General features: G+C 39.4%; 3 protein-coding genes and 2 long non-coding RNA genes across 14 annotated transcripts in view; 2 read left to right on the top strand and 3 right to left on the bottom strand.

Annotated features, from left to right (window-relative positions):
* ost4 (oligosaccharyltransferase complex subunit 4 (non-catalytic)) overlaps nt 1–2425 on the top strand; it is a 7188-nt gene extending 4763 nt beyond the window's left edge. The window contains exons 3-4 of one of the 2 annotated variants that reach the window (XR_007437952.1): nt 1–1752; nt 2031–2425. The exon at nt 1–1752 is cut by the window's left edge and continues 365 nt beyond it. The gene's annotated coding sequence lies outside the window, so the exon portion shown is untranslated. The remainder of the gene's footprint in view (nt 1753–2030) is intronic. The other variant, XR_007437953.1, reaches the window with a different exon arrangement.
* LOC125799115 (uncharacterized) lies at nt 2425–5979 on the bottom strand. The gene is made up of 4 exons (XR_007437955.1): nt 4696–5979; nt 4282–4377; nt 4108–4176; nt 2425–2530 (listed from the first exon to the last, which is right to left on the bottom strand). It is a non-coding gene; the product is annotated as an uncharacterized LOC125799115 (long non-coding RNA).
* A 21553-nt stretch (nt 5980–27532) lies between these two features.
* agbl5 (AGBL carboxypeptidase 5) lies at nt 27533–185745 on the bottom strand. Of its 7 annotated transcripts, none has more exons than XM_022671506.2 (12): nt 185515–185745; nt 167950–168189; nt 163623–163794; nt 109761–109930; nt 107733–107910; nt 106211–106389; nt 102840–103341; nt 51890–52059; nt 47765–47900; nt 46552–46742; nt 29723–29919; nt 27533–29607 (listed from the first exon to the last, which is right to left on the bottom strand). In XM_022671506.2, the coding sequence occupies exons 2-12, from the start codon at nt 168135–168137 to the stop codon at nt 29237–29239; spliced, it is 2454 nt and encodes an 817-aa protein (XP_022527227.1). In that variant the 5' UTR covers nt 168138–168189; nt 185515–185745; the 3' UTR covers nt 27533–29236. The 7 variants fall into 7 exon arrangements, with proteins under 7 accessions (XP_022527227.1, XP_022527225.1, XP_022527229.1 ...); XM_022671504.2 differs by having other exon boundaries at nt 185560–185745; XM_022671508.2 differs by having other exon boundaries at nt 109761–109807; nt 185560–185745.
* A 2225-nt stretch (nt 185746–187970) lies between these two features.
* tmem214 (transmembrane protein 214) lies at nt 187971–243520 on the bottom strand. Of its 3 annotated transcripts, none has more exons than XM_049475088.1 (16): nt 243197–243520; nt 215159–215349; nt 212735–212885; nt 212043–212177; nt 210222–210304; nt 209825–209930; nt 209479–209560; nt 209267–209368; nt 206774–206915; nt 206528–206619; nt 193843–193891; nt 193637–193744; nt 190502–190716; nt 190199–190367; nt 189768–189919; nt 187971–188560 (listed from the first exon to the last, which is right to left on the bottom strand). In XM_049475088.1, the coding sequence occupies exons 1-16, from the start codon at nt 243336–243338 to the stop codon at nt 188434–188436; spliced, it is 2046 nt and encodes a 681-aa protein (XP_049331045.1). In that variant the 5' UTR covers nt 243339–243520; the 3' UTR covers nt 187971–188433. The 3 variants fall into 3 exon arrangements, with proteins under 3 accessions (XP_049331045.1, XP_049331044.1, XP_049331046.1); XM_049475087.1 differs by having other exon boundaries at nt 215159–215352; nt 243197–243519; XM_049475089.1 differs by lacking the exon at nt 193637–193744 and having other exon boundaries at nt 215159–215352; nt 243197–243519.
* Nucleotides 243521–249647: 6127 nt separating this feature from the next.
* On the top strand, nt 249648–253487 carry LOC125799114 (uncharacterized). Its single transcript, XR_007437954.1, has 2 exons — nt 249648–250332; nt 253067–253487. It is a non-coding gene; the product is annotated as an uncharacterized LOC125799114 (long non-coding RNA).
* The last annotated feature ends 14471 nt before the right edge of the window (nt 253488–267958 follow it).

Here is a 267958-nt window from a genome sequence, read left to right as displayed (position 1 = left end):
CATTGGCTATCAGTTAGCCTAGATTAGCAGTTAGCATTGGCTAGCGGTTAGCATTGCCTAGCGACTAGCATTTACTAGCGGTTAGAATTGCCTAGCAATTAGCATTGCCCAACGTTTAGCATTTACTAGCGGTTAGCATCACCTAGCGAACAGCATTGGCTAGTGATTAGCATGTGCTATCACTTTAGTGCATTCCTACAAGTGTTAAAACATTTTCATAACTGACAACTCAAACAACTCAAAACTGGTTATTTATTTCCCTCATTTCTCTTCCAAAACATCTAAACCTAAACACAGCAGGGGGAACTCCCCCCTAATAGAGATTAAGCTAAGCTAGCAGAACACAGGAGCTTCTGCTCTGACTCACCGGAGCTCGCTTTAAACACTTCAAATACTCACTGAAAACTGCTTCTCTTCAGGGTTTACAGCTGTATTACTGATATAAGAACAGCTTATTAGTCTTAATGTATAATAGCGGTGTGACGAGATCTCGTGTCATAAGATCTCGCGAGATTAAAACGTCTCGTCAAGCTTAAACCTGTCTCGCGAAAAAAAAAAAAAACAGTAGGTGACTGTTTCATAGGCAGGTGTACTAATCCCTTAGCTCTGTACTGTATTTAAAAAAAAAAAACGTTTCTGTTTGCACTTCAAGCATAGCCCTAATATGACTGGTTATAGTTATGCATAGTTAAATTACAAGAGATTTAGGAGAAAAACACCAACCATAGTCTTAATATGACTGGTTATAGTTATGCATAGTTAAATTACAATTTAGGAGAAAAGAACACAAACCATATGCTTAAAATGACTGGTTGTGGTTTGCACTTATTGTTTGCACTATATAAGACCTAGAAAAGTTTTATTTTTTTTTTATTCTTATTTCTATTTCTTACAGAATCAATGTGTGAGAGAAACCAGTCTTTTAAGTTTGCATTATATGATTTTTTCAAATAAAACTCTAGTTTTCAAGCCATTTTTCTTTTTTTTTTCTTTTTTTTAATCTCGTCTCATCTCATTCTCGTGAAACCAGTATCGTGTCTCGTCTCGTCTTGTGATATTCGTGTCTCGTCACACCCCTAATGTATAGCAATAGGCCCTTTTTCACACTTACACATTCTTTCATCCGGAAGCAGCTGTGAACGGGTAACACTAGTTCTGGTAAACAGTGATGGCAAAATCCAATAAAAAGAGCTTTTGCAGTGTACCTAGGTGTTCAAACTCGAAACAAAAACAACGTATCTTCGTTTCCATGGTTTTCCGGCTGACGTTGAGCAGAGGAAAAAATGGGTGCGTGCGATTAGGAGAGATGAAGCGTCAGCGAAGTATCTTTGTGTGTAGCATGCATTTCACTGCTGCAGACTACATAGAAAGAAGCCCGGGACTGAAAGCTGGTGTTGTCCCCCTCAAAGGACGTCAGCATTTGAGAGAGCAAGCTCTCGGCGTGGAGTACCGTGTCCACCGGAGTCGGAGGCTGTGGAAAACCCTAGAATTTGCGCTAATGACCATGACTACGCAGCTCGCCCTCCTGCCGGTATGTATATGTGATTACATACGTTACCTACCTAATTGCTATTCAGAATAAGCTGGTTAGACTAGTAAGACCATTTTTTTTGATGGTTCAACCACCAGTTTGATGGTTCAAGTGGGTTACAAGCATGATAATTCTGACCAAGATACACTTACAGTATAACCAACCCTGACTATGATGTGTGACTGCTTGTCAAGAGCTGGCTAACAAGCTATCCTATACTGGTAAGTATAGGGTATGATCTACCCTGCTTTTCAACTACTTTGACCATAAAAGAGCAGCTTAGACCATTAGAAACTAGCTACCATCAGAAACTGGTCTTAAACTGACTATTTCAGCAGGGAGCAGGTTTTTTTTTAAAGCTTACGTGATAGCAAGCATGATAGCAAAACATTTGCTCCAGCCATTTTAATTTTTATTAATCCCACATAGGTGCACTTAATTATGCCATGTAAAGTACTGTAATGTAAAACAATAATAATAATATTCATATATTTTGTAGGTGCGTTGGAAGATGACCTGCAATACATTGAAAAGCTGGAGAACAGGTTGCAGAAAACGTCAAAGGGGTCATCAAGCATCCTGGCCAGATTTTGTGTTTCTGATGAGACCATCAGGTACTACACCAGATTTCCTTCTCAGCATGTGTTTGAGCTTTTTTGGGAGTCCATTGCTCCATCTGCCACACATCTAATCTACTGGACAAAGGCACAAAGAATGGGAGAAGCAGCAATCCCAACACCAAGCCCTGCACGGAAGATCCACCTCCTAGATGAATTGTTTATCTATTGCCTTTGTGCAGCTTCTGGACTGAAGGAGCAGGTGATTGCTGACATCTGTGGAGTAAGCATAGCTACAGTCAGCAAAATAATTATTACATGGGCAAATTACCTGTTTTTTGTGCTAGGTTCAGTACCCATTTGGATGTCCAGGCAACAAGTAATTGACTCCATGGCAGAAACATTTTGACATTTCTTTCCAGCCTCTTCACAGGTTTGATTTCTGACAAAGAGATCACAAGACAGTCAGGAATCCTGGAACAGCTGGAACCAGTGAATGAGATCATGGCAGACATCATCGAGGACATGCTGGCAACTAAAGGTGCAAGACTAATCATCCCACCATTCATACATGGAAAACAGCTCAGCAAAAAGGACTGTGAACAAACACAGGCAATTGCCCGCCTCAGGATCCTTGTGGAAAGAGGGTTAAGGAAAACCATATTTGGGATTCTACTGTGCCACTTAGCCTGGCTGGAAGCATCAATCAGATCTGGCATAATTGCTGTTTTATGGTGAATTACCAGCGACTGATGTTCCTTGATTCATAAGTGAATGATTTGAAGAATGAGCATACATACTTGTTCATATCCATTTAATATTTTTTAATCAGTTTCATGATGTAACATGTTTGTCTATGAAGCTCAAAAAGGTCCTACATGCAATTACAATTTTTTTTGCCCAAAACAATGCCATACTGAGACAAATTTTTTATTCAATAAACAATAAAGATAAAAAAAACATTTGCTACTCACTTTCCTTTTTTCATGTGATTTATGTTCGACATTTTATCCTTATAAAAAACATTTTACAGGTTATTTACAATCTTGGTCCTGCATTAGAGAAGTTTTTTTAAAAATTCCCCTCAATTGTACGTTTAATAACCAAATGATCTGCAAGTAGGTGCATGGAAAATAATAACTATACACATTTTCTATATACATAAAGTATTTACAGATCTGTCACACTTCAGTGTCTTAAAATGCAAATGCTATTCAGACCATGGAAAGATACATGTATATGTTGTGATAAAAAGCATCCAACTTGTCTCTCATTAATCATCTTTCCAAATTCGAGGTCAGGAATGTGTCTGTGACAATCACACCACTGCAAACCAGTCACTGTAAGCTGGCCTTGAAATCTACCAGTAGTATTTATGCGGTTGTTTAAGTTTGGCCTGATCTTTGTGCATTTTGATAAATGAAACTCCAGCTATAGTATCAGCTATGGTGCTTTTTACTTCTACCAGCCCAAATGGCAGGGTTTCTAAAAGATCATACACTCTTCCATCTGGACTGGGTCCTAGATGTGGTGCTTCTAGGTGCACAACCAAACCACATGGCATTACAGTGACATTTGCCATTTGAGAATAGGTTCTCAAAATTTCTGGTTCAAGGTACAACCCACGTGTCTCATAGCACATTGCAGCTTTGTCCCCCTTGTCCCCCTTGATTTGAGCTGCTAGTGACTGCCCAGCTAAATCTCTTACCACATGGCATACCTCTCTAAACCTGCTTGCAGTTGACGAATTTGTGCTCATGCAGTGCATTTTTACTAAAGTCTGGTGTTTTCTTCAATTTCTGCAGCCATACTAAAAGACACCGTTAAAGACTCTAAATGAAGGGCTTGATTGTGACTAGAAACAAAGTTAAAATTGGATCCCAATGAATGTCCAGCAACAGGCAGTATAGGAAAGTTCACAGTGTCAGGACTGGTTGTCACTGTACTCACAAGAGGACACTGGTAAGTGTACTGCCATGAGGCAAGGGCCCAAACAAATTCTACATCTGAGAGGCTCACCGTCACTAGGAGAGGGCGAGGGCTGACTTGACTCTGCTGATGCCAAAACATGTTAATCAGGAAGGGGGCCTATAGGTAAGGATTAAAATAATAATTAGTGTCAATGTAACAAAACTGTTTGCATTTATACTTCTGAATATTTAATTTAGGTGAAAATAAAGGTAATTGTCTCACCTGGATAAGCTTTGTAAAGAGTAGACTTTACTCCAGTCTTCTGCAGTGTTTTAGCTTCCTCACAATAAGCTGACCCAATTGTTCTGGATGGACTCCCTTGACATGAATACAATGACAAAACTGACATTTAGCCTCATTTCATGTTTTTCAATTCTGTGTGCCAAAACCAACTGCTCTGTACTTGTTAATGCTTTATGTTTAGTGCTGCGCTTTTCATGCTTTAACCCCAGAAAGGACAGTTTATTTGGTCAGATGTGTTAGGAGAGTAGGGCAGTATAAATGCAGAATCAGGGTTGAGAAATACTACAGTAATACAGTAAAAGGAAACCCACTAACTGGTTAATAGGAACAGTAGCCTTATTTACATTTGCCATTATTAAAATAAATTACTAAATGTGAAGTAATGACACATACCTAAGTCCTTGGCCTATGCCATCTTTGTAGCTCACGTGTGCAGGCGCAGTGGCACAGCATTCAAATTAAGCTGCACATAGTGGGCTGTTTGGAAAAGCAGTGCAACTACATGATTGCACAACCCTTTACCAGCTGCACAACTGCATACAGTGGCAGTCAGGGTACAGTTGTGTGCTTCCAAGGTCACCTAAATAAAGAAAAATAAGTTTAGATAATGAACTACCAATTTATACAGAGCATTTCAGGCATATTAAATGGAAAGTAAGCATCTGCAACCGCAACCCTAACTAATATCAACTAAAGTAAAAAAAATAAGCTTGGCTAATGAACTGTCAAGTATACACAGCATTATAGGACAGCTGCATATTGCAAGGAAAGAACATGTCTGCAACCGCAGGCCTATTAAATGAAGTGATAAGAAGAACTGAAAGAAAGCTGCAAACTGCAGTGGAATAAAAGGTACAGGATGAACTTTCAAGCCAACCGGGGTGTTCTGTCGAGTTATGCTACCAATCGATTCGTGCTTCTAAATGCACTGCGCATGTGCTGACCTACACTTTATATATATATAAATATATATGATTTGCAGCCACCATGATAGTTAGCTAACTATTGAATTAATCCAGCATGAGCTCCGTTTATGACTAAGCAACGTTTAGCCCCTTCAACACAGTGCTGAGAAGGGGTTACACAGCCATGGCCCGCCCCCGGAGTGAAAATCATGAATCTGATTGGTTAGACTGTCCTTCGACTTTGCTAATAGATTTATTACTACACCCTTCTCAAAAAAGAAGCCATTTTAAGCTTTAATTGGTTAAAACCGCTGTCAGTCAGATAAGACTCCTGTAGCAACTAAAAACACAGACTAATGCTTTGAATTAGTTGCTGTTTTTTTATTTTAGTTACACTTAGTATAGCTAATAGCTATGATATATATTTCCTGATTAAAAATTATGTAAATATTTACATGCATTTATTGTCACCCCTTCTGGGTTAGAAGGACCTCACTGCACACCACTGATATATATATATATATATATATTGTGGCGCCTGGGGGCGCTAGACCCTTAAAAAGAATGGAGGAGAGACCACAGTTTCACGAAACCCACCCGCAGGGGTACTTTATTTTTAACAGAGTGGGGTTTAACAGAGGTACTCGGCCATCGGCCGGAATCAATCTAAACAATAGTGGCAGGGTAAGGAGATACTCTACGTACCTTGCAATGTAGGGATATAAACTCAAAAGAGAGGCTGGAGAGGTGAGAAACAAACTAATAAATAAAAAACAACTCCTTCAGGCTGTTCGGCGGAGCGGCAGCCGGGTCGTCCGCGTCACAATATATATATATATATATATATATATATATATATATATATATATATATATATATATGTGTGTGTGTGTGTTTGTGTGTTTTTTGTGCATATATACACTGCTCAAAAAATAAAGGGAACACTCAAATAACACAATATAACTCCAAGTAAATCAAACTTCTGTGAAATTAAACTGTCCACTTAGGAAGCAACACTGATTGACAATCAATTTCACCTGCTGTTGTGCAAATGGAATAGACAACAGGTGGAAATTATTGGCAATTAGCAAGACACACTCAATAAAGGAGTGGTTCTGCAGGTGGGGACCACAGACCACGTCTCAGAACCTATGCTGTCTGGCTGATGTTTTGGTCAGTTTTGAATGTTGGTGGTGCTTTCACACTCGTGGTAGCATGAGACGGACTCTACAACCCACACAAGTGGCTCAGGTAGTGCAGCTCATCCAGGATGGCACATCAATGCGAGCTGTGGCAAGAAGGTTTGCTGTGTCTGTCAGCGTAGTGTCCAGAGGCTGGAGGCGCTACCAGGGGACAGGCCAGTACACCAGGAGACATGGAGGAGGCCGTAGGAGGGCAACAACCCAGCAGCAGGACCGCTACCTCCGCCTTTGTGCAGAAAGGAACAGGAGCCAGAGCCCTGCAAAATGACCTCCAGCAGGCCACAAATGTGCATGTGTCTGCACAAACGGTTAGAAACCGACTCCATGAGGATGGTATGAGGGCCCGACGTCCACAGATGGGGGTTGTGCTCACAGCCCAACACCGTGCAGGACGCTTGGCATTTGCCAGAGAACACCAGGATTGGCAAATTCGCCACTGGTGCCTTGTGCTCTTCACAGATGAAAGCAGGTTCACACTGAGCACATGACAGACGTGACAGAGTCTGGAGACGCCGTGGAGAGCGGTCTGCTGCCTGCAACATCCTTCAGCATGACCGGTTTGGCAGTGGGTCAGTAATGGTGTGGGGTGGCATTTCTTTGGAGGGCCGCACAGCCCTCCATGTGCTCACCAGAGGTAGCCTGACTGCCATTAGGTACCGAGATGAGATCCTCAGACCCCTTGTGAGACCATATGCTGGTGCGGTTGGCCCTGGGTTCCTCCTAATGCAGGACAATGCTAGACCTCATGTGGCTGGAGTGTGTCAGCAGTTCCTGCAAGATGAAGGCATTGAAGCTATGGACTGACCCGCCCGTTCCCCAGACCTGAATCCGATTGAGCACATCTGGGACATCATGTCTCGCTCCATCCACCAACGTCACGTTGCACCACAGACTGTCCAGGAGTTAGCGGATGCTTTAGTCCAGGTCTGGGAGGAGATCCCTCAGGAGACCATCCGCCACCTCATCAGGAGCATGCCCAGGCGTTGTAGGGAGGTCATACAAGCACGTGTACGCCACACACAATACTGAGCCTCATTTTGACTTGTTTTAAGGACATTACATTAAAGTTGGATCAGCCTGTAAGTGTGTTTTTTCACTTTAATTTTGTGTGTGGCTCCAAATCCAGGCCTCCATTGGTTAATACATTTGATTTCCATTGATGATTTTTGTGTGATTTTGTTGTCAGCACATTCAACTTTGTACAGAACAAAGTATTCAATGAGAATATTTCATTCATTCAGATCTAGGATGTGTTATTTGAGTGTTCCCTTTATTTTTTTGAGCAGTGTCGGGAAGGCCTACTTCCCCATCAACAAAACAAAGCCGAGCCACGACAGCAGTCCAACCTGTTAACCCATGTGCTGAAGTCAAACAAAACAAACAGCACATGGAGGCGGAGGGCGGAGACTGGAACTAGACACGGCTGGCGTGCGATAACGAGACCAGCTGCAATGCAGGACGGGAAGAATAAAAAGGGCCAGAGGAGCCGCATTGGGAGGCGAGTTCCCGAGGAGACCACACATACTGACGGCTTTCTCTCTTGTCCTCTTTCCACACAGGTTCGGCAACGGACTCGGACCCATAAGGAACGTCCCTCTGGCTGGAGCTGCTCCCTCTGTGCTTCTCCATTCACCCGTCCTTCCCTCTGCTCGCCACTGCCTCCAAAACTAAGAGGATCGGCCCTGCCTGCCTTGAATGGAGAGCCAATTAAAAGCCGTGCCCTCTAAATAGGAGCAGATTGGGACTTTTGGGATAAGCTTTATGTTGATTTCTTCCCGCCTCAAAGGAGGTGTAGTTTTCGTAAGCCCATTTTTTTTTTTGCACCCGTTTTCAGGCTACGGCCTAATCTGAACAGTTTTGTTTGTAATTTGGAAAATAAAAGTACTGTGGTTTGCCCAATTTGGTTTCCTGGCCTCTGTGTGTTCTGCCCTCTGACGGTTCCGGTCACATTTGGTGGAGAATGCAGGCATTGCACACCCAGGCTGGGTATGATTAAATTGTAAAACCAGTTAGTTGAAAACGGGTCAAAAAAAAAAAAAATGGAGAACGTGTTCCAGGCTATCCTCCAGCAACAGGCAGTCACCCAAGAACTAGTCAGATCTGTGAAACTGGTAGCTGAAGATTTAGTTACAATACGGCAGGCCGGCAGCCAGCAACCTTTGCCTGACCCCCGCCGGACAGCCCAACTACTCCTAACCAAACTCACTCCAGATGATGATGTGGAGGCTTATCTTCACACCTTTGAGAACATAGCCGAAAGAGAGGTGTGGGACAAAAGAGAGTGGGCGCAAATCCTGGCTCCTTTCTTCACAGGAGAAGCCCAATTGGCCTATTATTCACTGCCCACAGAAGAAGCAGAAAACTATGACCTTTTGAAGGCAGAAGTCTTGGCAAGAGTAGGCCTTTCAGCTGCAGCAGCTGCTGGAGAGTATCACAGCTGGACGTACCGCCACAACCAACCGCCTCGAACTCAAATGGCCCAACTTCTCCGGATAACCAAGCGCTGGCTGCAGCCACACCAGAGCTCCGCAGATCAGGTGGCAGAGAAAGTTGCTATGGACCGGTTCCTGAGAACACTTCCCACTGAGCTAAGGAAGGCAGTGGGCTTCAAAGGTCCAGACTCTGCTCGAGCAATGGTCGAAGCCACCGAAGCTGCCGAACTCACATTGGCCATGCCCAGGGCTGAGAGAAGGGATCATGGAGCAACCTTTCCACGACGTGACAACACGCCCAAACCAGAACTCCGCTTCCTCCCACCTGTGAGGAAGACACAATCCCATAATGACTTCCCTAGTCCCAGGGATGAACCAATGCCAACAGAGCCAGAGCCAGTGGCCCCAACAAAAACCTGGTTGGCTGGCTGCACAGTTCACCAGACGAGGTTACCAGCGACCCACACTCTGAAAGTAAATGGGAAGAGAGTCCCTGCATTCTTTGACACAGGGAGCACCATTACCCTCCTTCGACCAACACTACTGGAAGCTCCCATAGAGTGAGGGCGCCCACTACCAATCTCCTGTGTGCACGGGGATGTGCGGCAGGTACCCTCTGCCAAGGTGAAATTGGCCAGAGGATCCCAAGAATGGCCCATCACTGTGGGGCTGGTAGAAGACCTCCCAGTGCCCCTTCTCGTGGGAAGAGACTTTCCGGGCTTTTCAGTCACCGCTGAACCCAGACCACGAGGGAAAAAGAAACGGACCCCTACCCAGAGGAGTTTCAGGGGACAACAGAGGGCCCTGCTGGCTGAGGACGCCACAGCGAGTGCATCCACCACTCCTGAAGGTGAGCCACAAAATGGTCCTAACCCTCTGTCTGATCTCACTCTCCAGGTACGCCGAGAGGGCACCTTTGCCAGAGATCAGAAATCGGATGAGCGGCTCAGAAATGCATGGAGGCAAGTTGCAGAGGTCGAAGGGGAGAACGTATTGGGGCACAGACTACCCACTGAGTTTTTCCTGGTGAGAGATGGACTTCTGTACTATAGGGCCATCAGGAGGGGTGAGTCTACAGACTTGTTGGTACTTCCCAGGTCCAAGATAGATGCTGCCATGTACCTTGCACATGCCCACCCCCTAGGCGGGCACCTGGGGTATGAAAATACATTGAAAAAGTTAAAGGACAGGTTTCACTGGCCTTCCATGGAGGCTGAGGTCAGAAATTTTTGCCAAAGATGTGCTGTCTGTCAGTCTACTTCCCCCAGGAAACCAGCCCCAGCTCCTCTCATCCTCTTGCCCATCATAGGGGTTCCCTTCGAAAGGTTGGGTATGGACCTAGTGGGACCACTGCCAAAGTCTGCCCGGGGACACGAATATCTGCTTGTCCTTGTTGACTATGCTACCCGCTATCCGGAAGCGGTGGCATTGAGGAAAGCTAATACTCGGAGCATTGCCAAAGAACTAGTCCTACTCTTTAGTCGTGTGGGCCTCCCCAAAGAAATACTGAGCGACCAAGGCACCCCTTTTGTGTCCAACCTGATGAAAGAGGTATGTCGTCTTTTGAAAATTAAACACTTGCATACCTCTATTTATCACCCACAGACAGACGGCCTGGTGGAGCGCTATAATCAGACGCTGAAGAGGATGCTTCGACGATTAATAGACGAAGATGGCCGAAACTGGGACCTCCTACTGCCCTACATCCTCTTTGCTGTAAGGGAGACACCACAGGCCTCCACAGGTTTCACTCCTTTCGAGTTGCTGTATGGGAGGAGACCTCGGGGACTGCTGGACGTTGCCAAAGAGGCCTGGGAAAGCCAGCCCTCACCGTTCAAGACAGTGGTGGAGTATGTACAAGACATGCAGGCCCGGATTGAGAAAGTCGCCCCACTGGTCCGCCAGAATATGGAACAGGCCCAAATGGCACAAAAACAGATCTACAACCGTGCAGCTCAGCCCAGGGAGTTCCAGCCGGGGGATAGAGTTCTCATTCTGGTACCTACAGCTAACTGCAAATTCCTGGCCAGATGGCAGGGGCCCTACACAATCACAGAGAAAGTAGGCCCTGTGAACTACAAAGTACACCAGCCAGGTAGGCGCACATGTAATCAATTATACCACATAAACCTCATCAAAAAATGGATTGAACCAGTTCCTTTGGTCTCAGCTGTTGCACAGGTCCAGGACCCACCGCCACGGGAAGCCCTCCCGCTGGGCCAGGATCTGACACCCCGCCAAAAACAAGAGCTGAGGGAGCTAGTGGACCACTATACCAAAGTGTTCTCCTCCCTACCAGGCCAAACACATCTGGTTCAACATGACATCAAAACTCCCCCTGGATTCGTGGTAAGACAAAGACCCTATCGACTACCCCAAGCCAGGAGGGAGGCAGTGGAAACGGAAGTGCAGAAAATGCTGGAGATGGGAATCATTGAGCCCTCAGACAGTCCATGGTCCAGCCCCATAGTGCTAGTGCCCAAACCAGATGGGAGTTGGAGATTCTGCAATGACTTCCGCCGCCTCAATAAGGTATCAGCCTTTGATTCTTATCCTATACCCAGGATAGATGACCTCATAGATCGACTAGGTACTGCTAGATTCATCAGTACATTTGATCTCACCAAAGGTTATTGGCAAGTGCCCCTCTCCCCCCAGGCGAAACCAAAGACTGCCTTCTCCACCCCTTCTGGACACTGGCACTACCGGTTCCTGCCATTTGGCCTCCATGGGGCTCCTGCCACCTTTCAAAGGCTCATGGATGTAGTGCTGAGGCCCTGTAGGGCCTTTGCAGCAGCATACCTGGATGACGTGGTAGTACATTCAACATCCTGGGCTGAACACTTGGTACACCTCTCAAAGGTACTGGATGCCTTGCTTGAGGCTGGACTCACGGCCAACCCCGCTAAGTGCCACCTGGGCCTGTCCGAAGCCCAGTATCTCGGCTATTCCATTGGCCGGGGTATCTTGAGGCCCCAAGAAAGCAAAACAGCCGCCATCAAAGACTGCCCACGGCCTACAACCAAGACCCAGGTACGTGCTTTCTTAGGATTGGCTGGGTACTACCGTCGATTTGTCCCTAATTTTTCAAGCATAGCTGTTCCCCTGACAGACATGACCAAAAAGAGGCAGCCGGAGGAAGTCCAGTGGTCCACAGACGCCGAGAAGGCTTTCACACAGCTCAAAGAGGCCCTCACCTCAGCACCAGTCCTGCGGAATCCCGACTTCTCCCAGCCCTTTATCGTCCACACCGATGCTTCCGAAATTGGACTTGGTGCTGTCCTCTCACAAGAGGTTGATGGGATGGAGCACCCGATTCTCTTCCTAAGTAAGAAGCTAAACCCCACCGAGAGAAGGTATGCTGCAATTGAACGGGAGGCCCTGGCAATCAAATGGGCTTTGAATGAGCTAAGATTTTATCTTCTGGGTCGACCTTTTACCTTGGTCACGGACCATGCTCCCCTTCAGTGGCTGGCCAATGCAAAAGATACCAATGCCAAAATCACACGGTGGTTTCTCTCGCTCCAAGACTTTAACTTCTCTCTGTTGCACAGGCCGGGATCCCTTCATGGAAACACTGATGCCTTATCCCGCCTTCCAGTCCTTTGGGCTGCCCCACGTTGGACCTCTGGCTTGGCTCTGGGGAGGGCGTGTTGTCACCGGGAAGGCCTACTTCCCCATCAACAAAACAAAGCCGAGCCACGACAGCAGTCCAACCTGTTAACCCATGTGCTGAAGTCAAACAAAACAAACAGCACATGGAGGCGGAGGGCGGAGACTGGAACTAGACACGGCTGGCGTGCGATAACGAGACCAGCTGCAATGCAGGACGGGAAGAATAAAAAGGGCCAGAGGAGCCGCATTGGGAGGCGAGTTCCCGAGGAGACCACACATACTGACGGCTTTCTCTCTTGTCCTCTTTCCACACAGGTTCGGCAACGGACTCGGACCCATAAGGAACGTCCCTCTGGCTGGAGCTGCTCCCTCTGTGCTTCTCCATTCACCCGTCCTTCCCTCTGCTCACCACTGCCTCCAAAACTAAGAGGATCGGCCCTGCCTGCCTTGAATGGAGAGCCAATTAAAAGCCGTGCCCTCTAAATAGGAGCAGATTGGGACTTTTGGGATAAGCTTTATGTTGATTTCTTCCCGCCTCAAAGGAGGTGTAGTTTTCGTAAGCCCATTTTTTTTTGCACCCGTTTTCAGGCTACGGCCTAATCTGAACAGTTTTGTTTGTAATTTGGAAAATAAAAGTACTGTGGTTTGCCCAATTTGGTTTCCTGGCCTCTGTGTGTTCTGCCCTCTGACGGTTCCGGTCACAATATATATATATATATATGTGTGTGTGTTTGTGTGTTTTTTGTGCATTAAACAACCTGGACTTACTGCCATTGCACGAAAGTGTAAATGGAAATAAAACAAAATAATAAATACCATAATTATTATACAAAATATACAAAAAGCAGTTGGCAATGAGCTCTTATTGCCATAACTTTACCATTATAGAATGATTTATGCTTTCCAAATATACTAACTACATCTACTGGGACTTCTCATGGGAACGGGCTCTAATATGGTGCTTCTTTTGTATTTTTACAGGTTAAACAACAATATATACAATAGGGTAGCACGGTTTGACAAGGTAGTACAACTCAAAAGAAAACCAGCAGACAAGTATAACCTCAAGTTTGTGTGGCTCCTCGTTCTTATTCATCGAACAGTAGCATCTAGCTCTCACAATCACCTTGCTGTTGACTATATTGGACACTAAACAAGCAATAAAACTTAGCTTTGCATTCCCACTGTGATGATTTCCTTGATGTGCTAGCTAGCACACATGTAAACAAAGATACCTTAGCTCGCCTTACTTTTTTTTAGATAATGTTAACCAAAGCTGTCAGTATACTTCATATTATTTACTAACTGCTTAATCTAGACATAATTACTCTAGACATACTACTAATTACTACCCTGTAGAATGACAAATTGAATGCTATAACCTATGTAACCCCTCCTACATCCCAGGCCAAAGGGACAGGGCCCCAAGTTCATTAATTAGACCTCTCCTGTAAATTTTTGCTACCAGCTGTAAATATGTCTTGAAGTGGTAAAACACCCAGTTACAGGTAATTAAAGATATGTGGCTGCAATGAGTACTCCCAGTGAAGTTTATTGATTTACAAAACAAAATGTATAAATGGGGATAAATAAAAACTATACACACTAATGTGTACTTAGATCTAAAAATAAAAATGTATGGAACGAAACTGATGTTTTTCTTTTACACCTTCTATACCCTAAACAACTTCAGCTTATGTAGACAATGCATAGAACTCAATTAACATATTTAGTAATACTTGTTTAACAAAAAGAGATAATAAAAAAAGTACATTCATAAATAAATACAAAAAGCCGGCAGTAAATAAGAAATGAAATTTAAAAAAAAACCCACGTTGCAGGCCTGATACTTTTTCTGAATGGAGATGTTTACTCACAGTCACTCTTGAGGAATTGAATAAGATTCTTGACTCAGATTCTTGACTCGACTCCTCTACCTGAACAGGACTGAACGGAAAAATTCCCACGTTGCCGGAGGAACCACAGGTGCTTCCTGGCTGACCTGTGGGGCTATCCGGGGTAAAGATGCTCCCACGAGGCACCCAGAGGAACCACGAGCGTTATCCTGGTAGCTCGTGGCGCTATCTGAGCGGCGAAAACACGTAGCTTTGCGTGGCTCTTCACTAAAGTTAAGTCTCGTTACGGTTAGCCGGCTAGGCTAACTACGAGCTATAAACAGAGCTGAAACTTCTGTGTTCAACAGCGAACTCTCTCAGTCAAAAACACGTCAGAAATACATACTCACTTAACTCACAGGTCACTCTCGACCCAAACTTTAACAAAACCCTTTCAAAAACTCCACAAAACATCCGGAGCGCCTGTACTTTTTCCCTCATCTAAGAACACTTCTCAAAATACTGTATAAATCAACGTAGAAAAGAAAAAAAATATATATATTGTGGCGTGGAAGAGGAAGGAGGATTCGTGAGACTCATTGCAAGTACTCAACAGCTCTTTATTAAACCAGCTTGCCACTCACTTACAGCCTTTAAGAAGGCTAGGAGAGCGAAACCCAACTACATACACAGTAAACACACAGCCAGGTCCCCAGACCTTCTCCCTCCCTACTCTATGGTGAATGCCCTAGCCGGCACCCATCTGCATAGCCCCTCCCCATAACCTAGGAAACGGGGGAGGGGCCAACTACGTAGGCTAGGGCACACAGCACACATACACACACACAGACACACAGAGGCGGGCACACAGAGACAGGCACACACAGGCATACAGCAGCCACACACACACACACACAGACGCCACATAGCCCCCCCCTCAAGGGTCAGCCGTCCCGGCGACCCCACAAACCCAACAACAACCCCGTGAACAACAAAACTTTTTTTTTTTTTTTTTCACAATTAGTCACACACAAAGTCATTCAGGCGGGCGGGCGGCCTCCTCACCCGCGGCAGCCTGGAGGGGCCGGGCAAAGCGCCACCCGCCAGCGGTTCCACAGAGTCAGAGTTCTGGACAGGCTCAGGTGCAGGGCCGGCAGGTTCTGCACCGCCGTCCCCAGTGTCCAGCAGCCTCGGCCTATATGGGGCCAGCCTGTCCCGGTGCACAATCATTCTGCGCCTGCCCCACCGGATCCTGTACACCACCTCCCCAAGCCTGGACAGCACCAAGCACGGACCCACCCATGCCGACTGAAGCTTCAGGCACAGTCCCTTTTTACGTTGAGGGTTGTACAGCCAAACCCTTGCCCCCACAGATAAAGGCTCCCCAAAGCAGCGCGTATCATACTCACGTTTCTGCTTCCGTCCGGCAGCAGACTGGTTCGAGCGCGCGAGCCCGTGCGCTAAATCCAGTGAGGACAGAAGACGCGAAACGAAAGTGGGCACGTCCGTAGCGTGCTCGCCCCCATCAGGAGGCGCCCCGAAAGTCAGAGCCACCGGCGTCCTCAGCAGAGCCGGCGTGAATCCAGTCGTCTCCTGCACGGCCGAGCGGCAGGCCAGCAGCACGACCGGTAGATGTGTGTCCCAGTCACGCTGGCCTTTGCTCGACACCATGGCCAACTGCGCTGCCAGCGTGCGATTGAAACGCTCCACCAGCCCGTCACTCTGCGGATGAAGGGGCGTCGTCCTTGTTTTATGTATGCCCAAGATGCGGCAGACCTCCGCCATGACCTCCGACTCGAAGTTCCTCCCCTGGTCGCTATGCAGCTCCTCCGGAACCCCGAATAGGCATAAGAACTCCCGCACCAGGACATCTGCAGTAGTGACCGCCCCTTGGTCCGGCACCGCGTAGGCCTTCGGCCACTTTGTAAAATAATCCATCGCCACTAAGACATAGCGGTTCCCAGAGTCCGTCACCGGGAAGGGGCCCAACACATCCACGGCCACCCGCTCCATCGGGCCGCCGCACTGATAGGGTGAAGTGGGGTGTGGGGCGCCCTCGCGGGGCCTTTCTTGGCGGCGCACACGTCACAGCAGTGCACAAAGAGCTCCACATCAGCCCTGCACCCAGGCCAATAGAAACGTTGTCTCAGGCGCTTCAGGGTTTTGGTAACGCCAAAGTGCCCAGCCCCAGGCGACCCATGGACTCCCCGTAGGACCGAATCCCTAAGCGCCCGCGGTATCACCACCTGAAACACGCGCCGCCCATTCGCCGGATCCTCCCAGGTATGACACAGCACGCCATCGGATAAGCTAAAGCTAGCCCAGTTGGAGCGCAGCGCTTTAGCGACCGGACCCAACGGCACCACCTCCTCCCACGACGGCGTGACATTCACCTCGAGCGCGTGTACGGCCCACATTAAGTCGCGATCCGCCCGTTGCGCATCTCGGATCTGTTCCACGGACACCTGGGCCACCACTACACCGCCGGTCACATCCGCTGAGACTGCAGCGCAATGAGCAGTCTCAGCGGATTTCTCCTCCGCACGAGCGCAATGCTTACAGTCCATGGCCACACACGGCCGGCGCGACAAAGCGTCCGCGTTACCATGGCTACGGCCTGGTCCGTGCACAACCTCGAAGCTAAACTCCTGGAGTCTAGATATCCAGCACGCGAGCTGGCCCTCGGGCTCGCGGAAACGCATGAGCCACTGAAGCGAGGCGTGGTCGGTGCGCAGCAGAAACGGGACCCCATACACATACGGTCGGAAATGCTTAAGGCCCTCGACCACCGCGAGTAGCTCCCGGCGCGTCACGCAATAGTTACGCTCCGCCTTGTCTAGGCGGCGACTATACTATGCTATTACGCGCTCAGAGCCAGCACTCCAGTTGTGCCTCGGGCCGGCTCCGCCTCCATCTCGGTGGATCATGGGCTCCGGGCGACGCCCCCCACGGTTCCGAATGGCAGGACAGGATGAGTTCGGTCCGCTGAGCCACCTCCACCGCGGCCTCCAGGGTCTGTGGGTCAGCCAGTCTCACATGTTTGCGCAGCTCGCCTGGCTCTAGGGCGCGCAGGAAATTATCCAGCGCGAGACTTCTCTGAGCCGCTCGCGGAAATGCCGGATACGCTTGGCGGGTTAGCAGAACCATCTCAGACGCCAGCACGCCCAAAGTCTCTCCCCGCTGCCGGCGCCGGTCCGCCACCAGCATTTTGGCGGCCGCCTCGGAAGGTTGACGGCTGAAACGGGTTCTCAGCGCCCGCGTCAAGTCAGACAGCACCCGATCAGCACCCTCAGTGCGTCTCCCTGCAGCGCCAGACAGAGGTTGGCCACTGTCTCAGCATCCGTCCAGCCCGCACGGCCCGCCACGATCTCCAGCTGGGCTTCGAAAGCCGTCCAGTCAGCGCTGCCGTCATAGAATGACAGGCGGAGATGAGCCGTCAAGCTCGCCGTCCACTCTGGGAGCCGGCGCCACCCACTCCACGCCTGCTGGCGCCGTCAGGTCTGGGTCCACTGGGCCGGTGAGTCTTGCCCCTCGTCCGCTGGTCCGCCGTTATCCTATCCAGCCGTTCAATTTCCCCTGCCAGCAGCTCCATATCATCCCGCAGGGCCACTTCTGACACCAAATTTGGCGTGGAAGAGGAAGGAGGACTCGTCAGACTCATTGCAAGTACTCAACAGCTCTTTATTAAACCAGCTTGTCACTCACTTACAGCCTTTAACAAGGCTAGGAGAGCGAAACCCAACTACATACACAGTAAACACACAGCCAGGTCCCCAGACCTTCTCCCTCCCTACTCTATGGTGAATGCCCTAGCCGGCACCCATCTGCATAGCCCCTCCCCATAACCTAGGAAACGGGGGAGGGGCCAACTACGTAGGCTAGGGCACACAGCACACATACACACACACAGACACACAGAGGCGGGCACACAGAGACAGGCACACACAGGCATACAGCAGCCACACACACACACACAGACGCCACAATATATAAACATACAATTCTTATTACATTACATCTTACATCTTATACAAACTGCTACAATATTTCAGTACCATTCAACAGCACTAATAAAACATTTTCTCTCAGTAGTTAGATACATAGAAGCATGGAACTAAATATAGAACTGAATTATATTTGGGCTACACCTACATTAAAGGTTAGCTAGCTAGCTAGCTAGCACATATGTAAACAAAGCTAAGGTTCTTTGGCATTCGCTTACCCTGATAGCTGTGGATGAACTCTTCCACAAAGAACTTGTAACCTTTATTCAACTTAGAATCCTTCGTTGTTACTAGGGGTGACCTGCAATAGTCGCTAATTCGACTATTTGATTCGGAGGACCTCTATTCGACTATTAACCTCATAGTCGAATGTACTATTCTGACTGCATGGGGGTGCCCAAGGCTGCTGCTAAGCGTTAGTTGTTATATGAAATGTCTTTGTTTTTGTTATATATTGCCTTTTGTCAAATAAAATCATCCTAATTTCTGTTAATATTTTTTTTATTACGTGTGCGCATTAACAATAGGCTTCTTACACATTAATATATCACGATGAGGATGAGTAGCACCAGGCGGAGGATGAAAACAGTGAGATGAAGGCTTATACAAAAGACTTTGATCAATAAAATACTAAAAATATTTAAAATGATTAAAAAAAATAATTAATATAAAATAAAAACTCATTTAAAACACAATCAAAGGCTATCTAATAGTGCGCAGAATAATATCACTTTCAGTTAGTTTCAGTTTCAAATAATTGAAACAGCTCCCCAAAACCTCAACCTATCCTTTATATTTGACAATATTTGATTAACTTTACAGGTCCTCACTCATCTTCATTTATTTTACTGAACTGAATTTTTATATTATTAAAGCCTCGCGCTGAATTCAGCTCCGCGCTGCGAGAGAGAGAGAGCGCAGCTCGGAGCGGCGTGGCGCATTTTGCCGGATTTTTCTTGATTAAATATCAATAAATATGTTAATTTAATACCTTTTAATACCATATATTTTAATTCACTTGATAGGACCTTATTTATTAAACCGTTTTTTTTTTTTTAGTCGCAATGCCGCGCGCGCTTTCCTTATGACTGACGCTAAACTGTTTGATCCAACTGTTATATTATATTATGTTATATTAATTTTAACGTTTTTCGTTTCTATGTTTTGAAATTCGTTAGATTGTATATTTGTCAACATTTTGGGTTTATTTTCGTTTGTTATTTTTTCTAATAATAATAGAATTTACATTATTTATTTTCTTTGGTACATTTTTAGAAAAAAAAAAACTGATTGGACTATAAGTTGGCTAAAGGGAAAATCTGACGAATCAGATTCGACTATAAAAATCCTTAGATTAAGACACCTCTAGTTGTTACATATCAAATTTTTCATTTGATGTACCATTATTATATGGGTCATATTTGATAATCGTCAAGGTTGAGCTTGATAGCTTGTATGGTTCAAGAGAAACAGTCATCTAATACTGGCTCCGCCCCTGTGGTGTTTACATAAACTGACAGGGTATCTGAGAATCATGTTATGATCAAAGGACTGAAGTGGCATTAATGTCAGATTAAGCATTCAAAAGTTGTACGTGTTAGAAGACATTTTGCTGGTAGGTCTAGTTTTTATATGGCAGTCATATTGTTCACAATTTTCAAAAAAAATAAATTATTGAAGCTTATGCTCTGCTAAGCTGTTTGACACCAAACATGCCAAAAGAGTTTTCAAAAGTAGGTTTTGCATATATTAATAACCTGTGGTTGTTTCACCAAATGACCACCAGAGTGCAGCAAGAAATTTATTAATATATTTTTTAATATATTTTTTATTAATATAGCCTGCTGAAAGCCTAGTGGAGTGAGAAATGAAAGGTCTCTTTTTAATTTTTAACCATTGTAAGAAAAGGTAAGAAAATTAAAATTGAAAATTGGTAACCAAGATCACATTGTCTGTCTATATATGCATATAAGTTTGTATTGATAACTTGTGTGTTGATAAGCTTACCAGTCGTAAATTTGTTTGTTCATAGGGTCAAAGGTCCTTTCTTGTGTCTTGTGTTAGGCTTGAAAATAGCGATTAAAGATTTAAAGGCTGAGTGCTTGAAATGTCATTATTAATGAGTGTCTTCAATATTTTTGACATACCTAATAATGGCCAAATAACTCGGAAAAGGCGTTCACGTACCTGTTTGATTAAATTGTTGGGGCCACAAATAGTGAAAATCTCAAGATTTTTAAATAATTGTTTATCTACCCAGTCTCAAGATTGCATCAAGCCCAAAGCTGATGATTGGTGGAATAGTTCGAAAAGTGCACTACTGGCCACTGATGAAAAACCATTTCATTTTTGGTGAGGATATTTAATTAGAAAGATGTAAAGTAGAGCAAAGCATACAAATCAAAAATACATACTGTGGCATGCACTCACCTAATATAGGCCCACGTAATCCTACAATAACATGATATTTACAGTTGGTTAATTAAAAATGTATTTCATTAAAAATCAACAACAACAAACTCCAATAACACATGATAATTTTATTTAAAATGCCTTTATTCAAAAGGCGTAAGTTAACATTAACATAGCACAATGAAAGAAATAATGTCTAATCTAAACATCCCTCACCTAACAACAAAAGTTATAACAATAACTCTCAACTCCAAAGAACACATGATACTCAGTTCCCCTCAGTAATGATATAAAATATTGTCTGTTCTGTAGGCTATTGGAAAAAAATTAATTAACAAACAAACTAATTAACAATCAGCTACTGGAAAAAAATATATTAATAAATACTTTAAGTCCTCTGCGATTTTCGGCCAGCAGTCCCTTAACTTTGAGGGACATGAACACTGTGCACAAGGCTTCCCATTTGTCTTGACCCGGTCTGAAAGCGTGGAAACTCTTTTGTAAATCATCGGTAAACATACACTTGCGCTTCGGCATGTTGCTTGCGTACTGACAGTCACGCTGTCTACATTCTGATTAAGAACAGGGCTGCCCTCACTGACGCGACTCAGGGATTATGTCACACGCAGTGCCGTGTGTAGTCCCCTAGTTACTGTAAATTTAATGGTCCAATGAAGGTAATTAAAAAAAATTCCTTACTTAAAAAAAAAACAGGGACAGGACATGAAATACGGACATGTCCCAGGAAATACGGACGTTTGGTCACCCTATTAGCATTGTAGAGGCTACTGAAGGTCTCTCTTACTCAAACTTGGCAGTTTCCCTCAAAATGCCCTTTTAAATGAGCGTTTTAATGAGCTTTTAAACCTTTACAGGATGACAGTAGGCTGTGATATATATATAATAAACTTATATGCTATATGTATAAGTTTCATCCTGATTGGTGAATGATTACCCTGTCAATAGATTGCTTGAATTGATTGGCTAATAGCAACCACATAAATGTGCATATTAATCTTTCCTTTGGTACTCTATTAGTATACTGATGATACTGATGATATCTGCCAATTTGGAGTTTGATAGCTTGTACGGTTGTTTAGCTTTAGCCCCGCCCCCTGGGGGCGGATGGCTACAAAAATTTTAATAGTACCCCAGAATCAAGATGTCAAGTGGCATTTAGAGAAATGTAAGCATTCAAAAGATATGGCTGTTAGAGTGAATTTAGCTTTGCTTCACGATGATTTATTTGCATATGGCATATTGTTTAGAATTTTTTATTTTTTTTGGGATAATTATTGAGGTTCACAGTTTGACATCAAACGTGTCAGGATTGGTCAAATATCCAGAGACTAGTAGGCAAAAGTAGGTTTTGCATATTATGCAAATTTGCAAAAAAATCTAAGTGTACCCAAGGAATAAGCCTAAAATGAATTTTGTCAATAGACCCCAGTTGTTCATGAGTTATTAATCAAAATGTTAATTGTTTGCTATAGCGCCACCATCAATGAAGATATGCTTTGGTGGTTTAATCTTCTCTCACCTACTGTACCTTGTGTCCAAAAGTTTAAGCAGCCCTAATAATTTACATGATTTTCTTTTGTAAATCATTGGTTGGTTAGATCAGCAATTTCAGTTAAATATATCATGTAGCAGACGAACACAGTGATATTTAAGAAGTGAATATTTAAAAAAAAGTTTATAGGATTTACAGAAAGTGTGTAAATTTTTTAAACAAAATGTATTTTGTTCTTAAAAAAAAAAACAGAAAACGTGCATCAATATTTAGTTGATCCTCCTTTTGCAGAAATAACAGCCACATATTTTTTAAATAATATTTATGAATGCTTTAGTAGATTTTGAGCAGTGTTTAGGGTCGTTGTCTTGTTGAAGTATCCAGCCCCGACACAACTTCAACTTTTTCACTGATTCTTAAACATTGTTCTCAAAAATCTGCTGATATTGACTGAAATCAAGATTCCCAGTACCTGCAGCCCCACAGTATGATGAACCGCCACCAAATTATACTGTGGATTGCAAGTGTTTGTGTTATTTTTCTGCCATGCATACCTCCCTCCAAATAACTCAATTTTAGCTGCATCAGTCCACAGCACCTTATTCTGACATGAAGCTTTGTTTTTATATTTAGTGCTAAAGGTATTCAAATCAATAAAACAAGGGTGTCCAAATTTATTCACCTGCCTAACTTTATTTAAAGAATTATTGCACACTTTCTGTAAATCCTATAAACTTCATTTACTTCTTAAATATCACTGTGTTCATCTGCTATATGATATATTTAACTGACATTGCTGAGCCGAACAACCAATGATTTATAAAGTTATGAAAAATTTTAGGGGTGCCCAAACTTTTACATACCACTGTAATTCTACACATACAGGATCAGCAACAACATTAGCACCTCTAATAAGGTAAAAATAGTCCTTTTTTTCTTCTACAGAGAGGTCTGTTAAGTGTAGAGGCATATTAGGCAGTATTTAAAGGTCATCAAGCGTAAGAGGATGTGAGTGACAAATTATGATTACTAGGACACCTGGAGGTTGTGAGTGACAAATTATGATTACTAGGACACCTGGAGGTTGTGAGTGACAAATTATGATTACTAGGACACCTCCTAAACACCTGGGCACCTAAGGCTCACTGATGCAATGCTTAAAGACAGCACCTCACAACTTACAAGACAAATTAAATTAAAAAATATTAAATATCTGTTACTATCTGCCATGCCTCGAATGCTCAAATCTGTAGTTGCAGCACAAGGAGTGGTTTATTGTAATGGCTGATCAGTGTATGTGGTGTCCATCTGCCTTATACGGAGGATAAAGGTGAAGCACTTTTAATGGTACAGTGCTGAGAGTGGCAAAGCATGAGATGATTATTTGACCTCATTCTAAAGTAGAACATCAGAAACTACATTAAGGCTAAAGCCATTTTAGATATCCTTCCATAAGTAAACTGCCCACAATGGAATTACAGTCTAACCCATAGAAAATAAAGAATGGGTTAAATAATAAGGCAAGTTTTCAATGAGTCAGCAATTGAAGTCAGCCACCACCCCCTGTCATACTGCTGCTGTATGTAGCACACTCGGAGGAAAGTACAGTGCATCTGGAAAGTCTTTGCAGCGCTTTTGTTACGTTACAGCCTTATTCCAAATTGTATTAAATTAATCTCTTTCTACACAAAATACCCTATTATGACCATGTGAAAAAAGTTTTCTTGAGAGTTTTGAAAATTTATTAAAATTAAAAAACAAAGAAATCACACAGACACCTTGTGCTGATTGACTTTACCCTAGGAGTGATAAGGGAAAAGAGCACCCTCTACCCACCCATTTGGCCCACTCTGGCAGCAAATGGCAAGCTGTATAAACAATTGTGGCAGCCATTTAGACCGCTGAACCACTTGACGCCTCCAGGTTTCAAAATTTATAAACTGATTATCCATTTTCCACATCATTTCTTGGAAGAAATTTACATTGACAGTTAAAAAGAAAAAGTAATAGGTACAATGTATCACAAAAGTATGTACACCCCTCACATTTCTGCAGATATTTAAGTATATCTTTTCATGGGACAACACTGACAAAATGACACTTTGACACAATGAAAAGTAGTCTGTGTGCAGCTTATATAACAGTGTAAATTTATTCTACATCCATCAACCCAAAAAAATCTATTCCATGTAAAAACAGGGTTTCTGCTCTGTCATCTCCATTATGATTTTACTGGTTACCTGCTAATGATGCGGAACTACTTAGAACATTAAAATATCAGAACAACAAACTTAGCTTTTTCCTGTTTATTCAAGAGTCTATCAAAGTCCTTGCTAAAGTCTCCAGATCCATTCTAAAAGTAGACCACAATATAATGCATGTTTTAAAAGTACTCTACCTCATAATCTGTCACTTTAAACTGTATTCTACTCAAGCTTCATAATTTGTTTTGGAGGAACTTGTGTTCACATGTCAGTCTTCTGAAGTCAAATTAGAGTACAGAAGTGTTCAAATGTAATAATAACAATAATGATGTTGATAAATTAATTTAAATACTTATTTTTTTTTATGTAGAAAGTGGTGAGCACCGCTTACTAAGTCATGAGCACCACTTACTAAGTCGTGAGCACCACATACTAAGTCGTGAGCACCACATACTAAGTCGTGAGCACCACATACTAAGTCGTGAGCACGACTTACTAAGTCGTGAGCACCACATACTAAGTCGTGAGCACCAGATAATGGTAGCTAGCAAGCTATAGTTTAAACTGGCATATGTTCCACAGTGTAATGTAATTAAATAGCTAGGTTAGCTAATATTATCTATATTTCATTGTGAAATGTTTTAGCTAACGTTAGCTAGGTTAGCTAATGGTAACCACTTTATTTCAGTGGGGAATGTATTAGCTAACGTTAGCTAGTTTAGCTAATGGTAACTACTTTATTTCAGTGGGGAATGTATTAGCTAACGTTAGCTAGTTTAGCTAATGATAATTTCTTTATTTCAGTGGGGAATGTATTAGCTAATAGTAGCTAGGTTAGCTAATGGTAACTACTTTATTTCAGTGGGAAATGTTAGCCAGCTTACTCTTATTAGATGTGCACAAAAAAAGCTTTTGGGCACACACACACACACACACACACACACACACACACACACACACCAAACACAGCGGCTACTTTAACCCAAGCCTACCATATATTGTACAGAGAGTATTGAAAGCTTTAAAGCTAAGCTAACTTAGCTAGCATTAGGTTAGCAAGCTAGATCTTTGTAAAAGCAGCCTACATTTGATCACACATGGCAGCTAAATAAATATGATTTTGATAACTGGATGGTGTGTGTGTGTGTGTGTGTGTGTGTGTGTGTGTGTGTGTGTGTGCCCAAAAGCTTTTTCTGTGCACATCTAATAAGAGTTAGCTGGCTATCGTTAGCTAAAACATTCCCCACTGAAATAAAGTAGTTACCATTAGCTAACCTAGCTAACGTTAGCTAAAACATTTCACAATGAAATATAGATAACATTAGCTAACCTAGCTAGTTATTCACATTACACTGTGGAACATATGCCAGTTTAAACTATAGCTTGCTAGCTACCGTTATCTGGTGCTCACGACTTAGTATGTGGTGCTCACGACTTAGTAAGTCGTGCTCACGACTTAGTAAGTCGTGCTCACGACTTAGTAAGTCGTGCTCACGACTTAGTAAGTCGTGCTCACGACTTAGTAAGTCGTGCTCACGACTTAGTATGTGGTGCTCACGACTTAGTAAGCGGTGCTCACCACTTTCTACGTAAAAAAAAAAAATACACCACGTCCCTTTAGGGGTACGGAGCCCCTAAAGGGACGTGGTGTATTTTTTTTTTTTTACGTAGAAAGTGGTGAGCACCGCTTACTAAGTCGTGAGCACCGCTTACTAAGTCGTGAGCACCACATACTAAGTCGTGAGCACCAGATAACGGTAGCTAGCAAGCTATAAACTGGCATATGTTCCACAGTGTAATGTGATTAACTAGCTAGGTTAGCTAATGTTATCTATATTTCATTGTGAAATGTTTTAGCTAACGATAGCCAGCTAACTCTTATGAGATGTGCACAGAAAGAGCTTTTGGGCGCGGGCACGCAGACACACACACACACACACACACGCACACAATCCAGTTATCAAAATCATATTTATTTAGCTGCCATGTGTGATCAAATGTGGGATGCTTTTACAAAGATCTAGCTTGCTAACCTAATGCTAGCTAAGTTAGCTTAGCTTTCAGGCTTTCATTGCTCTCTGTACAATATATGGTAGGCTTGGGTTAAAGTAGCCGCAGTGTTTGGTGTGTGTGTGTGTGTGTGTGTGTGTGTGTGTGTGTGTGTGTGTGCCCAAAAGCTTTTCTGTGCACATCTAATAAGAGTAAGCTGGCTAACATTAGTTAACATTTTCCACTGAAAAAAAAAGTAGTTACCAATAGCTAAAATAGCTAACGTTAGCTAATACATTCCCCACTGAAATAAAGTAGTTACCATTAGCTAACATAGCTAACGTTAGCTAAAGCATTCCCCACTGAAATAAAGTAGTTACCATTAGCTAACCTAGCTAGCGTTAGCTAAAGCATTCCCCACTGAAATAAAGTAGTTAACATTAGCTAACCTAGCTAACGTTAGCTAAAACATTTCACAATGAAATATAGATAATATTAGCTAACCTAGCTAGTTAATCACATTACACTGTGTAACATATGCCAGTTTAAACTATAGCTTGCTAGCTACCATTATCTGGTGCTCACGACTTAGTATGTGGTGCTCACAACTTAGTAAGTCGTGCTCACGACTTAGTAAGTCGTGCTCACGACTTAGTATGTGGTGCTCACGACTTAGTAAGCGGTGCTCACGATTTAGTAAGCGGTGCTCACCACTTTCTATGTAAAAAAAAATAAAAAATACACCACGTCCCTTTAGGGGCTCCGTATAGGGGCTCCGTATTCTCCAAAATAGTAATATTTGTATTTTTTTGCTATGCACCAAAAGAAAAAACAAAAATTTCTGACATTATCAGGCAGCTGATTCAAGAAGAACATGAAGCAGCAGAGAAAGATGCTTAATCTCCTAAAGTACAGGTGCAGGTCTTTGGAACCACTGGTAAACCAGAGCTAGCTGGTTCAGTTCAAAATAATTCAGAAGTTAAGCATTCACATGCTACATTACAGGATCCTGAGACAATGTGGGTATTAAAAATCACACAATAGCACAAAAAGGTGCTGCACCTTTGCAGCAAATAACGTGCGTGAGGATTTTGTTTGGGAAGTCAGTACAATAAAACAATTTAAACAGGCCACTGGCAAATACGTTTTACCAAAAAATTACCAAAATTACCAAAAAATCATCCAAAATGGCTTGGTGAAGTTGGACATAAGTTTTTGTCAGGCACATTATGTCAGATTTGTTAAAACAGATGTATTCATTGACAGTTAGTGGCATGTTATGGGCTGTTTTAGTTACCAAAGTACAATATTATGTGCTCTGTTAGGCTCTAATGAGTGGTCTAACCAGATTCCTTGTCTATTTATATTCCATGTGTAGTGGTTCACAGTCCTGTAGCAGGGGAAGTCTTGTTAACTTTTAGCCAAAGTTGAAACTTTGACTCAATAAACACCTTAAAATACACAGACATTCAGAGGAGACATGAACATTTGTTTTAAAATCCTGGTGATTGAGAAAACCAATTTAGGTCACCACAATTGGCATGACAACAAATACAGAATTACAATTTCCATGGTCTGTTGGGTTCAATCAGATTTATGCAAAAAAAAAAAAAACATTTCAAGCAACAAGCAGCAGCTCCAAAAGAATGCCAAATTTTTAGCAGAACAAGCACTCCAAACATACAGTTTTACAAAACAAGACAAAAATCCATCTAAACAAAATATATATATATATACAGTACCATGAAAAAGTAATCATAACCCTTGAACTTTTCCACATTTTGCCATGTTACACCCACAAACTTAAATGTATTTTATTGGGATTTTATGTGATTGAGCAACAGAAAATACCAAATAATTGTGAAATAAAAATATGCTGATTCCAGATTTGGGGAAATGGGGCCGCTGGTCTATTTTCTTTAATAAACTGATGAGCCAATGACAGTGCTTGCAAAAAAACATTGCATTTCTAAAATTGGAAGCCTTGTGTGTTATTCATTTGTTATTTTATTCATCACTTTATTATTTGCCCATAAGCGATTTATTTTATGTTCTACAATCATGAAAGTTTTTTTGTTTCATATTTTATTATTTCTACACAGTGTTTTACAAAATGTAATAAATACATTAAGTAATAAATTATTAATTACACAGATGTGCTTGTATGCTCAGTGGGTCTGGCCACAGTGATGTCACTACAAAATGTGGCTTCATTTGTCTTCTCCAGTATTCAGACAGGTGACAAGAGGGTGTCAAAAAAAAGTTTACAGAGGATATACAGAGCAAGTTTACAGAGGATTTTACTCATGTATTTCTATATGAATAGGTCTATCAATGTTATTTTTTGTTCAGTACAGAGCTAAGACAGAAGTACAACAAAAAAAAAGACAAAAGTGCAAAAAGGCAGAAAAAAGTATCTGAACAAAAATGGCACACAGAAATAGATGCACACACACAACAACTCTTTCTTGTTCCCAGTAAATTCAGTCATAGGTGTTAAGTGTAAATTCCATTCTATAATAACATGGTCAAAGTGCAATAAGGCTAAATAATCAAAACCACTACTGTAGTGAGTGAAAATAAAATGGTGTTCATTTGGCATTTAATGCCAGTGACTCTTTCTGCCCTTTCAGTCAGATACATTTAAATTAAATTAAAAACAATAAAAAAATATTAACAGTCATACAAATTAAAATAAAACACCCACCTGCAACCCCAACACCAAATTACTACTTGTTTGCCATGTCAGCCTCCCTTGTTCTCTCTGATTCTCTCTAATGCGCACATGTACATAACACAATCACATAAATAGAGAATGCACAGTCATTCTTGCTGTGGCTGTGTGGCTTGTGGTGGGCCTTTCTGTGTGGCATGGTGTCTGGAATATTCATGCAGTGGCTCAGTGGGCAGGCCATTATGGGGCATGGCCTGCGGGGAGGGAAGCAGTTGGGCCAGGCTGGGAGGCTGTAGCGAGTACAGACCTGCTGTACTGACAGAACTGCCTGGAGCATTGGTGTCTGCAACACACCTCAACGAGCTGGATGTGGGGGACAAGGAGAATGAGGAGGAAGAAGATGAGGAGGAGGAGGAAGGATAGAGAGCGGTGTGAGATGGAGTGACCTGGCTGTTTCCTGGTGACAGTCTCTTCTCCAGTGCTTTGCACTCTACAGAAAGACATCTAGAAAAGGTATCGCCTGAGAAAAGCATACAAAACACACAGAACAACAGTCCTTCATTCCAATGCTGTTCCCAAACAAACCATTGACAATAAGCTTAAAAAACACAGTAAACAAAGTTAAGTGCTCTTGCCTCGGACAGGTCCCAGTGTTTTGTAGGTAGGCCTGTGAGTGAGTGGGGTGTTTACAGAGTTGCTCCATCCGAATGTGAAGCTGGGTGAACTTTTCAGTTGTGGTGATTTCTGCAGGCTCCCAGCAACAGTGCAGTTACCACTGCTATTGCTGCGGCTCCGACCCAGACAATTCCCCGGAACAGAATTGCTCATACCACTGAAAAATAGTGTTTCCAAGGTCAACAACTGGTACAACTGATTGTACTCATTGTACAACTCATTGTACTCATTCATTTGGAATTTTTAAATTTTTTTATATTTTTGTCAGTCTCATTTCACCATGTTTTTTTATTTTATACGTTGCTCAAAAAAATTTAAGGAACACATTGAACACTTTGCCTGACAATGTCTGGGCATGCTTCTAAACAGAGGACGGATGATGTTTTGGGGGACTTTCTCCCAGATCTGGACCTGGGCATGACTGAGCTCATGGACAGTCTAAAGTGTATCCTAGTGGGGTAACACTTTATTTTAAGGAACACAAATTAGGCATTTATTAATGTCTTATTATTTGCTTAATAAAACCAAAATTAGACATTTATAAATTATTTATTCACTACTTATTTGGCTTTATTCTGTGTAAGTGTTATTGGTGCTTAATTAGTGGTCTGTTATGTGGAAATTATTAATAATGGCTGTATTAGTTCTTATAGTTCAGATTAAACGGCTTGTATTCTTGGGAATAATTTAGAATATTTGGGAGTAATTTGATATATTTGGAACAATTTAGTATATTTAGGAATTATTTGGTATATTTGTTTACTTTCTGGTGCTATGTAACTAATATCCCTTACGAAACAATAATGAATGGCAATATATTGGAAAATATAGTGCAATATATTAAATAATAAGTTTTCATATATGGAAAAAATGACATCTATTGTTTAATATATGACAATTTATGCATGGACCATCTATGTCTATATATTGGTAAATATAAAAACATACCACAATAAAGACAAAATCTCTAAACTGCAATATTTTTTTTTTTGACCAAATGCTTTTTTTTTGTATTTATTAGTGTCTTTTTTAGTTAAGCATTTCACAAAAGAGGCAAAAGTGTACCATGGTTTAAAATACATCCTGAATGTGCCAATAAAGGTCCACAGTTACAGATCCAATAAACAAAATACATTTACATAATCTACAATTACTTAATTAAAGCGGTCATATTCATGTTTGCATATTAAAAATTTTAATGTAACTGTCACGGATGACCCAGGCAGGGAGACGAGGAGGCGGACACAGGTGCAGGTAAGGGCGATATAAATAAATAATTTATTAAATAAATAACAAAGAAACAAGGAAACGAGGAACAAGTAAACATGTAACAAAGAAACACAAATAACCAATAACAAACGAGTGATGATAATAATGATAAACAAACAGGGAATATATACAGGGAGCAAAACTAGAAAATAAACACAAAGCAGGGTATATACAAGAGAATAACAAGGGAAACTAGAAATAAACAGGACTAGGCAGACTAAACTGAGCAGGGCAATAAACAGGGAAAATAACAAGGAACAGAGGCTATGAAAAACCGGAGAAACTACGAAACACGGAGAGACAAAACAACAGGGGTTAGTGCATAGACCGACAGAGACAAAGTGGCACAGGGGATCTATATAAGGAAACAAGAAACACTCTAGAATTGGAAACACCTGGGGAAGGGGCGGAGCTACAAATGAGACACAGGTGGAAATCTACTAAGACGGGAGACACAGGGGAGCACAGGTCACGTGGGGAAGACACACAGAGACACGAGACAGGGCTAAGACCTGACAGAAGCCTCCCCCTAAACGCGCAGCTCCCGAGGCGCGTAAAAACGAACCCCGGGGGCTGGCGGCGGGGAGAGGCCGGGGAAAACAAGAGACGAAACCGGGGACTGAAACGGAGACAGGACAGAGGACAGAGACTGGACGGGGAACTGGACAGGAGACGGAGACTGTATGGGGAACGGAGACTGGACAGGGAACTGGACGGTGGACGGAGACTGGACGGGGAACTGGACAGGGAACTGGACGGTGGACGGAGACTGGACAGGACACTGGACAGGGGACGGAGATTGAACAGGAGACTGGACGGGACTGGACATGGGAACAGGGACGAGGACATTAACAGGGACAGAAACGAACACTGTAACTGGAACGGGAACAGAGACAGAGACAGACACGGGTACAGGGACGTAAACAGAGACAGGGACCAAAACAGGGAGAGACATGGGGACCAGAAACACGGGTGGGTGCCCAGGACTGGCAAATGTCTGAGGGGAAGTCCAAGGAGCCAGCCTGGGCACAGTACTGGGGACAAAGTCAGGGGACCTCGGTGCCTGTCTGGGTACATGGGACCTTGGACGAAACACAGTTCCGGGAGCTGGTGCTGGCGGCGCGGCGACTCTGGCAGCGGGAGCTGGTGCTGGCGGCGCGGCGACTCTGGCAGCGGGAGCTGGTGCTGGAGGCGCGGCGACTCTGGCAGCGGGAGCTGGTGCTGGTGGCGCGGCGACTCTGGCAGCTGGAGCTGGTGCTGGCGGCGCGGCGACTCTGGCAGCGGGAGCTGGTGCTGGCGGCGCGGCGACTCTGCCAGCGGGAGCTGGTGCTGGCGGCGCGGCGACTCTGCCAGCGGGAGCTGGTGCTGGCGGCGCGGCGACTCTGGCAGCGGGAGCTGGTGCTGGCGGCGCGGCGACTCTGGCAGCGGGAGCTGGTGCAGCGGGAGCTGGTGCTGGCGGCGCGGCGACTCTGGCAGCGGGAGCTGGTGCTGGCGGCACGGCGACTCTGGCAGCGGGAGCTGGCACGGAGGCTTGAACAGCTGGAGCTGGCACGGAGGCTTGAACAGCTGGAGCTGGCACGGAGGCTTGAACAGCTGGAGCAGACACGGAGGCTTGAACAGCTGGAGCAGACACGGAGGCTTGAACAGCTGGAGCAGACACGGAGGCTTGAACAGCTTCAGCAGAGACGGAGACTTGAACAGCTTCTGCAGAGACGGAGACTTGAACAGCTTCTGCAGAGACGGAGGCTGGAGCAGCTTCTGCAGACATGGAGGCTTGAACAGCTTCAGCAGAGACGGAGGCTTCAGCAGCTTCAGCAGACACGGCGGCTTGAGCAGCTTCTGCAGACACGGAGGCTGGAGCAGCTTCTGCAGACACGGCAGGAGTCCGGGGGCGTGGCTCAGCAGCCGAAGACACCTCGGAGATGGGCGTGGCCGCCGAGAGAATTTCGGAGCTGGGTGTGTGCAGATCCAGCGGAGCAGCAGCAGGGCTTGAGACTGCGGGTGGAACAAACACCCGGACCGGAGCTGCAGCTTCGCCGGCAGAGACTGTAGAGGCAGAAAGCGCGGGGCCGCCGGTAAAGTCCGGCGCGGAGAGAGTTCCAGAGCGCGGCTGAGTGGCCGCGGAGATAGTCCCAAAGAGAGGCTGGATTGCAGCGGCGGAATTCAGATCTGCAGCCGCCATGAAAGCCAGCTCCTCAACCTGAGGAGCTAGCGCTGCAGCTGCAGGGCTTGAGAGTGCGGTTGCCGCAAAATCCCGGACCGGATTTCCACTCTCCCCGGCTGAGTCAAGCGCGGGGAAAGTCTCTGCTCGCGGCTGGCTCGCCAGGTTGGAGGTCCTGTAGCGCGGCTCGGCAGCAACCGCGGGGAACACGGAGCGCGGTTCGACTGCCATCGCGGAAGTCTCGGAGCGTGGCTTAGCCGCTGAAGACGCTAGCTTGAGAGGCGCCAGGGATGCTAGCGCCACTGGAGAAGCTAGCTCTGGAAGCGCCAGTGAGGACAGAGTCTTGGCCGCCGGAGGAGCTAGCTTTGGAGGCGCCGGGACGGAGCGCGCCTTGGGAGGCGGACGGACGGGAGGCGGCGTCTGGAGAACCGGTGCTGCTGTAGTTCTCCCCGGGGTGGATGCCGCTTCCTCCAGGAACCAGGGTGGACACATGTGTGCTGGAGGCAGAACAGCCCCTGGAGGCAGCGGCAGACGAGCTGGTGTAGGGAGAAAGTCCTCCTCCTCCTCAGAGCTGCTGGGAGCGCACCCGAGAAAGTCCCACGGGTCCCGCTCCTTGAGCCTCGGGTACTCAGAGGCACCGAGGCTCATAACACCAACCCTCATCGCCCCCCCAAGAAAATCCTCCCCGGAAAAGGGGTCTTTTTCCGGCTGGTGGGACCCCTTAGAGCGCCTACCCCGAGGCCTGCGGCGTCCATGAGGCCTCGAGGTTTCCTGCGCCGGGATCCCGCCTGGAGTACGGCGAATCGCCATTCTGGTGCCAGTCCAGGCAGAACCTGCTGTGTCCATGTTACGGTCGGTCTATCTGTCACGGATGACCCAGGCAGGGAGACGAGGAGGCGGACACAGGTGCAGGTAAGGGCGATATAAATAAATAATTTATTAAATAAATAACAAAGAAACAAGGAAACGAGGAACAAGTAAACATGTAACAAAGAAACACAAATAACCAATAACAAACGAGTGATGATAATAATGATAAACAAACAGGGAATATATACAGGGAGCAAAACTAGAAAATAAACACAAAGCAGGGTATATACAAGAGAATAACAAGGGAAACTAGAAATAAACAGGACTAGGAAGACTAAACTGAGCAGGGCAATAAACAGGGAAAATAACAAGGAACAGAGGCTATGAAAAAACGGAGAAACTACGTAAACACGGAGAGACAAAACAACAGGGGTTAGTGCATAGACCGACAGAGACAAAGTGGCACAGGGGATCTATATAAGGAAACAAGAAACACTCTAGAATTGGAAACACCTGGGGAAGGGGCGGAGCTACAAATGAGACACAGGTGGAAATCTACTAAGATGGGAGACACAGGGGAGCACAGGTCACGTGGGGAAGACACACAGAGACACGAGACAGGGCTAAGACCTGACAGAAGCCTCCCCCTAAACGCGCAGCTCCCGAGGCGCGTAAAAACGAACCCCGGGGGCTGGCGGCGGGGAGAGGCCGGGGAAAACAAGAGACGAAACCGGGGACTGAAACGGAGACAGGACAGAGGACAGAGACTGGACGGGGAACTGGACAGGAGACGGAGACTGTATGGGGAACGGAGACTGGACAGGGAACTGGACGGTGGACGGAGACTGGACGGGGAACTGGACAGGGAACTGGACGGTGGACGGAGACTGGACAGGACACTGGACAGGGGACGGAGATTGAACAGGAGACTGGACGGGACTGGACATGGGAACAGGGACGAGGACATTAACAGGGACAGAAACGAACACTGTAACTGGAACGGGAACAGAGACAGAGACAGACACGGGTACAGGGACGTAAACAGAGACAGGGACCAAAACAGGGAGAGACATGGGGACCAGAAACACGGGTGGGTGCCCAGGACTGGCAAATGTCTGAGGGGAAGTCCAAGGAGCCAGCCTGGGCACAGTACTGGGGACAAAGTCAGGGGACCTCGGTGCCTGTCTGGGTACATGGGACCTTGGACGAAACACAGTTCCGGGAGCTGGTGCTGGCGGCGCGGCAACTCTGGCAGCGGGAGCTGGTGCTGGCGGCGCGGCGACTCTGGCAGCGGGAGCTGGTGCTGGAGGCGCGGCGACTCTGGCAGCGGGAGCTGGTGCTGGCGGCGCGGCGACTCTGGCAGCTGGAGCTGGTGCTGGCGGCGCGGCGACTCTGGCAGCGGGAGCTGGTGCTGGCGGCGCGGCGACTCTGCCAGCGGGAGCTGGTGCTGGCGGCGCGGCGACTCTGCCAGCGGGAGCTGGTGCTGGCGGCGCGGCGACTCTGGCGGCGCGGCGACTCTGGCAGCGGGAGCTGGTGCAGCGGGAGCTGGTGCTGGCGGCGCGGCGACTCTGGCAGCGGGAGCTGGTGCAGCGGGAGCTGGTGCTGGCGGCGCGGCGACTCTGGCAGCGGGAGCTGGTGCTGGCGGCACGGCGACTCTGGCAGCGGGAGCTGGCACGGAGGCTTGAACAGCTGGAGCTGGCACGGAGGCTTGAACAGCTGGAGCAGACACGGAGGCTTGAACAGCTGGAGCAGACACGGAGGCTTGAACAGCTTCAGCAGAGACGGAGACTTGAACAGCTTCTGCAGAGACGGAGACTTGAACAGCTTCTGCAGAGACGGAGACTTGAACAGCTTCTGCAGAGACGGAGGCTGGAGCAGCTTCTGCAGACATGGAGGCTTGAACAGCTTCAGCAGAGACGGAGGCTTCAGCAGCTTCAGCAGACACGGCGGCTTGAGCAGCTTCTGCAGACACGGAGGCTGGAGCAGCTTCTGCAGACACGGCAGGAGTCCGGGGGCGTGGCTCAGCAGCCGAAGACACCTCGGAGATGGGCGTGGCCGCCGAGAGAATTTCGGAGCTGGGTGTGTGCAGATCCAGCGGAGCAGCAGCAGGGCTTGAGACTGCGGGTGGAACAAACACCCGGACCGGAGCTGCAGCTTCGCCGGCAGAGACTGTAGAGGCAGAAAGCGCGGGGCCGCCGGTAAAGTCCGGCGCGGAGAGAGTTCCAGAGCGCGGCTGAGTGGCCGCGGAGATAGTCCCAAAGAGAGGCTGGATTGCAGCGGCGGAATTCAGATCTGCAGCCGCCATGAAAGCCAGCTCCTCAACCTGAGGAGCTAGCGCTGCAGCTGCAGGGCTTGAGAGTGCGGTTGCCGCAAAATCCCGGACCGGATTCCACTCTCCCCGGCTGAGTCAAGCGCGGGGAAAGTCTCTGCTCGCGGCTGGCTCGCCAGGTTGCAGGTCCTGTAGCGCGGCTCGGCAGCAACCGCGGGGAACACGGAGCGCGGTTCGACTGCCATCGCGGAAGTCTCGGAGCGTGGCTTAGCCGCTGAAGACGCTAGCTTGAGAGGCGCCGGGGATGCTAGCGCCACTGGAGAAGCTAGCTCTGGAAGCGCCAGTGAGGACAGAGTCTTGGCCGCCGGAGGAGCTAGCTTTGGAGGCGCCGGGACGGAGCGCGCCTTGGGAGGCGGACGGACGGGAGGCGGCGTCTGGAGAACCGGTGCTGCTGTAGTTCTCCCCGGGGTGGATGCCGCTTCCTCCAGGAACCAGGGTGGACACATGTGTGCTGGAGGCAGAACAGCCCCTGGAGGCAGCGGCAGACGAGCTGGTGTAGGGAGAAAGTCCTCCTCCTCCTCAGAGCTGCTGGGAGCGCACCCGAGAAAGTCCCACGGGTCCCGCTCCTTGAGCCTCGGGTACTCGGAGGCACCGAGGCTCATAACACCAACCCTCATCGCCCCCCCAAGAAAATCCTCCCCGGAAAAGGGGTCTTTTTCCGGCTGGTGGGACCCCTTAGAGCGCCTACCCCGAGGCCTGCGGCGTCCATGAGGCCTCGAGGTTTCCTGCGCCGGGATCCCGCCTGGAGTACGGCGAATCGCCATTCTGGTGCCAGTCCAGGCAGAACCTGCTGTGTCCATGTTACGGTCGGTCTATCTGTCACGGATGACCCAGGCAGGGAGACGAGGAGGCGGACACAGGTGCAGGTAAGGGCGATATAAATAAATAATTTATTAAATAAATAACAAAGAAACAAGGAAACGAGGAACAAGTAAACATGTAACAAAGAAACACAAATAACCAATAACAAACGAGTGATGATAATAATGATAAACAAACAGGGAATATATACAGGGAGCAAAACTAGAAAATAAACACAAAGCAGGGTATATACAAGAGAATAACAAGGGAAACTAGAAATAAACAGGACTAGGAAGACTAAACTGAGCAGGGCAATAAACAGGGAAAATAACAAGGAACAGAGGCTATGAAAAAACGGAGAAACTACGAAACACGGAGAGACAAAACAACAGGGGTTAGTGCATAGACCGACAGAGACAAAGTGGCACAGGGGATCTATATAAGGAAACAAGAAACACTCTAGAATTGGAAACACCTGGGGAAGGGGCGGAGCTACAAATGAGACACAGGTGGAAATCTACTAAGACGGGAGACACAGGGGAGCACAGGTCACGTGGGGAAGACACACAGAGACACGAGACAGGGCTAAGACCTGACAGTAACAAAGATTGACAAGTTATTACATTTTTTTTTTTGCCCAAATGCTACATACATTACACAGACCTAGCCCAAAATCTTATATTTAGGTGTATTACACTTACACAGTCTATTAATTTTACTTTGTGTTTTGTGTATAAGGGCATACGAATATTATTATATTATATTATATTGCTAATAATGTATTACATTTTTAAAATCATTTTAAATAATTGCAAGAAAAAAAGCATTAGCTATGGTCAGTGTGAGTGAATCACCACATACAACAGTTCCTGTAAATGTGCTGTGTCTCAGTTGTAACCTGCTGAAAATACCCTCCCTCTCCTCAAATCATAATTGTTACATTTTCAGTTTGAAAATTGAGCAAAAATGTACCCGTGGTTTTCAGACAAGCCAAATTTGGCAGGATAACCGCGAACCTGGCAACTCTGGGGAAAAGCGTTCTGTGATTGGACTGCAAGAGCAGAAGATTTAGACAAACAAGTATCAGCAGTTACAGCGCGATAGGGCGGGACTATGCTTTAGATGATGTTCGGAGAAAAGACGCTAAAATTGGCTCTCAGTTTGAATGAACTGAATGAAATATACAGGTTATGGTTTGCCCTCGTTTCTTGGACGGAGGGACCAATGCAGTGAGCACTGTGTCAACCAGCTGAATACCTGACTCTGACCCAACAGAAACCTCCCCGCAGTCCTTCTACAGTTATCAGGCAAGGTGAGTGCTTAATTCAAACAGCAGCTAATCATAACACAGTTTAAAGAATCCACATGCTGATAATAAGGCTAAGTGTTTTTTTTTTAGCAGATTAAAAATTATAGTGAGGTGTACATTTTAAGTTATGAGTTATAATTTAAGTCAATTTAAGTTATGAGTTATAACTAGCTACATTAGCTATACTTTAACTAGCTAACCTAGCTTTAAGTTAACTAGCTACCTTTGCTTTAATTTAACTAGCCAGCTTAGCTTTATTTTAACTAGCCAGCCTAACTTTAATTTAACTAGCTATCTTAGCTTTATTTTAACTAGCCAGCCTAGCTTTAATTTAACTAGCTAACCCAACTTTAATTCAACGAGCTAACCTAGCTTTAATTTAACTAGCTAACCCAACTTTAATTCAACGAGCTAACCTAGCTTTAATTTAACTAGCTAACCTAACTTTAATTTAACTAGCTAACCTAACTTTAATTTAACTAGCTAACCTAACTTTAATTTAACTAGCTAGCTTAGCTTTAAGGTAACTAGCTACCTTTGCTTTAATTCAGGGGTCCTCAAACTACGGCCCGCGGGCCGCATACGGCCCCCTGCGCTCATTTGACCGGCCCCTTTAGCTACAACAGCAGTACCTGCTCCCTGGCCCCTCGCGCAAGCAGCTTTAGCTATACGGGGGAAAAAACAGTAAAAAAAAAAAAAAGACAATTGGCCATCGAGAGTCTCCGTAGACAGATGAAAAAAACAGAAGGCTATTTCCCATGGTAATCAGACAACATTCTACCACTCGCTCTGTGCTGTTCGCATGAGCTCTGAGACTCACATCTGACGGAATGTCGAGGAAAAGAAAAATCGACTGTGAGTGCAGAGTATTTAATCAACAGTGGACCTCTGACTACCTTTTTGTGCAATGTAAAGAAAAGGCTGTTTGTCTCATATGCCAGGAGTCAGTCGCCGTGTTTAAGGAATACAACCTGCGCCGCCATTATGAATCGCGCCATAAAGACAAGTTTGGCTGTCTGACGGGGCAGGTGAGGACAGACAAAATAGCAAAACTGAAACATGTGTTGGAGACTCAGCAAAATTCTTTTATAAAGCAAAAACACCTAAATATATCATCAGTTCGAGCTAGCTTTCAAGTGGCCAAGCTAATAGCTAGCAGTGGAAAGCCGTTCACCGACGGAGAGTTTGTAAAACAGTGCCTGACGGCGGTTGTCAAGGAGATGTGCCCAGAAAAGGCGGACCTGTTCAGCGCGGTGAGTCTATCCGCACCCACAGTTACACGGAGAGTAGAAGAAATGGGCGACAATTTGCACCTTCAACTGCAAACTCAGACAAAAAGACTTTGCTCCTTTTCACTGGCTCTTGACGAAAGCAACGATGTGCGTGACACGGCGCAACTGTTGATTTTCATCCACGGAACTAATGATAAGTTCGAAGTCACAGAGGAGCTTGCTGGACTACAAAGCATCAAGGGAACGACAACAGGAGAGGACATCTACAGGAAAGTTCACCAAACGGTGGCGGATTTAGATCTGGACTGGGCAGTGAGTGTGACCACGGATGGTGCGCCAAGCATGGTGGGTTCTATGAAAGGAGTGATAGCGCGTATCAACAGAGAAATGAGTGAACGCGGCCATCCTCGTCCGATCGCCATACACTGCTTGATCCATCAACAAGCACTCTGTTGCAAAGCAGTTAAGTGGGATTCTGTCATGAAAATTGTGGTGTCCTGTGTTAATTTCATCAGAGCTCATGCTCTTAACCACAGGCAGTTTCAGGATTTTTTGTCTGAGCTACATGCTGATTACGAAGATGTGCTGTACCACACTGAGGTCCGCTGGTTGAGTCGAGGGCGAGTTTTGAAACGTTTCAACGACCTGCTCCCCGAGATCAACGCGTTTATGCTGTCCAAAAACAAAGCTGTGCCAGAACTCACCGATGAAGAATGGAAATGGCACCTTGCTTTCTTAACAGATGTAACCGACCTACTCAACAGTCTTAATGTGCAGCTCCAAGGCAAGGGAAGACTCATCAGTGACATGCATTCGTATGTAAAGGCATTTGAAGTAAAACTGGGTCTCCTCCTTAAACATGTGAAGGAGAAAAATTTCTGCCATTTTCCCACTACACAGAAACGGGCAGCTGAGGAGCCTTCACTTGGATTCCCGACTGAAAAATGTGCGGAGGCCTTGGAAATTTTGCAACGCGAATTTCAGGTGAGATTTCAAGAGCTTCATGCCCACGCCAAAGACATTCGTCTTTTCCAGAATCCCTTTGCTGCAGACATTGACTGCATCGATCCAATTTACCAGCTGGAACTGGCTGAACTACAAAATTTTGACAACCTTAAAGACGCATTCAAGTCCAGCACTTTGGTTGATTTCTATGCCTCTCTTCCCGGTGAGACGTACCCAAATCTAAAAAAACACGCACTCAAAATGACAACAATTTTTGGGAGCACCTACATCTGTGAGCAGACTTTTTCCAGGATGAAACAGCTCCAATGTCCAACGAGATCCAGACTCTCTGATGAACATTTGCATCACTTGTTACGACTGACAGTAACAAACATGGAACCTGACATTGACAGTCTTGTCAGCCAGAAGCAGGCTCACAGTTCACATTAACTTATGGAAAAGCACTGTATGAGGTAGGATAATGGAAATTATTACTTAATAAATCATTAAAATGTCTGCATTGTGAATTACACATATAGCATATATTATGCAACCAGTATCACATGATAAATAGTTTTTAATGTTTATTTTTAGTCCGGCCCCCCAGAAGACTGAAAAACAGTGAGCTGGCCCTTTAGTTTAAAAGTTTGAGGACCCCTGCTTTAATTGAACTAGCTAACCTAGCTTTAATTTAACTAGGTAACCTAACTTTAATTTAACTAACTAACCAAGCTTTAATTTAACTAACTAACCTAACTTTAATTTAACTAACTAACCAAGCTTTAATTTAACTAACTAACCTAACTTTAATTTAACTAGCTAACCTAGCTTTAATTTAACTAGGTAACCTAACTTTAATTTAACTAACTAACCAAGCTTTAATTTAACTAACTTACCTAACTTTAATTTAACTAACGTTAGCTAACCTAACTTTAATTTAACTAACTAACCAAGCTTTAATTTAACTAACGTTAGCTAACCTAACTTTAATTTAATTAACTAACCAAGCTTTAATTTAACTAACTAACCTAACTTTAATTTAACTAACGTTAGCTAACCTAACTTTAATTTAACTAACTAACCTAACTTTAATTTAACTAACGTTAGCTAACCTAACTTTAATTTAACTAGCTAACCTAGCTTTAATTTAACTAGGTAACCTAACTTTAATTTAACTAACTAACCAAGCTTTAATTTAACTAACTTACCTAACTTTAATTTAACTAACGTTAGCTAACCTAACTTTAATTTAACTAACTAACCAAGCTTTAATTTAACTAACGTTAGCTAACCTAACTTTAATTTAATTAACTAACCAAGCTTTAATTTAACTAACTAACCTAACTTTAATTTAACTAACGTTAGCTAACCTAACTTTAATTTAACTAACTAACCTAACTTTAATTTAACTAACGTTAGCTAACCTAACTTTAATTTAACTAGCTAACCTAACTTTAATTTAACTAGCTAGCTTAGCTTTAAAATAACTAGCTACCTTTGCTTTAATTGAACTAGCTTTAAGTTATAATTTATAGCTAGCTAACCTAGCATTCATTTATAAGTTATAATTAGCTAACCTATCTTTAATTTGTTATAACTAGTTAACCTATCTTTAATTTTGGATTTATTACTAGCTAACCTAGCTTTAATTTATAAGTTATAACTAACGTTAGCTAACTTAGCTTTAAGTTAACTAGTTAGCTAGCTAAATTAGCTTTGAGATATGTTTTAATTAGCTAATCTAGCTATCTCACTTTATCCCATGAAATAGCTATGCTAATTTATTTTGTATTAAGGATTTAGCTGTACATTATTAAACTATCACAGTTTACCTTTAAATTAAGCATGTTACGAGTGGGTTCCGAATACTGAAACTTGTTTTTTAAGAGTATTCGGACCCACTTGTAACTAAGTAGCATAGTGTTGCTGGTGGTCATTGTTTGTTTATTTCTCATTTTCTTCCTTTGTTATAAGGTGAAACTGGGGAAGGAAGGCACCATCACTGTCTCAGCCCATTGATGGAAGACTACAAAAGCACAAGCTACAGCCAGTGGGACGGCACGAGTGCTACTGATGGAACTCTTTAATGTTGATGTTTTTCTGAACGTTAAGCATACCTTTATCTGTGTTTGTATTATACATATAGTAGTATATGGCAGTATATATTCTTGAATTTATAGTGAAGTGTATTGTTAAATATATAATAAAATAAATTGTGATGTGTGGTAATAGATGGTATGTGTATTATTGATAGTAATATATTAAAATAAATTCTTGAATACATAGTGAAGTGTATTGTTCAAAATATAAAGTACAATATATAGTACATTGCAAAATATGTGGTAATAAATGGTACATAATAATTGATAAGTCATGTTCATATGTTGCCATTGCTGCTACAGTTGCCATTTTAGCTATATTGGTATCTGCACATTCGACCAGTCAGTCAGTCAATCTACATTTTAAATGTAACAGTTGAGAGTCTTAAACCAATTGAAAATAAAACTGCTTGAATTCAATAGAGAATAAATGTGCTAAAATGTGTTTTCTGTTGTTTCATTAGGACAACTGCATTTTTGACATTCAACTTATGTAAATAGGAAGTCAAACACACAGTTCTTTTTAGTGTCTAATTAGTGATAAACAGAACCTCAGAATATGGTACACTTCTTGGTGTATAAGTGACTTAAAAACCCCTTATTAGCTAAATTGTGATGGAGATTGACTTATTAAATGTTTATTTTGCGCTTTTTAGTGTGTAATTAGTGATGAACAAAACCTTACTTTAGAATATGGTACACTTCTTGGTCTATTAGTGACTTATTAAACCCGTATTAAGTACATCGTGAGGGGGATTGATTGATAAAATATTTATTCAGTTCTTTTTAGTGTCTAATTAGTGATGAACAGAACCTTACTTTAGAATATGGTACACTTCTTGGTCTATTAGTGACTTATTAACCCCTTATTAAATACTTTGTGAGGGGAATAGGTTGATAAAATATTTAGTCATTTCTTTTTAGAGTCTAATTAGTGATGAACAGAACCTCACTTTAGAATATGGTACACTTCTTGGTCTATTATTGACTTATTAAACCCTTATTAAATACATCGTGAGGGGGATAGGTTGATAAAATATTTAGTCAGTTCTTTTTAGAGTCTAATTAGTGATGAACAGAACCTCACTTTAGAATATGGTACACTTCTTGGTCTATTAGTGACTTATTAAACCCTGATTAACTCAGTAAACTCCAGCACAGCCATAACCATACCAAACTCACATAGATCAAATTGCGACCAAGTATACACTAATAACATGTATGATTTGGCTAATAGTTATTGCTTAATAACCTGCTTAACTGGGTGCTAACATAACTATTTATAGTGCACTATAAGAACTAATACAGCCATTATTCATTTCCACATAACAGACCACTAATTAAGCACCAATAACACTTATACAGAATAAAGACTAATAAGTGGTGAATAAATCATTTATAAATGTCTAATTAAGGCTTTATTAAGCAAATAATAAGACATTAATAAGTGCCTAATTTGTGTTCTTTAAAATAAAGTGTTACCCCTAGTGGTAACAAATGGACTGAAACATCCTAAATCCTAAGGTGGATTTAAGTTATGTCTAGAGGGGAACATTCAATATCAATTCCTTATTAATTCCGATTTGGTCAATATCAATTCCATCATCCTCCAAGGACTGCCTGCATTCTCTAGTCACCTGAGGCCAGGCATCGTCATGCATAAAAAGAAACCCAGGCACCACTGCACCTGGCAATGGGTCCAAAGATTTAATCCCAATACCTAATAGCCAGTCTAACCTGTTGAGGTCTGTGCATTCTTATATGGATATGCATTCCCTGACCATCACTGACCCAGCACCAAACCAGTCATGCTGAATGATGTTGCAGAAGGCATAATATACTCTTAGACCAGTCACATCTGTCACATGTGCTCAGTGTAAACCTGCTCTTATCTGTGAAAGGCACAGGACAATAAGGCGGATCTGCTAATTCCAGTGGTACATGGCAAATGCCAATCCATCTCTGTGGTGCTGGGCTGTGAGCACAAGGGTGAGCACAGATTGTTGGGCCCTCAGGCCACCCTCGTGAACCATTGGCCTGCTCCAGCTCATTTTGTAGGGCCCTGGAAGTGCTAACTTCCACAGCCTTGTACAAAGTACAAATGCTTGTAACTGCTTGTCTCTTGGAATCAACACTATTCCCTTAAGAGACACAGCAAACCTTCTGGCAATGGACCAACTGTGCAAACTCCGAGTCCAGGTACTGCAGGTAATCACACTGATTTACTGATTACTGCCAGACCTGTAGAATCAAATAATCCCTTAAATAGAACCTGTCTGACAACATGAATCAGCTAAAATATCTCAATAAGCAACAAAACAGTTGAGTAAACAAAGTACATACTATCAGTCTGAAAAAAGGTTACACAGTCACAGCTGACCACAGTGAAAGCTATTATTTACAAATGGAGAACACACGGACCACTGGTGAACCTTCCCAGGCCGACCAGAATTATTCCAAAAATATTTTTTGGAAATCCAGGAGGTCACAAAAGCCTCAGAACAACATTTAAAGAACTGCAGGTCTCACTTGCCTCAATTAAGGTAGTGTTAATGGTTTAATAATTAAGAAAGGGAAAATGGACTCCATGGAAGAGTTTCAAGACAAAAAACGCTGCTGAACACAACAGCCTGTCTCACATTTGCAAAGACTTTGGATAAATATTCCTTGGACTGAAGTGACAAAAAGGGACCCTTTTGGAAGCTGTGTGTCTCGTTACAGCTGTCGTAAAAAAATTTAGAAATAGAACATCATACTGAATGTAAAACATGGTGGTGGTAGTGGGCTGCTTTGCTGCTTCAGGGCCTGGACAACTTGCTATAATAGATGGAACCTGGAATTCTGCTGTTTACCAGACAATCCTGAAGGAGAATATCCAGCATCTGTTCATAACCTCAAGCTAAGGCATAATTGGGTTCTGCAGCAGGGCAATGATCCAAAGCACACCAACATGTCCACCTCTGAATGGCTTAAAAGCATCTTAAACAGTTGGTTTATGCTTGAAAACCCTCCAGTGTGACTGAATTAAAACAATTCTGTAAAGAGGAGTGGAGCCAAAATTCCTCCATAGAGATGTGAAAGACTCTGTTCCAGTTATCAGTAAAGCATGACTGCAGTTGTTGCCACCAAGGGTGCCACAACCAAGTTATTTGATTTAAGGGGCAAACACTTTTTCACACAGTGCTAGATTAGTTTGGACATTTTTTTTTCCTTCAATAAATAAACTTAAAAAGTGTTTTTTATATTTACTCAGGTTACCTTTGTCTGATATTAAAGTTTGTTTGATAATCAAAAAAAAGCAAAAACAAAAGTAACAAATCTCACAACTCTGAAACTAGGCCTAAAGAAAATATAATATTAAGTCAAGCTACTGCCGAAGGCTATAATCATATACATTATCAGAGATAATGTAGAGGCAGTTTTGCGTAGTAGGAGATTTTATCATTCATGTCAATTCTAGACTATAGTTGGTATTATTCAAAATATAACACCTAGACATTACTGTAATCATGAAATGTTTAATAACACCATTTACAGCGCGACAATTTATTGGTAACCTTCCCGATTTATCATATTATAAGAAGAAACGTTTTTTTTTTAACTAAAGCTACATGCGGAAAATCTTTGTGGTCAATTATTACATTATGTGATCATATGTATCCAATTATTACCCTCTTATTTTTAGAAAGCGGTTAAATTTCTTGGGGGGAAATTATTTGCAAATTGTTTTGAACCCAAAAATCTCAGTACAAATATATTTTTATTAGTCCCTTTGACACACAGTGTTACAATAAAATAAATATTTTTTGGACTGAAGGTTAAGAGAGCTCTTACGATGGTTTAGGGGTGCTGGAGGACTTGTTGATATTTTTACGAATCCTTGTGCTGAAGCCCTTGCTGTTACGCACATGTTTAAGCATGCGGGCACGCAGATTCATCAAGTTCTTGTGCTCAGAGAGGACCAGCCGTGGCCAAGGGTTGCACTCGGCCATGTCTAGTGCTGCTATAGCAACTGCACGCCCCACCTAAAACGGACACAAAACATCAGTTAAAGGGCTTTACTCAACGTGCACAATAGCATATAATGTTGTGTATGTAGTTTATAATTGTAGCAAAATTTATAGTGTTTTGAGGCTCTCCAGGGGAGAAAAACTTGCAGTTGGCCACCTTAACCCTTTCTCATAATTGGATTCAACTGTGTATGTAGGTCAAGGGTCACTGAGCTTACCAAACAAATGTTGTGTTTCAATAATTAGTACTAAGGGTATTTATTTTCATAGTTTGGCTACTGTAAATACCTAGTTCAACATCTGGAAAAACCTAAACAGTCACCCTCAGCTGAGAAGGAATTGGTTTAGATTAGGGGTGGGTAGGCAATATAATGTCACAAAAGTGTAGGGTATTTTTGCAATAACAATATTCTTGGAAATATTAAATTAAATTATTTTATTAAATAAAAAATATACTACTACAACAAAATAAAAGTTTCATAACATTCAACAGATACAAAAATAAACTATAAACCTTCGTCTATTTTGTAAACAACAGTAACTAACGAAGACTAGAGACATTCTAATTAATACAAAATATTCAATGCAACATACAAATAATGTAATCTAGTATGAAAGTCTACAAAAACACACCTTCACAGTAAATAATAGACTGCTTTCAAGACAGAATACTTATAACAATATATTTTCAGAATATTACTGTGTTACTATACACTGTGTACGATATGATATGGCACACCTCAAGTTCAGATGATCGTAAACAACCCCGGAACCATTTAGCTAGTTGAATATCTATCTCATTGTCTATCACAGAGGCTGCTGTCCAAGAAAGAAACCTTCAAGCTCTGCTGTTGGAAAGGCATTCCAAAATTCCTGGTCTGAAACTTATCAAAAATATGTGGACTGCGCATAAAAGGATCTGTGACAGGAAGTCAATAAATTTAATTGAACACTGGCAATGGCTATTAACTGGTATGGGGTATGTATGTATATTATTAAACAGAGAGGGAAGATTTTAAGGACACAATATACATTACCTGTTCATATACCTCTGGTGTGTATTTTGGAGGGAAGGCAGGAGGAGGAGGTGGAGTAGCTCGGCCGTTGTCGTGGCAGGCAGGAGGGATGGTGTTGACTGAGTGGCCAGTATTATAGTTACATTCCAATGTGTAACTTTACAAAGGATAAAGCAGATTAGTCATCGACATCATACGTACGTCACACTGCACTGGAATTCATTCATGGTCTTATATCTCATTATTTTTTTATATCCTTTCACTAACTAAGAGATAAGCTGAGACCGTAGTATGCTGTATTTAACTTACAATTGAAACTGTATTTGTATGGAAATATTTTCTGATTTGGCTTAAGCTGTATTTGACTAAAAAAGATTAAAAGAAAATGTCATATATGGCAGAGGGGAAACTTCCAGTCAATTTATGTATCGTATCACAATTAATTTTAACCACAAGACCATTAGTGAGGTCAGGTAGTGATTTTCAGTGATTAGTTTTAGATCACAAACATTACTCCAGCTCATTGCAAAGGTACTTGATAAATCTCCATCATTGTTGCAATTCCACTTTTAAAAAAATTATACCCCTCTGGTCAGTGTTTAACACTGGACATAATGACCTTAAGTGTATGTGCAGATTTTCTTTGGTAACTATGCATGCAGTAAATAAAGTGTTAAGGGTGAATATTAAAATAACTGTGTACAGTTACAGTTGGGAAAAGGATTATTTGATCCCCTCTTTATTTTGTAAGAATAACCCTTACAAAGACAAGAACAGTCTATAATTTTAGGGTAGTTTTATTTGACCAGAAAGAGACGTATGAAAGTGGTATGAAAAACGTTTGTGCACCCCTAATAATTTTCATGATTTTTCTTTATAAATGATGGGTTGTTCAGAAAAGCATTTTCTAATAAATACACCATATAGCAGACGAACACAGTGATTTTGGACAAGTGAAATTAAGTTTATAGGAAAGTGTGCAATAATTCTTTAAACTAAATAAATTGTAGCAGGTGCATAAATGTGGGCTGCTTACTTATCCTTGACCTACATTCACACAGGTAAATCCAATTATGAAAAAGTGGTAGGCCAAGAAAAATCTCAGATAAGCAGAGGAGAAGGATGGTGGGAACACTCATAGTCATCCTAAGACCTCCAATATCATCTCTGCTCATGGTGTCACTGTGCATCGCTCAACTATGGGAAAGTATGGGAAAGTAAGTATGCTAAAGCACACTTGGAAATTCCAACTTCATTTTAGGAATAAAGTGGTTTATCATGATGTGGGACTGTGTGATCAGTGCACATACTGGGAATCTTGTTGAGGGTTCATGGTTTTCAGTCAATATCAGCAGATTCTTGAAAACAATGTTCGAGAATAAGTGAGAAAGTTGAAGTTGCACCGGGGCTGGATATTTTAACAAGACAATGACCCTAAACACTGCTCAACATCTACTAAGGGTGCTTTCACACCTAAAAGTCTGGACCGTGGTCCGAACCAAGGTTCATGTATTTGCTACATTGTATATATTTGGTCCGCTTATTTTTGTTTTCACACTGCAGTTTAGGGAGCGCACCAAAGACCTCCTACATCCTTTCATCATCACTTACGTATTGATGCGTTTTCCTTAACTTGACGCTGATTGGTTTTAGAAGGACATGCGTCTGACGTTGGCGTGTTGACAATTCAGCGGGTGGTTCATTCGGCAGGAAGCCTTTCCAGGATAAGCATGAAATGAATGAACAGATTAATTTCGTCTCCATGGTAGCGCTGCTATTGTGTTTTTAATACCAGCAGCAGCAAATTCAGGCACAGTACTCTGGGTTAGTTCAAATTTGCCAAATGAACGTGCTTGTCCTTAAGCAGCTGTATCCACGGCTCATTTTTCCTGCTTTTCCGGTTATTTTGAGAGGGTACTGACGGCAGCCTGCAGGAAGGCGGAGTTGGACGTCCAGTGCGTCCAGCTCCGCCCACTTTGTTAGCGTCATGCCATCCAGTCCCGTCCGCTTTGTCAGCATCATGTCTTAGCTCCGCCTCTGAATGGAAGTAAACAATGTACAGGGCAGTTAGTGGACTTTAAATATAATGTGCCTGGTCCTTTGGTCCGGACCGTGGTTTGCGGCCCCTTTCACACCTGCTACTTTGGTTCGGACCAAACTGAAAAGTCAGAAAGTCCGGACCAAACGAGGCAGGTGTGAAAGCACCCTAAACCATTCATGCAGAGGAACAAGTACAACATTCTTTAATGATTATCTCAGTCCCCAGACCTGAATATTATTGAAAATCTGTGGTGTGATTTAAATCGGGCTGTTTATGTTCAGAAACCACCAAACCTGACTGAACTGGAGTAAAGAAGAATGATCCAAAATACCTTCAATCAGAAGCCAGACTCTGAAAGAAGAATCTACTAAATATTGATATCATTTTTCTGTTGGGGTGCCCAAATTTATGCACCTGCCTAATTTGGTTTAAAGAATTACTGCACACTTTCTGTAAATTCTATAAACTTCATTTTACTTCTCAAACATCATTGTGTTTTTTATCTGCTATATGATATATTGAAATTGCTGATCCGAACAACCAATGATTTATAGAGGAAAATCATGAAAATCATCAGTGGTGCACAAACCTTTTCATACCACTGTATAAACTAAAAGAAGTAAAGGTTATAAATTATTTTTTATTTTATTAAGTGAAATGTATTGGATTCCCCACCAACAGCAAGAAATCTGACCCTGCCAGACCAATTCCTTTAACTTAAAGAAAGTACTCTTAGTCTCACCTCACTATGTGTAAAAAAGTCACCATAAGCAGGACCAAAGAGCTGTCAAAAAAGTCAGGACAAGACTGGAGACTTGTACAAGGCTGGCTACAAGTCCATCAGCAAGAATCTTGGTGAAAAAGAGGCCACTGTAACAATGATAATTAAAAAATAGAAGAGATACAAGATAACAGTTAAACGCCCTCACTCCATGCAAGATCTCAACTCGTGGGGTAAAGATGATCGTGAGGAAGGACAGATTAACTTGTTAATGATCTCAGGGGAGCTGGAATCATATTTACAAAAAAAAAATCATTAGTAAAACACTTTGCCATAATGGGTTCTGCAGTGCTCCTGCTTATGTTCAGGCCATTCTGAAGTTTGTCAATGAACATGTGAACGATTGAGGGAAGGCTTGGTGTGATGTGGTCAGATTAGACCAAAATTGAGATCTATATCATTAACACAACTTGCTTGTTTGGAAGCATAAAAAAAAATATGATCACCCTCTCCACTGTCCAACAGAGGTGTAAACATTCTGCTTTGGGGCCTATTCTCTGTTAAGGGTGCAGGAAGACTATACTGCATTAAGGGGCTGATGAACAGGGTCATGTAGCGTAGAATCTTGAATGAGAATCTCTTGGCTTCAGACAGAACACTGAAGATGGGTCATGGACTTCCAGCATATCTTTGGGCCTGAATCCCATAAAAAAAAGTAGAGGGAGCTCCAAAATTAAGTTGACAAGTTGACATCCTCAAAATATGTAGGAATTTTATGTAGGAGTTTCTAGGATACTTCATTTGAGATGTAAACATTAAGGGAATTTATATATTAGCTTAAATGTAACCAACCATATTTTGTTAAGAAATATAGTTAATTCTTTTGTAATAATTATACTGACAGGGGATGTATAAGTGCTTACTAACATTTGACATTAAGTCCTTTTTATTATTTATATTACTTGTTTATTTATTAGTACTTATTTCTTTTAGTTGCAATGTTTTTTCTTTGTATTGCAATTGTATCAGTGTGGTGTCAGGACCCCTTGACACTGTAACCCTTGGCCAGTCACATTTACCGACTACTCTACTTGCTCTCTATGCAGCAGCAACTGGTAGGACAGTCACTCTCACACTGCTTTTCTCAATTGCTGCAGAAATAGCAACAGCAAATATGGGATTTAAACACTGAGAATGATATAAATGTATAATGAGCTGTGTATTATCTGCGGTGTTTGTAAGTATTATCTGGGGTGTTTGTATCTCATATGAAAAACATCTGAAGAGAGTAAACCAAGTTATTTCCCTCACTGTATAACTTGGGAATATCTCTAATTTCTTGGTGGTGTAAGGAGTCAAAAAGTGCTTGCTGAATATAGTTTACCTGTGAATCAGGCCGATGGCTTTGTGAATGGCTACACGTCCACTGCCCTCTTTAGACTGACCATCACGCCTGTCCCGTGCATACATGTTCTTCTCTGAAAAATTACAGCCAAGGAAGTCGAAATGGGCACAGTTTAAAGAGATCAGTTTTGGGTACATCATGTTTTCCACCTATGGTGAAAACAAAGAAAAATCATGGAGGAGGGGAAGAATGGTGAAAAGATACAGAAAAAAACATACGTGTTTGTTAATTCCTGCTAAAACCGTAGGTCTTTTTTTCTTGCTGCTTTACAATGAGAGACACAATAAACAATACATTAGCCTATAAGGCTATTTGACTAACAAAAACAACAGCAGCACCTACTGCAAACCTTCCCAATGGTGAAAAAGAAATAATTTATCTGAAGGGAACATATTTTTGTAGTTTTATATTCAGATATAACTGAATATACAGGGGCTGGACAATGAAACTGATACACCTGTCATTTTAGTGTGGGAGGTTTCATGGCTAAATTGGAGCAGCCTGGTGGCCAATCTTCATTAATTGCACATTGCACCAGTAAGAGCAGAGTGTGAAGGTTTAATTAGACGGGTAAGAGCACAGTTCTGCTCGAAATATTACAATGCACACAACATTATGGGTGACATACCAGAGTTCAAAAGAGGGCAAATTGTTGGTGCACATCTTGCTGGCGCATCAGTGACCAAGACAACAAGTCTTTGGGATGTATCAAGAGCCACGGTATCCAGGGTAATGTCGGCATACCACCAAGAAGGATGAACCACATCCAACAGGATTAACTGTGGATGCAAGAGGAAGCTGTCTGAAAGGGATGTTCAGGTGCTAACATGGATTGTATCCTAAAAACATAAAACCACGGTTGCCCAAATCACGGCAGAATTCAATGTGCACCTCAACTCTCCGTCAGGACAATACATTATTGTGGTCTAAAACCAGGTGTTTCAGTGTTATTGTCCAACACCTGTCAGCACATAAGGAATAGCATAGAAGGGGTTCTCACATCCTTACTACATCAATGGGTAATTATTGCAACAGTTATATCTTACAACATACCTATTAATCCAGTACCTTGAATAAATGGTACCTGGTGCTTCACACAGGATTTCAGAAGGATTAAGGACATAATAGTTGATCCTATAGTTCCAGATTTAGCTTTAGTTATGCAAAGCATCCCAGCTAAACACACACACTGTGCTCAGCCTTTTTTTCTCAGTAGCAGTCTCAGAAGAGTCACAGCCTCTGTTTGCTTTAACTTAAGAGGGGTCCAAGTACACCTATAGGCTGATGACCTTGATACAGTTTATATAACACACAAAAGTCATTCTGCAGCAGTAGAAGGTTTATTTTCTTTTATCCATGACTGGACTTTACCATATTTATGTTCTTTGGTCAAAAAAATAAACTAAAGGCAGGAATACCCCGTGAAGCAGCACCTGCTCTCCAGACAGGAGGTGGCTTGAGCCGACGGCTAGGCTACCGTTAGCGACGGCACCATGGCAAAAACTGAAAACTGTAAATAAAAAGCAGCACGTAAGAAATGCAGATAACTAATAGTAACTGATAGTAATCACAGCAGCCCTGTAACAGATCATCCGCTCCTAAACTGCAGCCCAAGCAGTAAGAACTAAATTTCCCATTGTACTTCTTGACCAAAGTACCTGCGCAAACAAACCCACCCTCCACACATGGACTCTTCCAAACATTCACAAAATTACAGCTGCGTAAAGGAACGTGATTAATACGTAGCTCTAAAACAAACTCGCCAAGCAATAGTATGGTACCTTATAATAAGTACCCTATTATCTATAATTTCCAAAAGTGGCGTGTTACCAGGGGAATTTCTGTCGTCTTAAGACGGTGGAACATCTAAAAACATACAAAAGTTACATCTTAACACAGCACATTTTGCCGTCTTAAGACATTCAAACTTGTTGTGTTAACACAGATTTCAATGTAGGCGTAAAGACCAAAAGGGCCATCTATAGGTTATCTCTGCCTGGTTCACTCGAGAAAACGCCTGTTAGTATCTCTGCCAAAACTGCACCACTACTATTGACTTATCCCACTCAGGTCAATCCTCCTGATCGAGGAGTGATTCCACTTGCAGGCTTCTGGTCAAGGAGCTCCGTCCTCCGTCCGGGGCTATAGCCCTCCCAGTCGACTAAATACTGAGTATTGCCCCTAACACAATGGCAGTCCAAGATGCGACGGACAGTGTATGCCGGAGCTCCGTGTATAAGGCGCGGGGCAGGCGGCCAGGCACTTGGGTCTGGAGCACCACAAAGGAATGGCCGGAGCCTTGATACATGAACTTTCATGTTAGAGGGCAACTGCAGGCGGTAAGTGACAGGATTTATGTGCCGTGCCACCTTGAAGGAACCGATGAACCGGGGTGCCAGCTTACGGGACTGTCCGCGGAGTGGAAGGTCCCGGGTCGAGAGCCAGACCTGCTGTCCAATGCGGAATGCAGGGTTACCAGGGCGCTTTCTGTCAGCAGTCCGCTTTCAGGCTTCCGTCACTGCCTTAAGAGATGCCCCTGTCTTTCTGCCAAGCTCAACGAACATACTGGTCAGCAGCGGGGGCCCCTACTTCCCTCTCCTGTTCCGTAAACAATGGTGGAGGATAGCCGAACTGACACTCGAAGGGTGACATGCCCAGTGAGGAGTGCCACAGGGAATTGTGGGCGTATTCTGCCCACAGAAGCTGGTCGGACCAGGTAGAGGAGGTCCTGTCAGTCAGGCAGCGCAACATCTGACCCAAGTCCTGATTCACCCGTTCTGTCTGACCGTTGGATTCTGAGTGAAATCCGAACGCAAAGCTCGGTGTGGTCCCCATTCTCTGACAAAAGGCCCCCCAGAATCTGCTTGTAAATTGGGGTCCTCGGTCCGACATTAGGTCACTGGGCATCCCATGGACCCTGACAACGTGCTGTAATAGCAATTCAGCTGTCTCCTTGGCAGAGGGAAGTTTCCGCGAGTTACCAGGATAGCTGTATGCCCCCTGGAGGGGGGCAGACCCGTCACAAAGTCCAGCGAAATATGGGACCAAGGACGAGCTGGAATTGGTAGGGGATGGAGCAGACCTGGTGGTCGAGACCTGGGTGTCTTTTTCTTTGCACAGACCTGGCAGGCCGCAACAAAGACACAGACATCCCTCTCCATTCCAGGCCACCAAAATCTCCAACTCCCAGAATCCCTGGTGGTGATTAGTGTCAACCAGCTGCACATGTGCACTACCCTATTTAAACCTCAGTCAAACCAGACCTCACTATTGCACCTTCACTGAGGGGTGACCGGTACTAGAGGGTGAAAGAAAAGAAAAGAAAAAAAAATAACAATAAAATAAAAGGTGCAACCATCAATGGATCCAGCAGAAGCAGGCACACTGAAGGAAATCTTTCAGCTTCAGGGAGCAGCCATAGGCCGCCATGAGGACATGTTGCAGCAAATGATGCAGCAGCTGTCCCTACTAGTAAACAGCCGCACTGAGGCAGCTCCACAGCCCCCTCCTCCTGAAACACCTGCACCAGGGGTAGCACCTCCAGCTCAGGGGGACAAACTGATTGCTACTCCTGAGCGCTATGGGGGGGACCAGAGAGGTGTAGAGGCTTCCTGCTCCAATGTTTGTTGTTTTTTGAGCAACAGCCCTCACGGTTCCCTTCAAAGCGCTCAAAGGTGGGCTTCTTACCGTGAAGGCTCTGGCCTGGGCTACAGCATTGTGGGAGCAATTATCTTTAGACTGCACAAGCACTCAAGCCTTCACTACAGCCCTGTGCCAAACCTTCTACCAACCTCCTGGTGGTAGGGAGTGTTAAGAAATAGTAAATATTACTATTAAATGTATTTTTTCAGCTGACCCAATTGTCTGAAACTAGAGTTGTTTCTGGATATTTGAACTGAACTGTGTATGTGGGTGAGAGTGCAAAGGACAGCTGACACCTCAAAACTGAATGTCCAGTATGTAGTATTTAATGCAGAAGTCGGCACCTAAGCAGCAGAGATGAGGCCAGAGTACAGGTAGACAACAGTAGTAATCAATACATGTTTGAACTCAATCAGTTAGAAACCGTTGCTGAGGAACCGCTTAACTGACCTTTGCACAGTATGTATGGGTGGGGTTTTGGGGATATAAGGTCTTGCAACTGTAAGGATTTGTTGAACTTCTTCTACCGAAACTCTGTGTGAGTGGAAGGGGTTCCCAGAGCATTGTTGTAATAAATGGCTAATTTGCTGAAGATCTAATATCCTGTCTCTCTATCAACTTTACTTCGGGCTTCCATCAAAAGAATCAAAGGGAACGCACTGGAGCACTTGAGGGTAGTGCTGATTTCCCAACAGGAGGCTGGCCCCCGCCTTCTGGAGCTTTTCCAAGGTGCACGCTCTGTAGCAGACTAGGTTATAGAATTTCGTACTCTAGCTGCTGAGAGAGGTTGGGATGAAGGGGCCTTAAAGTCTATATTTCAGCGTGGTCTTAACGGGAGGATTAGGGATGAGACCAGCCCTCTGACCTGGCCGGGTTGTATGAAATGTGTATTCGCCTCGACACCCGGTGCTCAGGCTCAGAGGCATAATCTGCCGGACCTTGCTTCCCCTGTTCCCTCAACACCTACACGGCAGATGCCTGAGCCCATGCAGCTTGGGGGCACTCATCCCTGTGATGGGCAGTGTTGCACCTTTCTGTTACGGTTGGGGTAGGTGTGGGATCCAAGTGCCGAGCAGATATGAATTTATAATGGATATATATTTATATACTTATAAGGATATAATTCTATTTTGTTTTATTTAGTTCTAGTTATGAATTGGGATTCCATTCTACCATTTTCTCCCCTATGTCTACCAGTCCCCCTGCTGGCAGCCCGCGGTGCAGCACTGCCCATCACAGTTAAACGCTTCTGTACAAAATCTCTATGATGAAGTGCCATTTAATTCAGAACTAGATTTAAAACTTTGTAATTACATGTCATGTCAGAACATTCACTCCTTGGTGTTACTATAAACCTGTTTGGTCAAAAACCTCAGCTTATTTAAAAATGTCAATCTGAACACAACTTTGTAAACATTCTGGTTGAAGTCTCCTGATCAAAAATCACAACATGTAGACGCCTTTTGATTATTTGTAACTTACTTAACCTTTGCTTGGCTGCATTGTAAATGAGGGCCACCCTCAATGTACTCCGAGCTTAATTAATAGGTGAAAGACTTTTGATAATCTCTAAATGTGACAGGGTGCCTCCAATTATAACTTGCGGCTATATTTATTATTATTATTAATGGGGAGATATTAAAATTGACTTGCATTTAAATATGAGGCAAGTCACTTTGGGAACTGATTCCTGTGTTTATCAAGCATTAAAAAACACATTAAAATGTGTATCTATCTATTATATACTTTGCATAATACTTTTTTTCACAGATCAGCCACAACATTAAAACCAGCTCTGTTCAGCCATAACATCATAATCACCTACACTACCGTTCAAAAGTTTGGGGTCACATTGAAACGTCCTTATATTTGAAGGAAAAGCACTGTACTTTTCAATGAAGATAGCTTTAAACTAGTCCTAACTTTAAACAAATACACTCTGTACATTGCTAATGTGGTAAATGACTATTCTAGCTGCAAATGTCTGGTTTTGGTGCAATATCTACATAGGTGTATTGAGGCCCATTTCCAGCAACTATCACTCCAGTGTTCTAATGGTACAATGTGTTTGCTCATTGGCTCAGAAGGCTAATTGATGATTAGAAAACCCTTGTGCAATCATGTTCACACACCTGAAAACAGTCTAGCTCATTACAGAAGCTACAAAACTGACCTTCCTTTGAGCAGATTGAGTTTCTGGAGCATCACATTTGTGGGGTCAATTAACGCTCAAAATGGCCAGAAAAAGAGAACTTTCATCTGAAACTCGACAGTCTATTCTTGTTCTTAGAAATGAAGGCTATTCCATGCAAGAAATTGCTAAGAAATTGAAGATTTCCTACAACGGTGTGTACTACTCCCTTCAGAGGACAGCACAAACAGGCTCTAACCAGAGTAGAAAAAGAAGTGGGAGGCCGCGTTGCACAACTAAGCAAGAAGATAAGTACATTAGAGTCTCTAGTTTGAGAAACAGATGCCTCACAGGTCCCCAACTGGCATCTTCATTAAATAGTACCCGCAAAACACCAGTGTCAACATCTACAGTGAAGAGGCGGCTGCGGGATTTTGGGCTTCAGGGCAGAGTGGCAAAGAAAAAGCCATATCTGAGACTGGCTAATAAAAGAAAAAGATTAAGATGGGCAAAAGAACACAGACATTGGACAGAGGAAGACTGGAAAAAAGTGTTGTAGTCGGATGAATACAAGTTTGAGGTGTTTGGATCACAAAGAAGAACGTTTGTGAGACGCAGAACAAATGAAAAGATGCTGGAAGAATGCCTGACGCCATCTGTTAAGCATGGTGGAGGTAATGTGATGGTCTGGGGTTGCTTTGGTGCTGGTAAGGTGGGAGATTTGTACAGGGTAAAAGGGATTCTGAATAAGGAAGGCTATCACTCAATTTTGCAACGCCATGCCATACCCAGTGGACAGCGCCTGATCGGAGCCAATTTCGTCCTACAACAGGACAATGAGGACAATAAGCTGTTTTATAAGCACATTGCAGACCTCCAAACCATAATCCAATCATAAGGTGACTAGATATTCCCATCCCTACTGTTTACTAAATCACTGCTTAAAGTCAAATAGGGGCTGTAGATGCTCAGTCGATAAAGCACTTCTTGACTGATGACAGGGGACGTGTTTACGACAGTGGTATTTTTCCTGGTTGTTCAGATCAGCAATTTCAGTTAAATATATCATATAGACAAACAGATTTTTAAGAAGTTAACTGAAGTTTATATGATTTACAGAAAGTGTGCAATAATTCTTTAAACTAAATTAGGCAGGTGCATAAATTTGGGCACCTTTGTCATTTGAATACTTTTAGTACTAATTACTGAAACACAACATTTGTTTGGTAAGCTCTTTATTCCTCGACCTACATACACAGGTGAATCCAATTATGAGAAAGGGTTAATGTGGCCAATTCCAAGTTTTTCTTCTCTTTGCATTTTCTCTGTGGCGACATGGGAGCCTCAAAACAACTTTCAAATGACCTGAAAAAAAGATTGTTCAACTATCTCAGAGATTTCAGCTGTCAGTTTCCACTGTGAGGAACATAGTGAGGAAATGGAACAACACAGACACAGTTCTAGTTAAGGCCTGAAGTGGCAGACCAAGAAAAATCTCAGATAAGCAGTGGAGAAGGATGGTGGGAACAGTTATAGTCAACCCACAGACCAGCTCCAAAAACCTACATCATTGTCTTGCTGCAGATGGAGTCACTGTGCATCGTTCAACTAATCAGCGCACTTTACACAAGGAGAGGCTATATGGTAGAGTAATGCAGAAGAAGATTTTTCTGAGCACACGCCACAAACAGACTCGCTTCAGGCATGCTAAAGCAGGGGTTCTCAACCTTTTCTATATTACGGCCCACTTGTTTACAACTTGAAAGTGTCAAGGCCCCCTAAGAAAAATATATAAAATAAAATAAAATAATAATAACAATAACAATCATAAAATATAGCCGCAAGCGGCGATTTACGGGGTTCGAGCGTTACAGGCAAAGACGCCCCTGGAGGCCAGTTAGGCTTAAAACATGTTGCTGGTTGACCGGCATCACCAAACTGGATGACCAGCATGGCAAAGGTGGTTGGCCAGTATGACCAAGCTGGAAGACCACCATTACTATGAGGACAAAGCTGAATGACCAGCAGGACCATAATGACCAATGTGAATGGCCAGCATGACCAAGCTGGATGGCCAGCATAACCAAGCTGGGTGACCAGCGTGACCATAAACACCATAATGGCAATGCTAGATGAGTGGTGTGAGTAAACTAGTTGAAAAGCATTGATAAATTGAGCTGTAGTGTTCATCAGGTTTTATGTGGTGTCTTACTGCACTCTATTGCGCATTTGGTGAAACAAATTCAGTTCTTAAATTGAAAAAACACAAGGCATAAAAAGGGCATATAAATAACCCGTATATAGTATATAAGTTTTGACCTGATTAACATTCCGCCTGTTAAAAGCTTGCTGGAATGTGATTGGCTAATAGTGACCACAAAAGTGTCCATATCAAATTTTCATTTGGTGTACCATTAGTGCATGGGCCATAGATGATAATTGGCTAGGATGACCTTGATAGCTTGTATGGTTCTAGAGAAACAGCTATCGAGCATTGGCTCCGCCCCCTGGGGGTGTATGTCTACTTAAACTGACAGGGTATCTGAGAATCATGTAATGATCAAAGGACTGAAGTAGTATTAGTGTCAGGTTAAGCATTCAAAAGTTCTAAGTGTTAAAGACATTTTACTGCACCATGGTAAAACTAATTTGCATATGGTGGCCATATAGTTTATAAATGTAAAGATTTTTTTTATAATTGTTGAGGAGTAAGCTCTGCTGAACTGTTTGACACCAAACATGTCATGATTGGTCAAGGAGGCAAAGACAAGATCTCAAAAGTAGGTTTTGCATATTATGCAAATTAAAAAAAAAATTATTGGGTGGAGCATAAACAAGAATGACCCAGGTGGCTGAGCAGCATGACCAAGAAGGATAAAGATGTTCAATTAAGCCAGACAAGCAAGATTAAATAAGTTCAGCAGAGCTTTAATTTAGAATAATTCACCTGTAGCTGTTTCACCAAATGACCACCAGAGCGCAGCAAGAGACCACATATAACCTGCTGGAAATCTATCATTCTATCAGAAAGACAGAACATTCCCTATCAGTGTGTTTCTATTTATTAAAAAGAGAAGAAAAGTCCGATTGGGCTCCAAATTGGTACTCATGATCAAGTGGTCTGTATATTTATGTGTGTAAATTTGTGTGTTGATAGGGTCAAAGGTTCCTGACTTCTGTCCATTCAGGCTTGAAAAAAGCGATAATACAGGCTTATGGCCTACAAAATGGCTGTTGCTCTTTGGCCATATTAGAGGCAAAAAATATCTGATTTGGCTCAAAATTTGCAATCAAGATCACAATAGCAGTCTATATATGTATGTCAATTTCTGTGTCAATAGGGTCAAAGGTTCCTGACTTCTGTCCATTTAGATTTGAAAAAAGCGATAATACAGGCTTGAGGCCTACAAAATCGCTGTAGTTTTCCAGCCGTTGTAGAGGCAAAACATGTCCGATTTGGCTGAAAATTTGCAATCAAGATCAAATTATCAGTCTATATATGTGTATAAATTTGTGTGTTGATAGGGTGAAAGGTTCCTGTCTTCTGTCCATTTAGGTTGGAAAATAGCGATAAATAGAATAAATTGAAAATAGTTATTTTATCACTGTAGAGCCTACTGAAGACTTATTTGGCTCATACTTGGCACATGTACTTCAAATGTCATTGTTAATTAGTAGCTTCAACAGTTTTGGCATGTTTTAAACTTTGACAGAGTTTTGGCCAAATAACTCTGAAAAGGCTTTCACGTACATGCTTGATCAAGGTTTATGGGCCTCAAATAGTTAAAATGTCAAGATTTTTTTGATAATTATTTACCCACAGCGTCTCAAGATTGCATCAAGACCAAATTTGTTTTGATTGATTAAGGACTTAAAGACAAGTTCGAAAAGAGCAATTTTTACTCTTTTGGCCACTGATGAAAATCTTTGCATTTTTGGTAAACACATGTAATTACAAAGTTGTAAAGGCTACAGCAAAGTATACAAGTAAAAAAGAATAACAAGCCTAGGCCACTTGTACCTTTAGATATAACTGATTTTCTGCTATAGCGCCCCCTTGAGGCCAATCAACGCCATATTTTAATGGATGATAGAAGGCCCTGAGATACATGTAGGGTATAAGTATCATCCTGATTGGTCATTGTTTAGCCTGTCAAAAGCTTGCTGGAATCTGATTGGCTAATAACGATCGCAAAAATTTGCATATCAAATTTTCCTTCTGTAAAACATTAGGACATAGGCCATAGATGATACATGCCGAAGGAGAGCTTCATAGCTTGTACGGTTCCTGAGAAACAGATTTTTAGCTTTGGCTCCGCCCCCTGGGGGCGTATGTCTACACAGATTGACGGGCTACCTCAGAATCATGTTGGCATCAAAGTTGTAAAGTGGCATTAGTGTAGGTTTAAGCATTCAAAAGTTACAGCTGTTAGAGTAAATTTGGGTGTGCCACGGTAAGATTAATTTGCATATGGCGGCCATATTGTTTATAAATTTCACAATTTTTTCGATAATTATTGAGGTTGGGACTCTGCTGAGTTGTTTGACACCAAATATGACAGGATTGGTCAATGACCCTAGGACAAGTTCTCAAAAGTAGGTTTTGCATATTATGCTAAATAGCAAAAAATCTAAGTGGGCGGAGCTTAGTGGTTCTATTGACCTTTTTGATTTGCTATTAACCAAGGAATCATATAATGCAAGAATTTTTGGTCTAGCTATCAGGGCGTAGGAGTTACGGGGACAAACGCGTTGACCTTCGCCATAGCGCCCCCTAGAGGCCGATCGGGCTCATCTTTTGAATCTGAGTAGCGGTGAGAAGTACTACCATATGACCAAGTCTCAGCCCTGTAGGCCTTACGGTTTCTTCTGCCCAATCACTTCTATGGCAGAAAAAGAATAAGAACTATAATAATAATAATAATAATAATAATAATAATCAGAACAATTACAATAGGGTTTCTAGCACTACGTGCTCGAACCCCTAATAAATATAGCCGCAAGCGGCGATTTACGGGGTTCGAGCGTTACAGGCAAAGAGACCCCTGGAGGCCAGTTAGGCTTAAAACATGTTGCCGGTTGACCGGCATCGCCAAACTGGATAAGGATGACCAGCATGACTGTGAAGACCAAGCTAGATTACCAGCATGACTAATCTGGATGACAAACTTGTTGACCATATTGACCAAGCTGGAAGACCGTAATGACCAAACTGGATGACCAGCATGGCAAAGGTGGTTGGCCAGTATGACCAAGCTGGAAGACCACCATTACTATGAGGACAAAGCTGAATGACCAGCAGGACCATAATGACCAATGTGAATGGCCAGCATGACCAAGCTGGATGGCCAGCATAACCAAGCTGGGAGACCAGCGTGACCATAAAGACCATAATGGCAATGCTAGATGAGTGGTGTGAGTAAACTAGTTGAAAAGCATTGATAAATTGAGCTGTAGTGTTCATCAGGTTTTATGTGGTGTCTTACTGCACTCTAGTGGGCATTTGGTGAAACAAATTCAGTTCTTAAATTGAAAAAACACAAGGCATAAAAAGGGCATATAAATAACCCGTATATAGTATATAAGTTTTGACCTGATTAACATTCCGCCTGTTAAAAGCTTGCTGGAATGTGATTGGCTAATAGTGACCACAAAAGTGTCCATATCAAATTTTCATTTGGTGTACCATTAGTGCATGGGCCATAGATGATAATTGGCAAGGATGACCTTGATAGCTTGTATGGTTCTAGAGAAACAGCTATCGAGCATTGGCTCCGCCCCCTGGGGGTGTATGTCTACTTAAACTGACAGGGTATCTGAGAGTCATGTAATGATCAAAGGACTGAAGTGGTATTAGTTTCAGGTTAAGCATTCAAAAGTTATAAGTGTTAAAGACATTTTACTGCACCATGGAAAAACTAATTTGCATATGGCGGCCATATTGTTTATAAATGTAAAGATTTTGTTTAATAATTATTGAGGAGTAAGCTCTGCTGAACTGTTTGACACCAAACATGTCATGATTGGACAAGGAGGCAAAGACAAGTTCTCAAAAGTAGGTTTTGCATATTATGCAAATTTAAAAAAAAAAATTGGGTGGAGCATAAACAAGAATGACCCAGGTGGCTGACCAGCATGACCAAGAAGGATAGAGATGTTCAATTAAGCAACACAAGCAAGATTAAATAAGTTCAGCAGAGCTTTAATTTAGAATAATTCACCTGTAGCTGTTTCACCAAATGACCACCAGAGCGCAGCAAGAGACCACATATAACCTGCTGGAAATCTATCACTCTATAAGTAAGACAGAACATTCCCTATCAGTGTGTTTCTATTTATTAAAAAGAGAAGAAAAGTCCGATTGGGCTCCAAATTGGTACTCATGATCAAGTGGTCTGTATATATATGTGTGTAAATTTGTGTGTTGATAGGGTCAAAGGTTCCTGACTTCTGTCCATTTAGGCTTGAAAAAAGCGATAATACAGGCTTATGGCCTACAAAATGGCTGTTGCTCTTTGGCCATATTAGAGGCAAAAAATATCTGATTTGGCTCAAAATTTGCAATCAAGATCAGATTATCAGTCTATATATGTGTATAAATTTGTGTGTTGATAGGGTGAAAGGTTCATGTCTTCTGTCCATTTAGGTTGGAAAATAGCGATAAATAGAATAAATTGAAAATAGTTATTTTTTCACTGTAGAGCCTACTGAAGACTTATTTGGCTCATACTTGGCACATGTACTTCAAATGTCATTGTTAATTAGTAGCTTCAACAGTTTTGGCATGTTTTAAACTTTGACAGAGTTTTGGCCAAATAACTCTGAAAAGGCTTTCACGTACATGTTTGATCAAGGTTTATGGGCCTCAAATAGTTAAAATGTCAAGATTTTTTTGATAATTATTTACCTACAGGGTCTCAAGATTGCATCAAGACCAAATTTGTTTTGATTGATTAAGGACTTAAAGACAAGTTCGAAAAGAGCAATTTTTACTCTTTTGGCCACTGATGAAAATCTTTGCATTTTTGGTAAACATATGTAATTACAAAGTTGTAAAGGCTACAGCAAAGTATACAATTAAGAAAGAATAACAAGCCTAGGCCACTTGTACCTTTAGATATAACTGATTTTCTGCTATAGCGCCCCCTTGAGGCCAATCAACGCCATATTTTAATGGATGATAGAAGGCCCTGAGATACATGTAGGGTATAAGTATCGTCCTGATTGGTCATTGTTTAGCCTGTCAAAAGCTTGCTGGAATCTGATTGGCTAATAACGATTGCAAAAATTTGCATATCAAATTTTCCTTCTGTAAAACATTAGGACATAGGCCATAGATGATACATGCCAAAGGAGAGCTTCATAGCTTGTACGGTTCCTGAGAAACAGATCTTTAGCTTTGGCTCCGCCCCCTGGGGGCGTATGTCTACACAGATTGACGGGCTACCTCAGAATCATGTTGGCATCAAAGTTTTAAAGTGGCATTAGTGTAGGTTTAAGCATTCAAAAGTTACAGCTGTTAGAGTAAATTTGGGTGTGCCACGGTAAGATTAATTTGCATATGGCGGCCATATTGTTTACAAATTTCACAATTTTTTCGATAATTATTGAGGGTGGGACTCTGCTGAGTTGTTTGACACCAAATATGACAGGATTGGTCAATGACCCTAGGACAAGTTCTCAAAAGTAGGTTTTGCATATTATGCTAAATAGCAAAAAATCTAAGTGGGCGGAGCTTAGTGGTTCTATTGACCTTTTTGATTTGCCATTAACCAAGGAATCATATAATGCAAGAATTTTTGCTCTAGCTATCAGGGCGTAGGAGTTACGAGGCCAAACGCGTTGACCTTCGCCATAGCGCCCCCTTGAGGCCGATCGGGCTCATCTTTTGAATCTGAGTAGCGGTGAGAAGTACTACCATATGACCAAGTCTCAGCCCTGTAGGCCTTACGGTTTCTTCTGCCCAATCACTTCTATGGCAGAAAAAGAATAAGAACTATAATAATAATATAGCCGCAAGCGGCGATTTACGGGGTTCGAGCGTTACAGGCAAAGAGACCCCTGGAGGCCAGTTAGGCTTAAAACATGTTGCCGGTTGACCGGCATCGCCAAACTGGATGAGGATGACCAGCATGACCGTGAAGACCAAGCTAGATTACCAGCATGACTAATCTGGATGACAAACTTGTTGACCATATTGACCAAGCTGGAAGACCATAATGACCAAACTGGATGACCAGCATGGCAAAGGTGGTTGGCCAGTATGACCAAGCTGGAAGACCACCATTACTATGAGGACAAAGCTGAATGACCAGCAGGACCATAATGACCAATGTGAATAGCCAGGATGACCAAGCTGGATGGCCAGCATAACCAAGCTGGGTGACCAGCGTGACCATAAAGACCATAATGGCAATGCTAGATGAGTGGTGTGAGTAAACTAGTTGAAAAGCATTGATAAATTGAGCTGTAGTGTTCATCAGGTTTTATGTGGTGTCTTACTGCACTCTAGTGGGCATTTGGTGAAACAAATTCAGTTCTTAAATTGAAAAAACACAAGGCATAAAAAGGGCATATAAATAACCCGTATATAGTATATAAGTTTTGACCTGATTAACATTCCGCCTGTTAAAAGCTTCCTGGAATGTGATTGGCTAATAGTGACCACAAAAGTGTCCATATCAAATTTTCATTTGGTGTACCATTAGTGCATGGGCCATAGATGATAATTGGCTAGGATGACCTTGATAGCTTGTATGGTTCTAGAGAAACAGCTATCGAGCATTGGCCCCGCCCCCTGGGGTTGTATGTCTACTTAAACTGACAGGGTATCTGAGAATCATGTAATGATCAAAGGACTGAAGTGGTATTAGTGTCAGATTAAGCATTCAAAAGTTATAAGTGTTAAAGAGATTTTACTGCACCATGGTAGAACTCATTTGCATATGGCGGCCATATTGTTTATAAATGTAAAGATTTTTTAAATAATTATTGAGGAGTAAGCTCTGCTGAACTGTTTGACTCCAAACATGTCATGATTGGTCAAGGAGCCAAGGACAAGATCTCAAAAGTAAGTTTTGCATATTATGCAAATTAAAAAAAAATTAAGTGGGTGGAGCATAAACAAGAATGACCCAGGTGGCTGACTAGCATGACCAAGAAGGATAAAGATCTTCAATTAAGCAAGACAAGCAAGATTGAATAAGTTCAGCAGAGCTTTAATTTAGAATAATTCACCTGTAGCTGTTTCACCAAATGACCACCAGAGCGCAGCAAGAGACCACATATAACCTGCTGGAAATCTATCACTCTATCAGAAAGACAGAACATTCCCTATCAGTGTGTTTCTATTTATTAAAAAGAGAAGAAAAGTCCGATTGGGCTCCAAATTGGTACTCATGATCAAGTGGTCTGTATATATATGTGTGTAAATTTGTGTGTTGATAGGGTCAAAGGTTCCTGACTTCTGTCCATTTAGGCTTGAAAAAAGCGATAATACAGGCTTATGGCCTACAAAATGGCTGTTGCTCTTTGGCCATATTAGAGGCAAAAAATATCTGATTTGGCTCAAAATTTGCAATCAAGATCACAATATCAGTCTATATATGTATGTCAATTTCTGTGTCGATAGGATCAAAGGTTCCTGACTTCTGTCCATTTAGATTTGAAAAAAGCGATAATACAGGCTTGAGGCCTACAAAATCGCTTTAGTTTTCCAGCCGTTGTAGAGGCAAAACATGTCCGATTTGGCTGAAAATTTGCAATCAAGATCAGATTATCAGTCTATATATGTGCATAAATTTGTGTGTTGATAGGGTGAAAGGTTCCTGCCTTCTGTCCATTTAGGTTGGAAAATAGCGATAAATAGAATAAATTGAAAATAGTTATTTTTTCACTGTAGAGCCTACTGAAGACTTATTTGGCTCATACTTGGCACATGTGCTTCAAATGTCATTGTTAATTAGTAGCTTCAACAGTTTTGGCATGTTTTAAACTTTGACAGAGTTTTTGGCAAATAACTCTGAAAAGGCTTTCACGTACATGTTTGATCAAGGTTTATGGGCCTCAAATAGTTAAAATGTCAAGATTTTTTTGATAATTATTTACCTACAGGGTCTCAAGATTGCATCAAGACCAAATTTGTTTTGATTGATTGAGGATTTAAAGACAAGTTCGAAAAGAGACATTTTTACGCTTTTGGCCATTGTTGAAAATCTTTGCATTTTTGGTAAACATATGTAATTACAAAGTTGTAAAGGCTACAGCAAAGTATACAACTAAAAAAGAATAACAAGCCTAGGCCACTTGTACCTTTAGATATAACTGATTTTCTGCTATAGCGCCCCCTTGAGGCCAATCAACGCCATATTTTAATAGATGATAGAAGGCCCTGAGATACATGTAGGGTATAAGTATCGTCCTGATTGGTCATTGTTTAGTATGTCAAAAGCTTGCTGGAATCTGATTGGCTAATAACGATCGCAAAAATTTGCATATCAAATTTTCCTTCTGTAAAACATTAGGACATAGGCCATAGATGATACATGCCAAAGGAGAGCGTCATAGCTTGTACGGTTCCTGAGAAACAGATTTTTAGCTTTGGCTCCGCCCCCTGGAGGCGTATGTTTTCACAGATTGACGGGCTACCTCAGAATCATGTTGGCATCAAAGGTCTAAAGTATCATTAGTGTAGGTTTAAGCATTCAAAAGTTACAGCTGTTAGAGTAAATTTGGGTGTGCCACGGTAAGATTAATTTGCATATGGCGGCCATATTGTTTACAAATTTCACAATTTTTTCGATAATTATTGAGCGTGGGACTCTGCTGAGTTGTTTGACACCAAATATGACAGGATTGGTCAATGACCCTAGGACAAGTTCTCAAAAGTAGGTTTTGCATATTATGCTAAATAGCAAAAAATCTAAGTGGGCGGAGCTTAGTGGTTCTATTGACCTTTTTGATTTGCCATTAACCAAGGAATCATATAATGCAAGAATTTTTGCTCTAGCTATCAGGGCATAGGAGTTACGGGGCCAAACGCGTTGACCTTCGCCATAGCGCCCCCTTGAGGCCGATCGGGCTCATCTTTTGAATCTGAGTAGCGGTGAGAAGTACTACCATATGACCAAGTCTCAGCCCTGTAGGCCTTACGGTTTCTTCTGCCCAATCACTTCTATGGCAGAAAAAGAATAAGAATAATAATAATAATAATAATAATAAATATAGCCGCAAGCGGCGATTTACGGGGTTCGAGCGTTACAGGCAAAGAGGCCCCTGGAGGCCAGTTAGGCTTAAAACCTGTTGCTGGTTGACCGTCATCACCAAACTGGATAACCAAGGTGGGTGACCATTATGACCATAAAGACCCAGGTGTTAGACCAGCATGACCATAAAGACCCAGCTGGTAGACCAGCATGACCATAAAGACCCAGCTGATTGACCAGCATGAACATAAAGACCCAGGTGGTTGACCAGCATGACCAAAATACCCAGCTAGTTGACCAGAATGAAAATAAGGACCAAGCTGGTTGACTAGCATGACCATAATAACCATGCTAGATGAGTGATGTGAGTAAACTAGTTGTAAAAAGCATTGATAAATTGAGCTGTAGTGTTCAGCAGGTTTTATGTGGTGTCTTTCTGCACTCTAGTGGGCATTTGGTGAAACAACATCAGTTCTTAAATTGAAAAATACAAACCACATTAATCCTGATGGGAGCCTAGTGGTGAGGCATAAAAAGGCCACATATAAATAACTCACATATGGTGTATACGTTTTTACCTGATTAACATTCAGCCTGTCAAAAGCTTGCTGGAAAGTGATTGGCTAATAGTGACCACAAAAATGTATCAACATTTCCTTTGGTGTACCATTAGTGCATGGGCCATAGATGATAATTGGCAAGGATGACCTTGATAGCTTGTATGGTTCTAGAGAAACAGCTATCGAGCATTGGCTCCGCACCCTGGGGGTGTATGTCTACTTACACTGACAGGGTATCTGAGAGTCATGTAATGATCAAAGGACTGAAGTGGTATTAGTGTCAGGTTAAGCATTCAAAAGTTATAAGTGTTAAAGACATTTTACTGCACCATGGAAAAACTAATTTGCATATGGTGGCCATATTGTTTATAAATGTAAAGATTTTGTTTAATAATTATTGAGGAGTAAGCTCTGCTGAACTGTTTGACACCAAACATGTCATGATTGGACAAGGAGGCAAAGACAAGTTCTCAAAAGTAGGTTTTGCATATTATGCAAATTAAAAAAAAAAATTGGGTGGAGCATTAACAAGAATGACCCAGGTGGCTGACTAGCATGACCAAGAAGGATACAGATGTTCAATTAAGCAAGACAAGCAAGATTAAATAAGTTCAGCAGAGCTTTTATTTAGAATAATTCAACTGTAACTGTTTCACCAAATGACCACCAGAGCGCAGCAAGAGACCACATATAACCTGCTGGAAATCTATCACTCTATAAGTAAGACAGAACATTCCCTATCAGTGTGTTTCTATTTATTAAAAAGAGAAGAAAAGTCCGATTGGGCTCCAAATTGGTACTCATGATCAAGTGGTCTGTATATATATGTTTGTAAATTTGTGTGTTGATAGGGTCAAAGGTTCCTGACTTCTGTCCATTTAGGCTTGAAAAAAGCGATAATACAGGCTTATGGCCTACAAAATGGCTGTTGCTCTTTGGCCATATTAGAGGCAAAAAATATCTGATTTGGCTCAAAATTTGCAATCAGGATCACAATATCAGTCTATATATGTATGTCAATTTCTGTGTCAATAGGGTCAAAGGTTCCTGACTTCTGTCCATTTAGATTTGAAAAAAGCGATAATACAGGCTTGAGGCCTACAAAATCGCTGTAGTTTTCCAGCCGTTGTAGAGGCAAAACATGTCCGATTTGGCTGAAAATCGCAATCAAGATCAGATTATCAGTCTATATATGTGTATAAATTTGTGTGTTGATAGGGTGAAAGGTTCCTGTCTTCTGTCCATTTAGGTTGGAAAATAGCGATAAATAGAATAAATTGAAAATAGTTATTTTTTCACTGTAGAGCCTACTGAAGACTTATTTGGCTCATACTTGGAACATGTACTTCAAATGTCATTGTTAATTAGTAGCTTCAACAGTTTTGGCACGTTTTAAACTTTGACAGAGTTTTGGCCAAATAACTCTGAAAAGGCTTTCACGTACATGTTTGATCAAGGTTTATGGGCCTCAAATAGTTAAAATGTCAAGATTTTTTTGATAATTATTTACCTACAGGGTCTCAAGATTGCATCAAGACCAAAGTTATTTTGATTGATTAAGGACTTAAAGACAAGTTCGAAAAGAGCAATTTTTACTCTTTTGGCCACTGATGAAAATCTTTCCATTTTTGGTAAATACATGTAATTACAAAGTTGTAAAGGCTACAGCAAAGTATACAACTAAAAAAGAATAACAAGCCTAGGCCACTTGTACCTTTAGATATAACTGATTTTCTGCTATAGCGCCCCCTTGAGGCCAATCAACGCCATATTTTAATGGATGATAGAAGGCCCTGGGATACATGTAGGGTATAAGTATCATCCTGATTGGTCATTGTTTAGCATGTCAAAAGCTTGCTGGAAACTGATTGGCTAATAACGATCGCAAAAATTTGCATATCAAATTTTCCTTCTGTAAAACATTAGGACATAGGCCATAGATGATACATGCCAAAGGAGAGCTTCATAGCTTGTACGGTTCCTGAGAAACAGATTTTTAGCTTTGGCTCCGCCCCCTGGGGGCGTATGTCTACACAGATTGACGGGCTACCTCAGAATCATGTTGCCATCAACGGTCTAAAGTGGCATTAGTGTAGGTTTAAGCATTCAAAAGTTACAGCTGTTAGAGTAAATTTGGGTGTGCCACGGTAAGATTAATTTGCATATGGCGGCCATATTGTTTACAAATTTCACAATTTTTTTGATAATTATTGAGGATGGGACTCTGCTGAGTTGTTTGACACCAAATATGACCGGATTGGTCAATGACCCTAGGACAAGTTCTCAAAAGTAGGTTTTGCATATTATGCTAAATAGCAAAAAATCTAAGTGGGCGGAGCTTAGTGGTTCTATTGACCTTTTTGATTTGCCATTAACGAAGGAATCATATAGTGCAAGAATTTTTGCTCTAGCTATCAGGGCGTGAGAGTTACGAGACCTAAAGCGTTGACCTTCGCCATAGCGCCCCCTTGAGGCCGATCAGGACTCATGTCATGCGGCAGAGTAGGGGTCTAAAGTACTACCATATGACCAAGTCTCAGCTCTCTAGGCCTTACGGTTTGTTCTGTGCAATCACTTCTAGGTCAGAAAAAGCAGGGGAAGCGATTATAAATACCAATATAGCCGCAAGCGGCGATTTACGGGGTTCGAGCGTTACAGGCAAAGAGACCCCTGGAGGCCAGTTAGGCTTAAAACATGTTTCCGGTTGACCGGCATCGCCAAACTGGATGAGGATGACCAGCATGACCGTGAAGACCAAGCTAGATTACCAGCATGACTAATCTGGATGACAAACTTGTTGACCATATTGACCAAGTTGGAAGACCATAATGACCAAACTGGATGACCAGCATGGCAAAGGTGGTTGGCCAGTATGAACAAGCTGGAAGACCACCATTACTATGAGGACAAAGCTGAATGACCAGCAGGACCATAATGACCAATGTGAATGGCCAGCGTGACCAAGCTGGATGGCCAGCATAACCAAGCTGGGTGACCAGCGTGACCATAAAGACCATAATGGCAATGCTAGATGAGTGGTGTGAGTAAACTAGTTGAAAAGCATTGATAAATTGAGCTGTAGTGTTCATCAGGTTTTATGTGGTGTCTTACTGCACTCTAGTGGGCATTTGGTGAAACAAATTCAGTTCTTAAATTGAAAAAACACAAGGCATAAAAAGGGCATATAAATAACCCATATATAGTATATAAGTTTTGACCTGATTAACATTCCGCCTGTTAAAAGCTTGCTGGAATGTGATTGGCTAATAGTGACCACAAAAGTGTCCATATCAAATTTTCATTTGGTGTACCATTAGTGCATGGGCCATAGATGATAATTGGCTAGGATGACCTTGATAGCTTGTATGGTTCTAGAGAAACAGCTATCGAGCATTGGCTCCGCCCCCTGGGAGTGTATGTCTACTTAAACTGACAGGGTATCTGAGAATCATGTAATGATCAAAGGACTGAAGTGGTATTAGTGTCAGGTTAAGCATTCAAAAGTTATAAGTGTTAAAGACATTTTACTGCACCATGGTAGAACTCATTTGCATATGGCGGCCATATTGTTTATAAATGTAAAGGTTTTTTTAATAATTATTGAGGAGTAAGCTCTGCTGAACTGTTTGACACCAAACATGTCATGATTGGTCAAGGATCCAAGGACAAGATCTCAAAAGTAGGTTTTGCATATTATGCAAATTTTAAAAAAAATTAAGTGTGTGGAGCATAAACAAGAATGACCCAGGTGGCTGACCAGCATGACCAAGAAGGATACAGATGTTCAATTAAGCAAGACAAGCAAGATTAAATAAGTTCAGCAGAGCTTTTATTTAGAATAATTCAACTGTAACTGTTTCACCAAATGACCACCAGAGCGCAGCAAGAGACCACATATAACCTGCTGGAAATCTATCACTCTATAAGTAAGACAGAACATTCCCTATCAGTGTGTTTCTATTTATTAAAAAGAGAAGATTGGGCTCCAAATTGGTACTCATGATCAAGTGGTCTGTATATATATGTTTGTAAATTTGTGTGTTGATAGGGTCAAAGGTTCCTGACTTCTGTCCATTTAGGCTTGAAAAAAGCGATAATACAGGCTTATGGCCTACAAAATGGCTGTTGCTCTTTGGCCATATTAGAGGCAAAAAATATCTGATTTGGCTCAAAATTTGCAATCAGGATCACAATATCAGTCTATATATGTATGTCAATTTCTGTGTCAATAGGGTCAAAGGTTCCTGACTTCTGTCCATTTAGATTTGAAAAAAGCGATAATACAGGCTTGAGGCCTACAAAATCGCTGTAGTTTTCCAGCCGTTGTAGAGGCAAAACATGTCCGATTTGGCTCAAAATTTGCAATCAAGATCAGATTATCAGTCTATATATGTGTATAAATTTGTGTGTTGATAGGGTGAAAGGTTCCTGTCTTCTGTCCATTTAGGTTGGAAAATAGCGATAAATAGAATAAATTGAAAATAGTTATTTTTTCACTGTAGAGCCTACTGAAGACTTATTTGGCTCATACTTGGCACATGTACTTCAAATGTCATTGTTAATTAGTAGCTTCAACAGTTTTGGCATGTTTTAAACTTTGACAGAGTTTTGGCCAAATAACTCTGAAAAGGCTTTCACGTACATGTTTGATCAAGGTTTATGGGCCTCAAATAGTTAAAATGTCATGATTTTTTTTGATAATTATTTACCTACAGGGTCTCAAGATTGCATCAAGACCAAATTTGTTTTGATTGATTAATGACTTAAAGACAAGTTCGAAAAGAGCAATTTTTACTCTTTTGGCCACTGATGAAAATCTTTGCATTTTTGGTAAACACATGTAATTACAAAGTTGTAAAGGCTACAGCAAAGTATACAACTAAAAAAGAATAACAAGCCTAGGCCACTTGTACCTTTAGATATAACTGATTTTCTGCTATAGCGCCCCCTTGAGGCCAATCAACGCCATATTTTAATGGATGATAGAAGGCCCTGAGATACATGTAGGGTATAAGTATCGTCCTGATTGGTCATTGTTTAGCCTGTCAAAAGCTTGCTGGAATCTGATTGGCTAATTACGATCGCAAAAATTTGCATATCAAATTTTCCTTCTGTAAAACATTAGGACATAGGCCATAGATGATACATGCCAAAGGAGAGCTTCATAGCTTGTACGGTTCCTGAGAAACAGATTTTTAGCTTTGGCTCCGCCCCCTGGGGGCGTATGTCTACACAGATTGACAGGCTACCTCAGAATCATGTTGGCATCAAAGGTCTAAAGTGGCATTAGTGTAGGTTTAAGCATTCAAAAGTTACAGCTGTTAGAGTAAATTTGGGTGTGCCACGGTAAGATTAATTTGCATATGGCGGCCATATTGTTTACAAATTTCACAATTTTTTTGATAATTATTGAGGATGGGACTCTGCTGAGTTGTTTGACACCAAATATGACAGGATTGGTCAATGACCCTAGGACAAGTTCTCAAAAGTAGGTTTTGCATATTATGCTAAATAGCAAAAAATCTAAGTGGGCGGAGCTTAGTGGTTCTATTGACCTTTTTGATTTGCTATTAACCAAGGAATCATATAATGCAAGAATTTTTGCTCTAGCTATCAGGGCGTGGCAGTTACGAGGCCTAACGCGTTGACCTTCGCCATAGCGCCCCCTTGAGGCCGATTTGGCTCATCTTTTGAATCTGAGTAGCGGTGAGAAGTACTACCATATGACCAAGTCTCAGCCCTGTAGGCCTTACGGTTTCTTCTGCCCGATCACTTCTATGGCAGAAAAAGAATAAGAATAATAATAATAATAATAATAATAATAATAATAATCAGAACAATTACAATAGGGTTTCTAGCACTACGTGCTCGAACCCCTAATAATAATAATCAGAACAATTACAATAGGGTTTCTAGCACTACGTGCTCGAACCCCTAATTAATAAATATAGCCGCAAGCGGCGATTTACGGGGTTCGAGCGTTACAGGCAAAGAGACCCCTGGAGGCCAGTTAGGCTTAAAACATGTTGCCGGTTGACCGGCATCGCCAAACTGGATGAGGATGACCAGCATGACCGTGAAGACCAAGCTAGATTACCAGCATGACTAATCTGGATGACAAACTTGTTGACCATATTGACCAAGCTGGAAGACCATAATGACCAAACTGGATGACCAGCATGGCAAAGGTGGTTGGCCAGTATGACCAAGCTGGAAGACCACCATTACTATGAGGACAAAGCTGAATGACCAGCAGGACCATAATGACCAATGTGAATGGCCAGCATGACCAAGCTGGATGGCCAGCATAACCAAGCTGGGTGACCAGCGTGACCATAAAGACCATAATGGCAATGCTAGATGAGTGGTGTGAGTAAACTAGTTGAAAAGCATTGATAAATTGAGCTGTAGTGTTCATCAGGTTTTATGTGGTGTCTTACTGCACTCTAGTGGGCATTTGGTGAAACAAATTCAGTTCTTAAATTGAAAAAACACAAGGCATAAAAAGGGCATATAAATAACCCGTATATAGTATATAAGTTTTGACCTGATTAACATTCCGCCTGTTAAAAGCTTGCTGGAATGTGATTGGCTAATAGTGACCACAAAAGTGTCCATATCAAATTTTCATTTGGTGTACCATTAGTGCATGGGCCATAGATGATAATTGGCTAGGATGACCTTGATAGCTTGTATGGTTCTAGAGAAACAGCTATCGAGCATTGGCTCCGCCCCCTGGGGGGGGTGTATGTCTACTTAAACTGACAGGGTATCTGAGAATCATGTAGTGATCAAAGGACTGAAGTGGTATTAGTGTCAGGTTAAGCATTCAAAAGTTATAAGTGTTAAAGACATGTTACTGCACCATGGTAGAACTCATTTGCACATGGCGGCCATATTGTTTATAAATGTAAAGATTTTTTTAATAATTATTGAGGAGTAAGCTCTGCTGAACTGTTTGACACCAAACACATCATGATTGGTCAAGGATCCAAGGACAAGATCTCAAAAGTAGGTTTTGCATATTATGCAAATTAAAAAAAAAATTAAGTGGGTGGAGCATAAACAAGAATGACCCAGGCGGCTGACCAGCATGAACAAGAAGGATAAATATGTTCAATTAAGCAAGACAAGCAAGATTGAATAAGTTCAGCAGAGCTTTAATTTAGAATAATTCACCTGTAGCTGTTTCACCAAATGACCACCAGAGCGCAGCAAGAGACCACATATAACCTGCTGGAAATCTATCACTCTATCAGAAAGACAGAACATTCCCTATCAGTGTGTTTCTATTTATTAAAAAGAGAAGAAAAGTCCGATTGGGCTCCAAATTGGTACTCATGATCAAGTGGTCTGTATATACATGTATGTAAATTTGTGTGTTGATAGGGTCAAAGGTTCCTGACTTCTGACCATTTAGGTTTGAAAAAAGTGATAATACAGGCTTATGGCCTACAAAATGGCTGTTGCTCTTTGGCCATATTAGAGGCAAAAAATATCTGATTTGGCTCAAAATTTGCAATCAGGATCACAATATCAGTCTATATATGTATGTCAATTTCTGTGTCAATAGGGTCAAAGGTTCCTGACTTCTGTCCATTTAGATTGGAAAAAAGCGATAATACAGGCTTGAGGCCTACAAAATCGCTGTAGTTTTCCAGCCGTTGTAGAGGCAAAACATGTCCGATTTGGCTGAAAATTTGCAATCAAGATCAGATTATCAGTCTATATATGTGTATAAATTTGTGTGTTGATAGGGTGAAAGGTTCCTGTCTTCTGTCCATTTAGGTTGGAAAATAGCGATAAATAGAATAAATTGAAAATAGTTATTTTTTCACTGTAGAGCCTACTGAAGACTTATTTGGCTCATACTTGGCACATGTACTTCAAATGTCATTGTTAATTAGTAGCTTCAACAGTTTTGGCATGTTTTAAACTTTGACAGAGTTTTGGCCAAATAACTCTGAAAAGGCTTTCACGTACATGTTTGATCAAGGTTTATGGGCCTCAAATAGTTAAAATGTCAAGATTTTTTTGATAATTATTTACCTACAGGGTCTCAAGATTGCATCAAGACCAAATTTGTTTTGATTGATTAAGGACTTAAAGACAAGTTCGAAAAGAGCAATTTTTACTCTTTTGGCCACTGATGAAAATCTTTGCATTTTTGGTAAACATATGTAATTACAAAGTTGTAAAGGCTACAGCAAAGTATACAACTAAAAAAGAATAACAAGCCTAGGCCACTTGTACCTTTAGATATAACTGATTTTCTGCTATAGCGCCCCCTTGAGGCCAATCAACGCCATATTTTAATGGATGATAGAAGGCCCTGAGATACATGTAGGGTATAAGTATCGTCCTGATTGGTCATTGTTTAGCCTGTCAAAAGCTTGCTGGAATCTGATTGGCTAATAACGATCGCAAAAATTTGCATATCAAATTTTCCTTCTGTAAAACATTAGGACATAGGCCATAGATGATACATGCCAAAGGAGAGCTTCATAGCTTGTACGGTTCCTGAGAAACAGATTTTTAGCTTTGGCTCCGCCCCCTGGGGGCGTATGTCTACACAGATTGACGGGCTACCTCAGAATCATGTTGGCATCAAAGTTCTAAAGTGGCATTAGTGTAGGTTTAAGCATTCAAAAGTTACAGCTGTTAGAGTAAATTTGGGTGTGCCACGGTAAGATTAATTTGCATATGGCGGCCATATTGTTTAAAAAGTTCTCAATTTTTTCGATAATTATTGAGGACGGGACTCTGCTGAGTTGTTTGACACCAAATATGACAGGATTGGTCAATGACCCTAGGACAAGTTCTCAAAAGTAGGTTTTGCATATTATGCTAAATAGCAAAAAATCTAAGTGGGCGGAGCTTAGTGGTTCTATTGACCTTTTTGATTTGCCATTAACCAAGGAATCATATAATGCAAGAATTTTTGCTCTAGCTATCAGGGCGTAGGAGTTACGAGGCCAAACGCGTTGACCTTCGCCATAGCGCCCCCTTGAGGCCGATCGGGCTCATCTTTTGAATCTGAGTAGCGGTGAGAAGTACTACCATATGACCAAGTCTCAGCCCTGTAGGCCTTACGGTTTCTTCTGCCCAATCACTTCTATGGCAGAAAAAGAATAAGAACTATAATAATAATAAATATAGCCGCAAGCGGCGATTTACGGGGTTCGAGCGTTACAGGCAAAGAGACCCCTGGAGGCCAGTTAGGCTTAAAACATGTTGCCGGTTGACCGGCATCGCCAAACTGGATGAGGATGACCAGCATGACCGTGAAGACCAAGCTAGATTACCAGCATGACTAATCTGGATGACAAACTTGTTGACCATATTGACCAAGCTGGAGGACCATAATGACCAAACTGGATGACCAGCATGGCAAAGGTGGTTGGCCAGTATGACCAAGCTGGAAGACCACCATTACTATGAGGACAAAGCTGAATGACCAGCAGGACCATAATGACCAATGTGAATGGCCAGCATGACCAAGCTGGATGGCCAGCATAACCAAGCTGGGTGACCAGCGTGACCATAAAGACCATAATGGCAATGCTAGATGAGTGGTGTGAGTAAACTAGTTGAAAAGCATTGATAAATTGAGCTGTAGTGTTCATCAGGTTTTATGTGGTGTCTTACTGCACTCTAGTGGGCATTTGGTGAAACAAATTCAGTTCTTAAATTGAAAAAACACAAGGCATAAAAAGGGCATATAAATAACCCGTATATAGTATATAAGTTTTGACCTGATTAACATTCCGCCTGTTAAAAGCTTGCTGGAATGTGATTGGCTAATAGTGACCACAAAAGTGTCCATATCAAATTTTCATTTGGTGTACCATTAGTGCATGGGCCATAGATGATAATTGTCTAGGATGACCTTGATAGCTTGTATGGTTCTAGAGAAACAGCTATCGAGCATTGGCCCCGCCCCCTGGGGGTGTATGTCTACTTAAACTGACAGGGTATCTGAGAATCATGTAATGATCAAAGGACTGAAGTAGTATTAGTGTCAGGTTAAGCATTCAAAAGTTATAAGTGTTAAAGACATTTTACTGCACCATGGTAAAACTCATTTGCATATGGCGGCCATATTGTTTATAAATGTAAAGATTTTTTAAATAATTATTGAGGAGTAAGCTCTGCTGAACTGTTTGACACCAAACATGTCATGATTGGTCAAGGATCCAAGGACAAGATCTCAAAAGTAGGTTTTGCATATTATGCAAATTTAAAAAAAAATTAATTGGGTGGAGCATAAACAAGAATGACCCAGGCGGCTGACTAGCATGACCAAGAAGGATAAAGATCTTCAATTAAGCAAGACAAGCAAGATTGAATAAGTTCAGCAGAGCTTTAATTTAGAATAATTCACCTGTAGCTGTTTCACCAAATGACCACCAGAGCGCAGCAAGAGACCACATATAACCTGCTGGAAATCTATCACTCTATCAGAAAGACAGAACGTTCCCTATCAGTGTGTTTCTATTTATTAAAAAGAGAAGAAAAGTCCGATTGGGCTCCAAATTGGTACTCATGATCAAGTGGTGTGTATATACATGTATGTAAATTTGTGTGTTGATAGGGTCAAAGGTTCCTGACTTCTGATCATTTAGGTTTGAAAAAAGTGATAATACAGGCTTATGGCCTACAAAATGGCTGTTGCTCTTTGGCCATATTACATGCAAAAAATATCTGATTTGGCTCAAAATTTGCAATCAGGATCACAATATCAGTCTATATATGTATGTCAATTTCTGTGTCAATAGGGTCAAAGGTTCCTGACTTCTGTCCATTTAGATTTGAAAAAAGCGATAATACAGGCTTGAGGCCTACAAAATCGCTGTAGTTTTCCAGCCGTTGTAGAGGCAAAACATGTCCGATGTGACTGAAAATTTGCAATCAAGATCAGATTATCAGTCTATATATGTGTATAAATTTGTGTGTTGATAGGGTGAAAGGTTCATGTCTTCTGTCCATTTAGGTTGGAAAATAGCGATAAATGGAATAAATTGAAAACAGTTATTTTTTCACTGTAGAGCCTACTGAAGACTTATTTGGCTCATACTTGGCACTTGTGCTTGAAATGACATTGTTAATTAGTAGCTTCAACAGTTTTGGCCTGTTTAAAACTTTGACAGAGTTTTGGCCAAATAACTCTGAAAAGGCTTTCACGTACATGTTTGATCAAGGTTTACGGTCCTGAAATAGTTAAAATGTCAAGATTTTTTCGATAATTATTTACCTACAGGGTCTCAAGATTGCATCAAGACCAAATTTGTTTTGATTGATTAAGGACTTAAAGACAAGTTCGAAAAGAGCCATTTTTACTCTTTTGGCCACTGATGAAAATCTTTGCATTTTTGGTAAACACATGTAATTACAAAGTTGTAAAGGCTACAGCAAAGTATACAACTAAAAAAGAATAACAAGCCTAGGCCACTTGTACCTTTAGATATAACTGATTTTCTGCTATAGCGCCCCCTTGAGGCCAATCAACGCCATATTTTAATGGATGATAGAAGGCCCTGAGATACATGTAGGGTATAAGTATCGTCCTGATTGGTCATTGTTTAGCCTGTCAAAAGCTTGCTGGAATCTGATTGGCTAATAACGATTGCAAAAATTTGCATATCAAATTTTCCTTCTGTAAAACATTAGGACATAGGCCATAGATGATACATGCCAAAGGAGAGCTTCATAGCTTGTACGGTTCCTGAGAAACAGATTTTTAGCTTTGGCTCCGCCCCCTGGGGGCGTATGTCTACACAGATTGACGGGCTACCTCAGAATCATGTTGGCATCAAAGTTGTAAAGTGGCATTAGTGTAGGTTTAAGCATTCAAAAGTTACAGCTGTTAGAGTAAATTTGGGTGTGCCACGGTAAGATTAATTTGCATATGGCGGCCATATTGTTTACAAATTTCACAATTTTTTTGATAATTATTGAGGTTGGGACTCTGCTGAGTTGTTTGACACCAAATATGACAGGATTGGTCAATGACCCTAGGACAAGTTCTCAAAAGTAGGTTTTGCATATTATGCTAAATAGCAAAAAATCTAAGTGGGCGGAGCTTAGTGGTTCTATTGACCTTTTTGATTTGCCATTAACCAAGGAATCATATAATGCAAGAATTTTTGCTCTAGCTATCAGGGCGTGGCAGTTACGAGGCCTAACGCGTTGACCTTCGCCATAGCGCCCCCTTGAGGCCGATCGGGCTCATCTTTTGAATCTGAGTAGCGGTGAGAAGTACTACCATATGACCAAGTCTCAGCCCTGTAGGCCTTACGGTTTCTTCTGCCCGATCACTTCTATGGCAGAAAAAGAATAAGAATAATAATAATAATAAATATAGCCGCAAGCGGCGATTTACGGGGTTCGAGCGTTACAGACAAAGAGGCCCCTGGAGGCCAGTTAGGCTTAAAACATGTTGCTGGTTGACTGGCATCACCAAACTGGATGACCAGCATGGCAAAGGTGTTTGGCCAGTATGACCAAGCTGGATGACCAGCATTGCTATGATGACAAAGCTGAATGACCAGCAGGACCATAATGACCAATGTGAATGACCAGAATGACCTAGCTGGATGGGCAGCATAACCAAGCTAGGTGACCAGCGTGACCATAAAGACCATAATGACAATGCTAGATGAGTGGTGTGAGTAAACTAGTTGAAATGCATTGATAAATTGAGCTGTAGTGTTCAGCAGGTTTTATGTGGTCTCTTGCTGCACTCTAGTGGGCATTCGGAGAGCCTAGCAGTGAGGCATGACAAGGGCACATATTAATAACCAATAATATCAATAATAGTACATAAGTTTTTACCTGATTGACATTCAGCCTGTCAAAATCTTGCTGGAATGTGATTGGCTAATAGTGACCACAAAAGTGTCCATATCAAATTTTCATTTGGTGTACCATTAGTGCATGGGCCATAGATGATAATTGGCTAGGACGACCTTGATAGCTTGTATAGTTCTAGAGAAACAGCTATCGAGCATTGGCTCCGCCCCCTGGGGGGGTGTATGTCTACTTAAACTGACAGGGTATCTGAGAATCATGTAATGATCAAAGGACTGAAGTGGTATTAGTGTCAGGTTAAGCATTCAAAAGTTATAAGTGTTAAAGACATTTTACTGCACCATGGTAGAACTCATTTGCATATGGCGGCCATATTGTTTATAAATGTAAAGATTTTTTAAATAATTATTGAGGAGTAAGCTCTGCTGAACTGTTTGATACCAAACATGTCATGATTGGTCAAGGAGCCAAGGACAAGATCTCAAAAGTAAGTTTTGCATATTATGCAAATAAAAAAAAAATTAAGTGGGTGGAACATAAACAAGAATGACCCAGGTGGCTGACTAGCATGACCAAGAAGGATAAAGATCTTCAATTAAGCAAGACAAGCAAGAATAAATAAGTTCAGCAGAGCTTTAATTTAGAATAATTCACCTGTAGCTGTTTCATCAAATGACCACCAGAGCGCAGCAAGAGACCACATATAACCTGCTGGAAATCTATCACTCTATAAGTAAGACAGAACATTCCCTATCAGTGTGTTTCTATTTATTACAAAGAGAGGAAAAGTCCGATTGGGGTCCAAATTGGTACTCATGATCAAGTGGTCTGTATATACATGTACGTAAATTTGTGTGTTGATAGGGTCAAAGGTTCCTGACTTCTGTCCATTTAGGTTTGAAAAAAGCGATAATACAGGCTTGAGGCCTACAAAATCGCTGTAGTTTTCCAGCCGTTGTAGAGGCAAAACATGTCCGATTTGGCTGAAAATTTGCAATCAAGATCAGATTATCAGTCTATATATGTGTATAAATTTGTGTGTTGATAGGGTGAAAGGTTCCTGTCTTCTGTCCATTTAGGTTGGAAAATAGCGATAAATAGAATAAATTGAAAATAGTTATTTTTTCACTGTAGAGCCTACTGAAGACTTATTTGGCTCATACTTGGCAAATGTGCTTCAAATGTCATTGTTAATTAGTAGCTTCAACAGTTTTGGCATGTTTTAAACTTTGACAGAGTTTTGGCCAAATAACTCTGAAAAGGCTTTCACGAACATGTTTGATCAAGGTTTATGGGCCTCAAATAGTTAAAATGTCAAGATTTTTTTGATAATTATTTACCTACAGGGTCTCAAGATTGCATCAAGACCAAAGTTATTTTGATTGATTAAGGACTTAAAGACAAGTTCGAAAAGAGCAATTTTTACTCTTTTGGCCACTGATGAAAATCTTTCCATTTTTGGTAAATACATGTAATTACAAAGTTGTAAAGGCTACAGCAAAGTATACAACTAAAAAAGAATAACAAGCCTAGGCCACTTGTACCTTTAGATATAACTGATTTTCTGCTATAGCGCCCCCTTGAGGCCAATCAACGCCATATTTTAATGGATGATAGAAGGCCCTGAGATATATGTAGGGTATAAGTATCGTCCTGATTGGTCATTGTTTAGCATGTCAAAAGCTTGCTGGAAACTGATTGGCTAATAACGATCGCAAAAATTTGCATATCAAATTTTCCTTCTGTAAAACATTAGGACATAGGCCATAGATGATACATGCCAAAGGAGAGCTTCATAGCTTGTACGGTTCCTGAGAAACAGATTTTTAGCTTTGGCTCCGCCCCCTGGGGGCGTATGTCTACACAGATTGACGGGCTACCTCAGAATCATGTTGGCATCAACGGTCTAAAGTGGCATTAGTGTAGGTTTAAGCATTCAAAAGTTACAGCTGTTAGAGTAAATTTGGGTGTGCCATGGTAAGATTAATTTGCATATGGCGGCCATATTGTTTACAAATTTCACAATTTTTTTGATAATTATTGAGGCTGGGACTCTGCTGAGTTGTTTGACACCAAATATGACAGGATTGGTCAATGACCCTAGGACAAGTTCTCAAAAGTAGGTTTTGCATATTATGCTAAATAGCAAAAAATCTAAGTGGGCGGAGCTTAGTAGTTCTATTGACCTTTTTGATTTGCCATTAACCAAGGAATCATATAATGCAAGAATTTTTGCTCTAGCTATCAGGGCGTGGCAGTTACGAGGCCTAACGCGTTGACCTTCGCCATAGCGCCCCCTTGAGGCCGATCGGGCTCATCTTTTGAATCTGAGTAGCGGTGAGAAGTACTACCATATGACCAAGTCTCAGCCCTGTAGGCCTTACGGTTTCGTCTGCCCGATCACTTCTATGGCAGAAAAAGAATAAGAATAATAATAATAATAATAATAATAATAATAATAATCAGAACAATTACAATAGGGTTTCTAGCACTACGTGCTCGAACCCCTAAATATAGCCGCAAGCGGCGATTTACGGGGTTCGAGCGTTACAGGCAAAGAGACCCCTGGAGGCCAGTTAGGCTTAAAACATGTTGCCGGTTGACCGGTATCGCCAAACTGGATGAGGATGACCAGCATGACCGTGAAGATTACCAGCATGACTAATCTGGATGACAAACTTGTTGACCATATTGACCAAGCTGGAAGACCATAATGACCAAACTGGATGACCAGCATAGCAAAGGTGGTTGGCCAGTATGACCAAGCTGGAAGACCACCATTACTATGAGGACAAAGCTGAATGACCAGCAGGACCATAATGACCAATGTGAATGGCCAGCATGACCAAGCTGGATGGCCAGCATAACCAAGCTGGGTGACCAGCGTGACCATAAAGACCATAATGGCAATGCTAGATGAGTGGTGTGAGTAAACTAGTTGAAAAGCATTGATAAATTGAGCTGTAGTGTTCATCAGGTTTTATGTGGTGTCTTACTGCACTCTAGTGGGCATTTGGTGAAACAAATTCAGTTCTTAAATTGAAAAAACACAAGGCATAAAAAGGGCATATAAATAACCCGTATATAGTATATAAGTTTTGACCTGATTAACATTCCACCTGTTAAAAGCTTGCTGGAATGTGATTGGCTAATAGTGACCACAAAAGTGTCCATATCAAATTTTCATTTGGTGTACCATTAGTGCATGGGCCATAGATGATAATTGGCTAGGATGACCTTGATAGCTTGTATGGTTCTAGAGAAACAGCTATCGAGCATTGGCCCCGCCCCCTGGGGGGGGGTGTATGTCTACTTGAACTGACAGGGTATCTGAGAATCATGTAATGATCAAAGGACTGAAGTGGTATTAGTGTCAGGTTAAGCATTCAAAAGTTATAAGTGTTAAAGACATTTTACTGCACCATGGTAGAACTCATTTGCATATGGCGGCCATATTGTTTATAAATGTAAAGATTTTTTTTATAATTATTGAGGAGTAAGCTCTGCTGAACTGTTTGACACCAAACATGTCATGATTGGTCAAGGATCCAAGGACAAGATCTCAAAAGTAGGTTTTGCATATTATGCAAATTTAAAAAAAAATTAAGTGGGTGGAGCATAAACAAGAATGACCCAGGCGGCTGACCAGCATGAACAAGAAGGATAAATATGTTCAATTAAGCAAGACAAGCAAGATTGAATAAGTTCAGCAGAGCTTTAATTTAGAATAATTCACCTGTAGCTGTTTCACCAAATGACCACCAGAGCGCAGCAAGAGACCACATATAACCTGCTGGAAATCTATCACTCTATCAAAAAGACAGAACATTCCCTATCAGTGTGTTTCTATTTATTAAAAAGAGAAGAAAAGTCCGATTGGGCTCCAAATTGGTACTCATGATCAAGTTGTCTGTATATACATGTATGTAAATTTGTGTGTTGATAGGGTCAAAGGTTCCTGACTTCTGACCATTTAGGTTTGAAAAAAGTGATGATACAGGCTTATGGCCTACAAAATGGCTGTTGCTCTTTGGCCATATTAGAGGCAAAAAATATCTGATTTGGCTCAAAATTTGCAATCAGGATCACAATATCAGTCTATACATGTATGTAAATTTCTGTGTCAATAGGGTCTAAGGTTCCTGACTTCTGTCCATTTAGATTTGAAAAAAGCGATAATACAGGCTTGAGGCCTACAAAATCGCTGTAGTTTTCCAGCCGTTGTAGAGGCAAAACATGTCCGATTTGGCTGAAACTTTGCAATCAAGATCAGATTATCAGTCTATATATGTGTATACATTTGTGTGTTGATAGGGTGAAAGGTTCCTGTCTTCTGTCCATTTAGGTTGGAAAATAGCGATAAATAGAATAAATTGAAAATAGTTATTTTTTCACTGTAGAGCCTACTCAAGACTTATTTGGCTCATACTTGGCACATGTACTTCAAATGTCATTGTTAATTAGTAGCTTCAACAGTTTTGGCATGTTTTAAACTTTGACAGAGTTTTGGCCAAATAACTCTGAAAAGGCTTTCACGTACATGTTTGATCAAGGTTTATGGGCCTCAAGTAGTTAAATTGTCAAGATTTTTTTGATAATTATTTACCTACAGGGTCTCAAGATTGCATCAAGACCAAATTTGTTTTGATTGATTAAGGACTTAAAGACAAGTTCGAAAAGAGCAATTTTTACTCTTTTGGCCACTGATGAAAATCTTTACATTTTTGGTAAATACATGTAATTACAAAGTTGTAAAGGCTACAGCAAAGTATACAACTAAAAAAGAATAACAAGCCTAGGCCACTTGTACCTTTAGATATAACTGATTTCCTGCTATAGCGCCCCCTTGAGGCCAATCAACGCCATATTTTAATGGATGATAGAAGGCCCTGAGATACATGTAGGGTATAAGTATCGTCCTGATTGGTCATTGTTTAGCATGTCAAAAGCTTGCTGGAATCTGATTGGCTAATAACGATCGCAAAAATTTGCATATCAAATTTTCCTTTTGTGAAACATTAGGACATAGGCCATAGATGATACATGCCAAAGGAGAGCTTCATAGCTTGTATGGTTCCTGAGAAACAGATTTTTAGCTTTGGCTCCGCCCCCTGGAGGCGTATGTCTACACAGATTGACGGGCTACCTCAGAATCATGTAGGCATCAAAGCTCTAAAGTGGCATTAGTGTAGGTTTAAGCATTCAAAAGTTACAGCTGTTAGAGTAAATTTGGGTGTGCCACGGTAAGATTAATTTGCATATGGCGGCCATATTGTTTACAAATTTCACAATTTTTTTGATAATTATTGAGGTTGGGACTCTGCTGAGTTGTTTGACACCAAATATGACAGGATTGCTCAATGACCCTAGGACAAGTTCTCAAAAGTAGGTTTTGCATATTATGCTAAATAGCAAAAAATCTAAGTGGGCGGAGCTTAGTGGTTCTATTGACCTTTTTGATTTGCCATTAACCAAGGAATCATATAATGCAAGAATTTTTGCTCTAGCTATCAGGGCGTGGCAGTTACGAGGCCTAACGCGTTGACCTTCGCCATAGCGCCCCCTTGAGGCCGATTTGGCTCATCTTTTGAATCTGAGTAGCGGTGAGAAGTACTACCATATGACCAAGTCTCAGCCCTGTAGGCCTTACGGTTTCTTCTGCCCGATCACTTCTATGGCAGAAAAAGAATAAGAATAATAATAATAATAATAATAATAATAAATATAGCCGCAAGCGGCGATTTACGGGGTTCGAGCGTTACAGGCAAAGAGACCCCTGGAGGCCAGTTAGGCTTAAAACATGTTGCCGGTTGACCGGCATCGCCAAACTGGGTGAGGATGACCAGCATGACCGTGAAGACCAAGCTAGATTACCAGCATGACTAATCTGGATGACAAACTTGTTGACCATATTGACCAAGCTGGAAGACCATAATGACCAAACTGATGACCAGCATGGCAAAGGTGGTTGGCCAGTATGACCAAGCTGGAAGACCACCATTACTATGAGGACAAAGCTGAATGACCAGCAGGACCATAATGACCAATGTGAATGGCCAGCATGACCAAGCTGGATGGCCAGCATAACCAAGCTGGGTGACCAGCGTGACCATAAAGACCATAATGGCAATGCTAGATGAGTGGTGTGAGTAAACTAGTTGAAAAGCATTGATAAATTGAGCTGTAGTGTTCATCAGGTTTTATGTGGTGTCTTACTGCACTCTAGTGCGCATTTGGTGAAACAAATTCAGTTCTTAAATTGAAAAAACACAAGGCATAAAAAGGGCATATAAATAACCCGTATATAGTATATAAGTTTTGACCTGATTAACATTCCGCCTGTTAAAAGCTTGCTGGAATGTGATTGGCTAATAGTGACCACAAAAGTGTCCATATCAAATTTTCATTTGGTGTACCATTAGTGCATGGGCCATAGATGATAATTGGCTAGGATGACCTTGATAGCTTGTATGGTTCTAGAGAAACAGCTATCGAGCATCGGCCCCGCCCCGTAGGGGTGTATGTCTACTTAAACTGACAGGGTATCTGAGAATCATGTAATGATCAAAGGACTGAAGTGGTATTAGTGTCAGGTTAAGCATTCAAAAGTTATAAGTGTTAAAGACATTTTACTGCACCATGGTAGAACTCATTTGCATATGGCGGCCATATTGTTTATAAATGTAAAGATTTTTTTAATAATTATTGAGGAGTAAGCTCTGCTGAACTGTTTGACACCAAACATGTCATGATTGGTCAAGGATCCAAGGACAAGATCTCAAAAGTAAGTTTTGCATATTATGCAAATAAAAAAAAAATTAAGTCGGTGGAACATAAACAAGAATGACCCAGGTGGCTGAGTAGCATGACCAAGAAGGATAAATATGTTCAATTAAGCAAGACAAGCAAGATTAAATAAGTTCAGCAGAGCTTTAATTTAGAATAATTCACCTGTAGCTGTTTCACCAAATGACCACCAGAGCGCAGCAAGAGACCACATATAACCTGCTGGAAATCTATCACTCTATAAGTAAGACAGAACATTCCCTATCAGTGTGTTTCTATTTATTACAAAGAGAGGAAAAGTCTGATTGGGCTCAAAATTGGTTCTCATGATCAAGTGGTCTGTATATATATGTGTGTAAATTTGTGTGTTGATAGGGTCAAAGGTTCCTGACTTCTGTCCATTTAGGCTTGAAAAAAGCGATAATACAGGCTTATGGCCTACAAAATGGCTGTTGCTCTTTGGCCATATTAGAGGCAAAAAATATCTGATTTGGCTCAAAATTTGCAATCAAGATCACAATATCAGTCTATATATGTATGTCAATTTCTGTGTCAATAGGGTCAAAGGTTCCTGACTTCTGTCCATTTAGGTTTGAAAAAAGCGATAACACAGGCTTGAGGCCTACAAAATCGCTGTAGTTTTCCAGCCGTTGTAGAAGCAAAACATGTCCGATTTGGCTGAAAATTTGCAATCAAGATCAGATTATCAGTCTATATATGTGTATAAATTTGTGTGTTGATAGGGTGAAAGGTTCCTGTCTTCTGTCCATTTAGGTTGGAAAATAGCGATAAATAGAATAAATTGAAAATAGTTATTTTTTCACTGTAGAGCCTACTGAAGACTTATTTGGCTCATACTTGGCACATGTGCTTCAAATGTCATTGTTAATTAGTAGCTTCAACAGTTTTGGCATGTTTTAAACTTTGACAGAGTTTTGGCCAAATAACTCTGAAAAGGCTTTCACGTACATGTTTGATCAAGGTTTATGGGCCTCAAATAGTTAAAATGTCAAGATTTTTTTGATAATTATTTACCTACAGGGTCTCAAGATTGCATCAAGACCAAATTTGTTTTGATTGATTAAGGACTTAAAGACAAGTTCGAAAAGAGCAATTTTTACTCTTTTGGCCACTGATGAAAATCTTTGCATTTTTGGTAAACATATGTAATTACAAAGTTGTAAAGGCTACAGCAAAGTATACAACTAAAAAAGAATAACAAGCCTAGGCCACTTGTACCTTTAGATATAACTGATTATCTGCTATAGCGCCCCCTTGAGGCCAATCAACGCCATATTTTAATGGATGATAGAAGGCCCTGAGATACATGTAGGGTATAAGTATCGTCCTGATTGGTCATTGTTTAGCATGTCAAAAGCTTGCTGGAAACTGATTGGCTAATAACGATCGCAAAAATTTGCATATCAAATTTTCCTTCTGTAAAACATTAGGACATAGGCCATAGATGATACATGCCAAAGGAGAGCTTCATAGCTTGTACGGTTCCTGAGAAACAGATTTTTAGCTTTGGCTCCGCCCCCTGGGGGCGTATGTCTACACAGATTGACGGGCTACCTCAGAATCATGTTGGCATCAACGGTCTAAAGTGGCATTAGTGTAGGTTTAAGCATTCAAAAGTTACAGCTGTTAGAGTAAATTTGGGTGTGCCACGGTAAGATTAATTTGCATATTGCGGCCATATTGTTTACAAATTTCACAATTTTTTTGATAATTATTGAGGTTGGGACTCTGCTGAGTTGTTTGACACCAAATATGACAGGATTGGTCAATGACCCTAGGACAAGTTCTCAAAAGTAGGTTTTGCATATTATGCTAAATAGCAAAAAATCTAAGTGGGCGGAGCTTAGTGGTTCTATTGACCTTTTTGATTTGCCATTAACCAAGGAATCATATAATGCAAGAATTTTTGCTCTAGCTATCAGGGCGTGGCAGTTACGAGGCCTAACGCGTTGACCTTCGCCATAGCGCCCCCTTGAGGCCGATCGGGCTCATCTTTTGAATCTGAGTAGCGGTGAGAAGTACTACCATATGACCAAGTCTCAGCCCTGTAGGCCTTACGGTTTCTTCTGCCCGATCACTTCTATGGCAGAAAAAGAATAAGAATAATAATAATAATAATAATAAATATAGCCGCAAGCGGCGATTTACGGGGTTCGAGCGTTACAGGCAAAGAGGCCCCTGGAGGCCAGTTAGGCTTAAAACCTGTTGCTGGTTGACCGTCATCACCAAACTGGATAACCAAGGTGGGTGACTATTATGACCATAAAGACCCAGGTGTTAGACCAGCATGACCATAAAGACCCAGCTGGTTGACCAGCATGACCAAAATACCCAGCTAGTTGACCAGAATGAAAATAAGGACCAAGCTGGTTGACTAGCATGACCATAATAACCATGCTAGATGAGTGATGTGAGTAAACTAGTTGTAAAAAGCATTGATAAATTGAGCTGTAGTGTTCAGCAGGTTTTATGTGGTGTCTTTCTGCACTCTAGTGGGCATTTGGTGAAACAACATCAGTTCTTAAATTGAAAAATACAAACCACATTAATCCTGATGGGAGCCTAGTGGTGAGGCATAAAAAGGCCACATATAAATAACTCACATATGGTGTATACGTTTTTACCTGATTAACATTCAGCCTGTCAAAAGCTTGCTGGAAAGTGATTGGCTAATAGTGACCACAAAAATGTATCAACATTTCCTTTGGTGTACCATTAGTGCATGGGCCATAGATGATAATTGGCAAGGATGACCTTGATAGCTTGTATGGTTCTAGAGAAACAGCTATCGAGCATTGGCTCCGCCCCCTGGGGGTGTATGTCTACTTACACTGACAGGGTATCTGAGAGTCATGTAATGATCAAAGGACTGAAGTGGTATTAGTGTCAGGTTAAGCATTCAAAAGTTATAAGTGTTAAAGACATTTTACTGCACCATGGAAAAACTAATTTGCATATGGCGGCCATATTGTTTATAAATGTAAAGATTTTGTTTAATAATTATTGAGGAGTAAGCTCTGCTGAACTGTTTGACACCAAACATGTCATGATTGGACAAGGAGGCAAAGACAAGTTCTCAAAAGTAGGTTTTGCATATTATGCAAATAAAAAATAAAAAATTGGGTGGAGCATAAACAAGAATGACCCAGGTGGCTGACCAGCATGACCAAGAAGGATACAGATGTTCAATTAAGCAAGACAAGCAAGATTAAATAAGTTCAGCAGAGCTTTAATTTAGAATAAATCAACTGTAACTATTTCACCAAATGACCACCAGAGCGCAGCAAGAGACCACATATAACCTGCTGGAAATCTATCACTCTATAAGTAAGACAGAACATTCCCTATCAGTGTGTTTCTATTTATTAAAAAGAGAAGAAAAGTCCGATTGGGCTCCAAATTGGTACTCATGATCAAGTGGTCTGTATATATATGTTTGTAAATTTGTGTGTTGATAGGGTCAAAGGTTCCTGACTTCTGTCCATTTAGGCTTGAAAAAAGCGATAATACAGGCTTATGGCCTACAAAATGGCTGTTGCTCTTTGGCCATATTAGAGGCAAAAAATATCTGATTTGGCTCAAAATTTGCAATCAGGATCACAATATCAGTCTATATATGTATGTCAATTTCTGTGTCAATAGGGTCAAAGGTTCCTGACTTCTGTCCATTTAGATTTGAAAAAAGCGATAATACAGGCTTGAGGCCTACAAAATCGCTGTAGTTTTCCAGCCGTTGTAGAGGCAAAACATGTCCGATTTGGCTGAAAATTTGCAATCAAGATCAGATTATCAGTCTATATATGTGTATAAATTTGTGTGTTGATAGGGTGAAAGGTTCCTGTCTTCTGTCCATTTAGGTTGGAAAATAGCGATAAATAGAATAAATTGAAAATAGTTATTCTTTCACTGTAGAGCCTACTGAAGACTTATTTGGCTCATACTTGGCACATGTACTTCAAATGTCATTGTTAATTAGTAGCTTCAACAGTTTTGGAATGTTTTAAACTTTGACAGAGTTTTGGCCAAATAACTCTGAAAAGGCTTTCACGTACATGTTTGATCAAGGTTTATGGGCCTCAAATAGTTAAAATGTCATGATTTTTTTGATAATTATTTACCTACAGGGTCTCAAGATTGCATCAAGACCAAATTTGTTTTGATTGATTAAGGACTTAAAGACAAGTTCGAAAAGAGCAATTTTTACTCTTTTGGCCACTGATGAAAATCTTTGCATTTTTGGTAAACACATGTAATTACAAAGTTGTAAAGGCTACAGCAAAGTATACAACTAAAAAAGAATAACAAGCCTAGGCCACTTGTACCTTTAGATATAACTGATTTTCTGCTATAGCGCCCCCTTGAGGCCAATCAACGCCATATTTTAATGGATGATAGAAGGCCCTGAGATACATGGAGGGTATAAGTATCGTCCTGATTGGTCATTGTTTAGCCTGTCAAAAGCTTGCTGGAAACTGATTGGCTAATAACGATCGCAAAAATTTGCATATCAAATTTTCCTTCTGTAAAACATTAGGACATAGGCCATAGATGATACATGCCAAAGGAGAGCTTCATAGCTTGTACGGTTCCTGAGAAACAGATTTTTAGCTTTGGCTCCGCCCCCTGGAGGCGTATGTCTACACAGATTGACGGGCTACCTCAGAATCATGTTGGCATCAAAGGTCTAAAGTGGCATTAGTGTAGGTTTAAGCATTCAAAAGTTACAGCTGTTAGAGTAAATTTGGGTGTGCCACGGTAAGATTAATTTGCATATGGCGGCCATATTGTTTACAAATTTCACAATTTTTTTGATAATTATTGAGGTTGGGACTCTGCTGAGTTGTTTGACACCAAATATGACAGGATTGGTCAATGAGCCTAGGACAAGTTCTCAAAAGTAGGTTTTGCATATTATGCTAAATAGCAAAAAATCTAAGTGGGCGGAGCTTAGTGGTTCTATTGACCTTTTTGATTTGCCATTAACCAAGGAATCACATAATGCAAGAATTTTTGCTCTAGCTATCAGGGCGTGGCAGTTACGAGGCCTAACGCGTTGACCTTCGCCATAGCGCCCCCTTGAGGCCGATTTGGCTCATCTTTTGAATCTGAGTAGCGGTGAGAAGTACTACCATATGACCAAGTCTCAGCCCTGTAGGCCTTACGGTTTCTTCTGCCCGATCACTTCTATGGCAGAAAAAGAATAAGAATAATAATAATAATAATAATAATAATAATAATAATCAGAACAATTACAATAGGGTTTCTAGCACTACGTGCTCGAACCCCTAATAATAATAATAATCAGAACAATTACAATAGGGTTTCTAGCACTACGTGCTCGAACCCCTAATAATAATCAGAACAATTACAATAGGGTTTCTAGCACTACGTGCTCGAACCCCTAATAATAATAATAATAATAATCAGAACAATTACAATAGGGTTTCTAGCACTACGTGCTCGAACCCCTAATAATAATAATAATCAGAACAATTACAATAGGGTTTCTAGCACTACGTGCTCGAACCCCTAATAATAATCAGAACAATTACAATAGGGTTTCTAGCACTACGTGCTCGAACCCCTAAATATAGCCGCAAGCGGCGATTTACGGGGTTCGAGCGTTACCGGCAAAGAGACCCCTGGAGGCCAGTTAGGCTTAAAACATGTTGCTGGTTGACTGGCATCACCAAACTGGCTGACCAGCATGGCAAATGTGTTTGGCCAGTATGACCAAGCTGGATGACCAGCATTGCTATGATGACAAAGCTGAATGACCAGCAGGACCATAATGACCAATGTGAATGACCAGAATGACCTAGCTGGATGGGCAGCATAACCAAGCTAGGTGACCAGCGTGACCATAAAGACCATAATAACAATGCTAGATGAGTGGTGTGAGTAAACTAGTTGAAATGCATTGATAAATTGAGCTGTAGTGTTCAGCAGGTTTTATGTGGTCTCTTGCTGCACTCTAGTGGGCATTCGGAGAGCCTAGCAGTGAGGCATGACAAGGGCACATATTAATAACCAATAATATCAATAATAGTATATAAGTTTTGACCTGATTGACATTCAGCCTGTCAAAAGCTTGCTGGAATGTGATTGGCTAATAGTGACCACAAAAGTGTCCATATCAAATTTTCATTTGGTGTACCATTAGTGCATGGGCCATAGATGATAATTGGCTAGGATGACCTTGATAGCTTGTATGGTTCTAGAGAAACAGCTATCGAGCATTGGCCCCGCCCCCTGGGGGGGTGTATGTCTACTTAAACTGACAGGGTATCTGAGAATCATGTAATGATCAAAGGACTGAAGTGGTATTAGTGTCAGGTTAAGCATTCAAAAGTTATAAGTGTTAAAGACATTTTACTGCACCATGGTAGAACTCATTTGCATATGGCGGCCATATTGTTTATAAATGTAAAGATTTTTTAAATAATTATTGAGGAGTAAGCTCTGCTGAACTGTTTGACTCCAAACATGTCATGATTGGTCAAGGAGCCAAGGACAAGATCTCAAAAGTAAGTTTTGCATATTATGCAAATAAAAAAAAAATTAAGTGGGTGGAGCATAAACAAGAATGACCCAGGTGGCTGACTAGCATGACCAAGAAGGATAAAGATCTTCAATTAAGCAAGACAAGCAAGATTGAATAAGTTCAGCAGAGCTTTAATTTAGAATAATTCACCTGTAGCTGTTTCACCAAATGACCACCAGAGCGCAGCAAGAGACCACATATAACCTGCTGGAAATCTATCACTCTATAAGTAAGACAGAACATTCCCTATCAGTGTGTTTCTATTTATTAAAAAGAGAAGAAAAGTCCGATTGGGCTCCAAATTGGTACTCATGATCAAGTGGTCTGTATATATATGTGTGTAAATTTGTGTGTTGATAGGGTCAAAGGTTCCTGACTTCTGTCCATTTAGGCTTGAAAAAAGCGATAATACAGGCTTATGGCCTACAAAATGGCTGTTGCTCTTTGGCCATATTAGAGGCAAAAAATATCTGATTTGGCTCAAAATTTGCAATCAAGATCACAATATCAGTCTATATATGTATGTCAATTTTTGTGTCGATAGGATCAAAGGTTCCTGACTTCTGTCCATTTAGATTTGAAAAAAAGCGATAATACAGGCTTGAGGCCTACAAAATCGCTGTAGTTTTCCAGCCGTTGTAGAGGCAAAACATGTCCGATTTGGCTGAAAATTTGCAATCAAGATCAGATTATCAGTCTATATATGTGCATAAATTTGTGTGTTGATACGGTGAAAGGTTCCTGTCTTCTGTCCATTTAGGTTGGAAAATAGCGATAAATAGAATAAATTGAAAATAGTTATTTTTTCACTGTAGAGCCTACTGAAGACTTATTTGGCTCATACTTGGCACATGTGCTTCAAATGTCATTGTTAATTAGTAGCTTCAACAGTTTTGGCATGTTTTAAACTTTGACAGAGTTTTTGCCAAATAACTCTGAAAAGGCTTTCACGTACATGTTTGATCAAGGTTTATGGGCCTCAAATAGTTAAAATGTCAAGATTTTTTTGATAATTATTTACGTACAGGGTCTCAAGATTGCATCAAGACCAAATTTGTTTTGATTGATTAAGGACTTAAAGACAAGTTCGAAAAGAGCAATTTTTACTCTTTTGGCCACTGATGAAAATCTTTGCATTTTTGGTAAACACATGTAATTACAAAGTTGTAAAGGCTACAGAAAAGTATACAACTAAAAAAGAATAACAAGCCTAGGCCACTTGTACCTTTAGATATAACTGATTTTCTGCTATAGCGCCCCCTTGATACCAATCAATGCCATATTTTAATGGATGATAGAAGGCCCTGAGATACATGTAGGGTATAAGTATCGTCCTGATTGGTCATTGTTTAGCATGTCAAAAGCTTGCTGGAATCTGATTGGCTAATAACGATCGCAAAAATTTGCATATCAAATTTTCCTTCTGTAAAACATTAGGACATAGGCCATAGATGATACATGTCAAAGGAGAGCTTCATAGCTTGTACGGTTCCTGAGAAACAGATTTTTAGCTTTGGCTCCGCCCCCTGGGGGCGTATGTCTACACAGATTGACGGGCTACCTCAGAATCATGTTGTCATCAAATTTGTAAAATGGCATTAGTGTAGGTTTAAGCATTCAAAAGTTACAGCTGTTAGAGTAAATTTGGGTGTGCCACGGTAAGATTAATTTGAATATGGCGGCCATATTGTTTACAAATTTCACAATTTTTTCGATAATTATTGAGGTTGGGACTCTGCTGAGTTGTTTGACACCAAATATGACAGGATTGGTCAATGACCCTAGGACAAGTTCTCAAAAGTAGGTTTTGCATATTATGCTAAATAGCAAAAAATCTAAGTGGGCGGAGCTTAGTGGTTCTATTGAACTTTTTGATTTGCCATTAACCAAGGAATCATACAATGCAAGAATTTTTGCTCTAGCTATCAGGGCGTAGGAGTTACGAGGCCAAACGCGTTGACCTTTGCCATAGCGCCCCCTTGAGGCCGATCGGGCTCATCTTTTGAATCTGAGTAGCGGTGAGAAGTACTACCATATGACCAAGTCTCAGCCCTGTAGGCCTTACGGTTTCTTCTGCCCAATCACTTCTATGGCAGAAAAAGAATAAGAACTATAAATATAGCCGCAAGCGGCGATTTACGGGGTTCGAGCGTTACAGGCAAAGAGACCCCTGGAGGCCAGTTAGGCTTAAAACATGTTGCCGGTTGACCGGCATCGCCAAACTGGGTGAGGATGACCAGCATGACCGTGAAGACCAAGCTAGATTACCAGCATGACTAATCTGGATGACAAACTTGTTGACCATATTGACCAAGCTGGAAGACCATAATGACCAAACTGATGACCAGCATGGCAAAGGTGGTTGGCCAGTATGACCAAGCTGGAAGACCACCATTACTATGAGGACAAAGCTGAATGACCAGCAGGACCATAATGACCAATGTGAATGGCCAGCATGACCAAGCTGGATGGCCAGCATAACCAAGCTGGGTGACCAGCGTGACCATAAAGACCATAATGGCAATGCTAGATGAGTGGTGTGAGTAAACTAGTTGAAAAGCATTGATAAATTGAGCTGTAGTGTTCATCAGGTTTTATGTGGTGTCTTACTGCACTCTAGTGCGCATTTGGTGAAACAAATTCAGTTCTTAAATTGAAAAAACACAAGGCATAAAAAGGGCATATAAATAACCCGTATATAGTATATAAGTTTTGACCTGATTAACATTCCGCCTGTTAAAAGCTTGCTGGAATGTGATTGGCTAATAGTGACCACAAAAGTGTCCATATCAAATTTTCATTTGGTGTACCATTAGTGCATGGGCCATAGATGATAATTGGCTAGGATGACCTTGATAGCTTGTATGGTTCTAGAGAAACAGCTATCGAGCATCGGCCCCGCCCCGTAGGGGTGTATGTCTACTTAAACTGACAGGGTATCTGAGAATCATGTAATGATCAAAGGACTGAAGTGGTATTAGTGTCAGGTTAAGCATTCAAAAGTTATAAGTGTTAAAGACATTTTACTGCACCATGGTAGAACTCATTTGCATATGGCGGCCATATTGTTTATAAATGTAAAGATTTTTTTAATAATTATTGAGGAGTAAGCTCTGCTGAACTGTTTGACACCAAACATGTCATGATTGGTCAAGGATCCAAGGACAAGATCTCAAAAGTAAGTTTTGCATATTATGCAAATAAAAAAAAAATTAAGTCGGTGGAACATAAACAAGAATGACCCAGGTGGCTGAGTAGCATGACCAAGAAGGATAAATATGTTCAATTAAGCAAGACAAGCAAGATTAAATAAGTTCAGCAGAGCTTTAATTTAGAATAATTCACCTGTAGCTGTTTCACCAAATGACCACCAGAGCGCAGCAAGAGACCACATATAACCTGCTGGAAATCTATCACTCTATAAGTAAGACAGAACATTCCCTATCAGTGTGTTTCTATTTATTACAAAGAGAGGAAAAGTCTGATTGGGCTCAAAATTGGTTCTCATGATCAAGTGGTCTGTATATATATGTGTGTAAATTTGTGTGTTGATAGGGTCAAAGGTTCCTGACTTCTGTCCATTTAGGCTTGAAAAAAGCGATAATACAGGCTTATGGCCTACAAAATGGCTGTTGCTCTTTGGCCATATTAGAGGCAAAAAATATCTGATTTGGCTCAAAATTTGCAATCAAGATCACAATATCAGTCTATATATGTATGTCAATTTCTGTGTCAATAGGGTCAAAGGTTCCTGACTTCTGTCCATTTAGGTTTGAAAAAAGCGATAACACAGGCTTGAGGCCTACAAAATCGCTGTAGTTTTCCAGCCGTTGTAGAAGCAAAACATGTCCGATTTGGCTGAAAATTTGCAATCAAGATCAGATTATCAGTCTATATATGTGTATAAATTTGTGTGTTGATAGGGTGAAAGGTTCCTGTCTTCTGTCCATTTAGGTTGGAAAATAGCGATAAATAGAATAAATTGAAAATAGTTATTTTTTCACTGTAGAGCCTACTGAAGACTTATTTGGCTCATACTTGGCACATGTGCTTCAAATGTCATTGTTAATTAGTAGCTTCAACAGTTTTGGCATGTTTTAAACTTTGACAGAGTTTTGGCCAAATAACTCTGAAAAGGCTTTCACGTACATGTTTGATCAAGGTTTATGGGCCTCAAATAGTTAAAATGTCAAGATTTTTTTGATAATTATTTACCTACAGGGTCTCAAGATTGCATCAAGACCAAATTTGTTTTGATTGATTAAGGACTTAAAGACAAGTTCGAAAAGAGCAATTTTTACTCTTTTGGCCACTGATGAAAATCTTTGCATTTTTGGTAAACATATGTAATTACAAAGTTGTAAAGGCTACAGCAAAGTATACAACTAAAAAAGAATAACAAGCCTAGGCCACTTGTACCTTTAGATATAACTGATTTTCTGCTATAGCGCCCCCTTGAGGCCAATCAACGCCATATTTTAATGGATGATAGAAGGCCCTGAGATACATGTAGGGTATAAGTATCGTCCTGATTGGTCATTGTTTAGCATGTCAAAAGCTTGCTGGAAACTGATTGGCTAATAACGATCGCAAAAATTTGCATATCAAATTTTCCTTCTGTAAAACATTAGGACATAGGCCATAGATGATACATGCCAAAGGAGAGCTTCATAGCTTGTACGGTTCCTGAGAAACAGATTTTTAGCTTTGGCTCCGCCCCCTGGGGGCGTATGTCTACACAGATTGACGGGCTACCTCAGAATCATGTTGGCATCAACGGTCTAAAGTGGCATTAGTGTAGGTTTAAGCATTCAAAAGTTACAGCTGTTAGAGTAAATTTGGGTGTGCCACGGTAAGATTAATTTGCATATTGCGGCCATATTGTTTACAAATTTCACAATTTTTTTGATAATTATTGAGGTTGGGACTCTGCTGAGTTGTTTGACACCAAATATGACAGGATTGGTCAATGACCCTAGGACAAGTTCTCAAAAGTAGGTTTTGCATATTATGCTAAATAGCAAAAAATCTAAGTGGGCGGAGCTTAGTGGTTCTATTGACCTTTTTGATTTGCCATTAACCAAGGAATCATATAATGCAAGAATTTTTGCTCTAGCTATCAGGGCGTGGCAGTTACGAGGCCTAACGCGTTGACCTTCGCCATAGCGCCCCCTTGAGGCCGATCGGGCTCATCTTTTGAATCTGAGTAGCGGTGAGAAGTACTACCATATGACCAAGTCTCAGCCCTGTAGGCCTTACGGTTTCTTCTGCCCGATCACTTCTATGGCAGAAAAAGAATAAGAATAATAATAATAATAATAATAATAATAATAATAATCAGAACAATTACAATAGGGTTTCTAGCACTACGTGCTCGAACCCCTAATAATAATAATAATCAGAACAATTACAATAGGGTTTCTAGCACTACGTGCTCGAACCCCTAATAATCAGAACAATTACAATAGGGTTTCTAGCACTACGTGCTCGAACCCCTAAAAATCTAAAAAACAGAGTATAATAAACTCTTGTTACCATAACTTTACCCTGAAACTGTGATTTAGCCCTTCCAAATATAGTACATGAACTTTTTACTGGAAACATGCTCTAATATTGTGTTTCTTTTGTATTTTTACCATTAAATACACACATAAGAGCACAACTCGACAGAACACCTGATGACTCCGCTTGCCATGTGGGCGTATCTGTGTGGGCGTATCCGTGCAGGCATATCTGTGACGTTTTTTTTTTTTATTCAAATGAAGCAATAGGTGTAGTCAATCATAAGTTTAAGATTTTTAATCAACCTCACTGTGATCTATAGTTATATAAATTCGTTTTCAGCTTCTCCTCCGTGGTGAGAGGCTTGTGTGTTTGTTTGTTTTGTGTGTGTGAGAGAGACTCATACACACAGCTGAACTGTTTTGTCGGAGGGCGGGGCTGCGCTCATGCAGCGGCTCTCTCTATTGAAATGAATAGGATGCGCTGTGCTGGTGGACGGGCAGAGGGTGCGTCTTTCTTGCGTGCGCGCCGCACTAACACTAAAATTTGATTTCAAGTCGGGGCTCACAAAATATTGTTTGCGGGCCGTGAGTTTGAGATCCCTAATTTGAAGTGTTCACTACAGACTACTGTCTTCCTCTGAGGATGAGCCTGCGGACCTCTAGAGGGTGCTTCGCGCCCCCCTGTTTCAGAAACACTATGTTAAAGCAAATTTGAACAAGCCAGCTTCATTTAGGAAAAAGGTGATGTGGACAGATCAAACTTATTTGGAGGGAGGTATGCACGACGGAAAAAGAACACAGCATTCCAAAACAAACACTTGCTACCCACAGTTTGGTGGCGGTTCATCATGCTGTTTGACTGTGTGATCAGTGCAGGTACTGGGAATCTTGTTAAAGTTGAGGGTTCATGGTTTTCAGTCAATATCAGCAGATTCTTGAGAACAATGTTTAAGAATCAGTGAGAAAGTTGAAGTTGCGCCGGGGCTGGATATTTTAACAAGACAACGACCCTAAACACTAAACACTGCTCAACATCTACTAAAGCATTCACGTAGAGGAACAAGTACAACGTTCTAACATGATCATCTCAGTCCCCAGACCTGAATATTATTGAAAATCTGTGTTGTGATTTAAAGCGGGCTGTTTATGCTCTAGATGTTTAGTAAAGAAGAATGATCCAAAACACCGTCAACCAGAAGCCAGACTCTCATTGGAAGCTATAGGAAGCGTATAGAGTCTGTTATTTCTGCTAAAGGAGGATCTACTAAATTATGTTATTTATTTCTGTTGGGGTGCCCAAATTTATGCACCTACCTAATTTTGTTTAAATAATTATTGCACACTTTCTGTAAATCCTATAAACTTAATTTCTGCTATATGATATACATTTACATTTACATTTATGGTATTTAGCAGACGCCCTTATCCAGAGCGACTTACAACAGTGCTTCAAAGTTACTTAAGATATACTTAACTGAAATTGCTGATCTAAACAACCATTGATTTATAAAGGAAAATCATGAAAATGATCAGGGCTGCCCAAACTTTTTCATATCCCTGCATAATCACTGTGTTTGTGTAAACAATCATGTGCATGTGTATATGATCACTGCATGGATGGGTTATTGCTGGAGAACCTGTTTCATCTGTCTAACACAAGTATGGTGATTATAGGTGTCTAGTCTTAATAAAATGCACCAAAGCAATGTGTATGCACATTGACCTACCTGCTGATTTACATCACTTAAGTTGTTCCCATACATAAAGCATCCTCTTTTGGATGCATGCCCGTGTAGGTCGATGTAATAGGCCACTCCACTCTCCTGTGGTGTGATTTTCTCTGTGAGGTTGGAGTTAAAACAAGGAGCTTCACAACAGCATGGTACAGCTTTATTCTCATCACAGGGCCCCACCCCTCCTTCAACTCCAGACTTCTCCCAGGTGTCCTCCATTTGCATGGGTATTTCCAACAAGTCAAGGGTTGGACCCTCCATCCACTCTGCCTCGTTACGACAATTAAGGTAGTGCTCTAGTTCACAGGTTGTGGTCAGGGGTGGGAGAGAGGTGTTTGACTGGTTGGAGGTTTTGAGGGCTGAAGGAGCACTCGGGTTGAGACGATTGTGCTGGTGATGGTACAGAAGGAGAGATTTAGCTCCATAAATAGAAGGATGCAACTCTGCGCTTGGGCTGACATACTGCCGGTTCAGATTCACACCCTGAGAGTCCGTCCTTTTAGTGCAACAGCAAACACACAGACAAAAGTACAATTAGTGCAACAACACTATGCAAGACTTTTTTTTTGGTTACTTTTGCCATAAATGAAAAACTCCACACTGACAGCTGTACATATGTGACTAAGTTTATGCAGTGATATGCTCCATCAAAGTTGCACAGTTTAGTAACAGGCATTCAGGGAAAAGTGGCAATGTTGGAGAAAGGCAGTTCTCATGACTGGTACATCAGATGCCTCTGTTTGTGAATAGAAAACTTGAACACACACCATGTGTGTGTTCATCAATGATGGCCCCAATAACAACCCATTTACATCAAGTACCCATAGCAAAGTTATTTGGCATTTTCTCACACATTTTGGCATGCAGAAAACACAAAAAACACTTAAATACAAAAACTCTTAAATAGAACCACACTTAAATTTTAAAAAAGAAAATTGCAGGACAAAGTCTTAAAACAGATGCTGAGAGAGAATGACATAGTAAATGTATTCCGTAGTAAATAAAATAAAAAAGAACTGTCTTACAGACAAAATCAAAACTTAACATTGTGTTTTGTATGTGTTTAGACTATTTAATGCGTTCAAGTGAAATTTAAGTATGATGATATGTACAAACAGCCTCCAAGATAGACAGTTTTAACATAAATACATAGCTCTGAAAACAAAAAAATAAAAAAGTGATCAAAATGATCAGTTTCTCTGATTTTACTATTTATAGGTATATATTTGAGTAAAATGAATATTATGGTTTTATTCTAAAAACACTGACAACATTTCTCTCAAGTTAAACATACAAATGTTGTCATTAAAGCATTTATTTGCAGAAAATGAGGGATAGTTACAATAATAAAAAGTAACAGTTCTTTCAGACCTCAAATAATGCAATGAAAACAAGTTTATATTCATTTAGAAACAACAATGCTAATGTTTTAGAGGACATATTGCATCGTGGCATGCTTTCCACAAGTCTTTCACACTGCTTTTGGGTGATCTTATTCAAGTCAAATCAAGTCAAGAGGCTTTCATTGTCATTACAAGTACAAGTACACAGTTTAATGAAATTATGTTCCCCTGGAACCATGGTGTAACATGGGACAACAAACAATAGACACACAAAGTGAAAAAGTGTAACAGTAGGGCAACATAAAACTATAATAAAACATATAACACTAAATTAAATACAACAGATGAGACAGTGCAGAGATGTGTAACATACTGTAATATTTAGATCAATTATTACAGCAGTACTGAGGTAGAGAGTTTATAGTTCTTTAGAATGAAGCAGCAAATATTGTAAAGTACAGTCTTTGTGTGTGTGAAGGGTGGCGAGGGGGGGGGTCAGTTCTGTTGTGTGTGAGTGTGTGTGTGTGTGTGTGTGTGTGTGTGTGTGTGTGTGTGTGTGTGTGTGTGTGTGTGTGTGTGAAGTACAGTCTTTCTGTGTGTGAAGGGTGGGGGGGTACAGTTCAGTTGTGTGTGAATGTGTTGGGTGTGTGTTGGGTGTGTGTTGGGTGTGTGGTGGGTGTGTGGTGGGTGGGTTGGGTTCAGCTCTGTCTCTGTGTGTTGAGGAGTCTGACTGCCTGGTGGATGAAGCTGTTGCAGAGTCTGGTAGTGGAGGCTCGGATGCTCCTGTATCTTCTGCCGGACGGCATCAGAGTGAAGAGTCCATGTGACGGATGGGTGGGGTCGTCCACAATGCTGGTGGCTTTGCGGATGCAGCGTGTGGTGTAGATCTCGGTGATGGAGAGGAGAGAGACTACGATGATCTTCTCAGCTGTCCTCACTATCCGCTGTAGGGTCTTGCGGTCTGAGGTGTTGCAGTTCTCAAACCAGACAGTAATGCAGGTGCTCAGGATGCTTTCTACAGTCCCTCTGTAGAACATGGTGAGGATGGGAGGTGGGAGATGTGCTTTCCTAAGGCTCTGCAGGGAGTAGAGACGCTGCTGGGCTTTCATTGTTATGGTGCTGGAGTTGAGGGACCAGGTGAGGTTCTCTGCAAAGTGAACACAGAGGAACTTGGTGTTCTTTACAATTTCCACTGCAGAGCCGTTGATGTTCAGCGGGTGGTGGACACCTGAACTCTCCTGAAGTCATCAACCATCTCTTTGGTTTTATCCATGTTTAGAGATTATTGGTTCTGCACCAGTCCGTCAGCCACTGCACCTCCTATCTGTATCCTGACTCGATGTGTGTCATCAGCGAACTTGATGATGTGGTTTGAGCTGTACTTTGCAGTATAGTCATGAGTCAGCAGAGAGAACAGCAGTGGACTGAGTACACTTGTGAGGGCTTGTGACCATCTTACATCTCAAATGATTACAGGTTTTTCAATAGGGGTCAGGTCTGGAGATTGAAAGCCCAATCTCCTGCCCTGAACCCCATTAAAAACCTAAGAAGATAGATGGTCACAAGCTCTCAAACGAAGCTGAACTGCTTGAATTTTGCACCAGGAATTGCACCCAAAGCAGTGTGAAAAACTGGTGGCGAGCATGCTGACATAAAAGCTGTGATTAAAAATCTGGGTTATTCTACCAAATATTGATTCTGAAATCTTCCTTACATAAAACTTTAGTATTGTTGTTGTTTTCTAAATGAATATGAACTTTTTTCTTTACATTATTTGAGGTTTAAAAGCACTGTATCTTTTTCACTAATTTGACCATTTCTCATTTTCTGCAAATAAATCTAAAACACAATATTTTTATTTGGGAGAAATGTCATCAGTAGTTTATAGAATAAAACCACAATGTTCATTTTACTCAAACATATACCTTTAGATAGTTAAATCAAAGAAACTGGTTATTTTGAAGTTGTCCAATGTTTTCCCGAGCTGTATATGCAAGTGTATAAAATACTTTGGTTACTGACCTATAGTGACCTCTGCTGACTCCGTCAGGGTTGAGCATTGGAATAAGCTTAAAAACAAACATTTTGCGCAGTGCCAGGGCACGAGGATCTTCCTGATTCAGAATGAAGTGCAGGAAACCATTGAACACAAAGCTGGATGGCGTCTCACCAGGGTGCACCCTACTGGTGAGGAAAAAAACCTACACAAACATACAAATAGATACACAGGATCGTCAAAAACATCGCTGATTGCTTTCGCTAAATGTAAAACTTTGCTTCTAGTTTCTGGTGTGAGCCACTTGTACAACAATGTTCCTCACATTCTATTATTATTACATCAGTGGCACCTAAATGGTCTTAACCCGAAAGTACCCATAGTGACGTGTGTGTCACAGACTCTTTAAACAGTGTGTCCCTTACAGCACTCTTCACTTTAACTCATAAAGTCCCTTAGAGTCATATTCTGAACATCCTGAGAGCACCACAGGACAGTCTGTGATCATGTGAACTTATTTACAGATGTGTGCTGAAGATAAAACTAGCTCTTTTTAAAGGTGTGTTTTTGCTTCTACAATCTCGGTTCTATTATGTTCTATCCATTTTAACAATTCAAATGTTTGAATTTTTAAAATAAGTTTTGACAATTTTTTGAACAAAAAAAAATATATACAAGTTACAAAAAATGTATTGTGTCATTTAAGTTACATCATTATGGTTCTGCAATAAGAAACAAACACGAATGAGCAGCTCGCTGAATTTATCTGATTGAATTTTTAATTTAGAACATTATTCAGAAATGGGTCTGAGCTTTTATGGATTAAATCACAATATCATTTATCACAATAACTTCTGAGACAATATATATTGTCCACCAAAAAATGTCATTATTTGCATTATGCTGCATGACCCTCATTCTTTATAAAAGTCTGCACACTAAGAGAATCTTGACTTTTTTTTTTTTTTTTTTGAATTAGTTTATACAATTTTTACTGTTCCAGTGATCATGGCACACTGACCTAGCCCAGATGCAGCGAAACAGGCCAAACTATGATACTATAAAGATTTAATTTTCTGTTGGAAACATTTTTTCCTTCTTCAAAAATAATGCATTTATTTTGAGCTTATCGGGCAGGACAACATTGTTTTAATAACTGGGGTGTTTAAGTGTGTGAGTGATGTTTTTATTTCCACTACAGTATTGTATTTATTTAAATTCTGTTAATATTTACATCGCAAAATGATTTAAGTAGGCCAAGAACTTCTGAAAATAACATTAGCATGTATGACTATTACAAATACTTAAATGTTTTTACAAGTTCAAGTCATACTGTGATTCGTGGGTATGTTTGCTGGGATGTTAACTGAATATGTTGGCTGTTCACTTTTCAATTAAATATATATTTTAACTGTTGTTGTGTAATTGCTTATTTGAGTATTAAACAGAAAAAGCGATGCCACACAATAGTGATGCTTTTATTTTTTATACATTACCAGCATTCAAATGTACAATAAGCTCTTTTTGTGAACTTGTGTACAGTAATACCCGTTTGCCAGCAAAGCAGTGTGGCCTTGGTGTGCTGTGGTCAGGGAAAAGCTTGTCCAGTCTAGGCTCTCTCTCCTCCAGCATGCCATGGCAGGAGGTCACAGTCAGCAGGTCCACTCTCCTTCCATCCAGGGAGTTACACAGCAACTCACGGTGATAATACAGACTGTCTGCTGGACTAGAGAGCAAGAACGAGAGAGAGAGAGAGAGAGAGAGAGAGAGAGAAATTATGGAAGGCAGCAATTACTGAAAAAATGCTGGCATTAAAAAGTTTGGGTCAGCAATTTCAGTTAAATATATCATATAGCAGATGAACACGGTGATATTTAAGAAGTGAAATGAAGTTTATAGGATTTACAGAAAGTGTGCAATAATTATTTAAACCAAATTAGGCAGGTGCATAAATTTGGGCACCCCAACAGAAAAACTCATCAATATTTAGTAGATCCTCCTTTTGCCGAAATAACAGCCTCTAAACTCTTCCTATAGCTTCTGGTTGAAGGTATTTTGGATCGTACTTCCTTACTAAACATCTCCAGTTCAGTCAGGTTTGATTTCAAGTTTCTGAACATGAACAGTCCGCTTTAAATCACACCACAGATTTTCAGTAATATTCAGGTCTGGGGACTGAGATGATCATTATAGAATGCTTTAGTAGATGCTGCATGAATGCTTTAGTAGATGTGTTTAGGGTCGTTGTCTTGTTGAAGTATCCAGCCCCGACACAACTTTAACTTTCTCACTGATTTTTGAACATTGTTCTGAAGAATTTGCTTATATTGACTGAAATCCATGCGACTCTTAACTTTAACAAGAGTCCCAGTACCTGCACTGATCACACAGTCCCACAGCATGATGAACCGCCAACACATTAAACGGCGGGTAGCAAGTGTTTGTCTTGGAATGCTGTGTTATTTTTCTGACATTCATACCGCCCTCCTAATAACTAGCCTCTCCTTGTGTAAAGTGCGCTGAATAGTTGAACGATTCACAGTGACTCCATCTGCAGCAAGATCATGCTGTAGGTTTTTGGAGCTGGTCTGTGGGTTGACTATAACTGTTCTCACCATCATTTCTCCTCTGCTTATCTGAGATTTTTCTTTGTCTGCCACTTCAGGTCTTAACTAGAACTGTGTCTGTGTTGTTCCATTTCCTCACTATTTTCCTCTGAAACTGACAGCTGAAATCTTTAAGATAGCTTTTTTGTATTCTTCCCCTAAACCATGGTGTTGAACAATCTTTGTTTTCAGGTCATTTAAAAGTTGAGAAGACAAAAAAATTGCAATTGGTCACATTAATCCTTTCTCGTAATTGGGATCACCTGTGTATGTAGGATAAGGGTCACTGAACTGACCAAATAAATTTTGTGTTCCAATAATGTGCTAAAAGGTGAGTGAGCTTACCAAGCAAATTTTAAATCAATAAAACGACAAGGCTGCCCACATTTATGCACCTGCTGCCACTTATTTTGTTTAAAGGATTATTGTGAATCCTATTGTAAACCTCATTTTACTTCTTCAATATCAATCAATGGTTTATAAACAAAAATAATGGAAATTATTAGGGGTGCCCAAACTTTTTCATACCACTGTATACAAGCAAACGTCAATTCCATTTAATTCCACTATCTGTTGCTCACAAAACAAATCAGAGATTACTGTAGAAGATAATAGTGCATACTTCAAAATCACAGTAACAACAATGGTGAGGGTTGAATTATACTTTGCGCATACAGTGATGTGCAAATGGTGACACAAGAGGGGCACATTCCCAACATCGAAGGTGTGTTCATGAGAATTTACAGCATGTATCTAAGGTGCCTGTTTTTTTTTTAGTTATGTTCAGAGACTCTTCAAATGTCTTTTATCTTTTTTGATGTCCAGCCTCACACCGCCATGTAGCAAGAAAAAATTCCATGTATGCCACCCGGTGATTGACAGATGCATGTGTATGTGTGACGCAAATTTAGCTGTGCGGACCAGCTTTCATGAAATGTCAAACACAAACCAGCCTTCAGTGTTTGTTTACCTGCAGGGCCCCAGTGCATAAGTGTTGCTGAGAAGTCTCTGGTCTACCTGCAGAAGCATGTCTTGGCAATCAGTGTATGAAAAAGGATAGCAAAAAGCGAAGTATGTGGTGGCTCTTCTCACGTCCAGCACACGATGTACAAATGACAAAGTGAAGTGACTGTCAGACATCTGAAGAGGAAATACAAACAGAAATCAGTTTTTATATGAACTGCACTGACTAATAAAACTAATAAACAATATTTTGCATTATTCAAAAATGTGTTTGTGGGCTTTAAGTGGCCCAGCGGACTAAGGTGCTGCCATACAAATCTTTTTCTGTTTATTAAATTAACTTTAATATCAGACAAAGATAACCTGAGTAAATATAAAAAGCACTTTTTAAATTATAATTTTATTTATTAAAGGTCACCTTCCGTCGTTTTTTCTTTCATTTTAAAATGTCTAGTTGTGGTCTCTAGTATGAATGAATGACATGTGAGCCGTTTTAGTAAAAAAAAAGTGCTCAGGTGTCTCTGTATAGCTCTTTTTTAATGGACTGTTTTAGGGGTGTGTCCAAAATGACCGGATTCCAGCTTTGCTCATGAATATTCATACATGCAAACAGCATGCAAATATCTCTCCTCTGATTGGCTAGGAGCACTGCGACGCCCCTCCACCGCTCTGCCGCTCACTGCCTCCCACCTCCTAACTGATGAGCGGTGATGTTGCGTAGCTTCAGCTCCGCCTCTGGGAGTTTCTCGAGCCAAGGTGGGCTGGTCTGTGAGTTTCTGCCTACGTAGGCAGAAAGATAATTCAAAATTCACCCGTTTTTCGGAGGGGGGGAGGGGGGATTTCTTTGCTTAGCTCCTGCAGACAATGGGGGCTGCAAAACAGTTTAATGTGCAGGTGTACACATTCAACTCGGAGAGACCTACTGTATTCCACAAAAAACAAGAAAAATCGGATTTTCGAGGAAGGTGACCTTTAAAGAAAAAAATATCCAAACCAATATAGCCCTTTGTGAAAAAGTATTGCAGATTACTGTCAAAGAGTCTTTCACATCTCTGTGGAGGAATTTTGCTCCACTCTTTTTTGCAGAATTCAATTCAGTCACATTGGAGCATGAAACACCTGTTAAAGATCATGCCACATCATCTTAATCAGACTTAATCTGAATAGGCCGCTCCAAAACCTTTATTTTGTTTTTGTTTTTTGTCCTGCTGCAGAACCCTATTATTTACACATTTGTAAATAATAGCTCTCACTGTGTCTCACATTTTTTTAGGGTTTTTTTTTTTTTTGTCAATAGAGGAAGCATTATTATTTGTGCTATTAAATGAGAACTAGGATGTATCTTTAAAATACAAGGATTTGCAAATCCTTTTCAAACTATACTCAACTGAATACACTACAAATACAAGATATTGTATTTCTCAATGTGCAGTTTTAAGGAGTTTTCGGATTTCTTATCTACAGTTCATAATATCATTTAAAGAATCTGGAGAAATCTCTGCACGTAAGCAGCAAGGCAGAAAATCAACACTGAATAAAAAATTAAAAAAACATTCTGTAATGGAAACCATTGTCAATAAACACCGTTCATCAATCCAGCTGAAGGTGCAAGTTTAATCTCTGCTATGCAAAGTGAAAGCCATATATCAACAACAGCCAGAAATGCCACCGGCTTCTCTGAGCCATGGCTGGTCTGAGATGGACTGATGCAAAGCGGAAAAGTGTCCTGTAGTCGTGTGACAAGTACACGTTTCAAATTGTTTTTGGAAATCATGGACATCGTGTCCTTTGGGCAAAGAGGAAAAGGACTGTCCAAATTGTTCTCAGCGCAAAGTTCCAATGCCAGCATTACTGATCTATGTAGGCACTATTAATACTTAAGGGTATATACAGGTTTGGAGCAATGAGTGCTGCCATTCAAGCAACGTGTATTTCAGGGATATCCCCCCTGCTTATTTCAGCAAGACAATGCCAAGTCACATTCTGCACTCCTTAGTAAGTGTGCGGGTACTAGACTGGCCTCCTTGCAGTTCACTTTTGTCTTCCATTGAAAATGTGTGGCGCATTATGAAGAATTAAAATACAACAACATCTAGGAGACCCTGGAATGTTGAGTAACTGAAGTTGTACATCAAGCTTTGCTGCCGGGCTATCATTGATAGACTGATCTGCATATTATACAAACAAAAGTACGTATTACCGTTATCCTCGCCTATAGCAAAGTTGAACCTGTGAGGGTGCTGCAAAAGCAGAAATAACTGTTATAAAAACGTTTTTTAAAGGTTAGGACCGGTTTTTAAAAATTTTAAGCAGATCTGGTATGTTTTATTACTTCAAAGGAACAAAAAAAATATGGATTAGGCTTTAGTGGCTCTTTTACATTTTAATATAACTTATAGTCTTTATGGTTTTTAGAAGAATGTATATAGTGCACTATAGGCTCCTGTGGTACAGCCTAAGCTATTGTCCTTAATAGTTATTTTTTCCCCATACATTACTTTTATACTTTAGATATGAAACCAGTACTTCTGCACTTTTACAAAATAATTCAACTTCTGTAGAATTAAGAGTATTTTTAAACCCTAGTATCAATACTTCTACCTACGTAATGAATGGGAATACTTTTGACACCTTTGCATAGTGCTATCAGCAATTCGAGTGGGATTATATCCAAACCTGGTGATGTGTGTCTGCATATAGATAACTTCCTCCTTAAGCTCCTCTAAAGAAATAAGGGCATCTAACCGCATAACCTAATGAGGTGTGAGAGAAGGAAGATCTAAGGCTCTTGAAAAGTTATCAATTTTCTTAGTATCAACAGACAGGTTCAATGTACAGTGCTGTGAAAAGTATTTGCCCTCTACAGATTTATTTTGTTCTTGCCCTTTTCTCATACTTACATTTTTATATTATCAAACTAACTTTAATATTAGACAAAGATAACCTGAGTAAATATAATAATTTCAATGATTAAGGGTCAAAATCTATCCAAACCAATCTGGCACTATCTGAGAAAGTGTTTGCCCCCAAAACTAATAACTTGCTTTTGCCACCCTTTGCAGTAAACTTGCAATTAAGTTTCAGCCATAACTGGCAAGGAGTCTTTTACCTCTCTGTGGAGGAATTTTGGACTGCTTTTCATTGCAAAATTATTTTAATTTAGCCACACTGGAGGGGTTTCCAGCATAAACATGCTGTTTAAGATTATGCCACAGCATCACGACTGGACTTGAATAGGCCACTATAAAACCTTTACTTTGTGTTTTTGATCCATTCATAGGTGGACCTGTTTACATTCAGTATCACGTTCTTTTTCTGAAATTACATGTTCATTTTATGCCAGATGTAATGACACATACACCTTCTAAAAGATCCACTTTTGCCTTGTCAGTCCACAGAATATATTCCGAAAGTCCGGGGATCATCAAGATGTGTGTTTGTGTAAGGCTATTTTATGGGGCACTGTTATTTTCTCTGCACACCTCCACTCCTCACCTTGGACAATAGAATTCTTTAACATTCAGTAAGAAGATTTAAGAAATGTAATTAAGTCCGAACTCCTTAATTAAGTGAGCCTGGACAGATTGCATTGACAACACTTGACCAGGAGCCTCATGTACTAAATTGCGTTTCCCCATAGCATTTTAATTTCAGCCGTACATATGTTCTTTGTATGTATGTATTGTGTTTTTGTCATTTGTCGACACTTAGAGGCGATGCATTGAAATTACAACTATTAAGATATATTTTTTTCACACATTGTAGTAAGCCATTATTGGGTAAAATAAAGTAAATTAATCCGAAAATTAAACAGTAAATTAATCAATTAGACAATTTCACTGGCTTACTGAAGTAAACTTTCAAGGTGTTAACTCTAAGCCTAGATTATATAAACATGAATAAAATTTAACACTGGAGTTGTTGGAGATGGCATTGTTGGCATTATTGGAAAATATTGCTATTGGCCAAATTCGTCGAGAGCGCATTTTCCGTGACCATTATGATTTTTTTGGCCCATGATGATGACTGGCTTATAAGCCGTTTCAGATTTCAAAGAGGATGGATAGGATAAGCTGAGGGTGTGAGACGGGTGGCTTCTCTCATTTAAAGCATTTAAATAAAAGCATTTATTATCCAGCTTAGAATAATTACTTTAAACATGGGTAATTATTAAATTACTTAAAAGACAGCGGCTACGCTACGCACCTTGCAACACTTTCTTGACGGTGTTAGAAATTCTGCCTTCAGGAATCAGCAGTCAGGAGACGGCTTCTGAGATGACTTGAGTTTATTCTCGTGCAGACAGAAAATCTACACGGGCACAGCTTAGTTGGTTGTTGCTCCCTCTGTGTATGTCTGACTAGTCCATCTAACTTGTCTGTCTGTTGCTGTCTGTCTGACTAAGACATTTCAGTAGGACTTTACATACAGTAGAAACTGCTTTGAATACAGCAGGGGGAGAAAGGGTAAGGGTTTTATTGAGGAGTATGTGGAGGGTGTTATCATTGGGGGTTGATGGTCATCAGATGGCCGTCACCTTGGTTGGGATTTCAAATTATCATATAAATGACTTGAAGAGGCAGAGACAGATGAACATCAACTCCCTTCAGCAATGTTATCAGTGTTAAGGGGAATGGAGGGTTAGGGAGTGAGACAGTTGAGAACCTAAGAAAAGCACCATTTGCTATTCACAGAATCTCTCAATGTTGAAAATTAATAAATGTACAATTTGTTGTTGACGGAATCTCTCATTGCTCCCTCTGATTCTCTCTACATGGAGAATCACAAAACTATGTACAATAAATTGTCATATGTATAAACAATTTAAGGGGCTGTAACTATACAACTGTGACTGTACCATAAATGTCAGAAAAGTTAAAGTAACCAAGTATTGAGCTGTTTATGGCTGTTACTTGGTCCTAAAAATGTTCCTGAAGACAAAAGAAGAAAGTTCCAGTAGTTGTCCATGGTTTTCCAAGAGGCTTGCTTCCATGTGGTGATGTCTCCTCTTACATCGCCACTTCAACTTGTGAGCAGCCACAGTGTGTGTGTGTGTGTGTGGATGTTCATGGCGTTTGCTTCAATGTTGGCCAATAGCAGGTCATCTGGGAAGTCCACTTTGAACTTCAGATGTCCTTAAACTGTTGAGACTTGTGTCCGACACGTCACAAATTGTTCTCGCCATGCTGGATTGACTGGAGCACTGTCAGGCTCCATCTGATCTGTAACAGAGGAAACACTGAGCAGTAAATTGTTCATTGATGTTGATGTGTTTTTTTGTACTTTATCTGCTTATTTCCACTATCTGTCCCTCAGAAGAGGCTGCTATGATAATACACAGTGTGTTGAAAAGTCTTCACCAGCTGGGGTAGCCACCATGGCATAAAAACCATAGTTCTTCCCAGAGGCTCTGTGCATTAGCCACCTCTCCTCTTACATTCTCATCTAAATAGATTGTTTCATGTTTCCACACCATGACCCATTGGCCAGAAATAACAAGACATTTACTCTAATCTCGTTAGTTGTCCAAGTTTTCATCTCACCACAGGTGAGAAAACTATTTGTATAATCCTACTTTGACCAATTTGTGCTTGTAGAGCTAGCGTTAGCTTAGATCCAGAAGCCATTTGGATCACTTTTTTTTTTCTTTCTATTTTTCTCCCAATTTTGGATATCCAATTGTGCCCTTGGACCATTGTGGGTCCCCATCACCGGTGATGCCAGTGACCCTTGGAGGATGCGGACGAGCACACGCCTCCTCCGACACGTGTGAAGTCAGTTGCCCCTTTTTTCGAGCTGCTGCTGATGAATCATTGCCTGAGCAGCTAGCGCGCTCGGAGGAAAGCACAGCAGCTAGGTTCCGATTCATCCGCTCACAGACGCCTTGTGCCGCCCAGCGCCACTTTAAGTGTGATGGGGAGAGAGCACCATCTACCCACCCCAGGGGGAGCAGAGCTAATTTTTGCTCCCTCTAAGCACCGGCAGCTGATGGCAAAGCTGGGATCACTTTTGACACATCAGTTCAGCCATACTGAGAGTTCCACAGATCAGAAACTCAAACTACAGGTTGTAACTGAAAAGAATAAACCTTAAATTGATCATATAGTGGTTTATTCAGTGTATAACAATTTTAAATTGATCGTGTAGTTGTTTTAACTTTTTTGTTTTGCATAAAAAAACAATGCAAGACCGACAGTATCATATATATTTAAATGTGCCTGGCACATTTACAAATGTTGTACACCAGCACAACATAAAAATGAGGACTGACCTCAAGTCCATTGCTAGAATAAGACAAAAACAGTTCAAAAAGTGCACTCAAATCTCATCATTAAGGAGTTGCTAACATGCTGCTTAGCTTATGATAAACTCAACCTGAATGGTAAATTTAGCTTGTGTTCATAAGACACCTAAAATTCTACTTTGTAATTTGAAACCATCGAAAACCAGTTCTTAAAAACTTATAGCACAAATATGAGCTTAAGTAGCAGGACAAATTAGCTTAAACCAAAGCAGGAGAAACTGTTGAAATCCCTGTGACACCCTGTAAAGTCTTGATTATCAATGGTATCTGTTCCTGTGAAATCCCAGCTGGGCTGCCTTGTCAGAGCTGACCAAAAGAATTTTCCATTGTGCTGCCTCTAGAACTGGCATCCATTTTGCGTCTATCTGCCTGCTTTTTACGACAAACTCGAGAAAAGTGACCAATTCTATGGCAGTAGTGGCACTCTTTTTTCTGATTAGAGAATGTTTGATCTATGATCTCACATCTCTGTGAGGATGTGTATAGATGCAGGAACATTGGATTGGTTCAAGATCCACATCCAAACGATCCAGTTCATTTTTAAGAACCCATTTAGTTTTCCTCCAATTTGGAACAGCAGTCACCAGAGCTTGTCTAAGATCTGTTTGTAGTGACTCAACCAGCTGTCTAAAATGGGGACCATCAGTTGTATTGTTGATGTTATCAGCACTGTATTGGCTAATACCTGAATGACGCAGAAAAACTCTTTCAAACCTCTCACAGAAGTCTGCTGCAGACTCTCCCTTTCTATGTCTGCAGTTGGTAATCTGCGCCCAATCAGTTGTTTTACGGCATTTACATTTAATCCAGTCATCAAAAGCTTCCAACCCTTTGTCAAGGTTCTGGCCTTTGTCACCCAAAGCATTCAACACATTTTAGCAAGTTCTCTACCATCTGTGATGTTAAGAACTTGGCTAGCAATGGCTACTGCGTCATTTGCATGTAGTGAGTACAAATTCCTTTTCTTATGCATGAGGTCAATGAAGTCGAGCCCCATTTCCCTTGGAGGTTTAAACTCTTTTGATATTGTGTCCAAAGTTGCTGCATCTAAAGGAATGTGCCCAATTTCTAGTCTGGTTTCACCACCTGCATTTCTCCTTTTACGTACCTCAGAGGATACAACAGTTAGGTCTCATTTTGGAACAGATTGGAAAGTGTGTTTTACCAGTAGCATGGTCAGAATCTTTATCTGATGACACAGATTCTGACCCATCAGAGAGGTCACTCTCAGACAATTCAGGATACAGCCTGACTGTTACTGGAGAATTTCCAGTAATTTCCTGACCTGGAGTAGGGGCAACAGGCAGAGAACATTGAGAATTAATGTTTCTGCCTTTAGCAGACATGGTGAGGAAACAAGAGAACAAAACCAAACTTTCTGAAACTGTAGCAAAACAAAGACACTAACAGCAGTTACCAAGAAACTGCTCATTAAAATAAAAACAAAATGTCTCTAACTTCAGAGAGGATAACAGTTACTAATGCTAAGCTTCTAGCAGTAACAAACAAACATCTCTCAGTTCAGAGATAAAACAGTTACTAATGCTAAGCTTCTAGCAGTAACAAACAAACATCTCTCAGTTCAGAGAGGATAACATTTACTGACTCCTATTTTATCCAGCCAAAATTTCCTGTTCTGTTCAAAATGGTGTTTACTTACCAAGTAGGTTTTAGTATGCCATCCGGGTCACGGCACCAAGAAATTCGGGCTTCAGGAGTCGGATTCAGGAGTCAGGAGACGGCTTCTGAGATGACTTGAGTTTATTCTCGTGCAGACAGAAAATCTACACGGGCACAGCTTAGTTGGTTGTTGCTCCCTCTGTGTCCGCCTGACTAGTCCATCTGACTTGTCTGTCTGTTACTGTCTGTTACTGTCTGTGTAAGACTATCTTACTAAGACATTTCAGTAGGACTTTACATACAGTAGAACTGATTTGAAAACTGCAGGGGGAAGAAGGGTAGGAGTTTAGAGAGAAGTATGTGGGGGGTGTTATCATTGGAGGTGTCTCTATCAACTTATGTTAAACAAAGGAGAGGTATGTGAGATATAAGGGTGAGGGACAAAAGGTTAGGAGAGTATAGGGGAATAAGGGGGTTAAGGAGTGAGACAGTTTAGAACAGGGGTCGGCAACCTATGGCACGCGTGCCACTGCTGGCACGCCAAGGCATAATCACTGGCACGCGCCACGCTGGACCAGCATCAGCAAAATAAAAATAAATAAATAAAAAATATTAAAAATCAGGTCTTCCAATCAATTTCACTCCTCAACGCTCTGCACTTAGCCCACTTTCCCACAGACCCATGTTTACATGTAGCCTATTTAAAATCAGTTAGCCTACCTAGTTACAAGAGATGACATAGCCTCCGGCTAAAAAAAAACAAAGCTAGGGCATTTCAGCCCTCCTGGACGGAAAACTATGGTTTTGTGTATGTCAAAGATCGTGCTGTGTGTACACTGTGTGCTATGACAACGTTGTGTGCCGAACTTCCAGCATTAAGAGGCATTTCGAGTTTTTAGCCTAGCCCTAGATGAGAGTGTTGATGTGAATGACATCCCGCGATTGGCTGTCATGGCAAGATACTGTGATACTACAACCGTGAGAGAGGAACTCTGCTGTTTACAGCCCATGCCGGACACAACCAGAGGCGACAACATAGCCACAGTGATTATGCAACATTTTGTGGAGAGGGGAGTTGATATGAGGAAGGTGTTTGCTGTAACTACAGACGGTGCTCCTTCGATGGTTGGCAAGCAGAAGGGAGCCGTCAAACTAATTGAAGAAAAAGTTGGCCACCCCGTCATGAAGCTCCACTGCATAATTCACCAGGAAAACCTGTGTGCAAAAATGTCCAATTCGGATTTCAATGATGTCATGGCTACGGTGGCAAAGGTGATCAACTTCCTCGTCAAACGATCTGCACTAACACACAGACAGTTTCGATCCCTGCTCGAGGAAATGGACAGTGAATATGCAGATCTTCCTCTCCATTCGGCAGTGAGATGGCTGAGCTGCGGGAAAGTTCTGGAGCGCTTTGTCAGCTGCATCGATGCCATCAAGGTGTTTCTGGCTGAGAAAGGACAACAATATCCGCAGCTGGAGGACGAGAATTGCATTGTGAAACATTTTTTTCTTGCGGACATCACCGGGCAACTCAACGAGCTCAATCTCAGACTGCAAGGCGCAGGACAAACTGTTTTGGACATGTTTGAAACGTGGACTGCTTTTGTCACCAAGCTTGCAGTATTCTCAGGTGACATTGCGTCCTCCACTTTCCGCTACTTCTGACACTTGAGGGAGTGGTCCTCACAACGCAACATCAGCACAGCTGAAATAGCCGAATACATGCGTGAGCTGGAGACGGAGTTCACAAACCGCTTTGTGGATTTTAAAAGGTACGGTCCGATGTTCTCCTTCTTGATCAAGCCTGACAGCTTTGATGGACATGACCTGGATGCAGCTCTGATCGACTGGATGGATGTACAGGACGTGGAGATGCAGCTGATAGAGCTGAAGAGCTCACCACTGTGGGTGACGAAGTTTGCAGAGCTCCGAAAGCAGTTAGAATCCACGCCTGTGCAACAGCACGGAGCCTACATCTTTGCATGCTGGACGTCTGCATCAGAAAAGTTTGGCTGTCTCAAGAGCATTGCATTGGCCCTCTTGTCAGTGTTCGGCTCAACATACCTGTGTGAGCAGGTATTTTCGCACATGAAAAGTGTGCTCAGCCCTATCCGCAGCTGTTTGACGACGGACAATTCCGAGTCATGTTTACAATTAAAAGTGACAAACTACAAACCCCAGATAAGAAAGCTTAGCAAAGAAAGGCAAGGACAGGGAACACACTGACTGGTAGGCAAGATATCTTAATTGAGGCATATAGCCTGATTAATTTTAATCTCAGCTCACACTGTTAAGTTAAATACGTTGCTGTTTGCTTATATAAAATGCTGTGGCCGTTTCATTTTCTATGCATGCCTAAGCCTATAATAATAATAATAATAATAATAATAATAATAATAATAATAATTGTGGTGTAATGGGAGAAATGTAAGGTAAAAGAAACTTATTTTATTGACCTGTTCAAGTATTAACAGTTTGTGTAATTTCATGTCATTACAAAGTAGTTATATAGGAGAGTTTAATTCATAATAGGCCTATGTTCAGTTCATGTTTAGGCAGGAACAGACCTTCCAGCAAAGGAGGCAGAATAAACCTCCAAGTTCTGTTGAATCAACTGGCAGTCTACCCAGTTGATGTTAGAAAGGAGAGCTGTGGTTTAATGTTAAATATCAGGTTAATATGACATCATTATTGGGCGTGTCTAAGGTCCAGTTCCGGGGCTAGAGGTTATCTGCACTGGGTTCAGTGCAAGTTACGCTTATCAATAAAGCCACGTTAATTCAGAGAAGCACTCACTGTTATTCTGATTATACAATTATAATAATAATTTAATTTGTAAAGCACATTTTCTATGTAAAATAAAATTCCAAATTTGTAGAACATATTCCCGTAGTTTGTGTTTTTTTTTTTCATTATTGTTGATAGTGGCACACTCATTGACTAGAAATGTTGAAGTTGGCACTCCATGTCTCAAAGGTTGCCGACCCCTGGTTTAGAACCTAATGAGTCACTATTTGCTATTCACAGAATTTCTCAGTGTTGAAAACTTAATAAAAGTACAATTTGTTGTTGACAGAATCTCTCTAAAGGCATATTATACTCTAGCATATTATTATTATATATATTATTATTATTATTATTATAAGGTTATACTCTGGAGACATGGCAGGTGTGATGTGTTCGTGCACATGGGCTTAATTTCATGTTGATTGCGCTAAGAGATTGTACTAAGAGAAAGTATGTGGGATTCTGCCTACTCATGGTTTGATACATCTGGATTTTTTTGTGTGTACGGAACTTTTTAGTAGGAAGTCTACGCAAGTCCATGAGGCCCCATGTCTACTGAGGTAAAATGACTTCATTTTAAATGCTGGATCTGGAATGTATTCAGTTTATATGAGATGTGTATGAACTTTATTGGTCTCATTGCAAGAAGTACAGTGGTCTAAGTGAAGAAATGCTAAAGATAACCAAAACGTGATATTTGTGAACTTTGGGAGAAATGTCCTGTTTGACAAAATCTAATTCTTAGGAAGTATGCTACTTATAATGGTTAACTATTACCATTCACCTAGTTGGTATTTATAAATTGGAGTCAGATTGATGAAAATTAATTTCTCACCTTAATCTCATTTAAAGAACCAGAAAGATAGAATGCGCATTAGGAAGACAAGGCATAGGCCTGTTGTCTCTCCCCTATACTGGCAAATGTGAGCCTTTTTATTCTTTTTGGGTTTGCCTTGAAACACTCCCATTGATACCATTTCCACCATGTCTTATTCTTATTATTGACTCATAAACACTAAATGTAATTAAACCAAGTAAGGCCAGCCAATTCTACAGTTATGTGCTTAATTCTCTTTAATAAAATAAAAACTTACTTTGTTTTGTTTGAGGTCTGAAATAGCTAGAAATCATTGTACAATACACTGCTCAAAATAAAGGAAATATCTCAATGAATAAAATATTCCAGTTGAAAATATTTATTATATAGTGGAATGCATTGAGAACAAAATAACAAATATGATTAATGTAAATCAAAATTATTATCCCATGGAGGTCTGGATTTGGAATCATACTTAAAATCAAAGTAAAAAATCAAATGACAGGCTAATTCAACTTCAGTGGAAATTCCTCAATAGTAGTGTGTGTGGCATATATGACCTCCCTACAACACCTGGGCTGCTCCTTATGAGGCAGAGTATGTTCTCCTGAGTAATCTTCTCCCAGACCTGGATTAAAGCCTCAGTCAACTCCTGTACAGTCTGTGGTGCAGTGTGGTGTTGGTGGATGGAGCAAGACATGATGTTCCAGTTGTGCTGGATTGGATTCAGGTCTGGGGAAGAGGTGGGACAGTCCATAGCAGGAACTGCTGACATACTCTAGCCACATGAGGTCTAGCATTATCCTGCATCAGAAGTAACACAGGACTCAATGCACCAGCATATGGTCTCATAATGGGTCTAAAGATCTCATCCCTGTACCTAACGGCAGTCAGGGTACCTCTGGCGAGCACATGGAGGTCTGTGCAGCCCTCCAAAGAAAGGCCTTCTACATCATTACTGACCCACTACAAACCAGTGTTTCCGGAGAATGTTGCAGCAGCAGAACATTCTCCACAGTGTCTCCAGACTCACATGTGCTCAGTCTGAACCTGCTCCCATCCATGAAGAGCACAGGGTGCCAATGTCTTGGTTTTCTCTGGCAAATGCCAATCACCCTGCATAAGTCTGGTTCTGACAATTTGAGCAGAAACATAGATATTAGTGGCCTGCTGGAGTTCATTTTGCAAGGCTCTGGCAGTGCTCCTTCTGCTCCTCCTTGCACAAAGGAGGCGGTAGCATTCCTGCTGCTGGGTTGTTGCCCTCCTACGGCCCTCTCCATGTCTCTTGGTGTACTGGCCTGTCTCCTGGTATCTGCTCCATGCTCTGGACACTGTGCTGACAGACCTTCAGCAAACCTTCTTGCCACAGCTCGCATTGATGTGCCATCCTGGATGAGCTGCTCTACCTGAGTAACATCTGTGGGTTGTAGACACCGCCTTATGCTACCTCTATAATGAGAGAATTGACAAAATGCAAAAGTGACCAAAACATCAGCCAGAAAGGATGAGAACAGAGAAAAGGTCTGTGGTCACCACCTGCAGAAACAATCATTTTATAGGGGTTGTCTTGCTAATTGCCTCTCATTTCTATCTGTTGTCTGTTCTATTTGCACAACAGCAGGTGAAACTGATTCACAATCAATGTTGATTCCTAACTGGACAGGTTGTGTCACAGAAGTGTGGTTGACTTGGAGTTACATTCTGTTGTTTAGGTGTTCTCTTTATTTTTCTTGAGCTGTTTATTAATTTTGAAATTTGGATACATCCTTGGCATTTAAATTAGTTTCTTGTATGCTGTTACTGCTCCTTTTTGGTATGGGTTCAGATTCATGCATCTGTGGTGTTCATCATTGCTATTTACACAGCACCAGATGCTAATGCTAACAAAGTGCTAATGGAGCTTTATGACAACATCAATTGCTTCAGAGCAAGGGGGCATTCTACGTAGCGAAGGGTTTTAACCATGTACAACTGACGACCTCGCTGCTAAGGTTTTACAAACATGTAAACATTACAACAAACAATAACACACTAGGCTGTACATAAGTGAGGCATAAAGCCATCTCCCACGATAGATAGATAGATAGATAGATAGATAGATAGATAGATAGATAGATAGATAGATAGATAGATAGATAGATAGATAGATAGATAGATAGATAGATAGATAGATAGATAGATAGATAGATAGATAGATAGATAGATAGATAGATAGATAGATAGATAGATAGATAGATAGATAGATAGATACTTTATTGATCCCGAAGGAAATTTAGCATTTACCTTGGGCTCTCTGACCACATTTCCATCATGTTTGTCCCTGCATGACACCCCAACTGCGACACTCCAGGCGCACAAGTGGCCCAGTGACGGCGACGCTGTTCCTACAGGCTGCACAGACTTGCAGGTCTTTGGGGAAACTACTGTGTGTGAGGGGAAATTGGATCTGGATGACTACAAATCTACTGTCCGCGGGTACATCAGCAAGTGGAGGGTTGGTGCAGAGAGGATAACCTGGAGCAACCACACTTTCATTCAGAACAGAAAGGCACATTAGTGGCTCTACTTCCTCAGGAGGCTGAGACAAGCTGGACTGGGGAGCTCAGTCCTCACTTTCTTCTACAGATGTGTGGTGGAACTGCTCTGCTGCAGACAGGAAGGCTGCACAGAAGATTGCTGGAGTCAGCCAAGTACCAAATACAAAAACAAACAAAATACACTGCTCAAAAAATAAAGGGAACAATTAAACAACACAGCATAACACCAAGTCAACCATACTTGACACTGAGCACATGACAGATGTGACAGAGTCTGGAGACGCTGTGGAGAATGTTCTGCTGCTGCAACATCCTCCAGCATCACTGGTTTGTAGTGGGTCAGTACAGACCTCCATGTGCTCACCAGAGGTACCCTGACTGCCGATAGGTACCGGGATGACATCCTCAGACCCATTATGAGACCATATGCTGGAGCAGTGAGCCCTGGGTTACTTCTGATGCAGGACAATGCTAGACCTCATGTGGCTGGAGTGTATCAGCAGTTCCTGCATGATGAAGGGGTTGAAGCTATGGACTGTCCTGCCCATTCCCCAGACCTGAATCCAATCCAGCACATCTGGAACATCTTGTCTCGCTCCATCCACCAACACCACACTGCACCACAGACTGTACAGGAGTTGACTGATGCTTTAATTCAGGTCTGGGAGGAGATTCCTCAGGAGAACATCCACTGCCTCATCAGGAGCAGCCCAGGTGTTGTAGGGAGGTCATACATGCATGTGGAGGCCACACAAACTACTGAGCCTCATTTTAACTTGTCTTGAAGAATTTCCACTGAAGTTGGATCAGCCTGTCATTTGATTTTCCAATTTTGAGTATGATTCCAAATCCAGACCTCCATGGGATAATAATTTTGATTTTCATTGATAATTTTATGTATTTTTTTGTATGTATTTTTAATATTTTGTTTTCAACACATTCCACTATGTAATAAATAAAGATTTTCAACTGGAGTAATATATTTATTTAGATCTAAAATGTTTTATCAGTCTGTGTGTGTGTGTATGTATCATGCTCAATCAAACTCACCTGTGATAAGTAAAAGGTGTGGGCAATTTAAAAATCACACCCGAAATCAGATAAAAAGGAGAGAAGTTGACTCAATTAGCACTGTAGCTAATCTCCCTGGACGTGGACGGAGGAGACAAATTGATAAAAGGATACACCGAATGGTGGATAAGTAGCCCCAATCAAGTTCCAAATAAATTCACGCTGTCCTGTAGGTGCAGGGTGCATCAGTGTCAGCTCAATGTATATATATATATATATATATATATATATATATATATATATATATATATATATATATATATATATATATATATGCACGCTGTTAATTTGGAATCAGTAACGCGTTACTATTTTTTTAATGCAAGTTAATTAAGGCACCAAGTTTGACTCCTACATCCGCCGTATTCTACCCCACCCCCGCCCAACACACTGATCTATTTTCTGGCTGAACGACTGAACGGCGCACTCATATGGTGTCCAGCAGTTACACCCCGCCTCAGACTTCCAGCTTAGAGCCGGTTAGAGTTCTCTCTCTCTCTTACTCATACACGCGCACACACCCACACTCCTGCACTGCACTGCTCCTCATCTCTGATATTTTTTAAATATTCAAATTAATTTCGAATTTATAAATCCTCCCAACCAATTTTACAGTCCAATTTATCATGCATTCTTTATTCCAGCACCCTATATGTTGATTTTATCTCCCCTCAAGCATACAAGTATATACCAAGAAAAATCATTTATCACGATAACGATATATATCATGATATACCACATTTATATAAATAAATTAACAAAAATGAAAATGAAGGTATTCAATCTTTAATTTCATTTCGTTTTATTTTTTCATTTAATTAATGTTTTTATTCGTTTCAGTTAAGGAGAACTTTCACTTTCAGTTTTTGTTTTTTCGTTTACAATAATACCTGGTTACTTATCTATACGGTGATTATCATACCATAGCTTTATATAAAATAAAAATAGTATTAAAAAACAGATGACTACATCACAGACCATTTCCTATTTTCTGGGCAGAGAAATAAAAGTCAAAGTATCCTGCTATTTAAAAGAATGGAAAATTAATAAAAATAATAATATAGTTCTGCCTACTAGAGTTTAGATTGTTTGCCCGAACCCGAGCCTGAAAGCCAGCCTGACTGACCCGATGCCCGAATTTGGGCCGGCGAGAAGTTACAGCTCATCTGAACGTTTAAAGGTCCGCAGGATTAATGGGTGCGCGGCTCGCGATTTGGCACTTCTTCTACTGCTTACGTGCTGCATGACGTTCAGTCTCTCAGCCACTCAGACAACAGTGTCAGCATATAAATCGCGAGCGTTTTCCAACAGGACAAACTATTCAAACATTCGGATGAGCTCTCCACACCCGTTAAAAAAAACACACAGTGTCTGTCTGGCTTAAAATAGAAGTTCTGTATGCTAAATAACAAAGAAGGCAGCAACAAGCTAGAAGCTAATAAGCTAATAACAACATTTAATAAAAACAGAAAAATAGATATACAATATGAAAATAACCAACTAAACTGAGCTCAAAATGCTAAAAGAAATAAAATCTAACGAATTCTAAAAGATCAAAACGAAACAGTGAACACTCAAAGCAGTAGCTTAAAGACAGAATATAAAGCTTTACCAGAGCTATGAGACGCAACACCTATAGAAAGAAAAAGCTGCGGCAGCCTGACGGTTCTAGTTGTGAAGTTTATGCTCTTAACAAGATACAAAGACACCGGATTTGGAGTTGGTGGTGGTTTACTTGTTAAACGTAGCTCTCTGCAGTGCACAGACACACTCAGCAATATCCTCTGGTCTCTAACTTTGTTGTTCAACTGTTTTACACCTGTGCACCTCTGCTTAGTGTCCTATTATAACAGTCTATCATATGGTGTGTTCAATACCACTTTACTATACATTACTGCAGACATTACAATAGTGAAATAATTAAAATGTAAAAATTTTGTGAAGCGACACACAGAGAGAAGTATATTTTAAAAAAGTCTCCCCCGGGTCCTAAACAGTCCTGACTATCGCCCAATACACAGAATAACCTCAAATGACACATTTAAAGTTTTGTCAACAGCGAGCCAGATAAGAACCACAACCAGACAGAGATAAACTTAAACTTTTTATTTTCGTATCAGGGAATTAGCAAACTCCAATTCAAGTTCTCTTTTTTCTGTAGAAAGGAAAACAGCGGTTGGCCGGGGGTGGGGTTGTGCGGTGGAGACGGTGGAGCAGGGCGGGGGAGGGAGAAACTGTTGCATCCCTTGTACTTTTTCACATTTTGCCAATTTTCATTTTTTTTTTTTTTTTTTGGCATAAAAATTAACTTTTATATTTGATGCCAGCAACAGCTTTCAAAGAAGTTGGGATGGGGGCAACTAAAGACTGAGAAAGTTGAGGAATGCTCAAAAAACAGGTTAACTGAAAACAAGTAAGTGTCATGATTGATATAAAGGGAGCATCCCTGGAAGGCTCAATCGTTCACAAGCAAGAATAGGGTGAGGTTCACCACTTTGTTAACAACTCTGTGAGCAGTCCAACGGTTTAACAACATTTTTTCAACCTGCAATTGCAAGGAGTTTATGGATTTCATAATCTACAGTCCATAATATCATCAAAAGAAGTCTTTGCAGGTAAGCAGCAAGGCAAAAAGTCAACACTGAAGACAGAGTCCAGCTGTGCATAATTTACTCTCAGTAGAAATACAGCTGTTCTGTGAAAGCCTCAATGGTTTGTTAGAGAACACAAGTGAACAAACAGCATCATGAAGACCAAGGAACTCACCAGACAGGTTAGCGATAAAGTTGTGGAGAAGCACTGTGCAATCCATCATCCAAAATGGAAAAACTCTACAACAGCAAACAATCACGACATGGCCATCCACCCCAAACTGACAGATCGAGCAAGGAGAGCACTGGTCAGAGAGGTGGCAATGCTCCATTATCTCTGCAGATATTAATAGTCATGTTTCTTTGATGATAAAATACATAATATTAGACTACAAAATCTTTGGGCCCTATTTTAGCGATCTATAGCGCACTAGTTAATTACGCTTTGCGTAGCTGGATTTAGGGGCGTGTCCTATGTCTTTGGTATAATGAGAGGGCGAAAAATACGCCTTGCCAAGCTCCAACGGCGCAAAAACTGTGTTTTAATGCTCTTAATTATTCATGGGTGTGTTTTGGATGCAAGTGTGTCAGAATTCATCCCGGTTAAGAGGCAACTGCGCTCTGACTTCTGTTCAGTTATATTTTAAGAGCGCATAAACTGACTGCCCGCCACGCTGTGAAGATACACCAGCGGCTCATATAAGGAAAGAGTAAAGTTATTTTATTCTTTATTCTGTTTATTGTTTATGTAAAAACTGGGTTTGCAACAATGAATATTAATCAAGCAATCAACCTTTATTTACACTAGAGGGGGACCCTCATTTACAATGCCGCTGAGCATTCTAAGCCCAGAATGCTAACATATAGCTTTATATTTCTGTGTATTTCAAATGTTTTAAGTTTTATATAACTGATGGGCAGCACCAGAGGCCAGGGTGAAAACTTACTTTATTTTTCAGATATAAGTAACAAAAATAATAAAAGTGAGTTTCAGTTAAATAATAGCGAAGTGAAATCAAATAAATGTATGTTCGGTCGAAGTGCTTTTATCTTTTAATTTTGTATTTCTTAAACTCCAGCATTTGAGTGAGAATAAGCATCTGTTAAAATTCTCAAACAGCAGAATGTCTATAATTGCTATATTAAGTTACAGTTATTTAGTCTGTGTACGGACCATAAATATAAATCCTTATAACTGTCAGAAATAAATATAACTAATAATAACTTAGAGTTACTGTGCAGATTTTTAAGTATATCTAATTTTTATAATTGATTGCTGAAGGCTCTGGGCGAGGTGTTTTTGCTAAAGGTAAAGGTGGTAAAGAAGTGATGCTGTGTGGTTTAATCAATGGGGAGTGCAGTGCTCATGGTGATCATGATCCTGGCTGTGCCACTGACTGTTGAATTTAGACGTGCTTTCACCGGATCAGTCGCGCAATGCTTTTTTCCGCCGCCAAGATAGAAACACGCCAGAAATTTATCTGAAAACACGTTATTTCCAGACCACCACACCCATCGGCGTTAATATATTCCAATAATAGTTAATAGTCCAACACTATTTTAGGGACGCGTGCGCAAGGCGGAAAAATAGACCGTTGATGGGGTGTATGATGGCAATGCGTCACGCTACACGCCAGGTGCACGATAGGGCCTATTGTCACTCCCAGAAAATAGCTATAGACTTTAATGAATGCTGCACCAGCTCTAAGCCATACCTAGAATATTTTAGACCACAAAAAGATTTGGTGTAATTAGCTCATCAAAATTGTCGTCATGTCTATTAGATCTGGTTACCTACACAGCTACAGTGCCTTGCAAAAGTATTCGGCCCCCTTGAACTTTTCAACCTTTTGCCACATTTCAGCCTTCAAACATAAAGATATGAAATTGTATTTTTTTTGTGAACAAGTAGGACACAATTGTGAAGTGGAATTAAATTTACTGGATATTTTAAACTTTTTTTTTAGAATTAAAAAACTGAAAAGTGGGGGGTGCAATATTGTTCAACCCCCTTGCGTTAATACTTTGTAGCGCCACCTTTTGCTGCGATTACAGCTGCAAGTCGCTTTGGGTATGTCGCTATCAGTTGTGCACATCGAGAGGCTGAAATTGTTGCCCCATTCTTCCTTGTAAAACAGCTGGAGCTCAGTGAGGATGGATGGAGAGCTTTTGTGAACAGCAGTTTTCAGCTGTTTCCACAGATTCTTGATTGGATTCAGGTCTGAACTTTGACTTGGTCATTCTAACACCTGGATACGTTTATTTGTGAATCATTCCATTGTAGATTTAGCTTTATGTTTTGGATCATTGTCCTGTTGGAAGATAAATCTCCATCCCACTCTCAGGTCTTTTAAAGACTCCAACAGGTTTTCTTCCAGAATGGTCCTGTATCTGGCTCCAGCCATCTTCCCATCCATTTTAACAATCTCCCCTGTCCCTGCTGAAGAAAAGCAGACCTAACCATGATGCTGCCACCACCATGTTTCATTTGATGATGATGATGATGATGATGATGATGGTGTGTTCAGGGTGATAAGCAGTGTTACTTTTCAGCCACACAAAGCACTTTGTATTTAGGCCAAAATGTTCAACTTTGGTCTGATCTGACCAGAGACCCTTCTTCCACATGCTTGCTGTACAACCAGAACTTCTTATGTCTTTTTTTCAACAGTGTCTTTTTTTCTTGCCACTTTCCATAAAGGACAGATTTATGCAGTGTATGACTGATTGTTGTCCGATGAACAGAGTCTCCCACCTCAGTTGTAGATCTCTGCAGTTCATCCAGAGTGATCATGGGCCTCTTGGCTGCATCTCTGATCAGTGTTCTCCTTGTTTGAGCTGAAAGTTCAAGAGGGACGGCTGGGTCTTGGTAGATTTGCAGTGATCTGATACTCCTTCCATTTTAATATGATCACTTTCACAGTGCTCTTTTTGTACCCAAAGCTGGCTTTAAACATCTCCACAGCAGTATCTCGGACCTGCCTGGTTTGTTACTTGGTCTTTATGATGCTCTCTGCGCTTTAAACAGAACTCTGAGACTATCACAAAGGTGGATTCTATTTATTATCATCAGTCATTTAATTAACATTGGAGCATTCAGAGATCCTCACTGAACTTCTGGAGTGAGTATGCTGCACTAAAAGTAAAGGGGCCGAATAATATTGCATGCCCCACTTTTCAGTTTTTTATTTCTAAAAAAGTTTATAATATTCAATAAATTTTGGTCCACTTCACGATTGTGACAATTTCTAATCTCCCCTTTGTAGCGAAAATTCTAGAAATATAGTGTTTAAGCAGCGGTGCTTGTATCTACAAAACAATAGTATTCATGAGGTTTTCAATCTGGATTTAGAAAAAAAAACATAGCACTGAAACAGCTTTACTAAGAGCGATTCATGATCTACATTCTGCACTTGATAGAAGCAGCACTGCCATCTTTGTACTGCTAGATCTTAGTGCTGCATTCGACATCACAGATCACACTATTCAGCTTGACAGGTTAGAAAATCTTAATCTATACCCTCACCTGGTTCAGATCATATTTAAGTGATCGCTACCACTTTGTTTATTTAAATAATAAATGCTCTTATCAGTCTACAGTAAAATATGGTGTCCCACACGAGTCAATATAGGGCCCACTACTATTTACCCTTTACATGCTAAATGAGTAAAAAGATCCACAGGCATGTGTTAACTTTCACTGTTATATCGATGAAACAGAAATTTACATATTTGCTAAACCCAAAGAGGACCTCTGTCTAAACCAAATAACTGTAAACCAAATAGTCTGTATTAGTGAAATAAAAAACTGAATGATGTAAAACTGAGGTCCATCTACTAGGTCCTGATATAGTTAAAAACATAAACAATAATACTGTAGTAGACATAGATGGTCACTTAATTATACCTGGTAAAACTATTTAAAAAAAACCCCAGGGGTTATCTTTGACCCAGTTCTCTCATTTGATGCAAACTTACGTAGCATAGTTAAAACTACATTCTTTTACTTATGAAATATAGCAAAATGTAGTATTTTCTCTCTAAAAAACGCTGAGAATGTGGTACATGCATTCATAACCTCGAGACTGGACTATGGCAATGCAATGTTTGCAATGTTAAATTTTTTTATAGATTATAAAATACTTCTGACATCTCTCAATGAACTGGCCCTTACAATCTTACACTCTGTTTCTAAGAAGCTGGCCTATTATCAGTCCCGTGTATTAGAAAAAACTACGCAAAAAAAGCTGTCTTTTATAAAGCTCCCCAACATTGGAACAACCTCCCCATTAATACACACTCTCAGTCTTTAAATCTAGACCCAAAACATTTCTTTTTACTCAAGCTTTTGGATCATTTTTCATCATAAAGGTTCTCTGTAGCCTGCAGACATACTACTACTGTGCTAAACTTTTATTTGATATTGTTGTTGTCCCTCCTATTTCTCTTATAGGTCATACAAAAACATAAACCCTGACCCATATCTTTATCTTTCTACCCTATGTCCTGAGCTGGTGCTTCAAAGTGTCTATCCATGGCCCCAGTTCCTGTGCCCTTGTAACAGGCCTGTCCTTCTCCTAAGCATAGTTTTACACAACCACTAATCGCCTTTCTTTCTTCCCTCTCAGCTCTCTCTCTATCTATCCATTTCACATGTGTTGAGATGCCTGGCCGGCCAGTGTGGAGGTGTCCATTCATTATTCCAGCTATCCAGAATCAGTCTATTTAGTAGAATTCCAACACAACCATTTAAATTCCTTTTTCTTTCTTTCCTTTCTGTTTTCCCTACATCTCTTTTGCTGTCTCTCTACTGCCTGCTGTTCTGCATTTCAGCTCTGCAACCCTGCACTGATTAACATTAACACTGAACATGTGTTCATCATCTACTAACACTCATAACTCAGAACATGTTTCTACATTAGCTATAGCTCTATATTATCTCTTTAACATAAACACTGAACATGTGTTCATCACCTACTCACACTCATAACCTGTTTCTACATTAGCTATAGCTCTATATTATCTCTAACATAAACACTGAACATGTGTTCATCATCTACTCACACTCATAACTCATAACCTGTTTCTACATTAGCTATACCTCTATATAATTTCTTTAACATAGACACTGAACATGTGTTCATCATCTACTCACACTCATTACTCAGAACCTGTTTCTACATTAGCTAAAGCTCTATATTATCTCTTTAACATAGACACTGAACATGTGTTCATCATCTACTCACACTCATAACTCAGAACCTGTTTCTACATTAGCTATAGCTCTCCATTATCTCTTTAACATTAACACTGAACATGTGTTCATCATCTACTCACACTCATAACTCAGAACCTGTTTCTACATTAGCTATAGCTCTATATTATCTCTTTAACATTAACACTGAACATGTGTTCATCATCTACTCACACTCATAACTCAGAACCTGTTTCTACATTAGCTATAGCTCTCCATTATCTCTTTAACATTAACACTGAACATGTGTTCATCATCTACTCACACTCATAACTCAGAACCTGTTTCTACATTAGCTATAGCTCTATATTATCTCTTTAACATTAACACTGAACATGTGTTCATCATCTACTCACACTCATAACTCAGAACCTGTTTCTACATTAGCTATAGCTCTCCATTATCTCTTTAACATTAACACTGAACATGTGTTCATCATCTACTCACACTCATAACTCAGAACCTGTTTCTACATTAGCTATAGCTCTCCATTATCTCTAACATTAACACTGAACATGTGTTCATCATCTACTCATAACTCAGAACCTGTTTCTACATTAGCTATAGCTCTATATTATCTCTTTAACATAGACACTGAACATGTGTTCATCATCTACTCACACTCATAACTCAAAACCTGTTTCTACATTAGCTATAGCTCTCCATTATCTCTTTAACATAGACACTGAACATGTGTTCATCATCTACTCACACTCATAACCTGTTTCTATATTAGCTATAGCTCTTCATTATCTCTTTAACATTAACACTGAACATTTGTTCATCATCTACTCACACTTATAACTCAGAACCTGTTTCTACATTAGCTATGGCTCTCCATTATCTCTTTAACATTAACACTGAACATGTGTTCATCATCTACTCACACTCATAACTCAGAACCTGTTTCTACATTAGCTATAGCTCTATATTATCTCTTTAACATTAACACTGAACATGTGTTCATCATCTACTCACACTCAGAACCTGTTTCTACATTAGCTATAGCTCTATATTATCTCTTTAACATTAACACTGAACATGTGTTCATCATCTACTCACACTCATAACTCAGAACCTGTTTCTACATTAGCTAAAGCTCTATATTATCTCTTTAACATAGACACTGAACATGTGTTCATCATCTACTAACACTCATAACTCAGAACCTGTTTCTACATTAGCTATAGCTCTATATTATCTCTTTAACATAAACACTGAACATGTGTTCATCACCTACTCACACTCATAACCTGTTTCTACATTAGCTATAGCTCTATATTATCTCTAACATAAACACTGAACATGTGTTCATCACCTACTCACACTCATAACCTGTTTCTACATTAGCTATACCTCTATATAATTTCTTTAACATAGACACTGAACATGTGTTCATCATCTACTCACACTCATAACTCAGAACCTGTTTCTACATTAGCTATAGCTCTCCATTATCTCTTTAACATTAACACTGAACATGTGTTCATCATCTACTCACACTCATAACTCAGAACCTGTTTCTACATTAGCTATAGCTCTATATTATCTCTTTAACATAAACACTCAACATGTGTTCATCACCTACTCACACTCATAACTCAGAACCTGTTTCTACATTAGCTATAGCTCTATATTATCTCTTTAACATAAACACTGAACATGTGTTCATCACCTACTCACACTCATTACCTGTTTCTACATTAGCTATAGCTCTTCATTATCTCTTTAACATAAACACTGAACATGTGTTCATCATCTACTCACACTCATAACTCAGAACCTGTTTCTACATTAGCTAAAGCTCTATATTATCTCTTTAACATTAACACTGAACATGTGTTCATCATCTACTCACACTCATGACTCAGAACCTGTTTCTACATTAGCTATAGCTCTCCATTATCTCTTTAACATTAACACTGAACATGTGTTCATCATCTACTCACACTCATAACTCAGAACCTGTTTCTACATTAGCTATAGCTCTCCATTATCTCTTTAACATAGACACTGAACATGTGTTCATCATCTACTCACACTTATAACTCAGAACCTGTTTCTACCTTAGCTATAGCTCTCCATTATCTCTTTAACATTAACACTGAACATGTGTTCATCATCTACTCACACTCATAACTCAGAACCTGTTTCTACATTAGCTAAAGCTCTATATTATCTCTTTAACATTAACACTGAACATGTGTTCATCATCTACTCACACTCAGAACCTGTTTCTACATTAGCTATAGCTCTATATTATCTCTTTTACATTAACACTGAACATGTGTTCATCATCTACTCACACTCATAACTCAGAACCTGTTTCTACATTAGCTATAGCTCTCCATTATCTCTTTAACATAGACACTGAACATGTGTTCATCATCTACTCACACTCATAACTCAGAACCTGTTTCTACATTAGCTATAGCTCTATATTATCTCTTTAACATTAACACTGAACATGTGTTCATCATATACTCACACTCATAATTCAGAACCTGTTTCTACATTAGCTATAGCTCTATATTATCTCTTTAACATTAACACTGAACATGTGTTCATCATCTACTCACACTCATAACTCAGAACCTGTTTCTACATTAGCTATAGCTCTCCATTATCTCTTTAACATTAACACTGAACATGTGTTCATCATCTACTCACACTCATAACTCAGAACCTGTTTCTACATTAGCTAAAGCTCTCCATTATCTCTAACATTAACACTAAACATGTGTTCATCATCTACTCATAACTCAGAACCTGTTTCTACATTAGCTATAGCTGTATATTATCTCTTTAACATAGACACTGAACATGTGTTCATCATCTACTCACACTCATAACTCAGAACCTGTTTCTACATTAGCTATAGCTCTCCATTATCTCTTTAACATTAACACTGAACATGTGTTCATCATCTACTCACACTCATAACTCAGAACCTGTTTCTACATAAGCTATAGCTCTCCATTATCTCTTTAACATTAACACTGAACATGTGTTCATCATCTACTCACACTCATAACCTGTTTCTACATTAGCTATAGCTCTATACTATCTCTTTAACATTAACACTGAGCATGTGTTCATCTACTCACATTAATAACTTATAACCTGTTTTTACATTAGCTATAGCTCTCCATTATCTCTTTAACATAGACACTGAACATGTGTTCATCATCTACTCACACTCATAACTCAGAACCTGTTTCTACATTAGCTATAGCTCTCCATTATCTCTTTAACATAGACACTGAACATGTGTTCATCATCTACTCACACTCATAACTCAGAACCTGTTTCTACATTAGTTATAGCTCTCCATTATCTCTTTAACATAAACAGTAAACATGTGTTCATCATCTACTCACACTCATAACTCAGAACCTATTTCTACATTAGCTATAGCTCTATATTATCTCTTTAACATAAACACTGAACATGTGTTCATCACCTACTCACACTCATAACTCAGAACCTGTTTCTACATTAGCTATAGCTCTCCATTATCTCTTTAACATAAACAGTAAACATGTGTTCATCACCTACTCACACTCATAACTCAGAACCTGTTTCTACATTAGCTATAGCTCTCCATTATCTCTTTAACATTAACACTGAACATGTGTTCATCATCTACTCACACTCATTACTCAGAACCTGTTTCTACATTAGCTATAGCTCTATATTATCTCTTTAACATTAACACTGAACATGTGTTCATCATCTACTCACACTCATTACTCAGAACCTGTTTCTACATTAGCTATAGCTCTCCATTATCTCTTTAACATTAACACTGAACCTGTGTATATCATCTACTCACACTCATAACTCAGAACCTGTTTCTACATTAGCTATAGCTCTATATTATCTCTTTAACATAAACATTCAACATGTGTTCATCACCTACTCACACTCATAACTCAGAACCTGTTTCTACATTAGCTATAGCTCTATATTATCTCTTTAACATAAACACTGAACATGTGTTCATCATCTACTCACACTCATAACTCAGAACCTGTTTCTACATTAGCTATAGCTCTTCATTATCTCTTTAACATAAACACTGAACATGTGTTCATCATCTACTCACACTCATAACTCAGAACCTGTTTCTACATTAGCTAAAGCTCTATATTATCTCTTTAACATTAACACTGAACATTTGTTCATCATCTACTCACACTCATAACTCATAACCTGTTTCTACATTAGCTATACCTCTATATAATTTCTTTAACATTAACACTGAACATGTGTTAATCATCTACTCACACTCATGACTCAGAACCTGTTTCTACATTAGCTATAGCTCTCCATTATCTCTTTAACATAAACACTCAACATGTGTTTATCACCTACTCACACTCATAACTCAGAACCTGTTTCTACATTAGCTATACCTCTATATAATTTCTTTAACATTAACACTGAACATGTGTTCATCATCTACTCACACTCAGAACCTGTATCTACATTAGCTAAAGCTCTATATTATCTCTTTAACATTAACACTGAACATGTGTTCATCATCTACTCACACTCAGAACCTGTTTCTACATTAGCTATAGCTCTATATTATCTCTTTAACATAAACACTGAACATGTGTTCATCATCTACTCACACTTATAACTCAGAACCTGTTTCTACCTTAGCTATAGCTCTCCATTATCTCTTTAACATTAACAATGAACATGTGTTCATCATCTACTCACACTCATAACTCATAACCTGTTTCTACATTAGCTATACCTCTATATCATTTCTTTAACATTAACACTGAACATGTGTTCATCATCTACTCACACTCATGACTCAGAACCTGTTTCTACATTAGCTATAGCTCTCCATTATCTCTTTAACATTAACACTGAACATGTGTTCATTGTCTACTCACACTCAGAACCTGTTTCTACATTAGCTATAGCTCTATATTATCTCTTTAACATAAACACTAAACATGTGTTCATCACCTACTCACACTCATAACTCAGAACCTGTTTCTACATTAGCTATAGCTCTATATTATCTCTTTAACATAAACACTAAACATGTGTTCATCACCTACTCACACTCATAACTCAGAACCTGTTTCTACATTAGCTATAGCTCTCCATTATCTCTTTAACATTAACACTGAACATGTGTTCATCATCTACTCACACTCATTACTCAGAACCTGTTTCTACATTAGCTATAGCTCTCCATTATCTCTTTAACATTAACACTGAACATGTGTTCATCATCTACTCACACTCATAACTCAGAACCTGTTTCTACATTAGCTATAGCTCTCCATTATCTCTTTAACATTAACACTGAACATGTGTTCATCATCTACTCACACTCATAACTCAGAACCTGTTTCTACATTAGCTATAGCTCTATATTATCTCTTTAACATTAACACTGAACATGTGTTCATCATCTACTCACACTCATAACTCAGAACCTGTTTCTACATTAGCTATGGCTCTCCATTATCTCTTTAACATTAACACTGAACATGTGTTCATCATCTACTCACACTCATAACTCAGAACCTGTTTCTACATTAGGTATAGCTCTCCATTATCTCTTTAACATTAACACTGAACATGTGTTCATCATCTACTCACACTCATAACCTGTTTCTACATTAGCTATAGCTCTCCATTATCTCTTTAACATTAACACTGAACATGTGTTCATCATCTACTCACACTCATAACTCAGAACTTGTTTCTACATTAGCTATAGCTCTATATTATCTCTTTAACATTAACACTGAACATGTGTTCATCATCTACTCACACTCAGAACCTGTTTCTACGTTAGCTAAAGCTCTATATTATCTCTTTAACATTAACACTGAACATGTGTTCATCATCTACTCACACTCATAACTCAGAACCTGTTTCTACATTAGCTAAAGCTCTATATTATCTCTTTAACATTAACACTGAACATGTGTTCATCATCTACTCACACTCAGAACCTGTTTCTACATTAGCTATAGCTCTATATTATCTCTTTAACATTAACACTGAACATGTGTTCATCATCTACTCACACTCATAACTCAGAACCTGTTTCTACATTAGCTATAGCTCTATATTATCTCTTTAACATAGACACTGAACATGTGTTCATCATCTACTCACACTCATAACTCAGAACCTGTTTCTACATTAGCTATAGTTCTTCATTATCTCTTTAACATAAACAGTAAACATGTGTTCATCACCTACTCACACTCATAACTCATTACCTGTTTCTACATTAGCTATAGCTCTTCATTATCTCTTTAACATAAACACTGAACATGTGTTCATCATCTACTCACACTCATAACTCATAACCTGTTTCTACATTAGCTATACCTCTATATAATTTCTTTAACATAGACACTGAACATGTGTTCATCATCTACTCACACTCGTAACTCAGAACCTGTTTCTACATTAGCTATAGCTCTCCATTATCTCTTTAACATTAACACTGAACATGTGTTCATCATCTACTCACACTCATAACTCAGAACCTGTTTCTACATTAGTTATAGCTCTCCATTATCTCTTTAACATAAACACTGAACATGTGTTCATCATCTACTCACACTCATAACTCAGAACCTGTTTCTACATTAGCTATAGCTCTCCATTATCTCTTTAACATAAACAGTAAACATGTGTTCATCACCTACTCACACTCATAACTCAGAACCTGTTTCTACATTAGCTATAGCTCTCCATTATCTCTTTAACATAAACAGTAAACATGTGTTCATCACCTACTCACACTCATAACTCAGAACCTGTTTCTACATTAGCTATAGCTCTATATTATCTCTAACATAAACACTGAACATGTGTTCATCATCTACTCACACTCATAACTCAGAACCTGTTTCTACATTAGCTATAGCTCTATATTATCTCTTTAACATTAACACTGAACATGTGTTCATCATCTACTCACACTCATAACTCAGAACCTGTTTCTACATTAGCTAAAGCTCTATATTATCTCTTTAACATAGACACTGAACATGTGTTCATCATCTACTAACACTCATAACTCAGAACCTGTTTCTACATTAGCTATAGCTCTATATTATCTCTTTAACATAAACACTGAACATGTGTTCATCACCTACTCACACTCATAACCTGTTTCTACATTAGCTATAGCTCTATATTATCTCTAACATAAACACTGAACATGTGTTCATCATCTACTCACACTCATAACTCATAACCTGTTTCTACATTAGCTATACCTCTATATAATTTCTTTAACATAGACACTGAACATGTGTTCATCATCTACTCACACTCATAACTCAGAACCTGTTTCTACATTAGCTATAGCTCTCCATTATCTCTTTAACATTAACACTGAACATGTGTTCATCATCTACTCACACTCATAACCTGTTTCTACATTAGCTATAGCTCTATACTATCTCTCTAACATTAACACTGAGCATGTGTTCATCTACTCACATTAATAACTTATAACCTGTTTCTACATTAGCTATAGCTCTCCATTATCTCTTTAACATAGACACTGAACGTGTGTTCATCATCTACTCACACTCATAACTCAGAACCTGTTTCTACATTAGCTATAGCTCTCCATTATCTCTTTAACATAGACACTGAACATGTGTTCATCACCTACTCACACTCATAACTCAGAACCTGTTTCTACATTAGCTATAGCTCTCCATTATCTCTTTAACATAGACACTGAACATGTGTTCATCATCTACTCACACTTATAACTCAGAACCTGTTTCTACCTTAGCTATAGCTCTCCATTATCTCTTTAACATAGACACTGAACATGTGTTCATCATCTACTCACACTTATAACTCAGAACCTGTTTCTACATTAGCTATAGCTCTCTATTATCTCTTTAACATAGACACTGAACATGTGTTCATCATCTACTCACACTCATAACTCAGAACCTGTTTCTACATTAGCTATAGCTCTCTATTATCTCTTTAACATAGACACTGAACATGTGTTCATCATCTACTCACACTCATAACTCAGAACCTGTTTCTACATTAGCTATAGCTCTTCATTATCTCTTTAACATAAACACTAAACATGTGTTCATCACCTACTCACACTCATAACTCAGAACCTGTTTCTACATTAGCTATAGCTCTCCATTATCTCTTTAACATTAACACTGAACATGTGTTCATCATCTACTCACACTCATAACTCAGAACCTGTTTCTACATTAGCTATAGCTCTATATTATCTCTTTAACATAAACACTCAACATGTGTTCATCACCTACTCACACTCATAACTCAGAACCTGTTTCTACATTAGCTATAGCTCTATATTATCTCTTTAACATAAACACTCAACATGTGTTCATCATCTACTCACACTCATAACTCAGAACCTGTTTCTACATTAGCTAAAGCTCTATATTATCTCTTTAACATAAACACTGAACATGTGTTCATCATCTACTCACACTCAGAACCTGTTTCTACATTAGCTAAAGCTCTATATTATCTCTTTAACATTAACACTGAACATGTGTTCATCATCTGCTCACACTCAGAACCTGTTTCTACATTAGCTATAGCTCTATATTATCTCTTTAACATAAACACTGAACATGTGTTCATCATCTACTCACACTCATGACTCAGAACCTGTTTCTACATTAGCTATAGCTCTCCATTATCTCTTTAACATTAACACTGAACATGTGTTCATCATCTACTCACACTCATAATTCAGAACCTGTTTCTACATTAGCTATAGCTCTCCATTATCTCTTTAACATTAACACTGAACATGTGTTCATCATCTACTCACACTCATAACCTGTTTCTACATTAGCTATAGCTCTATACTATCTCTTTAACATTAACACTGAGCATGTGTTCATCTACTCACATTAATAACTTATAACCTGTTTCTACATTAGCTATAGCTCTCCATTATCTCTTTAACATAGACACTGAACATGTGTTCATCATCTACTCACACTTATAACTCAGAACCTGTTTCTACCTTAGCTATAGCTCTCCATTATCTCTTTAACATTAACACTGAACATGTGTTCATCATCTACTCACACCCATAACTCAGAACCTGTTTCTACATTAGCTATGGCTCTCCATTATCTCTTTAACATAAACACTAAACATGTGTTCATCATCTACTCACACTCAGAACCTGTTTCTACATTAGCTATAGCTCTATATTATCTCTTTAACATTAACACTGAACATGTGTTCATCATCTACTCACACTCATAACTCAGAACCTGTTTCTACATTAGCTATAGCTCTATATTATCTCTTTAACATAGACACTGAACATGTGTTCATCATCTACTCACACTCATAACTCAGAACCTGTTTCTACATTAGCTATAGCTCTATATTATCTCTTTAACATAGACACTGAACATGTGTTCATCATCTACTCACACTCATAATTCAGAACCTGTTTCTACATTAGCTATAGCTCTATATTATCTCTTTAACATTAACACTGAACATGTGTTCATCATCTAATCACACTCATAACTCAGAACCTGTTTCTACATTAGCTATAGCTCTATATTATCTCTTTAACATTAACACTGAACATGTGTTCATCATCTACTCACACTCATTACTCAGAACCTGTTTCTACATTAGCTATAGCTCTCCATTATCTCTTTAACATTAACACTGAACATGTGTTCATCATCTACTCACACTCATTACTCAGAACCTGTTTCTACATTAGCTATAGCTCTCCATTATCTCTTTAACATTAACACTGAACATGTGTTCATCATCTACTCACACTCATAACTCAGAACCTGTTTCTACATTAGCTATAGCTCTCCATTATCTCTTTAACATTAACACTGAACATGTGTTCATCATCTACTCACACTCATAACCTGTTTCTACATTAGCTATAGCTCTATACTATCTCTTTAACATTAACACTGAGCATGTGTTCATCTACTCACATTAATAACTTATAACCTGTTTCTACATTAGCTATAGCTCTCCATTATCTCTTTAACATAGACACTGAGCATGTGTTCATCATCTACTCACACTCATAACTCAGAACCTGTTTCTACATTAGCTATAGCTCTCCATTATCTCTTTAACATTAACACTGAACATGTGTTCATCATCTACTCACACTCATAACTCAGAACCTGTTTCTACATTAGTTATAGCTCTCCATTATCTCTTTAACATTAACACTGAACATGTGTTCATCATCTACTCACACTCATAACTCAGAACCTGTTTCTACATTAGCTAAAGCTCTATATTATCTCTTTAACATAGACACTGAACATGTGTTCATCATCTACTAACACTCATAACTCAGAACCTGTTTCTACATTAGCTATAGCTCTCCATTATCTCTTTAACATTAACACTGAACATGTGTTCATCATCTACTCACACTCATTACTCAGAACCTGTTTCTACATTAGCTATAGCTCTCCATTATCTCTTTAACATTAACACTGAACCTGCTTATATCATCTACTCACACTCATAACTCAGAACCTGTTTCTACATTAGCTATAGCTCTCCATTATCTCTTTAACATTAACACTGAACATGTGTTCATCATCTACTCACACTCATTACTCAGAACCTGTTTCTACATTAGCTATAGCTCTCCATTATCTCTTTAACATTAACACTGAACATGTGTTCATCATCTACTCACACTCATTACTCAGAACCTGTTTCTACATTAGCTATAGCTCTCCATTATCTCTTTAACATTAACACTGAACATGTGTTCATCATCTACTCACACTCATTACTCAGAACCTGTTTCTACATTAGCTATAGCTCTCCATTATCTCTTTAACATTAACACTGAACCTGTGTATATCATCTACTCACACTCATAACTCAGAACCTGTTTCTACATTAGCTATAGCTCTATATTATCTCTTTAACATAGACACTGAACATGTGTTCATCATCTACTCACACTCATTACTCAGAACCTGTTTCTACATTAGCTATAGCTCTCCATTATCTCTTTAACATTAACACTGAACCTGTGTATATCATCTACTCACACTCATAACTCAGAACCTGTTTCTACATTAGCTATAGCTCTATATTATCTCTTTAACATAAACACTCAACATGTGTTCATCACCTACTCACACTCATAACTCAGAACCTGTTTCTACATTAGCTATAGCTCTATATTATCTCTTTAACATAAACACTGAACATGTGTTCATCATCTACTCACACTCATAACTCAGAACCTGTTTCTACATTAGCTATAACTCTTCATTATCTCTTTAACATAAACACTGAACATGTGTTCATCATCTACTCACACTCAGAACTCAGAACCTGTTTCTACATTAGCTATACCTCTATATAATTTCTTTAACATTAACACTGAACATTTGTTCATCATCTACTCACACTCATAACTCATAACCTGTTTCTACATTAGCTATACCTCTATATACTTTCTTTAACATTAACACTGAACATGTGTTAATCATCTACTCACACTCATGACTCAGAACCTGTTTCTACATTAGCTATAGCTCTCCATTATCTCTTTAACATTAACACTTAACATGTGTTCATCATCTACTCACACCCATAACTCAGAACCTGTTTCTACATTAGCTATAGCTCTATATTATCTCTTTAACATTAACACTGAACATGTGTTCATCATCTACTCACACTCAGAACCTGTTTCTACATTAGCTAAAGCTCTATATTATCTCTTTAACATTAACACTGAACATGTGTTCATCATCTACTCACACTCATAACTCAGAACCTGTTTCTACATTAGCTAAAGCTCTATATTATCTCTTTAACATTAACACTGAACATGTGTTCATCATCTACTCACACTCAGAACCTGTTTCTACATTAGCTATAGCTCTATATTATCTCTTTAACATAAACACTGAACATGTGTTCATCATCTACTCACACTCATAACTCAGAACCTGTTTCTACATTAGCTATACCTCTATATAATTTCTTTAACATTAACACTGAACATTTGTTCATCATCTACTCACACTCATAACTCATAACCTGTTTCTACATTAGCTATACCTCTATATAATTTCTTTAACATTAACACTGAACATGTGTTAATCATCTACTCACACTCATGACTCAGAACCTGTTTCTACATTAGCTATAGCTCTCCATTATCTCTTTAACATTAACACTTAACATGTGTTCATCATCTACTCACACCCATAACTCAGAACCTGTTTCTACATTAGCTATAGCTCTATATTATCTCTTTAACATTAACACTGAACATGTGTTCATCATCTACTCACACTCAGAACCTGTTTCTACATTAGCTATAGCTCTATATTATCTCTTTAACATTAACACTGAACATGTGTTCATCATCTACTCACACTCATAACTCAGAACCTGTTTCTACATTAGCTAAAGCTCTATATTATCTCTTTAACATTAACACTGAACATGTGTTCATCATCTACTCACACTCAGAACCTGTTTCTACATTAGCTATAGCTCTATATTATCTCTTTAACATAAACACTGAACATGTGTTCATCATCTACTCACACTTATAACTCAGAACCTGTTTCTACCTTAGCTATAGCTCTCCATTATCTCTTTAACATTAACAATGAACATGTGTTCATCATCTACTCACACTCATAACTCATAACCTGTTTCTACATTAGCTATACCTCTATATAATTTCTTTAACATTAACACTGAACATGTGTTCATTGTCTACTCACACTCAGAACCTGTTTCTACATTAGCTATAGCTCTATATTATCTCTTTAACATAGACACTGAACATGTGTTCATCATCTACTCACACTCATAACCTGTTTCTACATTAGCTATAGCTCTTCATTATCTCTTTAACATAAACACTGAACATGTGTTCATCACCTACTCACACTCATAACCTGTTTCTACATTAGCTATAGCTCTCCATTATCTCTTTAACATTAACACTGAACATGTGTTCATCATCTACTCACACTCATTACTCAGAACCTGTTTCTACATTAGCTATAGCTCTCCATTATCTCTTTAACATTAACACTGAACATGTGTTCATCATCTACTCACACTCATAACCTGTTTCTACATTAGCTATAGCTCTCCATTATCTCTTTAACATAAACACTGAACATGTGTTCATCACCTACTCACACTCATAACTCAGAACCTGTTTCTACATTAGCTATAGCTCTCCATTATCTCTTTAACATTAACACTGAACATGTGTTCATTGTCTACTCACACTCAGAACCTGTTTCTACATTAGCTATAGCTCTATATTATCTCTTTAACATTAACACTGAACATGTGTTCATCATCTACTCACACTCATAACTCATAACCTGTTTCTACTTTAGATATAGCTCTCCAATATCTCTTTAACATTAACACTGAACATGTGCCCATGTGGCTCTACTAAGTATTGATATTGGGGGGAATACTTTTGCACACCACACTTTTCAGATTTTTATTTGATTACAATTTTGAAAATCATGTATCATTTGAACAAGTTTTGTTACTGTACATATATAGGCTATTAAAAATTGCACTCACTTAGCTATATAGCTAATGGCCCCTGAACTACTTTCCTAATTACATATACAACGTAACAAAAAAAAAAACTCGGAAAAATTGAACTGCAAGATGCATTGCTTTTCCTCACTAACATGCAGAATAAGTGCCTAAATGAAATGCAAAACTACTGTTATATTACATTTCATTGCACTTGATCTCTTTATTGAAAAACAATACACACTTTTTTGCATTTTCAAAACCAAACCCTGAATTAGTGCCAGAATTTAATGAAATACACCTTGAAATGTAATCAAGGCACAGCTGTATTGCTTTTCACCATAAGGTATTTTAAACATAAACTCCTTTAAATGTAACACTCATGTGATTGCTTTTAAACACGGATGTGAGGAAATTGTGCCACAAAGAAAAGCAATAGCTCCAGTGCGCTGCTTTAATGTCACCCAATCTCTGAACAGAAAAACATTGTGTATGGATTTGTATTTACAGAAAGAAGCACTGAAATTTTGCCAGAATTGCACTTAAAATGCAATTACCTCAACTGCATTGTATTCCATTGTATACCATTTGGGGCGGGCTGAGACGCCAGTCTCTCGGGGCAGTCGTTCGGAGCTGTACCAGAAGAAAAGGCTTTCCGCGACAGGATAAAAGAGGAAATAAAAACTTTAATTTAACAAATTGAAGCTGGGGCAGTTACAGACGACTATGTGCTGCTCAGAGTGGAGTGGAGTTTAGAGAAGACGGTAATGTTCCCACATTTAGCGCAAAAGACTTTCCCGAAACATCAAACTATGCGCTGAGGCATGTTCTGGAACAACTCCAGCAGTCCAACCATAGATATATATACAAAGACACTGCACTGACTGACGCCATCTGTTGCACGCGCCCCCAGTGCCTTAATTAAAACAAAAACAGACATATGGTATGGCATATTAATACGTGTATAAATTAATTATCATGAGTATAACAGACCCACAATTGGAACTCAAGGAAAGCTGCAAAGAAAAAAATAAGTTTTTAAGTTAATATCCAATGCACAAAACAAAAAAAGATATTACTGCTAAATATCAAAGCGGAGGATAATGGACCGACATACACACACACACACATACATATGGGAATATTTTAGCATCTCCAATTCACCTGACTGCCCGATGTCCGACCTGATCTCGGGCAGAGATTTCCCCCGGGTCGGTTCTTAGTAAATATTTTTATTAAATAATAGGTCTATGCTTCTTTAGGTTTGCAACAGGGCCGCCGCTCTGCATACGCAGACAACGCAGCCAGCGTTAGGCCTCAACCATTTTGCAGTTGCAGGGAGCCAAATTGACTGAGAATGAAATGTGTTGAAATTATGACATTATTAAATTTAAAACCCAATGTGAATTATTTATGATACGCTCATCTTTTTTGTCTTTAAACATTGCATGGGGCACCTACTCTACTACTTAAAAGCGGCACGTTATTATTTTTGTGCATAATATAATGCCCCCACCCCTATTGCCTGAAATGGCACGGCTCGGTTTGCTCTGTTGGTTTTTGCCAGATGTGACATTTTCCAGTCAAATAAATAATCAAAAATTCCCTGACCAGTTATGCTTAGGGCCTCCAAAACCTTAGCAGCGGCCCTGGTTTGCAATGTTAAATAGTATAATTCTGAACAGATTTCGCTCATTCAAACTCCCTGAAAATGTTTCTTAAAAGTTCAGTTTAACGCACTACTAAAATGTCATGTTTAAATAGAACAGGTTATTGGTCTGGGCGGGCTGCAGAATGTGCACAGGCTCGGCCGGGTCGGGCTGGATTTTTTGGGTCCGATCTAAGTTGGGACAGCTAATCCAGCGCTACATTACTGTTTTAATAAATACATAAGTAAATTCCAAGCACTAAATTTAATTCATTCAATTCCTATTAGGATTGCGAGTGGGAGCGACAGAAATTTGTATTTTTTTTAAGAATGACCCAAAAACGCCATCATAGGTAAAGGGCTTGTAAAATAAGAATTCTTTAAATTACAAACATAACACATGTGCAAGTGTCATGTATTTTTTTTTATTATATTGCATTTTTTCTTTGATTTTGTTCTTATTTTTAATATGTTTATTTTAATCTAGATTATATTTTAATACTTTATGTCTATCCTTAATTTATTTAATATTATTTTATTTATTTACTTTTAAAAATAAAAATATTTGAAAATAAAAATATTTACTTCTTAGTTGGTTTGATTAGCTTTATTTTACTTATTCTTACAATTTTTTTACTTAAATTTTGTTTATTTTGAAGCATTGTACTGCATTTTTATGTATGAATGGTGTTATATAAATAAAGTTATTATTATTATGTAACCGTAATGTAGCAGATATAAGTGGAGGTACCTTTATCAAGAAAAAAGTGCATATACGCAATCCCAAGATAAAGTGTTTTTCATGGCGGCGGTGCAGAATTCAGTAAAATCAGCACGAGTTTAATCGGGTAATATAACGATTTTTATCTGGTAAAATATCTAATTTAATCTTGTAATATAACAACCTCCTCCACCAGTCTTATACACTGCTTTTGGATAACTTTTGGATAACTAATTTAAGCAGTTCAGCTTGGTTTGATGGCTTGTGATCATCCATCTTCCTCTTGATTATATTCCAGAGGTTTTAAATTTGGTAAAATCAAAGAAACACATAATTCATAATTCCAGGTGGTCTCTCTCTATATATGTATCTATGTATGTATGCATATATATATATAAAATTAGAATATTTTTGAAAAGTTATTTTATTTCACTAATTAAGTTAAAAATGTGAAACTCATATACTATATAGATTCAATTCAATTCAAAGAGTTTATTGTCATGTGCACAGTAAGAAACAAGTTTCCTCGTACAATGAAATTCTTTCTTTGCCCCTCGCCAAGTATGTCGCATAAAGATAAAAATAGAAAATATACAATAAAGAAAGAAATAAACTATCTAAATATAAATATTAAATTGGCATTAAATTTACATCCAGGATGGAAATATATACATGAAAACAGTGATGTGTTATGGATATTAGTAAGTTCATGATATCTACAGCAGTGGAATATGAAAAAAGTGCAAAAGGTTCAGTAGTGCAATTATAAAGTTTTGCAGTAAAGTGAGCATGTGCCTCTGAGAAATGTCCTTGACATGTAAACATGTACAGAGTAAGGTGAATGGTTAATTCTGAGGTAGGTTCAAGAGTCTGGTAGCAGTGGGGAAGAAGGAGTTCTTTATCCTGGTGGTTCTGCATTTCACACTTCTGTACCTCCGGCCTGAAGGCAGAAGTGTAAACAGTCCATGCTGGGGGTGGGTAGAGTTTTTGAGGATGGAGGCAGCTCTCCTGAGGACTCTCTGGTGGTAGATGTTCTGTAGAGAGGGGAGTGGAGTCCTGATGATCTTCTCAGCGGTCTTTACCACTCTCTGCAGGTGTGTACGGTCCGTCGCAGTAGTGTTGCCGTACCACACGGTGATACAGTTGCAGACAAACCAAGTCTCCCTGAAGCTGCGGGAGTCTCCCGCATTTTGGTAGTGGCTCCCTGATGCCCGCATGGGGGGTATGGGGTAACCTCCCTGAAATCCACTTTTGCAACTTGGGATGTCTGCAGTTGGTCAAGAGGCTCTCAATGACACAGCTGTAGAAGAGTATCCAGAGTATCTTGGGAGACATCCCAAACTTCCTCAGCCTCCTCAGGAAGTACAGCCGCTGTTGAGCCTTTTTAACCAGCTGTGTGGTGTTCAATATCCACGTGAAGTTCTCAATGATGTGGATGCCCGGGTATTTAAAACTGTTCACCGTCTCCACTTCAAGATTCCACAACAGTGTCTGATGAGGTCTCCTCTCCCTCCTCATGTCCACTATGAGCTCCTTCGTCTTGTCTGTGTTCAGGGCGAGGTTGTTGTCCTCACACCATGACACCAGTCTTGTCACCTCCCTCCTGTAAGCCGCTTCATCTCCGCCATTGATACGTCCTATCACTGCGGTGTCATCTGCAAACTTTAGGATTATATTGTCCTTATGGGAAGTGACACAGTCGTGGGTGAACAGGACACATCCCTGTGGGGTGCCTGTGTAGGTGGTGAGACTGGCTGAAGTCCTGTCTCCAATCCTGACAGACTGAGGCCTGCTAGTCAGGAAATTCAGCAGCCAGCTGCAAAGGGTGGGGTGCAGGCCGAGTACAGACAGTTTGTTTGTAAGTTTGTGAGGAATGACCGTGTTAAAGGCAGAACTGTAGTCCACAAAGAGCATCCTGATGTAGGAGTCTTTGTTTTCCAGGTGGGAGAGAGAGTAGTGGAGGGCAGCAGCGATAGCTTCAGAGTGTCCAGTATGCTGCACTGGATGTGAGCCAGAACCACTCTCTCAAAGCACTTCATAATGATTGGAGTGAGTGCTACTGGCCTGTAATTATTCAGACAGGCAGCGGGGCTCTTCTTGGGGAGGGGGACAATAGTTGTGTTCTTGTAGCATGTGGGAACAATACTCTGGCTGAGGGAAAGATTAAAAATGGAGCTGAAAACGTTAGCCAGTTCGTTAGCACATGTTCTGAGGGCCCTTCCAGGAATGTTGTCTGGTCCGGCCGCCTTGCGGGGGTTGATCTTCCTCAAGGCTCTGCATAACTGGCCTGATGATACTGTCAGAGGGAGGGAGGGGGTGTGAAGGGCTGTGTGTGCCTCTCTGTGGTATTGTTGGGAGTTTCAAAGCAGGTGTAAAAGGTGTTGAGGTCATCTGGTAGGGTGTCTGCAGAGCTCAAGGTGCTGGTGGTGGTCTTGTAGTCTGTGATGTGCTGCAGGCCTTGCCACATCTGCCTGAAGTCAGCAGTGGAGTAGAAGCCATCCAGTTTCTCCCTGTACTGCCTCTTGGCTACTGTGATGGCCTTCCTCAGTCTGTACTTTGCAGCTTTGTACTCAGTCTCATTGCCTGATTTAAATGCAGGAGAGCAAGCATGCAGCATGCGTCGTACCTGACTGTTGATCCAGGGCTTCTGATTGGGCAATCTCTTTACTTGTATGGTGGGCACGATGTTATCCACACAAGTGCTGATGTAGCCAGACACATGCTCAGCATAGTCCTCTATGCAGACAGAGGAGCCCTTCATTGTCCTGCAGTCCTGCAGGATGCCCTCAGTCTCCAGAGACCACAGTTTAACTGTTTTGGTAAGGGTTTGCCTGTTTGAGTCTCTGTCTGTAGGCTGGGTACAGGAACACTGAGATGTGGTCTGACTGTCCAAAGTGGGGGCGAGGTGTGGCTCTGTATGCACCGCGTACATTGCTGTACACACAGTCTAGGGTGTTCCTGTTGCGGGTGGGAATGTCCAGTGTTTGTGGAATACAGTCTGTATGTTGAACTGGTTAAAATCCCCAGCGGTGATGAAGATGGCATCAGGGTGAGCCGTTTTCAGCATGCTGATGACGTCAAGGAGTTTGCCGAGCGCTGCCGTAGAGTTAGCCCGCGGGGGATGTAAACAGCGGCTAAAAACACAGCAGTAAATTCCCGTGGTAGATAATAGGGACGGCATTTCAGCAGTATGAACTCCATGTCTGGTGAACAGTGCTTATAAGCGGTCTGTATGTCTCAACACAATGCATTGTTTACAAACCCACACACACCTCCCCCTTTAGCCTTACCGGAGGCTGCAGTCCGGTCTCCTCTGTGTACGGAGTGAGTCTCTAGCTGAATAGCGCTGTCCGGTACTTTATCTGAGAGCCTTGCTCTCAGCTTGTCCAGTTTGTTTTCCAGAGACCGCACGTTAGCTAACAGGAGGCTGGGCAGTGATGGTTGGCTAGCGCAAGCCTTTAGCTTAGCATGTAGCCCTCCTCTCTTGCATCGCCTGCGTTGCCGCCTCTGAAGCGCTCTCCTTGGGTCAGTGCACTCGCTTGGAATCGGTGCTGCTGGGTCTTCCCGCCGGCGCCAGTGGTGGTGGCTGTGGGAGCGAACAATGGGTTCCAGCTCCGGTGGAATAAAGCCAGTAAATCCAAAATTACTGTGTGATGCGATGTCCAACAGAGTTTTTCTGTCATATACTAGCAGTGCACGGCATTTGTGTACTGCTAAGAGAGTGTAAAAAGTCCAAAAAAGAAGATAAAAACGGCAAACTAGAGCAGAGCGAGCAAACATGTCCGCCTCGGGGGGTACCATGATGCACTGATCATGATGTATTCCACACAGAGTGATCTATTTTAAGCGTTTATTTATTTTATTATTGATGATTATGGCTTACAGCCAATGAAAACCCAAAAAATCTGTGTATCAGAAAATTCTAATATTATATAAGACCAATTGGTACTTTCTGCAGTGTGGGCAGTTTGCTCAGTCCTGCTGGAAAATGAAATCTGCACCTCCATAAAAGTTGACAGCAGAGGGAAACATGAAGTGCTGTAAGATTTTGTGGGAAAACACTGCACTGACTTTGGACTTTATAACACAGTGGATCAACACCAGCAGATAACATGTCTCTCTAAACCAACTTATTATACACTTATTAATATGCCATACCATATGTCTGTCTTTGTTCAAGAGCATAACAAGTATTTCAGCATGAATTCACATATTTGTAATGTGTAACAGCGTCCTGTATCATTACTAAACCAAACTGTGTGTAAATCGGGTATAAACTGGTAGAGTTATGATTATTATAGGTGTATTTTACACCTTGCTCAGTGTAAATTAATGCACTGGAGGCGCGTGCAACAGATGGCGTCAGTCAATGCAGTGTCTTTGTATATATGTCTATGGTTGGACTGCTGGAGTTGTTCCAGAACATGCCTCAGCGCATTGTTTGACGCTTCGGGAAAGTCTTTGGCGCTAAATGTGTGACAGTCTTCTGTAAAATTCACTCCACTCTGAGCTTTACACGTTCGCAGCCCCAGACAGTGGAATACAATGCAGTTGAGGTAATTGCATTTTAAGTGCAATTCTGACACGAATTCAGCATTTCTTTCTGTAAATACAAATCCATACACAATGTTTTTCTGTTCAGAGATTGGGTGACATTAAAGCAGCGCACTGGAGCTATTGCTTTTCTTTGTGGCACAATTTCCTCACATCCGTGTTTAAAAGCAATCACATGAGTGTTACATTTAAAGGAGTTTATGTTTAAAATACCTTATGGTGAAAAGCAATACAGCTGTGCCTTGATTACATTTCAAGGTGTATTTCATTAAATTCTGGCACTAATTCAGGGTTTGGTTTTGAAAATGCAAATAAGTGTGTATTGTTTTTCAATAAAGAGATCAAGTGCAATGAAATGTAATATAACAGTAGTTTTGCATTTCATTTAGGCACTTATTCTGCATGTTAGTGAGGAAAAGCAATGCCTTTTGTGGATTGCTTTTACATTTTTCCACCCTAGTGTTTTCTTTTCAATTTGTCCCTAATTCCTCTCCACAACCTAGACCATTTAAAGGGGGGGTGGGTGTATCCCAGGTTAAAAATAAGAGTTTATTTCTTCTATATTTTTTTGTTTACAGAAAACTGAGAAATGTTCTGATAGATGTTCTTGTGAATGTTCTGTGTTTAAATAATCTGTTTATATATTGTTCTGAGAATAGAATCTTCTATTAGCCAATCAGCTTTGAGAGTGGGCGGGAGCAGTGAAAAACAGGTTAGCTAGGCTCTGCCCAGAGTGAGCTATAGCAGGCTAGCTCTGGCTGCTAATTTTAGTGCTAAACCCTAACCAGTAAAAAAAACTCTAAAAAGAAAAAACTCTAAGTTAAGTAGCTCATTCAGCACGTTTCTCTACTGAATGTGTGAACATTGCCGTCCAGCTCAGACTGCTGATGGAACTTTCCAGTTATTGAACAGCAGAACACGGGCTGTAGTGGAGTTCGGAGTGCTCAAGACCCTGTTTATGTGACTGTGCAACAACCAAGAGAGAGTAAAGAGAGAGACAGAGCTTCTGTTTAAGAGGTAGCACTTTTATTTCTGGCTCTTCGGAGTAATGGGGTCATTTTATGTTTTCCCAGCCACAACAAACTCAAGCAACGAGGTTGGTAAAAAAACAAATATATATACAGAGTTGTTGTTTCTCTTTATTTGTAGAATTTCTATAAATAGCAGCTGAATTGTATTCTAATACTATAGAGGTTATATAGTATTTAAGGTCAAATCAAGATACTACTGGGACAGCTATTAACACCCACCTAGACCTTACTGTATAAGGAGGACCAGGGCCCCAGCTATATTTAATAGTTTAAATAACTGTAACTGTACCTGGTTGGGGTACTACATATTAAAAAAGAAAAACTGAAATATCACATGGTCATAAGTATTTAGACCCTTTGCTCAGTATTGAGCAGAAGTACCCTTTTGAGCTAGTACAGCCATGAGTTCTCTAGGGAATGATGCAAGTTTTTCACACCTGGATTTGGGGGATCCTCTACCATTCTTACTTGTAGATCCATCAGGTTGGATGATGATGAACATTGGGACAGCCATTTTCAGGTCCCTCCAGAGATGCTTAATTGGGTTTAGGTCAGGGCTCTGGCTGGGCCAGTCAAGAATGGTCACATAGTTGTTTCAAAGCCACTCCTTTGTTATTGTAGCTGTGTGCTTAGGATCATTGTTTTGTTGTAAGTTGAACTTTCTGCCCACTCTGAGGTCCAGAGCTCTCTGGAAGAGGTTTTCTTCTAGGATTTCTCTGTACTTCGCCGCATTCATCTTTCCTCAACTTGTCCTGTTCCTGAAGAACAGCATGATGCTGCCACCACCATGTTTCACTGTTGGGATTGGATTGAGCAGGTGATGAGCAGTGCATGGTTTTCTCTACCCATAACGCTTATAATTGACGCCAACGTTTAATCCTCGTTTCATCAGACCAGAGAATCTTATTTCTCATAGTTTGGGAGTCCTTCTTCTGATTCAAACCATCTCAAGAAGGATAAGAAGAAATGAACAGCATGTGAGGTAAATGTTAATACCACAGCAAAAGGTCTGAATACTTATGACCATCAGTTTTTGCTTTTTTTAATAAATTAAAAAAATAAAACAAAACATTCTACATTTGTTTTTTTCCCTGACAAGGTAGGGTGCTGAGCGTACATTAATGAACATAAAATGAACTTTTTTTTAGCAAATGGATGCAATGAAACAAAGAAACAAAATTTTCATTCTTTCTGTACCCACTGTATAATCACTTGCTGCAGGCCAAGGCAGGAGCAGTAGAGCCAAAACTTTTGTAGCTCAAAAAACAATCCTGCTTTAGAGCGAGGATAGGACCGCCTACCTAATTATCATACAAATGCATAAATACAGAAATAAATAAGTGAAGAATTGTGGAAATAAATCAATAAATAAATAAACATTGTGGAAATAAATCATTAAATAAATGTAGAAATGTTGAAATAAATGAATGAATAAATAAATAAATGAATAAATAAATAAATTCACATAAAAATGAATAAATAAATAAATAAATATATAAATTAACAAATAAGAAATTATTTATGTGTGTATTTATGTATTTATATGATAATTTATTTATATATTTATTTATTTATTTATTTATTTCAACATTTACTTATTTATTTATTCATTCATTTATTTATATATTTATTTATTTATACATTTATATGTGCATTTATTTATTTATACTTATGTAATTTTTGGTCCTTCATAATAAATTTCAAGACTTGCCTAAAAAGGAAAAGAGTGCTGATTTAGTTTTTTTTTTGTGTAAACCGGATGAATAAAATTAGTGGTGGAGTTTTTTTTTGTACAGAAGGAATTTCGGTGTAAGATAATTGATACTACAATTGCTGATAAAGTTATGGAAGGTTTAACAATTTGAAACACAGACTGTAAAACTTAAGAGTAGTATCCTATATTTTATATATACAGGGTCCATACACCTTTTACAAGGTAAAATTCAAGCACTTTCGAGGCCCATTTTCAAGTTTTTCCAGCACCTTTCAGCTGTGGTAAATTAATGATAACGGTGATATCATAAAACTGCGATTCAGCAATATTAAATATATCTCAAAACTATTCTCCACACTTCACAGTGACTATGCTACAGATAAAAAGATACTTCTAAGTAAGTAAATAGCAGGAATTATGAATTTATTGGTGTCAGTTTCACACAATTTAAATACCAATGTTCTTCATCGTGTGTTTATTATTTTAATTTAATTGAGCAGTTACTGTAATATGTCAAATTTGGGGGTGAGTTAAGAGCATTTATACATACATACAATGAAAAATTATTGATTTGCTATTTTGTCACACTGCAAGAGATGGTATTATGTTTATGTGATCAAAACCAGAATTGTGTTTGGTAATAGCAGAAGGAGATTAAATTAAATCAAACGTTTTATGATTCAAAATATATCACCTGTCTATAGAGTTTGCTTGCTATCCAACTTGATTGGGTCAATAACAAAACTGAGACACAAAAGATCACTAGGCAAATAACTTTCAATCTTTTTTTTTTTTTTTTACAGAAAATGTAGAGGTGGGTAACCCAGGTCCGGAAAGTAAAAATGCGGTTCTGCTGCAGATAAAAAACTCTGGGTTGGATTTTTACATTCTGGATCTGGGTTACCCACCTGTGGTATTTTCCTAATAATTTAGTTTTTTTCTAGGGATGCATTTTACAATCTGGACTCACAGTCATTGTTTGCTTGAGTGTTACAACCATGTAAAAAAGTAATAAAAAATATAATTAAAAAGAACGACCCGCGCGGCAGCACTGTTAACCTGGCTTTTAGAGATCGGCTCGTTCCACGACGGTGAAGCACGGTTCACAGCATTAACAATGCCGGGCTGGGTTTAGCCTAATAGTATATTATACATGTATACATGTATTACTATTATTATTTAGATAAATACAAAGCTTGGCTTTTAGCATAGCTTGCTTACTCTCCTGCTGTCTGTGTTTAAAAAAAACGCAGAAGTGCAAACAGAGCCGGCTCCTTGGAAGTCAACTTCTCTTGGATTACGAGAAAGAGTTGTCACACGTACACAGAGGCACAAGAGAAGCCTTTTTTTTACGCTTTGCAGTTTTTTCTTTAAGCGAACTTCTTAGTCAGATAGTTATTTGTTGTAATGTAAAAGCAGTTACAATTTCAAGCATTTCAAGCACTTTCACCAAAATTCACCAGCACTTTCCAGACCTGGAAAACAGAATGTTTAAATTCAAGCATTTTCCAGGATTTTAAGCACCCTTACAAACCCTGTGAAGAATAGTTTTGTGATATATTTAATATCGCTGAATCGCAGTTTTATGATATCACCGTTATTATTAATTTACCCCATCTGAAAGGTGCTGGAAAGACTTGAAAATAGGCCTTGAAGGTACTTGATAAGTGCTTGAATTTTACCTTGTAAAAGGTGTATGAACTTTGTCAGTAGTTCCCAAGGCTCTTGCACACTGGACATTCAGTGAATCAGTTACGCCTCAGCAAAAAGCACATTTAGAAGTAAGGATAAAATGACTGATCATTATGTAAAATGTGAAAACTATAAGATTTTGTCTGAAGCATATACCGTATCAATTATCACTTTACAGATGCATTCATTCATTCCTGCTTTATTTGTCAGGGTTGCAGGGGGAGGCATTATACACCCTGGACAGGCCGCCAATCCATCGCAGGGCAGACAGACAGACAGACACATTCACTCACACATTTACACCTAGGGGCAATTTCAACCAATATCCAATTGGCCTGAATGTGTCTTTGGACAGTGGGAGGAAACCGAACAAAACCGAACAAAATACAAAAGTTTGTCACATGCATGCTCAAACAGGCAGTTGCACTGTATAAAGGAAATCTTACTTTGCTAGTCCTCCAATGACACACAAGCTCCTGAGACAAGTAACCTGGAAACTAACATAAGTTACAAACTGTAGGCAATATTAAGCTAAATAATTAATTAAATCTAAGGATTTAAGTAAAGAGCGATAGTAGGGCTGCAACTAATGATAAAGATGTTAGTTCTTTATTTAGTCAGTTAGTTGACACATAATACAATAACTATCAATACCACACATATTGTTAACAGTAACTAAAATAAATGCTTATAATTATAAACAGACAACCTGTTGATATCAAACTAAGTTTTAAGGATTTCTAATTACCTTTTAATAAATTACAAAAATTGCTTTATTTTTTTTTTTCAGAACAGCACATATGTGTATTATCTACAAATATAACAAATTCTATTAGTTTAGTAACATAACAGATATCATTGATGTAAAGTAGAAAAAGTATGGACCAATCACAGATCCCTGGGGTATCCAACAGGTGACCTTTTTGAACTGTGACATAGTCTTTTTAATTTGTACACATTGCTATCTATTTTCCAGGTAACTCTCAGCCAAGAATAAGCCAAACCTCTTATCCGATACTTCTCTAATCTTCGCAAGAATATGCTGCACTCTATAGTATCAATACAAATACCAACTAAAGATTCCTAATTTTCCACTGCCTTTCTACCATCTCCGTTACTGCATAAGTCTTTTTTATTCTCCCTTAAGCCGTACTGGTGTTCACTGAGTATTTTATGTTTGTCAATAAATAGATCTATTTGTGTAGCAAATCATTTCTCAAATATTTTTGAGAACTGGGAAAGAAGGGACGTGGGTCTATAGTTATCAATGCAAATCTCGCTGTTTAAATGCCGTTTTTATATATTCGGAAAAAAACATATTTTTGGAAAGACAGATTCAGTCAGAGGCCTTACAATTTTGCCAGTGACATATCTAACAGTTACCATATAAATTAAATCTATATCCGTCCATGTTTTACTTTTATTTTTCTTAGAACCTTATTTATATCAGTTTTATCACAAAGGCACATAGGTCGTAGTCTGGCGCTGTGAGAGACGGCTGCCTCTCCAGTAGCTCCGTAGTTTTGTAACTTTTTAACCTCTTTTCCGCACTTTTTTCGACTTTCTTGCTCTTCTAAGGAAGACATATTGTGTTTTATACATATCCCACGGATATTTTTAACTCTAAGATGCAACCAGAAGGCAGTTTTCTCTCTTATTTGAGAGAGGAGCTGCTGGCGCTGAGAACAACAGGGCGAGCCGGGATACGCCATCTCATCCCGGCGGAGCTGAAGCGGAGACCCAGGGGCTCCAAGGCTGGGGTTAAGCTAAAGGCTAAGCTAGCGGACAATCGGCGGTGCTGCAAACCATCTGTTCCCTCCGTTATCATGGGGAATGTGAACTCGCTGCCGAACAAGATCGACGAGCTGTCTGCACTGAACAACCAGCGGATTTACCGCAAGAGCAGCTTGTTTATGTTTACGGAGACATGGCTAACCCGGCTAGTACCGGATGCTAACGTGGACCAGCGGGGATTCACTGTGAGAGCCGACAGAGACACTAAAGCATGCGGGAAAAGCAAAGGTGGGGGACTCATCATCTATGTCAACAATCGTTGGTGTAACCCGGGACATATCTCTGTAAAGACGGTCTTGTGTTGTTCGGACTTGGAGCTGCTAGCAGTTAGCCTGCAGCCATACTATCTGCCGAGGGAGTTCAGTCACGTGATCGCCATCTGTGTTTACATTCCGCCGAGCGCAGACGCAGTCGCTGCATGTGAGAGGATTCACTCAGTCACAGCAAGGCTGCAAACACAGAACCCCGATGCTTTTATTATCATCTCCGGGGATTTTAATCACGCAACATTGGACTCTTGCTGCTTTATACCAGGTTGTGGACTGCCCGACCAGGAACAACAGGACAATTGACTTGCTGTATACTAATGTAAGAGAGGCATACAGCGTCACACCCCTCCCCCCCACTGGGGAGGTCTGACCACAACCTGGTTCATCTTCAGCCAAAATACATCCCCCTGGTTCAAAGACAGCCCCCAACAACCAGCTCCATCAGGAGGTGGTCCCCAGAAATGGAAGATGCCCTCAGAGACTGCTATGACACCACAGACTGGGATGTGCTGCTTGGCCCACACTGTGAGGACATAGATGGGATGACACACTGTTTGACAGACTATCTTAACTTCTGTACAGATGTGGTCTGTCCCATGAGGACTGTACGGTGTTACCCTAATAACAAGGCATGGGTAACACAGGAAGTTAAAGCTGTCCTGAACAGAAAGAAGGCCGCCTTTCGGAGCAAGAACAGGGAGGAGATGAAAGCAGCACAGCAGGAGGTGAAACGCTGTGTGAGGAAAGCTAAGGACAGCTACAGGAGAAAAGTGGAGCAGAAACTGAAGGAGAACAACACAAGGGAGGTCTGGGAAGGTGTGAAAACCATCACAGGCCACAACTCAAAGACCAGAGTTGCAGGGGGAACAATGGAGGAGGCAAACAGGTTGAACAACTTCAACCGGTTTAACCAGTCCACCCCCCCCCCATACTCTTTACCACACTGCAGCCATCTCTCCCTGTTTCCTCAACACCTCCCCCCAGGCTTTCCAGCAGTTTCTTTCCCCCAGTCTCACCCACCCCAACACACACTCCATCATACATCACTGCAGACCAAGTCAGGAAACAGCTGAGGAGGCTCCACCCCAGGAAAGCAGCAGGCCCAGACAAGGTGTCCCCCCGAATCCTGAAGACCTGCGCGGCAGAACTGGGTGAACCGTTACAACGGATTTTCAACCTGAGCCTGCAGCTGGGGAGAGTGCCCACCCTCTGGAAGACATCATGCTTAGTACCAGTTCCGAAAAAGAACCGGCCCAGTGAGCTGAATGACTTCCGTCCGGTGGCACTCACTTCACATCTGATGAAGACGTTGGAGCGGCTCTTCCTCTGTCTACTCAGACCGCAGGTGCAGCATGCCCAGGACTACAGTTTGCATACAGGGCAGGTGTTGGTGTGGAAGACGCCATCCTCTACCTGCTACACCGAGCCCACTCACACCTGGACAAGGGGAAAAGCACAGTGAGGATCCTCTTCTTGGACTTCTCGAGTGCCTTCAACACCATCCAGCCCCTTATGCTCCAGGATAAACTGGATGGGATGCGAGTGGACCCCTACCTGATCGCCTGGATCTTCAGCTACCTAACTGATAGGCCGCAGTATGTCAGGCTGAAGGACATCACGTCTGACACTGTGATCAGCAGCACTGGAGCACCTCAGGGCACGGTGCTGGCCCCTCTCCTCTTCATCCTGTACACCGCAGACTTCTGTTACAACTCCGAGCTGTGTCACATTCAGAAGTTTGCAGATGACACAGCCATCGTGGGGTGTATCAGGGACGACAACGAGGAGGAGTATAGAACTCTGGTGAGGGACTTTGCTGTTTGGTGCCACAGGAATAATCTGCAGCTCAACACCTCAAAGACCAAGGAGTTGGTTATTGACTTTGGGAGGTCCAGACCAAGGTCACGACCAGTTCTGATTGAGGGGGTTGAGGTGGAGGCTGTGGACTCCTACAAGTACCTTGGGCTGTGGCTGGACAGCAAGCTGGACTGGACCTGTAATTCTGACCACCTGTACAGGAAGAGTCAGAGCAGGCTGTACTTCCTGAGGAGACTGCGGTCCTTCAACATCTGCAAGAAACTCATGTGGATGTTCTATCAGTCTGTGGTGGCCAGTGTCCTGTTCTACACCGTGGTGTGCTGGGGATGCAGCATATCAAAGAAGGACTCATCCAGGCTGGACAAACTGATCAGGCGTGATGGTTCTGTGGTCGGCATGAAGCTGGACTCCTTGGTGACGGTGGCAGAGAAGAGGACTATGGACAAACTGCTGAACATCATGGACGATGCCAGTCACCCTCTGCACACCGTCATCAGCAACCAGAAGAGCCTGTTCAGTGACAGACTGCTCCTCCCCAAATGCAGGACCAACAGACTCCGAAACTCCTTTGTCCATCATGCCATCAGACTTTACAATTCCTCCCCTGGGGGAAGGAGGAGTAACAGGAGGACAGAGGATGAGGAGGAGCAGTAGCAACTCAAATGGACTAAGTGCAATAAAATAACACATACGGTCTAAGCGCAATAAAATAATACATACGGAATAAGTGCAATAAAAATTCTATTCAAATACATTCACTGCATATTTATATTTATAGTTATACTAATTATATTTGCTGTTTTATACTTTTGTCTACTTGCGTTGCACTTTATATTGTAAGATTGTTTAGTTTTATTTTATTACTCCCTGTCACCTACTCTTTGTTTCTATCTGTGTGTACTGTATTGATGCTGCTACTGGAACCCTAATTTCCCTGAGGGAACCTCCCAAAGGGATCAATAAAGTTCTATCTATCTATCTATCTATCTATCTATCTACATAATCTTGCTGTTATGTGTAATAAGATTATCAAACATATTTTGTTTATCCTTAGAAATAGTAATTTTACTGGCCAAGTTATGACCAACACCTACAAAATAAACTCTTCAGCAATGTTTTTTAAACTATCCACTGTATCACCAGGACTATTTAGAAAAAAGTTGGGTATTCTGATTTGTTATGTCTATTTTGAATAATATATTTAATTACTTTCCAGGTCTTTTGAATGCTGTTTTTACTGTCCTCTAATAATTTATGATATTCCGTTTTCTGTCTGCTCATCATGGAAGTCAGTGTGTTCTTAAATGTACTGGTTCTTAATTGCAAAAATTATATAACTTATAGAATGTATTTTTCTTTTTACATGCTCTTTGTAGGCTCTTAATCATCCTTGTTTTTCATTTGTATTTTTTCTTCAGCCAACACTTTTTAATAGGCCAATGTTTGTTGTATAGCTCTAAGAATATAAACATAAATGCATCATATGCCTGAGTAGAACCATCAACATACACCTTATTCCAGTTGCAGTAGGTTAACTCCATCTTTAAATCCTCAATTCTCAAGTTCTTATTCTTACTAATGTACAAGAGGGCTCACTTACACCAACAGAAGTTTTAACCTTTAAACTATGCAAAATCACAAATATAGGAATAAGATCACTTCTAGCACTTTGAGACTTCTTTGAAATGTAAAGTGCATTACAAATAAAATGCATTATTATTATTATTATTCATATCACTTTAGAATGTGCCACTTGTTGATGGACCATGCACATTAGTAAAAATATTATCAATAAGTGTGGCACTTTTTTTGGTTATCCGAGAACGTTTGTTAATAAGTTACCTTAGATAAAAGCTCAGTCAATTAGTTTTTTTGTCAATAAACAATGTAACAATGTTATTTGTTAGTTTATGTTTATTCCATTTCAACAGGTCAATATTAAAGTCTCCACAAATATTTTTTGCTATTCATGAACTGATCCATACAAGAGCCAGGTGTTCAATATTATTATAGAATGTCAAAAAAAGACCAAAACAAGTGTGTGCAAGCTGTACCTTGAATGTGGGACGATCCCGCACTCTCTCCCAACGCGTTTTGACCGGTAAGGTTCGAACAATCGGAGCCATGCCCTGGGAATAAAGCTTACTCTGCTTATTCATGTTCATCACATTGATCTTTAGAAGTTTACCAGGCAACACTCCACGCACACTGAAGTAGAACCACGACCTGTTCATACATGAAGAAGAGACACAAAGCTTTAGATAAATCATGCCTAAAAGCCAGTATGGTCAGCATACATTTAGTATCATAGTATAAAATATAAAACCATAAAATTATAAAAACCAAGTTACCTGACTAACTATAGACTTATTTTTATAACTCCCCATTCAATTCTAAGATTTAAAAAAAAATCTGTGGCCCAACAGATATATGGAAAAAAAATCCAATCTGAATTTAGGAGTCATCATATAACTAGACACTTAAAATAACAACTGATTCGTTTCTTGCCGCTGACCAAGGCTGTGTATCTCTGCTGGTGTTTTTTGACCTGAGCGCAGCATTTGATAAAATATCATAATATCCACCTAGGATGATTGGAGAACATGCTAATGATCACCGAAACAAAGTACAAAAAGATCCTTCTCCTCATCTCTTATTATGTTCCATAATGGTTACTCAGAATACAGGGTGCTGTTTCCCTATAATATGAATATGAATAACCTTCTGGACACAGTTTTAATCTTTTTAAGTCTTCATAAAACACAGAAGCCCACACTCAATAAAAAGCATTTTTGGCACCATACAATACATGATTTAAACAGCTATTTTCTTGTTTTTTTATTGAATGCAGGCTTCCATGTTCTATGAGGAATCACTGGAACAGTCATATCATTGTTCAAATCATGCTTACCTGATCATTATCAGTTTGTGAAAGCAAATTATATACTTTCCAATTATACAAAGGTGAGATATACAAAGTTCCACATGGCGTTATCTTAGAACATATGACGTAAATTTTCATTGCTATGCAGATGACACACAGCTCACAATATCAGCCAAACCTGATGACAAACTAAGACTGAATAAATTGAGAATTGTGTAAAAGATGTGAAATCCTGGATGTCACACAACATCCTCCTATTCAAGAGTGATAAAACAGAAGCTTTGCAATTAGGCCCAAACGCTGCTCAAACTAAATTATTAGACTTAATGTTACATCTGACTGACTTCTCCATCACACCTGGTTCAGCAGCTCAAAATGTTGGTGTTACTTTAGTTTGAGCTAACTTAAATAAACCTTGGTTCGTTCAAAACGCTGCAGCCAGGGTCCTCCCTAAAACTAGAAAATTTTACAACATCTTCCAGTCTCATTCCGCATAGACTATAAAATCTATAAAAGTCCTACATGGGCTCGCTCCTAAATATCCCATCCCATATTATGGACCATAATGGTTACCTATTAGTTCCCAAAATGTTCAATCTTTAAGTCTAGACTGAAAATTTACTTGTTTATTCTAGCTTTTGTTAATTAATGTTTTCCCCTTAGACAAAGGCTGCAGATTCAGGCTCAAGAACATAGCATCACTCAGGTTTGTGGATGGTGGAGTGAAGGGATTCAAGTGATTTTGGGTGCCTTCGTGTTTATGTTAATTTCTGGCTAAATCTCATTGGTCAGGCTGTTATATTCAGATCTGCAGTAGACATTAGTCATACTCTGGAAATATTGCACTTAGTTTTGACTGGATTTATAAAGAACAATTTCCATCTTTCTGCTTTCCTCCGAATTATTGCCTGTTCACAAGTCCAGCCTGACACTGATGGATGTTTGACCCTTGAGTTCCCGTCACCTGTCCAGCCAGACTGATGGAAGTTTCTGGTAAATAGGCTTCCCCGTCACCACATGCCTCTGACTAATTGCTCACTCTCCACTACACATAACATTAAAGTTAACATGAACTCTAACTAGGAATTTTCCAACTGCTTCCATTGCTAATGTGGCTATACATCTAAATATATTAGACCCATATGTACACCGCATTCCAAATTATTATGCAAATTGGATTTAAGTGTCAAAAAGAATATTTTTTTTGTTTCACAATTAAACTTATGGTATTGTGTCTCAGGGCTCTTTGGCCCACAATTAAAGAAAAAAATACTTCCACATTGTTAAGCAGGCCACAGATTTCAAGTAACATGGGAAAGAAAAAGGATCTCTTTGCTGCCGAAAAGCATCAAATGGTGCAATGCCTTGGACAAGGTATGAAAACATTAGATATTTCACCAAAACTTAAGCGTGGTCATCATACTGTGAAGAGATTTGTGGCTGATTTAGAGCACAGATGGGTTTGTGCAGATAAAGGCAACATTTCTGCCAGACAAGTTCATTGGATTAAGAGAGCAGCTGCTAAAATGCCAAAAAAAGACTAATTTCTTGTTTACCGATGAGTGTCATGCAACCCAAACAAGGTTGCTTGATCAGCAAATATATTTATTGTATGTCATTTAAAAAAAAAGGAGAAATGTCATTTCCACCACACTTCCCTGGTGGAAATGACTGCATGTGGTGGAAATGACTTTTCAGATTATAGATATGAGTGATATAGGTTGTTTTAAGTAAATAAATTCATTTAATAGGCCTTATACTTTTACTATATTTTATATATACGTTATACATTTACAATTTTAGTGTTCATTGAAGAGAGAGACTCTATTGACTCTAAAAAAAAGTTTTTGGGTTGTTTACCACATGTACTGTTACAGTTCTGTGAGAGTTTAAAGATTTTGCCAAAAGTCAGAATTTAGATGTTGGCTTATTAACATAAGTGAACAGGTGTGGTTGGTTTTCACATGGTGTTGTAAATGAAGTTGAATAATTTGTTTTTTCTAATAAATAGATCTACGTTTTTTCTACAACACCATGCCATTTCCATCACCGCACCTATTTTTCACAAAATTTCCAAACATTAGTCAGCTCATATTAAAATCATATTTACATTTATTGATGACTTTATGTAACAAAACAAATTATTTATTATTTACAAGGACCTACCCAAAGTAATACTGCATTTCACACTGTGAAAAATGTACAGTTCAGCATTTGATCCTTAGGACAGTACATTTAGGTCATAAATTTAGATTGTAAATAGTAGTAACAAATAGTTAATTGGTACAAATAGTTAAGCTAATGGTTCTAGAAAATTCTAGGATGTTTAAATTACTGCACTGTTTATTTATGTGTTAAATTAAATGTGGTGGAAATGACAGAGAATATGTAACAAATAAAAACGAGTCTTGTAAATTTAGTTTGAAATACAATCGTTATTTAAACATATAAAGCTGTGTGAGTTGAATTTTAATAATGTTTTTTTCACTCAACTTCACAAGGCCAAGGTGCACATAATCCAAGAATCACCCACATATACATGACTGGGCTTTAATATAGGTTTGTGACTTACTGTTATGTTAGAACTACTGTTAAAGAGATACATCAACAACTTTAACATGGCTTTCTTTTAAGTATGTTACAAACTCAATACTCAGAAGTATTCAAAGAGATATTTCTCAAAAGCTCTATTTCACAAGTAAGACACAAGTTTAATATTAGTTTGAAACATATTACTATTGAAGCCATTAGAGACATTAAAGTATTTAAGGAGCTGTTTATCAGTTTATCACAATTCCGTTGGTTCTTCAGTTAACAAATACATTCAGTTAATATTATCCTTTAAGCTACAATATTATACTCAAAGCTATAGCTACTCATATTGCAAGGAGCAGCAGCAGAAGCTCCAGGAGATCAGTTTTCATGTTTCTCCAGGCATATATTATGGGGCACCACAGAACTGAACTGAACTACAGTGCATTAGCTTCTTATGCTAACTGGCTACTTTAGCTAGTGAGCTCTGCTACTGTGCTTTTTTGGTGGTCCTGTTCTACACGGCGCTCTGCAGCACCTCTAGTGGTATGATGCTATGTGAAAAATGCATACCAGTTTTAAATTCCCCTCAGGCATACCGTATGAACCAGTATACCGCCCAGCACTACTTCCTCAAAAATGTGTTGTGAAGAGCAGACTTTGATAAATCCCTGTTCTTTAAATAAAACAGTGTGCCCACTCACACCTGATTATCAGCATTGATATTAACTGAAAACACCTGACTCTAATTTCACCTTTAAACTAACTGCTAGAGGTTCACATACTCACAAATATGTAAAATAGGATAATATTTCTAAATAAATAAATGACCAACTAATATGTTTGTCTGATTTGTTTAAGAACATGCAAAAATCTGATAATGTTTTAGATCACATTTATGCATAAATATAGAAAGGGGTTTAGAAATTTTAAGAACTACTGCATAAATAACTTAGCTTTCTTACCGGTTTCCATTCTCAAACTCTGTGTCCGCACAGTCTGGTTTGGTCCAAACATTGAACTCATGGTCAGCATTAGGCAGAGAGTTGCCAGTTGAGCTATTAGCTTCTGACTGTTTTACTTTGTCCACTCTCCCCAGGTTTCCAGAGTCAAACCGTGAGCTAAACACCACACGGCCAAAGTGGACCTCCATGATCAGGGCTCCGGCTTCAGAATATCGCTATGCTGTACCTAGCAACTCACATCTGTACAGAACAGAGAACATGGTGGGAATTAAAAGAAAGGTCCAATTTAAGGCAAAGCAAAGTATGAGATTAATACAAGCATATGATGTAGTTCAATCTTGTTACCACAGTCATTGTAAACATGGACCCACTATATTGCTGCAAAAATAAGCCTTTTCTGTTCCTTGTACATAGTTGGCATATTTGTTCTTATTGCTAAGTGTAAAAACAAGTTTACAAAGCTGAACATCAGATGAAAGGCACTCTGCTATCTGGCATTCGTGTTTCTTTTTTCTTTATTTGTCCTCTGCAAACTGACACATAAGAAGCCTGTTTACAAATACATATAAACTTTTAGTTAGACTGTTTAAATTACTTGTTGTGGCAATCAGGTAACCTAGCTAGCTTGCTAACATACAAATGCCCTCAAAACATTTAACGCTAAGGCCCAGCCCCATTTTACCTCTTGGCCCTACCACTTACCTCTACCACACTGTTTTGCTGTGCATGCGTGTAGGTAGGGGTGTCCCGATTCATTTTAGGCTGGAGGGGTAAGGAGAAGGGACAGGGCTTGTAAGCCCTTCATACAGCATTTTTTTAGATGCACACATTAAGCCAAGGTTTTTGAGAATCACTGGTAAGATGGCACGACAAACAATAGAAGAAACCCACAAATGTAAGTATTTTCCATTGTTATAAGTGACAACAATTGCTGTATTTATATCATAATTATATCATATAGTTTAATGTGTAGTTTCAATAAAAAAAAAACATTTTTTCCCGTTCCACCTTAAACTATGTAATTAGTACAACAGACAGCAGGGGCTGCAGCATTTAATGTGCATTTAATGAAAAAATGAAATAAAAGCTGATAAAAGCTAATTTCAGCTCCCCATCACAGAGGAATCAATGAATGGACAATAATAATTTATTTCTGCACCATCTCCCACCTTTCTAAAGACCTATGATGCCCTAAAATTAACTAGTTAACCAGCAGCAAGATTACTGAACTTCAGCGCTCCTGATGACATATCAGTTGCAGGGTTGTCCTAATTCTCAGGGGAGTATTTCACCCCTTCTACCTGTAGCGCTGTTTGAAGGGAAAGAGTTACTCTCAAACAAAAAAGGGGGGGGGGGATAAAGTGGCAGGGCCAAAGGGTGAAACGGGCTTGTGCGGGTGGGGGTGAAAATGTCCATTACAACAGCTCAATCCAACCGAAATGATCGTTTACTGCATATTGATACGACCTTAATATTAACTAGCTAGCTAAGTAGAGTAATGTTTGTTAAATTATTTTATACAGGAAAGTCGCACTTACAGCTTAAATAAAGAATTAACCAATATGCAAATAACTAGGCTTACCCAATATTTAAATTGTTTGCCTGTACACAGAAGAATCTTAATGCTGCACACTAATTTAAACAAACTAGTGATAACAGCTTCACTGGCGATCAGCTTCAGAGGGTTATTCCACGAAGCAAGCTTATCTGAGTTAGCCCCGCTCAGTTCAGAGTCAAGCTATCCGCGTTTTAAATAAAGATGCCTATACGCGCGATATTACAGTAAACAGCCGCGCAGGCGGATAGCACACTTGAATAGCACAGAGAAGGGGAGACTGACACGTTTCAATCGTTTCTATTAATTCATTCATATATTACGTCCAGAAACGAGAAGAAAACAGAATAAAATTACTCAGCTCACTCAAAAAAAAAATACTCAAATTACTCACTCACCATACTGCCACAACTGGTCCACTACCATGTGAAAGTGGCAGTCCTGGGCTATCACCCCTGCAAGTGTTTGCAAATTTCACTGTATTGTTTTTTTTTTATATATATTAATTAAACAACTGTTTAATGCATGCTTAAAATTAAATGTCCCATGATTTTCCCATAATGCCACAACAAAGTGGCAAATTTCACTGTATTGTTTATTTTATATTCGTATTGCTGTTTATAGATAGATAGATAGATAGACAAAACTTACAAATAACAAAAAATACAAATACCAAAAAATGTGTATTAACATTTTGTAATTGTAAACAAATACAAAAGATACAAATACAATAAAATATATAAAGTATAAAAGTACAGTCAGTAGTGTGTAATGGAGATGTGTAATGGAGTGCACTTGAACACAGTGGACAATAAACACCAGTTGATGTGCATATAATGAGGGTATATGATGCCAGCCATACAAAAAGTGCAAATATACAGTTATATAATAATTAAAATTTGCAGTGCAAGCTTTTGCAAAAACTACTAGTGCAAAATAATGTAATTTAAAAAAAGGCATCTCTGAGAGCGTGTCTGCTGAGATGAGGGGTGTGTACATGTAGTGGCCAGTGTTGGGCACGTTACTTTGAAAAAGTAATTAGTTATAGTTATTCGTTACTTCTCCAAAAAAGTAACTGAGTTACTAACGGAGATACTCCACTATAAAAGTAATTAGTTACCAGTAAAAGTAAATTTCGCGTTACTTTTTAATAATCGCCCGTCAAACAAAAGGAAATCAATTATGCATTTACTATTAGAAAAATAACAAACGAAAATAAACCCAAAATGTTGACAAAAATATAATCTAACGAATTTCAAAAAAATAAAACGAAATTCTCCACACAACCAAAGAAAATTACTAAAACTTGTAGTACTGAAAAAAACGGAAAAAACGGAAAAACGCGTCTGGGGATGAAATTAAACAAACCAAGCCACACTCAAAGGAAATATGTATATATAAACAAAACAAAATAATGGACAAAAACAACAATCTAATGACCGTTAAAATGGTATTAATATAACAGCTTCACCAAAAGAGAATAGAGCTTATATCGGGCCCAAAACGTGCAGGTTCTGCCAGAGCCCGACCGGATCCGTTTTGTTTTCGGTCTGATTGAATGAGCGGAATATAATCAGAATTATGTTAATTTACATAAAAGCATAGAACTATTATTTAATTAAAATGATTTTTAAGAACAGCTACACACAGTGCTGCAAGTCAAACGCGGAGGCGTTCACGTGCGCCCAGAGCTACCTGATTACATTTTTCATTTTTATTATAGTTTAATTTTATTTTGTTTTTATTTTTTCTGTTCAGTACGTTTTTAGGGTGGGCTTGCTAGTTTTTATTAGTTTTCACACATCTCATCAGAGAGATAAATCTAAGAAACGTGAGAGAGAGAGAAAGAGAGAGAGAGAGAGTGATTTCTGGTATGAGCTACTCACATTAGAGCACGCAAATCGTCACAATTGTGCCTCACTTCACCACGCCAAACCACAGGCACAGCGGCCAGAAGCTCAAGTTCACCGGAAAGAGGAAAGTTAATAGAGCGGTTAAAGTAACGTGCAGTAACCGGTTGTTCGGAAATGATAACGGCGTTCTAGTTACAGTCAGAGTAATTAGTTAGATTACTCGTTACTGAAAAAAAGTAATGGCGTTAGTAACGCCCTTAGTTTTAACGCCGTTACTCCCAACATTGGTAGTGGCCAGAGTGACAAAGTGTCACAGAGTCTTTAGTTTGCTGTGCTGAGAGGAGTTGAACAGTCTTATGGCCTGAGGGACAAAAGACTTTTGAAGTCTGTCTGTGGAGCAGGACTGGGACAGCAGTCAGCCGCTGAATGAGCTCCTCTGCCTGGTGATGGTGCTGTGCAGAGGGTGGTGAACATTGTCCATGATGTTCAGCAGCTCTCCTCTCTGCCAATGGTGTTAAGAACTCCAGCTCTAATCCCAGTACAGAACCAGCTTTCCTCACCAGTCGTCCAGCATCCCTTTTGCTGAAGCTACCTCCCCAACACACTACAGCGTAAAAGAGGACGCTGGCTACCACAGACTGGTAGAACATCAGTAGGAGTTTCTGGCAGATCCTGAAGGACCTGAGCCTTCTAAGGAAGTACAGTCTGATCTGTGCCTTCCTGTAGTGTTCACTGACCAGTCCAGCCTATCGTCCAGGTGCACAACAAAGCTATCTGTAGGATTTGACCACCTCGACCCCCTCGATGGAGATTGGCTGCTGAGCAGATAGCCTGGACCTTCTGAAGTCTATGCACCTCCTTGGTTTTGGTGATGTTCAGCTGCAGATGGTTAATCTTGCACCACACCACAAATTCCTCAACCAGGGATCTGTACTCCCTCTAATCATCATTTTGCACACACTCCACGACTGCAGTGTCGTCAGAGAACTTCTGCATGTGGCATGACTCCGAGTGGTATTTAAAGTCTGTGTGTACAGGGTGAACAGGACTGAAGAGAGAACAGTCCCCTGTGGTCTGACATGTTGTTGTCTCCCAGTAAGGTAGTCAGTGATCCAGGTGACCAGGTGCATGTCCACCTCCATCTTCATTAGCTTGTCTCTCAGAAATATGGGCTGGATGGTGTTGAAGGCACTGGAGAAGTCGAAGAACATGACCCTCACAGCACCTCCCCCCTTGTCCAGATGAGTGAGCTCTGTGCAGAAGATAGAGGATGGCATCTTCCACTCCCACCTTTTCCCGGTACTGCAGTGCGTCCTTAGCATGGTGAACCTGAGGTCTGAGGTGGTGCAGCAGCAGTCTCTTCATGGTCTTCATCTCGTGAGATGTCAAAGCAACCGGCCTGTAGTCATTCCGCTCCTTCAGGTGTGCCTTCTTGGGAACAGGAATAAGGCAGGTTGTCTTCCATGTGGCAGGAACCCTCCCTAGACGCAGACTCAGGTTAAACACATGTTGGAGGGTCTCATTCAGTTGAACAGCACATTCCTTAAGCATTCTGGGGCACACTCTGTCCGGGCCAGATGCCTTCCTGGAGTGAAGTCTCCTCAGCTGTCTCCTGACTTGGTCTGCAGTAAAGGTTGGTGGACTGGAGGAGTGATTTGTCTGCCAGCTGATAGTGATGGTGGTGATGATGAAGATGGTGGAGGTGAGGGTGATGGTAGTGGTGATGATGAAGATGGAGGAGGTGAGGATGATGGTGCTGATGGTGATGAAGATGATGATGGAGATGAGGGTAATGGTGGTGATGATGAAGATGGTGGAGCTGGAGTTGAAGGTGATGGAGATGGAGATGATGGTGACAGGGTGGTGAATGCTGCAGGAGGGTAGAAAGAGGGGGCAGCAGGAGCAGGACAGTCAAACCTGTTGTAAAAATTGTTAAACTGGTGTGCTCTATCCACACCCCCATCTACTGGGTTGCCGTTGTTGTTGGTTGGTTGGTTGTTGGGGTTTTATTGCCACTCCAGCACAAATTTGGTTTTAAATGCGTAGATATAGCACAGTTGATTCAAATATTACATAAGCCTCTACATGTGTGTCAAATTTGATGTTTAAGATTTAGATCTGATAAAAACTTTAAAATCTTCCCTGGTGGGTGTTTCCCAAAAAGGTCCTTTATGTTCTGTTCTTGATAGTTAAATTTTCTTATATGGTTATGGGCAGGACAGTCGATGAGGATGTGTTTTATAGTTAGTGGGGTGTTACACGATTGACAAGATGGTATTTCAGTGTTTGTTAAGAGGTGCCGTTGTTGTTCTTGCACCCAGTGATGGTTTTAATCGCACCCCAGACTTCCTTCATGTTGTTATCTTGCAGCTTTCTTTCCACCTTTTTCCTGTAAGACTCCTTGGCCTCTTCAAGACGTACCTTGAGTTCCCCCTGTACGCGCTTCAGCTCTACCAAGTTTTCGTCGGTTTTGCTGGTCAGTTTACGTTCCCCATAACCACCGACGGAACTGAGGGTTTGTACCTCCACGCTTCTCCGTCTTCTTAGCCTTTAGCTTAGCCTTTAGCTTAGCTCCGGCCCTGCAGCCTCGGTACCTCCTCCTTAGTTCCCCCGGTATTGTGTGGACAATGCCACCACGTCCCGCGGGTCGAAGGGCCAGCAGTTCTTCACGGGAATAAACACGGTATTCATCGCTGCCCCGCATATTTACGCAAAAAATATCATTAGGATATAAATAAGAGGCATACTAGATGTGTGTAGTAGCACGGAGACGATAAATTAACGTGAAAAAACTCAGAAAAACACACAAAGAGACGGAGCTACTGGAACAGGCAGCCACTCGCGTCGGCGCCGGAAGTAGAAGCCCGAAATAGGAGCTTCATGAAGGATAAAGTGGGGGAAAGCAAGCCTTAAAAAGTGTGTACAGGACAAAAATGTCAGAAGTAACAAGTGATCCTTCAAAATTATTTATTAAAAAATGTTCATATGTGTGTTGTATGACAATGCGGTGGCAAGTGGTTGGGTGTATGTATTGTTAATGTATATGATCTGTTTTTATGTAGATATTTTTGTTATAGAATAGCACTACACTACACTGTAAACATCAGAAAACTTTTATTTAGACTGTTATAGTCAACCACATAGAATAACATGCAGTTTAAAGGAAAACTTAATTTGGTAGTAATTACATAGTGGCAGTTGTGGCATTACTAACTCAAAAATACAAATAAATAACATAAGAAATTCAGTATTGATGAAAAACTATGAAATTTGCTAATTTCCAAATTTTTACTAGAGAAAACCAAATAAAAAACAATTAAATTTGCAGACTTGCAGGGGTGATAGGCTAGGATGGCCTTTTCTACTTGGTAGTGTACCTCTTGTGAAATTATGGGAAAATACATATTTTACTGTGGATGCATTAAATATATATATAAAAATCATTTTTAAAATACACTAAAATTTGCCTACACATGCAGGGGTGATAGCCTTGGATGACTTTCACATGGTAGTGGACCTGTTGTAGCAATATGGGAAAATCATAAGAAATTAAATTTTAAGCATGAATTATATTTTAAAATGAATATAAAATAAACTATACAGTGAAATTTGTCCACACTTGGGTGATAGCCTCTTTCAATGGTGATGGACCCATTGTGTCATTATGGGAAAATCATGAGAAACTTAATTTTCAACATGGATTAAAAAAACTAATATAAAAAAAGTAATTTTATGGATGGATTGAAATTTTTTTAATTAATATACAATAAATAATACAGTAAACTTTGCCCACACTTGCAGAGGTAGTAATAGCCTAGGACTTCCTCTTTTACATGGTAATGGACCTTTTATGGCATTATGGGAAAATCATGAAAAATGTCATTTTAAGCATTGAATAATTTTTTGATCAATATAAAATAAACAATACTGTGAAATTTTCACACACTTGCAGGGATAATAGCCTAGGATTACCGCTTTCATATATTAGTGGACCTGTTGTGGCATTATGGGAAAATCATGAGAAATATTATTTTTAACATTTAAAATGTTTTAATTAATATAAGATAATATTAAGATAAACGATACAGTGAAATTTGCTCACATGTGCAGTGGTGATAGCCTAAAACCACTTCTTTCACATGGTGGTGGACCTGTTGTGGCATTAAGGGAAATGTCATTTTACGCATGGTTTAAAAATAATAATACTAATATGAAAATATTTCCGCAAGCGGCAATTGACGGTCCAAGCACGGCCACATAGCCTGGCAAAAAAAAGAATCTTGAGAATAGGCCTTATACTTCAGAACATATGGATCTAAATGTGTTTGACTCGCAATCACAGGAATTTCCCAACTCTCTTTAAACACTTCAAATACTCACTGGAAACTGCTTTTCATCAGGGTTTATAGCTGTATTATTGACAAAAAACAGCTTATTAGTCTTAGTGTATGGCTATATTTAATAATTTAGTGGCATTTAGACAAGGTAATGTGGTGTCTTGCTGCACTCTAGTGGTCATTTGGTGAAATAACTTTCCTTTGATGTACCATTATTATATGGGCCACATATGATAATTGCCAAGGTTGAGCTTGAAAGCTTGTATGTTCAGGAGAACCATACACACCCACAGCTACTCCTACTATAGTCTCGTTCCGCAGAAATCTTCAAGATCTCTCAGCAGACCAGTACTCCTCACTGGTGACTGATAATATGCCTCCACCAGGCTCATTTTCATCACTCAATGTAAATGATGCCACTGATACTCTCTGCTCCACACTAAGCTCCTGTTTGGACAACCTCTGTCCTCTTACATCTCGAGCCATTAGCTCAAGCAAACCACAGCCATGGCTTAAAAATGACACACTCAGAGAACTATGCTCCAAACTCCGAGCTGCCGACAGAAAATGGCAAAAAAAAACAAGAGCATGCAGACCTTAAAAATTACCAACTGCTCCTGGCTTCTTTTTCAGCCAACCTCACTACTGCCAAAGCTGAATTTTATCACTAAAAATTCAGCTCCCTCACAGACTCCCGGAAACTATTTGCTACATTTAAAACACTCCACAACCCTCCACCTCCTCCTCCGGCTACCTGCCTTACGGCTGAAGCTCTTGCCTCATTCTTTACTGGGAAAGTGGCAGCTATCAGCAACCAGTTTACTGATGTAACATGTAGCAGTCCTACTACATGCTCTGCTGCCCTTTATACCTCCACCGAAGGCGTTGCGCTCTCCTCGTTCACTCCTCTCACTGAGAACGAGAAACTGGCTCTCCTAACACGCAGCCGTCCAACTACTTGTTGAAAACTGCCAGAGCTGCAGGTCAGTCCTCAGTGCTCATTCTGCTGGACCTCTCGGCCACCTATAACACAGTCAACTATGACTTCCTCCTAACTATACTCTCAAACATGGGGATCTCAGACAATGTGTTGTCATGGTTCAGATCATACCTCACTGGGCACTCGTTCAGGGTGTCATGGCAAGGCTAGCTGTCCTCAGCCCCCTCCTTATCCACTGGGCTTCCCCAGGGTTCGGTACTGCGACCCCGACAAAGGTTGCTAGGAACCTGGGTGTTATGGTTGATGACCAGCTCCTTCACGCACCATGTGGCCTCAGTTGCTCGATTCTGTCACTTCGCGCTTTATAACATCAGAAAAATTCGACCGTTTCTGACGCAACAGGCCACCCAACTCCTGGTACAAGCAGTCGTCATCTCACGCCTCGACTACTGTAATTCCCTACTAACTGGCCTCCCGACTTGTGTAGTAAAACCACTCCAAATGATCCAGAATGCAGCAGCACGTCTGGTCTTCAACCAGCCAAAACGGGCACATGTCACCCCGCTGCTCATTGACCTTTACTGGCTACCAGTTGATGCTCGCATCAAATTCAAAGCTCTTACAATCGCCTACAAGGTGATGACAGAACAGTTCCTTCCTACCTGCACTGATCACTCCTGAAGGCTTACGCTACCTTACGCAAGGCTTTGGAGGTTGTTTTTACTTTTTCAGGAATCAGGAACATCAACAGTGAGAGCTGTGAGGAGAATGTGACCCTGAGTGGCAGAGAAGTTCCATTGCTGTTCTGCTGTTCTGGGACCAGTGCATATCAACTAGGAGACAACAAGCTCTCTGAGTGAAGTGCTAGGAACCTCTCCTTAGATAGCCAGCGCATGCCTGTCCTACACGCCATAAAGTCGCACACAGGCCAGAAGATCTTTCCGTCCACTCTTTTCCTCAGTTTCATCTTGATGTATGTCTACATAACCTGATAGGGTATCTGAAAATCATGTTATGATCAAAGGACTTTTAAGCATTTAAAAGTTGTGTTAAAATAATTTTTTGCTGCAATAGTAGGTCTAATTTGCATTATGGCCATATTGTTTACAAATTTCAAGATTTTTAAATTAATTATTGAGGCTTATGCTCTGCTGAGCTGTTTCACACCAAACATGTCATGATTGGTCAATGAGCCAAGGACAAGTTCTCAAAAAGTAGGTTTTGCATATTATGCACAACTTACAAAAAACGTGGGTGGAGCATAAACATGAATGACCAAGGTGGCTGACCAGCATGACCAAGAAGGATAAATATGTTCAACCAGCAAGACCAGCATGATTAACTTTGCCATAGTTTTCAGCAGGGCTTTAATTTAAAACTTGTAGTTGTTTCACCAAATGACCACCAGAGTGCAGCAAGAGACCACATATAACCTGCTGAGAGCCTTGCAGTGAGGGATAAATATCAGTAGAATTTTAATGATTGTAGAGAGCAAAAAAGTCTGTAATCAAGATCATCTTGTCTATATTTATATGTATGTAAATGTGTGTGTTGATAGGGTCAAAGATTCTTGTCTTGTGTCCATTTAGGTCTGAAAAAAGCGATAAATTATGCCTTAGATATTTACAATTACAGTAGCTTTTTGTCCCTTGTACAAAGAAAAAAAATTGTCTCCAAATTTGGAATTAAAATTATACTATCAGTATATACATGTATGTAAATTTGTATGTTGATGGGGTCAAAAATTCCTGTCTTCTGTTCATTTAGGTTGGAAAATAGCAATAAATGGTTTAAATGCACAATAGTTAATTAGTCACTGTAGAGCCTCCTGAAGATTCACTTAGCCCACACTTGGCAGTTGTGCTTAAAATGTCACTTTTAATGAGGGTCTTTAATATTTTTCACATGCCACAAACTTTGTCAGAATTTTGGCCAAATAACTTAAAAAAGGCATTCATGTACGTATTTGATCAAGGTGTTGGGGCCACAAATAATTAAAATGTCAAGATTTTTTCGATATTTATTCACCTTTAGGGTCATCAGATTGCAACAACACCAAAGGTAATTTGATTGGTTGAATATCCAAAGACTAGTTTGAAAAGCACAATTTTTATACTACTGCCCGATGATAAAAACAATGCATTTTTGTTAAACACATGTAATTACAAAGTTATAAAGGACACAGCAAAGCATACAAATCCAAAAATAATCATAGGCCTGATGCACATGTACATTTAGATATAACTGATTTTTTGCTATACATGTACACATATAAGTTACGTCCTGATTGGTCATTGTTTAGCCTGTCGAAAGCTTGCAGGAATCTAATTGGCCAATAGCGACCACAAAAAATTACATATCAAATTTTCCTTCGATAAACCAATAAGACATAGGACCAAGATGATAGCTCCCAATCCAGAGCTTGATAGCTTGTATGGTTCCTGTGTGTTGACAGGGTCAAAGGTTCTTGTCTTGTGTCCTTGTCTAAAGGCCACAAGCCTTTAAAATCCCTGTAGCTTTTTGGCCACTGTAGAGGGAATAAATGTCTGATTTGGCTCAAAATTGGGAATGAAGATCATATTATCAGTCTATATATGTATGTAAATATGTGTGTTGATAGGGTCAAAAGTTCCTGTTTTCTGTCCATTTAGGTTTGAAAATAGCAATTAATGGTATATACCATCATGACCAAGCTGGTTGGCCAGCATCACCAAAGTGGAAGAACAGTTTACCAGCATGACGAAGTTGGTTGATCAGCACGACAGTAAAGACCAAGCTGTACGACCAGCATGACCAGCAATATCAATTGAGCTACAGTGTTTTACAGTGTTACTGTTTTTTGTGGTGTCTTGCTGCACTCTGGTAGTCATTTAGTGAAACAACTCCAGTTCTTATATAAAAACATACAAGTCACAATAATCCTGCTAAGAGCCCAGCAGTGAGGCATAAAAAGGCCACATATAATTGTCCCACATATAGTGTATAAATTTTGACCTGATTAACATTCAGCCTGTAAAAAGCTTGCTTGAATATGACTGGCTAATAGTGACCACAAAAGTGTACATATCAAGTTTTCGTTGAGCCATTAATGCGTGGATGATAATTGCCAAGGTTGAGCTTGATGGCTTGCATGGTTCTAGAGAAACAGCTATGTAACATTGGCTCCGCCCCCTGTGGTGTGTGTCTACATAAACTGACAGGGTATTTGAGAATCATGTTAAGATCAAAGGACTGAAGTGGTATTAATGTCAGGTTAAGCATTCAAAAGTTATAAGTGTTAGAAGAAATTTTACTGCCCTATGGTAGGTCTAATTTGCATATGCTGGCCATATTGTTTACAAATTTCAAGATGTTTTAAATTATTGAGGCTTATGTTCTGCTGAGTTGTTTGACACCAAATATGTCATGATTGGTCAACTAGCCAAGGACAAGTTCTCAAAAGTAGGTTGGGTGGAGCATAAACAAGAATGACCAAGGTGTCTGATCAGCATGACCAAGAAGGATAAAGATGTTCAACCAGAAAGACCTAAATAAGTTCAGCAGAACTTTAATTTAGAATTATTCACCTGTAGCTGTTTCACCAAATGACCACCAGAGTGCAGCAAGAGACCACATATAACCTGCTGAGACTCTTTCAGTCTATCAGTAAGAGAGAAAGGTTCCTATCAGTGAATTTCTATTTATTGCAGAGAGAAGAAAATTCTGATTTGGCTCCAAATTGGTAGCCAAGATCACGTGGTCTGTATATATATATGTATGTAAATTTGTGTGTTGATAGGATCGAAGATTCCTGTCTTCTGTCCATTTAGGTTTGAAAAAGGCGATAATACAGGCTTGCGGCCTGAAAAATCGCTGTAGATTTCCAGCCGTTGTAGAGGAAAAACATGTCCGATTTGGCTGAAAATTTGCTTAAATCAGATTATTAGTCTCTATATATGTGTATAAATTTGTGTGTTGATAGGGTCAAAGATTCCTGACTTCTATCCATTTAGGTTTGAAAAAAGCAACAACTTTGGATTGGGGCCTGCAAAGTCAGTGTTGCTTTTTAGCCATATTAGAGGCAAAAAATATCCGATTTGGCTCAGAATTGGCAGTCAAGATCAGATTATCAGTCTATATATGTGTATAAATTTGTGTATTGATAGGGTCAAATGTTCATGTCTTCTGTCCATTTAGGTTTGAAAATAGCGATAAATAGAATAAATTGAAAATAGCTAATTTGTCACTGTAGAGCCTACTGAAGACTTATTTGGCTCATTCTTAGCAGATGTGCTTAAAATGTCATTGTTAGTTAGTGGGTTTAACAGTTTTGACATTAAATTAAACTCTGTTTAAATATTTAAGAGTTTTGGCCAAATAACTCTGTAAGGGATTCTCATGAAGACCTTCACATTAACATAAAAAAGTTTTTTACCTCATTGCAGCATTTTTTTCAAGTTGAGAAGCTAAAATAGAATGTGTATTTTACTATATTGATTATTTTTTCATATATTTTTTTTAAATAGAATTTTATTACCATTTGAATCTGATATGATCCAGAATAATTCTCATTACCGTTACAGTAAATGACGAAGCTAGATCAACGGTTCAAAACATTTTTTGATGATTAATTTCATATTTCCACAACATATTCCATCAACTTAACAGTACAGGAGAGAAGAGTGACCAACTGACCTTATCTCCAATTTGAAGCTTCTCTCTGAAGTGATGCATCATGGGATAGCTGATCAATTTAAAGGCACAGTGTAATTTTTTTTAGGGGGGTGAAATCATGAAACGGTAATGAGAAAAAAATTGTTCGGACACAGTTATTTTGTTTAAAATCAAGTACATTTTTTGTTCAACACAAAAAATATTTATATTATGTATAAATATAGATATTTTAAATGACTTTACCCTATTTTATTTATTTTATATGCTTAGTAATTTTTATATGGTTTAACTTAAAATTAGAAAGAAGGGATACGGACACATAACGGTAATGAGAATTTCCATATATTTTTTATTTAATTTATATAAAAATAATTTTATATGATGATGAAAACAATTGATCCATACAGTACCCCCTATTTGCTTTACACACAATATCAGAGTTTTTATGGATTAAGTATTGATTAAAAAAAATTGTCATGGACATGTTCCCTGCAGCTTCATGAGAATCACCCGTAAAGGCTTTCACGTACATGTTTGATCAAGGTTTATGGGCCACAAATAGTTAAAATGTCAAGATTTTTACGATAATTATTTACCTACAGGGTCTCAAGATTGCATCAAGACTAAACGTGTTTTGATTGATTGAATACTTAAAGACGAGTTCTAAAAGAGCCATATTTAAGCTTTTGGCCACTGATGAAAACCATTGCATTTTTGGTAAAGAAATGTAATTGCAAAGCTGTAAAGGCTACAGCAAAGTATACAAATAAAAAAGAATAACATGTCTAGGCCACTTGTACCTTTAGATATAACTGATGTTCTGCTATAGCGCCCCCTAATGGCCAATCAATGCAAAATTAAAATTTTGGGTAATAGAGGGTAATAGAAGGCCCTCATATACATGTGGGGTATGAGTATCGTCCTGATAAGTGATTGTATAGCCTGTCAAAAGCTTGCTAGAAACTGATTGGCTAATAGCGACCACAAAAATGTACACATCAAATTTTCCTTTGGTATGCTATTAGGCCACAGATGATACATGCCAAACGAGAGCTTGATAGCTTGTACGGTTCCTGAGAAACAGATTTTTAGCTTTGGCTCCGCCCCCTAGGGGCATATGTCTACACAGATTGACAGGCTACCTCAGAATCATTGTAGGATCAAAGGTCTAAAGTGGCATTAGTGTCAGTTTAAGCATTCAAAAGTTACAGCTGTTAGAGTAAATTTGGGTGTGCCACGGTAAAAGTAATTTAAATATGGCGGCCATATTGTTAAAAAAATGTCAACATTTTTTTTCGATAATTATTGAGGTTGGGACTGCTGAGTTGTTTGACACCAAACATGACAGGATTGATCAATGACCCTAGGACAAGTTCTCAAAAGTAGGTTTTGCATATTACGCTAAATAGCAAAAAATCTAAGTGGGCGGAGCTTAGTGGTTCTTAAAAAAATACATTTTGTCTGGCAAAAATCGCTGGAATTACTTATGAGCACTTATGTGTATGGCTTTGCTATAGCGCCCCCATTTTTTTGTGCCTGAGTCATTTCAAACCTGCCCTACCTACTTGCCAAATTTGGTCCTTCTAGGCCTTATGGTTTTTGCTGCACAATGAGTTTTATCAGAAAAAAAGAATAATAATAATAAAAATTCTAACAAAAACAATAGGGTTCCCGCACTGTGAGCTTGAACCCTAATTACAATAGGGTTTCTAGCACTACGTGCTCAAACCCCTAATAATAATCAGAACAATTACAATAGGGTTCTTAGCACTGCGTGCTCGAACCACTAATAATAATCAGAACAATTACAATAGGGTTCCAAGCACTGCGTGCTCAAACCCCTAATAATAATAATAATCAGAACAATTACAATAGGGCTTCTAGCACTGCATGCTCAAACCCCTAATAATCAGAACAATTACAGTAGGGTTCCTAGGGTTCGGTCGTCCAATTACAACAAGACCATTTTTAACAGGATCTGTAAAAATTCCTAGGACAAGTTCGCAAAATCTTATTTTTAAACAGCAGGCCACTGAAGAAAAAGAAAGCATTTTTGGTAAAGACATGTAATTGCAAAGTTGTTAAGGCTACAGCAGTACATAAAACTGCAAAAGAATTACATGTCCAGGTGACATGAACAGTGAGATATACTTGATTTTCTGTTATAGCGCCCCCTAGAGGCCAATCCATTTAAAACTTTAAAGGATAATAAAAGGTCCCAGATACCTATTGTGTATACATATCATAATGATTGGTGAATGTTTAGCCTGTCAAAACCCAGCTGAAATGTGATTGGCTAATAGGTCCCAGAAATTTTAATTTAGTATCCCTTGTAGGTTCCATATGAGACTCTGCATACCAATTTGAGCTTGATAGCATGTACGGTTGCAGAGAAATCTACAAGAAAGTTTACATCGTAATTATACCGCCCCCTACTGGACTACTCAAACGCCCACGTTTTATTGGTATGTGTTCATTTGCATTTTATATCTAATTGGCATGCAAATCTCAAAAATTTAAATATAATTATTGACAATGAGCCTCCCCTGAATTTTTGGCACTGCGTGCTCAGACCCCTAATAAGAAAAAGAAGAAGAAAAAGAAAAAAAAATCGAGCAAAAACAATAGTAAAATAGCAAAATAATAATAATAATAATAATAAGAAGAAGAAGAAGAAGAAGAAGAAGAAGAAGAAGAAGAAGAAAAATTCGAGCAAAAACAACAGGGTTCTACGCATTTTCAGTGCTTGAACCCTAATAAGAAGAAAAATCTGAGCAAAAACAATAGGTTCTGGACCCCTAATATTTAGAACAATTACAATAGGGTTCCTAGCACTGCATGCTCTGACCCCTAATAATAATAATAAGAAAAATCTGAGCAAAAACAATAGGTTCCCAAGCACCTTTGTTGCTACTGCGTGCTCGGACCCCTAATTATCAGAACAATTACAATAGGGTTCCTAGCACTGCGTGCATGGACGCCTAAAAAACATACAATTCCAATAAGGTCCCAGCACTACTTGCTTGGACCTTAATAGACAATACAAAGAAATTTGCCCACACTTACAGGTAATCGCATAGGATTGATACTTTTGCGTGGAAGTGGACCAGTTGTGGCATTATGGGAAAATCATGAGAAATTAAATATTAAAATGTTTTTTTTGTTTTAATAAATATAAAATAAACAATACAGTTTAATTTGCCCACACTTGCATGGTGATAGAATAGGACTACCTTTTTCACATGGTAATGGACCAGTTGTGGCATTATAGGAACTTCATGAGAAATTTAACTTTAAGCATGGAAGTGAAGTGAGACATTTTAACGCGTTTCCTTTTCGCTTCTGGGCTTATTATATGCGTAAATTAATAGAAACGATTGAAACGTGTCAGTCTCCCCTTCTCTGTGCTATATAAGCGTGCTATCACCCTGAGCGTCTGTTTACCCTAATATCCCGCATATATGCGCATCTTTATTTAACTTGAACTCATTATGTTCCACTAACAAGATCCAGATAATATATAATTATAGTATTTATTGCGTTATATTGGATTATAATGCGTAACTTTTATAATCAACAAAATTAACACCTCACACTCTTGAGTTGCAATTAAACTTTCTAAATTCTTTCTTGTATATGTTTTCTGATCCATGTGTCTGATTTCCTTATATATGCAAATAATTCTCATTTATTTAATCCATTGTACATTATTGTTAAGCACACACAGCCACACATATTACTATAATTATTTTAACGCATTTTTAAATGTCAGTTACACATTTTTTAAATTAATTATTTTGCCTCTAATTACAGATACTATTAGTCTAAACAATATAATATAAATTAGACTGTAACTACCTGTGCAGCGGTGTGGTGGACAGTGGTGTGGTCCGTCCAGTCTGCTAAGTGAACTCTTAAGTGAAGTGTGTTATCTTGGTAGGGAGCAGGTATGCTGCTGTGGTGACTGAGCGGGGCTTAAGCCGTTTGTGAAACCGAATATGAACAAAGTGAGCCATGCTTGTCCCAAAACAGTCCGCTTCGTGCAACACCCCCAGGTTATGTCAGATTAGCTAGCGCTCGCTACATAGGTTCGAGAGATAACAGCTGTCTTGCAGGTCGAAAGGAATAAATTACATCAGCAGCACGTGCTGGTGCTTCTTACGCGAAGCAGCGAACAATAAATAAAACAGAGTGCCATGTTAGCTCGCTGTCTAGCTACGTACTGACCACTGTTTTACCGAGTCCCATGGTACCCAAACACAATGACCTGACCTGCAGGACCGGCTGTCGACAGCTCCGCGTATGAACAGCAGGGAATACAGTACAGACGTACAAAAACGCATCGTCGAGTTCGACGTCTTCTCAGGAAAACAACACTGTAGTGCTGCTCCTGCAAACAGCAGTGCAGTGGAGGTTTAACCCCAAACAAACACATTCTACAGTCCGTCTCCGCGTAGCGACAACAAGGCGACAGCTGATTGGTGTGATGTGTACACGAAGAGCACCCGCCATCATAACGAGCGGCCATTGGCTCTGCTTTTTTTTTTTTTTTTCATTTTGGCAGTGACCGAAATGACTCCCTCGAAATGACTCTCCTCATTAGTATCTGTACAGGGAGATAATATTTTATTACGTGTGTGTGTGAAATGATGCATACACATACGACATACGGTTGGATTCCCGGCTTAAGTGACCTGGGTCCTTCTCGTGTCTGTGTGGGTTTCCTCAGGGGCGTTGCCTGGATAAAGATGGCATATTCTGCCGAATCTGTGCCATTTCTGTCCCCAGGAAATTCCATATATAAATGTGTGCACAAAATAACTTTAAAATATATTTTATTATTAAGCATAGTGTCTAGCTACGTTGTACATTAGTGTACATTGACCTAATTGGAAAAGTAAAATATTGAAATACAGAAATGCACTATTGTCAGGATGCTTAAACAGTTCTGCACTGTCTTCCAGTTGAATTCTGCATTAAATATGAAATTCTTCTACATTATAATGTATAAAGCCATACACGTAAGTACCTGCAAGATCCTCATTTCCTTTTGGAAAATAAGTTATTAGATCACAAGATGTCTTAGGGAAGAGTCTGCTCATAAAGCCTGGTGGAACTTTGGTATACTTGGCATGCTCATTTGAGGTTTATATATCGTTTGAGCATTGTTATTACAAAGTTGCAAAAACTTGTAAAAAGCAGTGTACAAATAAACTTGATTTGATTGGAGAGATCTCTGACAGAAAAAGTAAGTTCTGTCAGTTTTGTGGTAGAGGAGCCAACCATATCCAACTAGAGACAACTCAATTTTATGAAGTGAAAGTTTTAGAAACAACTATTGGGCTGCTAAAAGACAGAACACACGACAGTATACGAACATGGGCTTTGGGAAGTGTTAGTCATTTTATTTATTGAAATGATTTATAAACCATTTATACAAAGTTGTCATATTTGTTTTAATGTTTTCTATTTCTTAGTCTTTAATTTTTAAAGGTCTAATACCAAATGAGTCCCTGAACCACCACAGCCTGCCCTCACTTCTAATTTGTCCCTATTAAAAAAAAGCATGTTGCTTATTAGTTAACAGTATGTTTGGTACCACTTTACCAGCAGAGGTCATAATACATCAAAATTCCGCTTCAAAGCGGAGGACAAACAGTTGATACGCAACAAAAAACAATGATTACTTGTGCAATGCAGTACACTGTATTAATGCAAATGTGTCGATTTTACACTGGAGAGTGTAGAATAATCACACAGTAGCCAGGTGATTCTCCGAGACAGGTCTCTTTTGGATCATTTTTTTTATGGGAAAAAAACTAATAGTAATGTTTTTGATCATTCTGACAAGTGAACTTTAAGAAAATATATTTTCCCCTGAGAAATAAAAATAAAATTTTTACTTATTTTTTCCTCACTGAAAGATGTTTTTTGTTTGACCCTGTCATGACAAGTTTAGCCCATGTATGCTTATGATTTAAAACATATGCAAGTAAATTCTTTAAATAAATCAAATATGTGACAGGGTGGGAGGGACAATACACGTTTGAGTACAGTATGGATTTGCCTGTAAAATTATTTAGCATATGTATACCGGTTTTTCTATGCTGTATGAACATTTGTTAGACACTTTGTTCTTTTAAACAATGGCTTCTGTGGTGTCCATTCTTTAAAAATTAAGTTTGGGGAACTTGAAGGGAACATGATTCAGAGAATCATCCAAGCAGTATTGACTTTAATTCTATGCAGTACCAATTCTTATAAGCTTTTTTCAGTTGAGCCAATGTGGATGTCATTCTTGATGGCAGCCTATAAATAACGCTAAACCAACACATTCGACCATTAAAGTTCTCCAAATTCAAAACTCCTCCTAATGTCAACTATAGTATCAAAATATTATTCAATGTTTTGTTGGAGTAATAGCATTACGATTTTGACTTACTGAGCAGTAATATTAACTTTATCAGATTCAAATATATGTGCAAGTGGGTCAGGTTACATAAATGGTACAGAAAAATACTAGCATTTTGCAAATGGAATGTATGCATCATGCTGCCATAGGATTAATGCAAGAGATGCTTTGAATGAAACTGACACAGAAGTACAAGAGTGAAGTAGGCAATATGGGTACATTATATAGTCATTACATACTAAACTTTACATAATGTACTATGCACAGCAAGTAGTATGTAAATCCTCCAACTTTATTCATAACTGACATGCTTTATTAAGGCTTTTGTGTTCAAGTGCATATTATGTAAACAAATCTGCTGTGTGAAATTATGAGTTTAAGAACAATTCTACTTTGGCCTCATTACCTTTTAATGTTAAACAAATTAGGTTCCAGGACAGATTTGACAAAATCAAAAGCTTTTCAGAAATTCATCAAGCATAACCTACAAGATGCATCAATTATTTAACTAATTTGGCAAAAGTCTGTAAAACAGCATCTACAATTTGTAATAATATGATCAAGAGATGAGAACTGTACAGCAGGCCCCACCAATAAATCCCTAAGAATTGGTGGGTTAAAAAATGGGAGAGGTGCATGTTCCATATGTTCCACCAGATTAGAACGTTTTACTGAAGCACTTGTCTGATAACACAGCAGAGGGCAGTCTCTGATCAATACGGCGTCTGTGGTCATTATACTATGGAAAGCAGCTCTTGAGCCCAGCTCCTGATAGCTGTTGTTGTGTCTTGTAGGTAGATCCATGTGCTGTTGGTAAGGGCCACTACATGGCCCTGCATGCAATGAAGTGATACTTCACCACTGTAAGAGAACAAAAGCCAAAAAATGTCAGTGTGTGTATTATATGTTCATTAAATGTGTAATTTATATATATATATATATATATATATATATATATATATATATATATATATATATATATATATATATATATATATATATATATATATATATATATATATAGATAGAAATACACAAAAAGAAATACACAGAAAAAAAAGTTTAATGTAAGCCAGTGTTTCTTATCACCAGGGCAAATTTATTAAAATATTAAATATATTAATTTATTATTTAAAATCTGTGCAGCGCTCTAAAATGTTGCAGGCAGGCAAAGCGGAGCTTGGCATTGTGCCCAGAATAACCTCTGTCTTCTAAAAAAAAAAATAATAATACTAAAAAAAAAACGTTTTAAGGTTGGAGAAGTGTAGTAAAATTCATGTTATTAAACTTACTATAGCTGCATATTTACATTGTAGATTCTCACTGAAGGCATCAAAACTATGAATGAACACATGTGGAGTTACTTTAGGTACTTGACAAAAAATGACCTGGCCTCCACAGTCACCAGAACTGAACCCAATCCAGATGGTTTGGGGTGAGCTGGAACACAGATACCTCTTTTCCACCAACAAAGTGCTGGTGCCGGAGCCGGAGCCAGTTTCTGCGAACCTTTTAAGGAACCGGCCTGTGTTTCCACTGCTTTATGGAGTCACTCACTACATATGTGAATGTGGGCTTAGATAGACGCCGGGGGGCGATTTGAAAACAACTTGGCGGAACCCGAGCTTTTTTTTAAAACCTATGCTGTGAATGGAGGTGAGGTTTGTAAACAACTTTGTCCCGAAAGCCCCGCCCTTTGGCCGTTTACGTTTATGTCACAGGTTTGCTGGTTCCAGACCAGCAAGATTGTGGGGCCAGAACAGAACCTGCTTTTCTGGCCCATTTTGTGTTTACTTGTGTTATCTTTAACTAATATTTAAATTTGTTAAATGATCTGAAACATTTAAGAGTGATAAACCTGCAAAAAAATAAGAACTCGTGAAGCTGACAAACACTTTCACACCACTGTATTTGGCTTCACAGCTTATCCAAAGCTTGTTTTAATAGTAATATACTGATCTTATCTTAGCTTATACATCAATACCTGTACAAGCAAACAATGCAATGATTTTGAAAAGCATAAATTGTGTCCCTATGTTCTATATTTTATGTTTGTAGTGGTACTGACTTGCAAGAGTCTTTGAGTGATTGCCAGCCATGTTGCAGGGATGTAATGAAATATTGAAAAGCAGGCAGGATATAGGTCTGATGCACTAACAGCAGAAGGTTCTTCATAAACTCCAAAAACTGGAATACACTATTAGGAGTGTTATCACTGATCTGGGAATTGCAGACAAAGGATTAAAAAGATTCATTAGTATGACATAAGCTAAAATAAAACACATAATAAACAAGCTAATATTACAATCATAAAACAAATTAAAATCATTCAATTAAATTGCTTAAGCTTTAAACAAACATCATGTTATTCCATTTTTTATTATTTGACTGTACACCCCAAATAATTAATAATACAATCTTCAAGGTGAAAAAAATATCCTAAAGCCCTAAATGTTTTTCAGCATGCAGAAATTACAGTGTAAAAAGACTGAAACTCACCCACTCTATGAGCAGTGGTGTGTTCTCCTGTAGCCACTGGATGAGATCTGAACTATTCTGTGCAACAAAAACTGACGCCTCCTTTAGCTTCTCAAAAGTAGCTTCTAGAAGTGGACCCAGAGACTCCACAGCCACAGAGTAATAATGAGGCATGTTCTCTGCTAACCAGCTGTTCACACACACAAACACACAATACAATAATACATTTCTTACCACTGGAATGTGCTTGGATCTCTTATTTAACTTGATGTGCTTTTAAAGAGTGCAATTATGTTCCTTAGTGTGCCTTTTGTGCTTTATCACCTGATGCATTGCTGGCTGCAGTGAGAGACTTTTCTCCAGGCTTGTTTGGATACAGCAGTTACACCAATTCTCTCCAGGTACAGTGCTGTGGTGGACTCTGTAAATGTGCCATGCAACTTCACATCATGGACGATAAAACCAGCAGCAAATACCAACACTGCCATCAGCAACCGTGACCATGGAAAACCCTGACAGTGGATTTTCATCTGGAGAGACTGGTAAAACAGGGTGGGGCCAGCATGCGAGATCCGGTGTTAGTTATGTTCAGGGAAAAAAATGTTTCAGGCAACAAATCATCTATGTTAGGCAAAGAAAACAGCAAGCCAGTTGATGCGTAAACTGTAGCATGGCAATTTCCAAATACAACTTATTCCCAGGCCTGAGGTCGCCCCAATATCAAACAGTGACCAAAAAAGAGAGACTTGAATTCCAAAAATTATGGGTAAATTCTTTAACAGAATGTGATTGCCATCTTCACGGCCTAGTCTCGCAAGCACATTATTCGGGCAGCTAGGCTAACCAGTTTACTATCCAGCTTCCCTCTTCCAGACATGGCTCAACCTGAAAGTACTAGCTGGTTCCTGCAGGATTCCCTCTGCAACATTTGTTCTCAGAAGTTAATGGTGAAGCTAACGGTTAGCCTTTAACTAGCTCTGGGGCTATATACTATAGTGCTATTGAGCAGTGAACATTGGATCTTGCTTCTAACATCGGACTACTACTGGCTGCTTGACTTTTACAAGTCTAATGGGCAAAGTGTGTATTATTTACCCCAAGACATTTGTGACTGCAACACAATCTTTCCGCCTTTCTGACCAACAGTTTTGGCAGTTTCAACACTCTAAACTTTGGCTTTCCCACTGGGTGGGTGAGGTCATTTCCTTGGGTAATACTACTTTGGGTGCTACTCTCTCTAACAGAATAGTCGGTTTCTTCACTAGGTGTATGTGAGTCTCTTGGGCTGCTCTTTGATGGGTCCTGCTGCCTGACATCTGCACAGCAGCAACTTTGATGTCCCTTTTAACCTTCACTTATACAGGATGATCTTTAGGCCTGGATGCTTTCTTCCAGTCACTGGCTTTGATTAGTGGTCACATTGTGCAGTGCAGTGGCGATTGCTCTAAGACTGCAAGGGAAGCTCAGCTTCCCCTAAAATGTAAAAAAATAAGTGATTAAATATATACTGGTGTGTGTACATGTCACTGATTAAATATGCGCTACACCGCGCTGAACTCAGTTCAGAATCAGCTTCTTATCACTGGTAACGCCGCGGCTTTCCTCTCACTCATTCTCGCAGCTTCACAGCGCTGCTTTAAACAGTGCACAGACTTCAATAGCGGAGCAAAGAGCGCGGCGAAACAAGACGAGTCATTGGATAAATGCTGGGCTTTGTCCCGCCCATCGAACGCTCAGCGTCTCTGGGGGTCTATGGAGCAGTGGGCTGGCCTCGGCCGGCCCGGACGCTCAGCTTCTGCATGATGATTGGATGATCTGTCTGAGGAGGAGTCCCTTTTTGATTGACAGCGAAATGAGCGAATCAGCGTCCTTTTAGTGTAAAAATTGGTGATGGGAGCATTTTCATTCTGTTCTGAGTTGAACCTGAGACTTTCCTAATCCTTATAGCGGCATTTTCTTTGATAAAAACGACTAATATTGTGTTAACAATAAAAATAATTTAAATAATTTTAATTAATAAAGGGATTATTCAAGAAAATTAAATCTGTCCAAAAAGGAACTAAATTTACCTGCATTTTTTCCTTTACCAACTTTAAAGATTTTGCGTAATGTTTTTTTTTACTGATCATTTTATGTTTATTCATGTCATAGCGTCTTTTTTATGTAATTGTTCAATGGGTACCTTTTTGTTGTGTAGTGAAAACTTGAAAATAATGCCTTTTGTTTGCAAAAAAAAAACATCTCAGGGAGAGTTGAATTTTTGTATAAATAAAACTACATATGTTAAGATGTAGGCCGAAATTAAGCTTCCCCTCCTTGAAAGACCAGCATCCGCCACTGGTGCAGTGACATAGTCTAGTAGTGGTACATCCCACACGCACTTCTTCCAAGATCTTTTCATGGGACAACACTAACAACACATAATTCAGCACCCAGCCATTAATGTCTAAAGACCTGGCAACACAAGTGAGTACACTTCACAGTAAACATTTCTAATTGTACCTTTGTGCCTCCCTGGGGTCAAGTAACGCAAGTTCTAGGTGTGAATGAGGAGCTGGGCTGTTAAATTGTTTGGCTCAAATTGTGTGCAGCATGTGTGGCAGCACCATTTTGATGGGTAAAAGGTAACTGTGTCTTGCCTACAGTCAGGCATTGGGGTGGTATTATCCTTGTCTGGGGCTGCATGAGTTCTGCTGGCACTGGAGAACTGCGTTTTATTGAGGGGAAACATGAAATCCAACATGTCCAGCTCTGTAATCTCATCATGGAGGAGAGGAAAAGCAATTATAGTAGCAACCTGTGCAGCTCTGGTAAATTCCATGCCCAATAATGTTAAGATAGTGCTACATAATAATAGTGACACAATTAGGGCACAATTAGGACCGATTACAATGAGGTGTACTCACGCGTGTTTCCAGCTATTAATGGCTGTGTGTTGAATTGTTTTCAGAGGACAGTAGAGCTGCTGCTGCTATACAAACTTTTGTCTGCCCCTGCCTTGTGAGTAGTATTGAAAGGAATCATTGTAAACCCACAATTTTTGGATAAGTTGAACTGAAAATAAATAAACAAAGCAGCTATGTACCACAGGAACAGAGTATGTGCACAAACCAATTACCAACAATATGTAGGCATTGTGCCACAAAAAAGCCATACCACCCAGAGATGATTAACTACGAATTGTCAATTTTCAGCTGGACTGGCCGTTATATACCTAATTTGGCCTTTCCCAAAAACATGAGGCGTATTTTTTTAAGTTATGAACTGAAAATAATCTAGATAGCTTGGGGAAAGGACCTGCAATTTCTTATTCAATCAATAGGTGGAAATACAGACCCTGTGCATACATGTGCTGAAAAATGACAAAAAATGACTGTGATAACAAAATCACAGTAAAACATTGCCATGTTAGCATGCCAAAGAGATATACAATTGTGTTTGTGTGTATGTGTTTCATACATTACAGACAGTATTGCAGTTTAGTATGTCCTCAGAATTAGCTGTGGTACTAATCTCTTCATTGGTCACACTGAAGGATTGAATAGTTTCCTGAAGACTGTTTCGCAACTACAAAAATAATACACAAGTTAACAGTAAACAAGTAAAAGGTAAACAAAAATGCTAGCAGAAATAATTGTTTCCAATTGTTTCAGCAGCACCTATACCTTTAGTGACAGCGTGGTCCAAGAATTCAGCAAATGATTCAACAGCAGGCTGCAAGCAGAGACAAAGATCAGAAAAATAAACAAATAAATCACACAATATAACCTACATATTAAGTACCACCACTGAACCATGTGTAAAGTATATTTGGCTTTCATGTTTTTTTTTTAAATAGAACATATTATCTATATTTGTTTCCATCACCCTCTCATTACTTCTTATTGTTAACATATACAGTACCTCTTTGGTTGTTTTAGTGTGTGTGGTACATACATCTTCACACTCTACACATTTCAATCATTAACACACTGTTGAATCCTACAAAGTATAAAGGTATAAGTATAAAGGAGCAAGTTATCGCTTAAGTTTGCAACCTTGCTTCCTACAAGAAACAGATCAGAAACAAATCCACACAAGCTGAAGTCAAAACAATTTAACCATATATGCTCAGCCTACTGTAAAAGTCTCCTTCCCACCAAACACCTCTATATTAGACCCAGAAGGATAGAAGGATAGCGCGTCATAATAAACATCAACTTGAGCAACACTTAACTACTGCAAACATATACAGTTAGGCCATAAATATTTGGACAGTAACAATATTTTGAGCTCTGCATACCAACACACTGCATTCCATCAATAAATATAAAGTGTTTAGGAATTACAACCATTTTTCTACAAAGCCTGCTCATTTTAGGGTCTCAAAAGTAATTGGAAAAGTTATTTTTGGGCTACATGGGCTATTCCCTTATTAATACATGATCGGTTAAGCAGGTAAAAGATCTGGAGTTGATTCCAGGTGAGGCATTACCATTTGGAAGCTGTTCCTGTGAACCCACAACATGCGGTTAAAGGAGCTCTCAATGGAAGTGAAACAGACCATCATTAGGCTGATAAGAAGAAATCAATCAGAGAGATAGTTAAAATGTTAGGATTGGTCAAATTAACAGTGGGGGATGATCACTGAATCCTTTCCATGGTAAAGAAAAACCCTTTACAACATCCACCCAAGTGAAGAACACTCTCCAGGAAGTAGGTGTATAAGTATCTCAGTCTATAAAGTTAAGACTTTATGAAAGTGAATACAAAGGTTTCAGCACAAAATTCAAATCATTAATAGAAAGCCAGATTAGACTTTACAGAAAACATCTAAAACAAATCTAAAGAAGCCAGTCCAGTTCTGGAAATGTTCTTTGAACATGTGAACTAAGATCAACCTGTACTAGAATGATGGGAAGAAGAAAGTACAGAGAAGGCTTGAAATGGCTCGACACAAAGCTCACCACATTCTCTGTAAAACATGGTGGTGGTATGGATGTGCTTGGCTTTCAATGGCACTGGGTCACTAGTATTTATTAAAGATATGACGGAAGCAAAAGGATTATTTCTGTACAAGTGTACAGGGATTTACTTCCTGCTTAGATTCAACTAAATACAGTAAGGTTGATTGGACAGGGCTTAACAGTACAGATGGACAATAAGAAAAAACACTGCAAAAGCAAGCAGGACTTTAAGGCCAAGAAGTGGAATATTTTGCAGTGGCCGAGTCAATCACCAGATCTCAACCTGATCTAGCTGCATTTCACTGATTTAGGACAATACTAAAGGCAGAATGACAGCTGCAGTCTGTGACCTGGCAAAGAATCATTAGGAGGAAATCCAGTGTTTGTAAAGTTCATGGTTTCCAGACTTCAGTATGAAAAATAAACCTTTTATTTATGGTTTATCAACCTTTTATTTAAGTTTATTTGTCCAATTACTTTTGTGCCCCTGAAATGAGGAGGCTTTGTAGAGAAATGGTTGTACTTCCTACACGCTACACACTGTTTTTGTTAAAGGACCAATATGTAACTAATTTTCTGTAGTAAATGATAAAATTATCAGGATGTATCATCAGTTATTAAGGAAACACGTTGAGTGAAAATACTGGCAGCTCTTGTCAGAAGGGATTCACCCCGTACGTTCCTATTTTAAGTGTGCAGTCCGTCCCAGATTTTGTGGTAGTTTTGTCCTCTGACTCCGCCTGCTGCTCTTTCCCCAACACTAACTCCACCCCCCAAGGTTGCCAGAACGTACAGCAAGCGCAGCACAGCAAAGGAGCTAGCAGGGCTGGTTCAGTTAAACCTCAGCTGCTACACAGCTTAAAAAGCCTCAGCATGTCTCAAAAAATGTTCAGTGACCAAAGAAGGAATATAACAAGAGTGAATGTTGGCAGTGAGTTTGAAAGTTGGAGACTTAGAGCTCAAATAAACTACAAGACCGACCCAGAGCTGCTACATTTCTCCTGAACAGGTAAGCTAACTGGCCAGTTAATTTGGCCCGGCACATCGCAGAGCTTTAGTTCTCCCTCGTGTAATAACATACAGTCAATATAACTCTAGATACGGGTTTTAGAAGAGTTTAGAATTGCTGTATTTCTCCTCTCGCTCGTACGCCAAGTTCTCTGCCTCTCCTACTAGTCTTAACCTTGTGTAGATTCAGCCTCCTGAATTTGACAACCCAAATAAGCTTCGTGGCTGGGGAGGGGTGGGCAGGGCAGACTAGTCTCTGTGATGTTTTGAAATTGGACCGCTGTAGCCATTTCACACGCTTGCTCTCAGTTCCTACAGAATGTAACTTTAAAGTACACTTTAACTGGATCTCGTTTTTTTTTTTTTTTTTTTTTGCTGAATGGTGACATACGCAGGGCTGATATTGGAATTTTTTTTACTTTTTGTTTCATGCCCATGAGGTGGGCAAGGGAACAAGTATTATTTTATTTTTTTTACTTGTTGGCCCCTGGGCCCAAATAAATAAACAGCTTGTGTATAACCCCTGCTACCCTGGGACAGTTTTTTTTAAATGATATATTCTGGTGAATTTTGTGGAAATAAATGGACAACATTCAGACATGAGATTAACAAACCCAAGATACGCCTATATTACTGTAGCATCTTTATGCAAAGCGCCAAAGCTATTGGGACTCAGGACCTAGTAGACCTAATTACTAATCCAGCTCTGCTTTTAACTAGCCATTTACCTGCTGACCTAATGCTTATATGGTATGCTGACATTATAGATACTACAGCTATACCAAGAAAGGTCAGTAGGTGGCATTTATAGTACTCCAAAGAAATATGATTAGTTGCCTAACTAAATGACATGAACAAGGACACATTCCTTTCTCTCCATTAAAAAAATATAATTTCATGTTTTTATCAATGTCTGAGGCTACTGACTAGTCCTAAATACACATCAATTCAGTTAAATACCCTCACCAGAGTTTATACTCAATCATGATTAAACTCTACTTATTGTTATTTTAACCAGCAAATCTATAAAACCAGAGTGAAACAAAAATGGAATTATCAAACCGTTCATTCCAGTGTTCACTCCAGGTAAGTTTAAAATTAAATTAAAACAGTAATTAAAACCACTACACTCTACATTAGTTTTAACTCATTCAGCATTTATTTAGATTATGTTCAGTGAGGACTGTCAGTAGCGTTTGTTGGTGAGCAGTTTCATGCAGACATACCACAATGTGTGCTTTTCAAATTTCAGTTCAGAAATTATCCTGAAGAATTGCTCTGCCTTGTATACATTTGTCTGAAAGCAAACATTAGCGTAACACAGTATTTCCAGTACACACTAGCATTTAAAGCAGGGGTATTTAATTAGAATTTAGTACGGTCCAGAGTTGGAGAAAATTTTGTCAGTCCAAAGTCCAGACCGTCGCCATTTTTAACTTGTGTTATGATTCAGCGCTATATCCTGTAAACTATATATATATATATATATATATATATATATATATATATATATATATATATATATATATATATATATATATATATATATATATATATATTACACAAATATACACACACAGTGAATCCGAAAAGTATTCATACTTTTTCTTTTTCCACATTTTGTTACGTTACAGCCTTATACCAAATTGTATTAAATTAATCTTTTTCCTCAAAATTCTACACAAAATACACCATTATGCCCATGTGAAAAGTTTTCTTGAAAACATATTAAAATGAAAAAACAAAACAAAAATCATATTTATGCCTTGTGCCATTTACTAAGTTGTGGCTTTCGCCTGGCCACTCTGCCATACATGCCTGACTGGTGGTTCCAAACTTCTTCCATTTACAAATGATGGAGGCCACTGTGCTCACTGGGACCTTCAAAGCAGCAGAATTTTTTCTGTATCCTTCCCCAGATTTGTGCCTAAAAATCTGGTCTAAAGACAATTCCTTTGACTTCATTGGTGTTTGCACTCTGACATGCAGCCAACTATGGGACCTTATATAGACAGGTGTGTGCCTTTACAGATCATGTCCAATCAACTGGATTTACCACAGGTGGACTCCATTTAAGCTGTAGAAACATCTCAAGGATGATCAGTGGAAAAAGGATGCACCTAAGCTCAAATGTAAATGTGATTTCTTAGTTTTTTCATTTTAATAATTTTTCAGAACTCTCAAGAAAACATTTTTCACATGGTCATAATGGGCCATTTTGTGTAGATTTTTGAGGAAAGAGATATTAATATAATACAATTTGGAATAAGGCTGTAACGTAACAAAATGTGGAAGAAGTGAAGCGCTGTGAATACTTATGGATGCACTGTGTGTGTATATATCAGAGGTGGAAAAAGTACTGAAAAAATTGTAATTGAGTAAAATTACCTTTACTTTGCTAAAATTCTACTCAAGTAAAAGTACCCATCTAAAAATCTACTCGAGTAAAAGTAAAAAAGTACTCAATTTAAAATGTTCTTTGAGTAAAAGTTACATAGTTACTTTTAATTCATAAAGGTGACTATAAACTGTATTTTCATAGTTTTACAGTTCATAATTATTTTTTTTAAATAGCCATTGCTATGCTTTAACTTCTATTTACAGGTTTTCTTTATTATTTAATCAGATTGTTTAATGTTAGAGCTTAGATTGTCTGCCCGAACCCGACCTGACCCGAGGCCCGACCTGAAATCAAGTCGGTTCGGGCCGGGTCGGGCTCCAGAAAATAGTCTGAGAAGTAGTCATCTCTTTTTAATTATATTTTTTATTTTTAAATAAAGCTCTGGTGTGATAATCACAATTTTGCTAAGTAACCAATTATTATGGGTTACGAAAACGAGCCAATAACGAAAACTGAAAGTGAAAAAACGAATTTATTTATAAGCGCTGTTTTCACTCCTGCAGGGATTCAGCAGGGAGTCGAATTCGGCAAAACAGCGGCAGCGCGGCGGCACCTCGCGGTCCGCGGTGTTAGTTGTAAGCGCTCGTGCTTGCTGCAAAATACAACAGAAAACACAGGGAGCTGCAGAATTATGTATGGGAATAGAATATGAGCATGAGGAGATAAAATAGAAACAGGAGATACAGTGTGCAAGAACCTTTACCTGTACACCAAAACACGCTGCTCTCGCTCTCTCTCTCTCACGTGAACTCCTCCGCGTTTTACTTGCAGCACTGTGTGTAGCTGTTCTTAAAAATAATTGTAATTAAATAATAGTTTTATGCTTCTATGTTACAGTGTTAATTAACATAATTCTGATTATATTTCGCTAATTCAATCAGCCCGAAAACAGCCAGTTTATGGGGCGGGTCGGGTTGGGCTCGGGCTCATAATGTCAGTTTATGGTTCGGGTTGGGTCGGGCTCGGGCAGAATGTGATTTTTTGGGCTCGATCTAACCTCTATTTAATGTTCCCAATAAAAACTTAAGAAATTAACATTAAAAACATAAAATCATACAAAAAAGAATGTTGGTCAGCGCTTGCGCAGTGCCGTAAAGTAGCACATATCGATGGGTAGCATAACTCGACAGAACACCGATTCCCCCCCCCGAACACACAGACCCCAGGCTACACAGCTGACTTACACTCCTGTGTAAGCTCCTCTCCCGCTAACCGTAATAAACACTGCTGGGAAAAGTTTAGCTGCGCTGCCATGGAGAACAAAATTCAGCGCAATCTATGTGTGATAAAATCAGCGGACAAAAAACACAGCGAACATTATGAGGCATTTCTCTCACCACCAAAACTTTAAGAAATGTAAACTCTATTTGTGGACGCAGGTTAAGCAGCTAGCAGCGCAGCGCAGCTAACTTGTTAGCTAACCTAGGCAGTTTGATATGTCTCCAGTTTAGTTCAGTTTAATGTCTAAAAGGGATTTTAAAGAATTTTTAACTATTAAATTATTCAGAGAATTTTAATATTACAAAAAAATTATATTACAAAATTAACTGAAAACACCTAAAATATACAATTGAACATGTAATATTCAAAACATGGTTAAAAAAATAAATAAATAAATAAAAAAACAGGTGCTTTTCAGATTTTCTAATTTTTAATTTTAAAATGAAATATTTATACGCATGTTTATATGTTTAAGTGTTTTTACAGTTTTTTATTTAGCTACAAGATGTTTACATTCACCATGTAAAATTATAAACTGCTCTCTTTCACTGGTTAGATATTATAGTGATCTGCTCCTGGGATATTCCTTTCTTCCTCCAAAGGACTGGAAATTATATAAGAACAAAAACTACTAATTTTATAACTTATTTTGCAGTATATCTGCTCAGTAACAGTGTCGGGTTACAGACCCCTCCCCAGCTCTGTCTCTGCCTAACGCAGCACCTGATTGGCCGACAGATCTGATTCACGTCTTTCTTCAGAGAAGACTCTGTTGATTCTGCGAATGTGCATTAGTAAGCTGTAAACTCAGCCAAACCTAAGGCGTTAAAATCTATTTTATAAGCAATGCTTTGACAAAAATGAGGACTGCTGGTGAATGGATTGATGGATTTACTTATTTGGAGCGATTTTGAAGCAGCAGGGAGCGGTAAGTGCTGGTGGGGGCTGTGTGTGTGTGACTGAGTGACCTCTAGTTACCCAGGGGGATTAATTACACAAGCTGCTGTAAAACTGTATAAAACAGTCTACCACACTATTTAGGCTCTAATTCAGGAACTGTACAGTAAAATGGTTTGCAGTTCCGAGTCAGGCGGTTGGACTGGTTGCAAATAAGTAATATTTTAATAAATAGGTATATTTCACCATAAATGTTTATTTTCTAAAATACAAATACACCATTAGTGCATCACTAGGTTACTACAATATCTTATCAACATATAACTGTAGGAAACATTCCTTAATATGCTTTTTCAAATTAGATGGTGAATGTTTCAACGCCATTAGCTTGTGCTGCTGAGCTGCATCACATCCGAAAAGTAATATAGAGTAACAAGGCTATTTTAATTTAATTTAATCATTTTTTTTTTTTAGTTCAGACAGTTTTTTCCCCCAGTCTTTTATTTTTTAGTCAGTAACGGGAAGTTTTTCAATGTAGCGAAGTAAATTACTTGTGTTAAAATGTAGTTGATTAACCTCTTACTGCAGAAGCGCCGGCGGGCCCGTTCTGACTATGTAAATTAGAATGCTTAAAAGCGTCAAAAATTCTAAACACACCGACTCATATTCTTTAGTACTACTTTTTTCACATTGTTTACATGGGGAACACGCCTCCCCAACAAAATAGCCTTATAAAATATTATTAGTGTGTGAAATAACATCAGATTATATTATAGAAAATTCACCTACTATCACAGCATCTACAATACAGCACTGAACCGCAGATATAATATCCATAAAGTCCTTTATTCGCCTGCTCACTTCTCACAAACATGCGTTCATTTTTAGCGCAGCCGGAACATAATATTCTCAAGCTCCTCAAGTGACCGCACAATGTAATATTTTTACGTAAAGTTGTACGTGAATACAAAGCTAAGGATGTCCTCTTCTAGATTTTATTGGTCTACAAACCACTACTTTTCTTGAGTGATCGTCTTTTGAAACAATGGCGTGAGCGCTGGATCACGTTGGTGTTCAGGGGTGTCCAATCATATTACCTTTCTCCAGCGTCACAAAAGTGATTGACACCTATTTCAACCAATAGTACACCCTCAGACGAAAACACTGATACGTAATTTGCCCTGATTGGTCTTCTAATGGCTGGGGGAGGGGCATACCAAACAGTCACCACGTGTTGAGCTGTCACCAAAAAAAAACAAAAACACTCCAAACTCAGTCAGAATTTACAGGCAGAAAATTGGCCACCTTAACAAAATAAGCTAACTTCCCACAAAAGGTTACAATGAAATTTATAATCAAAATATATATTTGTAGAAATAACTTAATATTCACTATTTTTTTAGGTCATACCACATAATATCCAAATGTGACAATTACATACCAGCTGTTAAAAAGGTTATTTTTTATCATATTTAAGAGAGAGTTACAAACTTGCTTGCAGCTTCCACAGGTCCCTGGAAACCTGGTAAATTATGCAACTTCCTGTATTAAAATTGGTTATTACCTAAAGGTCTCAAAGTAGTAGTTTCTTGATGGTCGCACCACATGATATTCTATAAAATGGAGATTATCGGACAAATTCATTTTACGATAAAAATAAAATTACAAATGCATTTTTCATATGACTGTATGTTTTTGCAAAGGAAGGGTTAATTTTTGCCAATATTTACAATTTTATTATTAATTTAAATGTCACCCTTTGGTATTTTTGTATGTTTTTTAAAAGCCCTGCATAGTCCACTGTAAAAAAAAATACAAATAAAGTATTATGATTATTATTATTATTATTAATAACCATTTTTTTACAGTATTATAATTCACTGTTAGCCTTTGTTGTTCAGCTACAGCAGGATCACTTAAAACTGCCCTATATGGTCACATGGGGTAAAAAGTAAAAAAATACATAAATAAAATAAAAGGAAAAAATGAAATAAAATGTAAAAGGCCAAAAGTAAAGGCAGTAACAAAACAAATAAAAGGATGAAAAAGATGAAATGAATAAAATAAATAAAAAAGGGCTAAATGGTAAATCATAAAAATAGATCAATAAAAAAAACAACAAAATTTAAATAAATAACAAGGTACAAGGTAAAAGAAAAACTTAACTAAAACAGTTACAGGCTGTCTGTAGGTGGTTAGATATTAAAAGTTTAAAATGATTGAGTGACACCAGCGAGCTGAGTTTTAGAGTTTCCTGTAGCGAATTCCAGCTCACTAGTGCTGTACTGTAGCTAAAAGCAGATTTTCCCAGTTTAGTAAAAACTCTAGGAACCTGACAGGTGATCCAATCAGTAGAGCGGGTCTTATAAATTACTGGTGTTTACAGAAATCACGGATGAGATATAAGATGGCGTGTGGCCGGAGAGCGAGTTATAAATATATATAAGCCAGTGTGTTTCTTGTGGAGCTGCTAGTGAGGACCAGACTACTTTTTGGTACAATCTGCAGTGGTGAGTAGTGTAAGGGTCACCAGTTATGAACCTTAGAGCAGAATGATAGACTGAATCCAGAGATTTCAGGGCTCTAACGGACGCCTGAGTATAAATTACATCAGCGTAGTCCAATACTCCAATACCTCTACCACTCTTTTTATAGCAAACATAGGCAGACAAGAGTCTCTGTCTGCACTTAATAACTAAATTATTCATATGAGTTTTTCATCCAGCCAAGATACTTATACTCTGTGATTCGCTCAATGTTGGATCCTGTCAGAGTTCTTAAAGTCAAGGTATTAAAATTAATATTCGGAGATCTGGAGAACAGCATAAACTTTTTTTTTTTTTTATGTATATTATTTTTTTTTGTACCTGTGTGTACACTATTCCGTTTTGATATTTTAGAATTAGATTATATTTCCTTTAGCATTTTGAGCTTAGTTTAGTTAGTTATTTTCCTATTCCATATCTATTTTTCTGTTTTTACTAAATGCTGTTATTAGCTTCTAGCTTGTTGCTGCCTTCTATGTTATTTAGCATACAGAAATACTCACTGGTCTTTTCAATTTAATAATTTTAATTTATTAATTTTGATTTATTAATTTAATAGCTGTATCTAACTATTTTAAGACAGACACTGTGTGATTTTTTTTTTAACGGGTGTGGAGAGCGCATCCGCATGTTTGAATGGTTTGTCCTGTAGGAAAACGCAAGCGATTTATCTGCTGACACTGTAGTCTGACTGGCAAGCTGAGAGACTGAACGTCATGCAGCCCGTAAGCAGTAGAAGAACCACCAAATCCATGCGAGCCACGCACCCATTAATCCACCTGCGGAGCTTTAAACGCGTGGATGAGCTTGCGTTCACGCTCGGGTTCAGGCAGACAATCTAATCTCTAGTATGCAGAACTAAATTATTATTGTTATTATTATATTTTATTTCTCTGCCTGGAAAGTAATGGAAAATCTCGGGTCGAGTCCAGGCTCCAGGAAATAGTCTGTGAGGTAGTCATCTGTTTTTAAAACTATTTTTATTTTATATAAAGCTATGGCATGCTAACGAGACGAGACACGGTAATGTGTTCACGAAAACAAGATGAGACGAGATTTAAAAATAATTTTTTTAAGAAAACCTCAAAAATTGCTTTTATGTGACAAAATCATATAACGCAAATTTAACAGACTGGTTTCTCTCATATATTGATTTTATAAGAAACAGAAATAAGAATAAAAAATAGTAAAAAAAAAATTGAGTAAAAAATAAAAATAAAACTTTTCTAGGTCTTATATAGTGCAAACAATAAGTGCAAACCACTACCAGTCTTATTAAGCCTATGGTTTGTGTTTTTTACTCCTAAATCTCATGTAATTTAACTATGCATAAACATAACCAGTCATATTAAGACTATGCTTGAAGTGCAAACAAAGACAGATTTTTTTTTAAATACAGTACAGAGCTAAGGGATTAGTACAACTGCCTATGAAACACGTCTGCCTATGTCATGTGTATGATTTACTTACAGTATTTACATATGGTTTGTGTCTTGTTGGTCACTCTGTTACCGTTTATTGTTTCCACTGGAAAGCCAAATGCAGCCAGACATGCAACTTAAAAAGGGGGTATGCAGCCTATGCGACGCTTAGAGGCGCTGCACTATTTGCATATACCACAAACAGAACGTAGTTGCACTCCTGCTGTGTTGCCAGTTAGTTACTAAACTATTTTTTTTCCCGCGAGACAGGTTAAAGCTTGACGAGAAATATCGGCATGTTTAATCTCGCGAGATCTCGTCACACCCCTACTGAAAGATTTTATTCCCGGTAAACTATGGTGAGAACAGTCAGTCATAGTTAACCCACAGACCAGCTCCAAAGATCTACATCATCATCATCTTGCTGCAGATGGTCTCACCGTGCATCGTTCAACTATTCAGCGCAGAAGGAGAGGCTGTATGGGAGAGTAATGCAGAAGAAGCTTTTTTCTGAGCACACGCCACAAACAGAGTCGCTTCAGGTATGCTACAGCTTCATTTAGGAATAAAGTGCTGTGGACTAATGAAACAAAAATTGAGTTATTTGGAGGGCGGTATGCATGGTGGAAAAAGAACACAGCATTCCAACTCAAACGTACTAAGAAAATTGTTAAAGTTAATGGTCGCATGAATTTCAGTCAATATCAGCAGATTCTTGAGGGATGTTCAAGAATCAGTGAGAAAGTTGAAGTTGTGCCGGGGCTGGATACTTCAACAAGACAACGACCCTAAACACTGCTCAAAGTGTTAGTTTCAGTAAGAGAAAATTTCGCCAGGCCAAGGTCCGGACCGTCGTCATTTTTAACTGTTATGATTCAGTGCTAACAACTGAAAGACGAAGTTACAAATACTATTCAGTATATTTTAACAATGTTTATTGTTTTAAATAGGCCTGTCACAATAATGACATTATTGACTTATCATACAATAAATAGAAACACCCTCAATAATTTAACTTTATTAAATGTCAACTTTGTTTCAAAATGCGTCCAGACCCAGTCCGTGGTCCACCTATATGTGACCTCTGTACTAAAGCATTCATGCATTCAAGTACAGCATGCTGGAATGATCATCTCAGTCCTCAGACCTGAACATTATTGAAAATCTGTGGTGTGATTTAAAGTGAGCTGTTTATGCTCAGAAACCATCAAATCTGACTGAACTGGAGATGTTTAGTAAAGAAGAATGATCCAAAATACCTTCAACCAAAAGCCAATTTTTATGTTGGGGTGCCTACATTTAAGCACCTGCCTAATTTAGTTTAAAGAAGTATTGCACACCTTCTGTAAATCCTATAAACTTTATTATACTTTTTAAATATCACTGTGTTCGCCCGCTATATGATATATTTAACTGAAACTGCTGATCTGAACAACCAATGATTTATAATGAAAAATCATGAAAATTATCTGGGGTGCCCAAACTTTTTCATACCACTGTATAAGACATATTACCGTATAATAATTAACACTTCCATCTCAGTCAAACGGAATATGAATAAGATACAAAAATGCTTCAGATTGTGCTGGTGCCCTAATATAAGAAATACATTATTTTACCAATACTAACTGTACAAATACTACACTTTCACTCAGATGTGAACTCCATGCCCCCATGTAATATGTTGTCACAAGAGCAAGATTATTGTTACTACAAAGAAAATACTTAGGTTCCCCTATGCTTTAAATGTATGAGGGGAAAAATATTCTTGTGCACATTCAGTACTAGGCACTTAATCCAAAAAAACATTAAATTAATAAAAAACATTAAACTTGTTAAATCATGTCTTAAAAAACAAACAAACAAAAGACACTGAATGTGTTATTAATGATAGGAAGGTTTAAGTTTACCCGGACTGTGTAAGATGTTTTGTGTAAAGCTGCCTCCACACTCCCAGACTCTGTGCATCTACAGACAGGCACTCAGTCAGGCTGTTCAGCAACTAAGGATAAACACATTAAGCTATTAATATGTAATACCTGAGATTCTAGCCATATGTAAAGACACCATTAGTGTGATAGCTATACATGTTTTAGCAGGAGACCTACTTGCAAGAAGAACTATTTACAGTCATAAAATTTATAACAATGCCTTACTTCTTTCTTCATAGCATCAGGACAACTAGGTGTGGCTCTGGAAAGAAATGAGGGAAAGTAGGTGTGGAGGGTGGATTCTGGTTTTGCTCCAAATGCTAGAACCTTTAGCCGTGGGTACAGCTTCCTCAACTGCTCCTGCAAACTGTGGGAGATACAAAAGGAAACAATTGTCAACAGTTGTTTATATTATTACTCTGTATTTAGTGTAGTGTAACATACATTTTGGGACCAATACATATTTTTTGGGTATGCCCTTTACTCCATAGTACACACGGAAAATTTTAATTTAAGGGTATTAGAACATGTTGCCGTTTAACCATATTTACCATATAACACTTTTCCTCTGACATAATATTTGGAACATTCTGTTCATAGGTTAATGATTATTCTGTAGGGCTACGTGATATTACCCAAGTTTCATATATCGATATAGGCCACTTCATACCTCGATAACAACATACCACAGACTTAAGATTATGCTTTTTTTTATACTTAAAATAACATAAAACAAGACCCATTTTCTTATGCTGAATTTTATACGCAACACATATTCTTGGTATCTCTGCTGACCTCAACTGGAAAGAGAACACAACAGCGTTCATCAAAAAGGCCCAACAGAGGCCACACTTTCTGAGAGTTTTCAGAAAACAAATTTTGGACTCCAACTTACTGCTGTTGTTCTACCGCACTTCTATAGAGAGCCTGCTGACATGCTGCAAAACAGTGTGGTAAAGAAGCTGCACCACGGCTGACAGGGAGAGACTTTAGGGAGTAGTCAAGACAGCTTATTGCCTGCCCTCTTCCCTCCCTGATGAACATCTACACATCACGCTGCCTCAGCAGAGCCAGGAGCACGATCAAGAACAGCACCCATCTGGGCTTTGAGCTGTTTGATTTGTTGCCCTCAGGGATGTGCTACAGGTGCAACAGAGCAAGGATGAACATATTTAAAAACTATATTACCAAAAAAACTTCACTTCACTGAACTCACACATGCACTGATACATTTTGCATGAGTCAGTGCATGTGTGTGCAAGATTTGTGTATTTTATAATTGTGTGTGTGAGAGAGAGTCAGTGTATGTGTGTGCATGATGTGTGTATTTTATGGTTCTGTGTGTGTGTGTGTGTGTGTGAATAAGAGTGTGTCAGTGTACAGGTGCTTCTCAAAAAAATTTGGGATGAAGTTCATTCTTTTCCATAATGAAATGATAAAAATTAAACTTTCATATATTTTAGATTCATTGCACACCAACTGAAATATTTCAGGTCTTTTATTGTTTTAATAGTGATGATTTTGGCATACAGCAACTGTGTGAGAGAGAGTGAGTGTGAGTCAGTGTTTTTGTGTGCATGATGTGTGTATTTTATGTTTCTGTGTGTGTGTGTGTGTGAGAGAGAGAGAGTGAGTCAGTGTAGGTGTGTAAGAGTGAGAGTTAGTCAGTCTGTGTGTGCATGTGTGTGTGAGAAAGAGCATGTGTGAGTGAGAAAAAGTGAGTCAGTGTATGTGTGTGTGTAAGAATAAGTCAGTGACTGTGCCGAGAAGAGTTCCGCTCACTTAGGGTCAGTTCGGCTCCAGTGCGGGAGATTTTAGATGCAGAGTGGAGCGGATCCGAGCTTAGCCTAGCAAGCCTAGCCTAGCCTATTTGACCACATGCCTATGAGATTACATCATCACGCACTGACTATAGCCACTATATTTACTGAAATTTAATCAAGAGAAATTAGGCAAAATACACTGTGCCTGCTTTTCTCCCTCTCTCTCTTTCCCCTCGCTCTCCCCCTCTCCCTCTCCCTCTCCTAACCCTGGCTAGCACTGCTGGAGTAGTTAGCCGCTAATGCTGTAGCTCTAGTGCTGGATAAATTTGGTAACGCAAGCTTACTGTAAAATAAACAAAACTGGTTTACACACTCAAACAGTTTTCAGCAGAGAAATCTGTGTAGGTTAACATCCAGCGCTCATCCACCGTTTTATTTACTTAGCTAAGCACAAGTTTCTTTTTTTACCCAAACATGTCCATATTTGAAGCACCCATCATGTCTGACATTAGTCTGTTCTGCAGGACATTCACTTTCCTCCATGAATGTTTGTACCACCTTAGTGTGCCAGCCAAGCAACAAACAGGCTGCCGAAAAGTGTGTATTTTGCAACACAGCCAAATAGATCAGCATAATATGAAATAAGCTATAAACAATGTTTTTCAAATGTATCAAATATTATTCGATGACACTATATACGTCTCTTTTATGACTTTAAAATTCATAGATTTAAGCATATTTTTATTTATTTATTTTTGTTTATTACACTGCTGTCTAGTCTCAAATTATACAGGTGTAATATTGGACATGCATTGGACCCGAATTCCCACATCTAAGCATCCACACTATCAATTTAAAATGAACAAAAATTATGTAAAAAACAGAAGCAGAAGATTATAACAGATGCTTAAGAATGCAGAACCATAGTTATGTATTTGGCAAAATCAAAACTTACCTTGGTGACAGGGCATTTTTTGGCATATACGCAAAATCCAGTAAAGGAAAGAATTCTTTGGGGCCCATAACTCCAAAGCCTTTTGTCAAGTTGGCATGGAACCTTAAAGAGAGATTTAATAACCCATTATTACTATTCATGTTGCAAGACAATTACCAATGATCTGCCCCAAAATATTACATGTGCTTATGCAAAGAAGAACAGGTACTTACGTGAGTAATCTCTCCAAGTATGCAATTGCATATGCAGACAGGCTTTTAATCCCAAGAACAGGCAGCATGATGCCAAGCCAAACTACAGGAAACATACTGTTATTAATTAATGAAAATACATACAACCCCCCCATCCCCCCCCAAACTTCTTAACATCAATGTTATAAAAAAAGTTATTTTGGACCACTTCTATTAATTCCATTTATCACAGAATTTTAAGTGAATATAAATAAGAATTTCTGCACTAAAACAACGAAAGGTATAGGGCTATGAAAAAGTGACATTTCATAAGAACATCAATCTATCTATCTCTCTTGCTCTCACTGTAATCAAACTCTTTTCTAACCTTTTATGCCCTGGGTGAGGTCATGAAATCCAGCCTGACCAAGAGCCCACATAATGCTCAAACACTTGGATGGGCGATTCTGGTTGGAGCGCAGCAGCTCCAGGTGCTGTGGAGGTCACACACACAGGACAAAATGAATCAAATGTTAATTTACAGCTTTTCTACTAATGTTATTTAATGCAAAAATTATTTTATATACGTTATTTATATTTTAAGGATCATAGGACCCCAAAACAGGGCTCCAGACTAACCAGAACATCCTGAATTTTAAAATGAGTTTCTGTTTACTGTATGTTACCTAAAATAACAGTAGTTACAATGAAAAAAATGAAATATTCTAGAAATGAAAACTAATTCCTTGAACTCTAGGCTTTTTTGTACTTTCCCACCCACTCACATCAGCCAGATTTAGCGTGGCTATTCTGGGTTTGTTCATCGTGACTGCCTGAATGCACATCCTGTAGCCATGCAATGGTTCACCTGTTAGAACACATAATTAAACAGTACTAGTAAATGTCACAGCTTGACTTTTATGCAGTGTCTCAATAATATCAACAATACTATTTTAACAAAAAAAGGGCACAGGGTGGTATTCCATGGAGCAAGCTAATTAAAGACATCTATTTAAGGTAGCCTTACTTAAATAAGCCAGTCATTTCACATGAGACTCGCTCAGTTTCCACTCAGTCAAGCCTGGATTCAGGAATCGAGTTTAATGCTCTCACACAAGATGTTTCAAATGCCCAGTCATGTGCAAATGTAGTGAAACAACTGCTTAAAAATCACTGAAATGCAAGATAAGGGTTGCACACGGGGTGGTTAAATCTGTTTTTAAAAGACTGCTTTAGCACAGCTTCTGATTAGAGGGTAAGATGAAAATGCATGACTGACTCAAAATAAGCCAGAAAATATGAGCAAGCATTACAGTTACAGAAACCAATATTATTATACGTATTTCATATCATAAGGATAGATATAAAAGCAATCTAATATTAAACATTAAATCCATTTAAGCATATATCATAACTGCCAGAGAATTTAAAATCTTCCATCACCTTATGATCTGTTTTTTTTTTTTTATTAATTAAACAACTATTTGCATACGTTTTACTTAGAATATCAGATACATTACAAAGTAACTTAAGCATTTTGAACACAACTGTTTGGTCCCTTTCACTCTGAGTTACGTTTAACATTTTTCAATCATACTTTTTACTGCAGAATAAAACAGGACTTAGAATGAACAGGGCTTAGAATCACCTTATGTCAAAATGTAACAAAATAAACCAGGATTAGGGGTGAAACGATTACTCAAATAAATCGAGTTACTCGATTAAAAAAAATAGATTGAATAATTTTCTGTGCTTCGAGTAACTGTTTAATTTTAAATTATTTTGCTCTGACTTTTAATGTGATGATTCGTTTAGTGTAATGTCACCCACACACTGGAAGAAGGAGGAGGAGGAGGAGGCAGCTGAGGTTTTTAGCTGAGCAATGGGAATATGGAAGCAGCGAGGAAAACGAGCGAACTTACGAGAAAAAAAAAAAGCATTTTAGGTTCGAACAACAGCATGATCCTTGCCTCCCACAACATTACGTTTTAATGCTGTACCATCTCGGCCGAAGACACGGGAGCAGTGGAGCCGAAACAAGATAAAATTGAACTAATAACAAACCAATGATTAACATTAATAACAACAACATCGCTGTGTAGTGCCGATTACTAGGAATGCTGTTGTATATGTGGGGTTAGTTAAGAAGAATGGAGACAATTTCTCAAATTAATACAGGCTTTATGAAATCACAGCGCTTTGGAGTTATGTTAAATACATGTCAATAAATGTTAGCTTAGCTAAAGTTACTTTGGCTGGAAACAATATGCTTAATTTTACCTACGAGTACATAAGAACGAGAATCCACCGATTGGGTGGGAAAAGAATGCAGCGCTTATCCAACACTGGCAGAACTGGCAAAATCGCAGTTTTTTAGAAGCTAAGATGCACAACATAAAGCAAATGTTTATGCCTTTTTTATCGATAAATGCCCTATATTTATCCGATTACTCGATTAAAAAAATAATCAATAGCTGCAGCCCTAACAGAATATTCCCAAAAAGCTTTGTACATTAGCCTGCTTTGTGGAATACCCAAAAGGTCCGTGCAACAACCCACAAAAACAAGATTTGCAAATGAGGTATTATGTATAACATGAATGTCACCTGGTTGTTTTTCTAACTCTCGGAGCATGGTGAATATGCAGTGGTCAAAGAAGTCCTGCAGAGTGTCAGTGCTTTTTCCAAATAGGTTCTTAATGATGCTGCGCAGCTCCTTCCCCGCAAGACAATACGGATAATCTGGACAGAGTTCCTGTTATTTAGTAAAGCTATTTCTCATTTCACAACACATGAAAAAACATCTATTTCTGTAATTAAGAATAATTTGACTTTTGAGTAGGGCTGCCAGTACTAACTATTTTGTTTTGGATTAGTCAATACATTAACAATTACTTCTCTCAAATAATTGCTTTCTATGAGCACAGCTCCTGTTTCAATACACATTGTACCTCACCTGTCTGTAAATGTCACACTCTTGTCCAAAGTTTGCCTCAACATAGAAAAAGGGAAGTATAAGTCTGATTAACTCAAACATAAAACCTAAGCTTTACAGATTAATCAAATGTATGTGTAATAAGAGAGCGAAGAGCCCTTAACACCCCCTTGAGTTTCTGTCCCCAGCACTTTGTGTATTGCAGTTACAAACAATTTGTCAATACTGAAAGTTTTATTGACATTGTCAATTACTTCGACTAATCCTTGCAGCCCTATTTTCTAAGCACCTCTAAAAATATAAAAGAGGACACTATTTTAAGCCATCAGTACACAGAAATGTTTGAAAGATTTTAGACACTCACCATGAGCATGGCTGCTAAGTGTGGGATCAGTGTCTGGTGCAAGCAATTTGCTGTTAAGGTATCCTGCCAGATCCTTCACCCACACACACGGATTCTCAGGAAACAAAGACTGACTTCTTTCAAGCTGTTGCCTCAGCTCTACAACATCCAACTGTAAAAGATACAGAGTGGGAAAAATCACTGTTCAACGCAAGCTAGCAAGGAACTAAGAAATGACATACTACATAAAATATTAGTGTAACGGTACAGAAAATTTAAGGTTCTGTTCACACCTCAGTGTAAACCCTACGGTTTGATATGTTTTCGGTACGCGTGATGGAAAAATAAAGAGGCTGGGCATTCTGTATAGCCTCAAGCTTCATAATAACAATGAATTTTCCTTATAACCATGTTTTTTGGGGGGATAGAATGTTGTAACGGGGCTCGAGCACTTGTATTTAATGATTGAAACCAGGGTTCTCTCTTACTGTCAACATGAGAGGCTCCATCTTTTGGATCTTGTCGGAACAAAAACAATAAGCCTGATTGTGGCACTTTTTTAAGAAAACAACAGCATTACTTTAAAGCTCCACTAGTTAGGACCAGGGCTGGACTGGTAATCTGGCGTACCGGGTGTTTGCCCGATGGCCCGACAGTCCTCAGGGGCCGACGCTGTTGGATTTTTTTTCCTTCCTTTTTTTTCCCCCCCTAAGAGACCGGCCCACAACACCATTGGCCCATCTTTAATATAGACAGTGGACTGAACCAATCAGGATATAGGACAAAAGCAGCCCCACCCTCTCTCTGTGTGCATGGTCCGCTGTAACTCCCACTACGTTCAGTGGTGAGCGCGTATGTTAAAGGAGAGGCAGCATGGAGAAACGGAGGCCGTAGAAAATAGGTGCGGAGAAGTTACGCGCAATAAAAGCGTCTCACTGTAGCTACTACAAAATGTGTAAAAAATCACAGACGTTCGCTGCTGTAGCCTCTGCGTCTCCAGCAGCAGCAGCAGAGATGCAGGCTTGTGACAGAGAAACAGAGGGAATGACTGAGCAGGAAAGTGTAGTATGTAAGCAGGTATCTTTAGGATAACACAGGTTCTTTGAGGTGATGGAGGTGACGTTAGCCCTAATACATGAGGGTGCTGAGCAATGGCAATTGATTGGAATCAATATTAATTGTTATTTGCATCCTTCCCAAAATCTGGCAGCCACGCCCCCCATATTCTGATAAAATAGCTAACGGTCAAGACTGAGAAGTGTTGGATGAGCAGCAGTGTCCTTTTTAGATTCTGGCGGTTTCACAGTATATCAACATTTTTATTATTATTTATTTATATATTTTTGCATGACTGGGCTTTTATATAGGCTGTGACTTACTCTACTGTTTGGAGTACGTATGATATAAAACACTTTAAATATTGGGTTTACTTTGCCCCAAAAAATTACACAATATACGAGGTAATCAAACTTTATTAGCAGAAAAACAGCAATAGAATGTAAACAGACCTTTTAAAGAGATACACCAGCAACTTTAACCAGGTTTCCTTTACAAAACTAAATATTTTAATAAATAATTTAAGCCATTAGAACCATTACAGTATTAAAATCAGCCACAATTACCTTCTTTCTGGCAGATGGGAACAGCGGGTTTGAACTCCCAGCATGTTTCTATGGTGGTGTTTTTCTAAATTGCGCAACGGTATATCTTATAAACCGATATACCGCCCAGCACTACACTAAACTTCTTATATTTAATATGTTGATGATACATTATGCTTCTCTGCAACCCCACATACATAAATTACAAGTCGGTTGTGTTCCGGTAACTCTGAGGGGCTGGTCTAAACCACAAATGCCACGGTAGAGTGCATTTAGTAATAAATGTTTACAGCACTGCCGTAAAACCTCGGCCCTTATTCTCCCTGCACTTTTTATCTACAATACCAACACAACATTGTTGATTATATGTGTACAAAGTTATGATCGTTGTGAATGGAAATGCATTAGATAGAGAACTGTTTATAAGCAAATAGGCTACATATTTATAATTTACACCTGTGTAGTGGACCGTCTTATCATATGTGCACAAAGTTATGATCGTTGTGAGTGGAAATGCGTTAGATAAAAGACCTGTTTATAAGCATAAACATATATTTAGTTATTAGTTATCTACATTTAGAACGTGCTGCTTATTAATGCTCTATTGTTACAGTTAAATAATACAGTGACCAGATTTTACGAGCCTATATTAATTTAACTGTTTAAACTACAAATATTTTTTTCCTAAGCATATTACTGGATGCATTTCAGTGTTTGTTTCATCAATTCATCAAGTGGCAAAAAAAAGGTACAATAATACATTTAGTTAAAAATAATATATACATACTGTGATTGGGACGATCAGTTTGCATAATAGTTTGTAAGAAAAAGAACTTATACTCACAGCTTTAACTGCATCCTCCAAGGTTTTGTAGTGGATCTCTTTTGGGCTGCAGTTCATAGATTTTCTGTTCTGCTTCACTGCATTGGACTTCTTCTGTTGGGTTTCAGCTGGTGGATGGACCTGCTCTTTATGTTGCTTCTTTCCAAACTTTTCAAAGTTCTCAAATATAGTCTCAGACATCTTTACAGACACTGCTGTAAAGGGGAAAAATAATAATGTAAGCCAAAGGAAAAACTGTTAGTGCAGATTTCTCAAAACATTTTGCAATCAAATGAAACAGAACAGCCTCTTCAGTTATAGTGATTTATTTAGCAATTATTCACCTTAAAAGGAAGCAATAAGGCAATGTAAAGCAAAAGTAAGAAAGTGTGAACACATTTTGAAAGTAAGCTAGACAGCAAAAGTAAGTCAGCACAACTTTCTAGTCTTACTACTTAATACAATGCCTAATTAGACTTCAGTGAAATATTCAATTCATTCATATATATATATATAGCTAACTGGGACTAATGCTAGGAATGGATGCTCATGTTAATGTTATACTGAGGTTAAAGCCGTGCTGAGTAGTCTTGTAGGTTCGCAGGCTACTTATTGGGTGTCGTCTGTGTTTGTGCAGAAGTGTTCTTTGTATTTCTTTCTGTCTGGAAGTGGATTATGGACAGGGTGTGGAACCTGGGCCAACACCAGAGAAGAAGGAAAAGGGATATGGCAACTGGACAAAGGATACATGGATTCTTGAACATTTTTTATAGGACAAACATATTAACTTTTGGTGAGCTACGTCCATTTTTTTTTACTTTTCATTAAGCTCTGGACCAATAAACTCTATGGACAATGGACTGTTTGTAAAAGAAAATGTGTAAATATGGGTTGGCAATATGTGTGATGAGAGGACAAAGGAGGGCATCTGGTGGGTAATGTACGGAATAAACTTGGTGAGACTTTGTAGCAAAGGATGGCATCCCCCCTTTAATACTGAACGTATTTCTAAGGCTAAGGAAATGTTTTAACACCTTCTATAATTCAATGCGTTTTCTTTATTTTTATGACTATTTACATTGTAGATTCTCACTGAAGGCATCAAAACTATGAATGAACACGTGGAGTTTTATGTACTTCAGTAAAATAACTGAAAACATGTTTTATATTCTAGTTTCTTCAAAATAGCCACCCGGCTCTGATCACTGCTTTGCACACTCTTGGCATTCTCTCAATGATCAAGAGGTGGTCACCTGAAATGGTTTTCAGGTGTGCCTTATCAGGGTTAATTAGTCGAATTTCTTGCTTTATCAATGGGGTTGGGACCATCAGTTGTGTTGTGCAGAAGTCAGGTTACTACACAGCCGACAGCCCTATTGGACAACTATTAAAATTTATATTATGGCAAGAAAAAATCAGCTAAAGAAAAACGAGTAGCCATCATTACTTTAAGAAATTAGGGTCAGTTAGTCCGGAAAATTGCAAACACTTTAAATGTGTCCCCAAGTGGAGAAATTTGAGATCTTTGGTTCCAACCGCCGTGTCTTTGTGAGACACAGAAAAGGTGAACGGATGGAGTCCACATGCCTGGTTCCCACTGGAAGGAGGAGTTGTGATGGTGTGGAGGTGTTTTGCTGGTGACACTGTTGGGGATTTATTAAAAATTGAATGAAAAACTGTGTCCAAACTTTTGGCCTGTACTGTAATATATATACACACACACAAACTACCTCTCTAAGGTTTAGGATCACTTGCATATTACCCTCTTTTTGAAAGAAAAACACAAAATAACATACAAATTAATTGTGAAATGGACAACGTTAAGTGTATCAGATGATTTTAAAAGAATACAAATGTTTTATATTAAAGCCTATTTTTGTATAGAGGCTTATTTTGCATATAGTCTTACTATCAGAAATTCTCAGTCCTCTGCCTAAATCTCAAGGTATGGCCGGCAATCAAAGTTAAGGATGTTATTGGGCTGATTGGTTGTTTGGACACCCTTGCTCAATTGTGATGCACAGTTGAAAAATGTTATACAAATAAGTGAGCAAAAAAGGGGGCACAACAATCTAGGTTAGTTTAGTATCTAAAGCTTCAGCAGCTGTTGGCTTGCTTACAGGTTCAAAATGGCCAAAAAGAAACAACTATCTTTAGAGACCCATCCGTCCATTGTTGTGTTAAGGAAGGAAGGCTACTCAATGCAAGATATTGCCAAGAAACTTAAAATACTTTACTATGCTTTTAACTACTCCCTTCAAATAGTGACATAAACTGGACTAACAAGGACAGAAAAGGAATGGGAGGCCCCACATGCTGGAACTGCCCTAAGACCCAGACCATGGCATTCCCACCACCATGCTTGAATGTAGGCATGAAACACTTACAAACAAATTAATCTTGGTCTCATCAGACCATAGAACATGGTTCCGGCAATCAATGTGCTTTGTTGACATGTCTTCAGAAGAGGCTCCCTTCTGGGATGACAGCAACGCAGATCAATTTAAGATGTAGTGTGCTGTGTATGGTCTGAGTGCTGACAGGCTGACCCTCAACCTCTTCAATCTCTGCAGCAATGCTGACAGCACTCCTGCTAGGGTTGTAGCGGTAACCGGTTTCACGGTATACCATGGTATTAAAATGCATGGTTATTATACCATGCGTTTGCTTATTACCGGTAAAACGCAAGCCAGCGGAGAAACTCACCCGCGCATTCGCAACTCTGCTCCGCTTCAGCTCCTCACCACACAGCGGTGAGAACGGCAGAAAGTGCATCAGACTAAACAAATCTCCGTCCGCCTAAAAAAAGGCTAAACTAAAATCAGCAGTGTGGGACTATTTCAGAGACCCGCCGAACGCACCCGAGGATGGTTATCCGATTTGTAATCAATGTGGCCGTAAAGTCACAGCTAAAGGTGGACATACGTCAAACCTGTTCTCCCATCTCCGAGAACACCACCCCGCTGTGCAGCGCAAAGTATGTGTTTAGTTTATAATTTTAATCTGAACCTAAATAAAACCTCTTTGTAGTCGTGTACAACCCATGCTCTAAGCGCCCGCAAAAGCGCTGAGTTATCCGAAATTTGGGCACGCAGGTACAGGCGTGAAGTGCGCGCTACGATGGATTCACGTATTCGTGTAAAGGTCCTGGCCGGACTGGATGTGAAAGACGCCATTCATTTACATGCGTTCATTTTCAAATTCTGATGTGCCTATTTTTCATATGTTAAAACCAGACTCTGTGTGAAAGCCTTCAAATAGAATTCTCTATTGTGAGGATCATGTCAGAAATAAATCCCCTCTTTCTGCAGTATCTGGTTATATACCAACTTGGCAGTAAAACGGACATTTACAACAGTTGTTGATCAGACACTGACCCAGGTTCAGTTTATCAGATATTAAATAGTCAAAGTCAAAGTGGTTTTTATTTTCATTTCAGCTATATACAGAGTACACAGTGAAACGAAACAACGTTCCTCCAGGGACCATGGTACACAAACAGTGTAGACAGAACAAAATATTAAATAATTTAAACTTAAATAATTGTACTGAATATTTTAAATACAGGATCTTTACTTCTTAGAGGACATGTAATGTGTGTAACGTGTGTGTGTGTGTGTGTGTGTGTATGTATGTGTGTGTATATATATATATATATATTTTTTTTTTGGCCCAACCACCACCCCCCCTCTTCGGAGGACAATTAATACTTTATTTTTATTTATTTATTTTATTTTGTATTATTATTATTTTTATTATTATTATTATTATTATTATTTATTTATTTATTTATTTTTTATTATTTTTTTATATATATATATATATATATTTTGTGTGGATATAGTTGTGGGAGTTCAGGGTTGGAAGGATCGGAGTGTGAGGTACAGGAGGGGGGTACAAGAAGAAGAAAAAGAAAAGAGAAAAAAAAAAACTAAACAAAAAACAAACAAACAAACAAACAAACAAAAAAATAAATAAAATAAAATAAACATAAAATAAACAAACATACATATATACACATACTCACATATCTAACTATACATATGCTTATACATATACACACATACATAAATATACATACATATTAATACATACACATAAATACATACACACACACGCACAGTTACTTCTATTCTATTGTTTTTTGCAAAAATATGTCATGTGTTACGGATTATGTCATGAAATGCCTACCACAATGGAGGCAAGAAACCGCCACCATGCCCCTGCGATCCAGAGGCAGATAGGGAAGAACCCAGTGGACCCAGACCATCCACAGCCCATTAGGAGCCCAGAAGACCCGCGGCCACACATCCCGATGGTAACCATGTGCACACCCCAGATGAGGACGGGGGAGACTCCAGACGAAGCCCCCATGGCAAAGAGCAAGAGTCCAGAGAGCCAAAGGAAGCGAGCAGCCCACCCCTCCGGCAGGCCAGCACCCCCTGCACGAGCCGAGCATGCGGCCCCCGAGATCCCAAGCACCCGGGAACAGCCCGACACCCGGTAGGCCCCCCCTCCCACGCCAAGGGGGCCCAAGCCACCCCCAGGCCACAGCCACCAAGGGGGCGGGCCAGAGACCACATTAGGGCATCCGGCCACGCACCCATGGACCCACGGACGCCCACCCCCCCAGGAACGGCAGTGACGATCGGCGGAGAGCAGCGTGGAGCGGTAGGGAGGGCAAAAACCCGCCCTACGCAACCATGTCCCACAGGTGTCCATGCTCAGTCAGCCCCAAACCCAGGACCAACTGTTCACGCACACATGCACATTCACACACCCGTCACACACACATCCGTCACACATACACCCGTCGCACACGTGCACATTCACTCACAGACCAGTCACGCACACCAGTCACGCACACCAGTCACGCACACCAGTCACGCACACCAGTCACGCACACCAGTCACGCACACCAGTCACGCACACAGAACATACATAGACACCTAATGCGGGCATGCGGGCACCAGTACCGAGCCAGCGGCAACCTAGGGAAGCAGCCAGCCCGGCCCCGAACAACCACCCGACCCACACCCCAGGCAGGGTGCACGAAACCAGGGTGTGAGAAGACCTGACCCCCCTCCTTCCCCCACCCAGCATGTTGCAGTGATATGAACGTGTATAATGAGAAGAATGAATGAAAGCTACAGTGCTATTAAAATTGGAGGGACAGCTGTAATATGAGAACTGAATAACAGCACCCAACCACACTGCCCCCCCAAAGGCCCTCAATGTCTAAAATGCAAAAATAAAATTGAGGAGCAGGGAGCACCTGCCCCCCAAAACCCTATGTGTAATATGATGTGTGTAAGCTGTATGATGAGTTTGTATGTGTAATGCGATGTTAGACTGAGTAGGAGTCGGGGAAGGGCCAGGAAAGGACCGAGGGGCAGAGGACTACCCCCCGGAGGAAGAGAGCCAACTACTGCTGGCTCACTAGGCACCCAGTTCCATACACCCAACCGCAGTACAGGGAAGGCAAGTCCAGGGTGTAGAGCGGCTACGGCCCCAGGACACCGCCGCTCTGCAAGACAGCGCCCCCATCCCCACACTGCAATACAACATAAATACACACCCCACTCACATACAAAAGACAAAACATATTACACACACGCACACACACACGCACACACACACACACACACACACAGACACATTTACACTCAACATCCCACTCTTTCTCATACACACACAGTGGTCCTGAGCCCAGGACCAACCGGTCTTAAGTGGGAGACTGCCGCTTCCCCACCTGAGCGCCCCTACCTCCCCACAGGGAGGGCACCCAGAATCCCGGAATGCCAACCAGACACCCCAACACGGACCAAACCACCACCCCCCACGACGGCGCGCCCAAGAGAGGCATAGACCCTCCCCAGCGCAGGGAGGGACCCAAACAGGCGACAGACGCCCACGGGCACCAGGGCCCCGGACTCCGCACCCCGACCGCCACAGGGGAACCCAGCCAACCGGACAGGGCCAGCACCCACCACCACGGGCCCCCCAGACCCACACCCCAAGACCACAAGAGCATACATCCAGCCCCCCCCCACCAACAACCAGGGCCCGCACACAGAAATCACCAAGCGGCAGCCACCAGACACTCAAATCCCCCGATTCCCCCCCAGCCACCTGCCGGACGCACCAGGAGACACGACTACAGCCGCCCACCCCCATCATGTGATGGAGCTGATCAGTGGGAACCAGAGAGATTCAAATGTAGCCAATTGGTTTTTTGAGGTTGCAGACATTCTTTCCAGACTAATGTGGTCTAAAAGTAAATTTCTATAGTGATTTATGCATAAATCATTTTTTGATTTCCACTTCATGAGGATAGTTTTCTTAGCGATGCATAAGACAGTGAGAACTATGTGCAATATATTTGTTTCCATGTTTAGTTCACTTACATCACCTAAAATGCATAGTTTGGGTGAAGCTGGGATATTGCAATTAAACCAGGTAGATAAGTCTTCACATATCATCTTCCAGAATCTCTGAACAGGCATGCAAAACCATATAGCATGTATATAATTCTCAATATGATTGCCCGAACAGTTAGTGCATATATTTGTTTCTCTAAGGCCCATTTGGAACATTCTATGCCCTGTATAATGTGTTCTATGGAGAATTTTGTATTGTATGAGTTGTAAATTTGGACTTTTCGTCATTTTGAAATTGTTTAAACATATCTGTGTCCAAAAGTTCTTATCTGGGTTCATGGAGAGATCTCGATCCCATTTTGTAATTGGGAGGGATGTGGAATCATTAATTTTGGATAATAACTTATATATTTTTGATAACAATTTAGGAGTATAGAGATTCATGAACTCTTTTATCAATACTGGGATTTCTAATGTTAGATTATTTAAATTAAATCTTGCTTGTATAATGGACTTTAATTGTAGATACTCCAGAAATTTGCTACTGCTAATTTCGTATTTTGAAATAAGATCTTCAAATGACATAAAGGTCCCCTCCTGTATAACATGTTCTAAATTCTTAATTCCTTTCTCTTGCCATTGCGAAAAATTAATAACTGTTTTTTTCTGACATATATCTGGGTTGTTCCAAATGGGTGTCCTTTTACATGGTATTAGTGAAGACTTAGCTATCTTTAAAAACTCCCACCAAGCTGTCAGAGTGGTGTTTATGTTTAGGCTTTTAAAGCAGCTATAGTGTTTAATACTGGAGCTAATGAAAGGTAAGTCAGAGATTTTCACTTTTCCACTGAGTGTTTGTTCTAGGTCCAGCCAAGGGCTGCCTAAAGGGTTTGTTTTAATCCAACTTGTAACATATTGCAATCTATTGGCTAAAAAATAGTGATAGAAGTTTGGTAGTTCTAGACCACCATGGCATTTTAGCTTCTGTAAAGTCTTCAGACTTATTCTCGATGTTTTATTTTTCCATAAAAATTTTGAAATGTTTGAGTCTAATGACTTAAACCAAGCAGCAGGAGGTTTATTAGGGATTAATGAAAACAAATAATTGATTTTAGGTAGAATCAGCATTTTTACAGTAGCAACTCTCCCAATAAGAGATATAGGTAGAGAATTCCATCGTGTGAGATCGTCCTCTATTGTTTTTAGTAGAGGAGTATGATTCAATCGTATCAGGTCTGATAGCTTGGGGGAAAAATGTATACCTAAATATTTAATGTTGCCCGACTGTAGTGAAGTAGTGCTCTGAAATGTACAATTCAGAGGTAGAACTGTTGATTTACTCCAGTTAATGGAATAATCTGATACAGATGAGAACTTATCTATGAGTGTGATTGTCTTTAGCAGAGAAGTTTGTGAGTCCCTAAGGAAAAGTAATACATCATCAGCATAAAGGCTTATCTTATGGTCTGTATTTTGTGTTTGAATTCCTTTAATATCTACACTTTGTCGTATTTTTGCTGCTAGTGGTTCAATAAAAAATACAAAAAGTGAGGGAGAGAGCGGGCAGCCCTGTCTGGTGCCTCTCTGCAGACTAAAGCTTTGTGAAAGATCATTTGTCCTAACCCGTGCATTGGGAGAGCTATATAATGTTTCAATCCAGTTTATGAAGGATGGACCAAATCCAAATTTATTTAGAACTGCTAACAGAAATTTCCAATTTACCTGGTCGAATGCTTTCTCTGCATCTAAAGAGACAACTATGGTTTCTAATTTGTTAATGGAACAGTAATCTATTACATTTATTAGTCGACGTGTGTTATCGGCTGAGTGCCGGCCTTTGATAAAACCTGTTTGGTCCGAATGTATAATGGATGGAGTGATTTTTTCTAACCTCCTTGCAAGAACTTTGCAAATTATTTTAAGGTCTACATTTATAAGCGAAATTGGGCGATAGCCGGATGGGAGTGTTGGATCTTTGCCTGGTTTAAGAAGCAAGGTAATGTTGGCAGAGTTCATGTTTGGAGATATTATGCGGTCCTTCTTGATTTGAGTGACCATTCTAAAAAAAATGGGTTCTAACACAGACCAGAATTCTTTATATAACTCTGCAGGAAAGCCATCTGGACCTGGAGCTTTATTATTTGGGAGATCCTGTTTTGCTTTAAAGAATTCGGAAGATGAAAAAGGTGAATCAAGAGTCATAACCTGTTCCTCATCTAGTTTAGGTAGATTTATATTTTTCAAAAATTCTTCAATGTCAGCATCAGATGGATTAATCTGTGATGAGTATAATGCCTCATAAAAGTCTTTAAAATTGTTATTAATTTCCTGTGGGTCATGAGTAATGTTACCAACAGAGTCTTTAATTGAAGAAATAGCTGTTTTTTCTTTATTTAGTTTTAATTGGTTTGCCAGGAATTTTCCAGATTTATTTCCATGCTCGAAGTTTTCCAAACGCAGCCTCTGCAACATAAATTGTGTCTTTTTATCAATGATTTCATTTAGTTCCAATCTTAATTTCCGCAGGGTGTTAATTATATGTTCTTGTGGTGAAGCAGCATAGGCTGTTTCTAATGATTTTATTTTCTGTTCCAATTCTGACACACAAGTTTTTTCTTTAATTTTCTTATGTGCGCAGTAAGATATTATTTTACCCCGCATTACTGCCTTCCCTGCTTCCCAAAGAACACATGGCGATATTCCAGGCAGGTCATTATGTTCTAAATATATAGCCCACTCTTTTTTGAAGTAATTAATGAAATCTTGTTCATTAAGTAATGATGTATTAAATCTCCAGTTCCTAGCTGGTGGTATAACTCTTTTCCGTGTCAAAGACATAGACACCGGTGCGTGATCGCTAATAATGATAGGGTGAATTTGAGTGTCTGTGATTTCCCTCAACATAGAGCGGCTAACTAAAAAGTAATCTAAGCGAGAGTGAGATTTATGTATGTGTGAGAAAAAACTATACTCTCTCAGAGTGGGGTGATGTGAACGCCAAGCATCGCATAGACCAAAATCCTTCATGTACTGTTTAAGAATGTCTGCAGACTGCCAGTTCCTTTGACTCACTGCTGTACTGAGCCTGTCAATCTCTTCATTAAGTACCAAGTTGAAGTCTCCTCCTATCACCAGTGTGGTGTCAGAGTGATCAGTGAAGTGAAGTGAAAAAGGTATGAAAGAAGGAGGGGTCATCAACATTTGGCGCATATATACTAGCAATGCAAAAATTAATATTTTGAATAGATAAATTAAGTATTATAAATCTGCCTTCTGGGTCTGATATAGTGTTTCTGATGGTGAAGTTTAACTTTTTGTTAATCAATATAGCTACACCTCTTTGTTTGGAGTTATAACAGGCTGAGTATGTGTGAGGAAACTGTGGAAAGGAGAATGTTTGCGCAGATGTTTTAGATACATGCATCTCCTGTAGAAACACAATGTCAGCCTTTTAAATCATTTAACCGATGGGCAATTTTTACCCTCTTTTCCCCCGAACCAGCTCCACGTACATTCCATGAGACAAACCTCAGCATGCTCATATTTGAGTTACCTGGGAAAGTCACGTGTGCTCACTAACGGTGTGTGTGTGTGTGTGTGTGTGTGTGCTCTCGCATGTAACCTGTATGACTGTGTGCTCGTGTGGTAAACATGTTGGGTGCAAAAAAAAAAAAAAAAAAAAAACAAACAAACAAAAAACAATAACAAAAAAAAAAAACAATGAGTGCTTAACATGGTAACAGTCTGCTATACTGATTGACCCGGCATTAATAGTTATAAACAGACATATCTAATGAGCTTTTAGCGGAGAAGGAGTGAAAGAGTCAGAACAGACGTGTTTGTATACAGATCACCTGGTCAGTACAGCCATGGCGTGGTTTTCTGGTCGCGGTGAAGCTGTCCGTTCACGTAGAGTTTATCCACCGCGATGACAGCCCGAGAACCTTCCTGGATGTATTTTTTTCGGATAGGGAACAGAACTTTGCGTCGCTCCAGGATTTCTTTGGGAAACTGGTCGTTAACGCTGAAGTCCGTTCCCCTCAGCTCTCGCCCGCGGCTCTTCACCAGTTCCTTCTGTTTGAAGTGTTCAAACTTAGCCACGATGGGTCTGGATCGGTGTCGTCCGGGTCGTTTAGCTCCTATGCGGTGAACGCGAGCGAAGGTGATGGTCTTCACAGTGTCCTCCGGAAGCTTCAGGTAAGTCTGTATGAACTCCTTCACTGTTGTCTCCGGGTTTTCCTCTTGCTTCTCTGGTAATCCAGAAAACACGAGGTTGTCTCTCATGCCGCGGGCCTGGAGCTCGAGGACGGTCTCTTTTATTTTTTTATTTTCCTCTGAGAGCTGGGTCATTCCCTTAGTGAGGGAGTTCACCGACTCTCTGAGGGCAGTGTTTTCCGCAGCGAGTGTTTCCACCTGCTGCTGGCTGAACTCCACAGACTCCCGCAATGCCTGAAACTCCTTATGGAGAATTTCCAGAATGGAAAGGCGAGCGTCGAAACTGGACAGCTTCTTATCTATGGACTCCAGAATATCCACCATATCGCTGGAATGTGAAGTAGCCCCAGGAGAATCTTCAGGGCGACTCCTCTTGGCGGACGGAGCTCCTTTTTTACCTGAGGGAGTCGGCGTTTTGTCTGGTTTCCCCATAACAACTCGCTCGAAACACTCGTCAATAAAAGTTTGCAGACTGTCCAGGTCCTCTTCGCCGTCCTCCAGTGCGCTTCAGGTAGTTATTATCTAACTAATATAAACTTTATAGCCTTTAAAGCTGTCTAAATCTAAGCTGGCTAATTAATCTATACAGCTAGTGTTTAGCAATCACTGCCTCGCTGCCTTGCTCAATACTGCCGAGATTCGCGTTAAGGTCTCGCGTTACCTCAGCATCTCAGCAACCCAGCAACCCGTCCTGGAAGAGAGGCAGGAGAGGCTGGTGCCAGATATATATATTATATATACACACTTAATGCCCTTATATTATACAGGTGCTGGTCAACGAATTAGAATAATTTGAAATAGTGCAATCATGAAATTCTTTGAATGCATTTTTTGTGCAGAAAGCAAATCAGGTGTTCACCGCACCTGTCCTACTCGTTAGACTAATCACAGAACTCGTTACCTGGAAAAAAAATTGCTCAGCTGAGCTTTCCAAAAGGCCCATTTAGGCCATTTAACTGTGACACTGTTGTTTTATTGAATTAGAATAATGGAGAAACCGTTTCATTGAATTAGAATAATTTTTATTATAATTACAATCATCACTTTCTCAGTATTTTGTGGCTGCCCCCTTGGCTTGTATGACTGCCTGAAGTCTCCGCGGCATCGATTTGACCAGCTTGTCGCAAGTTTCCGCACTCACAGCTTCCCAGGCAGTGGCGATGTTCTGCTTCAGTTGGTCCAGCGTAGTAGGCTTTCTGTCGCGAATTTTCCGCTTGACGATGGCCCAAAGGTTTTCAATGACATTGAGGTCAGGCGAGTTGGCCCGCCATGCCAAAACTTCAAGCTGTTTTTTAGTGAACCAATCTTTGGTCGACTTTGCCGCATGAGCCGGTGCAAGATCCTGTTGAAATATGAAGTCTTCTTCGCCGAACTGTTCCTCAACAGTCGGAATCAGGAACGTTTCCAGAACATCTTGATATACGGCAGCATTGACAGTCTTCTTGAGGAAGCAGAGTTTCCCTACACCTCGAGCGGACATGCATCCCCAGACCATAACGCTCTGGGGAAACTTGACGGATCTTTTCACGCACTCGTGGTTGTAGGTTTCGCCACCATGACGCCAGACACGAGGACCTTGGTCACCGAAGGAGATGCAGAAGCGTGATTCGTCACTGAAGACCACTTTCTGCCAGTCTTCAGCAGTCCACTCGCCGTGTTCTTTGGCCCACTTCAGACGTTTCTCCATTTGTTTCTTGTTCAGCATCGGTTTTACTGCTGGAACGCGAGATTTGAAGCCGAGTTCGCGCAGACGACGGTAAGTGGTTGATCTGGAGACGTCAGCGCCGGTCTGCTTGTTCCACAAGTCGGTGAGCTCGGAAGTGGACTTGAACCGGTTGCTGACTGCGATCTTTCTCAGCTGCTTGTTGTCGCGAGCAGAAGTTTTTCGGACGCCGGAACAGTTGGTGCGCTTGCTGCAGTTTTTCTTGAGAGCTTTGCAGACGGAAGACTGGCTGATGCCGAGCTGCTCAGCAATTTTAGTTTGGGTCAAGCCTTGTTGGCGAAGGGCTTGAATTTGAGCCACTATTCCGGTTGAGAGGTCGCGCTGCTTACCCATGATTGATTTTACAACTTAGAAATTCTACTCAACCCTGACTTTATACTGCACAGTAGTGCTGGACGATATGGCCAAAATTTATATCACGATATATTCCTTAAATTTCGGTCGATACGATATAATTTCGATATCGATAAATACTTTGAAGGCCTCAGAAAAAGAATCCCTGCAATCTCTGCAGCTTGCACTGCAAATTTAAATTATTATTTAACTGTGTATTTGCACTTTTTGTATCAATCTATCTAATGGAAATCTGTACCTACTACTGTATGAAAATGTTTTTTAAGTCTTTGAAACCTCCTTTCACAAAAACTTTAATACTTTAGAAATAAAAGTAGTCAAAATAAATCAATGCTCAATTTTATTTGCATATAGCAAAATAATAACATGACATCCCTGTCAAACATAAGCCTATATAACTATTACAAATAAAAATAACTTTAAATGACAACAGAGGCAGAGCTTCTTATTCATTGTAAACAAATTTAACAGATTAAAACAAAAGTGTTTTAACTAGGATATATAATACAAGAAGCCTTTATATACATAAAAGCAACAAGATTTTCCCGTCAAATAAACAAACCTATAGGATTTTTCAACTATAAATAACTTAGTGACAACATAATCTATTAAAGTGCTTCAGCCAGAATACAAGAGGTATTCAACATGATATCAACGGCAAATAAACAAACCTAAAGGATTCATAAACTTTAAATAACTTAGTTTCAACATAATCTATTAAAGTGCTTCAGTCAGTATAAGGAAAATATTGTATGTAGTGGAACTGATTGAGGTGGTGGAACAGATTAGATGTATTAACGTTACGCTGCTTGTCGGCTCCACTCACCGGCACAATTTGCAGCAAAGCGGCAAGCGAGCGGACCCGCGGCTGGGCGAGCGGACCCGCGGCTGGGCGAGCGGAGCCGCGGCTGGGCGAGCGGAGCCGCGGCTGGGCGAGCGGAGCCGCGGATGAGCGAGCGGAGCCGCGGATGAGCGAGCGGAGCCGCGGATGAGCGAGCGGAGGCGCGGATGAGCGAGCGGAGGCGCGGATGAGCGAGCGGACCCGCGGCTGGGCCAGCGGAGCCGCGGATGAGCGAGCGAAACAGCGGCTGACCGAACCGAGTCTACCCTAGCCTTGGATCCGCTCGTCCCGGCTCCGTTTCGAGACATTTTAGATGCGTAGCGGAGCGGACCTGAACCTAACCTAGCCTAGCCTAGCCTAGCCATTTTAACCTAGCCTAGCCTAGCCTATCTGGCTACGTGCCTGTGTGATTGCGTCATCACGCACTGAGGTAGCACAGCTATGGGGGCTGAATGTGTTTGGCTCTGCGGCGAGCTGACGCCAGTAAAAAAACGCCTGTCCGTGACAGATTCTGTACATAATACATATCGATATACCACAAAAGTGATATCACAGTTATTGAAACATTTCTTATCGCGATAAATACCGATATCGAATTATTGTCCAGGCCTACTGCACAGTGAACCCTCTTCACAGAAAACAAAAATTCGAGCATTTATTCTAATTCAATGAAACGGTTTCTCCATTATTCTAATTCAATAAAACAACAGTGTCACAGTTAAATGGCCTAAATGGGCCTTTTGGAAAGCTCAGCTGAGCAAATTTTTTCCCAGGTAACGAGTTCTGTGATTAGTCTAACGAGTAGGACAGGTGCGGTGAACACCTGATTTGCTTTCTGCACAAAAAATGCATTCAAAGAATTTCATGATTGCACTATTTCAAATTATTCTAATTCGTTGACCAGCACCTGTATATACACTCTTAATGCCCTTAAGAGTAGTGGAAAAACCGGGTTTCCTTCACCTGATGATGTACAGTTTTTAAAATAATTATAATTAAAATTATAATTGTTCCAGGTTTCTACAATAAATAGTTAATTGAACAAAAAAACTTTTTTGGGGGTCAATTTAATAATATATGTAACAAACTTATATCATAATTTTAAGCAAGGATATTACATTTCATTATTTCAGAGCAACATATTTCATTAATGTAAAAATGTCTTGTAGTTAATATTTAAGTTTCATCGCGTTTTTTTCAACCAATGAGAATGCAGAGCAAGCAGCATTATAAATTGAATTGGTCAAATCCTTTTGCCACATCTGATTGGAAACTTCGACTATTGGCAGTAAAATGACGCCATAGTATGTTCTCATCCTCCCCTTTCATTGTGACTTACACACACGCTTGCTCCTTTGTCTGTATGCAAGAAGTTATGAAAAAAAAAAAAAAAAGTTCATTGAGCGGCTAAAGTAACGTGCAGTAACAGGTAGAGGTGTGCCAAAAAATCGATTCACATAAGAATCTTGATTCTCATTTACTACGATTCAGAATCGATTTAAAATGTCCCAAAATCGATTCTGAGGGGCGGGTTTTAGACTGATTTTGGGCTGGGTATTTTTGTTGGACCTGGCAACCCTGGGGATAGCGCTTGTCCCTTTGGAGATCTTCCAGACACACACAGAGCGTAGGTGTTTGAGAATCACCGGTAAGATGGCAGAACAAGCACTATATTACCTTAGATTAACGTGTAGTTTCAATGTTTTATGGCAGAATGCTTCATAACAAGCATAAAAAAGATCGCTAGTAGTTAGTTTCAGTAACTGTTAGCTAGCTAACTAGCTAACTTTCCAGTTCCACCTTAAATAACGCTACAGGTGGCAGCGGGCTGCAGCATTTAAGGCGGAACGGAAAAATAACAATAAGCTAATCAGAGCTAATTTCAGCTCCTCATCACAGAGGAATTAAGGAATGGACAATATGAATTAATTTCTCCACCTCCTGCCCCCTTTCTGAAGAAATACAACCACCTTAAATTAACTAGTTAATCAGCAGCTGCTCCTGAACTTTAGCGCTCCACTGCTATCATCACATCAGCCCAGCAGCGTCACCTACACACCACCGCTAGTAGCCTGGTAATAAAGCAGTGTTATTTATTTATGTATTTATTGTTCATTAACGTCATTGTGATATCCCAGTGATTCCTCTGTCACTGAGGACCCACATTCCTGCACATTTTATTGTTTTTGTAACACATTACTTGCTCCAGGACCAGTGTATATTATGGAGGGTTTTTTTTCAATACGATTCATAAGCCAGAAGCAGAAATATTTATAATTCAAATCGTTTTGAATCAAAAATCGATTTTGAATCGAATCGTGGCCCCCAAAATCGGAATCGAATCGAATCGTGAGATAGTAATCGATTCCCACCCCTAGTAACAGGGTGTCGGAAATGGTAACCAACAGTAACACCAACAGTAAAACATGGTGGTAGGTGATGGTCTGGGGCTGTTGCTGTGATAAATGGAACCATGAATTTTGCTATCTACCAAAAGATCCTGATGGAGAATGTCCGACCATCTGTGTGTGACCTCAATCTGAAAGGAATTTGAACAGCAGGACAATGATCCAAAACACACCAGCATGTCCACCTCTAAATGGCTAAAGAAAAACAAAATGAAGACTTTGGAGTGGCCCTGTCAAAGTTCTGACCTGAATCCGATTGAGATGCTGTGGCATGACCTTAAAAAAGCTGTTCATGCTCGAAAACCCTCCAATGTGGCTGAATTACAACAATTCTGCAAAGATAAGTGGAGCCAAAATTCCTCCACAGCGCTGTAAAAGACTCATTGCAAGTTATCGCAAACGGTTGGTTGCAGTTGTTGCTGCTGAGGGCGGCCCGAATACCGATTAAGTGTAGGGAGCAATCACTTTTTCACGCAGGGCCATGTAGATTTGAATTTTTTTCTCCCTTAATAATAATCACCTTCATTTAAAAATAGCCTTTTGTGTTTACCGGAGTTGTCTTTGACTAATATTTAAATTGGTTTGATGTTCCGAAACATTAAAGTTTGACAAACATGCAAAAAAATCAGTAAATCAGGAAGGAGGCAAACACTTTTTCACACCACTGTTTGTATGTATATATATACACACACACACACACACACACACACACACACAAACGTATACATATTAGGGTTGCAACGGTATGAGATTTTCACGATATGATAACCGTCTCAGAAAATACCGCGGTATCACGGTTATCACGGTATCACAGTTTGTTACATAAATTATTAAACTGACCCTTAAAGAAATTACAACAAAGGTTTTTTGTTCAATTAACTATTTATTGTAGAAACCTGGAACAACTATATAGATAATGTCTCCTTAAAAAAAATAAGCTGTACACCATCAGGTGAAGGAAACCAGGTTTTTACACTACTCTTAAGGGCACTAAGAGTGTATATAAAAAAAAAGATATATATAAATATATATATAATATATATGTACACACATACACACACACACACACGTCACACATTACATGTCCTCTAAGAAGTAAAGATACTGTATTTAAAATATTCAGTACAATTATTTAAGTTTAAATTATTTAATATCTGATAAACTGAGCCTGGGTCAGTGTCTGATCAACTGTTGTAAACGTCCGTTTAATTTTAAGGCTTTCACACCGAGTCTGGTTTTAACATATGAAAAACAGGCACGTCAGAATTTGAAAATGAACGCATGTAAATGATTGGCGTCTTTCACATCCAGTCCGGCCAGGACCTTTACACGAACACACGAATCCATCATAGCACGCACTTCACGCCTGTACCTGCATGCCCAAATTTCGGATAACTCAGCGCTTTTGCGGGCGCTTACCGCATGGGTTGTGCACGACTACAAAGAGGTTTTATTTAGGTTCAGATTAAAATTATAAACTAAACACATACTTTGCGCTGCACAGCGGGGTGGTGTTCTCGGAGATGGGAGAACAGGTTTGACGTATGTCCACCTTTAGCTGTGACTTTACGGCCACATTGATTACAAATCGGATAACCATCTTCGGGTGCGTTCGGCGGGTCTCCGAAATAGTCCCACTTTGCTGATTTTAGTTTAGCCTTTTTTTAGGCGGACGGAGATTTGTTTAGTCTGATGCACTTTCTGCCGTTCTCACCGCTGTGTGCTGAGTAGCTGAAGCGGAGCAGAGTTGCGCATGCGTGGGTGAGTTTCTCCGCTGGCTTGCGTTTTACCGGTAATAAGCCAACACACACGGTATGAAAATCGTGCATTTTAATACCATGGTATACCGTGAAACCGGTTACCGCTGCAACCCTAATACATACACATACATACACACTTTTTTAGTTTTTAGTATATATCAAGTCATTGATACTAGTTGTATTAATACTAGATGTATTAATATTTGAGTCCTTAGTTATTGACCTCTGACCACTGGAATGCAGCTATTGACTAAATGCAGCTAACAAACAAAATCAAAAGTATATAAAAAGTTTATAAAATTCAAACCATCTATCACAATAGTTGTGAAAGTTCTCTTATGTAACAGAAGCAGCTCCGCCTTTATAAAGGCATCCCGCCATCTTCTCAGTGTCCTGGCCTTGGCACCATGTATACGAGCCGTTAATAGCTCCACAGATATAATGTCTGGTAAGGTTTGAATCCAAATGTTTCTGGGCAACTTAAATGTCTTCAAAGGAGTTCAATATGCTCTATGTATAATTTTCCATTGGACTACTTGGTGTTTAGGATATAAAAGTAAAACCCCAAATATGATCAGAACAGATACCTGGTAAAACATTGTTCGGGATAATTGACAAAGGGGTATATGTAGATTTGAGTAAAAAATGTTAGAGACCAAATTTGGGGTATGGTCACCTTGTAAAATAAACTTACACAAAGGATGTATAGGTAGATTTGTGTTTGCTACAACCCCATTAGCACAGAGTGCTGATTTAATTCATAAATACATATAAAAAAAAGTAGTTGGTATATCAAAGAGACTGAAGGTCCTGAACAGATTTTAGGCCTTCTTAAGTGTATATATCATTAAATGTTTTAAATGTGTCTGAGACCACTGTGGGCGGCAAAAAGGAGCATTAACAGAGTGAAGATTAGAATTGTAAAGAAGCGGGGAATGGCGATGCCATTTAACAACTGAATCCATTCATTTTCTCTACGATTCTCCATGTGGATATCAAGTATGATATTATGGGGACAAAACATAATTTACAGTGATAGATATACCACTAAATATCAAGTCCTCCAGAGTGTGTGGTGCAACAAGAGCCTCTTCAATTGGATGCCATGATGTACAAAGATTTGGGTTAAGCCAAACTGCCATTGGTCATAGTACAAAAGCTTGGGCATAAAGCTTGAAATTTGGAAACGAAAGCCCTCCCTCTGGTTTACTATGCTGATTCGCCAACAACTTAATGCGTGGGCATTTCCAATTTCAAATATAGAAAGACAGTTAGATATAAGCTTGTCCCAAAACCCAACTGGCGGAAGTAGGGGAATCATTTACAAAATGTATACGGGGAAGAACATTCATTTTGACTGCTGATATGCGTGCATGTAGAAAATTAGGGAAATTAGACCAATTCAAAATTTTTGTCGCAATTTCATTTACGGAAGGAAAAATGTCTACACAAAGATATTTAAAAGAGTTGACAATCAGCATACTACCAGGAAAGGTTGAGATTAAGTGGAAGAAAGCAATATTTAACACAATTAATCTTGTAACCAGGGAGGAGACTAAAATTATCAAAGAGTGTCAAAATAAAGGTAATGGAGTGATTCGGCTTGCCCAAAAACAATAAAATACTGTCTGCATATAAGGATTTATGATGAGCTGCACTGGTAATAAATATTGGAATTGGATTGGAATATAGAACTTTAATCATGTCTATAAAAGTTTGACCAAGACCCATTTTTTTCTAAAACTAACCATAAGTAACTCCATTTGAGGCTATCAAAGCTTTTAGAGCATCTACAGAAGGGGTCACTAATAGGTGGACCGCGGTCAGAGTCCGGACCCAGACGTTGTCCAATGCGGACCCAAACCGAAAACTACAGAGAAGGATTTTCTTCTATGTTCATTTAAAACCTTTCTTGTCTTTTCTTGTCTTGCGGTACGTGCTTTGCGGTGCAGTAAACTCACAGACCAATCACATGTGGTGTAAAATCACCAAACGCTCTCTTCTGCCAATCAGATTTGTGCTATTGAATTGGGACCTGGCCGGGAAAAATGCCTTAATAATGAGAGAGAGCACGAGAACTGGCAGTAAAACATGCCGAAAGTCACAGAGACAGGGAAGGAATGTACACAAAATCTGGCTAGAAAGGCATTTTATTATTATGAGATTCGTTCTCTCCAGACCGATCTTAAGTATGATACATAACTAGAACCACCTCACAGTCTGACATATCCAAAAGTTAGGTAGATAAAGTAGAGTAAAAACTCAGGTCTCCGGTAGAGGGGGCATAAACAGACAGGAACGCAATTTTACTATTAGCAGCCAGAATTTTAACATGGGCTATTCCGCCCTCCGCATCGCCGGCCTTTTCCAAAATAGACATCCATCATTTCCTCTGTGCCATAATCATAGCATCCCTCGTTTGCTGCCCGCATTGGAACTAGAAATAATTTCATAAAATTTATTGTTACACTTGTGAATAGGGCTGTGACGATAATTTTATTACCGCAATACCGCGGTTATGGGACGTCACCGCGGTGATGAGCTCATTACCGTCATTACCGCATTTTTTTATGGCTGTCAAATCTGATTGACTGCGTTTTGAGCGGTAGTAAAATGCTCCATATAAGCACAACTGTGGTGAATTCAGTATTAATATGTCAAGTGTAAGTCCTACACTATAGGGCTGTGCAATATATCAAATATATTTTGATCGCGATAGATATTGGTGTCAAACGATCTCAAAATTCATAATATCGAATATAAAATTTTTTGTCATTTATCTGTGCTGCCGCTGCACTGGCGCGGCAGCGAATGGGTTAAGCAAAACGCGGTGCGTGGTACTCATTGAGGTCAGAACAGCTCTGGAGTCTCCTGCTCACTTCGTCTCCATTGAGGCTGCTGAAGAGAGTGAAGATTAGCAGCACTAATATTGGCTCGGAAATGGAAGCTACAGGGCAGGCTCAGTAAGTTGAGAAAAAAGGAAGAAAAAGACTCAGAACAGAAGAGAATCATCTGCAAGATTTGCCGGAAAGTGGTGTCTGCACCTCTCGCCAACACATCAAACTAATTCACCCACCTCAAGGTAAACCATAGAGCCATGTAAGGTGTTCCGTGGTCACATTTTGAGAAAGTAAAATATATTAATTCATTGTCTGGCTGCTGGCTGTTCTGCGTGAGCACCGCGGAGAACGCGCGGCATTGCGCCTCAGTCTTGGGAAAAATAGTAAGGTTGGTTGAAGTGTAGTTCAAACAGCAAAGCAATGATATAAAACTATAACCACCATCTTTACTGAAATGTTGTTATCTGACCAAGTCTGAGGTAAAATACGCTGCGCCTTGTCTCTTTCACAGCACGCGGAACTGAGTTCAGAACCGCTACAAATATAACCATATAAAACTCAGTTCAGATAAATAAACTTCAGATGAGTAAGGACACGTAAAGTGAAACAAAAATTGTCAAACATAAAGGACAGGTTTCTATTATTTTAAAATGGAACTAATGTCTTTTTCTTGGTCGGTTGTCTCTTGCGAGCCGATTTCTTAACGTCACGACATTTTAATCAACATATTATATGACGCGGGTCCCGTCAGGATATCTTGCGGCACAGACAGAACTGAATTGTTATTGGCGGGAACAGGAGTTTAATCAATCCAGAGGATGTGGGAGCACATTAATAAATAGTTAAGAAAATTGTAATAATCACGCAGTGATTCTCATGCACGCAACAAAAAAACCCTAAGCACAAAAAAGGAGCGGAGAATGGACCGACACGCGCACACACACCGATTTTTTTTTTGTAATGTGGTAAGAAACGTGACCGCACTATTCAGCGCGGTTTTAATAATTTTTTTATTTTATTTTAAGCACTAAATGTAATTTATTAAATTTATTTAGGACCGCGGGGCAGGTGCGGCAAAACTGTGTATGTGGCGGGCTGATGCGGGATTAAAAGAAGGATTTTTTTTGCGGAACGGTAACGGGACAAAAAAGAAATGATGTCTGAATTAATTTCCTCCAATCGAATATAATTTAACATGGTTTAAGAATATAAAATAATTTATAAACAAACGAAATATTTAATATTGAGCTAATAGCCCAAGTGCAAAAATACAAAATCTGTAATACTCTGCACTGCACAATTCAAACGAAATAGCCGTAACGCAGCTGCGCTCCTGCCCTGCGATGCAGCCGAAGCCTGGTGTGAGGCAGCAGAAATTCTGGGGTGAAAACTACATAACTACACAACATAAGGAGACATAATGCACTCCAAATATTCAGGAGGGAAGTGAAATAAATGATACTGTACAGATATAATCTGTATCTAGTAGATATTTAATGAGAAATAAGAAGAGTGTGAATAAAAAAAAAACACAGACTTCTTGAGCCTTGAGCCCGAACGGCCCGAGGAAAGGGGTGAGAAATATATTTTTTTCGGGGCCGGGGGTCAGTGGAAAATTTTGCTGTGGATTAATTCGTCTTTTTTTTTTAAACGAATATTAGAATATTCGCTACCAATTACTGCCGAATATCCTGAGCTCAAAACCGCTATTCGGGCCAGCCCTAAAATAGATCTATGGATGGAGAAGGGGGAGGCGGACAAGCTCCTCCTTCAAAAAGTCTGCTCGGAAAAAGACAGGTTAGCTGTACAATGACGAATTATACAGGCAGCATATGTTCACTTGTTATGCTGTATTTATGTTTTATGTAGAGGTTGTATGTAGGCTGTATGGTTTGAAGAATAAAGATTTGTTGCCAATAAATTTGTGGTGTTTTTTTTTTTGGGGGGGGGGGGGTGGTTTGGGGTCTCGCGGTTAACCGCAATATCGCGGTGATGCGTTAGTTTTTTACCGCGGTTATAAAAAATCAATACCGCCCCAGCCCTACTTGTGAACATCTTTTGCTTTTAAATGTGATTCCTGAATTAAAGCTAGACTATTCTTTTTCCATCTTGGCAATTCCAAACAGCTCGTACGCTTATGGGGATCGTTTAAACCATTAACATTCCAGCTTAGAATATTTAAATCAGTTATGACTATCGGATATTAAATTCACAGTAAATAAATCCTTAACAAATAAAGCATAAGTAAGACATATCACATATGGCAAATCACACTGGTCTTTGCACATTAAGCACGCTGATCCCAGCTCTATTGTAGTTTCGGCAAAAAATACTTGGACAGTAAAACCATCAATTATTACAAACGGAAAACAAACCCACTCTATTTAGCAAGTCATTTAAACAGTCATTAAACAGTGTGTGAAACTTGCAAGCCAGAGGGGCAACAACAGTTTTGTAGCACAATCGAGTTTCTTCCATACAGTCTAGAGTCGCAGTAGGCAATCAAAACAAATCTCGGATAGAGCTAACCCTCAGGTTGCAATTAAACTTGCTCCATATCTGCAGAGATCGATTGAAGTTGGGAGACGAGGAGCTGGCAGGCTTCTTCGGGATCATTCAACATTTTAACTTCTCCATTGATTAAGACCTTGAGGATTGCTGGAAAAACGAGAAAGTTCTGAATGTCTGCCTCTCTCATCTCCCTGCGAACTGCAGTAAAGGAGCTCTGTTTCTTGACTGTAAAAGGGGAAAAGTCCTCACCTCGCCTCACGCAGAATCAGATCTCCATCACGTCACTGAGGAGCTTAAAAAACGAATATCCTCGGTTTCTGCCGGTCTGTGCTTGTTTTGCTGTATATGCGATGCGCTCGCTCGACTTCAACTTCCTTGCCTGTTAGCAATGGAAACCACTACTGCAACAATAATCTGATAAAACCTACCGGGTCATCCTTTTTGGCTCCCTCAGGCAGATCCACCAGCCGGAGATTGTTGCGCCTCGTGTCAGAACGCTATCCAGCCTGGCTATAGTGTCCGCCATGTTAGATTGCTCCATGGAGTCGTTTGATTTCGGTTTCTTCTTTGTTGGAAAATATGTTGGAGTTAGGTCAAGTTGTTTTTGAGTGGTGGCCACGAAGGAGAATCAGGTAAATCGTCCGAAATTGGAGCAAAAGAGAATATAAATAAAAATAAAAATAAAGAGCCGGGGTTGCGAGAGCGCAGTCAATGTACTTGCGGACCCATAGACGCATCACATGATCTTCTTAACTAATCGCTCATTTTTTATTTCAAATTGATGAGTCACCACAATTTCAACAAGGCTTTTATAGGAAAAAAATATCCAAAGAAAAAAAAAGGATAAAATAACTTCTCATTTCTGATCTCCCAAATTCGACAGACTAAAAACACATCAACATAAATGTCTGTTTTAATTTTCGTTACATACCTTTAATTTGTGTTGTACCTGTACCCTCAAATGCTTGTTGTGATTGTTTGATGTATTGGGCGTGCAGAGGACAGGCACAATAAACTAGGTAACATTTTCATATGATAAATGTTCTGGAAAACTTATTGAAATGTCAGCGGTCATTAAGAGTGGGGTCTCGTATAAGGCTGGATTATACTTTCTGAATTGAGTGCTGCGTGAATAATGAAAAGGCCACACATTCTCTGCACGGCAAAAATCGATGTACAGATCATGGATATTGTTAACCTTATTACAAATAAATAAATAGGATCAGGACAGCTTAATAGAACTTAGGGATACTGTGGCGAGCTGAGCTATGCTTGTTTCTTCTGTAGTTTTTCAAAACGCAAAATTATTTTCTCTCCATTAGTGATCTCATCAATTCAGCTTATTGGATGCAAAAATGACAATTTCCTTATTTTTATTAATACTCACAATAAACCATTCCAAAAGAGTCTGTCTGTGTTTCAGTTTCTTACAATGTTATTTGCATCAGGTATTACTGCGAAAACAATCTGTTTACCGTATTTTTCGGACTATAAGGTGCACCGTATTATAAGGCGCACGATGAGTGAACGGTCTATTTTTAGTGTTAGTCCATACACAAGGCGCACTGGATTATAAGGCGCACTAAATGAAACTTTATTTATATCAGTAACAATAACTCTGAGCAATAAATCCTTCACAATATCTGTGAAAAATAACAACATCTCTGAGCAATAAATCAACAAGCACAGCAAGTACGTATTACTCCGCGACGCTCCTGACAACGGTAGCCGCAACGCTCCGACAGACCATAATATTATGTTGAAGCACAGCAAGTACGTATTACTCCGCGACGCTCCTGACAACGGTAGCCGCAACGCTCCGACAGACCATAATATTATGTTGAAGCACAGCAAGTACGTATTACTCCGCGACGCTCCTGACAACGGTAGCCGCAACGCTCCGACAGACCATAATATTATGTTGAAGCACAGCAAGTACCGCATTACTCCGCGAGGCTTCTGACTATAATAGCGTGTTGTGCCGAATTCGGTGAATAAAACGGTTTTAAAACAGAGATAAAGATTGGATAAGTTTCATTTCTGGATGAAGTGATTTCCAGCGCTGTTTGGATATAACTGTGGATTACAGGAGACTGGATTGATGGATTCTCTTTAGTCTGGACGCGTTTTGAAGGTAGGACCTGTGGCTGAGCGCGGGTGTGTGTTCGGGGGGTGGCGGCAGTGACCGGAGGTTACCCCAGGACAAAAGGAGAGCCTTTTATTACTGGAAACATGCGCTCTGACGCAGCTCTAATTCTTGAAACATCCTACAGTAAAAGCACAGTTCTGGAATCCGGAGAGCCAGACGGTTCGAATGGTGTATGACATGACCGCATTCGATGAAATATGGACGAACGATAAACGCAAATATGAGAGTTATGAATTATTAAAATCATTACCAAGGCATATTTCGCCCTAAATGTTTATTTTCTGAAAGGATATTCCGCTAAATAGGCTAAATAGCTCAAAAGCAGAGATTCTAAGCTTTAAAATGGTATATTGGATGTCTATATTGAACCTGTAACTGTTCATAACTATTCAGAAACACAGCCAGTTATGAAATATTAAATATTTCTGGCCCGCCGGTGGGCCAGCACGTGTTAAGAGGTTAACTTTACTTAGAAGTGGGCGCTAAAAAGAAACAGTTTGTGCTATTACCCCAGAACGGGTGGAAAGGAAAGTTTACCGGCACCTTGTTCTGGCCACGGAGCTACAGTGGAAACTAGCTACCCTGAGCCACAGCCGAGAGGCAGTACGGCAGTCAAAGGTAACCGCGCGCTAGCCCAAGAGGGGGATCTTTTTCTGGCGTGGGTGAGGAATTCTGCACAACAGAGCGCCGTGTACCACATAAAAATCGAGGTCAGTAAACACAAGCAAAATCCATACACAAGGCGCACTGCATTATAAGGCGCAATGACGATTTTTGGGAAAAAATAAGTATTTTAAGTGCGCCTTATAGCCCAAAAAATACGGTAATTAATAAATTACTGCATAGATCACAAAGGAGGAATATTGGAAGTAAATACTGCAAAAAATAAAACTAAAACAAAATCACTAAAATGAAAATGCAAATACCGTTTTGCGCTTTCTTTTTCCAAAAGTGTAAAAATATTATGACAAAATTAAAAATGAAGTTAAATCCCTTTCTTTTGCAAATTAATTTTTCACTGGAGCATTGGTCATATATCACAAAAATAAAAAAATAAAACGTTTTTTTGCAATTTCATTTTCACTGCCATACGGGTATTTCACAGTGAAATCTAAAAAGAATAAGCTAATTGTGAAAAGTAAAATTTAAGCTAAAAGAAAAAAGAAAAATCTGATTAACTGAAAAACAAATGTCAAAACTAAATCTGAATGCAATAATAATGTTTTCATTTATTTTTACTAGCAAAAGGCAGCATGTCTGACAGAATTAAAATAACAACACAAAATGATAAAAACAACAACAAAGTGACTTCGCTTTCGGTCCTAGCTTACGCTACCTGTTCCTTGTCTTACATTTATACACCAAGTCTTTTGTTTCAGATGTGCCTTCTCCATACTCCCTTGAACAAAAATTAGGTTAGAAGTAGTTAGTTTGTTAGAGGTGTTATAAGAGCTCTGTCTTCAGGAGTTTCTTAAAGATAGCGAGAGATTCTCCTAATCTGGTAGTGGAAGGTAGTTTGTTCCACCATTGGGGAACTCTGTATGAGAACAGTCTGGATTGCTTTGTGTGAATGTTTGGTAAAGCGAGGCTTGGCACGTGGCATTGATAACGTTTCTCTGCCACAGAGAGAGAGCGCCGCCAGGGCGGCCAGTCTGGGCTCGGCTCGCGTCATTGATAATGCTCCTTGACCGCGGGGCCGCTTGAGTCTCACGTTAAGTAAAGTTTAAGGGTTAATTTTTCCTAGCACTCAGTGCTATATCTATATATCTAATGCTTTATCTCTAAAAACATTTTGTCCTTTGAGTTTTAGAGCTGTAAAATTGTGGAGGGAGGCAGGTAGGTGTTCCCTGCTGCAGTGTTATTAGCCAATCAGAGACAATATATTTACATGTATGAATATTCATGAGCAAGAGCCAAAACCTGCCTTTGTTCAGAGACCTCTAATTCAGTGATCTAAAGCAGGGCTAAATAGAAACACCTGAGCACCATTTTTTTTTTCACAAAAAATGGCTCACGTGGCATTTATTCATACTAGAGACCACAGCTAGACTATTTATAATGAAAGAAAAAATATGGAATTATAATAATAATTGTAGGTTAATAGTAGGTCCAAACAAAACCTTTAGTTGTAACTGAACTATCCTTAAATTAATCCATATCAAATAGTATGTAAAAACTTAGCAAAGCCTTTGTAGATAAACTACCAAATATCAAAGTAGAAGTAGAGGACCAGTTTGAATTAACTTTTTATTTCTGGAAAACATGACTAAAGAAACAAAGAATGAAAAGCAGAGTTACTTTTTCATATTTTACTTTTTTTATCTTTAGTTAGCGCAAGCACAACTCTAGAAATTGGCGACATCGTTGAAACAATGTTGTCAGTTGTCTAACGTTAGTAAAACAGCTCATCGGTCATTAGTTATAGTAGTAGTACGTTTAGCTTAGTTTGAATAACCGTATTCTTACAGTCTTAAAGAAGGGTTCATATTAAACATTAATATGCAGTTATCTAGCTTGTTAGCATGTGAAGGCACTGAAAACTTTCGTTAGCTTGGCTAGCTGGCTGGCTTGCTATCTAAGGTAAGTAACAGAAGGGTTGCTCTGGGGTTAGCTGGTTAGCTAGTTAGGTTTATTAGTTTGCGTGTTTGCGCAGGATGGTCTCAGACTTAGCAAAGCCAGTTAACTCAAAACCGCGTCCGTAAAAACACGCGTCAACTAGCTAACAGCAGCTAGATCCCCGCTCAGTGTTCCAGACTTCTGTCCGGTAAGGACGTGGCCTGCGCCAATGTAAACGTTTTCCAACCGCACAGTATTGAGCGGCGTGGCACTTGAAGTTAATTCATGACAATGACACTTTAATATTAAAACAAGCACTTACGATATGAGTCAACTCTCGATGAACTGGACTCGCTGGGTGCTTTTCTTCCAACGCCACTGTACTTCTTGTCGGGCAGACGTTTCTTGCCTTTTCTCACTACCTCCCACTTACCCACACTGCTGTTATTCACTGGTGATGCCATTGTTTACAGAGACCACTGAACAACAACGCCCTACAAAATAATTCTGTAATTATTATAATTGTTACTGGAAGTCCCTCTGTTCCTCTTTTCTCTGCAGCAGGAAGAATGGTCGTAGTTAGCTCCGTTAGCCTTTAGCTCAGTTCTAAATCGCCTCTGTGCCACGTCTGCCTCGGTGGTACGACGTCATCGCGTATCTTGAACCAAAGAGCCAGTAATGGAGAGACGATACTGTTGGACCCACTTCCTACCGCCGCCGTTACATCAGAAAACCGTTAGAGGGAGCCCGCGGGTGAGTCCGTAATGAACAGGCTGAATGGAGCTACACGGCCAAAAACACAAATAAAAATAGTCACTAACCACGTGGCCAAGGGATTCCATTAATTTGAGAAAGACGATGATGTATTTTGCTAAAAAAGTTGTTCAGTTGTTTTTCTTTAAACAAGTATTATGCGAGTGTTGGGGCTTTTATCTGGAACAGTACAGCCAGTACGGCACAGACATTATACTTTCCCTTCTGCTGGGTTGCCAGGTCCAACAAAAATATCCAGCAAAAAGTCTGTCTAAAAGCCGCCATTCAGAAGCTTAAACTAGCACAAAATATCTGTCTGTCACACGTTTGAAACAAATGCCAAAACAACTATGAGTGTATGACGTATTTTGTTTAAGGGATAGGGGATTTAATTGCTATTTATTGCTATTTATCTAATGTCATTAATAATATTGAAACATTAGTGTTTTATTATTTCTTTTCCAACAATTTCATATCCCAGAACCTTTAATAGCAACATAATCAGCAAAAAATAAAATACTTTTTCATATACTTTTTATATAATTTTTCACTTGAGCACGGGTCATATGTAAAAAGAAAAAATAAAGTTACAATAAAAAAGGGTATTTCACAGTCAAACTTTAAATAAAAAAGGAAATTGGCAAAAGAAAAATTAAAGCTTCACATTGGCCTTGCCTTTTCGTGATGAACTGCATAATACATTTCAAAAATAAAATAAAAATGCAATGGTTAAGTTTTTATTTATTAGTCCTTGCAATTGGTTACCTTCCATAGTTATGTTCTCCTGGTTCTTATTATTGTAATCCAAGGAACACTGATTTTAGTCTAGACTTTTACCTGTTTGCCGTGTTGACGTGACATACAAGGCATTTTAAGGCATTCTGTAAGGAGGTCTGAAGAGTTTTTCATCTTTCTAAAGCGGACTCAATCTTGTCAAAAATTGTCAGGTAGTTTGTTTTAGTAGTAGTATGTATACTGGGGTATATACAATGGCTTGCAAAAGTAGTCATACCCCTGGAACTTTTTTCACATTTTGTTACCTTACAACCTCAAACTTCAATAAAATGTATTTTATTGAGATTATAAAGTTATAGACAAACACAAAGTATTGCGTAAGTGTGAAGGGAAACGAAAATGATACATGGTTTTCAATTTTGTTTATCAAATAAAAATCTGAAAACTGTGACACGCAAAACTATACAGCCCCCTTTACACTAAAACCCCTAAATAAAATCCAGTGAAATCAACTGCCTTCTGAATCACTTAGTTAGTTACTATAGTGCAGCTGTGTGTAATTTAGTCTCAATATAAATACAGCTGTTCTGGGAAGGCCTCAGTAGTTTGTTAGAGAACATTAGTGAACAAATAGCATCATGAAGACTTGAAAGAGATAAGGTTGTGGAGAGGTTTAAGCAAGGTAAGGTTATAAAATAGCTTTGAGCATCCCAAGAAGCACTGTACAATCCATCATCCAAAAATAGTCAAAGTATTATACACCTGCAAACAAGGAGAGCACTGGTTAGAGAAGCAGTCAAGAGGCCCATGGTCTCACAACTCACTTGTTAAAGGCACCAAAATGTGGAAAGGTTCAAGGGGTATGAATACTTTTGCACACCACTGTATTGAACCCTAAATATTTAAATGAATGTTTAATAGCAATTTCAGAGGGAATGTTAATATTAATATTTTGGTGACTGTTATTCAGATGAATTAAAACTGATTTTGCCAAGTTTATTTTGTATCCTGAAACTGAATTAAATTTAAGAAATGTTTTTATTGTAACAAACACGCAATCACATACACCCCCCCACACACCCAAAAACACTTACACAAACACACCCACACACATACACTCACACATCCACACACACACAAGCACGTACACTAACACATGCACCCCCACACACACTTAAACACACCCACAAACACTCGCGGCAACTCTGGCAGCTGGAGCTGCCACGGACACTTGTGCAGCAGAAACAGGCACGGAGGCTTGGGCTGTTGGAACAGGCACAGAGGCTTGGGCTGCACGCTCAGCAGCAAAAGCAGGTTCCAGGGAGGCAGGAGTCCGGGGGCGTGGCTCAGCAGCCGAGAAGCCTCGGAGCTCGGCGTGGCCGCAGAGCGAGCGCGGCCAGATAGGGAGTTCTGGAGCCGGAGGAGCTAGACAGGAGCGCGCCATGGCCGCTGGAGGAGCTAGCTCTGCAGGCGCCGGAGATGCTAACGCCTTAGCCACCGGAGAAGCTAGCTCAGGAACCGCCGGTGATGAATGCGCCTTGGCCACTGGAGGAGCTAGCTTTGGAGGCACCGGAGATGCTAGCGCCTTAGCCACCGGATCAGTTAGCTCAGGAACAGCCAGGGAAGTTAGTGCCTTAGCCGCCGGGGGTGTCACGGAGCGCGGCTCGGCTGAGCATCCAAGAGCCAGGTAGAGCACCGCCTCTGGAGGGTATGGTAAGGGAGAAGGGGTCGGTGCAGGTTAGAGCTCCTCCTCCTCCTCTGAGCTGCTGTGAGTGCATCCGAGAACGTCCCACGGGTCCCGCTTCACAAGCTTCAGGTACTCGTAGGCACTGTCTAACTTGGGACGAGACCCAAGGCTCACCACACCAGCCTGTAGCACCCCCTCAAGAAAATCCTCCCCTGAAAAGGGCTCCGCTTCCGGCTGGGGGGATCGCTTAAAACGCCTACCCCGAGGCCACCAGAGAAACAAGTAAACACAGAACAAAGAAAAAAAACAAAACAAACGAGGGTGTAACGAAAACATAAAACAAACAGGGAGGCTATACAAGGAAACAAACAAGAAACTGAAGCAAGACTATAAACTAAACAGAGCAGGAATATATACAAGGAAAAATAACTAATAACTAAACTAGATAAACAAAACAAAACAGAACAAGATATAAACAAGAAGATATACAATGAACAAAGAACTAGGGTTACGGCTGTGAAAAACAGAGAAATGCTGAGAAACAAACGACAGGTGAAGGCACAAAGACCGACAGCAAACACTGACACAGGAGGGCTAACTAACACACAGGGGAAGTGGAAACAACTGGGGCTAGGGGGCGGAGCTACAAATTAGACACAGGTGGAAAAGTACTGAGACAGAACACAGGGGCACAGGTCACGTGGGGAACACTCAGGCACGAGGACAGACAGGAACAGGGCCAGGATGTGACATAGACACTGTAGCACCCCTTAAATATAAAGTAGAGAGACAGAAGAAGCTTGCACCGTGGTACAATGATCAAACTAGTACCTTAAAACAGTTAGTATAAAATTTTGAGCGTAAATATTGATCAACTAAACTGGAAGTGTTCCACTCGGTGTGAAAAGAAAGTCTTGTTGAATATAGAAAATAACTTAATAAACCTTTTTTGTTTCTAAGATTTTAGAAAAACCTGTGGCTCAACATCTTTGCTCTTACCTGCAAAGAAACCAGATCTATGAAAAATTCCAATCTGGATTTAGGCCTCATCATAGCAATGAGACAGCTCTAGTTAAAAAAACAAATGGTCTGCTTCTTGTTGCGGACCAAGGCTGTGTTTCCCTTCTGGTACTTCTCGATTTGAGCGCAGCCTTTGATACAATAGATCATACTATTCTTCTGGAAAGATTACTGAATATGGTGTAACTGGCTTATCATGTTTCGAATCATACTTAATCAATCGTTATCAGTTTGTGAGGATAAATAATATACCTTCCAGTTATACTAAGGTAAGATATGGAATTCCACAAGGCTCTATATTAGGACCGTTATCATTTATATTATATATGCTCTTACTGGGCAAAGTTATTAGAAAACATGACGTTAATTTTTTACTGTTATGCGAATGACATGCAGCTCTTCAGCCAAACCTGATGACAGAGTGAGAAAAAAAGAAAATTGAGGATTGTGTAAAAGATGTAAAATCATGATTAAATTAAAACTATTAAATAGTGATAAAACAGAAGTTATCCTATTAGGCCCCAAAGCTGGTAGAAATTAATGATCAGACTTAATGTTAAATCTGGTCGACTTCTTAGCCAGTGCTGGTTCAGAAGCTAAAAACCTTGGCGTTATCATAGATTCAGATCTAGCATTTGATTAACACATATCTAATGTTACTAGAACAGCTTTTTTACACCTCCGTAAAATTGCCAGTCTAAGAAATGCCTGATCCCTGCATGACACTGATGTCATGTGATTGAAAATGATTACATGCCTTTAATACCTCCATCCCTCTGCCTTCCTCCGAGTTACTGACTGCCCACTTGTCTGACCCCATACCGATGGATGTTGGACCCTCGGGATCTCCTGTTCCCTGTTGGCCAGACTGATGGAAGTTCCTGAAGTCAGCCTTCTCCATCACCTATAGATCAGCTGCCCGGCATTCAGTTTTGCAACATGTCTTGGAATAGCTGCTTACTTTCTACTATCGATCACATTAAAGTTCACATGAACTTTAACTAGGGTGACCAAACGTCCGTATTTCCCGGGACATGTCCGTATTTCACGTCCTGTCCCGAGCGTCCCAGTTTTTTTTCAAAAAGTCAGGAAATGTCCTGGTTTTTAAATTACTGCGCACAGCGCTGCGTGTGACATAGTCCTGGTTTACCTAAATGAAAATATGGTCACCATACTTTAACTGCATCCATTACTGGCGCTGCTATACATCTGAATATATAAGACCTGTATGGATGTATAATTACTTTTTAAAATTCACTTTAAAGCTTTTTGACCAGTGGTCAAACCGACCTATCCCCACATACACAACCACACACACACCTGCACAAACAGAAACACCCACAAATCCCCCCCACACACAACCTAACACACACCAACATCCACCCGCACACACAAAACCACATAGACTTACCCACATACCTACACATACACAAACACACACACCCCACTCACACACCCCTCCACACACAAACACACCCACGCACACTTTTATGTTTGTAAATGTAGCTATTTTATTTTCCTGTGTACGTTTGTTTTGACCTGTGTTCATTTCATTGTGCCCAGTTTACACTATAAATTTAGAAACTATGACAATTAAGCCCATGTAAACTTTGCACACTCTAAATGCACTGTTTTTAGGAATGCAATATGACACATCAAAAACACAAACAAGACAACTTTTGCTTCTTGATTCCTGCATATGGAATGGAGAATATCTTAAACAAATGTTTACATACTACAGATCTCTTTTATTTGTAAAGGTTGGTCTTTTTTAATGAAAATGTATCACTGCTGTTGTGATTGTTAAAAGAATGTCCATTATCGTTTATTTACAATCGCTAACATGCTTTAGTCCGACTTATATTTTCAAAACTGTAAATACACCAAACACAACATCTTTGTGGACTATTGACACAATTCATTTTGGTATTACACATTATGCATTCAATAAACCTGTTTAAACATGCTTACATTTTATTGACAAACAAGATTTCCAACTGAGACAATTCTGGACGATAAGCCAACCACAGCTGGATCTGGTCTTAACATGAGACATAGTCAGGTGCTGTCAGTGACATGAATATTTTTTTTTGACTGAGCATGGCCATAGGAGCAAAAACAAAAAGAATAGTTAATTCAGGAAAATGAAAAAGTTTAATCAGTCCAGAATAAGGGGAATGAATAGTTAGTACATGCCAAGAGAGAGAGAATTAGTTAGTCAGTATAAGGGGGAAGGAATGATTAGTCCAGGGTAAAGGAAATGAATTGTTGTTTCAGGATAAGGGGAAATTAATAGTTAGTCCAAGGTAAAGGAAATGAATTGTTGTTTCAGGATAAGGGGAAATGAATAGTAAGTCCAAGGTAAAGGAAATTAATTGTTTTTTCAGTATAAGGGGAAATGAATATTTAGTCCAAGGTAAAGGAAATGAATTGTTGATACAGGATGGGGAAAGGAATAGTTAGTCCAGGGTAGGAATTGTTGTTTTAGGGTAAGGGGAAATGAATAGTTAGTCCAGGGTAAAGGAAAGGAATAATTTTGCCTGGATAAGGGAGAGGAATATGTGCGAGTATAGTTTTATAGTTTATACTATATAACTGTATAGTTTTACTATACAGTTATATGTTGTAAATATCACTCAATCACTTGTAGACAATATGTTGCCCAAATTGCACACGTTTCCCTTCCAAGAAAACAACAGTGATGCTGTTTCTGTAATGACATTAGCTATTATTGTTTTGACAGTGGTCATGTAATTGACTAAATGTTTCATTTCTGGAACAGAGAATGTTTTGGTGTTTTGAGAGAATTAGTTAATGATGATCAACGTTTTAGTGTTGTGACAGCAAAATGAGCTTTTGTGCAGGAAATGAACTGTTCGGTTAAATGTGTGAGTTAAATTTGTTTCTGTATTTACAGTTTAGAAATGTATTTAAAGTACTGGTAAACTCTGAACTGGTAAACTAATTTCGTCACTTTTTATGCATTAATATGCAAATAGCTTAATTCAGATATAATAGTCTAATAATATAATAGAAGAGTCTGTGTAGTTTTAAACATGGAAGCTGCGGATCAGGCTCATACGCGTCACTTCTGCTGCCCCTAGGCGCCACTTAAAAAACGCGCATCTAACTGGCTTTAATCTCCTGCAGCGCAGCTACACGACGCAACAGTCTGAAGAAACTTCTCATTTCAGCTCAGAATGGCTCACATTACAGTGAGGCATCTCGGAATTATCTTCCTTCTAACCTGTTTTACATCGCAGGTAAGGTGAACTTGGTTTATTGTATAGCCACGTTTTATTCTTCTTTTAAATGGCTTTCCAAGTTTGGCGTTTTTTGACACTTGCGTGTCAATTCTGAGTGGGATTCTTCTGTCGTTCTTAATAAACGCAAGAGTAGGTCACACTAACAACATTTAAAAATGTTTTATATGTTACACCAGAAAGACTTTTACGTTTGTCAAATAACGTTTTTAGTATAGATGTTTGCGTACAGTTCTTGGCAGCATGTGGTTTAAATAACATACAGACTTATACAGTTTAATCCATAATATGTTTATGTTTAAAAGTAGGTTATTTCTGGTGAAAACATTAAATGATAGTCTCACTACTTTTATGCGCATATTTTAACATAAAAATAAATGATTTATTAAGGCCGTATATCCGTTTCTCAGCTAAGGATCGAGTGTCTTTGAACTCCGGCACATTGTAGAAACCTGATGCTTCACTCTGTCCATTCTATTCTGGCACAAATGCAGCCAATATTGTCTCGTTGCAATGGACTGTAGAAGCAGAAACGATCACTTAAATAAGATTCCCATCAACATTGATGCATATATAATGCATATATATTAGTGGTTGGCACAAACATGCATGATGCTGTTTTAAGTATGACATGATATTTTTCCTCCACTTCCAGAACAGTTCATAAAGGGTGCTAAGAAAGTCAGTACGATACTATGACTTGGGTGCTATCTGTATGTTTAAACTGGAAAAAGGAGAAATGTGGGTAATACACTTTCTAATACTGTGGTAAACATCAATACTCTTAACAAATTTTCCATCCTAGAAATTTGCTCTGCTCTGTAGTTTAAGCCTACAGTAATTCAGAAACTAATAGTGAAACTATTTTCACTAATTCACTAATTAATTCTGAAAAGGACATTGACTAATGTATCAAGCTTTTTTGTTTATATTATTATTCATATATGAAATTAATAAGAGTTTTCTATTTAAAAAAGCAAATGGGGGGTTCTTTGGAGGTTGTATCATAGGAGAACCTCTTCTTAATTGAAGACCCTTAAACAAAACTGTCATATGTAGTTTATTTTTTTCTTGCCATGTAAAAATAACCTATTGTGTGTAGAACCTTTTATACATTTTGTAATGGTATCATGAACAATCTACAATAGGGCTTCCACCAGCATCCAAATTAGTTTGGATTCAATTAAATTATGCATTGATGAAGTGTTTTTAAATAGGAATCATACTTGGGTCAAAGGGGGTTTGGGTGGGGTGTGCGCCTTTTATACCCTTTCTAATGTATCTTAGCTAAAACAACTTTTAACATTGGTGTTTTGATACTCTGATACTCTGCCAGAATTCCATCATTGTCGCTTACTTAACACCCACACCCGGAACTTAACACAACAAAGGAGAAAACCTTGTCTCAAGGTAATTGCTGCTCTTCTTCTGTCAATGGTTTAAAAAAATAATTACGGAAAATAAACATAAATTAAATGTTTGATGAGTTACTTATAGCACATGGCCCATACAACCTTCAGTTGAGCATCATTCATGTGAGACCTTGCTTTCCAGCAATGAACTAAAATCAGAATGGTTAAATTAAGTCATCAAAGAAGCTATTCTATCTTAGTTGCATTTTAATGAAACACACAAAATGTCTGTTTTGAGATTTACTTTTGAAAATGTAACTGGAGGAATGTAGATGAATATGGTTAAAGTATTTAAAAAAAAAACTCTAAATTACAATAAAATACAATTTACTTTTAAAAATGAATACAGTTAATGTATCAAAGTATATGTAGCACCTTACTACCCACTTTTAGGCAGTAACTACATGAACACAGCAAAGGCTTATTGCGTAAAATCAAAAAGACAAAGTTAACAACCAGGAATTTATAAACGTGAGCAGAGTTGATGGCATAATAGTAGTAGTAATATCATGCCTAGTAATGATTTTACCTCTTCTGTAACATTTAAATTGAACATGACAGTGGCATACAAAAATATGTTTATTTAAAAAAGGTACCGACAGCTTCCTTTGGTGTGATAGTGTTAAAGGATCTGTTCAGCATTTTCCCAACCTTATCTTAATGTTTCACAATTGTGAATTACGTTTACTAGTGAAAAGGCAATAAAAAACACACTTTTTATTTTGTTACAAGAGCAATGTGAATATATCATTAATAGTTAATTACTCTGTTAATTAATTAACAGAGTACAAGCACTGGTGTTTTTTTTTTTAACTATGTGCTACTTCAACTTTGGAGTATTATTGAACTACTCCAAATGTAAAGTAGTTCTTCTATCAGACTCCAAACAGAAATTTTTCATCTCTATTTTAGAAGTGCTGGACAAAGGTTTGGGATGTGTATCATATTGTCCAACAGTAATAAGAAAATATGACTTGAGCATTCTGAGTATTAAAATTAGTTAAGAAACAAAAAAAAAACCCACACACGCATATATAACGATGGTTAAGCTTTTTATTTAAAAAAAAAGTCTTAAGTCTCCAGAGTATGAATACTGAACAATTAAAGGTGATGTTTGGAATTTTGTCTCATAATCTAGTAAAAGCCATTTTAACATAAAGAGAAGTAAACATAAAAGAGGAGTTGATACTAAAGATGAGTAATTTAAATAGTTTAATATGTAATGGCATAATTTGGTAATCCCCAGAGCACAGATTAAAACCTGTTCCATTAATTAAGTGTAAAATGTTTGAAAATCATGTCTTAATTTTTTCATCTCATAGGTGGTTTCTCAGACCACACTGTCTGCAAACTCAACCCTGTCACCAGTGAAGAACCAGACATTTTTCAACGGCACTATGGCAACAAGCACATATGGTGGTACATTGAATGTCACCACTGCTCCAGCCGGTGTCGCCTACCAACTGCGGCCCAGCGCCCTCTTTGTGGTAATATCTGGAGCCATGGCAACCTCGCTGCTTCACTACTGCTGCTGAGTCACATCTGTAACCTGCGTCCACTGCTTCATCTTTATCTTCCACACGAGCCTTACCACAATCAAAGCAACACTGAGCCCTTACACTGGGGACTTGACAAGCAGAACAAATTGTTTGCAAAGTCAAGATATGGGTAGACATCTTTTACCTTCAGCGGAATGATTGTTCAAAATAAATCTATGAATTAAATTTGCTTGATTCAACTCTATAGATATTTCACTCTTAGCAAAAATATTTTTATAGAAACATCTATGAGGTTTTTCATTATAGAAAAAAAACACTGGTTCATATGAGAACCTATTTTTTATGTTATTCATGGTTCTAGGTAGACCTCTGAAGAATCACTGCTTACTATCCTACATAAAATTATTTTATACCTGAAATCTGAAAGACAAAGTGCATTAATTCCAAAAATATTTATGGCATTTTTTGTCTCAAAGTGTCTATTAGTAACATTCTTTTATTATATCTTTTGTTGTATCATTCGTTTAACTGAGGCTTACAGATCTTACTCTGAAAATGACATGGTTATGTTTTTTTTTTGTCTACAGTATGCTTTAAATGCATTTACTAAAATCTTTTTACCATGGACAAAATGCCTGATCACCAAGTGCACAAATATTAACTACTTTAAAGCAAACTATATGTTTGTACACACCCCCAGGGTGCGAATTATACAATGATAATTGGGGGGGTCAAGTATTTCTTCAGGGTGTAAATAGAAACCAGTACAGCAAAGGCGCGTGCTTTAGCTGAAGTCTAACAAATGTCTCACTTCTATACTGTAATGTCTACAGCACATAAAACATAAATTCATTACATCAGCTTATGTAGCACATACCACACAATAACATTATAGTCATAAATAATAAATCCCCGGTAATCTTGCAAAAACACACAACTAATGCTACTGGCTGCTGTCTTTCATCAGCTTTTTTCGCTATTAAATTTTAATTCATATTCTACAGGATCTCTCCCATAGGAATAATTTGTTATTTATTTCTAAATAAATAGAAAATAACAACTGAAATAAATAACTGAAAATCCCTGTAGATAAAGCTTTTGTCCCATCTCATCCACATATTTTGACACTGGGTCTACAGTATTAAATGTTATGGGTAGATGTAGGAATGTGTTTATATAGCTTGGCTAATGCCTTTTAAAAAGCTTGTTAATTTTCAAAGTAGCCTCATAAAAGATTGAAACTAAATCTTACCTTAAAAAATTGTAATACAGGGCGCTGAATGGTCCAGCAATGCTACATCAGCAGCAGCTCGAAAAAAAAAAAAAAGCGGTGGCTGACTTCACATGTATCAGTGGAAGCATGTGTTAATCTTCACCCTCCTGTTGGGTTGGGGCATCATTAGTGATAGGGGGAGTCCTAATGAGTGGGTTGGGTAATTGTAAAGCAAAAATGGGAAAAATAAGAAATAAAAAAAATTATAAAAACAAAAATTGTAATACAATTTGTATTAGTTACAATTGTAACTAATTTCTCACTAGGTTCCCTTCTGCCACACATTTCCATTCCACCTTAACAGTCTCTATATTAAAACACAATTCCCTTTTTAGACTGTAGTAGATGATAAAGTTTTAGGTATTTAACACATTTCTGCTTAGAGTGTGCAGAAACCACAAACAAATATATATAAATATATTATATAATATCACATAAAACAGAACGTGAATTCCAATTTGAATGTTCCACCTTAAAAGTGCTAAAAATAGTATCTACAGACTGAAGCCTGTGTGCCGCAACAGCAGCATGAATGGTAAATTAGCAGCATTTAAGGTGGGACATTAAATTCATGTGAGTAATTTATGTAAGGAAAAGTGTGTTTTAAGTGTATATTTAAGAAAGTTCAGTAGATAGCACTACTTACACTTAATGCTGTAGCTTGAGCAGCCTGCGTACCTTAACTTAGACACAAACTACCTGACCAATAATGATCCAGCGGGCAGGTAACCCCTCCAAACTATAGTTTTTACCCCTTTAGGGTAATGGCTTTTACAAACTGGAACTCTTATCTCTGGATGGTATTAATTTTGCTAATGAGTTAAGGAGTTTGGAATGGAGTGGCATGGTCATCTAACATCCTGGCCTCACAAATGAATTTGACTGAATGCAGTCAAATCCTCACAAAAATGATCCAAAATCTGCCATGGACAGTGGACCATTTCTACAAGAAAATCAGTATACATTCATATTCCAAAAGCACACAAACACTGTAAAGCAACACAAAACCAGGACAGTCTCATATTTCACAAGTATTTGTTCCAGACTGCCACCATGGTTATCGGCATGTATAGTTTGTGTTATGCCTATAGAATATTTAAATGGTAGTATGAGAAGAAGCTCATTATGACACACTTAGTTTATATTTTGTATAAATATGTGTTTCAATGATTTTAAGATGGACAAAATGTGATATAATAAATTCAATGCATTTAAAATGTCTTTCATTAGACCTTGTTTGCAGAGGCTTTTTAATATCACTTTGTTCCCAGATTAAGCATGTAGGAACGTAGTGCTTTGTATGTTATGACCATTTTGAGTGCTTCTTCAGATCTTTTTGAGAGGGATAAACCTTGGAATGCTCTTATTTATTCTTTAACCCTTCTGTTGTGTTACGGGTCAAATTGACTTGTCATTTTGAAGATCTAGGAAAAATAGTTAAAAGTATTTTTTAGTATGGATCTTCTTCTGCTTGTCTTAATTAGTATCAACATATAATATGCAAATGATTAATTCCACACATTTGCAACCACCCCCTGGAAAAACAAAAACTTAAACAAAATTGCAATGTTATGTTTCAAGGTTATGTAAAACTACTGTTTTATATGTTGGTCTTTGAAAAGTAATAAAGTAGTGAATATTAAAAAAAGGTAAACATGTATTTTTTTTAACAACGAATGAATTATCCTAATTAAACCATTACATATGTTAGAGGTAAGAAATGCAATTGCACTAAATGTTAATCATATTGTAAATAATTAGCAATAAAGTTTTCACACTGCTTGTTAGAATTATTTACAATTATCTTTTGGATAATTAAACATGCAATGGGTCAATATGACCGGGGAACACCATTGCTGGTTCTGACAAATGAACTTAAAAGGGTGGTTAAAAAACAGTTGTCCAGTAGTCTGCTATTAATAATTCTAATTTATTATGTAGGAACTTCAGTCAATTGTTGTCTATGTATATAATAATCAATACATTAGAATAATGTGCACAATTGTTAATTATTAGACTCCAAACTAGTTATTTATAAGACAACTTAACCATCTATACTAAAGTATTCCTAACTAGAACCTTAGATTTCTAGTTAACATTTACTCTTGAAAGGATGTTAATTCATACCTGGTTACTGCTTTATAGAATAATAATGAGCAGCCAATTAATTAACGACTACTGGTTGGTAAGGCTTACTAAGAGCATCATATACACTTTATTTCTAAATGCACATTCTACTAGTATAGAGCAATCGCCAATCTTTAGCCTTTAACCATGACCTTTGAAAACTGACTGCATGAAGAAAAATTTGCTAAAAAACATATATACACATTTTAGAAATGTCTCTTTCTGTATTAGATAAAACACAAGTGACAGAATCACCTATATGTGTATTAGAAAAAAAAGTTTTGTGAAATAGAAAGGTCAGTAAATAGACAGGATATTCCATGTGACCAACCTCAAATCTGCTGAAAGGGTGTATTGGTAAATCTATTGTGTGTGGTTGACAATAAAAGAATGGAGGGATAAGCACAAGAATAAAGTGGGTATTAGAGATGACAGAGAGGGGGATGACATGGCATATCTGATGTGTTTAATCAGGATGCATACAATGCTGACACATAGTCACCCACACAGTTAGCGTGAGAGTTTTGTCTGTCTGTTAAGAGTGTTCTGTTTGCTTCATAACAAATTGCTGCATCTGTTTTACCCAGTTGACTTGCTTGATTTCTTTAACAATTTACTTCCGATATCAGCAATTAAACGATTTTAACTAAAGTGTACCAGTGACATTATTCCAGTTTTAATCATCCAATTGACAACATTAATCATTGAGTTTTGTATGCCTTTCTGATCATCAGCTTTTTTGCCATTTAAGTTGGAAACAGTAACAAGATATCAGAATGTATTAAATTTTCTTTTTGTTATGTGTCAATCTGTGAAATTCTGTGTATCACAGGCTTTTTTAAACAGCAGCCCTGAAACTAAGAGCAAATAGCTGTTTTTTGTTGTTTTTTTTAAACATGAATTTTTTTCTGATATACTACTAATAATAATGGTGTTAAACATAAATACAACAATCCCCTGTCTCCTTGAGCCATGCAGGAGTTGTGCTTGAGAGTGGTGTGCTCATGGGTAAAATTAAGATTTATTTATTAATCTGTCAGCACCATTACAGTATTTATTACTGTAAGTTAGGACTGATGATTCTTTAGCTACCAGTCTATCCAGCCACTGACTGTATTACACTATGATTGAAGATGATGCCCTGTGTGCAGTGGTGGTTTAAGGATTTAGGCTACACACACACAAAATGTATGATATTTATATTAGTGGTGTCAATCACTTAAAAATGTATTGTATTACTGTACTATTCTGTGATTAATCATAATTAATATCATGATATATTTTTATGCAGACCAGATTATTTTTTACTGTATTATAATATCTCAGGGTAGTTTTGATTATTTTAAATTTAGAATATTTTAATGTGCTGTCATACTGAGTTTTTTAAAAAAAATTATTGCTATAGTGTAGCTGCAGTTCCACCTTTAACAACCTGGAAACATGCCATCACCTGCGTGCGAGAGCGAGAAAGACACTGGCTGTGACCGAAATGGCTTCCTATTTGCTAGTTATGGCACTATTGAGTATGTCAGCCATTTTTCTTTAAGTGTCCGAATTATAGACTCCTCCTCCTCTCCTACTCCTACTTTTCTACTCCTCCTCTCCTACCCTGGAAGAAGGAGGAGGAATGGAGGGAAGGAGCTGTAATTGGGGAAATGGGACAGCTAATCCCTTTTAGATAGCATGTTGACTACTGATTAACTGAGCCAATCACAACGCTTACTTTCAGCACGCTTCAGAACATTACTATCACACAGCTAAATATTCAGATATTCCAATCAAATCATGCTTACTTCCAGGCATTTTTGGCCGGATCTCCGGCCAGTGAAGCTGGCTGCCCTGTCTGACCTCAGCCTTATGAGGGTTTCAGTGTCCCCATCAGTCCCTAAGCAAAAATAAATAAATAAATTAAAAATATATATATATATATATATATAAAATGTAAAAAAATAAGTGATTAATTATATACTGGTGTGTGTACATGTCACTGATTAAATATGCGCTACACCGCGCTGAACTTAGTTCAGAATCAGCTTCTTATCACTGGTAACGCCGCGGCTTTCCTCTCACTCATTCCCGCAGCTTCAAAGCGCTGCTTTAAACAGTGCGGACGCTGAGCGTCCACAGACTTCAATAGCGGAGCAAAGCGCGCGGCGAAACGAGACGAGTCATTGAACCTGAGACTTTCCTAATCCTTATAGCGGCATTTTCTTTATTAAAAACGACTAGCGACAAATTCAGCTTCTATTTCTGGTGCTTTTCTGTAGCTGCTTGTGTTTGGAGACTGACTTCTATCACTCTTTTCTATCGCAGTTTCTGTCCAGCGGGTGCTGCTGAGTCCGTCACAAAGCACGGACACACTTCACACTAGCTTCGCGCCAGTGCAAGCTGCACATAATGTGAAGACAGTTTTAATGTTGTGGACGGATTTTGGAGAAGCCATTTGATAGTCTTCCTTACGAAGAAAAACTCAAGAGTTAAACAGCAGGGCAGATCAACTGATCAGATTAATTTGGTGTAAAAGGTGGGGAAAAGTAACAGGTCTTTTCAGCTGTCCTGGTATGATAAAGCTGGCTGCCTGGAAGTGCTGTAACAAATAAAATGTACTGATGGCCATTCCTCTTGATGAAACTATCTCAGGACATAAATTAACAGGGACCAGTAGTAAGTATTATGTTATCATTAAAAAGAATTTAAATAATTTAAATGAATAAAGGGATTATTTAAGGAAATTAAAACTGTCCAAAAATGAAATAAATTTACCTGCATTTTTCCTTTACCTACTTTAAAGATTTTGCGTAATGTTTTTTTTACTGATCATTTTATGTTTATTCATGTCATAGCGTCTTTTTTATGTAATTGTTCAATGTAAAGAATGGATACCTTTTTGTTGTGTAGTGAAAACTTGAAAATAATGCCTTTTGTTTACAAAAAAAACTCAGGGAGAGTAGAATTTACGTATAAATAAAACTACATATGTTAAGATGTAGGTCAAAATTGAGCTTCCCCTCCTTGAAAGACCAGCATCCGCCACTGTTTCATGCCAAATGTCGAGTTGTGTCTGAAATTGTCTGGAGGAAACACTGTGATTTGACAGGTGAACAACCCTGTTCCTTCAGAAAATCTGAAACATGCAGTTATGTTTTCTTCGCTGTATTAGAAACATACATTATTATACTTTCCAAAAATTAAAGAAATTTCCGGGTCAGGTGGATAGTTACTATTTTAATTTGTGTTTTTGCTGTTTAGTTCCATTCACCCCCTTTCATTTTGGACTCACCCGTGGGCTCCCTCTAAGGGTATGATACTTCAACACTGAGACCTGACGACTGAGAAATGATAACTAATACCTGACGACTGAGAAGTGATAGTTAATACCTGAATACTGACAAGTGATAACTGATACCTGACGACTGAGATTTGATAACTGAAAAGTGATGACCGATACCTGAAAACTGAGAATTGATGACTAAAACCTGACAACTGAAAAGAGATGACTGAGACCTGACAACTGAGAGACGATGACTGAGAAGTGATGCCTGATACCTGACGACTAAAGATGACTGAGACCTGACAACTGAGAAGTATTGACTGAGAAGTGATGACTGATACCTGACAACTGAGAAGTGATGACCAATACCTGATCGACTGATACCTGATGACTAATACCTGACAACTGATACCTGAGACTTGAAGCAATGTTTCATGATAAACGTGTGTGAGAAAGGAGACGTTACAATATTTACCGCCTGAAAAAATATAGTTCAAAATAAATACTGTTTTCTCATTTCTGATTGAAAAAGAAGTTCTCGGTTCAAAACAACACTTGAAGCAGTTTATCGCTCTAAGGAGTGAGAAAGGAGCTTAAAGGTATCCGCAAATCTCTTCTATCATCTTAAATCGTCTGAAAACAGACTTTACTACACTGTAAAAAGTGAAGCATGGAGCTGTTCATTCAAGCTAATACATATGATTGAACACATAGTACAATTATTGACTTTATTGTGAAACTCAACCTTTTTGAATTTTGATGTGTCAATTTTGATTTAGACTAAATTAATTACAATTCTGAAGGAAATAAACCAAATGTTTTGGTTCCACTGAAATCATACTCGAAGAAAAGAGATAAGGATGTAATATTTTTAATTTGAATCAAACATGAATTGCGCATGCGCACTGTGGAGCACGGGAGAAGTTGTAGAGAAGTGCTTCAGAGCACTGAGGGAGAGAGGGAGAAAGTGTCTGAACGCGCTCGCGAGAGAGAGAATGAGAGAGGGAGAAAGTGCCTGAACGCGCTCGCGAGATGCTTATGGTATTGTGGCGTCGGGACTGGAGGGGGGGCGGAAGGAATTATGGGAGCTCACCCTGTTGGGGGAAGTGGGTGTTTTTCTGCGTGTTTATGTTACTGTTTATCCCAGAGTTTCATGTCATGTTTTATTATCACTGTTCTAGTATTATTCATGTAGTTATCAGTTATGTGGTTGTTTTGTGCCTCACCCTTTGTGTGTTTCCTGTGTGTGGGAGTGGGGTTAGCTGCGTTGGAGCTGCAGTTAGTTTCACTTTCAAAAGTGGAATCCCATGTAAATCCAGCTCTTAGTGTCCTCCTCAGAGCAAAAATAAAAAGAGCAAGAGAGCACTGAAACGAATCTCGCTGGTAATCCGTCCTCTTCCACGCCACAGTAACTTCTGGAACTTCTGAATATGCTGCCATGATTTTTTTTTTAAGTTCGGTTTAATTTAAATGTATTAGTTTGGTTCCGAAACTGAAATGTAAAGAATTTAACTTGGATCAAGGTGAATAATTAATATTGGGTCGAGTAAAGTAATATGGTTTATGTCAAAATAAAATAATCAGGTTGTAACAATTGACTTTATTTAGATTGAGTGAAGTCAAATAGTTTAGATGCAACAAATGGACATCAATTTTTTTAATTTGAGCAGGGCTACACTTTTTACAGTGTACATTCAACATCCAAATGAAACCAAACACTTAAGAATTGTTAATTACGCGATGTTAGTGCATTTGTCACAAGTATAATGTGTTTTAAACATTCATTTCTCATCGAAAGAGATGTTTTCAGTTCAAAACGACACTTTGAAGCAGTTCATTGCTCTAAGGAGTGAGAGAGGAGCTCAAAAACTATGTGCAAAACACCACGGTAAAGTTAGTTTCATTTTTGATATTCGACTTTTCGGCTCTAATAACTTCTGAACGGAGGATGGTAGCCAGCAGATACTTACATAATCAGGACAGTACGACCACAGAGAGTGGACGCACACCCTTCCTTTTACTGTTTGGGTGAAATTTGCGCAACGCCCTTTTAGCGTTAATACCGAAAAACTAAGCGCACTTTTCCTGTCAGAATAAAATGCATGTACTTCTAGACCACCTCTACATCTGTACACACTCATTTATTTACCTCCAAATCACTTCAGTGCATAAAAATGCCTATTAATGTTCCCACATAAGAATAGATGGCTTTAAGAAAAAAAATCACCAATAGCTCCATATCCTTAGGGTTCATACACATCAGAATAACGGGGATGTATACTTTGAGTCATGAGGAAACTTGCACACTCATTAATATTATGCAAAATGCTCAAAATTTTTATTATATTTTATATATTCACATATTCAATAGCATTTCAGCAACTGTGTATGTCACAGCTAGGTGGCAGCAGACACGCACACCATTTATATTTTGGATACAGTGCCAATTCTAGTGAATATTACATTTTATATATTTAAAAAATCAATAGAATTTAAACCGAATTACACAGAACACTAAAAATAAGTGTGTATGATACAGCTAGGTGTCAGAAAACACACACATGCTTTGAAATTTGGATACATTGCCAATTCTACTAATTATTAAATTATATACATTTTAAAATGTAATAGCTTTCAAACCGAATTACACAGAACAATAAAAACAAGTGTGTATGATACAGTTAGGTGGCAACAAACACACACACGCTTTATATTTATGATACACTGCCAATTCTACGAATTATTAAATTTTATATATTTTAAAATGTAGTAGCTTTCAAACCGAATCACACAGAATAATAAAAACAAGTGTGTATGATACAGCTAGGTGGCAGCAGACACACACACCATTTATATTTTGGATACAGTGCAAATTCTAGTGAATATTACATTTTATATATTTAAAAAATCAATAGAATTTAAACAGAATTACACAGAACAATAAAAACAAGTGTGTATGATACAGTTAGGTGGCAACAAACACACACATGCTTTATATTTATGATACAGTGCCAATTCTACATATTATTAAATTATATATATTTTAAAATTCAATAGCTTTTAAACTCAATTACACAGAATAATAAAACATGTGTGTATGCTACAGCTAGGTGGCAGCAGACATACACACCATTTATATTTTGGATACAGTGCCAATTCTAGTGAATATTACATTTTATATATTTAAAAAATCAATAGAATTTAAACCGAATTACACAGAACAATAAAAACAAGTGTGTATGATACAGTTAGGTGGCAACAAACACACACATGCTTTATATTTATGATACAGTGCCAATTCTACTAATTATTAAATTATATACATTTTAAAATTCAATAGCTTTCAAACCGAATCACACAGAATAATAAAAACAAGTGTGTATGATACAGCTAGGTGGTAGCAAACATGCTCACTCTTTATATTTATGATACACTGCCAATTCTACTAATTATTAAATTTTATATATTTTAAAATTCAATAGCTTTTACACCAAATCACACAGAACAATAAAAACTAGTGTGTATGATACAGCTAGGTGGCAACAAACACACACACTCTTTAAAATTTGGATACATTGCCAATTCTATTAATTATTAAATTTTATATATTTTAAAATGCAATAGCTTTCAAACCGAATTACACAGAATAAAAAAATATTGGATACAGTGAGCCATAGTATAAACAACATAGTATAAACCATAGTTTTAGCCATAATATAAATAACGCTAAAAATAGCGGTGTATGACACAAGTTGGTGTAAAATAAAGGGTGTTATGCAAATTTGGTTATGCAAAACCAAAACATCAAAAGAAAACTTTCTACTCTCTGTGGTCATAATACATGTATTATTAATTTGATATTTGAGACAAAAATAAATAGGTGGATTATTTAATAACAAGGTAATGTAATGATTAAGGTATACCATGTAACTAACTGAATGTTATACATTATACAAACATATAATACATAATATTACATAATTACATAAAACTGTTACAAACACAACTTCATTTAAACTTTTTTATTAATGTACAGTTAAATGTACTGTATGCTCTCTGTTAGAATAAATATTGGCAAGGACATTGTAAGCTATTGGTCAATAAAAAAAAAATTAAAGGGTGTGCAGTTCTGCCCATGACTCAAAGTCACCGAACTTTTGAATGGATGATGGTAGCTAGCAAATGACAACAAAATGACCACAGACAGTAAAAAAACTTTTGATGTTTTGGTTTTACATAACCAAATTTGCATAACACCCTTTATTTTCCACCAACTTGTGTCATACACAGCTATTTTTAGCGTTATTTATATTATGGCTAAAACTATGGTTTATACTATGTTGTTTATACTATGGCTCACTGTATCCAATATTTTTTTATTCTGTGTAATTGAGTTTAAAAGCTATTGAATTTTAAAATATATAAAATTTAATAATTAGTAGAATTGGCAATGTATCCAAATTTTAAAGAGTGTGTGTGTTTGTTGCCACCTAGCTGTATCATACACATTTATTTTTATTGTTCTGTGTAATTCGGTTTGAAAGCTATTGAATTTTAAAATGTATAAAATTTAATAATTAGTAGAATTGGCAATGTATCCAAATTTTAAAGAGTGTGTGTGTTTGTTGCCACCTAGCTGTATCATACACATTTATTTTTATTGTTCTGGGTAATTCGGTTTGAAGGCTATTGAATTTTAAAATATATAAAATTTAATAATTAGTAGAATTGGCAGTGTATCATAAATATAAAGAGTGAGCGTGTTTGCTGCCACCTAGCTGTATCATACACACTTATTTTTATTGTTCTGTGTAATTCGGTTTGAAAGCTATTGAATTTTAAAATGTATAAAATTTAATAATTAGTAGAATTGGCAGTGTATCATAAATATAAAGAGTGAGCGTGTTTGCTGCCACCTAGCTGTAGCATACACACTTGTTTTCTGTGTAATTGAGTTTAAAAGCTATTGAATTTTAAAATATATATAATTTAATAATATGTAGAATTGGCACTGTATCATAAATATAAAGCATGTGTGTGTTTGTTGCCACCTAACTGTATCATACACACTTGTTTTTATTGTTCTGTGTAATTCGGTTTAAATTCTATTGATTTTTTAAATATATAAAATGTAATATTCACTAGAATTGGCACTGTATCCAAAATATAAATGGTGTGTGTGTCTGCTGCCACCTAACTGTATCATACACACTTGTTTTTATTGTTCTGTGTAATTCGGTTTGAAAGCTATTACATTTTAAAATGTATATAATTTAATAATTAGTAGAATTGGCAATGTATCCAAATTTCAAAGAGTGTGTGTGTTTCCTGACACCTAGCTGTAACATACACACTTGTTTTTATTATTCTGTGTGATTCGGTTTGAAAGCTATTACATTTTAAAATGTATATAATTTAATAATTAGTAGAATTGGCAATGTATCCAAATTTCAAAGTGTGTGTGTGTTTTCTGACACCTAGCTGTATCATACACACTTATTTTTAGTGTTCTGTGTAATTCGGTTTAAATTCTATTGATTTTTTAAATATATAAAATGTAATATTCACTAGAATTGGCACTGTATCCAAAATATAAATGGTGTGCGTGTCTGCTGCCACCTAGCTGTGACATACACAGTTGCTGAAATGCTATTGAATTTGTGAATATATAAAATATAATAAAAAAATTGAGCATTTTGCATAATATTAATGGGTGTGCAAGTTTCATCATGACTCAAAGTATACATCCCCGTTATTCTGATGTTTATGAACCCTAAGGATATGGAGCTATTGGTGTTTTTTTTTTTCTTAAAGCCATCTATTCTTATGTGGGAACATTAATAGGCATTTTTATGCACTGAAGTGATTTGGAGGTAAATAAATGAGTGTGTACAGATGTAGAGGTGGTCTAGAAGTACATGCATTTTACTCTGACAGGAAATGTGCGCTTAGTTTTTCGGTATTAACGCTAAAAGGGCGTTGCGCAAATTTCACCCAAACAGTAAAAGGAAGGGTGTGCGTCACTCTCTGTGGTCGTACTGTCCTGATTATGTAAGTATCTGCTGGCTACCATCCTCCGTTCAGAAGTTATTAGAGCCGAAAAGTCGAATATCAAAAATGAAACTAACTTTACCGTGGTGTGCAAAACGCTTTTCTCAGTTAAACTCGTCTGAAAACAGACTTTAGTACAATCAACACACAAATGAACCCAAACACTTTAGAATTGTTTATTACACGATGTTAGTGCATTTTTCACAGTTATAATGTGTATCTGAAAAACTGATTTCTGATTGAACAAGATGTTTTTGGTTCAAAACAACACTGGATGCGGTTTCTCTCTCTAAGGAGTGAGAAAGGAGCGCAAAGGTATCCGCAAATCGCTTCTATCAGCTCAAATCATCTGAAAACAGACTTTACTACCTTCAACATCCAAATGAAATCAAACACTTAAGAATTGTTAATTACACTTAAACATTCATTTCTGATCGAAAGAGATGTTTACTTTCAAAACAACACTTGAAGCAGTTCATCGCTCTAATTAATGAGAGGGAAGCGATGTGCGAAACTCCTCTTTCAGCTTAATTTGTCTGAAAACAGACTTTACTACATGCGACATATAAAAGAACCCAAACACTTAAGAAATGATGAAAACGAGATGTTGGTTTTACGAAGTTATAATGGGTTTTCAATCTTAAAAAACAAATTTTTGATCGAAAGAGATGTTTTCAGTTCAAAACAACACTGGATGCATGAGTTTAAAAGTATCTGCAAAACGTTTTCTCCTCTTGAAAACAGCAATGAACACACACATGAACCCCAAGCACTTAAGAAATGTTAGTATAACAATATGAGGCAACCTGAAACAGCCTTAAATACATGAAACGCACAAATGAACTCCAACACTTAAGAAATGTTGAAAACAATATGTTAGTGCATTTTCCACAGTCATAATGTTTTAGGCCTTGCAAAGACATTTCAAATCAAATTTATTTACACAGGTATAATATATCCATTAGAGTTAAGATAAAGTTCGATGCAATCAGTAGTGAACAGCTAGTCCAAGGCAGGTGAATAAACTGGATGATGGGCAGCTGAACTGTGGTGTGTGATTGGGAAGGCTGACTTCCAGAAACTTCCATCAACCTGGCCGACAGGGGGCATGAGATCCTAAAGGTCCAACAAACTATCGGTATCGGGTCAGACAGGTAGGTCAGTAACTCTAAGGAAGGCAGAGAGATGGAAATTAGTTTTGACTGGATTTATGTAAAACAGAGAATATAAAACATTATCAGAGTAAACCTGACTGAGTTCAGTGAGTAAACAACAGTACCTGCATTCATTTTACCACAATTCCCTAAGTCCATGAACCCCTGGATCTGCAGGCTTATCTAAAGGGAAAACGTTTGTAGTCTAGACTTGAAGATTGAATCCAGAGTTGGGGTGCTTTTCCTCCTGCAAAACTCTGAATTCTGGGAAATACTAAGAAACCAGCACCTTGTGATCTAAGTAATCACGGTGATTCATTATAGGAGATGAGGTCTCGCAAGAACTTGTGTGGTGTCTGTGTAGGGCTGTATACTTTAACAGGACAGTTTTACAGTCTATGTGGACTTTGACTTTAAACCAGCTGATAGGACTGGACTAAAATGGTCAAATTTTCTAGTTTTAGGAAGGAAGGAAACCTTGGCTGCAGAATTTGAATTAGCTGAAGTTTCTTTAACTTACTGTAGGAACATTCTGACAGTAGTGCATTACAATAGTCAAAAGCCATGAGGTAATGAATGCATTTACTTATTTTTCTGTGTCATGCAGGGGTCAGGAATTTCTTAGCCTGACAATGTTACTGAGGTGTAGAAAAGTTTTTCTAGTAACATTAGATATGTGTTTAGCAAATGCTATGTTCCCCGTTCCCATTCATTCAATGAAAATGAAGCCAAAATCATTCGCCATGTTGACGACCAGAGGAGGGAGAAAGACATATATAATATGTTTTGAAAAGACATTTTAAATTAAATCAAATGAAATTTAACCAGAGTGGCTAAGT

The sequence above is a fragment of the Astyanax mexicanus genome, chromosome 2 (genome assembly GCF_023375975.1).
Source record: "Astyanax mexicanus isolate ESR-SI-001 chromosome 2, AstMex3_surface, whole genome shotgun sequence".
NCBI lineage: Eukaryota > Metazoa > Chordata > Actinopteri > Characiformes > Acestrorhamphidae > Astyanax > Astyanax mexicanus.
The sequence above is the reverse complement of the archived record's forward strand: the minus strand, read 5'-3'. Positions and strand labels throughout refer to the sequence as shown.

Bases quoted from the DNA above. Each gene is read 5' to 3' on its own strand.
- agbl5 (XM_022671506.2), bottom strand. From the start codon at position 168,137: ATGGAGGTCCACTTTGGCCGTGTGGTGTTTAGCTCACGGTTTGACTCT. The intron at 163,795-167,949 runs GTAAGAAAGCTA...ATGTATGAACAG, and splicing joins GAGTTTGAGAATGGAAACCG to GTCGTGGTTCTACTTCAGTG. The intron at 107,911-109,760 runs GTAAACAAACAC...CTTGCTCTCTAG, and splicing joins TATGCACTGGGGCCCTGCAG to TCCAGCAGACAGTCTGTATT.
- tmem214 (XM_049475087.1), bottom strand. From the start codon at position 243,338: ATGGCATCACCAGTGAATAACAGCAGTGTGGGTAAGTGGGAGGTAGTG. The intron at 209,931-210,221 runs GTGAGTGGGTGG...TGACCTCCACAG, and splicing joins CCACGCTAAATCTGGCTGAT to CACCTGGAGCTGCTGCGCTC. The intron at 190,717-193,636 runs GTATGAAACACA...CTGTTTTACCAG, and splicing joins ACTGCAATACTGTCTGTAAT to TCTCTCCAGATGAAAATCCA.